This window comes from Phocoena sinus, chromosome 12 (genome assembly GCF_008692025.1).
Source record: "Phocoena sinus isolate mPhoSin1 chromosome 12, mPhoSin1.pri, whole genome shotgun sequence".
NCBI lineage: Eukaryota > Metazoa > Chordata > Mammalia > Artiodactyla > Phocoenidae > Phocoena > Phocoena sinus.
The window spans coordinates 77401675-77690032 of NC_045774.1; the positions used below are offsets into that span (position 1 = coordinate 77401675).

At 38.9% G+C, this 288358-nt stretch overlaps 1 protein-coding gene across 1 annotated transcript; it reads right to left on the reverse strand.

Annotated features, from left to right (window-relative positions):
- Positions 1-8673: 8673 nt before the first annotated feature.
- MEI4 (meiotic double-stranded break formation protein 4) lies at positions 8674-212087 on the reverse strand. Its single transcript, XM_032650884.1, has 4 exons — positions 211856-212087; positions 171390-171925; positions 86061-86192; positions 8674-8943 (listed from the first exon to the last, which is right to left on the reverse strand). Exons 1-4 carry the CDS (start codon positions 212085-212087, stop codon positions 8674-8676), a joined length of 1170 nt encoding a protein of 389 aa, XP_032506775.1.
- Between the last annotated feature and the right edge of the window lie 76271 nt (positions 212088-288358).

Sequence of the window (288358 nt, forward strand, 5' to 3'; positions counted from 1 at the left end):
TACTTAAATTCCATATATATGTGGTAGCATACGGTATTTGTATTTCTCTTTCTGACATACTTCACTCTGTATGACAGACTCTAGGTCCATCCACCTTACTACAAATAGCTCAATTTCGTTTTTTTTTTATGGCTGAGTAATATTCCATTGTATATATGTGCCACATCTTCTTTATCCATTCATCCGATGATGGACACTTAGGTTGTTTCCATCTCTGGGCTATTGTGAATAGAGCTGCAATGAACATTTTGGTACATGACTCTTTTTGAATTATGGTTTTCGCAGGGTATATGCCCAGTAGTGGGATTGCTGGGTCGTATGGTAGCTCTGTTTGTACTTTTTTAAGGAACTTCCATACTGTTCTCCATAGTGGCTGAAACAATTCACATTCCCACCAGCAGTGCAAGAGTGTTCCCTTTTCTCCACACCCTCTCCAGCATTTATTGTTTCTAGATTTTTTGATGATGGCCATTATGACTGGTGTGAGATGATATCTCATTGTAGTTTTGATTTGCATTTCTCTAATGATTAATGATGTTGAGCATTCTTTCATGTGTTTGTTGGCAGTCTGTATATCTTCTTTGGAGAAATGTCTCTTTAGGTCTTCTGACCATTTTTGGATTGGGTTGTTTGTTTTTTTGTTATTTAGCTGCCTGAGCTGCTTATAAATTTTGGAGATTAATCCTTTGTCAGTTGCTTCATTTGCAAACATTTTCTCCCATTATGAGGGTTGTCTTTTGGTCTTGTTTATGGTTTCCGTTGCTGTGCAAAAGCTTTGACGTTTCATTAGATCCCATTTGCTTATTTTTGTTTTAATTTCCATTTCCCTAGGAGGTGGGTGAAAAAGGATCTTTCTGTGATTTATGTCATAGAGTGTTCTGCCTATGTTTTCCTCTAAGAGTTTGATAGTTTCTGGCCTTACAATTAGGTCGTTAATCCATTTTGAACTTATTTCTGTGTATGGTGTTAGGGAGTGATCTAATCTCATACTTTTACATGTACCTGTCCAGTTTTCCCAGCACCATTTATTGAAGAGGCTGTCCTTTCTCCACTGTACATTCCTGCCTCCTTTATCAAAGATAAGGTGACCATATGTGCGTGGGTTTATCTCTGGGCTTTCTATCCTGTTCCATTGATCTATCTTTCTGTTTTTGTGCCAGTACCATACTGTCTTGATTACTGTAGCTTTGTAATATAGCCTGAAGTCCGGGAGCCTGATTCCTCCAGCTCCGTTTTTCGTTCTCAAGATTGCTTTGGCTATTCAGGGTCTTTTGTGTTTCCATACAAATTGTGAAATTTTTTGTTCTAGTTCTGTGAAAAATGCCATTGGTAGTTTGATAGGGATTGCATTGAATCTGTAGATTGCTTTGGGTAGTAGAGTCATTTTCACAATGTTGATTCTTCCAATCCAAGAACATGGTATATCTCTCCATCTATTTGTATCATCTTTAATTTCCTTCATCAGTGTCTTATAATTTTCTGCATACAGGTCTCTTGTCTCCTTAGGTAGGTTTATTCCTAGATATTTTATTCTTTTTGTTGCAATGGTAAATGGGAGTGTTTTCTTGATTTCACTTTCAGAGTTTTCATCATTACTCTATAGGAATGCCAGAGATTTCTGTGCATTAATTTTGTATCCTGCAACTTTACCAAATTCATTGATTAGCTCTAGTAGTTTTCTGGTAGCATCTTTAGGATTCTCTATGTATAGTATCATGTCATCTGCAAACAGTGACAGCTTTACTTCTTCTTTTCCGTATTGGATTTCTTTTATTTCCTTTTCTTCTCTGATTGCTGTGGCTAAAACTTCCAAAACTATGTTGAATAAGAGTCGTGAGACTGGGCAACCTTGTCTTGTTCCTGATCTTAGTGGAAATGCTTTCAGTTTTTCACCATTGAGGACGATGTTGGCTGTGGGTTTGTCATATATGGCCTTTATTATGCTGAGGAAAGTTCCCTCTATGCCTACTTTCTGCAGGGTATTTATCATATGGGTGTTGAATTTTGTCAAAACTTTTCTCTGCATCTATTGAGATGATCATATGGTTTTTCTCCTTCAATTTGTTAATACGGTGTATCACGTTGGTTGATTTGCATATATTGAAGAATCCTTGCATTCCTGGAATAAAACCCACTTGATCATGGTGTATGATCCTTTTAATGTGCTGTTGGATTCTGTTTGCTAGTATTTTGTTGAGGATTTTTGCATCTGTGTTCATCAGTGATATTGACCTGTAGTTTTCTGAGTTTGTGACATCCTTGTCTGGTTTTGGTATCAAGGTGATGGTGGCCTCACAGAATGAGTTTGGGAGTGTTCCTCCCTCTGCTATATTTCAGAAGAGTTTGAGAAGGATAGGTGTTAGCTCTTCTCTAACTGTTTGATAGAATTCGCCTGTGAAGCCATCTGGTCATGGGCTTTTGTTTGTTGGAAGATTTTTAATCACAGTCTCAATTTCATTGCTTGTGATTGGTCTGTTCATATTTTCTATTTCTTCATGATTCAGTCTTGGCACGTTGTGCATTTCTAAGAATTTGTCCATTTATTCCAGGTTGTCCATTTTATTGGCATAGAGTTGCTTGTAGTAATCTCTCATGATCTTTTGTATTTCTGTAGTGGCAGTTGTTACTTCTTCTTTTTCATTTGTAATTGTATTGATTTGAGTCTTCTCCCTTTTTTTCTTGATGAATCTGGCTAATGGTTTATCTATTTTGTTTATCTTCTCAAAGAACCAGCTTTTATTTTTATTGATCTTTGCTATCGTTTCCTTCATTTCTTTTTCATTTATTTCTGATTTTTATGATTTCTTTCCTTCTGCTAACTTTGGGGGTTTTTGTTCTTCTTTCTCTAATTACTTTAGGTGCAAAGTTAGGTCGTTTATTAGAGATGTTTCCTGTTTCTTAAGGTAGGATTGTATTGCTATAAACTTCCCTCTTAGAACTGCTTTTGCGGCATCCCATAGGTTTTGGGTCGTCGTGTCTCCATTGTCATTTGTTTCTAGGTATTTTTTGATTTCCTCTTTGATTTCTTCAGTGATCACTTCGTTATTAAGTAGTGTATTGTTTAGCCTCCATATGTTTCTATTTTCTACAGATCTTCTCCTGTAATTGAAATCTAGTCTCATAGTGTTGTGGTCGGAAAAGATACTTGATACAATTTCAATTTTCTTAAATTTACCAAGGCTTGATTTGTGACCCAAGATATGATCTATCCTGGAGAATGTTCCATGAGCACTTGAGAAAAATGTGTATTCTGTTGGTTTTGGATGGAGTGTCCTATAAATATCAATTAAGTCCATCTTGTTTAATGTATCATTTAAAGCTTGTGTTTCCTTATTTAATTTCATTTTGGATGATCTGTCCATTGGTGAAAGTGGGGTGTTAAAGTCCCCTACTATGAATGTGTTACTGTCCATTTCCCCTGTTAGTATTTGCCTTATGTATTGAGGTGCTCCTACGTTGGGTGCGTAAATATTTACAATTGTTATATCTTCTTGGAATGATCCTTTGATCATTATGTAGTGTCCTTCTTTGTCTCTTGTAATAGTCTTTATTTTAAAGTCTATTTTGTGTGATATGAGAATTGCTACTCCAGCTTTCCTTTGGTTTCCATTTGCATGGAGTATTTTTTCCATCCCCTTACTTTCAGTCTGTATGTGTCTCTAGGTCTGAAATGGTCACTTGTAGACAGCATATATATGGGTCTTGTTTTTGTATCCATTCAGCCAATCTGTGTCTTTTGGTGAGTGAATTTAGTCCATTTACATTTAAGGTAATTATCGATATGTATGTTCCTATTCCCATTTTCTAAATTGTTTTGGGTTCATTATTGTAGGTCTTTTCCTTCTCTTGTGTTGCTTGCCTAGAGAAGTTCCTTTAGCGTTTGTTGTAAAGCTGGTTTGTTGGTACTGAACTCTCTCAGCTTTTGCTTTTCTGTAAAGGTTTTAATTTCTCCCTCAAATCTGAATGAGATCCTTGCTGGGTAGAGTAATCTTGGTTGCACATTTTTCTCCTTCATCACTTTAAATATGTCCTGACAGTCCCTTCAGGCTTGCAGAGTTTCTGCTGAAGTACCAGCTGTTAACCTTATGGGGATTCCCTTGTGTGTTATTTGTTGGTTTTCCCTTTCTGCTTTTAATATGCTTTCTTTGTATTTAATTTTTGACAGTTTGATTAATATGTGTCTTGGTGTGTTTCTCCTTGTATTTATCCTGTATGGGACTCTCTGTGCTTCCTGGACTTGATTAACTATTTCCTTTCCCATATTAGGGAAGTTTTCAACTATCATCTCTTCAAATATTTTCTCAGTCCCTTTCTTTTTCTCTTCTTCTTCTGGAACCCCTATAATTTGAATGTTGGTGTGTTTAATGTTGTCCCAGAGGTCTCTGAGACTGTCCTCAGTTCTTTTCATTCTCTTTTCTTTATTCTGCTCTGCAGTAGTTATTTCCACTATTTTATCTTCCAGGTCACTTATGCGTTTTTCTGCCTCAGTTATTCTGCTATTGTTCCCATCTAGAGTATGTTTCATTTCATTTATTGTGTTGTTCATCGTTGCTTATTTCATCTTTAGTTCTTCTAGGTCCTTGTTAAATGTTTCTTGCATTTTGTCTATTCTATTTCCAAGACTGTGGATCATCTTTACTATCATTATTCTGAATTCTTTTTCAGGTAGACTTCCTATTTCCTCTTCATTTGTTAGGTCTGGTGTGTTTTTACCTTGCTCCTTCATCTGCTGTGTGTTTTTCTATCTTCTCATTTTGCTTATCTTACTGTGTTTGGGGTGTCCTTTTTGCAGGCTGCAGGTTCATAGTTCGCGTTGTTTTTGCTATCTATCCCCAGTGGCTAAAGTTGTTTCAGTGGGTTGTGTAGGCTTTCTGGTGGAGGGGACTAGTGCCTGTGTTCTGGTGGATGAGGCTGGATCTTGTCTCTCTGGTGGGCAGGTCCACATCTGGTGGTGTGTTTTGGGGTGTCTGTGGACTTACTATGATTTTAGGCAGCCTCTCTGTTAATGGGTGGGGTTGTGTTCCTGTCTTGCTAGTTGTTTGGCATAGTGTCAGCTTGCTGGTCATTGAGTGAAGCTGGGTGCTGGTGTTGAGATGGAGATCTCTGGGAGATTTTCGCCATTTGATATTATGTGGAGCTGGGACGTCTCTTGTGGACCAGTGTCCTGAAGTTGGCTCTCCCACCTCAGAGGCACAGCACTGACTTCTGGGTGCAGCACCAACAGCCTTTCATCCACACGGCTCAGAATAAAAGGGAGAAAAAGTCGGAAGAAAGAAACGAAAGGGAAAGAAAAGAAAGAAAGAAAGCAGATAGAAGAAAATAAAGTAAGATAAAATAAAATAAAGTTATTAAAAAATAATTATTAAGAAAAAAATTTTTCTGAAAGAAAAAAAGAAAGGAAGAAAAAAAACAGACAGATAGAACCCTAGGACAAATGGTGGAAGCAAAGCTATACAGACAAAATCTCACACACACAGAAGCATACACATACACACTCACAAAAAGAGGAAAAGGGGAAAAAATCATAAATCTTGGTCTCAAAGTCCACCTCCTCAATTTGGGATGATTCGTTTTCTATTCATGTATTCCACAGATGCAGGGTACATCAAGTTGATTGTGGAGCTTTAATCCGATGCTTCTGAGGCTGCTGGGAGAGATTTCACTTTCTCTTCTTTGTTTGCACAGCTCCGGGGGCTCAGCTTTGGATTTGGCCCCGCCTCTGCGTGTAGGTCGCCCGAGGGCGTCTGTTCTTCGTTCAGACAGGACGGGGTTAAAGGAGCCGCTGATTCGGGGACTCTGGCTCACTCAGGCCGGGGGGAGGGACGGGTATTGGTGCGGAGTGAGCCCGCAGAGGCAGAGGCCGACATGACGTTGCAGCAGCCTGAGGCGCACCGTGCTTTCTCCCGGGGAAGTTGTCCCTGGATCCCGGGACCCTGGCAGTGGCGGGCTGCACAGGCTCCCGGGAGGGGAGGCGTGTATAGTGACCTGTGCTCGCACACAGGCTTCTTGGTGGTGGCAACAGCAGCCTTAGCATCTCATGCCTGTCTCTGGGGTCCGTGCTTTTAGCCGCGTCTCAAGCCCGTCTTTGGAGCTCGTTTATGCAGCGCTCTGAATCCCCTCTCCTTGTGCACCAGGAAACAAAAAGGCAAGAAAAAGTCTCTTGCCTCTTCGGCAGGTCCAGACTTTTCCTGGACTCCCTCCCGGCTAGCCGTGGTGCACTAGCCCCCTGCAGGCTGTGTTCACGCCACCAACCCCAGTCCTCTCCCTGCGCTCCGACTTAAGCCTGAGCCTCAGCTCCCAGCCCTGCCCTCCCTGGCGGGTGAGCAGAAAAGCCTCTCGGGCTGGTGAGTGCCGGTTGGCACCGATTCTCTGTGCGGGAATCTCTCCGCTTTGCCCTCCACACCCGTTGCTGTTTTCTCCTCCGCGGCTCCGAAGGCCCCCCGTCTGCCACCCGCAGTCTCGGCCCGCGAAGGGGCTTCCTAGTGTGTGGAAACCTTTCCTCCTTCACGGCTCCCTCCCACTGGTGCAGATCCCGTCACTATTCTTTTGTCTATGTTTTTCCTTTTTTCTTTTGCCCTACCCAGGTACGTGGGGGGTTTCTTGCGTTTTTGGAGGTCTGAGGTCTTCTGCCAGTGTTAAGTAGGTGTCCTGTAGGAGTTTTTCCACGTGTAGATGTATTTCTGGTGTATCTGTGGGGAGGAAGGTGATCTCAGCCTCTTACTCTTCTCCCATCTTCCCCTCATCCTAGTAGTTCTTTTTTTTTTTTTTTTTTTTTTTTCTTTGCGGTACGCGGGCCTCTCACTGCTGTGGCCTCTCCCATTGCGGAGCACAGGCTCCAGACGTGCAGGCTCAGCGGCCATGGCTCACGGGCCCAGCCGCTCTGCGGCATGTTGGATCTTCCCAGACTGGGGCCCGAACTCGTGTCCCCTGCATCAGCAGGCGGACTCTCAACCACTGCGCCACCAGGGAAGCCCAGTAGTTGATTCTTAAAACAACTTAGAGCACTTTCATATTAAATGAAAGACAAATAAGAGGCCAACATCATTTCCTATGTGTCAATCATATTCCACTCAAGGTGGAGGGTACTTCCCTGTCTCCTTCCTCTGAGCTTGACCCTTTGAAGTAACTCGGCCCAGGCATGTGGGCAGGAGTAACAAACATTGTGTGATTTCTCAGCCGAGCCCTTTTGCTCTTGCCCAGGGTAAGCACATGTGGAAGAGAACAAAGCCCAATCTATAAAAAGGAACCTTGCCCAGTGGGAGGTGCCAATGCTGGAGAGTTTTCCAGCAGAGCCCAGATGAACTGACCCTGTAGCAACCTACAGATAGCTGAGAAGAAACACTTATTGCTGTATACTACTAAGATTTTGTGGTTCTTTGTTACATAACAATAGCTGACTGATACATTTTGTTTCAGTATTATAAAAAACGTTTTATCTTTTCTAGTGATAGAAAGCTAGAAATAACTCCACAAGTGTGTGTCAGATAATGATACAATTTTATATAAATTGTTTTTTAATACCAATGACATTCAGGAATGGTAATTAACTTATATACAATATCACATACAATTAATAAAGCAAATTTGTATTTGTTGTGCCTTAAATTGCACTATAGGAAAGTAAATAATGTGTTCTCATTAAGTTAGTTGGTTATGATTTTAATAATTGAATGAAAGTCAATGAAATTGTGTGACTGGAAAGTTCAACGAATACGTTCATAAGTATAAATATACTTTTAATAAATATAAAGTCTATTTCTAGACAGATGTTAGACTTAATTACACATAACAACTACATTTTAACAACAGGAATATTTTATATAATCAACAGAATCAAAACATACAATTTGTGGAAAACCAAACAACATTTTTAGCAACTAGTACTTTCAAAAGGACTTGACAAATATGTTGATTATATGAAATTAAAGGCCATTAGGTTTACAAATGTTAAGAACTTTTCTCCTTCTACATTGAGTCCCCTCTAAGACAACAGGAAATTATATAAGTGAAACTATTTAAGAAAGAAAAGCTAAAAAAAATCTCATTGGGCTTCCCTGGTGGCGCAGTGGTTGAGAGTCCACCTGCCGATGCGGGGGACACGGGTTCGTGCCCTGGTCCGGGAAGATCCCACGTGCTGCAGAGCGGCTGGGCCTGTGAGCCATGGCTGCTGAGCCTGCGCGTCCAGAGCCTGTGCTCTGGCAACGGGAGAGGCCACAACAGTGAGAGGCCTGCGTACTGCAAAAAAAAAAAAAAAAAAAAAAAAAATACTCATTTATAACCACTTATTTTAAATGCTCTGTTGATAAAGTAACAAAACATAAGATCTCTTCTGTTACCTTTTAGCATCTATTACATAAAAATCTTTTAAAATCTTTTTAAAATAAAAGACAATGGTCCATTTTAGAGAATAACAGAGCTAGACTGTATTGAGTAACATATTGTAAGATATCGTTCCGTAAGAATAAGGAGGGCATTCTCAATTGAAACTGGCTGATTTTAGTATAGAAATATGACTCATAATCTTTTATACACAATTTAAGACTATTAAATTGAATTAATGATTATATTTAGAGATGCATTTAAAATGCTCATTTAAAAATATTCTTGAAAACCTGTTAAGCACAAGATCTTCATAATTTCAACTTTAGTATGCTTCTGATATTTGGTAAATTGCTAAGGACGTGAGTTATTTTCAACAGTTCCTATCTCTACTGAGTTCAAGAGAGTGCCCAGTCTCCATAAATAAAAAGTAAATAAAGGAAATGCATCAGAGAGTTGCAAAATAGTTTCATCATGCTTCTGAAGAAATGTCTTGATTTCTTGGTCCTCATGCCCCATTCTTGAAGCGTTGCCTTCTTCGGTTTCCTTCTGAAGAAGTTGTTCCAGAACGCAGAAAACAGAGAAAATATTTTCATAGCGTGTTACGTCGTAATTGCCTTGCACCTACAGATAAACAACAAACTAATGAGAACCTACTGTATAGCACAGGGAACTCTACTCAGTGCTCTGCAGTGACCTAAATGAGAAGGAAATCCAAAAAAGAGGGGATATATGTATATGTATAGCTGATTCACTTTGCTGTACAGTATAAACTAATACAATGTTGCACAGTGCCGTAAAGCAACTGTACTCCAATTAAAAAAACTCCTTTAAAAAAATATTGGTTGTAGCTCAGATCAGCAAAAGCCAAATAAAGAGATCAAATTTTTGAACAAAAAGTAAAATACTTGGCTTAGTTAACACCTTCTATCTTCCCATTCCTCTGATTGGAGTGGGGGGAGAGAGACCAAAAGAGAACATTTCCTCTTCCAATCTTGGTGAATGACTTTTTCTTCTCATGGTTTGCAAAGTTCTGAATCCTTTCTCTACGGTGCTGCTATAATTCGTTACTGAGATGAATCTGCGAATACTCGGTAGAGAGTCTAACACACAACAAATCTTGTGTGTTGAATTCAATGTTTCACCAAAGACTTCCAATACTCCTGTCAATGATAACAAAAGGCTCTTTGGTGGTAGGATTTTAGGAACATGTTTTGAAGTGTAACTCAGTCCTAAAGCAGTTAGGGTTATGACCTGTAAGTGACTAGATGTGATCTCATCCTGAGACTACACAAACTGGGGAAAAGGAGGATTAGATTGTGTGGAATCAGATAGATGGTCATGAGAAGAAATGCAGATGTTTCTTGTAGAAATTATTTGGCCTACATGGCTGAAAGTGAGAAAAGTCAAAGCAAGGCCTAAAAAGTGCACAGTGGAAAGCAGAACGTGAGGGGATACAGGAAGCATGTAAAGATATAAACTGGCTTTATCATTTGCTTATTAAGAAATATGTTGGAAACATTCCAACAAATTTATCCACTGTAGTAACATAAATGAAGAAACATTCTGTTAGAGCCCAGAGGAATTATCTTCAACAAGGTTATCTGATAAAAGAATAAAACATATACAGATAACTGATACTTTCTTTTTCTTGACTGAGGTATAATTGACATTACATTATATTCGTTTCATGTGTATGATGTAATGATTCAATATTTGTATATGCTGCAAAATGATTATCAAAATAAGTCCATTTAAAATCCATCATCCTACATAGTTACAAAACTTTTCTTGTGATATTTTAAGATTGACTCTCCTAGCCACTTTCAAACATGCAATACAGTATTATTAACTATAGTCATCATGTTGTATATTACATCCCCATGACTTACTCATTTTATAATGAAATCTACACCTTGTGACTCCCTTCACCCATTTTGCCCCCTACCCTCACCTCAGGCAACCCCCAATCTGTTTTCCATATCCAGGAGCTCAGTTGTTTATTTTTCAGTTTCATATATAAAAGAGATCACACAGTAATTATCTTTTACTATTTGACTTATCTCACTTAGCATAAAGCCTCAAGGTCCATCCATGTGTTGCAAATGGAATGACTTCATTCTTTTTTACAGCTGAATAATAGTCCACTTTACATACATATATATGTGTGTGTGTGTGTGTATATATATGTATATATGCATGTGTATATATACCCCACCTTTTCTTTATTCATCCATCGACAACATTTAGGTTGTTTCCATGTCTTGGCTACTTGGCTGTTGTAAATAATGCTGCAATGGACACAGGGGTGCAGTGCATATATCTTCTCTAATTAGTGTTTCAAATTAGTTAATACTAATAGAAGTGGAATTGTTGGATCCTACAGTAGTTCTTTTTTTTTTTCCATTGTATATTGATTCAACACAGACTATTTTATTTTATTATTTTTTTATTTTTAAACATCTTTATTGGGGTATAATTGCTTTACAATGGTGTGTTAGTTTCTGCTTTATAACAACGTGAATCAGTTATACATATACATATGTTCCCATATGTCTTCCTCTTGCGTCTCCCTCCCTCCCACTCTCCCTATCCCACCCCTCCAGGCTGTCACAAAGCACCGAGCTAATATCCTGTACCTTGCGGCTGCTTCCCCCTAGCTATCTTCCTTACTACGTTTGTTAGTCTGTATATGTCCATGACTCTCACCCTGTCAAAGCTCACCCTTTCCCCTCCCTATATCCTCAAGTCCGTTCTCCAGTAGGTCTGCGTCTTTATTCCTGTGTTATCCCTAGGTTCTTCATGACATTTTTTTCCCCTTAAATTCCATATATATGTGTTAGCATACGGTATTTGTCATTTTCTTTCTGACTTACTTCACTCTGAATGACAGACTCTAGGTCTATCCATCTCATTACAAATAGCTCAGTTTCATTTCTTTTTAAGGCTTAGTAATATTCCATTGTATATATGTGCCACATCTTCTTTATCCATTCATCCGATGATGGGCGCTTAGGTTGTTTCCATCTCCGGGCTATTGTAAATAGAGCTGCAATGAACATTTTGGTACATGACTCTTTTTGAATTTTGGTTTTCTCAGGGTATATGCCCAGTAGTGGGATTGCTGGGTCATATGGTAATTCTATTTGTAGTTTTTTAAGGAACCTCCATACTGTTCTCCATAGTGGCTGAACCAATTCACATTCCCACCAGCAGTGCAAGAGTGTTCCCTTTTCTCCACACCCTCTCCAGCATTTATTGTTTCTAGATTTTTTGATGATGGCCATTATGACTGGTGTGAGATGATATCTCATTGTAGTTTTGATTTGCATTTCTCTAATGATTAATGACGTTGAGCATTCTTTCATGTGTTTGTTGGCATTCTGTATATCTTCTTTGGAGAAATGTCTCTTTAGGTCTTCTGCCCATTTTTGGATTGGGTTGTTTGTTTGTTTGTTATTGAGCTGCATGAGCTGCTTGTAAATTTTGGAGATTAATCCTTTGTCAGTTGATTCATCTGCAAATATTTTCTCCCATTCTGAGGGTCTTTTGGTCTTGATTATGGTTTCCTTTGCTGTGCAAAAGCTTTGAAGTTTCATTAGGTCCCATTTGTTTATTTTTGTTTTTATTACCATTACTCTAGGAGGTGGGTCAGAAAGGATCTTGCTGTGATTGATGTCATAGAGTGTTCTGCCTATGTTTTCCTCTAAGAGTTTGATAGTTTCTGGCCTTACATTTAGGTCTTTAATCCATTTTGAGCTTATTTTTGTGTATGGTGTTAGGGAGTGATCTAATCTCATACTTTTACATGTACCGCTCCAGTTTTCCCAGCACCATTTATTGAGGAGGCTGTCCTTTCTCCACTGTACATTCCTGCCACCTTTATCAAAGATAAGGTGTCCATATGTGCGTGGGTTTATCTCTGGGCTTTCTATCCTGTTCCATTGATCTGTCTTTCTGTTTTTGTGCCAGTACCATACTGTCTTGATTACTGTAGCTTTGTAGTATAGTCTGAAGTCAGGGAGCCTGATTCCGCCAGCTCCTTTTTTCGTTCTCAAGATTGCTTTGGCTATTCGGGGTCTTTTGTGTTTCCATACAAAGTGCGAAATTTTTTGTTCTAGTTCTGTGAAAAATGCCATTGGTAGTTTGATAGGGATTGCAATGAATCTGTAGATTGCTTTGGGTAGTAGAGTCATTTTCACAATGTTGATTCTTCCCATCCAAGAACATGGTATATCTCTCCATCTATTTGTATCATCTTTAATTTCTTTCATCAGTGTCTTATAATTTTCAGCATACAGGTCTTCCGTCTCCTTAGGTAGGTTTATTCCTAGATATTTTATTCTTTTTGTTGCAATGGTAAATGGGAGTGTTTTCTTGATTTCACTTTCAGATTTTTCATCATTAGTATATAGGAATGCCAGAGATTTCTGTGCATTAATTTTGTATCCTGCTACTTTACCAAATTCATTGATTAGCTCTAGTAGTTTTCTGGTAGCATCTTTAGGATTCTCTATGTATAGTATCATGTCATCTGCAAACAGTGACAGCTTTACTTCTTCTTTTCCGATTTGGATTCCTTTTATTTCCTTTTCTTCTCTGATTGCTGTAGCTAAAACTTCCAAAACTATGTTGAATAAGAGTCGTGAGACTTGGCAACCTTGTCTTGTTCCTGATCTTAGTGTAAATGCTTTCAGTTTTTCACCATTGAGGATGATGTTTGCTGTGGGCTTGTCATATATGGCCTTTATTATGTTGAGGAAAGTTCCCTCTATGCCTACTTTCTGCAGGGTTTTTATCATAAATGGGTGTTGAATTTTGTCAAAAGCTTTCTCTGCATCTATTGAGATGATCATATGGTTTTTCTCCTTCAATTTGTTAATATGGTTTATCACATTGATAGATTTGCGTATATTGAAGAATCCTTGCATTCCTGGAATAAAACCCACTTGATCATGGTGTATGATCCTTTTAATGTGCTGTTGGATTCTGTTTGCTAGTATTTTGTTCAGGATTTTTGCATCTATGTTCATCAGTGATATTGGCCTGTAGCTTTCTTTCTTTGTGACATCCTTGTCTGGTTTTGGTATCAAGGTGATGGTGGCCTCGTAGAAGGCCTCGTAGAAGTGTTCCTCCCTCTGCTATATTTTGGAAGAGTTTGAGAAGGATAGGTGTTAGCTCTTCTCTAAACGTTTGATAGAATTCACCTGTGAAGCCATCTGGTCCTGGGCTTTTGTTTGTTGGAAGATTTTAAATCACAGTTTCAATTTCAGTGCTTGTGATTGGTCTGTTCATATTTTTTATTTCTTCCTGATTCAGTCTCGGCAGGTTGTGCATTTCTAAGAATTTGTCCATTTCTTCCAGATTGTCCATTTTATTGGCATAGAGTTGCTTGTAGTAATCGCTCACGATTTTTTTTATTTCTGCAGTGTCAGTTGTTACTTCTCCTTTCTCATTTGTAATTCTATCGATTTGAGTCTTCTCCCTTTTTTTCTTGATGAGTCTGGCTAGTGGTTTATCTATTTTGTTTATCTTCTCAAAGAACTAGCTTTTAGTTTTATTGATCTTTGCTATCATTTCCTTCATTTCTTTTTCATTTATTTCTGATCTGATTTTTATGATTTCTTTCCTTCAGGTAACTTTGGGGTTTTTTTGTTCTTCTTTCTCTAATTGCTTTAGGTGCAAGGTTAGGTTGTTTATTCGAGATGTTTCCTGCTTCTTAAGGTGGGCTTGTATTGCTATAAACTTCCCCCTTAGAACTGCTTTTGCCGCATCCCATAGGTTTTGGGTCGTTGTGTCTCCACTGTCATTTGTTTCTAGGTATTTTTTGATTTCCTCTTTGATTTCTTCAGTGATCACTTCATTATTCAGTAGTGTATTGTTTAGCCTCCATGTGTTTGTATATTTTACAGATCTTTTCCTGTAATTGATATCTAGTCTCATGGCGTTGTGGTCAGAAAAGATACTTGATACGACTTCAATTTTCTTAAATTTACCAAGGCTTGATTTGTGACCCAAGATATGATCTATCCTGGAGAATGTTCCATGAGCACTTGAGAAAAATGTGTATTCTGTTGTTTTTGGATGGAGTGTCCTATAAATATCAATTAAGTCCATCCTGTTTAATGTATCATTTAAAGCTTGTGTTTCCTTATTTATTTTCATTTTGGATGATCTGTCCATGGGTGAAAGTGGGGTGTTAAAGTCCCCTTTTATGGCTGTTAGTATTTGCCTTATGTATTGAGGTGCTCCTATGTTGGGTGCATAAATATTTAAAATTGTTTTATCTTCTTCTTGGATCGATCCCTTGATCATTATGTAGTGTCCTTCTTTGTCTCTTTTAATAGTCCTTATTTTAAAGTCTATTTTGTCTGATATGAGAATTGCTACTCCAGCTTTCTTTTGGTTTCCATTTGCATGGAATATCTTTTTCCGTCCCCTTACTTTCAGTCTGTATGTGTCTCTAGGTCTGAAGTGGGTCTCTTGTAGACAGCATATATAAGGGTCTTGTTTTTGTATCCATTCAGCCAATCTGTATCTTTTGGTGGGAGCATTTAGTCCATTTACATTTAAGGTAATTATCGATATGTATGTTCCTATTCCCATTTTCTATATTGTTTTGGGTTCGTTATTATAGGTCTTTTTCTTCTCTTGTGTTTCTTGCCTACAGAAGTTCCTTTAGCATTTGTTGTAAAGCTGGTTTGGTGGTGCTGAACTCTCTCAGCTTTTGCTTGTCTGTAAAGGTTTTAATTTCTCCATCAAACCTGCATGAGATCCTTGCTGGGTAGAGTAGTCTTGGTTGCAGGTTTTTCTCCTTCATCACTTTCAGTATGTTCTGCCACTCCCTTCTGGCTTGTATGGTTTCTGCTGAGAGATCAGCTGTTAACCTTATGGGGATTCCCTTGTGTGTTATTTGTTGTTTTTCCCTTGCTGCTTTTAATATGCTTTCTTTGTATTTAATTTTTGACAGTTTGATTAATATGTGTCTTGGCGTATTTCTCCTTGTATTTATCCTGTATGGGACTCTCTGTGCTTCCTGGACTTGATTAACTATTTCCTTTCCCATATTAGGGAAGTTTTCAACTATAATCTCTTCAAAAATTTTCTCAGTCCCTTTCTTTTTCTCTTCTTCTTCTGGAACCCCTATAATTCGAATGTTGGTGCGTTTAATGTTGTCCCAGAGGTCTCTGAGACTGTCCTCAGTTCTTTTCATTCTTTCTTTTTTCTTTATTCTGCTCTGCAGTAGTTATTTCCACTACTTTATCTTCCAGGTCACTTATCCGTTCTTCTGCCTCAGTTATTCTGCTATTGATCCTATCTAGAGTACTTTTAATTTCATTTATTGCGTTGTTCATCGTTGCTTGTTTCATCTTTAGTTCTTGTAGGTCCTTGTTAACTGTTTCTTGCATTTTGTCCATTCTACTTCCAAGATTTCGGATCATCCTTACTATCATTATTCTGAATTCTTTTTCAGGCAGACTGCCTATTTCCTCTTCATTTGTTAGGTCTGGTGCATTTTTATCTTGCTCCTTTAACTGCTGTGTGTTTTTCTGTCTTCTCATTTTGCTTATCTTACTGTGTTTGGGGTCTCCTTTTTGCAGGCTGCACGTTCGTAGTTCCTGTTGTTTTTGATGTCTGTCTCCAGTGGCTACGGTTGTTTCAGTGGGTTGTGTAGGCTTTCTGGTGGAGGGGACTAGTGCCTGTGTTCTGGTGTATGAGGCTGGATCTTGTCTCTCTAGTGGGCAGGTTCACATCTGGTGGTGTGTTTTGGGGTGTCTGTGGCCTTATTCTGATTTTAGGCAGCCTCTCTGCTAATGGGTGGGGTTGTGTTCCTGTTTTGCTAGTTGTTTGGCATAGGTTGTCCAGCACTGTAGCTTGCTGGTTGTTGAGTGAAGCTGGGTGCTGGTGTTAAGATGGAGGTCTCTGGGAGATTTCCGCTGTTTAATATTATGTGGAGCTGGGAGGTCTCTTGTTGACCAGTGTCCTGAAGTTGGCTCACCTACCTCAGAGGCAGAGCCCTGACTCCTGGCTGGAGCACCAAGAGCCTTTCATCCACACAGCTCAGAATAAAAGGGAGAAAAAGTAGAGAGAATTAGTAGAAGTATGAGTAAAGAAAGAAGGAAAGGAGGAAAGGAAGGAAGGAAGAAAGAAGCAAAGAAGGAAAGAAAGGAGGGAGGGAGGGAGGAAGGAAGGAGGGAAAGAAGGAAAAAAGAAAGAAAGAAGATACAGTAAAAATAAAATAAAGTGTAATATAGTTATTGAATTAAAAAATATTTAGGAAAAAAAAAAGGGACGGATAGAACCTTAGGACAAATGTTGGAAGCAAAGCTATACAGAGAAGATCTTACACAGAAGCATACACATACACCTTCACAAAAAGAGGTACAGGGGGAAAAATCATAAATCTTGCTCTCAGAGACCACCTCCTCAATTTGGGTTGATTGATTTGTTGTCTAAAGGAGGGAAGGAAGGAAGGAAAGAAAGAAAGAAAGAATGAAAGTAAAGTATAATAAAGTTATTACAATTAAAATTAATTATTAAGAAAAAAATTTTTTTAAAAAACCATGGACGGATAGAGCCCTAGGACAAATGGTGGAAGCAAGAGTATACAGACAAGATCTCACACAGAAGCATACACGCACACATTCACAAAAAGAGGAAAAGGGAAAAAAATCACAGATCTCGCTCCTAAATTCCACCTCTTCAATTTGGGATCACTCCCTGTCTATTCAGGTATTCCACACATGCAGGTACATCAAGTTGATTGTGGAGCTTTAATCTGCTGCTTCTGAGGCTGCTGGGAGAGATTTCCCTTTCTCTTCTTTGTTCGCACAGCTCACAGGAGCTCAGCTTTGGATTTGGCCCCGCCTCTGCGTGTAGGTCGCTGGAGGGCGTCTGTTTTTTGCTCAGACAGGACGGGGTTAAAGGCGCTGCTGATTCGGGGGCTCCGGCTCACTCAGGCCGGGGGTGGGGTCGTGGAAGGTGGGGCACTGCATGCGGGGCGGGCCTGCGGCGGCAGAGGCGGCGTGACGTTGCACCAGCCTGAGGCCCGCCGTGTGTTCTCCCGGGGGAGTTGTCCCTGGATCCCGGGAACCTGGCAGTGGCGGGCTGCACAGGCTCCGCGGAAGAGGGGCGCGGAGAGTGACCTATGCTCGCACACAGGCCCCTTGGTGGCGGCAGCAGCAGCCCTAGCGTCTCCCGCCCGTCTCTGGGGTTTGCGCTTTTAGCCGCGGCTCGCGCCCGTCTCTGGAGTTCCTTTAAGCAGCGCTCTTAAACCCCTCTCCTCGCGCACCAGGAAACAAAGAGGGAAGAAAAAGTCTCTTGCCTCTTCGGCAGGTGCAGGCTTTTCCCCCCCGAACTCCCTCCCGGCTAGTCGTGGTGCAACTAACCCTTTCAGGTTATGTTCAAGCCGCCAACCCCAGTCCTCTCCCTGCGCTCCGTCCGAAACCGAAACCCGAGCCTCAGCTCGCAGCCCCGCCCGCCCCGGCGGGTGAGCAGACAAGCCTCTGGGGTTGGTGAGTGCCGGTCGGCACCGATCCTCTGTGCGGGAATCTCCCCGCTTTGCCCTCCGCACCCGTCGCTGTGCACTACTCCGCGGTCCCGAAGCTCCCCCCTCCGCCTCCCGCAGTCTCCGCCCGCGGAGGGGCTTCCTAGTGTGTGGAAACTTTTCCTCCTTCACAGCTCCCTCCCACTGGTGCAGGTGCTGTCCTTATTCTTTTGTCTCTGTTTTTTCTTTTTTTCTTTTGCCCTACCCAGGTACGTGGGGGAGTTTCTTGCCTTTTGGGAGGTCTGAGGTCTTCGGCCAGCCTTCAGTAGGTGTTCTGTAGGAGTTGTTCCACGTGTAGATGTATTTCTGGTGTATCCGTGGGGAGGAAGGCGATCTGCGCGTCTTACTCTTCCGCCATCTTCAAGGTCCCCCCCAGTAGTTCTATTTTTAATTTTTTGAGGGATCTCCATACTGTTTTCCATAGTGGCTGCATCAGTTTTCATTCCCACCAGCAGGTGCACAAGGGTTCCCTTTTTCTCTACATCTTCACCATCATTTGTTATTTCTTGTCTTTTTGATAATAACCATCCTAACAGGTGTAAGGTGATATCTCATTGTGGCTTTAATTTGCATTTCCCTGATGACTAGTGATGTTGGGAATCTTGTCATGTACCTATTGGCCATGTGTACATCTTCTTTGGAAAAATGTCTATTCAGCTCCTCTGCCCATTTTTTAATTGGATGGTTTTTTGCTATTGAGATATATGAGTTCTTTATATATTTTGGATATTAACCTCTTAACAGGTATATGATTTGCAAACTTTTTCTCCCATTCAGTAGGTTGCCTTTTCATTTTGTTGACTTTCTTTGCTTTGCTGAAGTTTTCTAAAAGTTTGAAGTAGCCCCAGGTTGATTTTTGCTTTTGGTGTCAATCCAAAAAATAATTGCCAAGACCAATGTCAAGGCACTCACTGCCTATGTTTCTTCCAGGAGTTTTATGGGTGTAAAGCAGGCAGAGTATGTCTTGGTCCCTTTCCATTTGCTTGGAGAATCTCACTTTGGGCGTGTTTAGCTCTGCTTCCAGGTGGGCTGGGGTTCCCTGTAGTGTCCCATTTCTCTACGTTGTTTGGGACTTTGCTTTTACCAGAATTTATCTGTCTTGGGTTCCACCTTTATCCCCAATGCCTATTCTCATAATATTAATTGGATAAACTCTTTTGCTCCAAGATATTTACGTAAATCTCATAGAACATTAACTTGAAACGAGCTCCTCTATTTAGAGACAGTATACATTTAACTTACACCCCTTAGCAGCCCTCCGGCTCACTGTGACTCAGATGGCATGTCTGTGGGGGAGGTCTTTCCTGTAGTTCCCGAATTTTATCACACTGGCAGCCGTCTGCTCTGCCTAATCATATGTTCAGACACTTTCTGAAATAGTGCATAAGCTGAATAAAAACTAAAATAAATGGAATTAAGATGACAGCTGATACCCTTCTACTATATTTTGGTGTAATTTTTACATTCTCACTGTCAAATTAGACTGAACCAGCACCAGTGCTGGAAAATCCCCAACACAGATGAAACATACTCACCTGGAAAATGCCCACGTGTTTTGCCTGAACACCTACCAGAAGACTGAATGAAGCCCAGTACACAAGCATGATGGCTCTGTACATCCAATAGAAAGCTATCAATTTGTCTCTCTATCTGGGTCTTTCTGAACTGAAGGACCCCTGAGAGGCAGCTTCGATAGTCCCATGACTACTTCTTATACCTAATCCCATTTTATACAGTAGGGGACCTTCAGAAGAGGAAATACTTTCCTGGTAGGAAAATCACCATGTATTTTTGTAGGTCACTTTTAGAATTAAATATTTCTTATGATTATTTTTCTATTTCTGAGTTGGGCTTGAGAAAGTCAAAGTATCCAAATATTTATTTAAATAGTAAAAAAAAAAATTTCTTTACATGCTGCAAAATTTTACTTCAAAACTTAAGATTATGAAATTAAGGCTACAGACAAATGGTGCCAGTTTCCTAATTGTTGTTTCAGTTGAAATTCAGTCAAGGTTAACTTGATATTTTTAGAAAGACTTATTATCCTTGAAGCAGACATATCTACTTGCTTACTCCATACCCACTTCTCCCTCATTTTCCATCAACAGAACCCCAGTTTTGTTCAGAATGACAACGGATCAACAAAAAATGTATATTTTCCAGTCTCTCTTAAGGCTAATTCTGGTCAAAGAAATGGAAATATAAGTAACTGGGTGGGGCTTCTGGGAAAGTGCTTTAATAGCAGGCAAAATCTGGTGGAATGCACTTTTGCCTTCTCTCTTCACCATTGGTCCTGCTTGGAAATACACATGTAATGCTTGGAGGTCCAGCAGCCTTGTTGTGAGCCTGAGGATGAAGGCTGCCCATGGATAAGTAGGAAGGGCCAGATTCTGGATGGCATTGTGCAGCTCAATATACCCACGCAGGATGGCTGTACCTTCCTGCACTGTGCTCCCTTCTTCCATTTTGGTCTTTTAAAATAGGAAGCTTGAGACTTGATCTGGGCAGGAAGGAAACTCTTAAGTTTCCTTTGTCTCGGAAAGGTACTGCTTGCTGCTGTCTCTGACACAGAAGGGACAGAGATGGCTAAAGGGACAAAAACAGTCACACTCCTTGGCAGCTGGTCATGTAGCAAAAGGACTGTACACGTAAGGTGTGGCTTGCAGTTTGGATGCTTATATATAATGCTGAAAAATATGAAACTGTAAATAGTTCACTAAATTCAACACTTTGACAATTTAAGTGTGCTAACCAAGGGCATGCAGAAGTGCAGTCTGACTCTTTCAGAAATAAGCATGCTGCTACAGAAAGGGTAAAAAAAAAAAAAACCACGACATTTTTCTTATTGCTCCAAATGTAAGAGATGAAGGAGAAAACTGGATCGTTAAAGGGCAGAAAACCAAGTCAAAGAGCATAGGTGCATGGCCTAAATGTTAAATTAAATGTTCACGGAATACAATAGGCCATTGGCTCAGTATCCCACATGCCAGATTTTATTAGACAGAAGCAATAAGTAAGATACAATTAAAACAAGCAGTTTCTAAAAGAATGAATTCAGCACAATACTTCAAAGGAAAAGGTCAGTTGTCTACCTGATAATTAAGTGAAAAACTTACCCCTAAGTTTTAATAACTTAGCCTTCTTTATCTACTAGAAGGCAGTAGATTTCAGTCAAGGAGCTGGAGGATAAAAGTTAACTCTCTAGCAGCTGTTTACTAAGCAGCTTGCAGCTTCTGAAGCACACGAGAAGGTACTGAAAGAGCCCAGTGCGACACTGCACGTGACCATGCTAGCAACAGTGCCTGAGAACAGAGTAGGAGAACCACATGCATATTACATATCATCTATATAAAATATAAATCACACACACACTCAATGAACTTATGGTTACAACAGAACCCTGGCAACCTGGGTGCCAGACCCATACCGAGGGAGTATAAGGCAAAAGGCTGATCAGAGCAGAGTGTAGTTAGCTAATTAGGGAAGATTTCCTAGGGATGAGTCGTGGGCCAAGGCCCAAAGGGAGTGAGGGGTATAGACGGTGAATCACCTTTTGATCAAAGTGTCAGGTCAAAAAGAATAAAAAGGAGTCAATGGATATTAATCCATTTTGCTTTAATAGATAATGGTATAGTTATCTGCCTAAAATGTTGCATCCTAGAGACTGGTTCTAAGAGGCTAATGTCTAATTTGTAGGTAACTTAGATGAAAAATCCTAAACTATTAAAATGACTAGCATTTAGGATCTTGATATTTTGCCATGTTTCCAGTGGGAAGTAGTTTAATCTTTCAGTATAAATCTGAAAGATTTATACATAAAAGTATCAATGAAAGGAATAGACATAACAGAATTTTTTTAAAATCTGTCATAATTAGCCTTGTTTAAAGATGATGGTTTTCTCATTAACCAGTTTTACCTACTTTTCTCAAATCTGTTTCTTGAGGCTGAATATTAAGAACACAGCACAGGATCACAAATTTTCAAATAAGTATTATCTATTATCATCATCGCCATCATTGTTGTCATCATCATCATCATTACGTTTTTACCCAAAGTGAAAAAGATATCATCCCTATCCATAAGGTACTCTGAACCTAGAGGAAAGCTAATGGTATTATTCGAGTACTGTACTATGGTCAACTGTTGGGGGCGTTTCACGTTCACTGTGAACTGTTCCTGTAGAGATGTGTAAGAACCTTCACCTACTTTCCTCTACCAAGAAAATCCTTCATGAATAGCAGACATCTAGCAGACAATTCCTTTTTGCATAGAAGGGTGGTAACAAGGAACCTAAATGTGAGATGATTATTTTAAAGTCTTTCTGATATGAGAAGGCCCTGAAGTAGGCGTAGGTGTGGGTTAAACACGGCGTCTTACAGGAAATAGGAAAAGGTCCAGTTAATTGGCTAGTGTGAGATGAATCAACTTGTTCATCTATTCTAGTGGTAGGCTGGTAAAAATGACCTTCTAAGCAGTACGCCCTTTTGGTGACTAACTCAATAACATCACAGATTAAACCCCAAGTGCTTTAAATTTTATATTTGCACATTTCTCTGGGAAAATCTGTGGTTTGACTCCAATTCATCCCTTTCTTGGTCATCAGAATAGCAGATTGTTGGACATAATAATAAGATAGATCCCACGTCAATTTTAATTCTCAAATCTCTTTGTGTAAAGAACAGAGAGTTCCCAATATAGGGACAAAGCATTTCTTTATTCTATGAGATCCCCTGAGTCAACTTGAAGTAGCTTTACCCGGCATCCCCACTGCGTTCTTAGGATCTGCACCCTTAATTATGGGGTCATCAACCCCACTCAGAGAAACTTTTTCACTACTTTATACCACAATATTAAACTTAGTCTCAGGCTGGAAATGCCTTTCAGGCATTTTGAGAAGCAAACAGATCATTTATTTGTCTGGACTTCCATCACAGTAGTTCTTGACAAAGCAGTACCAACCGGATGACTTTGTTATTATTATAAGAGTCTATTAAGTGAAAGAACAGGGCTCACAGACTGGAATAAAAGTAGCTGAATTCATTAAGGACGAATTTAGCTGCGAACACTTAGCACTTTATGACGTTATGTTTCTGCCTGCCTCACGCGCGCCTCCTCTCTTGCTTCAGTCCTGTTACAAGCACTGATTGGGTACCTGCAAACGCCAGACCCCACGGTGAGTGCTGAGAACGCAGAGGTGAATAGGACAGGATCCCTACCTGTAGGAGAGCTCCTCGTAGGCCTCTAGGGAGACAAAGAAGTAGAAAATAATGGCAATGCAGAGTGCGTGCATGCTATACGGGCTATAGAGGAACTCTAAAGATAGCTGAGTCACCTGTGTGAGACGACGCTGAAGGGCAGGAAACGAGTTAGTCGTGAATGATCACCCTGTAGGCTCAGCTCCTGCTGGATGGGATGGCAGGATTCTTTTGCAGAGATGACTTGAAAGTTATCGTCAGCACAGGCCAACACCTGTTTGGCTTCCACCACAGGGCTCTCAGTCTCTGGTCGTTCAGTATGTGCTGGGGCAAGGGAGCAGCAGAGAGCTTAAAGGGGGAGTTGGGGGGTGTCAGCATTCTCTGCAACAGCTCAGTCGGCACAGACCCCACCTCTCAGCCTTCTTTAAGGCAGTGGAACCAGACCCATCTGACTGGTACATGCAGTCAAAGGCCAAGTCAGGCCTATATGTTAAGAAAATCTTACAGACTGTGTTTGGTTCCGTGAGGTCTATGGTTACTTTCATGCCTGACACCTATCTTCCTGAAGGAAGGCACGGAGAACAAGAGAAATGACGAAAGTATAATTTGTCATTATTACACCTTATAGCAGGGAGAATGCACTGCTTTCACTAAGTGAAGCCACCACCACCATGCCGTTCAGACGCCGCGTGAGTAGAAGAAATCAGAGCTGGTGAAACGTCTGATATATATTAGAAACAGAGATCCAGATGGCTGCTATTTATGGCAAACACAGGTCCGAATAGGCAGTGGGGATAAAATCAACAAGAAACTTTCCTCTTTAGGACTCTAAAGACTATCCAAGACAGCATCGAAACCTGCGCAACCAGGCAGAAGGCAGAAACCAGATTTGCTGGAGTAGAATCGATGACCACCCAGACTAAAAAAGAATCTAGAGGCTGCTTAGCTAAGCATTGATAAATGTGCCAAAGTAAGCAAGAAATGTAGATAATTTTTTAAGAGCACTGGATCCAAAGCCTAAGATTAGTGACAACAGGGGGTGGACTCATAAGTGACCAGATCTTTTCCAATACTTGTGTTTGGAAACTGAAAGCTAACTTTGGCCTCACATCTATCTACTAATTATCTCCCAAAGCACAACTGAACGGGGTTGTATTTACAGAAATGAAAAGCCAACACATTTGTCCCTTTTTCTTCCTATTTTAAACATGTGTCACCACTGATTCAATGAAATCATTTTATCAGAACTTGCTTTCAAGGGCTAAGTGAAACTGCACAGCACCCAGGAAAGTCTGGAAACACAAAAGAGAAAAAACTGAATGTGTTCTCATGAACATTTATTGACATAGAGACTGTGTCTGTAGCAAAGTGAGTACTGCATTTCTTGTTCTTTTGTTCTTTTTAAAAAAATCAACTGACCACCATTTCTCTTTTTTTAAAAATCAGATTTTTTGAGATATAATTGACATACAGTAAAATTTACCCTTTTTAAAGTGTTTGGTATCATGAATTTGATAACTTACTTTTAAGAACAAAGAAATGTCATAATAGAAATAATCTTTGAATAAAAGAAAAAGCAATCATGCTATAGCCATGTGATATTGTTTAACAACATTTTAAATGTTTTGCTAACTTCTAGTTGATTTATTAAAATATATATAAAACATTTAGTGGTTTTTTTACTACTATATGAACTACTTCTATAACCATGATTATAATAACTATAATTTGTTACTTGAAGATACTCTAGAGAATTTTTTTAAAAGAAAAGATCCATATGCAATGCAGAAAGTTTAGGACAAGGCACTAGACTTCCAACTATGAGACAGTTATCTGGTTTGACTATTTTCATTACCTTTGTGCTGAGAGGCTGCTGGGGAAACTTATCTGTTACAAAAGTGCTAAGTGGTTCTACAGAAAGCTTTGGTATGTTAGTGCTGGTGAAAGTCGCTACCTGATGACAAATGTAAAGAAAGGAATATAGAACCAGAGGACCTAACCTTCCGTGTCTCCTTCAAAGAACATCTCCTCAGTAACTACAGCCAACTGCATGCTGAGATGGAAATTATACAAAGATGACTAGAAGTATGGCTTCATATCCTTTAGGCATCACGGTTCAAGGTAAAATTACATATGGGAATAAGCATAATACAGTGGGATGTATATTGTAAGAGTGTTCTTGTATTTGCATTGCTCCTGGATGAGTTACAGTCAAAAACATGAAGAATGTGCTCAGCACATAATCTCAATGGAGAATGCTAAATGCCTCTGTTTTAAACTAGCAATGGCTTACAAGGAAAATTAAATACGTTATGGGGAATTAAGTTAACTTAAATGCACTGAAAATAAAACAAGTGGGAGAACAACTCAGTATACATATATTAATACACAGGTTATAAAAGTGTTTCTCATCTTTTTTAGATACATGTTGCAAAACGAAAATCAAGTATTCTGAGGAGTACCCACATTTGTAAGACAGATTAGTTTGCTTAACCAGCACTGTATGGACTTGGTTATATGCTTTACAAGCAATTATTTTCAGGGAAAAAAAAACGTTCCCAAGTAAGTCGACTATCATTGGTTAATTTCAAAGAAATGTTTAAAATAAACACTGACCACATTTTAAATGTAACTATTTGTTTCTGAATTTTAGCCTGAAATTACAATAGATTTTACCTTTTTTAGAAACTAAACTATGCCGCTAACATTAGAAAAGTGATGGATTCTTTATTCAAACTTAACCCCAAAATGTAATATCTGGATCTGATATAAAAATGACATTAAAACTTTAAGATGATATATTTCACTAATACAACCAAAAAACTCTCCAAATACTTCAAGAAAGTGGCTTCAGCAATGAACAATGAATATTTCATTCAAAAACTTTTTCCTACTCTAATTTTATAATGTAAGGAAATACAGCAGTTTCTTGTAAAATGTTCCACTTTGGGGGAATAAGAAGCCAACTTCTCCGGATGTCTAACTTCCAGACATCAGGTATCTTGGAATTTGCAGACCCTGAGACAGTGAAATGTCCGCTAGGAGACAGTTCCTGGTGGACTGTGAATGTGATTCTGCAGGAGGGTCTCGGGTCCTCACTCAGATCCTCTCAACTCACCTCAGGGGCTCATTCTGAAGGTGACAAGGACAGAGGAGGAAGTCCTGCTACAGGAAAGCAAAAGAAGTGAGAACTGACAGCAAGGGAAAAACTATAAAACTCAGACTGGGTCTCCTAAAATGGAAAAGGAGCTCCGTATGCTTGAATGTGCCTCCAAGGACATAACTAACAAACACTGCACAATTCAAAAGCAGATGATGGGTATGACAAATGGATAAATGATGCTTGATACATTCAGTTTAATAAATTGAATTTACTATAGCATTCCATTAAAATGTTAAAGTTTAAAAAGTATCTTATTCATGTGGGAAATTTTCTTATGCAGAATAATTAATTTTTGTAGTGATTTTAGAAGACGTGATGTACCATCAAATAACGTTACTTATTTTAGCGTAACTAATATGTTCCTGAGCATTATCCACAGAAAATTACTACAAAATAGTTTTTCTTGGCAAGTATACTAGAAAGTTTAGTAGCAGTGTCTTTTCAAAGATACACAGCGTTTTAAGAAAACTCAGAGAGGAGGCGGAGGGGAAAATGGCATAAGAGTAAGACGCGGAGATCACCTTCCTCCCCACAGATACACCAGAAATACATCTACACGTGGAAAAACTCCTACAGAACACCTACTGAATGCTGGCAGAAGACATCAGACTTCTCAAAAGGCAAGAAACTCCCCACGTCCCTGGATAGGGCAAAAGAAAAAAGAATAAACAGAGACAAAAGGATAGGGATGGGACCTGCACCAGTGGGAGGGAGCTGTGAAGGAGGAAAGGTTTCCACACACTAGAAGCCCCTCCGCGGGTGGCGGAGGGGGAAGCTTCGGAGCTGCGTAGGAGAGCACAGCAACGGGAATGGTCCAGGCAAAGCGGAGAGATTCCCGCACAAAGGATCGGTACCGACCGGCACTCACCAGCCCGAGAGGCTTGTCTGCTCACCCACCGGGGTGGGCAGGGCTGCGAGCTGAGGCTCCGGCTTCGGTTGGAGCACAGGGAGAGGACTGGGGTTGGCGGCGTGAACACAGCCTGAAGGGGTTAGTGCGCCATGGCTAGGTGGGAGGGAGTCCAGGAAAAGATCTGGAGCTGCCGAAGAGATGAGACTTTTTCTTCCCTCTTTGTTTCCTGGTGCGCGAGGAGAGGGGATTAAGAGCACTGCTTAAAGGAGCCCAGAGACAGGTGTGAGCTGCAGCTGAAAGCACGGACCCCAGAGACGGGCGGGAGACGCTAAGGCTGCTGCTGCCGCCACCAAGGGGCCTGTGTGCGAGCACAGGTCACTGTCCACACCCCCCTTCCGGGGAGCCTGTGCAGCCCGCCACTGCCAGGGTCCCGGGATCCAGGCACAACTCCCCCGGGGAAACGCAAGGCGCGCCTCAGGCTGGTGCAACGTCACGCCGGCCTCTGCCGCCGCAGGCCCGCCCCGCACGCCGTGCCCCTCCCTCCCCCAGGCCTGAGTGAGCCAGAGACCCCGAATCAGCGGCTCCTTTAACCCCGTCCTGTGTGAGCAAAGAACAGACGCCCTCTGGCGACCTAAACGCAGAGGCGGGGCCAAATCCAAAGCTGAGCCCCTGGGAGCTGTGCAAACAAAGAAGAGAAAGGGAAATCTCTCCCAGCAGCCTCAGGAGCAGCGGATTAAAGCTCCACAATCAACTTGATGTACCCTGCATCCGTGGAATACATGAATAGACAACGAATCATCCCAAATTGAGGAGGTGGACATTGAGAGCAAGATTTATGATTTTTTCCCCTTTTCCTCTTTTTGTGAGTGTGTATGTGTATACTTCTGTGTGAGATTTTGTATAGCTTTGCTTCCACCATTTGTCCTAGGGTTCTATCTGTTCATTTAAAAATTTTTTTTTTTTATTTTAATAACTTTATTTTATTTTACATTATCTTCTTTATTTCTTTATTCCTTCCTTCCCTCCTTCCTTCCTCCCACCGTCCCTCTCTCCCTCCCTCCTTTCCTTCCTCCCTTCCTCCCTCCCTTCCTTCCTTCTTTCTACTTTTTCTCCCTTTTATTCTGAGCCGTGTGGATGAAAGGCTCTTGGTGTTGCAGCCAGAGTCAGTGCTGTGCCTCTGAGGTGGGAGAGCCAACTTCAGGACACTGGTCAACAAGAGACCTCCCAGCTCCACATAATATCAAATGGCGAAAATCTCCCAGAGATCTCCATCTCAACACCAGCACCCAGCTTCACTCAACGACCAGCAAGTTACAGTGCTGCAAGCCCTAGGCCAAACAACTAGCAAGACAGGAACACAACCCCACCCATTAGCAGAGAGACTGCCTAAAATCATGATAAGCCCACAGACACCCCAAAACACACCACCAGACGTGGACCTGCCCACCAGAGAGACAAGATCCAGCCTCATCCACCAGAACACAGGCACTAGTCCCCTCCACCAGGAAGCCTACACAACCCACTGAACCAACTTTAGCCACGGGGGACAGACACCAAAAACAACGGGAACTACGAACCTGCAGCCTGCAAGAAGGTGAACCCAAACACAGTAAGATAAGCAAAATGAGAAGACAGAAAAACACACAGCAGAAGAAGGAGCAAGATAAAAACCCACCAGACCTAACAAATGAAGAGGAAATAGGCAGTCTACCTGAAAAAGAATTCAGAATAATGATAGTAAAGATGATCCAAAGTCTTGGAAATAGAATGGACAAAATGCAAGAAACATTTAACAAGGACCTAGAAGAACTAAAGATGAATCAAACAATGATGAACAACACAATACATCAAATGAAACATACTCTCGATGGGATCAATAGCAGAATAACTGAGGCAGAAGAATGGATAAGTGACCTGGAAGATAAAATAGTGGAAATAACTACTGCAGAGCAGAATAAAGAAAAAAGAATGAAAAGAACTGAGGACAGTCTCAGAGACTCTGGGACAACATTAAACGCACCAACATTCGAATTATAGGGCTTCCAGAAGAAGAAGAGAAAAAGAAAGGGACTGAGAAGATATTTGAAGAGATTAGAGTTGAAAACTTCCCTAATATGGGAAAGGAAATAGTTAATCAAGTCCAGGAAGCAGAGAGAGTCCCATACAGGATAAATACAAGGAGAAATACGCCAAGACACATATTAATCAAACTGTCAAAAATTAAATACAAAGAAAGCATATTAAAAGCAGCAAGGGAAAAACAACAAACAACACAGGGAAATCCTCATAAGGTTAACAGCTGATCTCTAAGCAGAAACTCTGCAAGCCAGAAGGGAATGGCAGGACATACTGAAAGTGATGAAGGAGAAAAACCTGAAACCAAGACTACTCTACCCAGCAAGGATCTCATTCAGATTTGATGGAGAAATTAAAACCTTTACAGACAAGCAAAAGCTGAGAGAGTTCAGCACCACCAAACCAGCTTTACAACAACTGCTAAAGGAACTTCTCTAGGCAAGAAACACAAGACAAGGAAAAGACCTACAATAACGAACCCAAAACAATTAAGAAAATGGAAATAGGAACATACATACCGATAACTACCTTAAATGTAAATGGACTAAATGCTCCCACCAAAAGACACAGATTGGCTGAATGGATACAAAAACAAGACCCATATATATGCTGTCTACAAGAGACCCACTTCAGACCTAGAGACACACATAGACTGAAAGTAAGGGGATGGAAAAAGATTTTTCATGCAAATGGAAACCAAAAGAAAGCTGGAGTAGCAATTCTCATATCAGACAAAATAGACTTTAAAATAAAGACTATTAAAAGAGACAAAGAAGGACACTACATAATGATCAAGGGATCGATCCAAGAAGAAGATATAACAATTGTAAATATTTATGCACCCAACATAGGAGCACCTCAATACATAAGGCAAATACTAATGGCCATAAAAGGGGAAATGGACAGTAACACATTCATAGCAGGGGAGTTTAACACCCCACTTTCACCCATGGACAGATCATCCAAAATGAAAATAAATAAGGAAACACAAGCTTTAAATGATACATTAAACAAGATGGACTTAATTGATATTTATAGGACACTCCATCCAAAAACAACAGAATACACATTTTTCTCAAGTGCTCATGGAACATTCTCCAGGATAGATCATATCTTGGGTCACAAATCAAGCCTTGGTAAATTTAAGAAAATTGAAATCGTATCAAGTATCTTTTCTGACCACAACGCCATGAGACTAGATATCAATTACAGGAAAAGATCTGTATAAAACACAAACACATGGAAGCTAAACAATACACTACTGAATAACGAAGTGATCACTGAAGAAATCAAAGAGGAAATCAAAAAATACCTAGAAACAAATGACAATGGAGACATGACGACCCAAAACCTATGAGATGCAGCAAAAGCAGTTCTAAGAGGGAAGTTTATAGCAATACAAGCCCACCTTAAGAAACAGGAAACATCTCGCATAAACAACCTAACCTTGCACCTAAAGCAATTAGAGAAAGAAGAACAAAAAAAACCCCAAAGTTAGCTGAAGGAAAGAAATCATAAAAATCAGATCAGAAATAAATGAAGAAGAAGGAAACAATAGCAAAGATCAATAAAAAAGCTGGTTCTTTGAGAAGACAAAATTCATAATCCATTAGCCAGACTCATCAAGAATAAAAGGGAGAAGACTCAAATCAATAGAATCAGAAATGAAAAAGAAGTAACAACTGACACTGCAGAAATACAAAAGATCATGAGAGATTACTACAAGCAAACTCTATGCCAATAAAATGGACAACCTGGAAGAAATGGACAAATTCTTAGAAACGCACAACCTTCTTAGACTGAACCAGGAAGAAGTAGAAAATATGAACAGACCAATCACAAGCAATGAAATTGAAACTGTGATTAAAAATCTTCCAACAAACAAAAGCCCAGGACCAGATGGCTTCACAGGTGAATTCTATGAAACATTTAGAGAAGAGCTAACACCTATCCTTCTCAAACTCTTCCAAAATATAGCAGAGGGAGGAACACTTCTACGAGGCCTTCTACGAGGCCACCATCACCTTGATACCAAAACCAGACAAGGATGTCACAAAGTCAGAGAACTACAGGCCAATATCACTGATGAACATAGATGCAAAAATCCTCAACAAAATACTAGCAAACAGAATCCAACAGCACATTAAAAGGATCATACACCATGATCAAGTGGGGTTTATTCCAGGAATGCAAGGATTCTTCAATATACGCAAATCAATCAATGTGATAAACCATATTAACAAATTGAAGGAGAAAAACCATATGATCATCTCAATAGATGCAGAGAAAGCTTTTGACAAAATTCAACACCCATTTATGATAAAAACCCTGCAGAGAGTAGGCATACAGGGAACTTTCCTCAACATAATAAAGGCTATATATGACAAACCCACAGCCAACATCGTCCTCAATGGTGAAAAACTGAAAGCATTTCCACTAAGATCAGGAACAAGACAAGGTTGCCCACTCTCACCACTCTTATTCAACATAGTTTTGGAAGTTTTAGCCACAGCAATCAGAGAAGAAAAGGAAATAAAAGGAATCCAATACGGAAAAGAAGAAGTAAAGCTGTCACTGCAGATGACATGATACTATACATAGAGAATCCTAAAGATACTACCAGAAAACTACTAGAGCTAATCAATGAATTTGGTAAAGTTGCAGGATACAAAATTAATGCACAGAAATCTCTTGTATTCCTATACACTAATGATGAAAAATCTGAAAGTGAAATCAAGAAAACACTCCCATTTACCATTGCAACAAAAGGAGTAAAATATCTAGGAATAAACCTACCTAAGGAGACAAAAGACCTGTATGCAGAAAATTATAAGACACTGATGAAAGAAATTAAAGATGATACAAATAGATGGAGCTATATACCATGTTCTTGGATTGGAAGAATCAACATTGTGAAAATGACTCTACTACCGAAAGCAATCTAAAGATTCAGTGCAATCCCTACCAAACTACCACTGGCATTTTTCACAGAACTAGAACAAAAAATTTCACAATTTGTATGGAAACACAAAAGACCCTGAATAGCCAACGCAATCTTGAGAACGAAAAACGGAGCTGGAGGAATCAGGCTCCCGGACTTCAGGCTATACTACAAAGCTACAGTAATCAAGACAGTATGGTACTGGCACAAAAACAGAAAGATAGATCAATGGAACAGGATAGAAAGCCCAGAGATAAACCCACACACATATGGTCACCTTATCTTTGATAAAGGAGGCAGGAATGTACAGTGGAGAAAGGACAGCCTCTTCAATAAGTGGTGCTGGGAAAACTAGACAGGTACATATAAAAGTATGAGATTAGATCACTGCCTAACACCATACACAAAAATAAGCTCAAAATGGATTAAAGACCTAAATGTAAGGCCAGAAACTATCAAACTCTTAGAGGAAAACATAGGCAGAACACTCTATGACATAAATCACAGCAAGATCCTTTTTGACCCACATCCTAGAGAAATGGAAATAAAAACAAAATTAAACGAATGGGACCTAATGAAATTTCAAAGCTTTTCAATCAAGACGAAAAGACAACCCTCAGAATGGGCGAAAATATTTGCAAATGAAGCAACTGACAAAGGATTAATTTCCAAAATTTACAAGCAGCTCATTAAGCTCAATAACAAACAAACAACCCAATCTAAAATTGGGCCGAAGACCTAAATAGACATTTCTCCAAAGAAGATATACAGACTGCCAACAAACACAAGAAAGAATGCTCAACATCATTAATCATTAGGGAAATGCAAATCAAAACTACAATGCAATATCATCTTACACCAGTCAGAATGGCCATCATCAAAAAATCTAGAAACAATAAATGCTGGAGAGGGTGTGGAGAAAAGGGAACACTCTTGCACTGCTGGTGGGAATGCGAATTGGTTCAGCCACTGTGGAGAACAGTATGGAGGTTCCTTAAAAAACTACAAATAGAACTACCATATGACCCAGCAATTCCACTACTGGGCATACAGCCTGAGAAAACCATAATTCAAAGAGTCATGTACCAAAATGTTCATTGCAGCTCTATTTACAATAGCCCGGAGCTGGAAACAACCTAAGTGTCCATTATCGGATGAATGGATAAAGAAGATGTGGCACATATATACAATGGAATATTACTCAGCCATAAAAAGAAATGAAATTGAGCTATTTGTAATGAGGTGGGTAGACCTAGCGTCTGTCATACAGAGTGAAGTAAGTCTGAAAGAGAAAGACAAATACCGTATGCTAACACATATATATGGAATTTAAGAAAAAAAAAGTCATGAAGAACCTAGGGGTAAGACAGGAATAAAGACAGAGATCTACTGGAGAACAGACTTGAGGATACGGGGAGGGGGAAGGGTGAGCTGTGACAAAGCGAGAGAGAGGCATACACATAGATACACTACCAAACGTAAGGTAGATAGCTAGTGGGAAGTAGCCGCATAGGACAGGGATATCAGCTCGGTGCTTTGTGAGCGCCTGGAGGGGTGGGAAGGGAGGGTGGGAGGGAGGGAGATGCAAGAGGGAAGAGATATGGGAATATATGTATATATATAACTGATTCACTTTGTTATAAAGCAGAAACTAACACACCATTGTAAAGCAATTATACCCCAATAAAGATGTTAAAAAAAAAAAAAAAGAAAACTCAGAGATACCGTATGCTAACTCATATATATGGAATCTAAAAAAAAAAAAAAAAAAAATGGCCATGAAGAACCTAGGGGCAAGTTGGGAATAAAGACGCAGATATATAGAATGGACTTGAGGGCACGGGGAGCGGGAAGGGTTAGCTGGGACAAAGTGAGAGAGTGGCATGGACATATATACACTACCAAATATAAAATAGATAGCTAGTGGGAAGCAGCCGCATAGCACAGGGAGATATGCTTGGTGCTTTGTGACCACCTAGAGGGGTGGGATAGGGAGGGTGGGAGGGAGGGAGACGCAAGAGGGAAGAGATATGGGAACTTATGTATATGTATAACTGATTCACTTTGTTATAAAGCAATACAATAAAGCAATACAAAGCAATTGCAACCACTGTAAAGCAATTATAGTCCAATAAAGATGTTAAAAAAAAGAGAAAACTCAGAGAAAGAGTACCCAAACTATATACACAACTTATTTTAGAAAAATTGTGTGTGTATACATGTACATGCATACATATGTTTATATTTGTGTATACAATTGCATATAATTAATATGGACATAAATACTTATTTTAATGATTCATAAGTATGTATATAATATCTTTGCAGCAATAATGTTTTATATAGATAGTCTTCAAGGAATTACCTTGAAGGAAAAACATGCATAGGCTTCCATTAAATAAGAACTTTGGTTTAAAGGTATATTATTTTTCATAAAAGTGTAGGAAAAAAAGTTCAGTAAGCACATATTGTATAATGAAGCATTTGTCTGATCTCTGTCCTTGGAATATCCTGAGTGTCTTTGTTATTCATGGTGGGCCTTTGGCTCCTACTTGACATTATGCTAATGAGATGAGTCAGTATCGGGGTTGGTCACCTGCAACACCAGCCATGTAATCAAAAGATTGAGGCTTTGAGCCAGCCTGACCTCTGGGGAGCTGGGGACTGAGTTCAATCCTGTGGCCAGTCATTCAATCAGTCACAGCTACATAAGAAAGTCCAATAAAAACTCTGGAAAATGATGCTGAGTGGAACTTCCTGGTTGGTGAACACACCGATATACCTGGAGGGCACCGCACCCTGATTCCAGGAGGGGAGGGCACGTAAGTTCTATGCTTAGGACCCTCCCAGACCTCACACCGTGTGTCTCTTCATTAGGCTGATCCTGATCTGTATCTTTTATAATAAAATAAGTGTAATACTTTCCTGAGTTCTGTGAGTCATTCTGTTAAATTATCAAGCCCAAGGGGGGAGTAGGAACTCCCCCACATATGTAGCCAGTTGGTCAGAAGTGCAGACCCCTGAACCAGTGGCTGGCACTTGAAATGAGGGCAGTCTTGTTGGAGACTGTGTACCCTGTGAAGTCTGCACTGAGTCCAGGTGGCTAAGCATCAGAACTGAACTGATCTGGAAGACACCAGTCTGTCTTGAAGTTGAGGCAAGTTACACGAAGGTATTCAAAAGATCTAAGAAGTCACAAGAATGTAAAATAAATTTCCCAAGATTTCTTCCTCATCTTTCACACTTGTTTTTACTGAGGTGTAACATATAATGGTATATTAGTTTCAGGTGTACAACATAATAATTCAATATCTGTATATATGTGAAATGGTCGCCACAATAAGTCTAGTTAACATCCATCACCACCATACAGTTAAAAATGTTTTTTTCTTCTGATGAGGACTTTTAAGACTTACTGTCTTAGCAATCTTCAAATATGTAATACAGTATTATTAACCATAGTTACCATGCTGTACATTACATCCTCATGACATGTATTTTATAACTAGAAGTCTGTACCTTTTGACCACCTTAACCAATTTCACCCATCCCCACCCCCCTGGCCTGCTGTATCTATGAGCTTGTTTTTTTGGTTTGCTTATTTTGTTACCATCCATCGCCATACAGTTGACCCCCTTCGCCCATTTTGCCCACTCCTAACTCCCTTCCCCTCTGATAACCACTAATCTGATCTCTGTTATCTGTGAGTTTGTTTTTTTTTTGTTTGTTTTGTTCTTTTAGATTCCACACATGAGTGAAATCATACACATTCCACTTAATATAATACCTTCAAGGTCCACCCACGTTGTGGAATATGGCAGGGCTTCATTCTTTTTAATGGCTGAGTAGTATTCCATTGTATTCATATACCACATCTTTATCCATTCATCATCCATCAGTGAACACCTAGGTTGTTTCTGTATCTTGGCTCTCATGAATAATGCCACAATGAACATTGGCATGCATGTATCCCTTTGAATTAGTGTTTTGTGTTCTTTGGAGTAACACCCGGAAGTGGAATAACTGGGTCATTCTTTATTTTTCGAGGAATCTCCATACTGTTTTCCATTGTAGCTGTACCAATTTACAGTCCTTCCAAAATGTACAAGCATTCCTTTTGCTCCACAGCCTACCAACATTTGTAATTTCTTGTCTTTTTGATAATAGTCATTCTAACAAATGTGAGGTGATCTCACTGTAGTTTTGATTTGCATTTCCCTAATAACTGGTGATGTTGGGCATTTTTTTCATGTACCTGTTGGCCATGTGTATATCATCTTTGAAAAAAAAGTCTACTCAGATCCTTTCCACATTTTTAATCAGATTTTTTTTGTTGTTGCTGTGTTGTGTAAATTCCATATATTTTGGATATTAACCCCTTAACAAATATGATTTGAAAATATTTGATTCAGTTGGTGGCCTTTAAATTTTAATCACGGTTTTCCTTCACTGTGCAGAAGCTTTTTAGCTTAATGGAATCTCATGTTTATTTTTGCTTTTATTTCCCTTACTTTTGGAGCTAGATTCACAACAACATCGCTAAGACCAATGTAAATGAGTTTCTGCCTATGTTTTCTTCTAGCAATTTTATGGTTTCTGGTCTTACATTCAAGTCTTTAATCCATTTTAATTTTTGTGTATAGTGTAAGATAGTGGTCTAGTTTCATTCTTTCACATGTGGCTGTCCAGTTTTCCCAACAGCATTTACTGATGAGATTGTCCTTTCTCCACTGCATGTTCTTTGCTCTTCTGTTGTAAATTAATCGTCCATACATGTGTGGGTTTATTTCTGGGCTCTCTATTCTGTTCCATTGATCTGTGTGTCTTTTTTGTTGCACCAGTACAATGCTGTTTTTATTACTATAGCTTTGTATTACAGTTTGAAAAACACGGAGTATTATTATCTCCAGCTTTGTTCTTTTTTCTCAAACTCTTTCACCTACTCAGGGTCTTTTGTGGTTCCATATGAATTTTAGGATTATTTGCACTAGTTCTGTGAAATATGCCATTGGAATTTTGATAGGGATTGCACTGAATCTGTATATTGCTTTGGGTAGTATGGGCAACATTTTAACAATATTAATTCTTCTAACCCAAGAACGTGGAATACCCTTCCATCTACTTGTGTCTTCTTCGCTTTCTTTCATTAGTATCTTATTTTCAGGATACAGTTCTTTCACTTCTTTGGTTAAATTTATTTCTAGGTATTTTATTCTATTTCATGCCACTATAAATGAGATTTTCTTAATTTCCCATTCTGATAGCTCATTATTAGTATATAAAAACAACATGATTTCTGTACATTGATTTCGTATCCTGTGACTTTCCTGAATTCATTTATTAGTTCTAACAGATTTTTTGGTGGAGTCCTTCAGGGTTTTCTATACATAGTATCATGTCACCTACAAATAGTGGCAGTTTTACTTCTTCCTTTCTGATTTGGATGACATTTAATTATTTTTCTTACATAATTAGTGTAGCTAAGACTTCCAAAACCATATTGAACAAAAGTGATGAAAGTGGGCATCCTTATCTTGTTTCTGATCTTAGAGGAAAAGCTTTCAGCCTTTCATCTTTGAGTATGATGTTAGCTATTGGTTTTTCATATATGGTCTTTATTTTGTTGAGGTACATTCCCTCTGTACCCAGTTTGTTGACAGTTGTTATGATAAATGGATGTTGAATTTTATCATATGCTTTTTCTGCATCTAATGAGATGGTTTTTACTCTTCATTTTGTTAATTTGACGGAGCATGACGATTGCTTTGCAGATGTTGAACCATCCTCGTATCTCTGGAGTAAATTCCACCTGATCATGTTGTATGAGTCTTTTAATGTATTGTTGGATTCGGTTTGCTAATATTTTGTTGAGAATTTCTGCATCAGTGTTCATCAGGGATATTGGCCTGATATTGTTCTAACTAAGTGACAAGAATACAAATAAATTTTGCAAAATTTTCACCTCATATTTCATACTCTAGTGACCTCACATGGTACTGTTTAATCAGGGGCCCCTTGCTGTTTAAAACCCTTTCACACCATCACTTAGATGTCTCTTCCTCCAGCTCAAAATCTTTCAATTAGATCAAAACATGGCATAAGCAGTCCAAAAGGTAAATATTTATAACTAACAAAGGTAAATATTCCCACAATATTTACGTCTGCTTGTTGTTCTGCTTCTCTGGAGCTTTTCTGTTTTTCATCAATAATAAAATCTATGTCATTCTAAGGCACAGCTGCCCCACCAGAATAGCTTTTCTGGGATAGTGGAAGTACATCAAACAGTGTCTGTTCTCTTTGCTCTGGGTTTGCTCTAGACACTTTCGGGGTCCAAATATGGATTCTGGGCGATCGAATGTGAAGCCTCAACTACTCAGGGAAGAGCAGTCCTTAAAACAGGCCCTGAGGCCCTTGTTCTCATGAACTTCCACAGATCATTCCTAGCATGGCATGTCTTCGTTGTACAGATCGAATCCAAGACAACTTCTAAAACAGCAGCACAAGTCTACACTGAAGATGGCTACAAAGGTCACTGGTAGGAGGGCATTCTTTCTTCAACCACTAATGGGGCAACTGCAGCATGTAGAGAGGGACTTCTCAACCTTTATATGAGACAAGGATGCTGTTTACTGTGAAATGCTGTGAGGATGCTATGAAATCAAAGATGTAAGTTTGCATGGCCTATGTGTTCTAAATGCAGCCTTGGCACAGTTTCAGAGAATACCCAGAAGCTAGATTTAAAGGGGGAATAAAACACTTATGATTAATTTCGAGTTTGGTTGAATTTAAGCCATGTGACTTGGTGTTTTAAGTGTCGTTGATGTGCATGGTGTTTTCTCTACATAATACAAGACAATCCCTACGTGTACTTTTCATGTCATCATTTTCTAATCCCAAATGTTTGACTCAGTTTTAGAGATGCAAAAACAGGCAGTTGATATTGAAAATTTAAAAATTTGATAGCCTATAAGTATAAAACAGCATCACATTTTGTTTAATACATTTACTTAATATGAGGAAATATTATATACATATTTTATTTTGAATTCAAAAGAAATAAAGTGTTTTGTGTGTGTGTTAATTTGTTTTGGTTAATTTGTTTTCCCAGGTTACTCATGTTTAAAGAGACATTATAGCCTTGTCATGCCAAAGGAATATCCGGTATCCTGAAAAATTCTATCCTCAGTATCACTGAATAAATTTGGATTCTAATTGTTTTCAAATGATGACAATTGTAGAACAGATATTTAGGTCACTGACTGTGGGATCCTCATGAGATTTCAAATGTTTTCCACCTTAAATGTCTATATGTTGCCACATCATACAGATTCTTACACAAAAACCTGGAGTGTAACCTAACCTTTAGGAGGTCCAGACCTAGACCTATATCCTTATTGTATTAGGTTAAGCCGTATCAAATTTTCTATATTTGACAGTTGTGACCTACAAAAACAGCAGTTTTATATGGTTCAATGTAATACTATATGTATGTATCCCTATACCAGTAAATAAAATTTACTTTAATGGTTCGATTAAGAACAAAATGAAAACAAAACGAAAAGACAGCCTACGGACTGGGAGAAAATATTTGCAAATGATGCGGCTGATAAGGTCTTAATTTCCAAAATATACAAATAGCTCATACGGCTCAATATCAAAAAAACAAACAGCCCAACTGAAAAATAAGCAGAAGACCTAAATAGACATTTCTCCAAAAAAGACATACAGATGGCCTATAGGCACATAAAAAGATGCTCAACATCACTAATTATTAGAGAAATGCAAATCAAAACTACAATGAGGTATCACCTCACACTGGTCAGGATGGCCATCATTAAAAAGTCTACAAATAACAAATGCTCAAGAAGGTGTAGAGAAAAGGGAACACTCTTACACTGTTGGTGGGAATGTAAATCGGTACAGCCATTGTGGAAAACAGTATGGAGGTTCCTCAGAAAGTAAAAATAGAGTTGCCATACTATTCAGCAATCCCATTCCTGGGCATATATCCAGACAAAACTATAATTCGAAAAAATGCATGCATCCCTATGTTCATAGCAGCACTATTTACAATAGCCAAGACACGGAAACAACCTGAATGTCCATTGACAGATGAATGGACAAGGAAGAAATCGTATGTATATACAATGGAATATTACTCAGCCATAAAAATGAATGAAATAATGCCATTTACAGCAACATGGATGGACCTAGAGATTATCATACTAAGCGAAGTAAGTCAGAAAAAGACAAATGCCATATGATATCACTTATATGTGGAATCTAAAATATGAAACAAATGAACATGTCTATGAAACAGAAACAGACTGACAGACATAGAGAACAGACTTGTGGTTGCCAAGGGGGAGGGGGTGGGGGAGGGATGGATTGGGAGTTTGGGATGCACAGATGCAAACTATTATATACAGAATGGATAAACAACAAGGTCCTACTGTATAGCACAGGGAACTATATTCAATATCCTCTGATAAACCGTAACAAAAAAGAACATGAAATAGTATATATATGTATAACTGAATCACTTTGCTATACAGCAGAAATTAAAAGATTGTAAATCAACTATACTTCAATAAAAAATGAAATAGAAAAAATAAAATAACAAACCTCTGATCAAATATCTGTAGGTCATCTGAAATTAAAACATCCACTATAAAGTGACTATTTCTGACTTAGCTAGCTAATGGTCAACAATTAATTGCATGAAACTAACTTTTAAAGAGATTGCCATCTAAAGATTTCACCATGTCCCTTTACAATGTATTATTATGCTTACCTTTTCTGAAGACTTCTATGCTCATCTCCTATCTATTAATTGTGCATTTTAGAAATCTATTTCAAATCATTTCAAGTATTCATTAGGAAGAGTCCTATGATTATTATTTATTGTTGAACACTTCAAGTTTGGAATATTGACAATCAGTGGTACTTAATTTACTAATTAATTCCTTTTTATTTGTCACCTACAGGTAGTCAGGCTTTCAAATCAGGGGGTTATTTATTTATTCTAGTAGGGTGTGTGTGTGTGCGTGCGTCTGTGCGTGCGTCTGTGTGTGGGGGGGGGTGGGGAGAGAGTGCGTGTGAGCAAGAGAGCTATAAATGACAAAACACAGGCAGAAACCCATGGAATCAGCTATTCTCCACCCAGTGACACAGTAGTGCTGCCCATGATGACCACTCAGGTCCCGGTGCAAAGCAGTCTTTCAAAAGTGGTCACAGCAAAGGAATTAATTGTTTGATGCATTTTACTGCTAATTTGCTATATTAAATTTTAATTATTAAAGAGTATCATTAAATGCTCTCTTTCCACTTACTTGCATCAGGTTCAACATGTTATGACTTCACCTCTATTTCACGGTGAAAGTAGTAATGCGGTTTTCAAAAAAGTCATACCATGGATTACCTTTTCCAAGCAATCTTCTGATTCTCACATCTTTTTTTTTTTTTAAATGGTGTTTCAATAAGAATAAGAGATTTTTGAGAGGAGGGAGAATCATTCTCACATTTTCCAGTGCCTTTTCCAATGCTCCTTACCCAGTGAGTTTTCCAGAAAAGGGGGTTGACTACTCGGTTTCTGGAGCACAGCGTTTTCAGCTCTCCAAATCAAACCCAGCAGGGGGACAGATTGAGTCAATGCTTCCCTCAGTCATAGCAACTGATATTTTCAAAACAGTCATTTTTCAAATGGCTAGATTTTCCATTTCTGATAATCAGTATTTAAGATGGTTATTCACGTCCTGAACTATAAGCCATCTACTTGAGTATGTATGTGAATTAAAAAGGTTAGCAAACCTAAGCGTGTGAGGAAATCTTCCCTTGTCAGCCATCAACTGTATGACGCTCAGGGAAAGCGGCATAATTTCTTTCCTTTTGAATACTGGCATTTCAACCATCGAAAGATTATCTTCCTAAATATTTGGCCAAGGAAATCTGAGCAACGCCATCTGCTAATGGGCTCTTATCAGTACAACCTGGAAGAATCGTAAGAAACTTAGAAGGAAAGATATATATATCTTCTGTTTGTAGCTAGTAACACTAAGAGTTAAGTGTGATTCCATTTTATTTGCTTCAGACAAAAAATAAGTATATAATATATATATAATTACTTATATATTATATATATGAATATATAATATACATGAACAACATGAATAAATAAGCAGTTAAAAGCAAAGTGGGTATTTCTAGGATTTCCATCGGAATGTACTTTAAAACTCCATTTTTCCTTACATGTTCCACATTCCGTCCTGAGCCTTAAATCAGTGCTGCTTCATAAGTAGTATCCATTCTACAAAAGATTAATAGAGTCCTTGTACTGATGGGCATGACCCTAACATCTGACAGTTTCACTGTGCACTTCCGTTTTCCTTTCTCTTCCTTCTTTCTCTCCTCTTCCCCCCCTACTCCACACTTTTTCTATTTCTCTTCCTAATTTGAGAAGCACTGCCTGAGACACTTTGTCATTGAAGTTGTTACGGTATTTTGTCTCATATTTTGCTAAGTCATTATGTTTTATATTTTTAATGGCTTTAACTGATCAGTAAACAGATTGTCTTGGCAGCAACGTTGTGGGGTTGCTATTACTGGACATGGTATGAGGAGAGGTAATATTTAGGAGAAGGCAGAGGAAACTAATATTTATTGTCGGGCTAAGGACCTGACATATGAACTCTTATTTAAACCACACTGGGTTAGGCAGTTAGTATTATCATTGTTATTTTATAGACCAAGAAACAGTGCAACTGACCTGGGTCATGATATAGCTGTGATCCTCCCCAGGTCTCTATGGCTCTGAAGCCTGTGTTCTTTTATATCCTGAACTCCAGTATCTGGTGGTGAGACCCTGATTTACATCATCACATTGCAGAAAAAGGATTTGAAGTAGATACATTACCTAGTCTCTCTGGATTACAGTTTCTTTGTCAAAAAATGAGGATTTCCATTCAACTATCCCTTGAATACTGTGGTTTGATCACTTCCATATGGACTAGTGGTCCCAAAGTGCCCAGATTAAGTGGTACAGGCATCTCTTATGCTGGATAATTGGCATCTTACCATGAAATACATAATTCAACGCAACTCTTAATTCTTTGAGCAGTCCTAAGATCTGTTAAATTCTGTTGCCACGGAACAGTATTACAACATTTATTTAGTATAAAACTATATGGGTCAGTATTAATCCAGTGCCTGTCATTTAGTATAGAAATCCCTTTCCAAGATTCTGAATTGCTGAACTTTTGAAGCCCGAAAAATCACTGACAATGGTTAAAACTACTCTTTGTCTAGTTTGCAGACCATTTGCAAAGCTTGTTTCACAATTTCAGAGACGTATAATGGGGTTTAAAGGCTCCTAGATCTTTAGCAAAAAACTAAAGCTACTGTTAAACTATGCTTTGTTCATACTTATCACACAGTCAGTTATTCAAGGAGTCATTCATTTACATAACATTTCCTAACTGCCTATGGGCCACATAAAATTCAGGGCCTCTAGGTAGTAGTGAACCAAAAAGATGTAGAATGTGCCTCGTGGAGTTTACAGTCTAATAAAGGAGAAAGAAAGAAACAACTAAATGTGCACGCACACACACACACACACACACAGTGATGAGCACCACGAAGAAAACAAGTGGAACGCTGTGACAGGTCGGCTTAGGAGATGGGGAGCTACCCATGGTGGGCCCAGCAGCGGAGGGGGAGCCTATGGAGGGGCCACCTTTGTGAAGGACGTGGGCCGAGCACGCCAGTAACATGAGCTGGGCTGGGTACCTGGGCCCATGTACACACCTGGACAAGCTGAACCCCATCCTTTAGCCATGACCCTTCAGCTTTTAAAGGAACCAGATTGATAACAGGCAAGACCTTCTACCTCCCTGCCTTCTTGAGGGCTCACAGAAGACAATTTTGCCTTCCCGTGTAACATTTCTCCCGAACGTAACTTTTTATGTTATGGTGTAACATCTGTATCTAAATCTACAAAATTAAATTGAAGTTAAAATGAGTATATTCTACAGCATGATTATAATTTCTCAAGGTTTTTCTCAACGGACTTAGGGTTCTTTCTGGTCTTTTTTTTTTTTTTCCTAGTGGGACAAAAGAGCACCAGATGTCAAAAGCTTACAGTCCTAGCCCTGACTTTGCCATTTGCTCGATAAAGTCCTTTCTCTCCCTTGAGTTTTGTCTCTTCATTTGTAAAAAGAAGGATTGGCTGTGAGGTGTGTAAGTACTTCAAGCCATCTCTAGCTGTAAATTCTATGATGATCAGAAACGAGGTAAGGCTCTGAGTGTTAAGGAATCCAACTCACGGTGCTAAGTCTACAAATATGAAAATATGTGTAGGAGGTGTGTTATTATTACTATAGAAGTCTTCTTTAAACACAATTCATAGGCATTTGCCAAAAAAATGCTTAACTGATGAAATCTCCCTCAAAGGAAACCTACAGTTTTGAACCTAATCTAAAACGACGGTATTTCAGTAGTTAATTTAAAAGGAAGAACTAGTTTCAATAATTTATTATCAGAAAGCATTACGCTAACCAGATATTCACTACAAATTCAGGACACGTTTTAGAAACTACACTTCCCTGCTGTAAAAAAAAGAACTTTTACTAACGCAACTACCTGATGAAAACCAGCATATCACGGCTTCGCTCAGTGTAATTATAGTTTTGCTGGCTCTGTAACATTCATGTTTGTAAACTGTTTGAATGGCGTGTAATTATCTGTTTTCTCCTAAAACTCTCCCTGAACCTCTCTGTTAATGTCAAAAAAAAAAAAAGTTCCAAAATTAAAGGCAGTCAAATTAAAGCGACATCCATGTAACTTCACAGTTTGGGCACATCGCCTTAGGAAGTAAAGTGAGATTCAGCAGTATTGCATAACTCACTCTACACTTCATTGACGATTCTTTTGTTCATCCCCCTTGGCATTTAAAACGTGGGTTTAGGGCTTCCCTGGTGGCGCAGGGGTTGAGTCCGCCTGCCGATGCAGGGGACACGGGTTCGTGCCCCGGTCCGGGCATATCCCACATGCCGTGGAGCGGCTGGGCCCGTGAACCATGGCCGCTGAGCCTGCGCGTCCGGAGCCTGTGCTCCGCAACGGGAGAGGGCACAACAGTGAGAGGCCCGCGTACCAAAAAACAAACAAACAAAAAAAAACACGTGGCTTTAACACGCATCATTAAAATGTTTACATTCAAAGGGAACCAATTTACCCACGTCCCTTCTGTCTCTCCTCACCCCATCTGTTCTTCTGCCTGTAGCCCCTGCCCGTTTCCTCTCCGGGGGATGGCAGGATCGCCCTCAGAAGCCTCCCTGCGGAGCAGTTCCACATTGTGCCCAGCCTGACCTCCGGAGCCCTCACCAGGTGGCGTGTCCGGCAGCGGGGGAGAGCGGGGGCTCCACCAGCCCCATAAATCCCGATTCGGCAGGTACGCACTGCATACCCACGTCACCCCATCCACTCAGCCATTCCCGTGCTCACCAAACATCTACCCCCTGCACTCTGCAGCCTCAGGACTTCTGTGCTTGCTGCCCCCTCTCCCTGATGGTCCCCTCACTGAATAGTCACAAGAGTCCATTCCTTTGCTTCATCCAGGCTGGTGTTCCAATGTCACCTCTGCAGGGAGGTCCACCCTTCCTGATGACAGGGCCCCATTCCGTTCCATCTCCTCACTGCATACTTTTCTTCATAGCACTTACTATGGGACATTATTTATATGTAGCTTTTTTTTTCATGTAAGGTCCAGGAAATACTTTGTCTGGCTCACTGCACAGTATTCCCACCATGTAAACTGGTCTCCAGTACGGAGTCACCATTCAGAATATAAAAGCTGAATGGGGAGTGACTTTTCTGAGGACCTCCGCTGCCTAAGTCAGGGGTCCCCAACCTCCGCATTGTGGCCTCTTAGGAACCGGGCCACACAGCAGGAGGTAAGCGGCGGGCGAGGACCGAAGCTTCATCTGCCACTGCTCATCGCTCGCGTCGCCGCCTGAGCCGTATCCCAGTCCCCCCACCGGCCCCTTTCCGTGGAAAAGTTATCTTCCACAAAACCAGTCCCTGGTGCAGAAAAGTTTGGGAACCGCTGGCCTAAGACACTGGGCCAAGTGGGAGATGCAGCCAAGAGGAGGCCGCATCCCAACAGCAGGGGAGCAGAGCCCAGACAAGGACCGGGGCTGCACCAAGCACAGGGCTCCCTTCAGGTGCCAGTCCCTGCTTTTCCACACCGGGGGCCTCACTGTGCTGCATCTGGGCACTGCTGGTTGGGATCTTGGGATGACCCCAGAGTCAGGGCAAATGTGAACACCTCCTTCGTACGTGGCCTAGACGTTAATCCAGTCTTAGATTCTTTCTCTAGAGACTTTGCTCAAGAGCTCTGTGTTTTGACTTACAAGACAGGGGACAAGAACTTTGGAGGTGGGTTCTTACCTTCCTTTCTTTCTCATTACCTTCAACATCTATACTTTTTCCACTTTTGAGTAGAAATCACGTAACTGTTCTTTTGGAGAAACAAGGGGGCATTGAGAGGAGAACTGATTGCACACTGCTCTAGACTGTGCCTTTAATAGCTTGTTGGATTAATTTTGCAAAGTAAAAAAATACAGTTTTAAATATACACACACACACACACACACACACACACACACACACACGTATGGACGTGGAAGACTTCATTTACATGTATATTACTGCTGGTGTGTAACGGGTTAAGCTACCCAAGTTTTCCTTTTCTTCAAGTGTGTGCAGTGCTGCTCTGTTCACAGAGGCCCAGCAGTCTGATTGCCAAAAGCACATAATATCAGTGTCTGAACATACACTGCTACTAGGGAAAGCAAGGCAAACTGATAAATGTTCTGTATCCTGAGTTTTCTTATATAATCTAAAAAATTAAAACTACTGTACTTACTTGCATAATTAATGAAATTAGTATAATATTTGTAACCAGAAAAATGCTACCTCTACTCATCAATTGCGTATCTTTCCCGCTATTGGCAACTTTTCTTTTTAAATTTTTCCTGCACGTGTGCCTTCTGAAACTCACTGGCCACAAAACATGTCCTGGAGTAGTGTTTCCCAAACTGTGTTTGATTAAAAGATGCTTCATCCCAAGAAAATAAAAATATTTCATGGTCAATAAGCTTGGTAATATTCATAGTAAAGGCTCTGATAAGTTCTTCAGCAAATACATATGAATAACTTTCTTTAGACCACCGTTTCCTATACTTTTATTTTGAATGCCTTATTCACAGAACAAGATCTAGTGAGACAATGGTCTGTGGGGTACTGATTCGGGAAACGCTAGTTTCCAAGCCTTTTGGGTCATACTCTTCTTTCTGTTATCCTTCCCCTTTTTCCTACTCCCAAGTCTTTGCATCTGCCATGACACTACCCATCACTTAGAGCCCATTACGAACATTCTCCTGGGGGACTACCCTGCGTTCCTTCCTCCACCCTCTCTGCCCTTCCTTCCAATAATTATTTTTCCCACATCTACTGTGTACCAGGCTCTGTGCTTGGCTCCCATGATGTAAGATCAACAGACTGATTACCCTTGAGGAGTACTGGGGATGTAGAGGTACATGGAACCCAAGCTAAGCTGATAACTGGGCTGAACAAGTATGAATTAGGGAAGTGATCCAGATAAAAGGGGATACAGGACTGTATGTGTGTGTAGAGGAGTAACTGGGGGAGGGTTATTTGGTGCACATGACACATTATGTGCAAAAACAGCCTGACCTATAGGGATCTGCAGATTCCCCTCCCTCTCTAGAGCTTTCTCTAGGGAGAAAGCAGGGAGGTGGGCTGCGAAGGAGAACGATGGAGAGGTAAGAATTCGTGTGATCCCAGAGGGCTCTCTGCATGTTAGGCATACTGAATTTATCCTCTAAACCAGAGGTTCTCAACCTAGACTCCACTTTTGCATTACCTGGAGCTTTCAAGAAATGCTGATTCATGCAGCCGGCATTAATTCAGGGGGCATCGAGAGGAGAGTCTACTGCATAATGCTCTGGATCTTGTCTTTAACAGTTTGTTTAATTTTGCACAGTTAAAAAAATAAGGTTCTATGTATCTTTTTTGGCATGGAAGATTTATTTTATTTACATGTATATTATTGTTGGTATATAAGGGCTTAACATACCCAAGTTTTTCCTTTGCTTTTAAGTATCTGTATCGCTGCTCTGTTCACGGAGGCCCTGCAGTCTGACTGCCAAAAGCATGTTATATCACTGTCTGGAGTAGGGCCTGTTTTTTTGTTTTGTTTTTCAAACTTCACAGGTGATTTAATATGCAGCCAGAGTTGAAACCGCTGTTGGATGCCTTGGAAACTTTGAAAGCTATTGAAAGATCTTGAAAAGTATGAAACATGATCAGATTATATTTCAGAGATATTACTTTAAAGGAAAACAAAGGATGTCTATGATTGCAGAAGGATGTTTAACCCTGGGAATCCCTGGCACGCAGAAGCTATCCAAGAGACATTTGGTGCAAGAATAAATAGGAAACAAACAAAACGTTTGTGGTAGACACTGGAGCCCTTGCTTTCCAAGCTGGTCGAGGGAGGAGTGGCAGCAGCAGGAACAGAGCTCTCTAATAAGGAAAGAGAGCGGGACAGTATAATCTCAAATCTGACCCCTTTTGTCAAAACCTTTCTCTAAGGGCTGTCTGGTACCCAGGGTAGGGGCATGAGGTTGGAATCAAACAGACCTGGTTTCTAATTCCTACCTATTACATACAACTGTTTACTTTTGGATGAGCCATTCATTCTCTTTAAGCCTCAGCTTTAATATCTGTAAAATGGGGATGAAGATAAGACAAATGAGGTAATGGTTAAGAATCATTTAGTCTAATGCCTGATATAGAATGAAAACTCATTAAGTGTTCACAGAAAAAAACCTTATGACTGACACGTACTTCCTGGGAATTCATCAAGGAGTTTCTCCCCTTTCTGTTCTATGTGTAGCCACCAAACACACCAACTGTAAAGAGAAGTTTCACCTACAAAGTATAGCTGTTGGCATACCCTAGGCATATGCTTAGTCTTTCTTAAAGCAAACATCTTGGGATGCCAATATGGCAACACAAAAACATGTACATAGCTCAGAACTTCGCCCAAATGCACTTCTAGGTGAACAGTGAATGAGTAGCATGGTATAGAGATTGTGGAAGGCCTGGAGAGGTCAGGAAAGTAGATGGTATGGCAGGCTGCAGGACCCACTATCAAAGGGTCTAAACCAAAGAAAGCTATAGAGAATACGAATATTATAAAACTTTGTGGCTGTTTTAATCATTATAAAATGTCAGCCTCATAGAAAATATAGTATTTATTCAATTGTCTATGAAATATTCACAAAAGGTGATCATATATATTATACATGATTCAATATATAAAGTAAACACAAAAAGAAATACATAGGCTGCATGATCTAACCAGAACACAATAGAAATAGTAATTAATAATAAAAATATAAATAACCAAAAATAATAGTTAAGATTAAATACTACAAATACTGCTTTGGGCATTTTATACGTTTTTGTTAATTTAATGCTACCAAACACCCCTTGAAGTATTTATTACTATTGTCTGCATTTTACAGATGAAGCTTAAAAAAGACGAATGACTTGTCCAGCTAATTAGAGGTGAAGACAGCACTGAAATTCAAGAAGTCTTATGTCAAAACTTTCAGTTTAACTGCTATTCTACACTGCCTCTCAAACTCCTGGAAATGAAATTTTCTTTCTCAGAGTGAAACTTTAAGTTAAGATAGTTTTTTTTTTTAAAAACAAAAGAAATGCAATTCAAGAAAGAAGAAAAAATAAAGTCAAAAGCAGCAGTTAATGAACTGAAGACTGAAAACCAATACACATACTAAAGATTCAACATGGTTTTTTTTGAGATGTGCACAATAATAAATGACCACATACTCTGATTATAGAAAAAATAATTAGCAATACTGCTTCTACTAGTAAGAGTGATGACAATACGAGAGCCAACTGTTACGCAGAATTCACTATGTGCCAGGCACTGAGCTAAGTGCTTCAATTTGTACTGCATCAATTAATCCTCACAATAAACCTTTATGATAAATACTCTAAAAAAACTCATTTTACAGATGAGGAAACTGAGTCTCAGAGAAGTTAATTAACTTGCTTAAGTTCACGCAATTACTAAGTGCCTGCATCAGGTTTTGAACTCATGTCCTTTTGATTCCAGAGCCCAATCTCATATGATTGATTATACATGTAGCTACTCAGAGAAAACAAATATCTAAAATGAAGAACAAGAAAGTACATGTAACAAAGTAAGTGAAGAATATTAAAATTTATTAGAGAATCCTAGGAAAAAAAAATTTTGTGGCACAGAAGTCAAAATCTCTATTAAATGAATGATTTTTACCAGGAAAATGGTATTGACTCAAGCTGATGTAAGAAGGAGTTTAAAAATGCATAACCATAAAAAAATGGGAGCTGCTGTTTTAAAATAAAACAAAACAAAAACCTTTCAATAAAAGAACCAGGCCTAGATCGTTTTATATGTAAATTTTATCAAGTCTTAAGAGGCAGATAATTCCATTACTATGTAAATCTTTGCAACCCATCAAAAGGGCACTAGGGAACAAGAGTGACAAATGAAGATGGCATTACAGAGGGTGAGGCAGACAATAAAGTAACCGTTACAATGAAGTAACTTTAGATAAGTTCTATGGAGGTGATGCGGTTGAGAGGGATTCTGCTTCAGATGCTACTGCCAGTACAGCCCCCTCCGAGTATGTGATATTGCTCTCGGAGCAATGATGGGACAGGCAAGAAGCGGCTGGACATGACAAGATAGGCAGAAAGCGGCATTCAAGGGAATAACAGAGAATAACAAGGAAAAACACCCTGTGGCAGGAATGTAAGAAACATGAACGAGAAACAGAAAAAAGGACAGAACAAAAATATTAACAGTGAAGAGGGAGAAGGGGATGAGATCATTCTGGAGAGGCAATTTCAGTCATCCAAGTGACAGATGGTGGTAACGGGGGAGATGGTGAGATGGGAAAGTTGTGAATTGTATTTTGGAAATGCCGACATTCAATATACATGTGTAATATGTTATATATATTGTATATGTATATATACACACACGTATAACTATTTTACTCTGTATATGGTCAGGGAGGCATAATGAAATGCAAAAAACTATTCTTCTATAAGTGGTCTGATATAATGATATGAAATGTAATAAAAGAAACTCTGAGTTTAGACTGAGAGATGTGGTTTCTTAATGAAAAGACGCTTCTTTATGAAACAAAATCATTCTATAGCATTTCAATCCATCATGATGACCCCTGTTAACACCTCTCTGAGTGGGAACAGATCTTCTAGTAGAGTACACTGACCAGAATGTTGGTTAGTGGAATGGAAAAGAACAGGCAACAAACGGTGCCACAGAATCTTTGAAATTGTCACTTCTAAGGAATCATTAGGAGTACCTTCAAATTATTGTCTGTGTAATTGGAGAATCTGTATCAAAGCAATAGGAATCATTCTTCTACGATGAAGTCAATGTCCCACTCCTCTGAACAACGCTTTCTCTAATCAATTCATCAGTAACAACTTCCTATCCCTTTCTTCCAACTATTTGCTGAATAGCAACCAAAACTAAACTGTATCTATATTTAAAAATAGGTCTTTTTCTTTTTTTTGCGGTACACGGGCCTCTCACTGCTGTGGCCTCTCCCGTGGCGGAGCACAGGCTCCGGACGCGCAGGCTCAGCGGCCATGGCTCACGGGCCCAGCCGCTCAGCGGCATGTGGGATCTTCCCGGACCAGGGCACGAACCCGTGTCCCCTGCATCGGCAGGCGGACTCCCAACCACTGCGCCACCAGGGAAGCCCTAAAAATAGGTCTTTTACGAAGTCCGTGATTACCAAAATGAGAAATTCTGTCCTGAAGATGACTCATTGTATTATAATTTTGAGATACAGAGATGTTCCAAATTATCACAGCATAATCTGAAATTTCTGCTCATGAACCTTCTTTAAAAGAATTGCTTGAGGATGTGCTTCAGCAAATGAAAAAAGGATTCTAAAAAAAATGTGGATATAAAAATGGAATACACACTAAGGAAGGCTCCGATGACAGTATTTTTCGGCAATAAAGTATTTTTAATTAAGGTATGTACATTGTTTTTTAGACATAATGCAATTACACACTTAACAGACTGCAGTATAGTGTAAACGTAACTTTTATATGCACTGGGAAATCAAAAAACTTGTGTGCCTGGCTTTACTGCAATTGTCTGGAATTGAACCAAGCTGGCTGTAAAGTTCACTAGGAAGAGAAAATTAAACTTATCAGTAAATAGATGAGTGAAGTTAAAAAAAAAGAACCATATTCACATAACAGCAGAGTTCTACAAAGCCTCATGCTGTCCATCAGATACACGGCAAGTCAGCTGTATTCAAAAGGCCACACACCATTTAGGATTCAGTTTGAGACACCTTTTATTCCCTCTATAAAAGCAATAACAGTAACACCAATTGGTTGTAAGATTTAAAATTTTAAAATATTCTAAAAATATCAAAATTAGTACTGTCTTTGAATTCTATATAGCCTGATTAAGTAATGTGTCTATTAATTTCTTGAATTTTCATTATTTGCCAGGTATTTTCTCCTTTACACTTAATGACCTTCATTTGAATCTTACTGTAGGGTGTCCAATGTCCTTTCACATACCTGATTTTAGCATCTGCATGCAATAGAGGCATTAAGATTATCCTGCTTTATAAAGAAACAAACAGCCCCAAAGTTTAGTTTGTCCAAATCTATGTAGCTGTGAGTGACACAGGTCTAAGCCTAGCTCTTGCACTCCACACTCCGAAGCGCTGAGGGGCCAATGCAGAAGACCTTGATTTATGGTTGGAGATCAAAGGGCATTCCCCAAACCACATAACATGCTCCTGGGCTCTGTCTCTAAATGGGTTATCATCAGTCTGTTTCCCTTCTCCATCTCTCAAATAGTTACCAATGTTAATTTCATGAAGCCTGTCCTTCCTGATACATCTGGGTAACCCTTCATGTGTACAATGACATAAATAGATGGGCTTTCATGGGAACATAAGACAGGGATACCCAACAGAGTCTGGGGAGAGTCAGGTAGGCACCTGAGTTGAATTCGAAGGATGAAGAGTCAGCAAAGAGAAGGAAGGCTGGGGTTAGGGAATGACATTCTAGCAGCGAGGGAGTAACCAAGGCAAGGATGTAAAAAAGAGAACACCGCCGGTCAGTACACACTGTGCCAGACTGGCTGGAAAGGCCAGTTCACACAGCAGCTTGTCTATCACGCGAGGGAGCCTGGGTTTAACCACGGGACTAATGAGGTGCCGGGGGAATGGATGCAGGTGCAAGAGAAGTGCTGTTTATCGATAGAGCCCTGTGGGAGCTGGGTGAAGAACTGATGCCCAGGGTAAAATTATGAGAGTAAGGAAATCCTATTAGGAGAGAAAAAGCAACTTCTTCTCCCAAAAATACAAAGCGCCTATTTTGAATTCTAATTCTTTGTTAAAGTTATAGTTAAGCCAGCTGTCTCAATCACCAACTCCTGATTCTACTGAGATGAGTAAACCATTACAGTTATGTTTCCTTGACAGTGTGATTTCTTTCCAAAGGGAGAGCGGGGAGACTTTTTTGAAACTACCTTTTTAGTGATCGCAGAGTTTTTCTCCCATTTTATCTTAGCAAAACAGAAAGTCTTGTTAAATTTATCTGCTTTGAACTCTCCCAAGAAGAAAGCTTACTAGTTAAGGGCCCTGAGTTCGGAGTCACATAGACCTGAGCCTTACTATCCATGTGACCTAAAGCAGTTTATCCACCCTCTCTGAACCTCAGCTCCTGAGCAGTAACGCGAAAATAATATATATCTTGGGGGGCTTGTAATGTTTAAATGCAGTAATTTTCTTAAGTACTTAGCACAAGTCCCATACATAGGAAGGGCTCAAAAAATAACAGCAGCTATTATTATTATTATTATTGAGGTAGCATAGATTGATACCTAAAATCACGAGGGTTTGAAATTAGTAAGGTTTGAATTCCAGCTCAGACACCAAGTTTCTGATCTCAAAAGTTATTTATCATCTCATCTGCAAATTGGAAAAAAAATTATACCTACACCAGAGGGTTGTTTTGAAGATTAAACGAGACAATGTAAGTCAAGCGCATCTCTGGGCTGGCACACAGCAAGCAGTCAGGGCATGTTTACACTACCATGTTCACCACCACTACCACTACCCCTGTCATTAGTAACCTCTTCTCGGCTCAGTCATGAGTATTACAGGCCAGACACAAACGTCTTCACATAAGCCCTTTACATAAGCTACTGAAATATGGCTATTACTGGGGCAAACATGTATTTTGGCCAAAATTTCTTCCTTTCCTTCCTCCTTATCTTTGTTTATAACCATGTGTCTTAGTCTTTAAAGAAAAATACGACTTTTTTTCCTTATTAAAAAAGACATACCACATGATCCATGAAAGAAATAATTGGTGAGCTGGAGTTTATTAAAATTAAAACCCCTGCTCTATGAAAGGCAATGTCAAGAAAAGACAGCAAGCCAGAGGCTGGGAGAAAATATTTACAACAGACACATCTGAAAAAGGACTGTTATCCAAAATATACAAAGAACTCTTAAAGCTCAACAAGTAGAAAACAACCCAATTAAAAAATGGGCCAAAGATCTTAATAGACACCTCACAAAACAAGACACACAGATGGCAAATAAGCACATGAAAAGATGCTCAACATCATATATCATCAGGGAAATGCAAATTAAAACAACAAGAGATCGTTATGCACCTACTAAAATGGTTAAAATCCAGAACGCTGACAACACTAACTGCTGATGAGGAAGGAATCCTCATTCACTGCTGGTGGGAGTGCACAGTGGTATAGCTACTTTGAAAGACAGTTTGGTGGTTTCCTACAAAACTAAACATATCCTTATCACAAGATCCAGCAATTGTGCTCCTTGGCATTTATCCAACGGAGTTAAAAACATGTCTACACAAAAACCTGTACACAGATGTTTACTGCAGCTTTATTCATAAATGCCCAAACTTGGAAGCAACCAAGGTGTCCTTTAGTGAGTGAATGGATAAATAAACTGTGGAACATCCAGAAAGTGGAATGTTATTCAGCACTAAAAAGAAATTAGCTATCAAGCTACGAAAAGACATGGAGGAACTTAAATGCACATTACTAAGTGAAAGAAGTCAATCTGAAAAGGCTACATACTGTGTAATTCCAAGTATATGACATTCGGGACAGGGCAAAACTATGGAGACAGTAAAAAGATCAGTGGTTTGGGGAAGGGGAAGAGATGAAGAGGCAGAGCACAGAAGATTTTTAGATCATGAAACTACACTGTATGATGCTACAATAGTGGGTACATGTCATTATACATTTGTCTAAACCCACAGAATGCACAACACCAAGAGGAAATCTTAATGTAAACTATGGACTCTGGGTAATAAAGATGTGCTAGTGTAGGTTCACCAATTGTTTTCTGGTTTTTATTTTTGTGGTACGCGGGCCTCTCCCGTTGCGGAGCAACAGGCTCCGGACGCGCAGGCTCAGCGGCCATGGCTCACGGGCGCAGCCGCTCCGCGGCGTGTGGGATCTTCCCGGACCGGGGCACGAGTCCGCGTCCCCCGCATCGGCAGGCGGACTCTCAACCACTGCGCCACCGGGGAAGCCCTAGGTTCATCAATTGTAACCAACGTACTACTCTGGTGGGGGCATTGATAATGGGGGTGGCTGTGCATGAGTGGAAACAAGGGGGTATATAGGAAATCTCTGTACCTTCACCTCAATTTTGCAGTGACTGTATAACTGCTCTAAAAATAAAGTATATTAAAAAAAGGCATGCATAGTATAATGGAAATTTAGAGAATGTAGATTAACAAAGAATAAATAAAAATCATTCATAATGCATCACTCTACAATTACTGCTGACATTAACATTGTATTGTACATTATTTCACTCATTTTTACATTTGTTTCTGTTTTTTTCTTATTTTAAAAAAAGATTATTTCTTGGGCTTCCCTGGTGGCGCAGTGGTTGAGAGTCCGCCTGCCGATGCAGGGGACGCGGGTTCGTGCCCCGGTCCGGGAAGATCCCACACGCCGCGGAGCGGCTGGGTCCGTGAGCCATGGCCGCTGAGCCTGCGCGTCCGGAGCCTGTGCTCCGCGACGGGAGAGGCCACAGCAGTGAGAGGCCCGCGTACCGCAAAAAAAAAAAAAAAAAAAAAAAAGATTATTTCTAGACAAAAGCACGATGGCCAAGGCTTTCATCTCAAACACTGAAGCAAACAGTTGGGGTGAGTGATACCATCTCTCGTTTAGATTTAAAGGGTAAATTTAATAACATGTCTTTAATAGAGCAAATTCTCAAACAAAAACCTTAACTAGAATCCAAAGGATTTAGAATCCTCATTTAGCTTGTTCCCCCCTGCCTCCATGCTGTGCTTTTAGGAGAAATATTAAAATAAGAATAAGAAAAGAACACATGATTTATGTTTTAAGAGGAAGTTCACGCTCACAAAGAATCACTATTAATGCAGTCTCTTTAGTTCAGCTAAAGTCCAAGGACAAGTGATATTCACCAGCATCACACTCTTCAAGATTATCTAGAAAATATTTAATTATGTTGAATTGATTTGTAGCTAAACATAAAATCCAATTACCCAGAATAGCCCATTACTTGAATATTCCAATAAAATATTACATAGTCTTTGAAGAATGAGAGTCATCAAAAATGGATCTTCTTTAACATAGCTACCTTTTAGACTGTACTTTCTAAGACTCTCATTATTTCATTTGCTAATCTTCTAACAGAACCTATTTATTTATTTTTGTCTGTGTGCCATGCAGCTTGTGGGATCTTAGTTCCCTGACCAGGGATTGAACCCATGCCCCTACCCAGTGGAAGCAGGAGTCCTAACCACTGGACCACTAGGGAATTCCCTAACAGAACCTAATTTAGACCCTGAAATAGAAAATTCCTGAGACATACATTCAAGGATTCAGGCCAGCCTTCGGATTTAACTCTTCTGGAAGAGACTGAGCTTTAGTATTTTGACAGAGAATAAGAATTCTGCAGACCTTGATCTGTCACAGAGTTTCAGTATAGTTTTCAAAGCACCCAGATACACACTGTCTCATGTGCTTTTCACAGCCATTTAAGTTATGTAGTGAAGATATTGTTATCTTTCACTTACAGCAAAGACACAGATTCAGAGATATTAAATGGCTTTTTTCCTATGGGCGCAAAACACTGAAACTGCAGGGTTAGCACAGTATTCTTGTTTTTCCTACTGTGAAAATGAGCAACCTTGGGCATGTCACAGAGTCTCCTCGGAGTTCTTCTTTCACTAGTAAAATGCAGGGATCAGGCTAGATGACCTTTTATTTCCCATGAGCTATCACCCTCTAGAGCACAACGCTCTTGGGCCCTAACAGTTAGGTAGTAGGAAACCTTATTTTGCTGGAATTGACCTTTCTTACTGACTTTATGGATCCCTTTTCCTCTCAAAGTGTGGTTCACAAACTCCTGGGGGCTGAAGACTCCTTCATAGTGTCTGTGAGTTAAAACTATCAGAATAAAAGTAAGAAATTATCTTTTTCACTGTGTTAGTATCTGTTAAAATTATACAAAAGTGATAATGGGTCAAATTGTGAGCACCTAAGCACCAAATCAAAGCACCAAACTATCTAAGCAGGTACTGTTTTCTTCATCATCTAGCAGTCCAAACAAAAGTAAAAAACAAAACAAAACAACAACAACAACAAATGCTAGATTCAAGAATGTGCTTCATGGAGCAGTAAAAATTATTCATTTTATTAAATAGCCATGCTTGAGTGCACATCTTTTTAACCATCTATATGACAAAATTGGAAGCATGCAAAAAGCACTTCTGCTGCATGCTTAAGTATGATGATTTTCACAAGAAAAATGACTTGGGTGATTGAGTTGCAAGCTGAACTAACTTCTTTTTAGATGGAACAAATTTTTACTTGGAAAAATAGCTATTAGAAAACTATGAATGACGTGAAACCACCATTTCAAAGAAAACAAATTACAGTATTTGCTGCTGATGCTAAATTCTAGCTTTCAAGCAAAAATTAGACGTTTGAAAGATTTGTGTCCACCACAATGGGCTGGAAAGTTTTCTAATATTTAGAGACTTTTCTGATGAGATCAATGGTAATATTAACAGATATAATGTTTTTTTAGTATTGTATGATGAAATGTGTCAACATTTAGAAAGTTTATGTAACTCAGTGAACCAATATTTTCCAAATAATTAATGCATGGGTAAAAGGTCCATTCAAAGTGCAAGCTAGACCAAAGGATTTGAAGATAACACAGTATGAAAAGTTCACTGTTGTGATTTCTAATCAGTTGATGCCCAGAACAAACACGTCTGGTGTTTCTCATCTTTTTTCTTGTGTGCTTCCCCATTCCTACAATTCCGTCCCATTTTTCACTGTGTCTCTATATTCTCATTCTTTAAGGTCTATCAAATCTTGCATATAGGAAGCGCTAAAGAAGTATGTATTAATTTGTGTTAAATTATAACACAAATACACAACAAGCCAAATCTTTGAAATCTCAACCTCACTCAAGAAAAACAAGTACTTATTGCCCATTTCCCATAAGGAATTGGGGATCCAGAGGTGCATGTAATACACGTTCTCCCTGGAGGACAGACATGCTTCCTGCACACTCTCTACCTGGGAACCTCCCACAGCAGCCCAATCCCCTGTGGTCTCTTACTCCACATCTTGGGCAGCAATCACTTGAAGCCTCTGAGTTCTATGTCTATGTCTGTATGTTAATATATGTTGGCATACACTTCACTGCTCGGGAAGACCAAGCCCTTTGAACGCTTGCTTGACTGGTATCTAGTGCAATGAAAAATTCACTTGCTCCTTGCCCACGGTTGAAACGTGAAGACTTTTAAATTACTTAGTTGCTGTCTTTCTGTAAAAGTTTTTGCATTCATTTGTATCGCATCTTGATTCAAAAAGGAATCAAAGCATACCAAATTGTTACATATGTATGCTTTACACATACTTTGAATTGCGAACTTCGACTTTTTCCCAGGTAGGGACACGTGCTACAACACTCTCACGATGCTGTGCAGTGGCTGCTAGTCCCGTTCAGTTGGCCGCACCATCACAAGGGAAAACAATCAGTATACTTAAAACCATTCTGTGTCCATACGACCCTTCTGGTTTTCACTTGCAGTATCGTATTCAACAAATTATGCACGAGACATTCAACAGTGTATTATAAAACAGTTTATTCTGCCAACTGTAGGCTGGTTTAAGTGTTCTGAGCGCATTTAAGGTGGGCTGGTCTAAGCTCTGAGGCTCCGTAGGGTAGGTGTCTGAAATGCATTTTTGACATACAACATTTTCAACTTATGACAACCCATCGTCAGTCCAGGAATATATGTACCTCCTCCTCTGTGACCCCAAAGAAACCTGGCTCTGAACTAACAGTGGCACCTCCAGAGTTTCCCTGAGAGAGGAGCTTAGACAAAGAGAAGGGGGTGGGATAACATAGCAGACCTGGATGTGCTGTGTCATGGCCACCAAGCTCATCTTCCCAGACATCCTAGCAGAGCTGAGCCCAACGCCCACAGCAGCGACCTTCATAAAGCGCCCTCACCACCCTCTCTTCTCTACTTCTCATCCAAAGATTTTTCATTCTTTCATTCATTTTCTGAGCTTAGACATACCCAGCACTCTTGCAGGCACTGATCAAAGAGTCAGGCACCTGTCTCTCAGGCCCCTTTCCTTCTGTTTTTCTGTCATTTGGCTGATTCCTTTGCCCACTGAATGAACCACCTAAGAATAATGAACCATACCTCGAATAATTTCTTTGCCTAGTCAACTGCGATAAACTTCACCACCTTCGCTATAACCAAAAGCTACAAGTGGGTGCCCCAATTCTAAAATCTTAAACTCTAAACTTCCACACGCAGGACACAGCTTTCCTTCTTTCTGTTTCTTTCTTTTATTCACCAGACTTGACACTTGACACCCCAGGCCATCCAAAACACCTCTCCTTATCACTGTACCTTTTAGTTGCTTTTGTTTCTTCCGTTTTACTGTGATATAATTGACATGACTTTGCATTAGTTTATGTGTTTTGCCTATGATTTGATATATATTTTTATCGTGAAATGATTACCACAGTAAGTTTAGTTAACACCCACCACCTCAAAGTTTTTTCTTCTTCTTTATATATATATATATATATTTATTTATTTATTTATTTATTTACTTACTTATTTATATTTTTGGCTGCGTTGGGTCTTCATTGCTGTGCACAGGCTTTCTCTAGTTGCAGTGAGCGGGGGCTACTCTTCGTTGTGGCGCACGGGCTTCTCACTGTGTTGGCTTCTCTTGTTGCAGAGCACAGGCTCTAGGTGTGCGGGCTTCAGTAGTTGTGACACGTGGGCTCAGTGGTTGTGGCTGGTGGGCCCTAGAGCGCAGGCTCAGTAGTTGTGGTGCACGGGCTTAGTTGCTCTGCAGCATGTGGGATCTTCCCCGACCAGTGCTTGAACCCGTGTCCCCTGCATTGGCAGGCGGATTCTTAACCACTGCACCACCAGGGAAGTCCCAGTTTTTCTTTTTATGATAAGAACTTTTAAGGTCTACTCTCCTAGCAACTTTCAAATATACAATAGAGTACTGTTTACTATAGTAACTATATTGTATCTTACACCCTAGAACTTATTTATCCTGTAACTGGAAGTCTGCATCTTTTGATCACCTCTCCTATTCCCCCCAGCCCCTATGTGACAGTATGGTATTTGTCCTTCTCTGACTTATTTCACTTGGTATAATGCCCTCAAGATGCAACCATGTTGTCAAAAATGGCAAGATTTCATTCTTTTTTAATGGCTGAATAATATTACATTGTGTGTGTATTATATGTATATGTACACTATATCTCTATATATTTATACCCTGTTTTCTTTATCCACTCATCCACGGATAGACACCTTGTTTCCATGTCTTGGCTACTGTGAATAACGCTGTAAAAAACATAGGAATGCAGATTCCCGTTCGAGATCCTGATTTCATTTTCTTTGAACACATACCATAAGTGGGATTGCTGGATCATATGGTAGCTCTATTTTTAGTTTTCTGAGGACCCTCCACACTGTTCTCCATAGTGGCTGCACTGATTTACATTCTCACCAACAGCATACATTTTCTTCACGTCCTTGCCAGCACTTCTTATCTCCTGTCTTTGGATGATGGCCATTCTAAGAGGTGTGAGGTGATGTCTCATTGCAGTTTTGTTTTCCATTTCTATGATGATTAGTGATGTTGAGCACCTTTTATGTACGCATTGGCCATCTGTACGTCGTCTTTGGAAAAATGTCTATTCAGATCCTCTGCCCATTTTTCAAATCAGATTTTTTTTTTTTTTGCTATTGCATTGCATGAATTCTTTATGTGATTCGCAAATATTTTCTCCCATTCCATAGGTTGCCTTTTCGTTTTGTTGATGTTTCCTATGCAGGAAGCTTTTTAGTTTGGTGTAGTCCCAGTTTATTTTTAATTTTGTTGCCTTTGCTTTTGGTGTCAAATTCATTTCTTTCTATTTCTTCAATAAGTACTTTTTAAAGTACCAAATATGTACCTTCTCAGAAAAATACAGAGAGCCATAGATCAGCCTTTCACCTGAAATCATTCTTTTTAGATCCTCAAAGGATTTCGGCACAAAGTGAACATGGCGAGGAGATTTAGATTCCAACATCCTTTTCTTTCTTTTTTTCCTTTTTAATTTTGAGTGAATCACAGCTTAGAAAACAAGTGGTGTGTGTTTCAGGGTCAGTGAGAGTTGCTGATTATGGGTTGATTCCTTTCTACTTAAAGTGAAAAATCCTGATTTGATTGACACATTTCTTTCTTTCATAGGTGAGTTACAGAGAGAGAACAATGGATAAGACATTGTCGCTAACCTCAGTACATTAAAAAAAAAACATGTGAATGATACTGGATTCTAATTATTTCCAATAAAATGTGTTAATGTCTATCATACAGAGACAGGAGTGGGAAGGATTTGGGTGCCCTTGCCCTTGGTGATTAGAGAAGACTTCCAAGAAGGCATTAGGTTTCATTGCATCAGAAAATTGTTCAGAACAAATATAATTGTACTTGCCACAGGGAGCAAAAGCCAAACAATCAGGAAAGGATACATTATTGAAATACATTTGGATTTTCTCATGACACTGAAGTGACTCTTATAATTTCTTTTCAGTACTGATAGATCTCAGTCTGACAGCCGATAAAACTGCAGCAATACATTCTCCCGCTTATGGAAAAAAGAAGTAATCATATTTAATTGACATTTTATTGCTAGCCTAGCCAAGTAGAGTGGAAAGAACTGGCTTTATTTTCGGTACTTACTCAAAACTTCTATTAATTGTACTGTAAGGCACAGAATTGTTGTGACAGCCACTGTTCACCTGGTCTCCCCACAACTTTTTGCTCCTGCATATAACGAATGACTCCATATACCGCCTCAGAACTTGTAGGAAGAGCCCCACTGATTCTTTTATTTAAGCACATTTAAATTTTTTTATTAATTTTCCAAAATAAATGAATAATGAAATCTTCCCTCACTCCTTTCAACTCTTTATAAGGGCACAGAACCTTTAAAGGTGATAGAAAGTCCTGTTAAAAATGACTCCCCCAAGAGTCCTCCAGTTTCGCACTGAAGAATCTGTGATGGCAAAAGAAACTCTAAGCAAGAAGCTGACTCAGCAGAATAGAGAAACATAATCCATAACCTCCCCCGAAATTCTCCCGTACCTGCCAAACAACAGGCTGGGGGATCCGGGGGCACCGGTGCCATGCACATGGCAAGATGTGGCAGAAGCTCTGGGAACCGTCAGTGCTTGACACTCTAGTCCTACTGTTTCTGGTAAACTCATCCAAACGCTATGGTCAAGGCTACCGGAGTCTGTGTCGGGTCAACAGAAAAGCACTGACCACAGGTGCCACAATCTGCTCTCCAGGACAGGAGTGGGAGGGGTGTTTCTCCTGTCATCGAGTGCACTGACCAGGGACAAAGGACACAGGCAATCGTGGGAAAATTCTGGTCAGATCCAATGATAGTTTTCTCATTAGAAGACAAGGGAAAAGGAAAAAGGCAATCAAACAAACGAAAATATAGATCCCATGAGAAACACTTAGGTGACACAAGAAAAGGGATAGCATCCTAAATACAAGGAGGAAGGGCACGACAGAAAAGACTTACTAAGGAGACCAGACTAAACAGAGGGAAGCGGATGTGGTAAGCTCAGTGGTAGGCAAGGATGTGTACCATTATGAGAGGGGGAAGCCAAGAGAAGATAAAAAGGCAAGCATATGTAATTATGGAAAGCATATAAAATCTGAAATAAAAATGGAATGTGGTGAAATGATGAAAATTTATGAGAACTAAAATTCCAAAAGGAAAACTGAAATCCACCATTGAAGATAATAAACTGAAGAAGCAATACTACAGAAAACCAAATAAACAATGAAGGAAGAACTTGAAAAGTTCCACTTGACGTATAACGGGTAAGGACAAAGAAATTAAAATAATAATAAAATATGATACATATAGAGAATGTCAACTATAAACTACAATGACTGGTCTTTTTGAAGACATAATTTTTAAAAATGTTTCCTCGAAAAAATTCTCAATGAAAATCTATACAGTTTTATTTCTGAACTTGAAAAAAATTATTCTCAAGGTCATTTAGAAGTATGAACAGGAAGAACACCTAATAAAAAGTAGTTATAACAACTGGGTATTAAAATAGCTAATAAAGCTAAGGTAACTAAGTTAATGTGGTGGTAGCATAGGAACCTACAGGTTCGATTAATAAACAAACGCTGTATGTGAAAACAAAGTATAAGCTAAAGGAGGCATCACAAACCGAAGGAAAGGCGTTAGAGTGATTCAGCAAATAACTGGGAAGTTGAATTCTTTTTCCACTTTGAGCCTCAGTTCACTCTATGCATTAATATATTTTCCAAATATATTAAATAAAGGTAGAAAACTAAGATACGAGATGAATCAATTTTTAGCAATATGATGAACCAGGCTACCAAATTAACCCTCATGCTACAGAATACCTAAGAGTATTAAATAGATAAATTCCCCCTCGTAGACCCATACAGACACACAAACCTAGAATTAGCAAGAGGAGGAGAGGGGATGAACTGTCTAGAAAATAAGGATCAGCGGTGGGAGTCCGAAATAACACGAAAGAGCCAACACCAAGAGCTGATCTGCCTGACACTGCTGAAGCTGTGCTACTGGGGAATTTACCAATTCCTTGCTGACAAACATTTTGGGTTTTACCTGGCTACCTCCACACAGGATGGAAGACAAAGGCTGCTGCCTGTACAGGGTGAGATTTTGGAACTGAGGCAACCACACGAGACTGAAGCCATCAAAAGTCACCGTAAGTAGGTGAACTAGGGGAGAAAAACAAAAGGAGAGTGTGAAATCTTCTCTGCTTCACTTGGTTCCCAGTGGATAAGACAAAAGGAAAAAGAATTTCTGAAAAGTCAGAGTTGTAAACCAACCCTCACCCCGGTTGAAGACGAAGTTCGCATCTATTTTAACACTAATATGGACTGTCTTATTCCTTGAAGGTTACGCAGTCGTAGGTCCTAAAGCCACTTGCATGTTGCTTTGTCCAGGAGTCTAGGAAAGGGTGTGGAGATCTTGGCTTCCCTTTCATTGTTTACTATCCATATGATATAAATATATTTATGGATTATATTAAATCCATATAATATAAACCTATATAATATAAAACCATTGCCTTTAACTTCCTTCCTCAACGTGTGGCAAGGAGTGGGGGATGGATTCAGGCATGGTAAGTGTTGTAAATATAACAATAAATATACTCTGATATATTCACTGCGTATTTAAAATTTTTGCATCAAAAAATTTACCAAATTACCGATTTCTGTGTAATTATTTAGTGTTTTGTATTTGTCCCATCATTCTTTAACATAAAGATTTCAATTTACAATACACACTTCTGAATTAATAAGCAAAACTTTAGAGAGCTGAGAAAGCTTGATCAATTATGGAGAAATGACTAGCCTAGATCTTCAAGACAGAGGAAATTAACCCTAATGTGTTCATGTATTGCTAGAAGGCTTCTGTTAGGTTTTCAGGGTTTGAAAGATTGTGACCTTTCAAGGTAGACGGAGAGATTTGGTTTGCAGGTGTGAAAATACTCAGAAATTCCACATTTAAATTTTAGGACATGGCTTTGTGATCACGAACTCTACTCTTAAAAGAATTATTCATAGCGTGATTCAAAAAGTTATGAACAATGATTGTGTCAAGAGAAAAACAAACAGAAACAGATTCATGATCCGTTCTAACGAGCATCAGTAACGTCGCTATGCTTTGTGTGGGCATCTGCTCTATACAACCCTTGAGATGTTCTCCAAACTAAAATGGTAAAACGGCCAGAAAGGTGGAGTGACCATGATGCAATCTGGTTGAACAATACCCATAAACCACGTGTTGGATTGGCTGCCACTCTAAGTCTTTGATTCAACTGCCTGAACACAAAAAAACATACTTCTCACCAAACAGCAACGGCATCTGATTTTAGAATTAAGCTCAGAGGAGTGGATTTTCCAAAGCCACTGAACGAGTTAATGATGGAGCCAGACCAGAACCCAGGGCTCCCAGCTGGCACTCTGCTCTATGTCCCCGCATTTCCCCAATTCTATTACATCTCCGTCTTCATTATGATCAAATCATGAGTAAATTAATAATTACTTGAAAATGTCATTTTTTAAGAATAACTCATTTTCATACTTTGAGTTGCCTTTTCACAGCCTCTTCAGATATGGCTTCTGAAATTAGAACATAGAGGCCATCAAAATACTCACAAGTACACAGTAATGTATGGCCTTTAGTGATAAATCACCCTGGCCTTTATCTTTCTTACAAATTGATTACGCCCTCTAGCATGAACTAGACAGGGATTCAAATGGTTATTCTGAACTACTTGTTCTTTAATAGTTTTTTTAAAATAAAGACGTCTGCCTATGTTTTCATAGCTTTCTCCTTGGTTGTTTTTTCTCAACAGGCCTATGGCTTTGAATTTAAACAGAAAACATGGGTAATTAAAGTTACCAAACGTTTAATGAGGACACTATGGTAATAGAGAAGATTTTGCAAAATAAGGCATCTTAAATAGATCTAAAGAAATTTTACTTTTAGACAAAAATAAAACATCCACTTATTTATCCAGTGTTAACTTCTCAGTAATATTATCTAAGGGGAAGCCACACTCCATAGAAATGCTGTAATGGTGTTTTATTTTAAATACTCACCACCTGCATGCCATTCTACCATAAAGCATTTATTTGAAGTAAGCAGTGTCCAAAACTTTAGCAGGTTTCTAAAAGGCTAATTATTTTTACATCCCACCACTGCAGAAACTTATAATAGTCAAACCTGTGAAACCAATCTTGGAAATAGAAAAAAACAAAAACAAAACACATGCTACCTAATTTCTCTCAAAGGCAATCAGAATTTATGTTTGCTCCTCCCATCTTCCCCTATCCTCTCCTGCTCTCGTTTCTCACTGCTTTTTGCCAGAGACACTAGGTGTCTCTCAGTTGTAACCACTCATGCTACTGGTGCACACTGACATGACCGTGACCATTACAGAAGGCACTGGAGAGAAAGCAGATACAAAACCAAACATCTATAGGATTCCTGCCACACTTTCCAGCTCATCAAGGCCCTGCTCCCAGTCTGCTTGCCAGAGATGTTTCTGCCCAAGCTTTTGGGCAGACACTGTATTTTTTTTTTTTTTGCGGTACGCGGGCCTCACTGCTGTGGCCTCTTCCGTTGCGGAGCACAGGCTCCGGACGCGCAGGCTCAGCGGCCATGGCTCATGGGCCCAGCCGCTCTGCGGCATGTGGGATCTTCCTGGACTGGGGCACGAACCTGTGTCCCCTGCATCGGCAGGTGGACTCTCAACCACTGCACCACCAAGGAAGCCCCCTGTCTTAAAATATAGCCTCCTTATTCCTCTCTTTCTCCCCCTTCCACTTCTTCTCTCTATAATACAATCTATTTGTTGGGAAAATAAGTTGTTTTTCCTATACAGGCTGGATTTTACCAAAGGTTTCCTCATGGTTAATTTAACATGTTCCTCTGCATTGCCTGTAAGTTTGTAACTCATTGTAGAGCCTTCAAGTTTGATGTGTTGACAAGACAGACTACTTCAGAAGTCACGTGGCATTTTAACCAGGCATCTGATTCCAAAGCTCACGCTCTGAGCCAAAATAATTTCACTTACCCTTGGAGCCATCTCTTAAAAAGATCTAGCCTCCATGTGGCAAATGCCCCAGATAATGTTCATCTTTGTTGCCAGTTGAGCTGATAGATAGAAGGTTTTTCTTAATAAGAAGTAGCTACAAAAAGGCATTCAATGATGTGGAAACGTTTAGGCCAACAGTATATTTTGACAAATTTTAAGACTTATTTCATCCTTACCTAATAAATTATTATTTGCATCAGAAACGCTGGTAAAGGAAAAATTGCGCTAAGCTAAAATAGAGCTCATTATTGGGAATTTCTAAGTCCTTGTTAAATAATTCAAAATAAAAAGGGAAAAGCCATACTGAGGACCCCTAATCCCTATATTGTCCACTTGAGCACAGTTTGATGCAAACTCTATTCTCGCTGATGGATTGACTGCTGACTGCACCAGGCTTCCCAGATCTTAGAGATGATCAAAATATGCATCATCTGAGAAAACAATATGGTTTCTCTCTCAACTGAAATAGGTCAGCCGTTTCTTGCTCTGAGCTATGATTACTTTTCTCTTTATCTTACTAAAAATGATGATTTTGTTGCCACATTTTGCCCTGATATAAAAAGTTAGTTTACTTTGGAGAAAGTATGCATAAACTCATTCCAGATTCAGCATCTTTAATTCGCATGTTCTATTTTCATAAATGAGTTGCTTAGCTTTTATTTTATTTAACAAGTTAAACAGACATTTGAAAAGTAAAAATGCTTCCTGATGTAAGCAGGTGAGTTTTTCAGCTTTTTTTTGTTAATAGGCTTTACTTCCAATTAAAAAAATCTGTTTTCATGTAGAAATTTCATTTACTTTGAAAACATTAGGCTTATAAAGTATTTAACATGAGTAGGCATATAATACTCAATTCAGATTTCACCCCAAGCTTATCAATATTCCAAAAGCATTGCCATTTCTAATAGCTTGGCTACTACACCCCAAAACATGCTGAGAGGTATGAACTGTACATAAGGAGAAAATATTTCTGTAAAAAAGCCATTAAAAGCTGAAGTTTCATTGTAAATGAATATAGTTCTGATGCTCAGAGACTTTTTCTTTTAGAATCTATTTTGTCTTTTTAATTGTGAAATATTTTTTCAACATAAAAATATGTCACAATATAAAAAGCATAGCTCTTGAGTACACAAACTATATATTTTCAACACTTGCTGATATTTTTCTTATATTTACTTCAGATTCTGTATTTTTAAAAGAAACTTGAGAAGTATGAATATACTGGAGAACTGTTTCGTGTGTGTGTGTGTGTGTGTTTGTTAAAGTTGCTTTGTGTATATAATTTTCAAAACTGGTTTATGTGAGTATCTCTCCTCCTTGGATACTTCCTTCTTCCCTATAAGTCAACATTTATGCTTTCAAAATTTATCACTGTTGACACACGAAGACCTAATTTATTCATTTTAACTGCCACAGAATATTCATTTTTGCCATACCACATCCAGCCATCATTTGAAAAGGGACAATGTTATTTCCAAGTTTGAGCTACTTCAGAAATGTTAACATGCACAGCCCTGTACAGGTGTCCTTTGTACAGTATACAAAGTATTTTAGAGCATAGATATCTTTAACTTTACCCGGTGATAAACTCCATTTCCCCACACAATCACTAACACCTGATATTGTTGCTAAGTTATCTTTTTTTTTTAAAGTTAATATCAATAGAATTGGTATGAAACATGTCATTGTTTTCTAGACTTGCATTTCCTGGAACCGCTGAGGTTGATCATCATTCAGGTTAATTTTCCTTCTGCGTTTTCCCTTCTATTAAAGTGCCTTTTCATATTGTTACCTCACTTTCCTATTGGATTGTTTAGCTCTTCTTATTGGTATGCAGTTCACTGTATAATATATAATATTATATAATTATAATGATAAATTTTACAGATTTTTTGAGGGAAATACCATAACCCTATTTACCATGTGAACAACTGAAATATATCTTTATAAAAACATTTTCTTTTTCAGCTGTCTTGGTTCCATAAACAATTCTAGCACACCGAGGCCTTGGGAACGTGACAGCCAGTTGGGAGGAAGAAGACAAAGCTGCTGGTACTTACTGGGAATATGCCCCCCGGAGAAAGACAAGAAGCTGATGACTAGGCCTATCTCCTCCTCAGGTGGACCTCCTGTATTTGCTAGTAGGAGGAAATTTTATCTATGGAACATCCTTAGTTGGACATTCCTAGCAAAAGAATTACTTATTTAAATGGACCCAGAATCTATGAGAGCTCCTTGAAGATGGTCATACAAGCTGTAAAATTCTCCGGGTTATAAAATGGAGATGCTTAACAACTTAAAGCTCCCTCTGTGTGAGACACCCTGCAAAATCTCGCTTGGAGACCTCGTCTACTGTTCGAGGATAGAGAGACACATCTCTCCACAAGGACCCTGGGAAACACAGAGAATGTCCCACATCTCGCTCTGATCCACCTTTGCCCTGTGATTTTCTATCTCTTTGAAATAATTAGTTACGCTGGTATTGAATGAGGTCTCTCTGATTCACAGGATTCAATGTGACAATCCAGTCATGGGCGTGCTCACACGTATGGGTAGCGATTTCGCCTGGATAAGCCTGACCCTCACTGGACCTCTGTATTGTCTACTTTCTGCCTTGTTTCTGGACTCTATCTCTGCCTATCTGATTTTACTTGAAACAACATAGAAATGGTCTTTCTATTGATTTCAGTTTCTTCAAAAAATACTATCTTTGCCACCTTCCTACTTATTCTCGCCTCAAGGCAACTGGTTTGTTAATGAGGCCCAAATTGGAGCCAGGATTGGAGTTAGGATTCTTCAACGTTCATATAAAGTATAAACTAAAGAGTTATGCCTCTTTTTCCATGTTGCCTTTCTGCATTAACAAAACGCTCCACTTTTGTTAAAATTTAAAAATAAAATATACTGATAAACCAGCTTTCAGTAGTATAATATTTTTGTAATGCCTGATCAAAAGGATGATTCTGTGAAAATCAGGTACCATCTAGATCTAGACAAACCTATAAACTTATTAATAAAATTCTAATAAATAAAACAGAAAACTCACTAAAAACATGCATATTGTTTTTTATAGAGATATCCACCCCGTGCATTCTCTGTAACTATTTGTGTACCGGCTGGCTTTTCCTAGATGGCACCTGCTTGAATTCTATCTGAAAAGAGGAAGAAAGCTATTCAAAGGAGTTACAAAATTTTCCAACACGAAGTCCCGATGGTATAAGGATAAAAAAATTAAAATCAATGTCTTGATTTTGTTCTCTGTTTTGAACAAACAATGCAGGCCCTTAGAAAATCAATATGTCAGCAGTCTATGGACTCCTATGGGAGCCACCTTTTCAAAGTTATTTTAAAAACAAATAGAAAACCAGGGTGATTATGTCACAAGGTGGTGAATATACAGTAACTGTGGTGAGAAGATTCTGTCACTCCAAAAATGAATGACAGACACAAATTCTTAATTTTAATCAATTGATAAAGAAAAGACTCCAACAGGAGAATACAAAAAACATAATTTGTCAAGATATTAGGACAGTTTTATGCTCAGCATCATGTAAACAATTTTTTCAAGACCTAAGAAAACTGCATTCAAATAAGCAAAGCTATAGAAAAGGATAACAAAATAAGAGGATACAAGCCCACTTTATCATAAATCTGGTTCACAGATTACAGATGAAGGATATATTAAAATTGTCACAAATATATTATCTACTATAATTTTACCTCTATAAAAATAGGTGAGGCAATATACATATCAGATGAAGACAAGTTAAAATAAAAACTGTGTCAGTGAAATACAAAGAACTAAGGTGGGCAGTCAGTGGCTTATTTATTTTTTAACTGGAGGTTTGTACCTCTTAATCTTGTTCACCTATTTCCCAGCTGCCCTGGCAACCACCCATTTGTTCTCTGTATCTGTAAGTCTACTTTTGTATTGTATTGTTCGTTAGTTTTTTAGATTCTCTATATAAGTGAGATCATATGGTATTTGACTTATTTCACTTAGCATAACACCCTCTAGATCCATCCATGTTGTCCTAAATGGCAAGATTTCTTTTTATGGCCAAGTAATATTCCATTGTACTGGCTATTTTAAACAAAAAATATATGTAAAGACCCTGGAGGAGTATGAAATGTTTAGAATAGTGTTTGATATACAGTAGGGCTCAGTAAATATCTACAATAGTAATTATTATTGAATTTCCACTAATTATATAAAACAGGATCTCTCCTGCTTCTGATATACAAATACATTGGAAATTGAATCAGATTCATATCCACTGAATTATATATATTTATAGTTTTTGACTTAATGACCACTTAGAAAACTTTCTATCACTAAAATGTAGAATTGTTTCTCATGAAGTCCTTGGTGACATCTTTGCATTCGTTATGAAATCAACAAAGAAATAAAGTCTTTAGAGTGAGCTAAAGCACTCACTTTATAAAAGCACTGAGAAAATTATGTTATTATAGTTATTTTGGATTCAGAAAAAACTCTTAAATTTCAAAGAATGTATTTTAATTGAGGTATAGTTTACACACAGTGGAATGCCCAGAACTTCACAGTGCCTATTTTGATGAGCTGTGACACTTGCAGGCGCCCCTGTAAGCACACGCCAGTCCTTCCTGTCCCTTTTTAGTCAATCCCAGGCCCACCTTCGAATCAAGCACTACTGTGGCATCTTCTGCCATACATTAATTTTGCCTGTTTCAGAACTTATTAGAAATTTAGTCAAACCATATATGTTCTTTTGGGTCTGGTTTATTTTTCTTAGTCTAGTATGTCTTAGGTTGATTCACCCTGTTGTGTGCATCATTGACTCAACACATTTTATGGTTGAATAATATTCTATTAAGTATGTTTAAGATAATTTACTCATTGATCCTCCTGTCAGTGGAAATGAGGCATTTTCAGATTAATATTCAAGATGAAAGATACTATGAACATTCACAGACAATTGTTCTTGTCAACGTAGCTGCTGAATTGCTAGGCCATGTGGTAAGCGTACGACTGACTTTCTGAGGAACTTCCAGTCTGTTTTATGTGCTCACTAGCAATTTCTGACTTCCTACAACCCCAGTAGAATTTGGTATTGTTAGCCTTTTAAATTTTAGCCATTCTTGTAACTGTCCATTGTATTTCTCTTCTGACTAATCAAGCTGCACATTATTCATGTATTTACTGTCCAATAGTATATATTTTTTCATGTGTTTAAATCTTTTGCTCATTTTTTTATTGAATTGTTGATCCATTCTTTCCTGATCGAATTACCTGAAGATATGTCTACAACCAACTGGCTGTATGTGTGTGCTCTATTGCAGGATTATCTACTTGGTAGCTTTTTGGTAAACTCTAGGATTTTCTCTGTTCCTGGTCATGTTGATTCTACATATAGTTTTACTTCTTCCTTTCTCAAAGTACCGCAGCCTTACTGCAATGGCAAGGAGGTCCAGTACAGTGATAACTAGAAGAGATGAGAGAGGACATCCCTCCCTTGTTTCTCATCTTGGGGGGAAAGTATTTGGTCTTTCACCGTTGGTATATCTGTAGGTTTTTCATAAAAAACAAAATTTCTTAAGTTGAGGAAGTTTCCTTCTATTCATACTTTTGTATTTTTTCTAAAAAATCATGAACGGGTGGTGAATTTTGGCAACTGATTTTTCTGCATATACTCGGATAATATGGGTTCTCTGTTAATATTATGAATTATATTGATTGTTAATGAATGAGAAAACAACATTGCATTCCTGGGATAAATACCACCTGATGAGCATGTATTTTTTTGTATGCTGCAGCATTCTATCTATTAATATGCAGTAAGGATTTTACTTCTGTGTTCATCTGAGATATTCTGAGTTTGTTTTTGTTTTTCCTTGTAATGTGAGTCTGCTTTTGATACTGAAGTACTTATGGTCTCATGAAATGAGTTAGAAATGTTCCCTATACTTCCATTCTCTAAACAGAGTTTGTGTAAGAGTGCTATTATTTCTTTCTTAAATGCATGATCATTTGGTCCTGGACTGGGCTTTGTAGGGAAGTTTATAAATTTAAATACTTTATTTAATCAGCATAGGGTAATTTAGGTTTTCTATTTCTTCTTGAGTCAGTTTTCATAATTTTCAAATTTCAAGGACTGTGTGTTTAACCTAAATTGTTGAGATTACTGTCAAAATTTTTTTCATATTTATATTTATCTATTATATTTTTAACAGCTTTATTGGTATACAGTGCTTTTATATTTATGTTGAAATTTCCTACTTATTATTCATATTTTCCTTTTTTTAATTGAATGAAAGGTTCCTTAAATTCTATAATGCTTTACAATTTTCAAAAGTTTCATACACATGATTTTATGTAATCCCATAATAACCCTTTCTTTCTTCCTACCCCTATACTGCTGCTACCCCTTCCTTCTCCCGATTGGTAACCACTAGTTTGTTCTCTGTATCTGTAAGTCTGCTTCTTTTTTGTTTTATTCACTAGTTTTTTTTTTTCAGTTCTTTTTTTTTTTAACATCTTTATTGGAGTATAATTGCTTTACAATGCTGGGTTATTTCTGTATAACAAAGTGAATCAGCTATATATATACACATATACCCATATCCCCTCCCTCTTGCGTCTCCCTCCCTCCCACCCTCCCTATCCCACCCCTCTAGGTGGTCACAAAACACCGAGCTGCTCTCCCTGTGTGATGCAGCTGCTTCCCATTAGCTATCTATGTTACATTTGGTAGACTATATATGTCAATGCTACTCTCTCACTTAGTCCCAGCTGACCCTTGCCCTTCCCTGTGTCAAGTCCATTCCCTACCTCCATGTCTTTATTCCTGTCCTGCCTCTAGGTTCTTAGGAACCACTTTTTTTTTCTCTTTTTTTAGATTCCACATATATGTGTTAGCATACGGTATTTGTTTTTCTCTTTCTGACTTATTTCACTCAGTATGACAGTCTCTAGGTCCATCCACCTCACTACAAATAACTCAATTTCATTTCTTTTTATGGCTGAGTAATATTCCATTGTACATATGTGCCACATCACCTTTATCCATTCATCGGTCGATGGACACTTAGGTTGCTTCCATGTCCTGGCTATTGTAAACAGTGCTGCAATGAACATTGTGGTACATAATTCGTTTTGAATTATGGTTTTCTCAGGGTATACACCCATTAGTGGGATTGCTAGATCATATGGTAGTTCTATGTTTAGTTTTTTAAGGAAACTCCATACTGTTCTCCATAGTGGCTGTATCAATTTAGATTTCCACCAAAAGTGCAAGAGGGTTCCCTTTTCTCCACACCCTCTCCAGCATTTACTGTTTGTAGAGTTTTTGATGATGGCTATTCTGACCGGTGTGAGGTGATACCTCATTGTAGTTTTAATATGCATTTCTCTAATGATTAGTGATGTTGAACATCCTTTCATGTGTTTGTGGGCAATCTGTGTTTCTTCTTTGGAGAAATGTCTATTTAGACCTTCTGCCCATTTTTGGATTGGGTTGTTTTATTGATATTGAGTTGCATGAGCTGCTTGTAAATCTTGGAGATGAATCCTTTGTCAGTTGCTTCATTTGCAAACATTTTCTCCCATTTTGAGGGTTGTCTTTTCGTCTTGTTTATGTTTTCCTTTGCTGTGCAAAAGCTTTTAAATTTCATTGGGTCCCATTTGTTTACTTATGTTTTTATTTCCATTTCTCTAGGAGGTGGGTCAAAAAGGATCTTGCTGTGATTTATGTCATAGAGTGTTCTGCCTATGTTTTCCTCTATGAGTTTTATAGTGTCTGGACTTACATTTAGGTCTTTAACCCATTCTGAGCTTATTTTTGAGTATAGTATTAGGGAGTGTTCTAATTTCAGTCTTTTACATGTACCTGTCCACATTTCCCAGCAACACTTATTGAAGAGGCTGTCTTTTCTCCACTGTATATTCTTGCCTCCTTTATGAAAGATAAGGTGACTACACGTGTGTGGCTTTATCTCTGGGCTTTCTATATTGTTCCATTGATCTATATTTCTGTTTTTGTGCCAGTACCATACGGTCTTGATTACTGTAGCTTTGCAGTATAATTTGAAGTCAGGGAGCCTGATTCCTCCAGCTCCATTTTTCTTTCTCAAGATTGCTTTGGCTATTTGGGGTCTTTTGTGTTTCCATACAAATTGTGAAATGTTTTGTTCTAGTTCTAGGAAAAATGCCAATGGTAGTTTGATACGGATTGCACTGAATCTGTATCTGTAGATTACTTTGGGTACTACAGTCATTTTCACAATGTTGATTCTTCCAATCCAGGAACATGGTATATCTCTCCATCTGTCTGTATTGTCTTTAATTTCTTTCATCACTGTCTTATAGGTTTCTGCATAAAGGTCTTTTGTCTCCTTAGTTAGCTCTATTCCTAGGTATTTTATTCTTTTTGTTGCAATGGTAAATGGGAGTGTTTCCTTAATTTCTCTTTCAGATTTTTTGTCGTTAGTGTATCGGAATGCCAGAGATTTCTGTGCATTAATTTTGTATCCTACTGCTTTACCAAACTCATTGATTACTGTAGCAGTTTTCTGGTAGCATCTTTAGGATTCTCTATGTATAGTATCATGTCACTGCAAAAAGTGACAGTTTTACTTCTTCTTTCCTAATTTGGATTCCTTTTATTTCTTTTTCTTCTCTGATTTCTGTGGCTAAACACTTCCAAAAAGATGTGGAATAACAGTGGTGAAAGTGGGCATACTTGTCTTGTTCCTGATTTTAGAGGAAACGCTTTCAGGTTTTCACCATTGAAAATGATGTTGGCTATGGGTTTGTCATATATGGCCGTTATTATGTTGAGGTAAGTTCCCTCTGTGCCCACTTTCTGGACAGTTTTTATCATAAATGGATGTTGAATTTTGTTGAAAGCTTTTTCTGCATCTATTGAGATTATCATATGGCTCTTATCCTTCAGTTTGTTAATATGGTGTATCATATTGATTGATTTGCTTATATTGAAGAATCCTTCCATTTGTGGGATAAACCCCACCTGATCATGGTGTATGATCCTTTTAACGTGCTGTTGGATCCTGTTCTACTAGTGTTTTGCTAGAGGAACTAGCAGAATGAGTTCCTCCCTCTGCTCTATTTTGGAAGAGCTTGAGAAGGATAGGTATTAGCTCTTCGCTAAATGTTTGATACAATTTGCCTGTGAAGCCATCTGGTCCTGGGCTTTTGTTTGCTGGAGGATTTTTAATCACAGTCTCAATTTCAGTGCTTGTGACTGGTCTGTTTATATTTTCTGTTTCTTCCTGGTTCAGTCCATAAGGTTGTGCTTTACTAAGAATTTGTCCATTTCTTCCAGGTTGTCCATCTTATTGGCATATAGTTGCTTGTAGTAATCCCTCAGGATTCTTTGTATTTCTGCAGTGTCAGTTGTTACTTCTCCTTTTTCATTTCTAATTTTGTGGATTTGAGTCTTCTCCCTTTTTTTTCTTGATGAGTCTGGCTTATGGTTTATCAACTTTGTTTATCTTGTCAAAGAACCAGCTTTAGTTTTATTGAGCTTTGGTATTGTTTTCTTCATTTCTTTTTCATTTGTTTTTGATCTGATCTTTATGATTTCTTTCCTTCTGCTAACTTTGGGGGGTTTTTGTTCTTCCTTCTCTAGCTGCTTTAGGTGTAAGGTTCTGTTGTTTATTTGAGATTTTTCTTGTTTCTTGAGGTGTGATTGTATTGCTATGAACTTCCCACTTAGAACTGCTTTTGCTGCATCCCATAGGTTTTGGGTCGCCGTGCTTTCATTGTCATTTGCATCTAGGTATTTTTTGATTTCCTCAGTGATCTCTTGGTTATTAAGTAGGGTATTATTTAGCCTCCATGTGTTTGTATTTTTTCCTCTAATTGATATCTAGTCTCATAGCACTGTGGTCGGAAAAGATATTTGATACGATTTCAAATTTCTTAAATTTACCAAGGCTTGATTTGTGACCCAAGATGTGATCTATCCGGGAGAATGTTCCATGAGCACTTGAGAAGAATGTGTATTCTGTTGTTTTTGGATGGAATGTACTATAAATATCAATTAACTCTATCTTGTTTAATGTGTCATTTAAAGCTTGTGTTTCCTTATGTACTTTCATTTTGGATGATCTGTCCATTGGTGAAAGTGGGTTGTTAAAGTCCCCTACTATTACTGTGTTACTGTCAATTTCCCCTTTTATGGCTGTTAGCATTTGCCTTATGTATTGAAGTGTTCCTATGATGGGTGCATAAATATTTACAATTGTTATATCTTCTGCTTGGATTGATCCCTTGATCATTATGTAGTGTCCTTCTTCATCTCTTGTAATAGTCTTTATTTAAAAGTCTATTTTGTCTGATATGAGAAGTGCTACTCCAGGTTTCTTTTGATTTCCATTTGCATGGAATATCTTTTTCCGTACTCTCAATTTCAATCTGTATGTGTTCCTAGGTCTGAAGTGGGTCTCCTGTAGACACTATATATATGGGTCTTGATTTTGTATCCATTCAGCCAGTCTATGTCTTTTGGTTGGAGCATTTATTCTATTTACATTAAAGGTAATTATCAACATGTATGTTCTTATTACCATTTTCTTAATTGTTTTGGGTTATTTTTCATAGGTATTTTCCCTCTTTTGTGTTTTCTGCCTAGAGAAGTTCCTTTAGCATTTGTTGTAAAGCTGGTTTGCTGGTGCTGAATTCTCTTAGCTTTTGCTTGTCTGTAAAGATTTTAATTTCTCCATCAAATCTAAATGAGATTCTTGCTGGGCAGAATAATCTTGGTTGTAGGTTTTTCCCTTTCATCATTTTAAATATGTCCTGCCACTCCATTGTGGCTTGCAGAGTTTTTGCTGAAAGAGAAGCTGTTAACCTTATGGTGATTCCCTTGTATGTTATTTATTGCTTTTCCCTTGCTGCTTTTAGTATTTTTCCTTGTATTTAATTTTTGATAGTTTCATTAATATGTGTCTTGGCATGTTTCTCCTTGGATATATCCTGCATGGGACTTTCTGCACTTCCTAGAGTTGATTGACTATTTCCTTCCCCATATTAGGGAAGTTTTGAACTATAATTTCTTCATATATTTTCCCAGACCCTTTCTTTTTCTCTTCTTCTTCTGGGACCCCTACAATTTGAATGTTGGTATGTTTAATGTTGTCCCAGAGGTCTCTGAGATTGTCCTCAATTCTTTTCATTCTTTTTTCTTTATTCTGCTCTGTGGTAGTTATATCCACTATTTTATCTTGCAGGTCACTTATCTATTCTTCTGCCTCAGTTATTCTGCTCTTGCTTCCTTCTAGAGAATTTTTAACTTCATTTATTGTGTTGTTCATCATTGTTTGTTTACTCTTTAGTTCTTCTAGGTCCTTGTTAAACATTTCTTGTATTTTCTCCATTCTAGTTCCAAGATTTTGCATCATCTTTACTATCATTACTCTGAATTCTTTTTCAGGTAGACTGCCTATTTCCTCTTCATTTGTTTGGTCTGGTGGGTTTTTACCTTGCTCCTTCACGTACTGCATATTTCTCTGTCTTTTCATTTTGCTTAACTTACTGTGTTTGGGGTCTCCTTTTCACAGGCTGCCAGTTCATAGTTCCCGTTGTTTTTGGTGTTTGCCTCCAGTGGGTAAGGTTGGTTCAGTGGCTTGTGTAGACTTCCTGGTGGAAGAGACTGGTGTCTGTGTTCCGGTGGGTGGGGCTGGCCTTGTCTTTCTGGTGGGCAGGGCTGGGTCCGTTGCTGTGTTTTGGGGTGTCTGTGAACTTAGTATGATTTTAGGCAGCCTCTCTGCTAATGGGTGGGGTTGTGTTCCTGTCTTGCTCGTTGTTTGGCATGGGGCATCCAGCACTGGAACTTGCTGGTTGTTGGGTGGAGCAACAAGAGGTCTCTGGGAGACCTGTCTCACCGATTTATATTATGTGGGGCTGGGAGGTCTCTGGTGGTCCAATGTCCTGAACTTGGTTTTCTCACCTCAGAGGCTCAGGCCTGACACCAGGGTGGAGCAACAAGACCCTGTCAGCCACACGGCTCAGAAGAATAGCGAGAAAAAATGAAAGAAAAATAAAAAAAATTTTAAAAGATAAGTAAAATTTAAAAATTAGTAAAAGAAAAAAATAATTAAAAAAAAGAAGAGAGCAACCAAATGAATAAACAAATCCACCAGTGATAACAAGCGCTAAAAACTATATTAAGATAAACATAAAAATCAGAAACACGTCAGTCGCTGACAGCAAACCACAAGTCTACAGTTGCTCCCAAAGTCTACTGCCTCCATTTTGGGTTGATCCGTTGTCTATTCAGGTATTCCACAGACGCAGGGTACATCAAGTTGACTGGGGATTTAATCCGCTGCTCCTGAGGCTGCTGGGAGAGATTTCCCTTTCTCTTCTTTGTTTGCACAGCTCCTGGGGTTCAGCTTTCGTTTTGGCCCCGCCTCTTCGTGTAGGTTGCCCTCAGGCTTCTGTTCCCACCCAGATAGGATGGGGTTAAAGCAGCCGCTGATTAGGGGGCTCTGACTCAATCAGGCCGGGGGCAGGGAGGGGTACGGAATGCAGGGCAAGCCTGTGGCAGCAGAGGCCAGAGTGAATTTCAACAGCCTGAGGCACACAGTGTGTTCTCCCAGAGAAGTTGTCCCTGGATCATGGGACCCTGGCAGTGGCGGGCTGCACAGGCTCCCCGGAGGGGAGGTGTGGATAGTGACCTGTGCTCACACACAGGCTTCTTGGTGGCGGCAGTAGCAGCGTTAGCATTTCATGCCTGTCTCTGGGTTTTGACCTGATGGCCGCGGCTCGCGACCGTCTGTGGAGCTCATTTAGGCGGTGCTCTGCCTTCTGTGGGCAGACAGGGAAGGAATCCCTTCTCCTCGTGCACCCTGAAACAATGGTCTCTTGCCTCTTAAGCAGTTCCAGACTTTTTCCTGGACTCCCTCCTGGCTAGCTGTGGTGCACTAGTCCCCTTCAGGCTGTGTTCACGCAGCCAACCCTAGTCCTTTCCCTGGGGTCTCATCTCCGAAGCCCGAGCCTCAGCTCCCAGCCCCTGCCCGCCCCGGTGGGTGAGCAGACAAGCCTCTCAGGCTGGTGAGTGCTGGCCAGCATGGATCCTCTGTGCTGAAATCTCTCTGCTTTGCCCTCTGCACCCCTGTTGCTGCGCTGCCCTCCATGGCTCCGAACTTTCCCCCTGCCCACCCCGTCTCTGCCAGTGAAGGGGCTTCCTAGTGGGTGGAAACCTTTCCTCCTTCGCAGTTCCCTCCCACTGGTGCATGTCCTGTCCCTATTCTTTTGTCTCTGTTTATTCTTTGTTCTTTTGCCCTACCCAGGTACATGGGGAGTTTCTTGCCTTTTGGGAAGTCTGAGGTCTTCTGCCAGCATTCAGTAGGTGTTCTGTAGGAGTTGTTCCACATGTAGATGTATTTCTGATGTATCTGTGGGGAGGAAGGTGATCTCCACGTCTTACTCCTCCACCATCTTGAAGGTCCCTCCCTGTTGTATTTTTTAGATTAAGTGATATCATATCTGTCTTTCTCTGTCTTATTTCACTTAACATAATCCTCTCCAAGTCCATTCATGTTGCTGCAAACGGTAAAATTTTATTCTTTTTTTATTGTTGAATGGTATTCTAGTGTGTGTGTGTGTGTGTGAGTGTGTGTGTGTGTGTGTGTGTGTATGAGATCACATCTTTATCCATTCATCTCTTGCTGAACACTTAGGTTGCTTCCATAACTCAGCAATTATAAATAATACTGTTACGAGCATTGGGGTGCATGTATCTTTTCTAATTATTGTTTTTCAGATATATACCCAGGGGGGTTATATGGTAGTTTTATTTTTAGTTTTTTAAGAATCCTCCATACTGTTTTCTATAGTGGCTGCACCAATTTACATTCCCACCAACCGTGCACGAGGGTTCTCTTTCCTCCACATCCTCACCAACATTAGTTACTTGTCTTTTTGATGATGGCCTGTCTGACAGGTGTGAGACAATATCTAACTGTGGTTTTGATTTGAATTTCCCTGATGATTAGCTATGTTGAGCACCTTTTCATGTGCCTGTTGACCATCTGCATTTCCTCTTTGGAAAAATGTCTATTCAGTTCTTCTGCCCATATTTTTATTCCAGTTGTTTGGTTTTTTTTGATGTTGACTTTTATGAGCTATTTATATACGTTGGATATTAACCCCTTATCAGTCACATCATTTGCAAACAGTTTCTCCCATTCTGTGGGTTTTTTTTTCATTTTTCTTTTAACACACATATATATGTGTGTGTGTGTATGTATGTATATATATATAAATAACTGTCTTTGTCCTTACATGCTGATTCCACTATTTCTGTCATTTCTGGTTCTATTAACTAATGCTTTTTCTCATGGCTATGAGTTACACATTCTTTCTTTTTCACATGCGTGATGTCTGAATGGACGTAGACATTAATGATATCATATTGTTGAGCTTCTGTATTATGTTGTTCCAGCAGGCAGCTAATCTAGCTGTGAATCAGCAAGAATCTTCAAGGTGTGTTTCCAAGCTCTGTTAGAATCCCTCCAGCATAGCCTTTTCCTAGGACTGTAAAGTACTGTACTGCTAAGTTGTAACATTTTAAGGTCTCTACTGAATGCCTTATTAAGTAAGATCTTGCCATTATATCCGGATAGAATTTGGATGGTCCCAAGCACTGTGTGAGGTCTGGCCATTATGCAGCTCACAATTTCTTTGTAATATTTCTTTCCTGAGTAGTTTTTCTTTGCTTGGCCTTGTGAAGTGTCCTCCTACACATGTGCAGCTTAGTATTCAACAAATGATCCAGAAAACCTCTGTTCAAATTTCCTGAGTTCTTCTTTTCAGGGTTTTCTTCTCTCCATGACTCTGACCCAGAAATTCTCTGCATCAGTTCTCTGGAACTCCAGTCTCTGCCCCATCAGTTCAGTGAGACTGCTGGGACTTGGCTAGGCTTCACCTGTGCCACAGTCCAGAAAGGGCCTCCAGGCCCAAAGTCAAGGCAATCACGGGGCTCACATAGTTCGCTTCCCTTATTTTAGGAATTGCAATTTTGTACTGCCTGTTGTCTGAAATTCACTAAGTCATAAATTTTTCCAGAGTTTTAGCTGTTTACATTGGGAAGGCTACTCTGTTAACAATGAACTTTATGACTTTTTAAATACTTTTTAATAAGTTCCAAGAAATTTTATTTTTTAAAAATAATTAGACATTTTATTATGCTTTTTCCAAAAAGTCATCTTAATATGCAAGTTTGAGATGCAAATCACCAATAAGAGTTGAATGCAGTTAATGCAATCAAGTCAACTTCTGAAATGTATCTCCATGAATCAGTTTCAGAAAATGGTTAATGTTAAGTTTTATATCAGAGGTCAAAATGTATACAGCAATGACCTGTATGTCCAACAATAAGACTACGTCTAAGAGACATAAAGAAAACTGGAAAGTCAAAAAATATGACTTCAATATTTATTAGATTTTTTTGCATAATCCATATTACATATAATATATATTACTGTTTATATCTGATGAAAAATTAAATCATTTAAGCCTGACATTTATAATAGTCAGCTAACATCTAATATTACAATAAAGCTTGTCTTCTTTTCTTGTTTGTACATCTGCCTCTCCCATTCCACAGTACTTTTCCCTGAGTCCCTGTTCTCTTTCTGACTATGATTTCATGATTGCCATATAGTGATATTCCCCTAATTTTTGTGTATGTCCCCTCCTTTCCCTCAAGTTTTAATTTCATATTTCCATCTGCCTATATTTAGATTACTTCAATGTTTCCTCATATTCAATATATACAAACTCAATTTTTTCTGCTCACAAAGAAGCACTGCTTCCCATTTACCTAATTCTTCTTAGTGATATTTTTCCTATCTCTTAGTTTTATAATATTAATTTTTGCACTGATTCTTCTCTCTCCTTCACATTAAATCTTTTCTTGACTCCTTTGGATAACACTTCTTATATACAAGTGGTTATTTCTACTCCTGCTTGTGGAAGACTTATTACATTGAGAGTCCCGAATAAATGGCTTCCCTGCATTCACACCCTTTGCCCTGTATTCCCTCCTATTCTGACGCCATCTCTTACCACCATGTTACTGAATTTCTGAGCCTTACATGTGATAGACACCTTGGACTGACTACATCATTAGTCATTCTATCATCCTTTTAGAGTAAAGAAGCTGAAAAAGCATAAAACTACATTTTCTGTACTTCCTTGATGCTAGGGTTCTGAATATGTTGTTGGCTTAGAAATAAACGCACTCACAAAAACTGAATTAGTTGAAACTGAATCACACAGTGAGACTGGACAACACAGGGCATATATCTGGCTGTTGCACCTTGTAGCAGGACTGTTTTATGGACGCTGTGTCTGTAGTAGTAGCTCCTTGAGTCAGCAGGCAGCTTCCTGGTCATGACAGCAAAGGCAGCAATTCCTTCGGAGCCTATTCCTATTCAGCTGGGTAGCTGCGGAGGTCATTCGTGAAAGTACGGCCTAGTCTCTTCTTCAACTATTCCATAGATATTCATGTATCCTTTTCTGCTTAAATTGGCTGGAGTGAATTCTGTTATCCATTGTTAAGAATGCTGATGAACAGTTTCCTTGTCTTTAAACAAGGATACTAGTATCTTGAAGGGTTACTAAAAGGATTGAATGGGACAATTCGGGTAAAGCATAACACATATTACCCGCCAAAAACTAGTTCTTGTTGTTGTGTTATTGTTACTCTTATTCTAAAGTGGCTTAACAATCAGAATGCCTGGGTCTGAATTATGGCTCTTAGCATATGTTCTTTCTGCAACCTTGGTCAAGTTGCTTGACTGCTCTAAGGCTTGACTTCTTTATCTATAAACTAGGTAAATAATATAACTACTTCATGTATTTTGGTAAAAATTAAGTGAGCATATGTAAATAAAATTTTCTTTTCTGTGTTTTGTTATTTTCCACACAAATCTGATTCCATCAAACTAATTTCCCATATTGCTTCCTATTTTTAATGCCATGACCTTACCTTGTTTCCTCAGAATTCTGAGCACACTTTTTAAAACTAACACCCAGCGCCTCAACATTATGTATTCACTCCTTTTCAATTCAAATCCATTTTTCAAGCTGTTCCTTTTTCATGAAATCTTTTCAGGGACTTGCAACCTACCTTGATCACTTCCTTGATCTTGGAGCTCCTACAAACGGCACCATGCATTTTAACACTTCACTGTTTTTTTTTCCACTAGTAAATGTGCCTTATTTCTTTCTCAAATGGATTTTTAGCTCCTTGAGATCAGTAACAACTACCTTTTAAAAATACATCTACAGGGGCTTCCCTGGTGGTGCAGTGGTTGAGAGTCCGCCTGCCGATGCAGGGGACACGGGTTTGAGCCCTGGTCTGGGAAGATCCCACATGCCGCGGAGCAACTAGGCCCGTGAGCCACAACTACTGAGCCTGCGCATCTGGAGCCCGTGCTCCGCAACGAGAGAGGCCGCGACAGTGAGAGGCCCGCGCACCGCGATGAAGAGTGGCCCCCGCTCACCGCAACTAGAGAAAGCCCTCACACAGAAACGAAGACCCAACACAGCCAAAGATAAATAAATTAATTAATTAATTAAAAAAAAAAAATACATCTACAGAGCTCTTACAAGGGTTCACCATTTAACAGTCACTTGAAAAACTGCTGACTAGATGATTTACCATGACACTGATTGAATTCAAGTAGATTATATAATATTTTGGAATATGTTATTAAATATAGAGAACTTAGATATAAGAACTTGGTTAAAAGCATTTAATATTATATAAATATATATTTCTCTTATTTTTTCTCTTTACCAAAACATTTCTGTCTCTGGTTTCCTTTATTTGTGTTTAATTCTAACCACAGAAAGAATAATATTAAGTGAGCTGAGAAAGTGAACACGTAATATGCCACTGTCAACATTAGAACACGGGAATGACTTCTGTTTCTTAGACACATTTGTCAGCAGTGACATAAGAGTTTGCACAGATAAAAGAGCATTGTTTTCAACCTTGGTTGCACACTGGAATCACCTGGAGAACTTTAACAGTACCAATACCTGCGTCTTAACCCCACAGACCTCCGTTTAATTGGACTGGCATATGGCTTGGCAACAGAATATTTACAGTTAGCCACATGAGTGTCATGAGCAATTAGGAATAAGAACCACTGGTCAGAGGCTGTTCTCCATTTATCATCCTCTCCTGTTCACTTTTCTCTCACTGCTTTGCTTTAGGAACACACTGCCTTCTTGGAGAGGTTTAAGGCCATTCCTTTGCCATCACTAGTGACACCTGTGGCACATATATACCAGTAAGGACGATAAAATGGCATTATTTTGAAAACTATTTTCTGAAAATACCTTTCTGTAATTTCAGCAGGCAGCAACAGTATTCATGTACGTTAGAAATAAGGTAACGACTAAAATATCAGCCTGGCAAAAAGAGAGGGGAGGAGAAAGGGAAAGAAAAGTCTACAGCTGCATTAACTATAAATGAAAGTTACAGTGTCAAGTTATATGTACCTGATTGATGGCGCCCAGATCATCAGCGAAGCTGTTTACTTCTGACAGAAGCAGAGATATTATAGATTTTCTCAACAAGCTGCAACTTCCCAGGGTTACCAGACTCTGAGAGACATAATGCTGCACCTGAAACTAAAGATCAAAATGAGTAGATTTCTATTTTCTATCAAGTTAGCTCAAAATATATTTAATGGGCACTTTCTAAAATTTACTATTGAGCTCCATGCTGCAGGGAGTACAAAAAGTGTCAACATAATTCTGGGTCAGTCTCAAGCAAAACTGTGAAACAGACAGATTATCATAATAGAAGTAATGAAATTTTATAGCAGTTAATATTTTGAAATGTGTGACAAGGTGCTAAAATGGAAGTTTTAGCTGAAGAACCAAAAGATCATTATCATTTAGATAGAGTACATACAGAATGAATCAAGATGATAAAACAGGGCTTCCCTGGTGGCGCAGTGGTTGAGAGTCCGCCTGCCGATGCAGGGGACATGGGTTCGTGCCCCAGTCCGGGAAGATCCCACATGCCACGGAGCGGCTGTGCCCGTGAGCCATGGCCACTGAGCCTGCGCGTCCGGAGCCTGGGCTCCGCAACGGGAGAGGCCACGACAGTGAAAGGCCCGCGTACCACAAAAAATAAACAACAAGATGATAAAACAAGACTCTCAAGCCCTTACCCACTAAATATATTGGGTGGGCCAAAAAATGCCTTCGTTTTTTTAAGTAAAAATAAAAGACACAGCTTTCCTTTTCGCCAAGAACTTCATTGAACAACATATTCACCCTTTTGCTCCACTACCTTCTGCCATTTTTCAGGCAACTTCATAATTCCATCTATCCAAAACTTTTAATCTTTTTGAGCAAAGAACTGTTCCAGGTACCTTTTACAGTCTTCCAGGGAATGGAAATTTTTTTCCATTAAGAGAATTTTGTAAAGACCTAAATCAATGGAAATCTGAAGGTGCGATGTCTGGTGAATACGGTGGATGAATCAGAACTTCCCAGCCAAGCTGTAACAATTTTTGCCTGGTCATCAAAGAAACGTGTAGTCTTGCGTTATCTTGATAGAAGATCATACGTTTTCTGTTGACTAATTCTGGACACTTGTCATTGAGTGCAGCTTTCAGTTGGTCTAACTGGGAGCAATACTTGTTGGAATTAATTAATTGTTTGGTTTTCTGGAAGGAGCTCATAACAGAGGACTCCCTTCCAATCCCACTATATACACAGCATCACCTTCTCTGGATGAAGACCTGCCTTTGGTATAGTTGGTAGTGATTCATTTCACTTGCCCCACAATCTCTTCTGTGCCACACAGTTGTACAGTATCCACTTTTCATTGCCCGTCACAATTTGTTTTTAAAATGGAACGTTTTCATTACATTTCAGTAGAGAATCGCATGGGAAATATGGTCAAGAAGGTTTTGTTCACATAACTTATGTGGAACCCAAACATCAAAGCGATTCACATAACCAAGCTTGTGCAAATGATTTTCACGCTTGATTTGGATAAGTCGGACTTGAGTATGTCAGCTATCTCCCGTGTGGTATAACGTCTCAATTATTGTTTCGATTTGATCGCTATCAACTTCAAATGGTCTACCCGACCGTGGAGCAGCATCCAGCAAGAAATCTCCAGCAAGAAACTTCACAAACCACTTTAGACACGTTCAATCAGTCACAGCACCTTCTCCACACACTGCACAAATCTTTTTGTGTGTTTCTGTTGCATTTTTACCTTTCTTGAAATAATAACGCATAATATGCCGAACTGTTGCTTTTTATTCTTCCATCTTCAATATTTAAATGGATACACAAAAATTCACCAATTTTGATGTCTTTGTTTTTTTTAAAGCACGCTGATATGACAGCTGTCACATACAGTCTTAACAACATTGTTTCGAATGAAGTTAAAGACAACTAAGTGCTACTAAAGCCATCTAACGGAAAAAAATCAAACGAACCTTTTGGCCCACCCAATAGATACGGAGATACAGAGGCAGAGGTGGATAAACAGGGTAAGAGGAAAAAGTTTGAAGACGTTTTTGAGGGGAGTCCCACCTCCACGTTGCAGAGGGACAGGTGTGGGTGTGGGTGTGGGTGTTTATTCTCCACTAGTCAAAAGTCTAAAGTCATGGGGCTTCCCTGGTGGTGCAGTGGTTGAGAGTCCGCCTGCCGATGCAGGGGACATGGGTTCGTGCCCCGGTCCGGGAAGATCCCACATGCCGCGGAGCGGCTGGGCCCGTGAGCCATGGCCGCTGAGCCTGCGCGTCCGGAGCCTGTGCTCCGCAACGGGAGAGGCCACAACAGTGAGAGTCCCGCGTATTGAAAAAAAAAAAAAAAAGTCTAAAGTCACAATGTTTTAGAGTGAGGAGAAAGAAATGTGGGACTCTGAATTTTCATCTAGAGGCAGCAGAAGATTTCGTCATTAAATAAATTTCAAAGGATTGTGGGAGACAATAAACTATATCCCCTATAGTTAGTCGGAGAAAGGCCATTTGATTATAATTCACATAAAGTTGCATATAACTCATATCTGGAATTTCATTAAATCTTTCCTTTAATATATCTGGGACAAAGGAGGCTTCATGGAGTATCTCAGAACACAGAAACAGCATCTGCCTTGCCATTGTTCTCTATGGGCTTAAAATCAGATTGAGGAGACACTGCTTTTATATGTAAAATGTTTAAATGACAATGCTTAAATAACTAATGCCATATGAAACTAGGAAATGCCATCTGTGTCCTTTACGATGTATACTTAATATAGATATTTCTCAAACTAACATTTTAATAGTATACTTTAACTTTAAAAGTTAATCAGTGACACTAAGAAAGTGAATGGATTATAGACTTCAAAAGAAATTTCTATTATAAATCTGGACATGCATAACTAGTTGTTAATAATTTTTGAACTCTACTTACCAAATTTAAAACTAAAACCACATCAATTTATTATCATAGAAAATCATAGTTATTTATCATTGTTATTTCCTAACAATGTAATTAGCGAAGACTCCCATCTTTTATAACTCTCCAGTATGACTTATTAGATGTCACATGTCTTACAACATTTTATTTTGTACCTGAAAAAACAGTACTTTTACCTAAGTCCTAAAAAACTTCGGTTGAGTATTTCACTGATGCTTTAATTGTTTATTTATCTTTTTTCCTCAATATTTAATCTTTAGGAGATAACATAAAGAGAAGAAAAATTTCACCATAAACTGAAAGGGACTTTACAGAATGGGGATGAAATGAAAGTGTGATGGGTAGGCTAGACTCTGGAGCCCAACACCGCCTGAGTCAAATCCCAACTCCATGCTTACTAACTTGTACTAAAACAACTGACTTAACCTTTTATGTCTCAGCTTACACATCTGCAAAACAGTGTCTGGGACAGCACCCACTACATAGAGTCGTGCATATTAAGTTAGACAGCAAAACTGATTAACATAGGGTCAAGCCCCTAGCAAGTGCCCAATAAGTGTTAAATGTTATAATGTAGGATAATAATGTAAAAGCATTGAAGGTTATACATGTAATTCACTGACCCTTAAGAAGTTTAATACTAGAAATAAAATCCATTTGTCTAGAGTTAATACGGTCCTTTTAGAGGACATTGCTGAGAAGGAAATTTCACCACAAAGAGATTTTCCACAATACAGCTATGAACTGTGACTGTCTCCCCAGTATGACTGAGGTTCAAATGAGAGCAGACTAAGTATAGAGCCATTAAGGTGATTTAAAATTCTGTGAATATTATTATAAAATGGCCTCTCTTCTTCCTTACATTTTAATTGTCACTTGCCCTTTTGTAAATGCAGTGGAACTTTGAGAGAGGCTGACATGGAGGCCTGGGCTCACATTATGCATGCGTCAACTGCAGCGGAAACCGTGGAAGGACCTGCCAACACCCATGCCATCATTTTCTACTCTAGCACATCTTTCTGCATTTCAGGGACAGAGGAGCTAGAAATAAATTTCCCTAGATTCCTCTGCAGTTAGGATTTTGGATGAGGTTTGAGTGCTGCCAATCAGAGCACTCATTTGAGAACCGGATTTAGCAGTGTATTACGGAAGAAGAGAAGCGGGCTCAGGGCATGCGTTTTGCTAGTGCAGACTGTAGCAGAGGCGGCACAGTTCTGGCTTATCCTGCAGCTGTTTCAGAGGCTTCCTGCGTTTCCAGGTTCTTAATCCTAGTAGAAGCAGCGGGATGCTATCTTGGTGACCCACTGGTTTAGGGAGTCATTGCTGTAAACTCCGTCTTCCCAAATGTGCTTGGATCTATATATCCACCTGGAAGATTCACAGAGCTCCGTGCTGCATAGAAGTCTTGAAATATTCAGGGGTGGAAATTCCTACCACATGCCCAATAAATTTGCCTATCTGACCTGTTCAGGACATTGAAGGATCTTGGAGAATAACAGTGAATTATCACAAAATTCATCGGGTGGTGTTTGTAATTACACAGTGCTAATTCCTGTTCCAGATGTAGCTCCCTGCCTCTGATGCATATTAGACAGGTCTTGATCTGGGGGGTTGCATTCACCTAGGAGACAGCAGGGCACTTTTCCTGTCCTATTAAGGCTATGTCAACTTGCTGGCTCCGGGCCATTATTTAATAGTTCGTAGGATTCTGGACATTGAAACGTTCCACAGGATACCGTGCCAGTGCACTGTGCTGATGACATCATGCTGATATGGCAGGGGTTTTGAGGGCCCCGGTAAATCACATGCATTCCAGAGAGGGAACCCCAGAATTCAGGTGCCTGATACACTTGGGCGGTTTCTGGGTCTTAGGCATGTTGGAATACACCCCTAAAGTGAAAAACATGTTGCTTTAGATGTACTTACTATCACTAATAAACAGATACAGTGCTTGATGAGTCTCTGGATATTTGAGGCAACATATATTTCTTTGGTTTTCTACTCAGATGCATATATTGAGCAACCACAAGGCTGTGAACTTTGAGAAGGGCCCAGAGGAGCATATTAAGATCTCTAGCTGGTCTACGCTGGGGAACAACAGGCTCTGCCACATGGACCTTATGAACAGTAAGAGCCAATATTCCTGGAGCTAATCAGTACACCTGTAGCTGACCCTAATGAGACAATCACAAGGGTGGGGGGCACTTGGGTTTGGGAAGAAAGTCATAACTTTCTTTCATAATATTACCCTTTATAGAAAAAAGAAAAACTCCTTGCTCATGCGATTTGGCCCCAGTAATGACTGAATGAGTGCCTGATAGTGGGACACCAAGTGACTATACGCCCAGAGCTGCTCATCTGAACTGGGTGTTACCTAAGGTTAGGTATACACAGCAGTACTCCATCATCAAGTAGTTGTACTAGATACAAAATTGGGATCAAGCGGGAACTGAAAACAGAAGTAAATTTTCCTTGAACAGTTAGTTCCAACTAGAATACCATTTCTTATAAGGTTGAGTGATAGGAAACTTATGTTCTAAACCAGTGACCGATATCCGATACTCTTTCTCCCACATCCAGAATATACAGGTTCAGGAGCCAAGCTATGAAAGTCAGACTGGGAACTCCCAATATTACATCTAATGATTTATTGGCAAAGTGTTATTCCCATCCTTGTGGCGTTGGATTTTGTCTTAGAGGTCTACATAACTAAGTGAAAATGGTTCCGATCAAAGGACCGAACAATGGCTTCGTGAACTGGAAGCTGAGATTTCCACCTCGCTACACGGATTTCTTTATGCCACTGTACCAATGGCAAAAAAGAAGTTCCTGTGTTGGCTGGTGCAATTGACCTCTATGGTGGAGGAAAACAGGCATTTACAATGCCATGTCAGCAGGGAAGATTACATCTGGAAGCCAGGGATTGCCCTCTATTTCTGAGACGTCCAAGTGGCAGAAATAAATAGGATACTACAGCAACTTCATGAGGCAAGATGACCAAAAGGTCAGATCCTTCAGGGATGAAACTCTGGGTAAGCCAACTAAGTGAGGTTCTGGCTGACAGCAAAGGGAGAATGTAATTGGCAGTGGAGGAAGAAAATCAATACAAATTATGGAATTATAACCAGTTACAGAACCGAAGGCCATGATGGGTTACTTTATTCCTTCTTTGTGGGTATGTGTGTGTTTATTTTATAATTTAGTCCATGAATTACAAAGTATCAAACTAGAATTGTGACTGAACTAGCACAGGGATGATCATCACATCACACTATATCACACGAAAAGATCGAGATTGAATCCTTCCTTTTGATAAGAGGTCTATAGATTTTTGTTTCTATAGAGCACTGGTGCATTATGTTTTCACAGCACGTTGCTGTTGCTACTGAGATTTGGTGGAAGTTTGAATATGGGAAAAAGGGAGTATATGAACACTGAATAACTAGAGGAGCAGTCCACAGCAGGTAGACTGGGATCACCACTCAAATATTCTTCAAGCATGCTTCCAGTGCTAAAGAGGCTAAAACTCTCTTTTAGGGAGGGTTCTGGATATAATGTAAATGTTTGTAATAAGTCAATCTTATGTAAGACATAGTCAGAATTACTTGAGCTGAAAGGCAGGTTGCAGGGCATCCCTTTTTTTTTTTAAAGAAGATGTTGGGGGTTGGAGTTTATTAATTAATTAATTAATTAATTTTTTGCTGTGTTGGGTCTTCGTTTCTGTGTGAGGGCTTTCTCTAGTTGTGGCAAGCGGGGGCCGCTCTTCATCGTGGTGCGTGGGCCTCTCACTATCGCGGCCTCTCTTGTTGTGGAGCGCAGGCTCCAGACACGCAGGTTCAGTAGTTGTGGATCACGGGCCTGGTTGCTCCGCGGCATGTGGGATCCTCCCAAACCAGGGCTCGAACCCGTGTCCCCTGCATTAGCAGGCAGATTCTCAACCACTGCGCCAGCAGGGAAGCCCCAGGGAATCCCTTTTGAATGATGATATGGTTCCTAGAAGATGCAGCAGGATTCTGGAACAGATGGCAGAAGTGTTCCTGATTCGGGAGATTCCTGATGATGACAGAAGTGCTATCGGTCTGGGACTGGCAGCTTTGGTGACTTCTATCTCTGTGCTGCCTCGATCATGGCAGAAGCAGCAGCAACCCTGATTCTGTGGTGTGGTTTACAAGAAGAGATTTTAAGACAAATTTCAGAACTGTGCTTAATGTGAGCACTGATCCCAAAGATACAAGTTCAGTAGAGAAAGAGAAAAGAGTAAAAAGAACCAAGCAGAGATTCAAGAACATGTGAAATAAAAACTCAAGGCAGATGAGCTCAGGAGCAGAATGAAGATGACTGAGGAAAGAGTCTATGTACTTGAATACAGGTCAGTAGAATTTATGCAGCCTGAGGAGTGAACAGAATCTCAGGGGTGCATGGGACAATGTACACAGGTCTATCAAGCGTAATTGGGATCCAGAAGGAGAAATGGGTCAGAGAAGGCAGAAAATGTTTGAACAAATAATGGCTGAAAACTCCCTGAATTTGGCCAAAGACATACATTAAAGAATCTCATTGAACCCAAGCAATAAATATAAAAAGAAAAAATAAAGCCTAGGCATATCAGAGCCAAACCCTTAAAACTGTGGATAAAGAGACAAAGTTGAGAGCAATCAGAGAAAAATGACACCTTACAGGGCACATAATAACAAATAACTGTGGACTTCCCATCAGAAACTAGGGTGGTTTGAAAAGACTAGATTATTATCTTTAAATTGCTGGAAAAAAAAGAAATGTCAACCTAGTATTCTATATCCAGCAAAAAATCCTTCGAGAATAAAGGTAAAATAGATATTTTCAGATAAAAAGTAAAAGTAAGAAAATACGTAACCAACAGAGCCACAGTATAAGAAATGCTAAGATAAATTATTTTTATGCTTAGTAGAAATGATACTAGTGGAAAATTTGAATCTTCATGAAGAAACGAAGGGCATCAAAAATGGTAACTATTTGGGTAAATGTAAAAGTTTATTTTCCCCTTAATTTCTTCAAAATACAAGTAAACTATATATACAATATTGTCTTAGATGTGGATTAATATATGTGACAATTATAGCATAAGAAATAAGGGCATGAGCCAATGGTCAATTTATCGCCTCTCAGCTCCAAATTCACCCTTCAATATATGATCGGCGACAACAGACAGCATTCTTTTAAATATCTCTCCTTTACATGAGCAACACAGCAGGTTTCTTAGCAGAGGATACTGAGAAAGGATTAACTGCAGGAGAAAGAAGGTTTCCTGCTGTTTCTGGCTGCTGCACAGCGGGCCGGCGGCGTGGATGGGAGGACATCTGGTGGAGCTCAGCCCCAGCTGCCCATCCAGAACATCAGGTCCCCTGAAGACCTTGCAAGCTCACCCTAGCCTGGCGATAATCCTCCCATAACCCTCTCTCCACAGAAACCAGCAGCCTGAAGTCCTCCTGCCCTGGATGCCTGCTGCAGGCATCAGGGTGGCTCGTCTGCAGCCCAGAAGGTTCCTGCCAAGCTGAGCCTTCCTCTGTGGCTTTCCTGTGACCTGGAGGGTTTCCTCTGAGCCCTCACTCCCTGTGTACACTCACTCCACTAATTGCTGACCACCTGAATCCTACTGCGTGAAAATACAACATATCGACACTTGTGTAATACAGCTGAAGATGCTCTTGGAGGCAAATTTAGGGGGGAAGCACGGGAAGAAAAGCCTATATCAAAGTAACTGATCGTTCACTATTTCTTACCTTCATTCATCTGGAAAGCAGAAGCTAAGCTGCCTTTGAAGGTCTTAGAGATTATATTGCCCACCTCTCATCAGCCAACAATGACTTTTGCAATTTGATCTTTTTTTTTTTTTGGATAACAGCTCTCCATTTGCCACCCTCCCCCAACAGCCCCTGGCAACCACTAATCTACATTCTGTCTCTACTCTGCCTCTATAGATTTACCTATCTGGACATTTCACATAATAGAATGATACTACACGTGGTGTTCGTGTCTGGCTTGTGCCATTTAGAATATTTTTTCGAAGTTCATAGATTCTGTAGCATGTATCAGTATGCCATTCTTTTTAATGGCCAAATAATAGTCCGTTGTATTTATGAATACACCATTTTTGTTTATCCACCCATCAACTGACGGACATTTGGGTTCTTTCCACTTTTTGGCTATTAGGAATATTGCTGCTATGAACATTCACGTACATGTTTTTAGATAGATACATGTTTCAACTCTCTTGAACACACACCTAGGAGTGGAACTGCTCAGTAACATGATAACTCTATATTTAACTTTTTGAGGAAATGCCAAACTGTTTTTCAAAGTGACTACACCATTTTGTATTCCCACCAGCAACGTACAATGATGAGTTTCTCCACATCTTTGTTACATCCTCATCAACACCTGCTATCTTTTTTATTTTAGCGATCCTACTGGATGCGAAATAGTATCTCATTGTGCTTTTGGTTTGTACTTCCCTTAAGGACTAATGCTTCTGAGCATCTTTTCATGTTGTTTATTGGCCATCTGTATATTTCCTTTGCAGAAATATCTACTCAACTCATTTGCCTATTTTTATTGGTTTATTTATCTTTTTTTATTATTGAGTTTTAAGAGTTCCTTATATAGTCTGGATATAGGTCCCATATCAGACATATGACTTGCAAAAATTTTCTCCCATTCTGTGAGATGTCTGTCTATTTTCCTGTTATCACTAATAGCACAAAAGTTTATTTATTTTTTTTCTTTTGGCATCTCTGTGTTTCACATCTAAGAAACAAATGCCTAGCCCTAGGTCAGAAATAATTACTCCTATGTTTGCTCCTCAGAATTCACAGTTTTAGTTCTTTAACCTATGATCCGTTTTGAGTTAGTTTTGGTATATGGTCCATTTGCATGTGGATATCCAGTTCTTCCAGGACCATTTGTTGAAAAAACTATTTTTACCACACTGAATTGCTTTAGTACCCTTGCTGAAATCAACTGTCTACAAATTTAAGGGTTTACTGACAGATCCTCAATTCTATTACATTAATATATATACATATCCTTAACCCTTACTCTTTGCTATAGATTTGTATTTAGGACATGTGAATCATCCAACTTTGTTCTCCTTTTTGAAGATTATATTTGTTATTCTGGGTCCTTTTTTTTGCGGTACGCGGGCCTCTCACTGTTGCGGCCTCTTCCGCTGCGGAGCACAGGCTCCGGACGCGCATCAGAGGCCATGGCTCACGGGCCCAGCCACTCCGTGGCACGTGGGCTCCTCCTGGACCGGGGCACGAACCCGTGTCCCCTGCATCGGCAGGCGGACTCTCAACCACTGCGCCACCAGGGAAGCCCTCTGGGTCCTTTTTATTTCCATGTGAACTATAGTGTCAGCTTGTCAATTTCTGCAAAAAAATGTGGCTGGGATTTTAATAGGGATTGTGTGGAATCTCTAGATCAATTTGGGGAATATTACCATCTTAATAATACAATCCCTGAACATGAAATATTTTTCTCTTTGATTTCTTTCAACAATGTCTGGTAGTTTTTAGCATGGATATCTTGTACTTCTCTTGATAATTTATTCCTAAGTATTTCGTTATTTTCATGCTAATATAAACAGAATTATCTTAATTTCATTTTAGAATCAAACCACTTTTTGAATATGTATTTTATATATAACTTCCCTTAATATATATTTTTCTTACACATGTGCAAGAAACAACTAAATTATCAATACATACTTCCTATAGTATATAAGATAAATCAATAAACCTAAGAATTGTGGGTGGGAAGCAAAAAAAAATTACATACAGCATCTCCTTTGGTTCCCTTTTTGCTTCAAAAATATTAACTTCAGCCATTAAAGATAGGAAATGAAATTTGTAACAGAATTATATCATCAAAGTGGTACTGCTGTGTAGCATTTTCATGAATATTTGGGATATACAATACTATGGATTCTGTAATCATCTCTATATTCTCTAAAATGTCCATCACATAACCTCTCAGGAGGCTCCCATAACTTGGGGTATAACTTGCCTATCCCTCTGCTGCTACTATAGCTACTACTAAGATACTTAGAACTATTACTACTACTATCCCCACCTCTGAGAGGTGCGATAATCTGGTCACTAAGAGTTCAGACTCTGAAGCCAGATGCCTGTTCAAAACTTGACTCTGCAAAGTACTCCCTATGTGACCATTGGGAAGTTACCACACTTCTCTTCACCTCAGTTTTCTCACTTGTAAAAGGGGGATAAGAGGAGTTAAAATTTCATAGGCTTGTTTTGAAAAATAGATGAGTTAATATACATAGGTACTTGTAACAGTGCTTGGCACATAGAAATGCCCAATAAATGTCAGCTATTTTCAACTCCAAGAAAAGAAGATAACAAAATGGAATTATGGAGATGTTTTTTTTTTCATCTCACCTGCAGCTTTATGAAGCACTTACATCTCCTCTACCCTGTTTCTTCTCTCAAGGAGGAGAAGTGCAGGAATGACTGGGTTCTGGACTGAAGTGCCAAAGAAGGAACAGGTTGGGTAAAGAAATAACAGGATCTGTGCCTTTGGCTCTAGCTCTCAGGGAACATCATCTCTTTGCGACTGCAGTGATAAGAGACTCTCAGAGGGTGCCTATCTCCTGACTAGCAGTACACCCCAGTTAAAAAAAAAAAAGAAGGCGGCTTCCCTGGTGGCGCAGTGGTTGAGAGTCCGCCTGCCAATGCAGGGGACACGGGTTTGTGCCCCGGTCCGGGAGGATCCCACACGCCATGGAGCGGCTGGGCCCGTGAGCCATGGCCGCTGAGCCTGCGCGTCCGGAGCCTGTGCTCCGCAACGGGAGAGGCCACAACAGTGAGAGGCCCGCGTACCGCAAAAAAAAAAAAAAAAAAAGGGAAAAAGGGTGACAGGAGGAACACAGTATGGCCAAGAATGCCTAGATCAAGCACGATTGTTGACTAGAGATATGCACATATGCCTGACGCAGGTACATCCCAGTCCTTTAAGGCAACGTTACAGGTAGGCCTTCATTATAGTAGGGCTTTTGCTCTAAAGACAGTGCATAGGTCTGTGGGCAGAATTCTGGAAATCTTCTCCTCAGAGGCGCCACTAAGGAGAAATCTACAAACTAGAGCTTAGCAGGTTTCCAGAGGAGAGACCTAGTGTTGGATAACACTGGTCGGCAGGAGGGATAACTCCAACGAAGTGTGTTTAGAAAGACAGTAATAGTAGACAAGTTCAGACCTCGTCAGAAGAACAGCAAGAAGTGACAGGCACCCTGGCAATCAAGTTCAGTACAAGAGAGAAGGGTCTGAGCAGAGGTCGTGTTTGAAAATCTATGATCAGCTGTACACTGCAGGATCTCAGTGTTGAGGATAAAGTAAGAAATTGGGAAGGCTGACAATGCAGGGAACCAAGCAGAGAGAAATAAGACAGGAACTCAGTTCCCATGCCTGCCAGACATGGGCAAAGCACAAAATATGCTTACTGGGATTAGAATGGGAGGTCTGCAGTTCTAGAAGCACTACTGATTTGAGATGAAATTATCCAGGGCTCCTCGAATCCTCGCCATGGAACAGCCGGGAGCCCAGGGCTTGAGGAAGAGTTAAGCACACAGATATGGGTCAACTGACTGCTGGGGAAATAGGTAGAAGGGGCAAAGTCCCACTATGTGAAGACACTCAAATACTTCGTGTATCACGGAGCTTCAAAATAAAGCAAGGCTTTAAAAACAATCAAAAGGTAGGCAAACGTTTGATTAAGTTTAGGGCAAGGAGTAAAAAATGTAAAAAATGGTGGTACAGGGCTAACAGATGACCCCAAAAAACCCATTTTTCCCATTCAAAGGGATGATCTTCAATCTGGAGATAATAAAAAACAGTATAAAAAGAAGATAATATAATGCAGAATTAGAAGTTCAAATTCAGTGATTACTGGGTAGAGCAGATCTAAGAGCTTTGTAAAGCTGTAGATGTGATGAAAAAAAAGACATACTGTGAGAACTGAACTACTTGAACTGAGCTCAAAGTTTAAAGAATTTTATCCTAAAGTACACAAGGTACTTGTAAATGTGACGGATGATATATTCATGATAACTGTTGAGAAATCAGAAAAAAAGGCCCTAAGGAATAGAAATGGGCAAGTGACACATGGATTTAAAAAAAAATATGAGAGTAGACGTCTTGATTCATAGAATAATACATATGTGGATACTATGTAGAAAATTACTATGCAGAAAAATTTTGACAACTAAGAGAGCATACAGAGTCCAGGAGAAAAGTGCATCAGTTAATAAATGTCAGGCACACTAACCTTAATTCCTGTCCTGTTATGATAGAGTTGGTATACTCAATCAAAAGAAGTCCCAGATGTAGAATGTACTGATTTCAACAAAGGCTCTGAGCAAGCCTTTAGGATTTCTTGTGGTTATAATAGGGGCCATATGAGTTTCAGGCTGGTTGAATGAACTGCATATGAATTGCATGTGTGGATTGTAACTGCAGGGGCTCCTCTAACATCATGCCACAGTATTTGGTCCTTTGGTCACATTTTTAATGAATAATTTGAACAAAATCTTGCAAATCAAAATTTAAACTATGCAGTACTGGAAGAGACAGCTAGTGCTGTGGTAGCAAAATCAAAATTCAAATGAACTCCCTCAGCTACAATAACTAGCCCTAATTAAGTGAAATTTAATAGGGATATGTGAAAAGTTATGTTTATTTAAATTCCTATAACTGCTGAAAACAAGAATTGTAGCTAGAGATATTGAAAATATCTTTTTTTAATATGCTAAGTACCTACTCAGGTTGGTGCTAAAGACAATTAACATTCAGAAGAATCCAAAAGGTCCCAAAAGGGAACAGTGGTACCTTCATAAATGTCTTCATATTTCCTATAAGATTTCTCACGTAGGCTCAGACAATGGGATAGGCAGTGACTTGTTAGACTTTGTCATTTTGTTCAAGCCAGTGTGACTGAGAATCTGGAAAGGTGTGGGGCCCTATCCAATAAACTTTAAAACAGCCATCTGCCTAAATGCAGATGGCTTATTTATGAAACTTCTCAAAGGCAGCAGATTAACTGAACAAAATTTCATTTCCTTATCACTGGGGACGGTGTGACATTTGAATGGAAGTCAGAAGTAAATAATAATAATAACATGGCATTTTATACGCCCGAAAGGATCTGAGGGGGTTGTATAAATTCTATGCTTTGTCATTTATTCAAATGGTTCCTATCCTTGAGTCACTGACATGTGTTTAAAGATGTACATGCTAGTAAGAGACACATCATATCACACTTTACAAAAGAATAACAGCAAACATGTGAGTGCTAGCAAGTTCACACTGAATTCTGGGAAACAATCTGAAGAAAACAGTTTGAGATCAAAGGTACATAATTATCACTGAATAACCAAACAAGCAGTAGAGATTGGTTATACGGAAGGACTGCCTTGGAAATGCATTAGGATGCTGAACCACGCCTTCTATTTCTATGATATCTATTTGTATAACTCTACTAATGAAGGAAACTAAGTTAAACCAACTAAAAATGTCTATTAGAACAACAAGAACTATGCTAGTTTCTTCTGCCTAAGAATTTAGGCAAAAGAATTGGGATACTCCATTTGGTATCCTGACAACACTGATAATGGCATTCCCTATTTTTAAAAGAATTTGAAAAATGAGGCAATTAAGGCTCAAAAATGTTAAGGTAACACGGTGAGTGGTAGAGTCTAGTACTAGATTTAGATTTTTTTTTCAACTTGAATGCCTATTATCTCTGCTGCCAGTAAAGTAAAACTTACAGGATAACATGGCAACAGAGTAGCAGAAAATAATATCAGTAAAAATACACTGCAACTTATTAAGCTTTTATGTTGCATTATGCACAGTGCTTAGTGTCTATATATTATATCATTTAATCCTCAAAACAATCCTAGGAGGAGGTGTAATCTCAATCTAAATAATAGGAATTCGGTTGAGAGAGAGTAATCTGTTCAAAGTTAGATCAAATACACATTAGAATCAGAATTCTCTTGTGCTCTTAACCATTGCATACCTAAAGCTATCATATTCCAATCTCTCATGGAGGCATAATTAATCCGAAAGCCTCCAAAGAGCATTCATAGAGAATGTTCAACCACTTGCCATATATATATATATATATTTTGGTTTTTTTGGTACACGGGCCTCTCACTGTTGTGGCCTCTCCCGCTGCGGAGCACAGGCTCTGGACGCGCAGGCTCAGCGGCCATGGCTCACGGGCCCAGCCGCTCCGCGGCATGTGGGATCTTCCCGGACTGGGGTACGAACCCACGTCCCCTGCCTCGTCAGGCAGACTCTCAACCACTGTGCCACCAGGGAAGTCCACTTGCCATATTTTGATAAGAATGTTATTACCACTTTGAATTAAAGATACAATTGCTGGACTATAAAGTATCGATTTCTGTTACTAGACCAACACGGGAAACAAGCTGAACTATAAGGGAAAAGAGACTGAAATACACAGGTACAGATGGTATCAGCCCTAAATCTGGGTAGACAATGCAGTGATAACTGTTTCCTACTTCCTGAAACATCTAACATTATATTTCACCCCTTTATTTCCCTAGTATTCTATAGTTAACATGCATTAATTGTATAAAACAAGAAAACCAAAGTCTACGTAGAACAAAATATATATATTCTAGGGAATGTTACTCCAGGAAAGCAGGGGAAATAAACAGGTATGAAAACCCTCTTCCCATAAATGTTACAAGCACACCTATGAAACTTCTGAAATAACCAAAATATTCAGCAATATAAACTGTAGCTATTAATATAAATCTGTATTATCAGAATGGAGGTGACCACAGTAGTCAAGTAATTTAGAGGTAGAAATGTCCAGAGAATTGACCTCTGGAACTAATCACGGCTTTACACAAACCATATGAAGGACCCTGCCACCTCCCTAGCCCTCCAGGATCTGAGCAGTGCTGATCTGTGGAAGAGAAGCTGTTTTACAAAGATCTTAGAACTTCAGCGCAATAAGAGTGAAGGTAAGCCATCCAAACTCAATCGAAAGTAAATCACAGTAAAACATTTTCAAGGCTCTCACTCATATGAAAAAATATATACTACAAAAGTAAATACGTTGTAGAGTTTAGAGTAAAAGTTGCTGCAATTAATTACATAAAATGATTATTTTTAAACAACTGCATGTGTTAAGATTTCCTATGAGGTAGGAGATTATTCATGAAAATGCCATGATTCTAAACAACAGGACACAACAAAATTAAAGCTATAATAGTCAAAAGTAAATGGTCATACATTCATTCATTCTTTATAGCAAACTTCGACTGAGTGTAGACCTTGTGCAAATGACTGAGCTAGTCCCCACGGTCACTTAGAATTCAACAAAGAATAAAATAAGATTACTTTTGCTTTAGTGGTTACTTCTGCCTATGGTGGGCAAGATAATTTAAAAAGCTTTCAAAATGCAATCCGATTTGATCCTGATGTGAAAGGATTCTTTTCAAAAACTTTAAAACGTGACTCCTACAAATTTGGAGTGAACACATCAGTGATGTATTTGTATCATTAATGAGAGTAAATAACATTTGAGGAATTGATCACTGGCTTTAAAGAAAGAATACTGTAATAAGACTGCTAGGTTAGATACAAAACTGGTTAATACCTTACAGAATAAATCCCTAACGTAACCTCCAGGCTAATCTTTTTCTTTTCTTTTTATAAGGTTTGAGAGAGTTTATGCATTTATGCATTAACACAAATGGCTGTGCCTAGTAGGGCTTATCTTTTCAACTGTACAGAATCATTTGCATCTATACTAGACAAGAATCAATGTGTTAATACGGAACTTTACAGAGTTAGGGCTCTGATGAAGTACATTCCCAGACATTTCAATACTCCTTGGGTTACCCTATTAGATAAGGCCCTAGTATGTCACTAAGAGGATGATCAGCCAACCTCTTGTCTTATTTCTAGCTCTTGATAATGTATCTTAACACTAGATAGAGCAGTATATGTTAATGCATTGTTGAATTCTTAAGAAAGAAAGAGGGATCCTCAGAGGCCAAAAGACAAAGAGGAAAGAAATAAAGAGAAAAAAGATGAAATCAGACAATTAACTTTTAGAAATGGATAAGCTGGGGCTGCCTTGTCAGTAAACAAGTACTAACAGCACAGAATTCTCAACTAATGACTGGGCACTTCTGATGCAAGTGAAAGCCTGAGATTCCCTAGATTAAGTCTAAAGGGCTAAAGTACTAATGAAAGGCATCCTGGGGAACATCCACTAGCGAAAGAAACTTCCAAATTAGTAATAATAATACCACTGGAAGAACTAGTAATAATCACCTCTAAGGACGTGCAAAGTCAGCTATGTCTACATGGGGTCTGCAGTTCAAATTTATCCTACTGAGTATTCCAGGACCCCAAGCTGAGAAAGTCAGCTAATTTCTTCTGGCAACTACAAGATGCAAATATAAAAACACTTTTTTTCTAGCTTTACTGAGATATAATTGATATATAATCTTGTGCACGTTTCAGATATATAATTTGATGATTTGATGCACTTACATATTGTGAAATGATTACCACTGTAGGGTTAGTGAACACCTCCATCACCTCACATAATCACCATTTCCTTTTTTGTTGTAAAAGTTTAAGATCTACTCTCTTAGCATCTTTCAAGTATATAATACAATATGATTAACTATAATCACCACACTGTACATTAGATCTCTAGAACTTGTTCATCTTATAGCTGAAAGTCTGTACCCCTTGACGAACATCTCCCAGTTTCCTCCACCCAACAGCCTTTCATAAACCATTCTACTCTCTGTTTCTATGAGTTCAGCATTTTTAGAATTCACTTATAAGTGATATCATATGGCATTTGTCTTTCTCTGTCTGACTTATTTCACTTTGCATAATGCCCTCAAGCTCCACCCATGTTGTCAAAAATGGCAGGATTTCCTTCTTTCTTGTGACTGAATAATATTCCATTATATGTATATATGCCACATCATCTTCACCCATTTATCTATAGACAGACACTCATGTTGTTTCCTTCCTTATCTTGGCCATTATGAATAATGCTACAGTGAACATAGGAATAAGGATATCTCTTCGAGATCCTGATTTCACTTCCTTTAGATATATAACCAGAAGTGGAATTGCTGGATCATATGGTAGTTCTGATTTTAACTTTTTGAGGAACCTCCATACTATTTTCCCTACTGGCTGTACATTTTACATTCCCACCAACAGTTCACCAGGGCCCCTTTTCTCTACATCCTCATCAACATTTATCTCTTGCCTTTTTTATGACAGCTGTTCTAACAGGTGTAAGGTGATATCTCCTTGTGGTTTTGTTTTGCATTTGCCTGTTGATTTGTGATATTGAGCGTTCTTTCATGTACCTGTTGGTTATGTTTATGCCTTCTTTGGAAAAATGCCTGTTCAGTTCCTCTGCCCATTTTTAAACAGATTGTATGTTTTTTCGTTATTCAGTTGTACAAGTTCTTTATTTTCTCCCATTCTGTAGGTTGCCTTTTCATTTTGGTGATTCTTTCTTTTGCTGTGCAGAAGCTTTGTAGTTTGATGTAGTCCCACTTGTTGAATTTTGCTTTCGTTGCATGTGCTTTGGTGTCATATCCAAAAAAATCACTGCCAAGACCAATGTTAAAGAGCTTCTTCCCTGTTTTCTCCCAGGAATTTTATAGTGTTAGCTCTTATGTTTAAACCTTTAATCCATTTCAAATTAATATTCGTGAGTGGTATAAGATAGGACTAGGGGTCTGATTTCATTTTTCTGCATGTGGTTACACGGTTTTCCCGACACAATTTGTTGAAGAAACTATCTTTTCCCCATTGAGTCCTCTTGCCTCCCTTGTCAAATATTAGTTGACCATATATGTGGAGGATTTATTTCAGCTCTGTATTCTGTTCCATTGGTCTCTGTGTCTATTTTTATGCCAGAACCATACTGTTTTAATTACTATAGCTTTGTAGCATGGTTTGGAAATGTGTGATGCCTCCAGCTTAGGATTGTTTTGGTTATTAGGGGTCTTTTGTGGTTCCATAAGAATTTTAGGATTGGGGTTTCTATTTCTGTGAAAAATACCATTTGAATTTTAATAGGGATGCCATTCAATCTATAGATAGTTTTGGGTAGTATGGACATTTTAACAACATTAATTTTTTCTGACCCATGAATATAGAATATTTTTCTATTTATTTGTATCTTTAATTTCTTTCCCCAACATCTTTAAGTTTTCAGTGTACAGATTTTTCACTTCCTTGGTTATACTTATTCCAAACTATTTTTTTGTTAATTAATTTCTGGCTGTGTTGGGTCTTTGTCACTGTGCATGGGCTTTCTCTAGTTGTGGTGAGCAGGGGCTACTCTTCATTGTGGTGCACGGGCTTCTCATTGTGGTGGATTCTCTCATTGTGGAGCATGGGCTCTAGGCACACAGGCTTCAGTAGTTGTGGTGTACAGGTTCAGTAGTTATGGCTTGCAGGCTCTAGAGCACAGGCTCAGTAGTTGTGGTGCATGGGCTCAGTTGCTCCGTGGCAGGTGGGATCTTTCCAGACCAGGGCTCAAACCCGTGTCCCTAACATTGGCAGGCAGATTCTTAACCACTGTGCCACCAGGGAAGTCTCCAAACTATTTTATTGTATAATACATTTGGGAGTGTTCCAGCCTCTTCAATTATTTGGAAGACTTTGAGAAAAATTGGCATTAATTCCTTAAACATTTGGTAGAATTCACCAGAGAAACTACTACAAAACCACTCTTGAGGAAAACATTCCCAACTTAGTTCTTCAGGATACACACAGATTAAATTCAAATATGGGCTTATAATAAAAACTGACTAAATAAACTTGAAAATAAGCCATCATCCATTAAACAGCAATAACAATGTAACAAATTTGGATCTCTGAAGACTTCAGACATAACTAGATTTATGAAATATAGGCTATAAAGTAACTATGAATAAAATGAGATTTGAAAAAATAAAAGTAATTGAAGCTGAAAAATAAAATATTAAAATTATACACAGTTAATGAGAGAAATAGCAGTTTAGTCACAGTTAAAGGGAAAAGTAGTAAGTTAGAAATGGATATAAAGAAACCATCCAGAATATAGAAATACAGAAAAGAGAAGATTTTTTTTTGGCCATGACACATGGCTTGTGGGATCTTATTTGCCTGACCAGGGATTGAACCCGGGCCACAGCAGTGAAAGAACTGAGTCCTAACCAGTGGACCACCAGGGTATTCCCAAGAAAGGATGTTTAATATGTGAATAAAGATTAAGAGACATAGAGAATAGAATGACAAGATATATATTTATAGAGTTTTGATTTTTTTTTTAAAGAGAGAAATCTGGACAGGAAACAATATAGGAAAATATAAAGGAAGAAAGTTTTCCAGGCATAAGGAACAACAAGAATTTATAGATAAGGGAAGCATAACGTATACTAACAGAAAAGAACAGACTGACAACATACTTCCTCAATAGCAACAATTAAAGCCGTAAGTATTTGGTATATTATCTTCAAGATACCTAGAAATAATTGTCTTATTTTCTCTTTGTTCTTGAAGAATAGTTCTGCTAGGTACACAATTTTAATGACTAAAACATGATTTCAACACTTAATTGTACTTAAGGGACCTCTGAAGGTTGGACTTAAAGAAAAAGGAAAATGGTTCCAGGAGTCTCTTTTTGTTTAGTATTCGGAAGAGGTCTGTTTCCCTTTTCTTATGTCTATTTATTTTAAAGATTTTTTTAGACATACTTTTATATTCATTTTAACCTGCATCAAAAGAAAGCTTATCCCAATACTGACATTTGTTGGATGTGTTAAGTAAAGCCACACACTGCATAGTGAGAAAAGGGATAACATGGTAAAAAAATAAATAAGGTTATGCTCTCAGAAAGCTCAGTAAAAAGCAAATACAAACTTAAATAATACATGGAGGAAATAAATGAAGAAAAGAAAATAAGAAAAGCAGGTACATATAAAGGTTAGATATTGTGAAAATCAGACCTTCTTGAAGAAGAAAATAGAACAAATGAATCAGAATAAATTCTCAAAGCTCAAAGTAAATAAATCTTCCTAGAAAAAAAACAAAAGATCAGATATAGGAAACCAAAGGACCTCTTCTTCCAAACAAGATCGATACATTAAAACCAACACCAAGATATATGTAGGAAATATTAAATCCCAGTTAAAAAGAAAGGCCATTATTATTTCCTTCCTAAGGCAGTTTTTGGATCTCTTTAATGGAGGAAAGCTACCAGCCAATTTCCAGTTCTCGAGCATCACTTAAAAGTATTTCTCACATCGCAGGTTAATGTATTCATAGGGGGAAGACAAGGGCAAAGTGAAGAAAACTCTGGATGGAAAGAACTTGGGGTGATCAATGGTTAAACTTAGCCTTTTGGGGAAGAGCCTGGACTCTAGAGCAGGAACTCGCACCTCTTCATTCTTTGATCCATGAGTAAAGCTTTCCTTTGCTTCTCAACCGAACTTGGTCTCATTCTACTGACACAAGTGACACCAGACAGAAGGACCAGCTCAAGAGGATCCCATTAGACCACTGCATTTATTTTTCTCAAGTTTGTTTTTCCCTCCTGAGAAGTTCTCTTAACAAGCATGAGCACCAAAAGTACTTGTTTTTGACTTTAGTCTTCACTAGCTCTTTAAAAGAGCCATTATAGGGGAGAGACCTTCAAGATGGTGGAGGAGTAAGATGTGGAGATCACCTTGCTCCCCATAAATACATCCAAGATACATCTACATGTGGAACAACTCCTACAAAACACTTACTGAACACTGGCAGAAGACCTCAGACTTCCCCAAAGGCAAGAAAATCCCCACGTACCTGGGTAGGGCAAAAGGAAAAAACAGAGAGAAAAGAATAGGGACAGGACCAGCACCTCTGGGAGGGACCTGTGAAGGAGGAAAAGTTTCCACGCAGTAGGAAGCCCCTTCACTGGCGGGGATGGGGGGAAGCTTCAGAGCCACGAAGGAAACGCAGCAACAGGGGTGCAGAGAGCAAAGTGGAGAGATTCCCGCACAAAGGAATGGTGCCAACCAGCACTCAGCAGCCTAAGAGGCTTGCCTGCTCAACCGCCAGGGCAGGTGGGGGGTGGGAGCTGAGGCTCAGGCTTTGGAGGTCAGACCCCAGGGCGAGGACTGGGGTTGGCTGCATGAACACAGCCTGAAGGGGGCTAGTGCATCACAGATAGCCAGGAGTGTGGCCGGGAAAGAGTCTGGACCTGTGGAGAAGCAAAAGACCTTTGTTTTGGGGGTGCGCGAGGAGAGGGGATTCCTTCCCAGTGTGCCAACACTAGCAGAGCACCAACTAAGCGAGCTCCAGAGATGGGTGCGAGCCACGGCTATCAGCTTAGACCCCAGAGATGGGCATGAAATGCCAAGACTGCTGCCGCTGCCACCAAGAATCCTGTATGCAAGCACAGGTCAATACCCACAACATCCCAGGAGCCTGTGCAGCCCGCCACTGCAAGGGTCCTAGGATCCAGGGACAACTTCCCCGGGAGAACACACAGCGCACCTCAGGCTACTGCAACGTCACTCCGGCCTCTGTTGCCTCAGGCTTGCCCCGCAGTTCAATTTGACAACTGTACCCCTCCCTCTCCCTGGCCTGAGTGAGCAAGAGCCCCCTCATCAGCTGCTGCTCTAACCTCCTACCGTCTAGGTAGGTAAGACTCCTGCAGGCAGCCTACACACAGAGGTAGGGCCAAATCCAAAGCTGAACCCAAGGAACTGTGCAAACAAAGAAGAGAAAGGGAAATTTCTCCGTGCAGCCTCCATGCAGACTCAGGAGCAGCAGATTAAATCCCCACAATCAATTTGATAAACCCTGCATCTGAAGAATACCTGAATAGACAACGAATGTTCCCAAAACTGAGGCAGTAGACTTTGAGAGCAACTGTAGAGTTGGGGCTTGCCTTCTGCATCTGATTTGTTTCTCGCTTTTTATTTATCTTAGTATAGTATTTAGTGCTTATTATCATTGGTGGATTTGTTTATTGATTTGGTTGCTCTCTTCCTTTTTTTTTATATATATATATATATATATATATATATATATATATATATATATAGTGTTTTTCCTTTTTCTCTTTTTTTGAGTGTGTATGTGTAAGCTTCTTTGTGTGATTTTGTCTGCAGAGGTTTGCTTTTACAAACCTAGGGTTGTCCTAGGTTTCTGTCTGTTCTTTTTTGTTTGTTTCTTTTCTCTCTTCCTTTTCTTCAGAGCAATGTAGCTGGCAGGGTCCTGGTGCTCCAGACCGGTGTCAGGCCTGAGACTTCGAGGTAGGAGGGCCACATCCTGGACACTGGACCACCAGAAACCTCCCGGCCCCACGTAATATCAATCAGTGAGAGCTCTCCCAGAGATCTTTGTCTAAACACAAAGACCCAGCTGCATCCAAGGGCCAGCAAGCTCCGGTGATGAACGCCCCATGCAAAACAACTAACAAGACAGGAACACAACCACACCCATTAGCAGAGAGGCTGCCTAAAGTCATACTAAGTTCAAAGAAACTCCAAAACACATCACCAGACATGGCCCTGACCACCAGAAGAACAAGATAAAGTCCACCCAGCAGAACACAGGCACAAACCCACTGGGGGCAGACACCAAAAATAACGGGAACTACGAACTTGCAGCCTGCCAAAAAGGAGACGCCAAAAACAGTAAGTTAAACAAAATCAGAAGACAGATATATATGCAGCAGATGAAGGAGCAAGGTAAAAACCCAATAGAAAAAAAAAAATGAAGAGGAAATAGTCAGTCTACCTGAAAAAGAATACAGAGGAATGATAGTAAGGATGATCCAAAACCTCGGAAACAGAATGGAGAAACTACAAGAAACGTTTAACAAGGACCTGGAAGAACTAAAGAGCAAACAAACAATGATGAACAACACAATAAGTGAAATTAAAAATATTCTAGAAGAAATCGATAGCAGAATAACTGAGGCAGAAGTACGGAGAAGTGACCTGGAAGATAAAATAGTAGAAATAACTACTGCAGAGCAGAATAAAGAAAAAAGAATGAAAAGAATTTAGGACAGTCTCAGAGAACTCTGGGACAACATTAAATGCACCAATATTTGAAGTATAGGGGTCCCAGGAGAAGAAGAGAAAAAGAAAGGATCTGAGAAAATATTTTAAGAGATTATAGTTGAAAACTTCCCTAATATGGGAAAGGAAATAGCCAATCAAGTCCAGGAAGCACAGAGAGTCCCAAACTGGATAAACCCAAGGAGAAACAGGCCAAGACACATATTAATCAACCTATAAAAATTTAAATTCAAACAAAAAATATTAAAAGCAGCAAGGGAAAAGCAACAAACAACACACAAGGGAAACCCCATAAGGATAACAGCTGATCTTTCAGCAGAAACTCTCTAAGCCAGAAGGGAGGAGCAGGGCAAATTTAAAGTGATGAAAGGGAAAACCATACAATCAAGATTACTGGATCAAGATACCCAGAAAGCATCTCATTCAGATTCGACAGAGAAATTAAAACCTTTACAGACAAGCAAAAGTTAAAAGAATTCATCACCACAAAACCAGCTTTACAACAAATGCTCAGGGAACTTCCCTAGGCAGGAAACACCACAGAAGGTAAAAACCTACAATAACAGACCCAAAACAATTAAGAAAATGGTAATAGGAACATACATAATGATAATTACCTTAAATATAAATGGATTAAATGCTCCAACTAAAAGACATAGACTGGCTGAATGGATAGAGAAACAAGACCAGTATATATGCTATCTACAAGAGACCCAATTCAGACCTAGGGACAAACACAGACTGAAAGTGAGGGGATGGAAAAAGATATTCCATGCAAATGGAAATTAAAAGAAAGCTGAAGTAGCAATACGCATACCATACAAAATAGAATTTAAAATAAAGACTATTACAAGAGAAAAAGGAGGACACTATATAATGATCAAGGGATCAATCCAAGAAGAAGATATAACAACTGTAAATATTTATGCACCCAACATAGGAGCACCTCAATACATAAGGCAAATGCTAACAGCTATAAAAGAGGAAATTGACAGTAACACAATAATAGTGGGAGAGTTTAATACCCCACTTTCACCAATGGACAGATCATCCAGACAGAAAATTAATAAGGAAACACAAGCATTAAATGACATAATAGACCAGATAGATTTAATTGATATTTATAGGACATTGCATCCAAAAACAGCTGATTACACTGTCTTCTCAAGTGCACATGAAACATTCGCCAGGATTGATAACATCTTGGGTCACAAATCAAGCCTCGGTAAACTTAAGAAAATTGAAATCATATCAAGCATCTTTTCCAACCACAACGCTATGAGATTAGAAATCAATTACAGGGAAAAAAACATAAAAAAACACAAAAACATGGAGGCTAAACAATACAGTACTAAAAAATCAAGAGATCATTGAAGAAATCAAAGAGGAGGTCAAATAATACCGAGAGACAAATTACAATGAAAGCACGATGATCCAAAACATATGGGATGCAGCAAAAGCAGTTCTAAGAGGGAAGTTTAGAGCAAATAAACTGAATCTAACCTTATCAAATAAAAAATAAAAATCAAATATATAATCTAACCTTACACCTAAAGGAACTAGAGAAAGAAGAACAAACAAAACCCAAAGTTAGTAGAAGGAAAGAAATCATAAAGATCAGAGCAGAAATAAATGAAATAGAAACAAAGAAAACAATAGCAAAGATCAATAAAACTAAAAGCTGGTTCTTTGAGAAGACAAACAAATTTGATAAAACTTTAGCCAGACTCATCAAGAAAAAGAGGGAGAGAGACAGACACCACAGAAATACAAAGCATCCTAAGAGACTACTACAGGCAACTCTATGCCAATAAAATGGAAAACCTGGAAGAAATGAACAAATTCTTAGAAAGGTATAACCTTCCAAGATTGAACCAGGAAGAAATACAAAATATGAACAGACCAATCACAAGTAATGAAATTTAAAGTGTGATTAAAAATCTTCCAACAAGCAAAAGTCCAGGACCCGATGGCTTCACAGGTGAATTCTATCAAACATTTAGAGAAGAGCTAACACCTATCCTTCTCAAGCTCTTCCAAAATAAAACAGAGGGAGGAACACTCCAAAACTCATTCTATGAGGCCACCATCACCCTGATATCAAAACCAGACAAAGATGCTACAAAAAGAGAAAATTATAAACCAGTATCACTGATGAATATAGATGCAAAAATTCTCAGCAAAATACTAGCACAAATAATTCAACAACACATTAAAAGGATCATACACCATGATCAAGTGGGATTTATCCCAGGGACGCAAGGATTCTCCAATATACGCAAATCAATCAATGTGATACACCATGTTAACAAATTGAAAAATAAAAACCATATGATCTCAATAGATGCCGGAAAACATTCTGACAAAATTCAACACCCATTTATGATAAAAACTCTCTAGAAAGTGGGCCTAGAGGGAACCTACCTCAACGTATTAAAGGCCATATACGACAGACTCACAGCAGACATCTTTCTCAATGGTGAAAAACTGAAACCATTTCCACTAAGATCAGGAAAAAGACAAGGATGTCCTCTCACTGTTATTATTCAACACAGTTTTGGAGTCCTACCCACAGCAATCAGAGAAGAAAATGAAATAAAAGTAATACAGATTGGAAAAGAAGAAGTAAAACTGTCACTGTTTGCAGATGACATGATACTATACATAGAGAATTCTAAAGATGCCACCAGAAAACTACTAGAGCTAATTAATGAATTTGGTAAAGTTTCAGGATACAAAATTTATGCACAGAAATCTCTTGCATTCCTATACACTAACAACGAAAGATCAGAAAGAGAAATTAAGGAAACAATCCCATTCACCACTGTAACAAAAAGAATAAAATACCTAGGAATAAACCTGCCTAAGGAGACAAGAGACCTGTATGCAGAAAACTGTAAGACACTGATGAAAGAAATTAAAGACAATACAAACAGATGGAGAGATACACCATGTTCTTGGTTTAGAATGATTAACATTATGAAAGTGACTATACTACCCAAAGCAATCTACACATTCAATGCAATCCCTATCAAACTACCAAAGGCATTTTTCAGATAACTAAAACAAAAAATTTCTCAATTTGTATGGAAACACAAAAGACCCCGAATAGGCAAAGCAATCTTGAGAAAGAAAAACAGAGCAGGAGGAATCAGACTCCCTCACTTCAAACTATACCACAAAGCTACAGTAATCAAGACAGTATGGTCCTGGCACAAAAACAGAAATACAGATCAATGGAACAGGATAGAAAGTTCAGAGCTTAACCCACACACATGTGGTCACCTTATCTTTAATAAAGGAAGCAAGAATATACAAGGGAGAAGAGACAGCCTCTTCAATAAGTGGGGCTGGGAAATCTGGACAGCTACATGTAAACGAATGTAATTAGAACACTTCCTAACACCATGCACAAAAAAAAACCTCGGAAGGATTAAAGACTTAAATGTAAGGTCAGAAACTATTAAACTCTTAGAGGAAAACATAGCTAAAACACTCTATGACATAAATCATAGAAAGATCCTTTTTCACCCACTTCCTAGAGAAACGGAAATAAAAAGAGAAATAAATTAATGGGACCTAATGAATCTTAAAAGCTTTTGCACAGCAAAGGAAACCATAAACAAGACGAAAAGACAACCCTCAGAACGGGAGAAAATATTCACAAATGAATCAACAGACAATGGATTAATCTCTAAAATATACAAGCAGCTCATGCAGCTCAATATCAAAAAAACAAACAACCCAATCCAAAAATGGGCAGAAGACCTAAATAGACATTTCTCCAAAGAAGATATACAGATTGCCAACAAACACAAGAAAGAATGCTCAACATCGTTAATCATTAGAGAAATGCAAATCAAAACTACAATGAGATATCATCTCACACCAGTCAGCATGGCCATCATCAAAAAATCTACAAACAATAAATGCTGGAGAGGGTGTGGAGAAAAGGAAACCCTCTTGCACTGTCGGTGGGAATGTAAATTGATACAACCACTATCAGAACAGTATGGAGGTTCCTTAAAAAACTAAAAACAGAACTACAATATGACCCAGCAATCCCACTACTGGGCATATACCCTGAGAAAACCGTAATTCAAAACGACTCATGTACCACATGGCTCATTGCAGCACTATTTACAGTAGCCAGGACATGGAAGCAACCTAAGTGTCCATCGACAGATGAATAGATAAAGAAGATGTGGCACATATATACAATGGAATATTACTCAGCCATAGAAGCAAATGAAATTGAGTTATTTGTAGTGACGTGGATGGACCTAGAGTGTGTCATACAGAGTGAAGTAAGGCCGAAAGAGAAAAACAAATACCATATGCTAACACATATGTAATCTAAAATAAAAAACAAATGGTTTCAATGAACCTAGGCACAGGACAGGAATAAATATGCAGAGGTAGAGAATGGACTTGAGGACACGGGGAGGGGGAAGGGTGAAGTGGAACGAAGTGAAAGAGTAGCATTGACATATATACACTACTAAATGTAAAATAGATAGCTAGTGGGAAGCAGCTGCATAGCACAGGGAGATCAGCTTGGTGGTCTGTGACCACCTAGAGGGGTGGGATAGGGAGGGTGGGAGGGAGGCACAGAAGGGAGGGGATATGGGGATATATATAGACATATAGCTGATTCACTTGTTTTACAGCAGAGGCTAACACAACATTGTAAGGTGACTATGCTCCAATAAAGATATTAAAAATAATGAAAAGTTTAAAAAATAAAGTAAAAAAAAATAAAAGTGCCATTTTCAAAAAAAAATGGTTAATCATAATATCCACATCACATTGAATTAAGAGTAGATTAAGGAGTTACTTTTTTAATCCTAGGAATAATACCAGAATGTAATACTAATATCCATTAGAGTTCTGATCAGGTAATAATTTTTCTAAGTTTTGAACAGTAATATGATTAAGACAAAAAAATCACCTATATAAAATGTTTAAACTACAGTACCACAACTTTAAGTAAACTAAAAGTGAAAAAAAACTGTGAGAAAAAAAAATCTACTAAACATGACAAAAGAGTTAATGGTGCTAGTCAAAAAGCACTTAAATCAGTTAAAATATTATTGAGTACCCAATGATTAACAGCAAAATATTAATAGATAATTCATACCGAAGTAAACAGAGATAATACAGCCTACTATATATAAAATAGATAACTAATAGGGACCTACTGTATAGCACAGGGAACTCTACTTAGTACTCTGTAATGGCCTATATGGGAAAAGAATCTAAAGAGTGGATATATGTATACGTATAGCTGATTCACTTTGCTGTACACTTGAAACTAACACAACATTGTAAATCAACTATACGGCAATAAAAATATTAAAAGAAAGAAGTAGACAGAAATAGTAAATACAGTAAATATATATTAAAAAATGTTCTACACCTCAAAATAACCAAATTTAAATTAAAACAAGGTATCACCTCATTAAATTGGAATATAATATTTAAATAATGTGAATGAATGAAAATACTGTATATTTACACTGAAACTGTATTTTCTTTTTTTGCGGTACACGGGCCTCTCACTGTTGTGGCCTCTCCCGTTGCGGAGCACAGGATCTGGACGCGCAGGCTCAGCGACCATGGCTCATGGGCCCAGCCGCTCCGCGGCATGTGGGATCTTCCCAGACTGGGGCAGGAACCCGTGTCCCCTGCATCGGCAGGCAGACTCTCAACCACTGCGCCACCAGGGAAGCCCGAAACTGTATTTTTTAAACAGCTAAATACCCAGCAATGTAGGAACAGTAAGAGTAGGTTGTATCCATTAAATAAGTACCATAAATATTAAAATTATATAATAACACAGAATACTTATAATACACAGCAGAAAAGTATAAAAAATAATGGTGTAAAAAACTGATGGTTTTAAAAATAAATTTTTTAAATGTGTGTATATTAACAATGACCAGGAAGGAAATTTTAAGTTTCTAAAGAAGGATTGTGAAAATTAATTCAGTGTAATTTGAGAGTTGTATTGATGTTGACATTTCTGTTTAAAAAGCTCAATAAATCATGAATTTAAGAAGCCAATTAGATTGATATAAATGTAACTCATATACTGCTATACATGACATACAAATTTTTACCTTATGAAAAGATATGAAAGATAAGACTCCTATTTTGACAGATCCTCTAATGCATTCCAAATATGATATAAAGGAAAATTAGATATAAAATAAACTTTTCCAGGGACACTGATTATAAACACTAGTTTCCAATGAAAACTTAAGGCAGTAAACATACAAAGTACCAAAACATAATGAAAGTCCTGAAACATAGGCTGTGCAGCAAAGTAAATTTTCCAGACTAGTGGGTAGGTGGCAGAAATCATATTTTAAAAAAAATAAGACAAGCTCTAATTTAATAAAACTTTGAAAAAGCCTTGTTCTGTTGGCTTCAATGACTTGGTTTATAGATTGTGATGAGCAGGTTCTTACACACTGGCTAAGGGCTCTGCAGCCCATGAGCAATGAGGTTCAAGTCATTATCAAGACGACAAGGCCAGTGAGCAGCAGGAGAAGGCACTGCCCGAGTGAGGGACAGGAGCGCTGTCTAGTGCAGCCCTGAAGAACACGGTAAGCCACGGGATACGTGAGATCGCTTCCCGTGTTACCTGAGCTCTGGGCCCTAAAAGCCAGTCTGCTTGCATTATTCTGGCCTATTTCAGGGAGGAAAAAAAAAGAAAAAGAATGAAAAAGTAAAATCGAGTTTCAAGAAGAATCAAAACATTGTCAGAGTAGTTAAGAGTAAGACTAGAGAAATAAGAAGAGGTTGTAGAGCCTACAAAGGCTAAGCTAATTATTGCTCTGAATATGGCACATGGCAGACTTCCTTCAAGATGGTACAGATTCATGGGGAATGAACAGAGAGCAGGCCAAGTCCAGAGACAACCCAGCTGGCCATTAATGACAGTCAGAACTCAGGTCTGCAGAGGTGTAAACAGAAAGGCAACTCTGATGAGGATTCAGGTGGCTAAGGTTACCCTGGATGTACGAATTGAAATCTAGGGATCCTAAGCTCAAGGATGCCCCTCGCCCCTCAGGGAACTTTAGCATTCAATCCTCACAAAGGGAGACATCTTTCAGAAGGATGCAGGAGACCATCAGGAAGGTCAGCTTAACCCACAGGGTGCGAGAAAGTGTTGTCTTTATTACCTATATTTTTTTCAGTACCTGAGTTATACCAAGGATAATGTACATATAGTAATAATAAAACTGAGCTACAGATAAAATGCTGGAAAGCAGGAATATTTTAAAAAGTAAAACCAAATAAACAAGCACACACACACACACACACACACACACACACACACACACACCAGTGTCATCCAGCGACAAATACAGGATGAATTACAGCTTCACTCAATAACATGATCAGATCTTACAGACATAACATTTTTCTCAACACATTAAAGAATATTTATGGTATTTTATTTGCAAAAATGTTCAAAAACAGACAAAACTAAACTATATTCTTTAGAAACACGTGCATAGGTAATATAACTATTTCAAAAAAGAAGGTTATTGGTGTAAAAGTCAGAAAAGTGTTTATGTCTGGTGGAGAGGGGGTGCCAGTCAAATTTTATTTCTTGACCTGGGGTGGTGGTTACATGGGTGTTCATTTTCTAACCATCTGTTAAAATGTGAATGTGTGTGTGTGTGTGTGTGTGTGCGTGCGTGCATGTGTGTGTAACAAAGCACTTTTCTGTATATGTTATTTGGAAAGAAGAGGCCTAAAATTTAATAATGCCGCCATCATACTCTTGCAAATGCAAGAGAACATGACAGAAACTGAGCCCAGGAATGTGTGGGTCAGTATAAAGGGCCAGCCACTAAGAAGCTTGGTAGAAGACCCGGGCCTTTAGCACATTCGACAGTGAGTCTTCTTGTGAGATGACACTGAGCAGCATTTTAATGAGGAGAATAAAATAGGAGTCCCTGTCTACTAAACTCAAGTAGAAAACCATATGGGAAAAGCATGTACAGATCTGATGTTTGGGTGTACACTCTTTTGGATACTTCTGACAGATTTTGCCCATGGTCTGAATCTAGAATTTTGGCTGACATGGTGTTGTTTCACTTAGCCATTCCACTGTCCCTTCGCCACCCCACAGGGAAAGGGAGCAACTAGGAATTTGTTTACAGCTGGAACACGGTCTAGCTCTTTTTAAGACTCCACCCATCTTTTAATCAGCATTCCCTGTAATTGGCCCCTTGTTCTTCTATAGATGAGAAAACAAAAGATAAACTGATAGTGATTATAAAAAATGGAAGCGATGTTGGCTTCTCTAAGGTACTGATAACTTCTTTTATGTATCCAGGATGCAGGAAAGTCAGAGTTTGGGGTCAAGGTAACAGCAGTAACAGTCTGGGACGTTGTGTCAGGAGAGGGGCATGGGAATGCCTGGGATGATTTCCTCTGACTCCTGGGGCTTGATCTGATTTTGTTTTTCCTCATCTGGGTCTCCACTTTAATTTGGTCTGTGGGCTGATTTCTACTGAGCTGAAGGAGATTCATTGTCCATCAGTGGCCAAAACTAATATCCAAATGTGCCCTCACTATGTACAAGACTGCTCAGAGCTCTGTAGGGTGTCTCCATAATACCTTTTAGGTCACATCTTTGAACACTTTAAGTATGGAGCTAATATTTTATGACCAAGACATTTTTATTAACAAAAAGTGTTACTGCTTCTTTTTCTTAGTGATATTTTAGACTATGAAATTCTCTTATTTATAAAAGTTTGCTTCGTTTTGCTCTTGATTTCCATTTATTCTAGTGTAGCAACTCATCACTTACTCCTTTCCATTCTCACAATTTCTGTATACTATCTTGCTGTCTTCATTAGGTAGCTTCAGTTTTATGGTTTCCTCCTTGCCCATACATAGCAATGTGCGTTGTTATTCTCCCTTCTGTAGGCACTTAACTGTAAATACAATTAACTTCCTAAATAATATAAGTAGCTGAACTAAGCTAAAATACTACCTTGCCTAGATGTTTTAATACGTTGTCAACCTGACTTTGGCTTCTTACTCATTCTCTTGTAAGCAGATATTTTAAATTATTAATAGTAAATATTTAAACTACTGTTGGCAAATTTTGAGCCTAAAATTTATCATTTCATAATTAAATAACCCATATCCAATTCAATTCAATCCAAGATTCTGTTATTTAGAATACTAAATCAAAGCTTTACATCAAATAAGAGCCAAAGATGGATTGTCAATACAAGTACTCTAACATGACTTCAAGTAAGCGTTTAAACAGTTTATTCCCTAAGTGATGTTTTGAGCTGTAAACTTATTGCAGTTGTGAATACCAATGCTTGGAATATTCTAGTGTTTAATGTTCAATTCCAACTTGTCCTAATGAAATTCTCACCATCATCTGAATACTGTCATCATCATATTTATCTTTTAAAGACTACATTTGCTTACTCCTTCAGGCTATAATTCATATAACAGCTCTTTTTCACAAAAAATCAAAGACTGTACTTATTACCTGGTTAGAGAGTACAGAGAATAAAAAATAAACATTAACTTTGTTATTCAACGTAAACTCCCAGGCACCATTATAATTCTGTGCATTATTACAGATCTTCCTTGACTTACAATGGGGTTACATCCCAATAAATCCATTGTAGTTGAAAATATCATTAAGTTGAACATGCATTTAATATACCAAACCAACCAAATATCATAGCTTATGCTAGCCCACCTCAAACGTGCACAGAACATTTGCATTAGTTTACAGTTGGGCAAAATCATTTAACACAAAGTCTGTTTTATAATACAGTGTTGAATATCTCACGTAGTTTATTGAATACTCTACTGAAAGTGAAAAACAGAATGGTTATGTGGGTACAGAATTGTTGTAAATCACTAAGAACTTCAACAAGGAGAAAATATGAGAAAGTTCATAACAGAAGTAACAGACCTGAAGAATACAATAACTGAATTGAAAAATACACTAGAGGACTATATGAACCAGCAGACTATATGAACAGCAGACTATATGAACCAGGAAAGGATCATGAAGGCAGAGGAACTCACCCAATCAGAGCAAGGAAAGAAAGAAAGAGAAGGAAGGAGGAAGGGAGGGAGGGAGAAGGTGGGGAGGAAGAAAAAAAGTGAAGATAGCCTAAGGGACTTATGGAACAACATCAAGAGGACTAACTGTCAAATTAAAGGAGTTCCTTAAGGTGAAAAGAGAAAGGGGCGGAAAACTTATTTAAAGAAATAATGGCTGAAAACTCCCATAACCTGGAGAAAGAAAAAGACATCCAGATCCAGTAAGCTCAGCTAGTCCCAAATAAAATAAATCCAAGGAGGCCCACAACAAGATACATTATAATGAAAAAGTCCAAATTTAAGGACAAGAAGAGAATCTTAAAAGCAGAAAGGAAAAAAACATCTTGTTACAAACAAGGGAATGCCCATAAAACTATGGGCAGATTTCTCAAGAGAAACTTTGCAGGCCAGAAGGGAGTGACACAATATATTCAAAGTGCTAAAAGAAAAGAATTCCAACCAAGAATATTCTACCCGGCAAAGATAAGAGTTTTCCAGCCAAGCAAAAGCTAAAGGAGTTCATCACCACTAAGCCTTACAAGGAATGTTAAAGGGATTTCTTTAAGGTGACTAGCTAATAAGTAACAAGAAAATATATAAAGTGTAAATCTCACTGGTAAGGTTAAATATATAGTATATATAGTGTATTAATCACTTATAAGGCTAGTATGAAGGTTAAAAGACAAAATTAGTAAAAGTAACTGTAATTACACACTTAGTTAAGGAATATACAAGGTAAAAGGGGCAAAGTGAGAGTAGCATTGACATATATACACTACCAAATGTAAAATAGCTAGCTAGTGGGAAGCAGCAGCATAGCACACGGAGATCAGTTCAGTGCTTTGTGATGACCTAGAGGGGTAGGATAGGGAGTGTGGGAGGGAGGCTTAAGAGGGAGGGGATATGGGGATATATGTACGCATATGGCTGATTTACTTTGTTGTACAACAGAAACTAACACAGTATTGTGAAGCAATTATACTCCAATAAAGATTTATTAAAAAAAAATAAAACATGATTGGGGGGAGAGTAAAAATGTAGACCTTTAGAATGTGTTCAAATTTAAGTTTTTTATGAACTTAAAATAGACTTTTATAAATATTAGTTTTCATATAGAAGCCTCACATTAACCACAAAGGTAAAAGAATGGATAAACAAGAGACAATGAGAAAGAAATCTAAGCATACCACTAAAGAAAGTCATCAAACCACAAAGGAAGAAAACAAGAGAAGAAGGAGCAGAGAAACTGCAATACAGACAGAAAACAATGAACAAAATGGCTATAAGTACATACCTATCAGTAATTACTTTAAATGTAAATGGACTAAATTCTCCAAACAAAAGACAGAGTGGCAGAATGGATAAAAAAAAACAAGACCCATCTATATGCTGCCTATAAGAGACTTACTTCATATGTAAGAACACACACAGACTGAAAGTAAAGGAACGGAAAAAGATATTCCATGCAAATGCAAACCAAAGGAAAGCTGGGATAGCTACACTAATATCAGATCAAACAGACTTCCAAACAAAGACTGTAATAACAAAGAATGACACTACATAGTAACAAAGGGGTCAATCCAACTACAGAATGTAATATTTGTAAATATTTATGCATCCCATACAGGAGCACCTAAATATACAAAGCAAATATTAACAAATCTAAGGGAGAAATAAACAGCAATACAATAATAGTAGGGGACTTTAACACCCCACTTACATCAATGAATAGATCATCAAGACATTAAATCAATAAGGATACATCACATAATAAATAACGCATTAGAACAGATTAACTTAACACGTATATACAGAAAATTCCATCTGAAAGCAACAGAATACAAATTCTTCTCAAGTGCCCTGGTACATTCTTTAGGATAGATTATATGATAGTCCAAAATTATATGATAGTCCAAAATTATATGATAGTCCAAAATATATGATAGTCTTAACAAATTTAAAAGGAATGAAATCATATCAAGCATCTTTACCATTGTGGTAAAGATGGTATGAAACTAGAAATCAATTAGAAGAAAAAACTGGAAAATTCATAGATATGCAGAGATTAAAAAACATTCTACTGAACAATCAATGGATCAACAAAGAAACCAAAATCAAAATTTTAAAAATCTGAGACAAATAAAAATTGAAATACAATATACAAAAACTTATGGGATGCAGCAAAAGCAGTCCTAGGAGGGACATTCATAGTGATAAATGCTTACCTCAAGAAACAAGAAAAATCTCAAATGAACAACCTAACTTTACACCTCAAGGAACTGGAAGAAGAACAAGCAAAGCACAATGTTAGCAGAAGGAAGAGAATTACAAAAATTAGAACAAAAATAAAGACTGAAAAAAAATAGAAAAGATCACTGAAACAAGAGTTGGTTCTTTGAAAATAAAAAATTGACAAACACTTAGCTAGATTCACCAAGAAAAAAAGAGAGAGGACTCAAATAAATTAAATCAGAAACAGATGATGAGACATTAAACTGATACCACACAAATACAAAGGATCATAAGATGGTACTTTGGTATCAACAATGGTAAGATAGTATAAACAATTATATACCAACAAACTGGACAACCTAAAAAATGAAAAAATTCCTAGAAATAGACAATCTTCCAAGATTAAATCATGATGAAGTAGAAAATCTGAACAGACTGATTGCTAGTAAGGAAACTGAATCAGTAATTAACACTCTCCCAACAAACAAAGGTCCAGGACCAGATGGCTTCAAATTCTACCAAACATTCAAAGAAGAATTAATACAAATTCTTCTAAAAAGCATTAGGGAAGGGAATACTTCCAAACTCATTTTATGAGGCTAGTATTACCCCACTACCAAAACAAGACAAGGACACCCACCAGAAAAGAAAACTACAGGCCAATATTCCTGATGAACATAAATGTAAAATTCCTCCAAAAAATACTAGTGAACTGGATTCAATGATATATTAAAAGGATCGTACACCATAACCAAGTGGAATTTATTCCCACTTGGTTATTAAGATTTACTCCTAAGGTGACTTATTTTAAATGCCCTTCTAGAGAATATTTTGAAATTACTTCATCATCTCTAAATCAATAGGCTTATCATAAACAATAGCATCAAAATACACTGTAAAGAATTCATTATGCTAGATAGCATATTGAGTATCCTCTCTAGATTAACACATTCAATCCTCACAGCAACCTTATGAAGTAGATATGATGATTTACCCTCTTTTACAAGATTAAGGAATTGAAGTTCAGAGGGGTGAAGTGACTTTCCCAAGGTCACACAGTAAACAAACGGTGAAGCCAGGATTCAAACCCAGACCATCTGACGTCTGATACAAGAGTCTCTTTTCTTAACTACATGCCAACCTACCAAATACATAAGTATACTTGAACAAATCTGTTTTCCAACACTGGAGATGCATCTATAAACAATGGAATGATGTCTCTGATACCTATTTACACAGCTTTAATCAATTGTTAAAAGAAAATTGGAGTACAACTGAGCTTTAATTAAACACTCTTGAATAACCAATCATGCAATCAATTTCAATATAAGCAGTTCTGATTTTAAGTAAATAGATTTTTTCCCTTCTCTTCCCGCTCACAGCAAGAGATCTAATCAAGAAGATATATTCAAATGCATTAATTTGGAGACAGATCATCGATTGTTACGATATAAAAGGAAACCATTTGTCACATCCAAAGTACAAACAAGGATAGATTCTGCTGCTTGTGCACTAGAACAAAAATGTATTTCATTTCTGGACCCTTCCTTCTATATTTTGTGACCTACTTATGTATTGACCTTTGAATATTAAGAATTCAGGGTGTCTATGACTTGTATTTTCCCTTTGATAGCAGTAAGACTCTACTAATGGGGCCAAAGTGAAAAAGGCCCCCCAAAATCTGAGTTTTAATTACCTTTTACATTATAAAAATAAGAGCCTAGGAGCTTCGTATAAGCTTGACATTAACAATGATGTTCAAACAAATGCTTGTGAAATGTACTGACTAACTTGCCTTTACCTTTTATTCCCTGGCACTAGGCAAATGCCTTCTTTCCCTCTTGCCACGCTCATAAACAGCTGTATTCCTATGATCATACCCCTCAAGATGCCTTCCCTGGCAGCAGCTGGCCTAGAGATCAGTGTCCAATCATGGTGTACCGAGACACACTGCTCCTATTCCCTTCTTTCCAGAACAGTTACGGTTCTGAGGTCCAAACAAGGCTGCCAGAGTCTCGACCAGGTGGCCTGAAGGAAGACTTGGAGATCCACTCAAGCGTTAACCACAGAGTTTCTCTGCTTGGCACTAAAAATGCTAGATCATCTGCCAGGTACACCTCCACACTCATGAAAACGATTTTGTCATGTCTCCCCTCACATGGGAAAGTTCGGTGGACATTAATGAGATTCCACATCTGATTGCAGGCAACACATACAAGCTGGACTTGCTCAGCATGCACTGACTTAACTCACTCTAACTTACATTCATTTATGCATGTCCAGCAACATGGCTCTTCTACTTGGCAGGTGTTACATTTCTAATGTCACCAATTGCAACTGCATATGTTATGAGGGAATTCCTTCCTCCCTTCCTCCCTCATTTTTTTTTTTTTTTTTTTTTTTTTGCCACAGACTGTAAAGGCAGCAAATACCATCGTGTCATACAACCAGAGCTGCCAGACTTAGCAAATTAACAGAGGAAACCCAGTTACTTTGAATTTCAGGTAAACAAGGAATAGTGTTTTAGGATGAGCATGTCCCAAATATTGCATTTCATTTGGTAACTCTGAATTTAATAAAAGATATTTAAGCCCTGGTTAGTAGGTCAGCTTGATTTAACAGAAAGACTAGTGGACAATATGTCAAAAGATGGGTCTCTCAGCCTCATTCCACCTCCTCCCATATGCTAACTCTCAGTTTATCCCCTCCCTCTGTGAACTCCAGTCTTCCTTATAAAATAGGCTGAATGATGCTTTTCCTGTCAGTCTTACAGGGCAGAAAGTCAACTAAATGAACAGATGTGAAAGAATTCTAAAAATTGAATGTAAGACAACCTTATCTATGAGTCATTATTAATCAGTATGTTTTTAATAAGAATAGTTGACATATTATCTTTCCACATAGAAACAATTCATAACTTACCTGTTTGAAAATAAAGCTAGCACATTAAATGCTCAAACTACTTCAGTCTGTTTCTCTCCAAACTATGCCATCCAACTACTATTGTAAAGGTCACAAGGGCCTCCTTAAATACGCTAAGTAAATCCCAACCCAGTAGTCTCCATTACTTATCTCTGTTCCCTTCGTTCACTACAACTTATTACAATGTGTGAAATTGTTTTATGTATTTATCCACAAGCACGAAGCACACTGCCTGGCACACTAGAGATGTTCAATAAATATGTTAAGTAAGTAAACAAAGGTCACTAATTGGTCCTCATCTAGCTTGTCCTCTGTAGTCGACACTAAGATGGGTCCCCAGATCCCCGTGCAATGAAACAGCTGTTGCCCCAGCTGGTAGGAATGCTCTTGGCAGATAGCCTTCAACGGACAGTGTCTTCAGACACTGCCTCAGCTACAGGGAGCTACCTCACCCAAAGTATCAGCCCTTCTCTGGGCACCCACACTCCAGTGGGAATACAATGACCTGGCCTTTTGGCCCAAGCTGGGACAGCTCTGAAGGACCATCCTAGCTGCGGAGCTACACTGAGGGGTCAGCCAAGGTTGCTGTCGGGCCTACACAGTGGCTTCACTTCTCTTGTAACCCTCCTTCCTAACCTTCTCTTCCACAGATTCTGATCCCAAAGACCTCCTGGATAAACACCCTGCACGTTACACTTCTCCTCAGAATTTGCTTCCCAGAGAATTCAACCTGCGATAGTCTCACAATAGCTTCTAACAGAGATGGAACTCTCTCTTAGAAACAACCTCCTCCCAAGATTTTCATCTTTTGCCAGTTCTCTTTTCCCCTCTTACAAACATGAAGGTGCTAGAATTACCAGAGCCAGTCCTCCTGGCTCTCTTGCTTTTAATTTTATTTTTAAAATTGTTTTACATTCTCTCTTTAGTTGATCTCAACCATTTCTATATTTCTTGATGTTAAGGGTTCCCACACTGATCTCTAATCCACACTGCTCTTCTGAATTTCACATTTGTACACTTCATCTGAATGGCATCCCCATTTGGAACCGTCATCTGGAAGCAGGGACACCCTTGCTGCCTTTCAATTGATTCTTCACATGCCAACCACTGATCTTTAAAAAACAAATCAAACCACATTATTCTTCTACTTCAGTGGCTTTCCATTGTACTTTCAGGTAAAAATTCAAACTACTTTCATGACCTAAAAGGAAGCTGAGGGCTTCCCTGGTAGCGCACTGGTTGGGAGTCTGCCTGCCGATGCAGGGGACACGGGTTTGTGCCCCGGTCCGGGAAGATCCCACATGCTGTGGAGCAGCTGGTCCCGTGAGCCATGGCCGCTGAGCCTGCGCATCCGGAGCCTGTGCTCCGTAACGGGAGAGGCCAACGTATCGAAAAAAAAAAAAAAAAAAAGAAGCTGAATACTTTTCATATCAGTGAACATTTGCTCTTCATATTCAGTAAGATTCATAATTACCCAAACTGGGATGCTTTAGAGAGTGACACAGAGTGCTGTTAACAATTACTCCAAGACAACAGACAATAAGCAGAACAAGCCCAGGCAATCGGAGATGTATGTTCAGTCTATGTATAAGATGTCCACTACATTGTTTTCAAACTTTCTGAAGTTAGAGAATGCCTACAGCTACTTTTAGTGTCCTCATGTTCACAGCTCTTAGTACTGATTTAGGTCCCAAATGCAGTAGCTACATACATTTTGTGTGTGAAACCATAAAGATAAGATGTCTCATGGAGACATGGTGTTTAACTAAGCTGGTGCTTCACAGCCTTTGGTGCTCTTCAGCATCACTGCTGGGACACTTTCAAAATGTATGACCGTAGGATCTTTCCAGAACCACAAATTCAAAATGTCTGGGGATAGGGCCAGGCATGTGCATTTCGGAAAGCCTTCCCAGGGTGAGAACCATTGCACAACTCTATGACTGCTTCAGCCACTTTTGAAGTTAAAAGGCAAATGCACTAAAATTGATTGTGAACCCTTATCTGCAGTGCGAGTATTACTAGACTTAGCAGTACTGTTTACGCTTAGACTAATGCTTGGTTTTGCTTTAGAATACTCCAGCAATAGTATTTTTTAGGAGTGAAGACAGAGAAAACATGACTGGCAAATGTTGATTACTGTTGAAACCGGGGGCTCATTACATGGCTGCCCACCCTTACAGTAAGTCCCCTACATATGAACCTTCAAGTTGCGAGCTTTCAAAGATGCGAATGTGTGTTCGCATGTCCAATCACATAAGTTAGTTCACATGTCTGGTGTATGTTGTCGTGTGTGTGCATCCTCTACAAGTGGTTGTGCTTTTCTGTACTTTACGGCACAGTACTGTATAGAGTACAGTAGTACAGTATCTTTATTTCAAGCCCAGGATGTCCAGAAGCAGCGGTGATGAGGCTGGTACTACTGTACTTTTCAAGGCACTGCACTGCAAGATTAAAAATGTTTTCTTTACTTTTTGTGACTGTTTGTTTTGTATGTATTATTTGTGTGAAAAGTATTATGAACCTATTACAGTACAGTACTATATAGCCAATTGTGTCAGTTGGGTAGCTAGGCTAACTTTGTTGGCCTTACAAACTGGACTTACGAACACGCTCTTGGAACAAAACTCCTTCTTATATAGGGGACTTACTGTACTTTTGCGTATACTTAAAGCTTTTGATAACTAAATGCTTTAAAAATAAGATCCACTGGTAAAAACGAACAAATGACTGATTTACTAAAATGAACAAGCAAAGTCCAGCTATTTCTATTTCTCAAATAACTAATTTAGACCCTCTCTTTACTACCTCTCTTTCCACTATCCTTATTTAAGGCTTTTATTAACTCTCACCTGAAATCTGAATTTACTTTTTAACTCACTCTAATATCCCATAATGAATACAGTCATTCATTTTCTCATTCATTCTTCAAAATGCCTCTATGAAGCAGCATATCTATTTGCAAAGAACTAGGATATGACAAGAAGCTACTATCCTCTTAATGCTGCCAACCTGATAAGTCATAAATCCGATGAAGCCATTTTCCAGGGAAAAGAAAACAATCATCTGTGAAAGAGCTGGGCAAACCTTTACTGTAAAGGGTCAGATAATAAATATATTAGGCTTTGTGGGCCATAAGAGCTCTCTTGCAACTACCCATTCTGCCATTATAATGCAAAAGCAGCCATAGATAATATATAAATATATAAACAAATGTGTTGTATTTCAATAAAACAAGGTGACAGGCTGAATCTGACCCACTAGTATAGTTTTCTAACCCTGACCTGTATTAAACAACCAAATTTCTTTAAAATAGTAATCTAAGGTACTTCATGACTACCCCAAACCACATTTATAGTTGTATTTCCTACTACTACCCCATGTCTGGAAGCTCACATTTTTTACGTTGCCACAGATCTGGGTAACTCTTTGGTTGAGCACATATTAATACTCCAATACCCAGAACAAATATAACTCTGTAGGTGAATCCTGCCCCATATTTTAAACATTCCTTGAATTTTGGTAGCGTTAACAGCACCCCATAAATGTATATATAAAATGCTGTGAAAGTACTTATTACACATTACAGATTCTCTAAGTTCTTATCTCCACCACCACTGACCTGGTTAATCTGTAATCATAGGGTCTCTGAAGGGAATTTCTGGGTGTTTTAAAACATCAATAAATATAGAATCATGGACAGTACCACTTCCGCCTCTCAGAGTAGATACTGCACTTCTTCTAGGAAAAGACAACCAAACAGTACTGATAAAATTGAACTTTATTTCTCTTTCTTAAAGTCCAAAGCAATATATATGCAGAAATAGGACTTCATGGAAATTAACAGCATGGCGCATGTGTACTTTATGTATGTGCTTTCTAAAATCATTCCTTTAGTCCTGTTTTTTTTGTTGTTTTTTTTTTTTTTTTTTGCCAAGGCCCTAATGAGGTTTCTGAGCATGTTTTATCCTCACACTCAGTAACCTGAAACAGGCCAGATGAAAGGGACAGTTAGAGTCAGGTTATTCATCCCTCTTCTCTTAGGAAGAAGCATTCCTAACATACCAGGAAAAGGAGAAATCATTCTATTTTTAGGGATCTCAAGAGAAAGCGATTTTACAACCCTCCTCTGGTAATCTGTTCTAACGCTTAACAAATTTTGCTGTCAGAAAACAATCTTCGTAAGTCCCTTATGCTACAGAATAAAATGACTTTTTTCTTGCTCTGTTCTTGGGGGAAATGGAAAACAGTTTATATTACCTGTGTAAGAGACCTGAATATGTTTAAAACCTGTATGAAATTATCCCTAACCTATCTGCCATCATCCTTATAGAATTTTTCATTTCTTGAAGCAATAATCCTGGTTCCAAACTGCAAGGTTTTTGAAACTTAATTCCAAATATTTATTTTTCTTGTCTAATGTACTAGTACTAAGTAACAGCTTATACTGGCTTTCTTTCCCTACATGTTATAAAAATAAGAATTATTCATCAGACTGTAAAGTTCTAATTATTATTTAAGAGAAATTTTAAAAATTAGAATTTAAAATTCACCTCCTATCTTTTGCTTAGCCCCTGAGCAATAATGTTCCCCCAGCAAAGTTTTTTTTTAACTTGAGAAGATTCTTCAAATATCCATTTTTATATAATAATATCTAACTGAAATAAATGAATATGGCATTATCTAAAGTAAGAGGTTTGAAAGCACATGAAATTATAACGATTCACCTTGAATAAGAAAAACATATAGCGGTAATGAGATAGTTTGCAGAATACTATTTCATTCATATTCAAGACACCATTGTTTGAGTTAATCAGAAAGCTAAAGGGATGACGGGGGAAGGAATTCTTACTTGTGTCTAAGTCTTATCATTCTTCACTACTTATACTTTACTTTTCCAACCTGAAGACATTTTCTTTATCTTTCGCATCCAAGATCAAAATATCTTCTATTATTTTATTCTACTTTATTGTATAATAACAAAAGTTACAAATAACACACTGCTCAACAGGATTTCAAAGTGTTTTATCATTAAAATGTCATATGCCTAATAGTGATGCTGAAAGCACAGATAAAGCCTGCTGATCGATGACCCATAAAACATATTTGATTGGCATATTATACCAATATTAAGATCTATAGGATCTCTATGAAATAAAATTGACAGATGATTCTTATCGTAGGAGACTAGAAAACTATCACGTGTAGATCAATGCCTCTCAACCCTGGATATACTTCAGAATCACTTGGGAAGCTTTTAAAAGCAGATTGATACCTGAACCACATCACCCAGATATTTTTATTTCTCTGAGATGCATCCTAGACATCAATATGTTTAAAAATTGGCCAAATAATTCGAATACACAGCAAGGGATGTGAACCACTGATGGAGCTACACAACAGAGAAAGCACTATATTAAAAAATGGAAAAAGAAAGGAAGGAAAGCAGTAGAGAAAAAAAAGAGGAGAGAAAGAAATGGTCTGGTAGAAAGGGGCAGTGTGCTGAATTGAATAGACAGGCCAGTGAGAAATGAAGTTGTCAATGGCTAGTTTCTCTGTCTCTGCTGGGAACCACTGCCTTTATTGTTTCTACTTTTCTGTTTACTCCATTCTCCTCTGTAAAATCTGGATGCTACCATTTTCCCACAACTCAACATTCTGATTAACCCTTGGATTGTATAACCCTAAAGTTCTAGTATTCACCATCAGCTGACTTCAGTACCTTGTTCCAGTTCTAAATTCCTGGAGAGCAAACCTGTCTTTACTCACTTGAATTAAGCATCCTCTCCTGGTCAACTTATTAGTTGTAACCAAGAAGGAAGCAGGTACAAACATGGCTACCTACACCTATCCATCACCATGATCTGTGGCTAGGGGAAGATTTTCTTAAATGATGTTAGAGAGATGAACTAGAATCTAAGGACTGTTTTCTATTCTGAATATATTATTATATATTTTATTATTATATATATTATGTATAACATATTATTGTATATTATTTTATATACATATAATATAGTATATTATATATATTCAGGTTTAGCCTGAATAGGTTTGTCCACTTTGCCAAACTTTGCTATTTATGGCTGACTCTAAAACTCACAGAGTGCACAATATGTATGATCACCTTGAATTCTGCAAGCTCAAACTGCAATGTTCGCAACTGGTCCATCCGTAGTTCAGCATTCCCAAGGGTCAACTGTCTCTAGCTTGATTCTTTGGCTTTTATTTCTTCTGCTTATATTCTCAGTTATTACACTCCTACTAACTGCATAAAATCTAGTCCAATAAAGCTGGAATAAAACCTGAATGGCTGTAATTTTGGTACACCAGGTGAACTAATGCTCAAGTAATCACACTGACAGCACAGATAACAGAATATTTCCATCATTGCAGAAAGTTCTATTGGACAGTGCTGGAATCCTGTTCTATTATCCAGACATCAGTATTTTACCGTATTGTAGGTTTTCTATGCTGTACGTAGGTATCCACAATTATTTTCTTCAATTTTAGTTTTGGTTACCGTACCAGAACATTATGAAAATACAAAATGTTTCAAATGCTTGGTCCAGATATGATCAACTCCTGATTTTTTTTTTAAATTTTTTTTTTAATTTATTTTTGCCTGCACTGGGTCTCCGCTGAGGTGTGCAGGCTTCTCACTGCGGAAGCCTCTTCTGTTGCGGTGCACGGGCTTCAGTAGTCGTGGCACATGAGCTCAGTAGTTGTGGCTCGCAGGCTCAGTAGTTGTGGCCCACGGGCCCAGCTGCTCCACGTCATGTGGGATCCTCCTGGACCAGGGCCCGAACCCACGTGCCTTGCACTGCCAGGCAGATTCCCAACCGCTGTGCCACCAGAGAAGCCCTCAACTCCTGATTTTTTGTGTGTGGATATCCTGAGAGCTTTGCCCAAAAAAACCTGTCCAATTCATCATCACTGCTTCTGACAGAACATGCGAGCAACCTGACCATCTCATATCTTGGTTTAAATTGTTTCTTAAAAAACTATGGCTTCCTCGTGTTTGGAAGCTTTAAATAAAAACGTTTTTAAAGAAAGCTTTAAGCAAAAATACAACATCTAAAATAACAGCTAGGAAATAAGCAGTCATATTATTTAAAAGTCTTTTCAATACTCACCATATATTCTTCCCAAAGTATCACAAGTCATGGCTACCTTTCTGCAACTAGAATGCAAATGTCATACTATTCTAAGTCTACACTAAAAACTACACTAAAAAAAGAAGTTTTCTTTTTACATATCTCAAATGTAATATATAACAGATGCTAATGTCCCACTTTCAAGTTGGTTTGTAGCTTGGAAATATTGCATGGAATTTTTACCACCTACGTATTTCTTTTTTTAATTATTGAAGTATAGTTGATTTACAGTATTGCATTAGTTTCAGCTGTACAACATAGTGATTTAGTACTTTTATAGATTATACTGCACTTAAATTTATTATAGGGCTTCCCTGGTGGCACAGTGGTTGAGAGTCCGCCTGCCGATGCAGGGGACACAGGTTCGTGCCCCAGTCCGGGAAGATCCCACATGTCGTGGAGTGGCTAGGCCTGTGAGCCATGGCCGCTGAGCCTGCGCGTCCGGAGCCTGTGCTCCGCAACAGGAGAGGCCACAACAGTGAGAGGCCCGTGTACCACAAAAAAAAAAAAAAAAAAAAAAAAAAAATTATAAAATATTGGCTATATTCCTTGTGCTGTACAATATATCCTTGCAACTTATTTATTTTATACATAGTAATCTGTACCTCTTAATCCCCTACCTATATTTTACCCCTCCCCCTTCTTATATCCAGAATAATATTCAGAAACTTGCCAACTTGATTTCATCAATAACAGGTAAATGGGATCACTCTGAATAAAAGTGTCAAAAATCTATAGATCCCTAGTGAATAATTTAAATTATGGAAAAAGATAACACATAACCTGTATATTCTGAAAGGTAAAAAGAAACTACTTAAGAGGACAGTGAATTTAATTTGGTTACTCATTTTTAAAGCAATTTCTTCTAAAACATATAAGAAGTATATTTTGAGCTGAATTTTTTTTTTACCAATGTGAGTGATATCTTCCTATTTTGAATTTGGTAACACCATTAACCATGTCAGAAATAAAAACAAAATAATACTAAAACAGTAAAGAAATATTTGTACAAAACTGATACTAAATGAAAAGGCATACATATGGTAAGTTAACCATAGACAATTTTTAAAAACATCTAAAACTGAGGAGAGGGGTTGGAGCAAATCAGTAAGACTAGTCTCATTGATTTGAACCTGCAAGTAATGACTATTGAAAACAATGTTATAAAATTCATAACTGTCTTAGCATCAAAATAAGCATTTTTATCCCAAACAGTTCTGTTAAAGACATAAAGTATTCAATCCACACTCCCTCACCACCATCCCCAGGTAACCACTAGCCTTCTTTCTGTCACTATAGTTTTGCCTTTTTCTAGAAATTTCATATAAGTGGAATCATACAATACATAGTCTTTTTTTGTATGGAATCTTTCACTTAACATGATGCTTTTAAGATTTATCTATGTTGTAACATACAAGTAGTTTGTACCTTTTTATTGTTTAACAGTATTTCATTGTGTGGATATACCACAATGTGTTCATTCACAAACAAATGTACATCTGTGCTGTTTCCATTTGGGGGTTGTTATGAAAATTCACAAGCAAGCACTATTATGGTCTAGCATATAGCCTATGTTCATGAATGTATCATGTGTACTTAAAAAGAATGTGGAGTCTGCTGTGTTGGACAGAGTTTTCTATATAAGTCAGTTGGGGTTGGTGTTTGATAGGCTTATTGATTTTCTACCTACCTGTTCTATCATTTATTGCAGGAGGAGTATTAACTTTTCTTACTCCTTTTAATTCTGAAAGTTTTGTGGTTCTGTTATTCGGAGCGTATACATTTATAAATGTTATATCTTCCTGATGTACTGACACTTTTATCATTACGAAATGTCCCTCTTCTCTCTAGTATTATTCTTCCCTTCAAGTCTATTTTGTCTGACATTAACGTACCCACTCCAGGTCTTTTATGCCTACAGTTAGCATAGTGTATATTTTTTAATCTTTACTTACAAACTATTTATGTCTTCGAATTTAAAGTGCCTCACTTATATTATAGATAGCATACAGTTGAATCTTACATTTTTGCCTAGTCTGATAATCTCTTAATTAAAATGTTTAGTCCTTCACACTTAATGTATTTAAGGTTATTTATTAATAATATTTAATAAATTTATGTTCAATGTTTAATGTAATAGTTAAATGATATTAAATATATAAATTATTATTTAACTATTCAGATGTTGGGATTTAGTACTGTCATCTTGCTTTTTGATTTATATTTGTCTCATCTCTTTTTTTGTTCTACTATTCCTTCTTTATTGCCTTCTTTGTGTCAAATGTATAGTTTTTTATTTACCTGTCAATTTTTTAGTGGCATTTATGTGTTTGTTTTTAGTGTTACACTGAAAATTATAATATGCATCTATAACTCACCATGATCTTCAAGTTACTACTGACATTTCCAGTACAATACAGTAAGCTTCCTCCAGTTTAGCTCCATTTTCCCCTTCTTGTACTATTGTTAAAACATACATATTTACTTATATTAGAAACACATTTACAGTATTTTGTACATAAGTGTGTGTTTATAATTTTTACTTTACTGAGTCATTAACAGAAGAAATTAACAGAAGAAAAATATAAATATATTTCCTCACACATTTGATACTTCCAGTACTCTTAATTCCTCCTAGGATCTCAGTTACATCTGTAGTCACGTCCTTTCAGCCTGAAGAATTTCCTTTAGTGATTCTTTTTTTTAATTGAAATACAGTTGATTTATAATATCATGTTAGTTTCAGGTGTATGGCATAGTGATTCAGTTATTTCTTCAATTTATATTCCATTATACGTTATTACAAGATATTAAATATAATTTCTGTACTATACAGTAAACCCTTGTTGCTTAGCTATTGTTTGTATCTGTTAATCCTGTATTCTAATTTGTTTCTCGCTATGCCCTACCTTTGGTAACCATAAGTTTGTTTTCTGTGTCTGTTTCTGTCTTGTATATAGTCTCACTTGTATTATGTTTTTAGATTCCACATATAAGTGATATGATATAGTATTTGTCTTTCTATGTATGACTTACTTCACTAAACATAATATTCTCTAGGTCCATGCATGTTGCTGCAAATGGCAATATTTCATTATTTTTAATGGCTGAGTAATATTCCATTGTGTGTGTGTGTGTGTGTGTGTGTGTGTGTGTGTGTGTGTGTATACCACATCTTCTTAAGCCAACTGTCTGTTGATGGGCACTTGGATTGTTTACAGTTTTTGTTTTTTTCTGTATATATACCCAGGAGTGGAATTGCTGGGTCATATAATAGCTCTACTTTTAGTTTTTTAATGAACTTCCATACTGTTTCCCAATAGTGGCTGCACCAAATTACATTCCCACCAACAGTGTAAAAGGGTTCTTTCTTTTCCACACTCTCTCCAGTCATTCTGACAAGTCTAAGGTGATACCTCACTTTGATTTTGATTTGCATTTCTCTAATAATTAGTGATGTTGAGCTCCTTTTCATGTGCCCATTGGCCATCTGTATGTCTTCTTTGGAAAAATGTCTATTTAGATCTTCTGCCATTTTTTGATTGGGTTCTTTTTTCAATAGTGAATTGGATGAGCTGTTTGTATATTTTGGATATTAACCCCTTGTCAGTTGCATCATTTGCAAATATATTTTCCGATTCTGTAGGTTGTCTTATTGCTTTCGTGGAGGTTTCCTTTGCTGTGCAAAAGCTTTTTTGGTCCATTAAGTAATTCTTGAAGTGCAAGTATGCTAAAAACAAATTCTCTCCAGTTTGCTTTATCTGTAAACATATTTATTTTACTCTAGTTTTTAAAATTCTGTTATCTCCTAGACATAGAATTTTTGTTGTCAGCTTTTTCCATTCAACACTTTAACTATGTCATTCCATTGCCTTCCTGCCCCTTATTTTTGATGAAAAGCCAGATGTTCAACATGTCATTGTGTCTTTCTTCTCTTGCTGCTTTAAATATTTTTCTCTTTGACTTTGCTGACAGTAGTTTGACTATATTGGGTCTATGTGTGTTTTTATTTATATTTATCCTATTTGACATTCAGTGAGCTTCTTCAATCTGCAAGGTAATGTTTTTTTCATCAAATTTATATTTGTTTTCTACAGAAAGCCTCCATTAGCAGAAATAAGAAGTGGTTCCCAAAATTTTAACTGGAATCATTTATGAGTTGATGAATCTAGTAACCAAAACATAAATCTTGAACAAATATACATAATTACAAATCAACTGGAGAGAACTGACATCCTTCCCATATTGAGTTTTATTATTCATGAATCTGGTATAGCTGTCCATTTATTTTACTTCCCTTGTTAATGTTAATCTTTTTTCCACAGAGATCTTACATAAATCTGTGTTTCCTCCTGTTTGTTTTTTGTTGCTATTGCAAGTGGACTTTTTTCCTATCTAATTTGTTAATTAATCATTACTGGTACAAAAACCTTTGAATCTGAATAATGACTTTACATCTAAGAACCTTCCTAAATTCTGACTTTACATCTGAAAACCTTGTTAAATTCTAATATTTCTAATCTGTACATTATCTTGTATTTACTACACAGATTAATCATATTAACTACAAATATGGACAGTTTTGCCTCTTCCCTTCTAATTCTTGGTACGTATTTCCTTTTCTTGTCTTACTACATTACTTAGCACCTCCACTAAAATGCTGTATAGAAGCAGTGATACGATTTCTTATTTTAAAACAGGCATGTTTGAAATTGATTATCAAACACTTCTACTTATAGCAATGTTAGAGTGTTTATTAATATAGATTTATTAACAAATTTTTGACTGGAGACATACTCCAGCCATAGGCATTAGTTTCTGCAAAAATCCCCCAGTCAATAATGTGTTAAGGGAGACCTTCAAGATGCCAGAGGAGTAAGACGTGGAGATCACCTTCCTCCCCACAAATACATCAAAAAGATATCTACATGTGGAACAACTCCTACAGAACACCTACTGAACGCTGGGAGAAGACCTGAGACTTCCCAAAAGGCAAGAAAATCCCCACACACATGGGTAGGGCAAAAGAAACAAGAATAAACAGAGACAAAAGAATAGGGACGGGACCTGCACCAGTGGGAGGGAGCTGTGAAGGAAGAAAAGTTTCCAAACGCATATATGTGGAACCTAGAAAAATGATACAGATGAACTGGTTTGCAGGGCAGAAATAGAGACACAGATGTAGAGAGCAAATGTATGGACACCAAGGGGGGAAAGTGGCGGGGGGTGGTGGTGTGATAAATTGGGAGATTGAGATTAACATATATACACTAATACGTATAAAATGGATAACTAATAAGAACCTGCTGTATAAAAAAAAAAATAAAATAAAATTCAAAAAAAAAAAGTTTCCACACACTAGAGAGCCCCTTCACTGGCGGGGACGGGGGGTTGGGGGGAACTTGTCTAGGCAGGAAACACAAGAGAAAGAAAAGACCTACAAAAACAAACCCAAAACACTTAAGAAAATGGTAATAGGAACATCCATATTGATAATTACCTTAAATGTAAATGGATTAAATGCTCCAAACAAAAGACAAAGACTGTCTGAATGGATACAAACAAAAGACCCGTATATATGCTGTCTGCAAGAGACCCAATTCAGACCTAGGGACACTTACAGACTGAAAGTGAAGGAATGGAAAAAGATATTCCATGCAAATGAAAATCAAAAGCAAGTTGGAACAGCAATACACATACCAGACAAAATAGACTTTAAAATAAAGACTATTACAAGAGACAAAGAAGGACACTACAGAATGATCAAGGGATCAATCCAAGAAGAAGATATAACAATTGTAAATATATGTGCACCCAACATAGGAGCACCTCAATACATAAGGCAAAGCCTAACATCCATAAAAGGGGAAATCGACAGTAACACAATAATAGTAGGGGACTTTAACACCCCACTTTCACCAATGGACAGACCATCCAAAATGAAAAAAAATAAGGAAACACAAGCTTTAAATGACACATTACACAAGATGGACTTAATTGATATTTATAGGACATTCTATCCAAAAACAACAGAATACACTTCCTTCTCAAGTGCTCATAAAACATTCTCCAGGATAGATTATATCTTGGGTCACAAATCAAGGCTCGGTTAATTTAAGTAAACTGAAATCCCATCAAGTATCTTTTCCAACCACAACCCTATGAGACTAGATATGAATTACAGGAAAAACTCTGTAAAAACTGCAAATACATGGAGGTTAAACGATACACTACTAAATGACCAGGAGATCATTGAAGAAATCAAACAGGAAATTTAAAAAAACCTAGAAACAAATGACAATGAAAACACGATGACCCAAAACCTATCAGACGTAGCAAATGCAGTTCTAAGAGGGAAGTTTATAGCAATACAATCCTACCTCAAGAAACAAGAAACATCTCAAATAAACAACCTAACCTTACACCTAAAGCAATTAGAGAAAGAAAAACAAAAACCCCCACAAAGTGAGCAGAAGGAAAGAGCATAAATAACATACCAGAAATAAATGAAAAAGAAATGAAGGAAACGATAGCAAAGATCAATAAAACTCAAAGCTGTTTCTTTGAGAAGACAAAATTGATAAACCATTAGCGAGATTCATCAAGAACAAAAGGGAGAAGACTCAAATCAACAGAATTAGAAATGAAAAAGGAGACGTAACAACTGACACTGCAGAAATACAAAGGATCATGAGAGACTAGTACAAGCAACTATATGCCAATAAAATGGACAACCTGGAAGAAATGGACAAATGCTTGAAAGGTACAACCTTCTGAGACTGAACTAGGAAGAAACAGAAAATATAAACAGACCAATCACAAGCACTGAAATTGAGATTAAAAATCTTCCAACAAACAAAAGCCCAGGACCAGATGGCTTTACAGGTGAATTCTATCAAACATTTAGAGAAGAGCTAACACCTACCCTTCTCAAACTCTTCCAAAATATAGCAGAGGGAGGAACACTCCCAAACTCATTCTACGAGGCCACCATCACCTTGATACCAAAACCAGACAAGGATGTCACAAAGAAAGAAAACTACAGGCCAATATCACTGATGAACATAGATGCAAAAAACCTCAACAAAATACTAGCCAACAGAATCCAACAGCACATTAAAAGGATCATACACCAGGATCAAGGGGGTTTATCCCAGGAATGCAAGGTTTCTTCTATATATGCAAATCAATCAATGTGATAAACCATAATAACAAATTGAAGGAGAAAAACCATATGATCATCTCAATAGATGCAGAAAAAATTTCTGACAAAATTCAATACTCATTTATGATAAAAACCCTCCAGGAAGCAGGAATAGAGGGAACTGACCTCAACATAATAAAGGCCATATATGACAAACCCACAGCCAACATTTTTCTCAATGGTGGGAAACTGAAACCATCTCCTCTAAGATCAGGAACAAGAGAAGGTTGCCCACTCTCACTGGTATTATTCAACACAGTTTTGGAAGTTGTAGCCACAGCAATCAGAGAAGAAAAGGAAGTAAAAGGAATCCAAATTGGAAAAGAAGCTGTCACTGTTTGCAGATGACATGATACTATACATAGATCCTAAAGACGCTACCAGAAAACTACTAGAGCTAATCAATGAATTTGGTAAAGTAGCAGGATACAAAATTAATGCACAGGAATCTCTTGCATTCCTGTACACTACTGACGAAAAATCTGAAAGAGAAATTAAGGAAACAATCCCATTTACATTGCAACAAAAAGAATAAAATACCTAGGAATAAACTTTCCTAAGGAGACAAGAGACCTGCATGCAGAAAACTATAAGACACTGATGAAAGAAATTAAAGATGATACCAACAGAGGGAGAGATATACTATGTTATTGATTTGGAAGAATCAACACTGTGAAAATGACTATCCTATCCAAAGCAATCTACAGATTCAATGCAATCCCTATCAAGATATGAAATGCAATTTTCACAGAACTAAAACAAAATATTTCAGTTTGTATGGAAACACTAATGACCCTGAATAGCCAAAGCAATCTTGAGAAAGAAAAACATAGCTGGAGGAATCAGGCTCCCTTACTTCAGAGTATACTACTCAGCTACAGTAATCAAGACCGTATGGTACTGGCATAAAAGCAAAAGTATAGATCAATGGAACAGGATAGAAAACCCAGAGATAAACCCACACACATATGGTCACCTTATCTCTGACAAAGGCAAGAATACACAATGGAGAAAAGACAGCCTCTTCTATAAGTGGTGCTGGGAAAACTGGACAGTTACATGTAAAAGAATGAAATTAGAACACTTCCTAACACCATACACAAAAATAAACTCAAAATGGATTAAAGACCTAAATGTAAGGCCAGACACTATAAAACTCTTAGAGGAAAACATAGGCAGAACACTCTATGACATAAATCACAGCAAGATCCTTCTTGACCCACCTCCTAGAGAAATGGAAATAAAAACAAAAATAAACAAATGGGACCCAATGAAACTTAAAAGCTTTTGCACAGCAAATGAAAACAAGCCAAAAACAAGACAAAAGACAAGCCCTCAGAATGGGATAAAATATTTGCAAACGAAGCAACTGACAAAGGATTAATCTCCAAAATTACAAGCAGCTCATGAAGCTGAATATCAAAAAAACAAACAACCCAATCCAAAAATGGGCAGAAGACCTAAATAGACATTTCTCCAAAGAAATACAGATTGCCAACAAACACATGAAAGGATGCTTGACATCACTAATCACTAGATAAATGCAAATCAAAGCCACAATGAATTATCACCTCACGCCAGTCAACATGGCCATCATCAAAAAATCTACAAACAATAAATGCTGGAGAGGGTGTGGAGAAAAGGGAACACTCTTGCACTGCTGGTGGGAATGTGAATTGGTACAGCCACTATGGAGAACAGTATGGAGGTTCCTTAAAATACTAAAGATAGAACTACCATATGACCCAGCAATCCCATTAGTGGGCATATACCCTGAGAAAACGATTATTCAAAAAGAGACGTACCATAATGTTCACTGCAGCACTATTTACAATAGGCAGGACATGGAAGCAACGTAAGTGTCCATCGACAGATGAATGGATAAAGAAGATGTGGCACATATATACAACGGAATATTACTCAGACATAAAAAGAAATGAAACTGAGTATTTGTAGTGAGGTGGGTGGACCTAGAGACTGTCATACAGAGTGAAGTAAGTCAGAAAGAGAAAAACAAATACCGTATGCTAACACATATATATGGAATCTAAAAAAAAAGAAAAAAAGATGTTGTGATGAACCTAGGGGCAGGACAGGAATAAACACGCAGACGTAGAGAATGGACTTGAGGACACGGGGAGGGCGAAGGGTAAGCTGTGACAAAGTGAGAGATTGGCATGGACATATATACACTACCAAATGTAAAATAGATAGCTAGTGGGAAGCAGCTACATAGCACAGGGAGAGCTGCTAAGTGGTTTGTGACCACCTAGAGGAGTGGGATAGGGAGGATGGAGGGAGATGCAAGATGCACAAGTTATATGTGTACATATAACTGACTCACTCTGTTATACAGCAGAAACTAATACAACATTGTAAAGCAATTATACTCCAATAAAGATGTTAAAAAAATTAATGTGTTAAGATTTATTAAGATTGCCTCTTAAGAAAGATGCTGATAATTTATTGAACATATATTATTGTGTATATTCTACAATCAAGCTTACCATTATTACAATTTTCTGTTAATGAGAGCTTGTTGATAATTAAGTAATCATGCATGAACTCACTGTCAGTTGTCACCATGACAGTCACTCAAAATTCAGTTAATTTACATATTCCTCATAAAAAATTCTTCTCTCCACTATTTCTCCCTATAGTGAATTGTCTCCCACAGTTCCAATTTTAAAAAAAATTAAGGAAACAGTTTAACTAAGTAGTTTCCAAGCTATAAGTTTTTTTGTTTGTTTTTTCTACTTTGAAACAGAAATAGTGGATACTTGAAGAGCCATTTCGGTTTGTTGAGTAAGAGACATCAAAGGCAGAAACAGGATGAAATACTGGCCGTGCATCAGATGTTTTAGTGCCTCTCATTCAAAAGTAAATATGCCACAGGTACTAAGATCCTAAAACTGTATATCTAATGGGAACTATGAGGGTGATTCTGAGGTACAGTGAGAACTGGGGATCTCTGGGCAAACCAACAAAGCTGATGATGACTTATATCAACCGCAGGAAGAATGACAGCTCCTTGCTCAATTACCTGCTTTCTATCTAGCTGCTTATTTCTCCACTTTCTCCTAATCCATTTCCTCCAAGCTACGTTTGCTAGGTTATTCTTACCCTAGGGCCAAAGATCTTCCTTATAAAGAAAACTGAAAAGTCTACTCACCTCTCCTGCCCCCAAAATACAAAACTAGTAATTTCTCCCATATTCTCACAAAAATAAACTAGCAGATGTCCAGTGGTACATGCATACACAATCTCTGTCACAATGTCTTGCTTTTGCTTGTCCATTCTACCTAACTCCTTTATAGAATCATGTAGCAGACTCTGATAAGAATGAAGGAAGGAATAGTGAAATGTGAGAAATTTCTAGCCTGTGTCCTACCGTTTTCCTTCTCAGTGACCTCTTATTCTACTTACTATGCCTTCCCTCATTCCTTAGAGTTTACCGAAAATGTGTAAAGTATGATACCTCTGGATAGCAACTTAGGCCTATTATCCCCAAGCTACGACCCGTAGTTGTGATTTGCATTGAAACAAATCCTCACAAGGATTTTAATGATGAATTAGCTTTTATGTATCATCTCTCACTCCAGAGAGAGCTGCATTAATAATAAAATAATAGAATTTGCATAAAGCTTCAAAAATTTACAAAGTGCCACAGCTACACCATTTTATCCTTCTCTAATCCATTTTCAAATGATAAAATGCAATGACACAGAGGTTACTTGACTTTCTGCGAAGTGAAAAACTCTCTCACTTCCCACTTCCAAATCCCTAGTGACTTCCTATATTCTATCCTAACTTAACCCAAATGTTTATCTGTCTGAGAAATTGTAGAGCCAGTATGTTATTCATAAAGGTAACTGGGAGAGAAGGAAAAAGTATGGACAATTTCTAATATGCCTCAATCCTGAGTCAGCAATGTGCCTTGCCACTGATTTCTTGGAAATTCTGGATAATTACCTCATTAGAAAGTAAGAGGAAGAAGTAGGATTTATGAGTTGCCTAGAATGAAAACTTAACAGGACCCACGTGGTGGGTTACATTCACTCTTCTATTTATCACGGGGTATAAAGGGAGAAATAATGCATGTAAATATGGTACTCTGAAAAAACAACCTAGGGCACGTCAATTTAATTCAACATTTACATTTAACAATGCTCTGCATCCAGTCGTTTGCTGTTACTTACCAGGTTGCAAATTTTAAAAGAGCTTCTTAATAACCCCTGTGATTGAACTGTTGTTCTGCCAGCGTTAACTGACACTCTTGCACCTAAGAATGTACAGTGTTTCTTCAGCATTAATTCCCTTGGTATTTAATTAATTCATGGAGAATGAAGCCTCATGTTCATAAATTTGAAATGCATCAAGGGCATACATTAATCTATTTTTAAATAGCATTTGTCCATGAACAGAAAATCTCTCCTGGCTGCTAACTCAGGTTTTGTCATCGCAGTAGCTGCCACAACCAACCAGCATGAGATGGCTCACAGTGGCGGCTTAGTAACAGCTTTAACCAGCCGACACACAAACACAGCATTGAGAGATCAGTGTTCATTTCGGCATCTGAAAACTTCAGGACCCACAGCCCATCATCTAAAAATAAATGTATCTGATCAGTTACTAAATGGTGTGTGTGTGTCTGTACGTTTGTGCACGCACGCCTGCATTTTGTTTTTTAAATAGACCACCCCTCTAGCTCAATGGTTCTCCATCATACTGAGTGTTAGGATAATCTGTGAAACTTTTAAAGACATCAGATGCCCAAAATTCCATTTCAATGGGTCTGGCATGGGATTCAAGCACCAGTATTTTTTTAAAAAACAGGTTAAGGACCATTGTTAATTTCATGTCAGTCAGTAGAAATTATTTGAAGATGAATTCTACACTCAAGTTCTCTATAATTCTGTCCAACTTGATTTCTCTCACGTCAATTATTTAAGATTAGTTTGCTATAAAAAGGAAGTCTCAGTACTGTTTCTAGGGAACTCATCTCTTAGCAAAAGACTGAAACTAAGCATTAGTAAACATATTTATAAGTAACTATGTATAAATCTTCATTTAAATGTAGCATGTATCAGTGTTTAAGTGTTCTTATCTTATTTTATTATTTGATTTTACTCTGAAGCAATGAAAACAAGATCCGACTGATATTTACTTTCTAGTATTTTCCTCAATTTTGTGTTCTTTCTCAAAAAAAATTGCTTTGCATAAAATAACAGAAATATCCATGAAAATGGCTAAAATAAAAGAAAATAATACTTTGGATAAAAATGTATGTCATATTTCTGAATAACTCTCTTCCACAGTACAAGGTAAAACTCCTGGTGAAGGAAATTAAGAGACCTTTCTAAACCTTTTCTGGTTTCAATTATCTGAATATATATTATTTTTATATTTCCTGTTTGCCTTATGTTGAGGGATCAGCTTCATCAGAGTTTTTCATGGCTTTCATTAAGACTCATGGAAAAAACTGAACGCATTTGAGAAGTAAACCAAGCTGTTTATCATGAAGGAAGGCGTGGGGTTTTTAAAAAACTATTTTGCCATTTTCCCCTTTTATACCCTTAGGTCTATCACAGATTAAGTATATATTATTACATATATGCTCACCTGTAGTCCAATTCATCCAACTAACTCCTCTTAGATGAACCTAAATTCATTGTTCTGTGATTGCTAGGGAACAGGTTGGAGGAAAGCCCCCATCTTTCAGACAGTGATCCCAGGAATGTACATGAAAGCTCAAGTCTTCTGTTTCCCAGACAAATACATCTCATGGTTTCCCTTGAAAGTGCAAAGCTGCAATGGACAGCGACACAGGAGTGCAAGAAAACAACAGATTTACAAAGAAATATAATGACTCCTTCTGAGTTTCAGGTAAATGCCCTAAGGAGAAATGAAGTCAACTAATATGGAGGCTTACTACTATATGTGCTATACTAACTCAGCAATAGACTGATACGAATTTGAAGTTGCTAGGCCTTTGTTGGTGAAAAACAGTAAGCAATTTTACATATGTTCAGTAAGTTACTCATTCAAAACTCATAATTAGTTACTTTTATGTGCAAAGCAATGGGTGAGCAATGGTCATGCTTCTAGTTCAGCCACAGCTACATACAAGAACCCTTTTGTTTATACACCTGATAATAAATGGACTAAAACTGTTAAATTAGAGAACTGGCCCCAATCTTCCTTTATTCCAATTTCAGGTGCACCCTGTTCCTTACCCCTTGAAGTCAGCCTGTGACTTCTCTCCTCTAGACCTCTTCCCTTATCAAAACAAAAAGATTCAATATCATTTGGCCAAGATCTCAACTACTGTGGTATAAACTTTCCCACGTAATTCTAATTTTATCTTTTGTGGTATAAGAGTGTTTGCCTCCTGTGAAAAGAATTGCAGACAAAACCGAAGAGATGAAACTTTATCAAATTGGGTATTTTAAGCACATGTAGTTTACTTTACAACTCAGTCAAGCTATTCTAAAAACCTGAGTAGATGAAGATATTTTTCTGAGATGGAAATCCTTTCCCTTATTGTAAAATCACGTCTTAGGCTGATACGGAAGATTCATCTACTTCCATGGTTTTAGGGTATCTAGACCAAAAGGGACTCAGACTCTCTCCTCGTTTCTCATCTTTCCCTTAAGCCTAACCAACAACTCCCTAAGGGAATTATAAATGCCAGAATCCCGACCGACCGTATTCATAACATTCCTCCCTCTCCATTCTGCCTGCCTCCTGAGGGCTAACACACAGCAGGTACACAATCCATGCACGTGGCTCCAAAACCCTCAGGAACCAGGGCAGACAGAAGGTGAACATTCTCCTCAAACACTTCTGCGCTTAGGGTATGGGGAGGAAAGAGATTCTCTGAGCTTAGAGGACAGACACCACACCGGTGGAGCACAGGTTACTAGGAGCTGGGCATAAGCAAAGCACAGCTTTGGGAAGGCAGCCACTGTCTTGATGAAGAACAGAGCCGCTGAGCAGGACTGCCTGGGTCAGATCCAGGGTCTGCCTAGCTCCGTCTATGGAAAAGTTCTTATACCTCTTTATGCCTCAGTTTCTCCATCTATAAAATAAGGAAACACCTTTCCTGGGTTGTTACAAGGATTACGTGAAATGATCTACACAAAGAACTTAGCAAGAATTCAATAAATACAGAACTTCATTACTGGAGAGTTAGAATCAGAATTTATTTTTTAATTCAGTGCACCTCACACTTTCATACGTATATGAATTACCTGGGGATCTTGTTAACATGCAGAATCAGATTCTGTAGATCTGGGAGGGGGGTTGAGAGTCTGCATTTCTAACAAGTTCCTAGATGATGTCAGCATGGCTGGTCCCTGGAACACGCTTTGAGGAGTAAGGCTTTAATGTATTTAGGAACAAGCATTCATGTGCTATGGGGGAGAACGGCACACAGTATTTGGAAAATCTAACTGCACTGATGTGAACAGATCAAAGGCATTAGGAAAATAATACAGAAGAGGGAAGGCAATGTCTGTCCAGCTCTATAAAAACAATCTTGAATTATCACACAACACAATATCAGTATAATTTTTACCATGATTTACCTTAAGAGTACATTCTGCATATAAATATTAATCTTCATATGTGATGATTATTTGAGCACATTTGGTGATTCTGGCATGATGGTCTTGACATATACTTTTAACAGAAGGAACATTAGCTACTCACTCATTCATTATTCAGTTCAATAAGACTATATTAGAAATAGAACTATTTAATTCAATTAGACTATAATATGCCAGGGACTGTGCTGAGCCCTCAACCTAGTTTCAAGCACAGAACTGAAAGGTCATGATATATAGAGAAGAGATGAACAGTAAGCCAAAATTACAAGTGAGCTAGAGAAGCAGACGAGCAGCTTTAGACCTAGATGGCCTGAAAAGAGCAACCATGAGAGGGTCACAGAAAGCACCTTGCTTTGAGCTGAAGGGGTTGAGGTTGAGCTTTAAGGAGTCAACCTCCCGAGAATGCTGTTACTTTCCAGGACGCATCCCTATCAGGCGACTACTACCTAAAACTCTAACGCCCAGACGTCCCCAAGTCACTTCAAGTAGCTACCATGCCATTCCAAAACGGTCATAGGTGTTTCTTCACTAAGACACAATACTTTTTGTGTGAAAGTGTTAAGAATTCCTCCTAGGAACATGAACAACTATAGCCAGCTCAACGCCATGTTCTTCTGTTGTGTGTTTCTAAGAGTTTCTGAATAAAAGTGTAGAACTAAAGAATTAAAGTGTGGAAGTAAGGGGGGTGTGTGAAAATAGCACTTGACAGAGAGAACTGAGAGACAGAAGCCCAGGAAAGCGGCAAACTGTGACCAACAAAAAGACAGCTGTGGTAAACGTCGTAACATCTTTCCTTACACACTAGTCACAGAAAGAGCAATCAACAGGTTCCAGTCAAAAGCCCGCCCAAAGTTAAATCCTAATATAACAACACATTTTAGAAGAATGCATAATTTTAAATTATTATGTTGAATTATCCATAGTATGTTTCCCCAGCATTAACTCAAAAATTAAGGTGTCTGTGTACAAGTAATAAAGTGACCACCAGTACATTAAGATTTGAGAGCATCCTCAGTAAATGCATGGCAACGGCACTAAGTTTATCAAGTTACATACGAACAACATGAGCTTATGATGGACACCTTTCAGCTTCCCCGTCCGAAAGCTCTGAGTATCACGCAACAAGACAACCAACCCCTTCTCTTTGAAAGGTGCTCTTCTCTTCACTTCCAGGACAACACTCGCTAACTTTTCTGCTACTGCTCAGTGCTCTAATTCTTTATCTCCTTTTCAGGATCCTTCCTGGCTCCTAGCACACCAAACGCCCAGGGCTCCTAGGGCTCTCCCTAGGCCCTGCTCAATTTCTGCTTATGAGCTGTCTCCCACAGCTTTAAATAACCTCTATACGCTGATGAAGACTCAATAATCTCCAGGCCGGTTCTCTCCTTTGGGATCCAGGATGATAAAGCCCACTCTGCCTTGCTAAACACATATCTTACACTCATCATAAAACTCAGTACTTGGTCTGCCCATCCCCACTCCTACCCCACTCCTCCTCCGGGCTGTCCTCCTTGAATCTGTAAATGGCACCTCTGTTCACCTGGTTGTTAGCGACCAGAAACCAAGGAATACTGCTGAATGACTACTTCTCCCTCATCCTCCATGCCGTCCACAGCCAAATCCAGTGGATTCTCCCTCTAACATACTTTTTTCAGTTTTTAATTTTTTTAAAGTGTTGCAAGCAGATACTGTCCAAGAGTTGTACAGCATTTATCCCAAAGACAGTGGTACCCTACCCCTCTTCACCATCATTCTCATTTGAAACTATTCTAGCTGATTCTTTTGGTATTTACCCTCATGATTATAAATAACATACTTCCTTAAAAACACTGATTTTCCACTATAGAAGGGACTATCTTTCTTTGCCCTGCACTCATCTCCATTCTCCTCCTCTCTCTCTCTCTCTCTCTCTCTCTCTCTCTCTCTCACACACACACACACACACACATACACACATTCACACACACATCCACTTTTCATCCATGATTTTGGATAGATATCCACTCTGTGTTTATATTATTGTAACTACATAAATGCTATGCACAGCCAAACCATGTAGATTACTATACATTTTTCCTTTTCTGCACATTCTTCCCTGTAATTAATAACTGTCTAGTTTTATTCATTGGTTAATTTTTTTATGCACGTAATAAAAATTCACCCCCACACTCTTCTTCAATTGTCTTAATCTGCTCTGAAGATGTTCCTACATACTCCACATTCTGTCAGTCTTGCTTTCTTAAAGGCTCGTGCCTGGAACCTCTGACCGACTCCACCAGGTTGCTCTCTAGGCCTTGTGCCACGCTGCCGTCCTGAAACTGCCTTCAGCATAACCTTCCACCATGTGTTGTTTTCCGTTTCCTGTGTTTCCTGCCTTCTACTCCTGGTTCACTAGCTCATTTTGTGACAGGACAGCATCAATAGTGTCTTGAGAGAAAATACATACATGGGAGGTATAATCTGAGACCTAATGTGCCTGAAAATATCCCCATTTACTCTTATACTTGATTGATAGTTTGATCAGGTACCAAATGCTGAGTTGGAAATCAATTTCCTGGAAAATATTCGGTAAGATTTCATTGTCTTCAATTCTTCCACTATTTTTGCTTTTGAAAAATCTGAAATATGTGTATTCCTGGTATTTGGCTCATAAAACTGTAAATGTGTTTCCTCTTCTCTCTGGAAGCAGCTTTTTTCTTTGAGATAATATTTAGAAATTTCACAGTGATGGCCTTAGTTTAAGTCTATTTTCATCCAAGTACAGGGTACTTGGTAGTCTGACAACCTAAAAATACAGGTTTTTCACTGTTAGGAAATTTCTTAAATTGTATCTTCAATGATTTCCTCTTATTTTCTTATTCCCTCTTTCCAGAACTCTATAATTCAAATGTTCGATTCCAAAAATTGGCCCTCCAGCTTTCTTTCTATCGCTCCATTATTTTCTATTTTCTTTCTTCCTTTACTCTCTGGAAGATTTCCCTACCTAAACTTCCAAACCTTTAGTAATTTTAATTTTAAAAGTCTTATTTATTCCCTGAAAATTTTATTTTAAAGCACCATTTTCTTTTTCGTTACAAAACATGCTTTTACCTTTCTGAGACCATTAACTATATATATAGATATATAATACATATATGTGTGTGTGTATGTGTGTGTGTGTACACACACATATATACATATATATTTTACTTCTAAATTTAACTTTTGCCTCTCTGCCTGCTCTCTGAATCCACCAAATTGTTTTCAGGAACTGACTTTCATATTAGACACTTTCCTCAGAAATCTGCTAATTCTGCATCATAAGAGCCACGACTGAAAGCTGACTGCAAGCTCCCATTTGTGGGTGGGGCTAGTGCACTATAAGCTTTAGTACAGGATCCACTGCTGTTTCCCTTAGGGAAACTTTGATTTCAGTGCATTCGTGCTTTTCCTCTTGGGATGTTCAATTTCCCTAGAAAAGATTTCTCATTTGCCGTCTGAGAAGTAAAGGTCTTGTTGCCAGTGTTCTGGAGCCAAATGGGAGAAGAAAGTTGGGGAAGTATCAGCAACCGTACACGTAGGTTTATTTAATCCCCGTTTAAAAAGAGTACCTTTACCCTCAACTCTAATTTCCAGAATAAGATGCCTTATCATTATTATTACTACTACTGTTTCCAGAGAATAAATCCCCAGGCTTTTGCCGGTTGTGGGAGTGGCACATCCCCGCCATGTGTGGTAGGGGAGGGGATCCAGGGCTCTAATGCTTTCAAAGCACACTTCTGACCAAACCTCCTTATTCTACCTACCGCCACCTGGTCTCCATTTCCTCTTCCAAAGGTAACTAGCAGAGCTACTTTCTGAGTCTTTGGCAAGTCTACTGTGTAAACTAGTTTGGATAATAGCTTTCTCAAATGCTCCTTTACAATTCTGTTTTCTTGGACCCACTAAGGCATTTACCAATTGTCCAAGTCTTCTCCAGCTTCTAACAGTTTGTTGCTATTGTCTGGTTTCCCATTTCCCCCATATGCTTACGCCTTTAAAAAGTCCTTTACTATTGTTTTAATCAGGGTAGAAGCCAAGTTAGATGTCTGTCCTCACTCTACCAACTTTAAGGAGAAATCTTCCAGCACATACTTTTGTCCCCAGTATCTATTTTAAATCTGTGTAACTCTTTTCATTTCTACCTCCACCAACCTAGTGTAAGCCGTCATCCACTCTCACCTGGACTGCAACAGGGCCTAAATGGTTTCTCTACCTCCACCTCTTGTTCCCTTTCTAATCAATGACTTCAGAGGTATCCAGAGTGAGGTTTTGAAACCTAAAGCAATGACTTCCATTGCACAGCAAATAAAATCCAAACTCCTTGCAGCAGCCTATCCAAAAGATGCTGCGGGCTGCAAGTTGCAGAAAACCCAACTCAAACCACTTGAAAGGCTAACGAAATGCACTGACTCCTGTAAGTGGAAATCCAGAGACTGAGGAGGCTGCTCTGGCTGCTGACCGGCTCTGGTAGGATTTCCTGTGGTTTTTCTGGACTGGACCCTCCTTTATGTAGCTACTCTGCCCTTCAGATGCTGCAGGATGATTGTGAGTCCCAGCTTTACATCTCCTCAAGACAGTAGCCAGAGGAAGAGATGGAGAATTGCTTCTAGGAATCTCTCAGAGAATGAGAAGAAACTTCCCCAGAAGCCCAGAGAAACACATGCATGACCTGTACATAGGTAGGGATAGACATTTTAATAAAATCAAAGGGTAATAAGAGTGGAAACGAACAGTGGGTAGGTGCAGTAGGCTAGAGCATGGCCCTCAAAAGATATCTACATCAAGTGCCTGTAACCTGTGAATGCCACTATCTTATTTAGAAAAAGGGTCCTTGCGGAGGTGATTAAGTAAAGGATCTTGAAATGAAGAGAGAATCCTGGATTGTTCAGGAAGTCCCTAAATACCATCACCAGTATCCTCATAAGTAAGAGGCACAGAGCTTGGACACACAGTGAAGGTGAAGGACAGCAGGATGCAGCCACAACCCAGCAATGCCAGAAGCCACCAGGAGCTGTCAGAGGCAAGGAACAGACTCTCCCCTAGCCATCTCTAGACAAAAACACCTTTATTTCAGATTTCCGGCCACCAGAACTGTGAGAGAATAAATTTCTGTTGTTAAGCCTTCGAGATTATGGCAATTTGTTTCAGCGGCCCCAGGAAATAAACACAGTAGGCATCCTACCAACCCATTAGAGTCCATACTTTCCCAAACTCATTACGCAGCTCTCCGCCCTTCTCTCTCTCAACTTGAGCACACGCCACCTTCCAATCACTCACCCATCCTGTCTCAGGGGCACATGCTGCAACCACTGTCTCAAAAGTCCTTACTCCAAATTCCCTCTCATTTTATTTAAATGCTACTTCCTCCATGAGGCCTTTCATGTCCCACCGATTTAAATTAGATCTTTTCTTTCATCCTCTCCCATTGCACCCTGCTCATTTCTTTTCTGCATACCTGTTACGTTGGTTTACAGTTTATGGCTATCTCATTAGCTCCCTAAGTCAGTGACTGTGTCTCATTAGTCAACCACAGTATATCCAGTATCTCTGACAGAATCCAGCCCATTAGAGGGGTCCGTGTTTCACATTATAGACCTCACACTCAAAAAATACCATGGGAAAAACAAATAAATGAGTTAATGGTTAATTATATGCTCAAAGTAAAATGTTCTGCTTCAAAGTCATCGTTGCCTATAAATAAAGGAGAAGCAATTTAATGTTCTCAGAATTCTTCGATTTTTCCAGGTCTCACATTTATGATTTAAGCTTTTCCAACCCTTATGAGTACTGATAACTAAGTGCGGTGGGTACTTTAAGCAGATTCTGAACTCAGTGGGAAAAATAAACTATATAAAAAATGATAGCTTCAAATTCCTATTTACAAATTTATAAAGAGCAAAATTTAAATGTATTTCACAAAACTTATTAAAACAGGAAGGAAGATATTTTAATTTTTATGTAGACACAAGCAAAACCACATAGTTTATATACTCAATTAGAAATTAGTGCTATACGACTCAATACACAATCATAAAGTCTCCAACAGACTGTTATTTATAGCCAATAAAGAAAGAAAGGAACAAGTGACCCTATATTATAATGCAGAGCAGTTTTTTCTTTCCATTATTGCTTTCTATAAACATAAACCTTTGTACAGAATAAAATGCAGCAACTTACCCAAACTATACATATTCTTCTTATAAAACTGAGAGAAATATTGCTAAGGTCTTTGATTTCTAATGAATATTTTTTTATCCCATAAATTGAAGTCAGTTTACTTCTTTTGCATTTAGGACAAAAACGTATGGATATAATTTTTAAATTAATGATGGAAATAATATATAGTAGAAAAGGGGAAAAATCTGTGGTCACATCTATAGGTTTGAGACACAGGTGTTCCATGACTGTTAATTAAGTAACTTTACTGAGTCCTTTAACCTACCTATCCTCAATCTTTTCCCCTATAAACTGAAGATAGTAATAACAGCCATGACACAGAGCTGTTGACAGAAGAGATAATAAACTCCATGTGAAACCGCTTCACAAGCTATGAAGTATAATATGAAGATAGACTGCAGTTAATTATCTTAGGAAGAGATAAACTATACCTTGAAAGTAAACTGAACCAAGTTATGCTCTGTCTATTCCTGTTTCCTCTGAATGAGTGCTGAAAGTTAAACACTACTTACAAAATCCAAGGAATGTCTGATTTATGCAGTGGTCAAATGAGTATTAAGGTTTTAGTTTATGACACAACTTGTTTCAGTAAATGCTTATTAAATTAAACTACAACCGCAGGAATATTAGCCTAGAATTTTTTTTTTTAAACACAGCTCTGCAAAAAAGATGCAAAGGGGCATGGAGGCTTAACCTTAGACACAACTTCTGTTTCCCCAGGAGTGTCCAAAAAAAAAAAGCAGACTGTGAGTAGCCTTTAAAATCTGGCAGGTAGGGCTTCCCTGGTGGCGCAGTGGTTGAGAGTCCGCCTGCCGATGCAGGGGACACAGGTTCGTGCCCCGGTCTGGGAAGATCCCACACGCCACGGAGCGGCTGGGCCCATGAGCCATGGCCGCTGAGCCTGCGCGTCCGGAGCCTGTGCTCCGCAACGGGAGAGGCCACAGCAATGAGGCCCGCGTACCGCAAAAAAAACCAACCAAACAAACAAACCCCCAAAACTAGGAAACACAGATTGGTGAAAAAAAACATCTGATTTCATGAACCGTACGTATCTTCAGATTTACCTAAAAACTGCCTGAAGGCCACATCAGTGGTGATCTAAGCAAAAAGGACAGTCTGAGGGGAATCAACAGCTAGCAAATGTGAGAGCGGAAACATAACCTAGACAGGAAGGGATGGGTGCAAAGAGTAAGTGAAACCAAGACACTCAAATAGTTAACTTACATTGGATTTTCTTGTTTTAAGATTTTTTTTTTAAGTGGACCACTTTTTAAAAAAAATATGTTTCTCGGAATATAATTGCTTTACAATGGTGTGTTACTTTCTGCTGTATAACAAAGTGAATCAGATATACGTATACATTTATCCCCATATCTCTTCCCTCTTATGTCTCCTTCCCAACCTCCCTATCGTACCCCTCTAGGTGGACACAAAGCACCAAGCTGACCTCCCTGTGCTGTGCGAGTGCTTCCACCAGCTATCTATTATACGTTTGGTAGTGTATATATGCCCATGCCACTCTCTCATTTTGTGCCAGCTTACCCTTCCCCCTCCCCTTGTCCAAAACTCCATTCTCTATGTCTGAGTCTTTATTCCTGTCCTGCACCTAGGTTCTTCAGAACTTTTTCTTTTGATTGCATATATATGTGTTAGCATATGGTATTTGTTTCTCCTTCTGACTTACTTCACTCTATATGACAGTCTCTAGGTAAACCCACCTCACTACAAATAACTCAATTTCTTTTCTTTTTAAGGCAGAGTAATATTCCATTGCATATAAGCACTACATCTTCTTTATCCATTCATCTGTCGATGGACACTTAGATTGCTTCCATGTCCTGGCTATTGTAAATAGAGCTGCAATGAACATTGTGGTACATGACTGTTCTTGAATGACAGGTTTCTCAGGGTATATGCCCAGTAGTGGGATTGCTGGGTTGTATGGTAGTTCTATTTTTACTTTTATAAGGACCTTCTATACTGTTCTCCATAATGGCTGTATCAATTTACATTCCCACCAACAGTGCAGGAGGGTCCCATTTTCTCCACACCCTCTCCAGCATTTATTGTTTGTAGATTTTTTAATAATGGCCATTCTGACCGGTGTGAGGTGATACCTCATTGTAGTTTTGATTTGCATTTCTCTAATGATTAGTGATGATTAGCATCCTTTCATGTGTTTGTTGGCAACCTGTATATCTTCTTTGGAGAAACACCTATTTATGTCTTCGCCAATTAGTGGATTGGGTTGTTTGTTTTTTGATATTGAGCTGCATGAGCTGCTTGTATATTGTGGAGATTAATCCTTTGTCCGTTGATTCCTTTGCAAATATTTTCTCCCATTCTGAGGGCTGTCTTTTCGTCTTGTTTATGTTTTCCTTTGCTGTGCAAAAGCTTTTAAGCTTCATTAGGTCCCATTTATTTTTATTTCCATTCCTCTAGGAGGTGGGTCAAGAAGGATCTTGCTGTGATTTATGTCACAGAGTGTTCTGCCTATGTTTTCCTCTAAGAGTTTGAAAGTGTCTGGCCTTACATTTAAGTCTTTAATCCATTATAAGTTTATTTTTGTGTATAGTGTTAGGGAGTGTTCTAATTTCATTCTTTGGCATGTAGCTGTCCAGTTTTCCAAGCACCACTTATTGAAGTGCTGTCTTTTCTCCAATGTACATTCTTGCCTCCTTTATCAAAAATAAGGTGACCATATGTGTGTGGGTTTATCTCTGGGCTTTCTATCCTGTTCCATTGATCTATATTTCTGTTTTTATGCCAGTACCATACTGCCTTGATTACTATAGCTTTGTAGTATACTCTGAAGCCAGGGAGCGTGTTTCCTCCAGCTCAGTTTCTCTTTCTCAAGATTGCGTGGGCTATTCAGGGTCTTTTGTGTTTCCATAAAAATTATGATATTTTTTGTTTTAGTTCTGTAAAAAATGCCATTGGTAGTTTGATAGGGATTGCACTGAACCTGTAGATTGCTTTGGGTACTATAGTCATTTTAACAATGTTGATTCTTCCAATCCAAGAACATGGTTTATCTCTCCATCTGCTGGTATCTTTAATTTCTTTCATCAGTGTTCTATAGTTTTCTGCATACAGGTCTTTTGTCTCCTTAGGTGGGTTTATTCCTAGGTATTTTATACTTCTTGTTGAAATGGTAAATGGGATTGTTTCCTTAATTTCTCTTTCAGATTTTTCAGCATTAGCATATAGGAATGCAAGAGATTTCTGTGCATTAATTTTGTATCCTGCTGCTTTACCAAATTCATTGATTAGCTCTAGTAGTTTTCTGGTACCGTCTTTAGGATTCTCTATGTATAGTATCATCTCATCTGCAAACAGTGACAGCTTTACTTCTTTTCTGATTTGGATTCTTTTATTTCTTTTTCTTCTCTGATTGCTATGGCTAAAACTTCTAAAACTATTTTGAATAATAGTGGTGAGAGTGGGCAACCATGTCTTGTTCCTGATCTTAGTGGAAATGGTTTCAGTATTTCACCATTGAGAACAAGGTTGGCTGTGGGTTTCTCATATATGGAGTTTATTATTTTGAGGTAAGTTTGCTCTATGCCCACCTTCTAGAGGGTTTTTATCAAAAATGGGTGTTGAGTTTTTACTAAAGCTTTTTCTGCATCTATTGAGATGATCCTATGGTTTTTGCCCTCCAGTTTGTTATTATGGTGTATCACATTGATTGATTTGCATATGTAGAAGATTCCTTGCATTCCTTGGATAAACCCCACTTGATCCTGGTGTATGATCCTTCTGATGTGCTGTTGGATTCTGTTTGCTAGTATTTTGCTGAGGATTTTTACAACTATGTTCATCAGTGATATTGGCCTGTAGTTTTCTTTTTTTGTGACATCTTTGCCTCATTTTGGTATGGGGGTGATGGTGGCCTTGTAGAATGAGTTGGGGAGTGTTCCTATCTCTGCTATATTTTGGAAGAGGTTGAGAAGGAGAGGTGTTAGCTCTTCTCTAAATGTCTGATAGAATTCACCTGTGAAGCCGTCTGGTCCTGGGCTTTTATTTGTTGGAAGATTTTTAATCATAGTTTCAATTTCAGCACTTGTGATTGATCTGTTTATATTTTCTATTTCCTCCAGGTTCAATCTTGGAAGGTTGTGCTTTTCTGAGAATTTGTCCATTTTTTCCAGGTCATCATTTTATTGGCATATAGTTGCTTGTAGTAATCTCTCACGATCCTTTGTATTTCTACAGTGTCAGTTGTTATCTCTCCTTTTTCCATTTCTAATTCTATTGATTTGAGTCTTCTCCCTTTTTTCCTGATGAATCTGGCAATGGTTAATCAATTTTGGTTATCTTCTCAAAGAACCAGCTTTTAGTTTATTGATCTTTGCTATCGTTTCCTTCATTTCTTTTTCATTTTTTTCTGATCTGATCTTCATGATTTCTTTCCTTCTGCTAACTTTGCGGTTTTTTAGTTTGTTTTCTCTAATTGCACTATGATGAGGTTAAGTCGTTTATTTGAGATGTTTCTTGTTTCTTGAAGTAGGACTATTACTATAAACTTCCCTCTTAGAACTGCTTTTGCTGCTTCCCATAGGTTTTGGGTCATTGTGTTTTCATTGCCATTTATTCTAGGTATTGTTTGATTTCCTCTTTGGTTTCTTCAGTGATATCTTCGTTATTTAGTAGTGTACTGTTTAGCCTCCATGTGTTTGTATATTTTACAGACTTCTTCCTGTAATTGATATCTAGTCTCATAGCGTTGTGGTCAGAAAAGATACTTGATATAATTTCAAGTTTCTTCAACTTACCAAGGCTTGATTTGTGACCCAAGATATGATCTATCCTGGAGAGTGTTCCATGAGCACTTAAGAAGAAAGTATATTCTGTTGTTTTTGGATGGAATGTCCTATAAATACCAATTAAGTCTATCTTGTTTAATGTATCATTTAAAGCTTGTGTTTATTTATTTTCATTTTGGATGATCTGCCCATTGGTGAAAGTGGGGTGTTAAAGTCCCCTACTGTTATCGTGTTACTGTCCATTTCCCCTTTTATAGCTGTTAGTATTTGCCTTATGTATTGAGGTGCTCCTATGTTGGGTGCATAAATATTTGCAATTGTTATATCTTCTTCTTGGATTGATCCCTTGATCATTAGGTAGTGTCCTTCTTTGTCTCTTGTAGCAGTCTTTATTTTAAAGTCTATTTTGTGTGATATGAGAATTGCTACTCCAGCTTTCTTTTGATTTCCATTGCATGGAATATCTTTTTCCATCCCCTCACTATCAGTCTGTATCTGTCCCTAGGTGTGAAGTGGGTCCCTTGTAGACAGCATATATACAGGCCCTAATTTTGTATCCATTCAGCCAGTCTCTGTCTTTTGGTTGGAGCATTTAATCCATTTATATTTAAGGTAATTATCGATATGTATGTTCCTATGAACATTTTCTTAATTGTTTTGGGTTTGTTATTGTAGCTCTTTTCCTTCTCTTGTGTTTCCTGCCTAGAGAAGTTCCTGTAGCATTTGCTGTAAAGCTGGTTTGGTGGTGATGAATTCTCTTAGCTTTTGCTTGTCTGTGAAGGTTTTAATTTCTCCATCGAATCTGAATGAGATCCTTGCTGGGTAGAGTATTCTTGGTTGCAGGTTTTTCTCCTTCATCACATTAAATATATCCTGCCACTCCCTTCTGGATTGCAGAGTTTCTGCTGAAAGATCAGCTATTAACCTTATGGGGATTCCCCTGTATGTTATTTGTTGCTTTCCCCTGGCTGCTTTTAACATTTTTTCTTTGTATTTAATTTTTGATAGTTGGAGTAATATATGTCTTGGCATGTTTCTCCTTGGATTTATCCTGTATGGGTTTCTCGAGCTTCCTGGACTTGATTGACTATTCCCTTTCCCATATTAGGGAAGTTTTCAACTATAATCTCTTCAAATATTTTCTCAGTCCCTTTCTTCTTCTCTTCTTCTTCTGGGACCCCTATAATATGAATCATGGTGCATTTAATGTTGTCCCAGTGGTCTCTGAGACTATCCTCAATTCTTTTCATTCTTTTTTCTTTATTCTCCTCTGTGGTAGCTATTTCTGCTCTTTTATCTTCCAGGTCACTTATCCGTTCTTCTGCTTCAGTTATTTTGCTATTGATTCCTTCTAGAGAATTTTTAATGTCATTTATTATGTTGTTCATCATTGTTTGTTTGCTCTTGAGTTCTTCAATTTCCTAGTTAAATGTTTCTTGTATTTTCTCCATTCTAGTTCCAAGATTTTGGATCATCTTTACTATCATTACTGTGGATTCTTTTTCAGGTAGACTGCCTATTTCCTCTTCATTTGTTTGGTCTGGTAGGTTTTTACTTTGATCCTTGATCTTCTGTGTATTTCTCTGTCTTCTCATTTTGCTTAACTTACTGCATTTGGGGGTCTCCTTTTTGCCAGCTGCAGTTTTGTATTTCCCGTTGTTTTTGGTGTCTTCCCCCAGTGCGTAAGATTGGTCACTGGGTTGTGTAGGCTTCTTGGTGGAGGTGACTGGTGCCTGTGTTCTGTTGGATGAGACTGGACCTTGCCTTTCTGGTGGGCAGGGCTGCATCCGGTGGCGTGTTTTGAGGTTTCTGTGAACTTATTATGATTCCAGGCAGCCTCTCAGCAAATGTGTGGGGTTGTTTTCCTGTCTTGCTAGTTGTTTGGCATGGGGTGTCCAATGCCAAACATTGTAGCTTGCTGGTCGTTGAGTGGAGCTGGGTCTTAGAATTGAGATGGAGATCTCTGTGAGAGTTTTTGCTATTTGATATTATGTGGGGCCAGGAGGTCTCTGGTGGACCAATGTCCTGGACTCAGCTCTCCCACCTAAGAAGCTCAGGCCTGACACCCAGCTGGAGCACAAAGACCCTGTCACCCGCACAGGTCAGAAGAAAATGGGAGGACAAAGAAAGAAAGAAAGAAAAATAAATAAATAAAATAAAATAATTAAAATAAAAACAATATTAAAAATAAAATTTTAAAAGTAATAAATAAAAAAGAATGAAAGAATAGAGCAACAAACCAATAAAGAAATCCACCAATGATAAGAAGCACTAAAAACCATACTAAAAAAAGAAAAAAAAAAATGGACAGAAAGAACCCTAGGACAAATGGTAAAAGCAAAGCTATACCAGACAAAATCACACGATGAAGCATACACATACACACAATAAGAGAAAAAGGAAAAAGATATATATATATTAAGAAAAAAAGAGAGCAACCAAATCAATAAACAAATCTACCAATGATAATAAGCTGTAAATACTAAACTAAGATAAACAAAACCAGAAACAAATTAGATGCAGAAAGCAAACCCCATGTCTACAGTTGCTCCCAAAGTCTACTGCCTTAATTCTGGGATGAATCGTTGCCTATTCATGTATTCCACAGACGCAGGGTACATCAAGTTGATTGTGGAGCTTTAATCTGCTGCTCCTGAGGCTGCTGGGAGAGATTTCTCTTTCTCTTCTTTGTTCGCACAGCTCCCGGGGTTCAGCTTTGGATTCGGCCCCGCCTCTGCGTGTAGGTCGCCTGAGGGCGTCTGTTCCTGCCCAGATTGGACGAAGTTAAAGTAGCAGCTGATTAGGGGCCTCTGGCTCACTGAGGCCGGGGGAGGGAGGGGTACAGAATGCGGGGTGAGCCTGCAGTGGCAGAGGCCGGCGTGATGTTGCAACAGCCTGAGGCACGCCATGTGTTCTCCCAGTGAAGTTGTCCCTGTATCACAGGACTCTGGCAGTGGCGGGCTGCACAGCCTCCTGGGGTGGGGTGAGGTGTGGATAGTGACCTGTGGTTTCACACAGGATTCCTGGTGGCTGCAGCAGCAGCCTTAGCATTTCATGTTGGTCTCTGGTGTCCGTGCTGATAGCCATGGCTCATACCTCTCTCTGGAGCTCGTTTAGGCAGTGCTCTGAATCCCCTCTCCTCGCGCAGCCCAAAACAATGATCTCTTGCCTCTTAGGCAGCTCCAGACTTTTTCCCAGACTCCCTCCTGGCTCACTGTGGTGCACTAGCCCCTTCAGGCTGTGTTCACACAGCCAACCCCAGTCCTCTCCTTGGGGTCTGACCTCCAAAGCCTGAGCCTCAGCTCCCAGCCCCCACCTGCCCCAGCAGGTGAGCAGACATGCCTCTCAGGCTGGTGAGCTCCAGTCAGCACCAATCCTCTGTGCAGGAATCTCTCCGCTTTGCCCTCTGCACCCCTGTTGCTGTGCTCTCCTCTGTGGCTCCGAAGCTTCCTCCCCGCCCACCCCCCGTTTCCACCAGTGAATGGGCTTCCTAGTGTGTGGAAACATTTCCTCCTTCACAGCTCCCTCCCAGAGATGCAGGTCCCATCACTATTCTTTTGTCTCTGTTTTTTCTTTTGCCCTACCCAGGTATGTGGGGATTTTCTTGCCTTTTGGGAAGTCTGAGGTCTTCTGCCAGTCTTCAGTAGGTGTTCTGTAAGAGTTGTTCCACATGTAGATGTATTTCTGATGTATCTGTGGGGAGGAAGGTGATCTCCACATCTTACTCCTCCGCCACCTTGAAGTTTCCCGCTATGTGGACCATTTTTAAAGTTTTTATTGAATTTGTTACAACAGTGCTTCTGTTTTATGTTTCATATTTTTGGCTGCAAGGCATGTGGGATCTTAGCTCTCCAACTGGGGATTGAACCCGCACCCCTGCATTGGAAGGCAATGTCTTAACCACTAGACCACCAGGGAAGTCCCTAAAATTGATTTTCTATAATTAAAATAGGAAGAAAAATCCATGATACCTGCTAATAAGCTCATCGGTCAGCGGGAAGCTGTGGCCATTGGAAGGGTATGTTTGTGACACCACAAAATGAGGCCCTGCTGCCTAGTACATGGAGGTGCTTCAGGAATGTCATTACAGTGTCAGCAAGACAGAGCTGCTCCTTGGGAAGGTTTTATACACAGAAAAATTTGACCAAAAGACAGAAGATGGTATTTAAGTATATAGGAGTATATGAAGTATAACCTGTCATTTACTTTCATTCTCTTATTTTCAATTCACAAAATACTTCACTTTGCTCCTGGAATGAGCTCAGCATTATATCAGGAATAGTAGAGAAAATAGGATATGGCCCTTCCTCAGGAGAGCATATGATACCTGATATTATGCTAATAAGCACTTCATTTGCATCTACACACTGAAAATTCCCAACAGCCCTATGAGGTAATCACATTTACTGTCCCCATTTTATAGATGTGGAACTCGATATCAGTTATCTAAGGCCGGCGCTAGTAAATAAAAGTTTGGGCGTGCTAACCTAAGCTGTTAATCTCTGTGATAAAAACATTTGACAGGTTTAATAAAACATTAAAAAAAATTCAAGCCATACTAGATAAGCTGAAATAATACAGCATATGGCAAACAGAAAAGTGAATTATGTAGACAATAATCACTACAGAAGTTCAGAAGAGGAGCCCATTTCAGGATCAAATTGAAAAGACAGAATTTATGAGTGAAGTAAGATTTGAGTCATGTTTTGACGTATTTATTTGGGTGGGGTGTGCAAGTCAATCTCAATGGTTTTCCCAGATGTTGTTTACTTTGGGGATCACAGCATCGTTTTGGAATCACATGAAAAGGATGAGCGCCCTCCTAGGAAAAAGAGCACATGCTCCAACACACAAAATTGTGCACATGATTTTAAATTGTACACCTTATACCTCAGGGCTGCAGAAGAAACTCGAGTTATTTAACAAAACAATAGAAGAAACTTCACTACCTGGACCTTCTCATCTCGTTAGGCACATGTCTTCCAAAGCTCCACTCCTTCCCAACCGAACCCCCCAGACTGCAGCAGTTCCAGGGCTCTCCAAGCTTCCCCCTGCCTCAGTGTCTCTCGTCAAGCAGCTGGCATACCTCTCCCAAGTTATCTTTCAGGGGGCCCTTCTAAATCTTGCCCATCTTACCAGGTTAGTTCAAGGCACTGGAAAGCCTCAAGTATGAAAAACAGTGATCAACTGAGATGGGGAAATCAAGACCAGAAGAAAATAGAGGCAAAGCAGGGAACAAGGAAAATATAAAAGTTTTACACATTACTGTACATAAAACAAGAACTGGGAGCTATGAAAAGGAACAATCAAGAGAACAGGAACTCATACAAACGAAAAATATTTCAGCAGAAATAAAAATTCAATAGAATGGCTAAAAGAAAAAGTTGAGGAAATCTCCCAGGAAAAAGAAAAAGGAAAAGAATAAACAGTACAAGAAAAAAGATAAGAAATCTAGAGGATCAGACCAAGAACTGTTCTAGACAAAGGATACAGAGAAAAGGCAGAAATATATGAGAAAAACTATTCAAAAATTTTTCAGAACTGAAAGATGGAATCCCAAATTCAAAGACCCACCAAGGACTCAAGAAAAAGACCCACACTGAGGTACACCATCTGTAATTACAAAACAATGGAAACAGGAGAGATCCTAAGTGCTTCTGCGGGTGTGCGAGGTTGAGGGATAGATCACATTGAAGGAATTACAATCAGAATTACACTGGAAATCTCATTAGAAACACTGGAATCCAGAAGTTAGTAGAAAAATGTTATAAATTCTACGGAAAAAATGATTTCCAACCAGAAATCTATCCTAATCCACCAATAAAGTTTAAAGTTGGAATAAAATATTTTAAGCAAACAAATATTTTTCAAGTTTACATCCCAGGAATCCATTCTAAGTGAGCTCGTAAACAATGTGCATCACCTAAATGAAGTTATAAACTAAGGAAAGGAATATATGAGATCTAGGGACTCAGAGACACAGCACAGAAAAGCAGCAAAGGGAATTCCCAGTCCATGGAATAAAGCTGATCAGAGACAGGAAGCTCAGTCCAGATGAGAACAGGAAGATGAAGGGCTCCAGAAGGTGTATCTTAAAATAAATAAAAGATGGAACTGATAAGTGACTTAATTTGTTTGGCCATACTGAGAGGATGTTTACAACCCTGTCAAAGTATATGAAAGAAGCATCAATTATAGGTATGCAGAAAACTAAGCAAGTGGACAAAAATATCCTAAGGAAAAAAAAGCTGTAAAAATAGGAAATGAAACCATTGTATATTAGATGTGTTGGTGTTAAAAATTACATCTTTATAATAATATAAATATGCAGTAACATATTTATAATAATACAAATACATCATGGCATGTTTACAATAGTACAAATACGTCTTGGCATGTTTATAATAATACAAATACATCTTGGCATGTTTATAATAATACAAATACGTCATGACATATTTATAATAATATGAATATGTAATATTTACTTAACCAAAACTATGACAAAATTATGATTGAGAGCAGCCACATAAGACATAAATTTTTGTCTTCTATGATAAAAAGTGAACAGATAAAAAAGAAAATAACTTGAGAAATAGGAGCATAAGCATTTTGTTTAAAAGCACAGGTGTAAGTGGGGGCAGAAGAGGAGTACAGACCTGGCCATGGTGGTCTCGGGTTAGCTCTTTGTCTCGGTGGACAGAGGGTTAGCTCTTTGTCATTATAATATGGAATAGTACATATTTTAAAAATACATTCACAGGTTTCTACTTCTGGAAAGTGGACCTGCGTATCTCTCATCCTCTCACTAAGTACTAAAAACCCTAGGCATTATATCTAAAACACACCCAAGAAGACTGACAGGTGGACAGGCTATGAACCTTAGGACCAAAGGAAGGACTAGGTGGTGAGTTCTCCGGTTTTCTTTTTTTTTTTCTGTAATTACTTAGGTTTTTGTTTTGTTTGTTTTTTTAAATTGAAGTATAGTTCATTTACAATGTTGTGTTAGTTTCAAGTGTACAGAAAAGTGATTCAGTTATACATATATATACATGTACATATACATATATATATATTCTTTCTCAGATTCTTTTCCCTTGTAGGTTATTACAAAAAACTGAGTATAGCTCCCTGTGCTGTACAGTAGTTCCTTGTCGGTTATTTTACATATAGTAATGTGTATATATCAATCCCAAACTCCTAATTTATCCCTCCCCACCTTTCCCCTTTGGTAACCGTAAGCTTGCTTTCCATGTTTGTGGGTCTATTTCTGTTTTGTTAATAAGTTCATTTGCACCATTTTTTTTTTAGATTCCACATATAAGTGATATCATATGATATTTGTCTTTCTCTGTCTGACTTACTTCACTTAGTATGACAATCTCTAAGTCCATCCATGTTGCTGCAAATGGCATTATTTCATTCTTTTTTATGGCTGAGTAATATTTCATTGTGTATATATACCACATATTCTTTATCCATTCATCTGCCAATGGTTAAATATTTAGGTTGTTTTCATGTCTTGGCTATTGCAAACAGTGTTGCTGTCAATATTGGGGAGCATGTATCTTTTCGAGTTATGGTTTTCTCCAGATATATGCCCAGGAGTGGGATTGAGAGGGTGTGGAGAAAAGCGGGAATGTAAATTGGTGCAGCCACTATGGAAAAAGGTATGGAGGGTCCTCAAAAAATAGATCTGATTTCCTTTTTGTCTTGTTTATCCCACATTTGGAAATAAAAAAGCCAACAACCCAGAAATGCCAATGAGTACGGACAAAAACAACAACAACAACGATAAAAGTCTGCTCCCCTAGCCAAAGGACAGAAAAGGGGCATCCTAGCAAGATGGAGAGCTTTAAAAGATAACCTCCCTAAAGCTACCAAACATCACAGGAAAAGACTGTGGCCCAGCCCGCTGTGGGAGCAAAGGCCACGGGAGGAGCCTAGATCCCACCTGCACCAGCTACAGTGAGACCCCCAAACCCACCCCACCAAGCACAACATGGAGCCCTGAGGACACAGAGTGAGGACAGCCTGGCACTGGGCCAGAGACTGGATTCTGATGGAGGATAAATCCGAGTCAGGAGCCCCTGCACAGTGAGACGTGTGCTGCGGTGAATTCATGGGAAGGGTATTTAATCAGCCTTTGTCAGCCAAAGGGAGACGGAGGCAGGGGACGAGGGAAGCTTCTCCAGGGAGCTGAGCCTCAAGCTCCGTCTGGAAAGCCAGGTGGAACTGGCTGGACAGCAGAAGGGCCTGGAAGGTCCTGCAGCACAGAGGGCAGGGACAGAACAGCAAGTCCTCGGACAACCACAAACACGCCTGCCTGACCGGGTGAAGAAGGTTTAGGATGGAATGGAGAGAGCTAAGGCCAAAGAGGCTGGATGAGGCCGTAGGAAAGGGCCCCACGGGCTGCGATGAGGAATGTGCCTCCTCGCGGATCCAGCGGGGCCACCGCCGGACTCCCAGCCGTGAGGCGGGGGATCAGACGGGGCCAGACGAGTCAGGACTCTGGCAGGAAGGGATGAGCATCAGGGAGCCGGCAGCAGGTGGGAAGAGGACTCTGCAGGCGATACCTGCAGACATCTGGGTCGGTCTTCCAGATTTGAGGATTGTGAGGAGAGAGAAGGGAGCAAGCAAGCACAGCCACACGCCGTCCTCATCGAGGGGCTAGTGTGCACAGCACTGCTAACTAGTTTTCTGAGCCTCATCTTCCCTATCTATCAAGTGGAAATAAGAATGGCAACCACACGTATCTCACAGAGTTACCGTATGAAAATGGGGAACACAGCTTATTACACCCCGTGGTTGCTGTAGCAAACTACCGCAAACTTAGTGGCTTAAAAGAACGTACATTTATTCCGTTACAGTTCTGGGGGTCGGGAGTCTGAACGGGTCTCACTGGGCCAAAGGGAAGGGGCTGGCAGGCCTGCCATCCATGCGGAGCCCATTTCTCTGCCTTCTCCAGCCTGCATTTCTTGGCTCTCGGCCCCCTCCTCCACCTCTACAGCAAGCAGCATAGCATCTTCAAAATTCTCTCTGATTTGGACACTGACTCTCCTGCCACCCTCTTTCACTTACAAGCACCCTTGTGGGTACTGGGCCCAAGGTGGGTAATCCAGGAAAACCTCATCCCAAGGTCAGTGGATAAGCAACCTGAAATCCCACCCACCTGCTGTCATGTAAGGTAACATATTCACTAGCTCCAGGGATTAGGATGTGATTATTCTGCTTACCATACATACAAAAGATTCTAATTTAATGTCTATTTGATAATCAGTTTTTTTTTCAATTTCACAATTAATATGTCTGAGAGTTGTTTTATGGTTTAAAAAAATAAGAAATCTGAAGAATATGTGTTCTAAGTAACTCACTATTATGTCTCTAAGATTTAGCAATGTATGCTAAATATCTAAAAAGCTCAATGATAACTATAGGTTTCGATATTTAACTTAATATAATCATTCCCATCTCTTTAAAACAAATGAAAATTTAAGACGAAGATACCACTGCAAAATCTAAATAGAACTATAAGCATTCTAGTGTTAAACTTCCATGATAGTAGAAATAGGTGGCCATACAATGCTAGAATTAGCTCATGCTGTTTCTAATCACAGAAATAAACACATGTCGAAGTCTGGAAGTATAGGAAAGGTCAGTTTGTCAGTCAAACAAAGGGCATTAAATAACTCAAAGGGAAACCTTCCTGATCCCAAGCAAGTACCCAGAGGAATGAGGAAGGCGCCATACTGGAGCCTGTAAGTAGGAGACAGTTCAACCCAAGTTAAGTCACCATTGCATCCCAGGACCCCTAGAACAGGGCCACTGCAGACCCCTGGAAGCCATCTGGTTTCAAGATATGTATCTTCCATGCCTGTCAAATGTCACACTATAGATTATACCTTCAAGTCCTACACCTAATGGTTATCCTAAAAATATAATACAGACATGGAACTAAGATAACAATTCCTAAAAAATTTGTTATTAAATAAACATAATATAAAGTTCCTTTAAAAAAAGCACAAAAATAAATAGGATTTATCCAAATCTAAAAAAATCAGAAATCATATACTTTCCCCTAAACTTATTAATAATTTCAACCAAGCTAATATCAGAGAATTACTCAAAATAATTTCTAAGATATCTCATTTCAATCTATTTCTTGAACATATGTGTATATATATATATATATATATACACACAGACACACATATATATATATGTATATGCAGCTCTAATATAACTGATATTCAACATGATGACCTCAAGATTTTGAAAGATACCAAGTTCTTATTGGTATCATTAAAGAAAGACTAAGTTATGGTCAGAATAATTTTACTACTGAATGTGTTGAGGACATGTTGTTGAATATTTAGATTTTATTTAAAACCTGACTGTATGTGAATTATAGATACATGAAATCCCTCAGTCAGAATATTAAAGTATTCATACCACACCTTTTCCTGTCACATTGCACAAACACAGTTTCACTTTAATGAAATCAATAGCAGGGCTCACGTTTTTAACCAGTATAATTTAATTAAACACTTCCAATCTATGGAAACAAGGTTTTGCAAAAGAAGTACTTTTTCCCCCTAAACTGGGATATTTTGTTTTAATAAATCAAGAATAGTATCAATAAAAAATATAATAGTAGGAGCTATCCTATATTTCCTGTCAGAATATATTCTTTCTTGAGATTTTGTTTATTACTCAAGGAAAGCTAAAAAAAACACAGAAAACCATTTATAAAGAGTAATTGTTAGTCAATTTTTCTACTAAAGAAGTTTTGTGAACATATCTGGAACAAGATGACAATGGTAATAATAATAATGACGGTAGTAATAACGACAAAAGTTTGAATGATCTAGTCTAAGATGCTTTTGCTGGGGAGAAGAAAAATCCCCAGAGATAAAGTCATTAAAACTTATTTATGAACCATCATCCTAACTGTGAATGCAGTGAGCAATTTTATGATCCTACTTTCTCTAAATGGCAACAATGACCTCTCCAAGAAAAGTAGAGGTAATTGCAAGCAGAGGACAGCTTAACCTTCCCAGACAGACACAGGACCAAGACAACAATTAGATATTGGCTAAACAACAAAGCCTCTCATTCACTCATTCTTCCACTGCTGACCAACTATTCAACAATGGCTTGTACCATGATAAATGGTATGAAAATACACTTCAGACCCACCTGCACCATCACAAGTTTCTTCTATACATACAGTTCCCAACTCTACTCTTGTGTTGGCCAATCCTTCAGTGAGAGAAAGACTAGACTGAAAAAATATTTGCATTATCTGGTAACTGATAAGGAATATGAATGCTAGTATCTCGAAGGCTCCAAGTCACACAAAACCTGTTTAAAGTAGTTTTAAAAGAAGAGAGCAAACATATGCAAAAAAACAGATTTAGGAATATTAAGTATTCGAGGTATTTATTGATGGCTAAGAAGCTGATTATATAACGCAGATAGATACCATGGAAAATCTGATATTTAATTTCTGATTGACCATATGAGGTAGAAAAAATTTTCAGTTTGCTAGACAGAAAATTCAGTATCTTTCAAAAATGCCAAAAGCTTAATTGTAAAGTTTTCTATAATAGTGATCAAATCATACCTTAATAGAGAAGGAAAGAACAGATGGACGTGCAACAAATTAGCTTATTAGTTCAATTTTGTCAGAGTTTTGAAAATTCAGGTAAAGCCGATATTGTACAAAAACTCTGAGCATTAGATAATGACACTGGGAACAAACATGAGACAGAGAGGTATCAGAAAAAACAAGGTCCAACAACCTTGTGAACCTTTACCCAATGAAATGTAGTAAATAAGTTAAATGGACCTTTTGGTCTCCTCTGATATTTTTAGTAGTCAATTAAAAAAGATTAAAATATGAAGGCATTTACAACCATCCCAAAGGATAAGATAGTGAAGAAGATAGAAAGTAATACCAAAAAGAAACTCTCCATTATGTCTCAAGAGCCAAACAACAAAACAACTTCAGGTTACCTCAATGTCACCTGTAAGAAAAGAATCCCTGAGTCAACTTTTCTAAGCCATGTTAAGTAAATAAGAAAAACAAAAACCAAAACAATGCCATATAGTATCTGTTCCTCAGCCAATGTATTCTATTAACCCACATCTGCAGTGGGTCCATGGGGTATTATGCCACTTACAAGGGAAATTCTAACAGAAGAGAAAAACAGTCTTTGATCTTCAGGCATCTGCTAGTCAATGCCAGAGAAAGAACAAACTCTACAGTACAGGTAATCCATTCTGAGGAATTTAATGGTCATAGACATTACAGATTGGAAAACCATAAGTATAAGTGGTGTTCTGAAAAGCATTGAGACTTTTTGAGCAATAGGAAGAAAATGTAGGCAGGGGAAAACAAAAGAGAAGCATCCAGGGCTTCCTTGGTGGTGCAGTGGTTGAGAATCCACCTGCCAATGCAGGGGACACAGGTTCGATCCCTGCTCTGGGAAGATCCCACATGCTGCGGAGCAACTAAGCCCATGTGCCACAACTACTGAGCCTGCGCTCTAGAGCCCGTGAGCCACAACTACTGAGCCCGCGTGCCACAACTACCGAAGCCTGCGTGCCTAGAGCCCATGCTCCACAACGAGAGAAGCCATGGCAATGAGAAACCCACACACTGCAACGAAGAATAGCCCCCACTCGCCGCAACTAGAGAAAGCCTGCGCGCAGCAACAAAGACCCAACACAGCCAAAAATAAATAATTAACAACAAAAAAGAGAAGTATCCAAAGATACCAATAAAAAAACAGGGAAGGTAACTCAAAGTGGAGAAGCATAAACTTGAAAGCATAGGCATCTATGGAGAGAACAAAGCTGTGGCATCAGAGGCCATAGCTGGGTCGTGAGGACCCAAGCAGATGTTGCTGGGTCAGAACTCCACATGGCTGCAAAACAAGGTCCAGATGGAGACTGAGCCACGAGGCCAAGGGACCATAACAGGCACTACCCAGTGGGCGTGCTTGCCCAAACTACTGACATGGTATTTCATACATAGAAAAGATGTATTACTTACCCGATTGATATGGTTGTTGCTTAAAATAACCTGTAGCAGGGTCTTCTCGAATTCTTCCAACTTCTTGGAACACTTTTTAAGAATATGATTAGATAAGTTACGATCACCGATCAGTCTAGCTAAAGTATCCACAGCTTCGATCCAGAAGCTTGAACAAGGAAGTTTGGGTTCTCGGTAAAAAGTGATCAAGCCATCCAGCAACTGAAAAACAGAATCGGATACTGTGGAAGAGGCGTTTTCAAAGTGGCTTAAGTCTGTTTTCAGACTCTCTGACTCGGTCAAGGTCTTCAGTCCAAGCAGATGTTGCAAGAACTGCATGTGAGAAGACAGAGGCTTTTCCAGAGGAGCACAAGGTCTGTTCACAATGGACAGTGGTGGGAAGGGGGTGGAGATGCAGCTCTCCCCAGAATGCTCGGTCATCTCTGAAGGTTCAGTTCTCTGATCATTTGATAAAACGCACCCAGAATCTTCCAGCAGAGTCGAAGTGTTTTCAGAACTTCTAGGTTCCTGAGCCTGCAACTGGGAAGATGGACCTCCTGAAATAGAAAGAAACAGAAGTGTTATCTTTCTGTATCTTTTTTTTTTTTTTTTTTGCTGCACCGCACAGCATGTGGGATCTTAGTTCCCTGACCAGGGATCGAACCTGCATCCCCTGCTTTGAAAGCACAGTCTTAACCATTGGGCCACCAGGGAAGTCCCTAACATTTCTTCATATAAAAACTAAACATTGATTTTTCTAACTTAAAATACTAAATGAAGCATGAAATATGTATTAAACATCTGAAAAGCACTAGTATAAAAATTGATAGAGGAGAAACTGTGAATGAAATTGCTTAGACTGACTGCAGACAAGGTCTTTATCTGGTAGAAAGCACAGATGATTCACCCATGTTTTGTTAAGTCACTATCTCCCAGTCAAGGCCATGCTTGAAAGATACAGAGAAGAGACCACGAAACCTGAAGGAGGTCACTGTCTGGTATAGATTCCAACAGGTATCTGCAAAACAACAGGTGTATGTAAGATAGAGATATGCTCAGGGCACTATGAAAATAGGAGGAACACTGAACAGCCCACCCCAGTTAGATCAGTGCCTCCTGGAAGAAGTGATGGTAGAACTAATTTATAACACATAAGCAAGAATTCCAAGTTAAAAAGTTGGGGGAATGGAGGAAGAGAAGAGAATTCCATCTACCAAAGGGTACGCACAAAAGCACAACTTAAGAAGGAAAAGAAAAGCACTGTATATATAAGGACCCACCAGTAGTTTCATGTTCCTTTTACAGAAAATATAAGGCAAGATATTAAGTTGGAGAAATATGTAGAGGCCGGTCACAAAAGATCTTAAAAGAGATATTAAGGACCTCAGAATTTATATGTAGAGTGTAGCGTGAGTATAAGTTGGAAAAATTATCTATATACCCACACATATACCTAATATATAAAAATAAATATATAAACAATGTATATATGTATGTGTACTTATTTATAATTATTAAGTATATCTGTCTGTATCTATGTATATATATGTATGTGTGTGTGTGTGTGTGTATGTCACAGATCCTTGAAACTATATATATAACCACCAGAATTTTCTGACATCAGCTGAGACATACTGCAGTTCAGGTTTAACTTAGTAACTTCGGGTCATTTTGTGACAGAGATGCCATCGTAAACACAAAAAGGCTGTTGTTTGTAAAATGATTATCAGTAAAACGTACACACAAAATTCTCACTGAATGTTCTACAGCACATGCATACATCTATGCAGCCACATCTGAGAAATACTGACGTCAGCAGTGGAAGCAGAATGGGACAATAAACAGTGTATCGTAGGAAAGTGAAATGGTCGCATTTTCATTTCACAGATCACTCTATGGGCTTTGTGAAGGGCACACTGGAGAAGGACCCAGTGAGACACAGAAAGATCAGCTCAGTCACTCCTATCAGTCCTGATATCAAGTGATGAGAGAAATGAAACAAGCAGTTACAGTGGAAGACTGGAAAGGAAACACAAAGGGAAGCCAGCTGACTGACTGACAGGCATTAGAGTAGAGTAGGAATAAATGCATCCCGTGATTCTGAATTAGGTGACTGGGTGGACGACGGTGCTACCAAGTGATCAGTAAAAATACAAACAGAAAAATGGCTTAGGAGAAACAAAGAGAAGCTAGTCTTGGCCATGTAAACTTGGAAGCAACCAGAGGAAATCTAGGTGAAGATATTCACCTGGAAACTGGCCACACGAGCCAAAGGATGGGGAAAAGGTCTAGACTGAAACTACATTTTAGGAGCCATCAGTGTGCAGGTGGGATGTGGAAGGATGAAAATGGTAATGATCACTTGGGGAGGGGATGAGCAGTGGCCAGAGCAGAGGCTCCAAGAGGGACCCTGAGAAGCATCAATCTGAGGGCTGAGTACAGAAAAGACAATCACCAGGGAGACAGAGGAGAAACAATTAAAGAGGTACAAGCAGAATAAAAACAACAGTGTCATGAAAGGCTAGGGAATAGTTTCAAGGAGAATTACATGCTGGAGGGAAGTCCAATAAAATGTAGAGCTAAAAAAACACATCGGAATTACCAGCTAGAAAATCACCAGCGATCAAGTCCAAAGCGGCTCCGGTCAGTCGGGGCGGTGGGCAGAAGCCACAGTGAGCAGACTGAAGCGTGATGGGGAAAGTCACAAAGACAGTGAAGAGTGGCGAAGGCTTCTGAGGACCTGGGTCGGGACAGCTTAACACAGAGAGTAACTGCAGGCAAACATGGCCGGACACACTGGGAGAAACATGAGCAGCTATAGATTATGAAGAAAAAAGCTGGAGAGGCAAAAGCTGGAGGCAGGAGAGAAAATAGGTGGGGCGGGACTCGGGAGCAGGCGGAAGGAGACTGAGTCGAGGACCAGTGGATGGGTTGCACTTACTGATGAGGAAGGAGTTTTCCCACACCCACCCCCCCGCAGGCTGAAGGAAATAGGATGAGAATGTACAGGGATGTAAAAATACCCCTGGCACATAGGAAGTGACAGGAGATCTCATCCAAGTCTTTAAAAATTTATTTTTTATTTTGGAGATGGGGGACACTAGCTGAACAGGACATAAAAACAATGGCAAAAGCAGCATCCTCTCCCTGCCCCAGCATAAACTGGAAATCTATCTAATTTACTGCTCTTTTTTCCTTCAGTAAAATGAGAAGCTGATGAGGCAGAAGCAGAGGATTAAGCTGTAATTTAGCATGCATTCATTTAACAAGTGTCTACTATGACCATTACAAGTGTGCAAGTGTGTGCTTGGGAATTATCACTACAGTATCTGTACTCCAAGTTAGGGAGGTGATGCAGCCAATCCCCAAATGTGGTGGTGCCCAGAGCAGTGAACTGTCAGCAACACGTTTAACGACACGTGGCTGTTTCTATATTAAAACAGGCAGACAACATGTTCCTTTGAAGCCAACAGACGTTTCCTTTTTCGTAGGAGCAAAGGAAAAACATTTGAAATCACTTCTCAAGACATCCAGCTCACACTTCACACAAGTAAAACAGGGGGTACTACGGTAATTATTCAGGTAGATTACATATTTCTTTCACAAAATTCAAAAAGGTTCTCCACTAAGAAAGTGAACATAAGTTTAAATATTTTATTAACCTGCTCAATTTTCCAGAAAAGTAAGCTGAACTTCACAGGTGATGATTTCAGGGAAGACTCATAAAATGAATTCTCCCAACAACTAAGTTGGGAAGCAAAAGCTGCTTTCTTGTTTCTGCTTCTCACTCACTCCTCACTGGCGTGCCTTTGGGCAAGTAATGACCATGCCATCTCATCTCCAGGTGCTCACAGGTGCAAATTTGAAGGGAGTAGTTCTAGACGCATGGGCTCTGGTGATAGGAATACACAAAACCGAGTACCATTCTTCCTCTCTGGTTTGTTTCTGTGTCCTCAGAGAAGAGTGATAAGGCCATATGCTGAGGATGACAATTACTAAAGTCATGCTACCAAATCGAAGAAAAGAATCTATATTCACATTTCACTTTACAAAGTAGCTCCAGGGAATAATTCAATTGTTCAGAGGAACCCTGGAAAGTGTGCTGTTATCCCTAATTTACCAATAAGGACATAAAACACAGGCTCAACTTGATGAAGAGGCCTGAGAAAAGCCACACAAGTGAGCAAGGAAAACCAAGCCTTCTGTTTCAAGGTCTTCCAACCACGGCAAAGAGGCCTCTGTGTTTCCATACCAGCTTCTGTACATTTCCACTATGGCATTCATCAATTTCTTTTTTTTTTAATAAATTTATTTATTTACTTATTTTTGGCTGCAATGGGTCTTCCTTCATTGCTACACACGGGCTTTCTCTAGTTGTGGTGAGCAGGGACTACTCTTCGTTGCAGTGTGCGGGCTTCTCATTGCGGTGGCTTCTCTTGTTGTGGAGCACGGGCTCTGGGCACGCGGGCTTCAGTAGTTGTGGCGCGCGGGCTCAGCACTTGTGGCTCACAGGCTCTAGAGCGCAGGCTCAGTAGTTGTGGCGCGTAGGCTTAGTTGTTCCATGGCATGTGGGATCTTCCCGGACCAGGGCTCGAACCCATGTCTCCTGCACTGGCAGGCGGATTCTTAACCACTGTGCCACCAGGGAAGCCCCCATCAATTTCTATGTTATCCACTTGTTTCTGGGCTCCTGAATGGCAGAAGTCCTGTCTCTTGTCATCTTTGTGGTCCCCTCACTGAGGAATGTTATCATCTGTAGAAGACACCTTATCAGGGGAAATGCTTAGGGCGACAACCTGCTGCTGGCTGAGACAGACCTCCTCATCCCTCAATATTCACGGTGCACCGCGATTTTACACCAAACTGCGACAATTACATACACAGATAAGAGAAATCAAACAGCACAGATAGAAAGACAGAAAGAATATGGTTATTCCAATAATAACTGATAATGTCTCAGAGTACTTGCTAACAAAAAGCCAATAATTTACTTTTTATAGTATCTACTACTTCTGGTAACCAATAACCAATTAATTTCCTCTTCTATTTGTCCTCAGTGATGAAACTGTAGAAATGCAAACAGCATTAGCACTGGAAACCAACACTTTCAGGGTGGAAACCCCTCACTGCCTACTAAATAAAGTAAATAATAGTGGGCAAATGTTCCTATTGTATATATTCTTATAAAATGGAAAAGACAAACGGGGAAAAAGCTTTCCTAGAGAGGATTAAACATTTTCAGTGATACTGAATATATTAACAGGTTATAATCTTGCAATAGTCATAAATGAAATATTTATTCATAAAACAAGATTTTTAAATATCCACCCTTATTTGGGTAACACAGAGCATGGAAACAGAAAAGGATTCCTGTCTCTTTAAATGAATCTTACATAACCACAATCAGATTTCACTCATTTGCTTGGATGACTTTTCTCAACATAAATCGCAAAGCATGGCTAACAAAGGAGAGGAGAGAAAATGAAGCCATGCTCCTGCATCTTTTTGTAATTCCTGTTGTTCCAGGAGGGATTAAGGTAAAGCAGAAGTCAAATGATGCTTCTTTCTTGTTATTGGGCTGAAGGGACTGAGGACTGTAATTTCCCTTCAAGTCACTGGATATGATCTAATTAACACGTGTGTTATTAGATTTAAAAGAGATAATAAACTACACACACACACAAACTGATCAAGCACAGTCCAGTACATATGAAATGCAAATATTATCTATTATTGTTAAATGATTATAGATGTCAAGAATCTAAATTATGCTGAAGTGTGAAACCATATACAAAAGTACATGAAATAAGACAGCAATTAAAACTACAGATTCTGCCTAAAATATTCTATAGTCTCTCCCATACACTGGATCCCACAGACCTTCTATTCCACTTTACTGGACCCTTAACTCTTCCATTTTCTTGCACTTGTTAACTTCCACTTTAATCCACTTACCGTTTCAGAGTGGATCGCAAGCATACTTAACAAAACAGAGCCAGTGCCCTCTTGCCACACATCCTGCCCTAGAAATGCTCACCCTTGAACAGTAAATATATATTCTGCTGCCCTCCACAAAATATTCACACCCACATCAACTTTCATGCCTTTTCTCATCCATTTCCATAGTTCCTACTTCATTTATAAAAGAACCAGCTGTTTAAAATGCATCTTTACACCTTGCAAACCCCATGAACTCTATGTTTATAAAACTGAACAAGTCATCTTCACACTCGCACACACACACAACACAACTTATGTTTCTCCTATGTGCTATCTATGTCAGCTGACAGCAGGACTATGCCTCCAGTCACCAGGCCTGGGGAGAGGGACCAGCCTCACCCCCCTCTTTTTCCTATCCTACACACACACTGCAATGCCACATTATGTTGGTTCTACCTTCTGCACGTGTGTAAGTCAGGACCCTCCAGAGAAACAGAACCAATAGGGTAGAAAGAGAGACAAAGAAGTAAATTTATTATGAGGAATTGGCTCACATGATTATGGAAACTGAGAAATTCCTAGATCTGCAGTCAGCAAGCTGGAGCCCCAGGAGAGCTGAGGTGTGAGTTCCCGTCTGAAATTCAGCAGGTTCCAGACCCAAGAAGAGCCAAGGTTTCAGTTCAGATTGAGTCCAAAGGCAGGAAAATACAGACATCCCAGCTCAGAAGCAGTCAGGCAGGAGGACTTCTCTCTCAATTTTCTTAAATTTACCGAGGCTTGATATGTGACCCAAGATGTGATCTATGCTGGAGAATGTTCCATGTGCACTTGAGAAGAAAGTGTAACCTGCTGTTTTTGGATGGAGTGTCCTATAAATATCAATTAAATCTATCTGGTCTATCGTACCACGTAAAGCTTTTGTTTCCTTATTAATTTTCTGTCTGGATGAGCTGTCCATTGTGTAAGTGAGGTGTTAAAGTCCCCCACTATTATTGTATTACTGGCCATTTCCTCTTTTATAGCTGTTAGCAGTTGCCTTATGTATTGAGGTGCTCCTATACTGGGTGCATATATATTTATAATTGTTATATCTTCTTTTTGGATTGATCCCTTGATCATTATGTAGTGTCCTTCCTTGTCTCTTATAACATTCTTTATTTTAAAGTCTACTTTATCTGATATGAGTATTGCTACTCCAGCTTTCTTTTGATTTGAATTTGCATGGAATATCTTTTTCCATCCCCTCACATTCAGTCTGTATGTATCCCTACGTCTGAAGTGGGTCTCTTGTAGACAGCACACATACAGGTGTTGTTTTTGTATCCATTTAGTGAGCCTATGCCTTTTGGTTGGAGCATATAATCCACTCACATTTAAGGTAATTATCGATATGTATGCTCCTATTACCATTTTCTTAAATGTTTGGGGTTTGTTTTAGGTCCTTTTCTTCCCTTTTGTTTCCCACTTAGAGAAGTTCCCTTAGCATTTGTTGTAGAGATAGTTTGGTGGTGCTGAATTCTCTTAGCTTTTGCTTGTCTGTAAAGCTTTTGATTTCTCTGTCGAATCTGAATGAGATCCTTTCTGGGTAGAGTAATCTTGGTTGTAGGTTATTCCCTTTCATCACTTTAAATATATCGTGCCACTCCTGGCTTGTAGAGTTTCTGCTGAGAAATCAGCTGTTATCGTTATGGGAGTTCCACTGTATATCATTTGTCATTTTTCCCTTGTTACTTTTAATAATTTTTCTTTGTCTTTAATTTTTGTCAATTTGATTACTATGTGTCTTGGCGTGTTTGTCCTTGGGTTTATCCTGCCTGGGGCTCTGTGCGCTTCCTGGCCTTGGGTGGCTATTTCCTTTCCCATGTTAGGGAAGTTTTTGACTATAAGCTCTTCAAATATTTTCTCAGTTCCTTTCTCTCTTTCTTCTCCTTCTGGGACCCCTAAAATGCAAATGTTGGTAAATTCAATGTTGTCCCAGAGGTCTCTTAAGCTGTCTTCATTTCTTTTCATTCTTTTTTCTTTATTCTACTTTGCAGCAGTGATTTCCACCATTCTGTCTTCCAAGTCACTTATTTGTTCCTCTGTCTCAGTTATTCTGCTATTGATTCCTTCTAGTGTAGTTTTCATCTCAGTTATTGTATTGTTCATCTCTGTTTGTTCTTTAATTCCTCTAGGTCTTTGTTAAACATTTCTTGCATCTTCTAGATCTTTGCCTCCATTCTTTTTTTGAGGTCCTGGATCATCTTCACTATCATTACTCTGAATTCTTTTTCTGGAAGTTGCCTACCTCCACTTCATTTAGTCGTTTTTCTGGGGTTTTATCTTGTTCCTTCATCTGGTACATAGCCCTCTGCCTTTTCATCTTGTCTATGTTTCTGTGAATGTGGTTTTTGTTCCACAGGCTGCAGGATTGTAGTTCTTCTTGCTTCTGCTATCTGCCCTCTGGTGGATGAGGCTATCTAAGAGGCTTGTGCAAGCTTCCTGATGGGAGGGACTGGTGGTGGGTAGAGCTGGGTGCTGCTCTGGTGGGCAGATCTCAGTAAAACTTCAATCCGCTTGTCTGCTGATGGGTGGGGCTGAGTTCCCTCCCTGTTGGTTGTTTGGCCTGAGGCAACCCTGCACTGGAGCCTACAGGCTCTTTGGTGGGGCTAGTGGCGGACTCCAGGAGGGCTCAAGCGAGGAGTATCTCCCAGAACTTCTACTGGCAGTGTCCTTGTCCCTATGGTGAGCCACAGCAGCCCCCTCCACCTCTGCAGGAGACCCTCCAACACTAGCAGGTAGGTCTGGTTCAGTCTCCCCTGGGGTTACTGCTCCTTCCTCTGGGTCCCGATGTGCACACTACTTTGTGTGTGCCCTCCAAGAGTGGAGTCCCTGTTTCCCCCAGTCCTGTCGAAGTCCTGCAATCAAATCTCCCTAGCCTTCAAAGTCTGATTCTCTGGGATTTCCTCCTCCCGTTGCCGGACCCCCAGGTTGGGAAGCCTGACGTGGGGCTCAGAACCTTCACTCCAGTGGGTGGACTTCTGTGGTATACGTGTTCTCCAGTCTGTGAGTCGCCCACCCAGCGGTTATCAGATTTGATTTTACTGTGATTGCGCCCCTCCTGCCGCCTCACTGCAGCTTCTCCCTTGCGTTTGGATGTGGGGTATCTTTTCTGGTGTTCCAGTGTCTTCCTGTTGATGATTGTTCAGCAGTTAGTTGTGATGTCAGTGGTCTTGCAAGAGGGAGTGAGCGCACGTCCTTCTACTCTGCCATTTTGAACCAATCTCTAAATTTAATAATAATCACTCACTTGTACATTGAACAACTTAAAAGTAATGTTTACACTACCTGGTGGCCAATTTGGAAAAGCTATTTTAAAATGAATTCATCTTCTAATAGACAATTTTCAGTTTAAAGGAACTGTTTGACTTCTGCCTCTGGAAGGGTATATTTTAGCATATGACAAAGCATGTTTAAGAAATTCTGACCAAGAAAAGGCTGCAGTTTTGTTTAATCCCTCTCTCGAAGCCTGCATTACAATTCTAAATTTGAATACACCAAGACAGGCAGTAATATCAAATGCATGAAATTATAAACTAATGAAATAACTGTCTTAGCTGGACTGTCTTCGCTGCATGAGAGTCACAAAACAAAACAGTGTATTTGTGTGCCTCGCTGGTTCAGGACCATATGACGGTATGATTCCTCCTGCCTTCGATGCTCAAACTCTGGACTTTCCTGGTTATCCCGAAACTCGTTCTCCCAAGTCATCCTCTAGTTCCCAAAGTAAACCATCCTCGTGGCTGTGCCTTTGGCTTTCCCCCCCTGTTCTAACTTCCTAGACATCCCCACCTTTCCTACAGCCTCAAAGAATTCCTTTGAGCAGATGACTCCCAAATCTCTATCTCCAAATCCTACTCCCCCTCCCAAGCTCAAGCCCCTAGGTATCTTGACGTAACCTGACCTCTCAACATTAAACCACAAATGTCCAAAACAACTCATCACCTTCACCTACACTTGGTCCAGCTTCCAAACAATGGTGCAACGACTTTCCAGTCTCCAATGTTTGAACCCCAAGAGTCAACTCTGACTTCTTCCTTGACCCCCCCCCCTTTACCCTCCACTGACAAATAACATGACCCTGCCTCGCCCTTCTGCTCCTCAGAATCACTAAATTGGTTCCCCTTTTAGGGCCTTTATGCTAAACATTCGCTCTGCCTCGGTTGCTCTCCCCACAACCCATTCCTAATTTTCTCAAGGCTGGTTTCTCCTTACCATTCAAGTGTCTGTTTAAAGTCACTTCTTCCTGACCACTCAGTCTAAAGATGTCACCAGATCAGCCTCTGTCACATCTCCCTGTTTTCATTCTCTGAATCTCCTTGTCACTGCATGATCATTTCCTGCTGGTAAAATCTGTCTCACCCACAAGAATGTGGGCTCTATGAGAGTCTTGGACTGCCTGGTTTACTGCCATAGCCCAGAGCCTGGAATACTGAGTAAGAGTCCAATAAATATTACTCAGTAAATAAAAATCTTTTTATATCACCTCTTTATTTCTATGCCAAAATAATTACATGTCAGACGTGGGCTATGACAATGATGTTCCAATCTCTTCCCTCCCCAGACAATTCTAAACACGCAGCCCAATTACACTGCCTGAATAATATTATCCCTCAGGTCACCTAGAGGAATCACTTTCGGAAAGAATACTGCTTGGCACGTGCAGAGCACACACCCAATAAATGTTGGTTTCTCTTCTATTCTCCTGCTGGAAAATCTCCAAGGCCCCTTACTGCCTATAGAATAAAGTACGTTTCCCACTGGCTGTCACACCTCTTCTTAATAGGCTGCAACCTGGTTTTTCATCTTATTTTCCAGAATACCTCTTCATGCCCCACATGCCCTAGTCAAATTAAACCATTTGCCAGTAGTAGATTCTTGTGTCCCTAATTTACACTGTTCCTTCTTGCCTGAAATACTCTAGTATCCATAGCTTTCTAAATCCTACCTATCCTTCAAGGTCAGCAACTTCCTCCAAAAAGACATTTAAGAGACCTAGTTCTCTAAGGCAAAAGAATCACTTTCTCTCTCCTCTGAACATCAGTATCAATCTCTGGACCACAGAGTCTCCCTGGGTACAATACGTGATACGATTTTGCTCCCAATAGACTCAGCAGGGCTCAGACCTTATCCCTCTCTGTCATCCTCACTTCGTTTGTAACCGACAGCTAGTGAATAAAAAGGGGCTGATTAAATGTACAAGAGAATTTCTCTAAAGAAAAGAATTACTGGGATAAAATTAGGAGCTGATAAGAAGAAGTGCCTTCTCTTTGGATGCAATCATTTAGGGGTCAGAGACGTGCAGTATAGGGAAAATGCAGAGTCCTAATTCCTAACAAATGAGAAGTGTGAGGCTGAGAGATGGTGGATACTTCTACTGATGCCAGTATCACAGCCCCATAGAATAACATGAAAACTATGAAAAGACAACTCACTATCAAGTGAACTGATGACTCTACTGGCATAACTTCCACTCATCAGTGTTTGGGTGTTATGAACACCACGGGGAACTGGCAAAAATAATAAAATGACTGAAGTCAGCAATATACCACATTCACTGGCCTCCTAATACTGCGGATGCCAAACCACATAGCTCTCTACCATCTCACCCGTTACCTTTCCTGTTGAGATCCCACACACCTTCGATCTCTCCTTGACCAAGCCTCTTCCAAGAGAATTTGCCTGAATCTGTCTTCCACCAAACTGCTGAAAGCACTGCTTTGACTTCAGCTCTTGGCCTCAGGGCTCCCCCTGCTCACAGAGTACACTGCTGAGATGGCACCTTGAAGCTGGCTTGGTCCCCTAGCCTTCCTGCTAGACAACTGAAATTGACATCCATTTCCACCAGATGTGTCCTCTTCACTCTCTTTATCAGAAAACAAAAGCACTGAGATCTTTTACCCAGTTCAATGTTTCCACAACCATAAAGGGAACACACTAAACACAGGCCTTCCTAGGTACGGTAATCAGAGTTTCCATGGGAGGACTCTAGGAGCCTGGGTTTTACATGAACATCTCAGAGGAGTCCCATAATTGAGAAAACTTCAAAAGCACTGCTGTGCTCTGCTCCCAAATCATGCACTCAGCCCGCTTCGTTAGTTTTTTGCTGGGCTCAAAGCCTCCCGCCTGTGTCTAAGAAGCTACACTGACGATCCCACAGCAGTGGTTTTCAACCTTGCTGAACATTACAGTGACGTGCGTGCTAGACCACACCACATGCCAAGGACATCAGAATCTCCAGGGCTGCGGACCAGATACTGATATTTTTTAAAACTCCCCAAGTGATTCCAGTGTCAGGAACATGACCTTAGATCAATTCATGTTTGTTCTGCTTTCTTAGGAGAGCAGGGGAGTGGGCTGTGCCCCCTTTGTGCCATCTCCACCCCTGCCATCCAACCTCCTAGAAAAGTCTTTCTCCTTCCTCTCTACACGTTCATGTTTAATTCATGTTGAACCTTTCAGAGTTCAGCTGGGATGCCACTCCCTTTTCAGGGTTCACCTTTACCACAGAATTTTCTCTTTTGTAATTGGAGAGCCTCATATAGCCTAGCTGTCTGCTTCCTGCCTTATCCTAAGACAGTGGCACCTGCCTTACGGACTGCAGCCTTGGATTCTACCCAGCAGCCCTGCCTCTCCTCCCATTTACGTTCTCCACACAGCAGCCAGGGCAAGAAGCTTCAAACTCCTGCTCAATACCTACCAAAGGATTCCACTCTCCTTAAAGTCCCACCCACTGGAACAAGCCCGACATAACCTGTGCTCCTGCCGTGCCTCAGGCCTCCTCCCCCGCCTCTATTCCTCACTCTGCTCCCCAGCCATGCCATCCACTTTCTGCTAACTGAGTACACATGCTACTTCCTGCCTCGGGGCCACTTGGATGACCCTGCTCCTTCAGGATTCAGTTCCATCTCCTCTCCTTCTCACGAGGTCTCACTGACAACACAGTCTAAGTCGGCAGCCCTGCCCCATCCCCAGACACTACATCACTTCAACCTGGTTTAGCATCTCCACAGCTTTTAACACTCTCGGAATTTTTCTTGCTTATAGGTTTACTTGCTATTGTCTGTCCCCGCCCCCACTCCATAGGAATATAAATTCTATTTCTTCTGTTATTTTCATCACCACTCCAGAAATTAAGTTTCTGTGGAATAAAGAAATTAATGAATTAATCAACGAATGAATAAACATGAATAAATATAACTTAAAACAAATTTATATACATCACATGTAGTATCTTTACAAGTGACTATCTCAAGAGCTCTTGCCTCTCTAATCATACCATAAACTCATAATGGCACCAAGTAAACGTCTTCTCCTTTTCCAGCCTTGAAAGTCAAGCACTGTACTGAGCAAATATCATCTTTAGTATGTACAAGTTGATATTTCTTGCTATTTTAGAAGATCCTCTGTACTGTATTCAAAAAGATATGTGTTTTTCAGCACATTACACTTTCTTCCCGAGTGCTCATGGAACATTCTCCAGGTTAGGTCATATCTTGGGTCACAAATCAAGTCTCAGTAAATTTAAGAAAAATGAAATTGGATCAAGTATCTTTTCCAACCACAACTCTCTGAGACTAGATATCAATTACAGGAAAAAATCTGTAAAAAATACAAACACATGGAGGCTAAAAAATACACTACTAAATAACCAAGAGATCACTGAAGAAATCAAAGGAAAACTAAAAAAATACCTAGAAACAAATAACGAAAACATGAAAACCCAAAACCTATGGGATGCAGCAAAAGCAGTTCTAAGAGGGAAGTTTACAGCAATACAATCCTACCTCAAGAAACAAGAAACATCTCAAATAAACAACCTAACATTACACCTAAAGCAGTTAGAGAAAAAAGAACAACCCCCCCCCCCCCCCCGCAAAGTTAGCAGAAGGAAAGAAACCATAAAGATCACAGCAGAAATAAATAAAAAAGAAATGAAGGGAACGATAGCAAAGATCAGTAAAACTAAAACCTGGCTCTTTGAGAAGATAAACAAAATTGATAAACCACTGGCCAGACTCATCAACAAAAAGAGGGAAAAGACTCAAATCAACAGAATTAAAAATGAAAAAGGAGTAGTAACAACTGACCCTGCAGAAACACAAAGGATCATGAGTGATTACTACAAGCAACTATATGCCAATAAAATGGACAACCTGGAAGAAATGGAAAAATTCTTAGAAAAGCAGAACCTTCTGAGACTGAACCAGGAAGAAAAAGAAAATATAAACAGACCAATCACAAGCACTGAAATTGAAACTGCGATTAAAAATCTTCCTTCCCAGGACCAGATGGCTTCACAGGCAAATTCTATCAAACATTTAGAGAAGAGCTAACACCTATCCTTCTCAAACTCTTCCAAAATATAGCAGAGGGAGGAACACTCCCACACTCATTCTATGAGGCCACCATCACCCTGATACCAAAACCAGAAAAAGATGCCACAAAAAAAAGAAAACTACAGGTCAATATCACTGATGAACATAGATGCAAAAATCTGCAACAAAATACTAGCAAAGAGAATCCAACAGCACATTAAAAGGATCATACACCATGATCAAGTGGGGTTTATCCCAGGAATGCAAGGATTCTTCAATATACGCAAATCAATCAATGTGATAAACCATATTAACAAATTGAAGGAGAAAAATCATATGATCATCTCAATAGATGCAGAAAAAGCTTTCAACAAAATTCAACACTCATTTATGATAAAAACCCTCCAGAAAGTAGGCATAGAGGTAACTTACCTCAACATAATAAATGCCATATATGACAAACTCACAGCCAACATTGCTCTCAATGGTGAAAAACCAGAATCATTTCTGCTAAGATCAGGAACAAGACAAGGTTGTGAACTCTCATCACTATTACTCAACATAGTTTTGGAAGTTTTAGCCACAGCAATCAAAGAAAAAGAAATTAAGGGATTCCGAATAGGTAAAGAAGTAAAGCTGTCCCTGTTTGCAGATGACATGATACTATACATAGAGAATCCTAAAGATGCTACCAGAAAACTACTAGAGCTAATCGATGAATTTGGAAAGTAGCAGGATACAAAATTAATACACAGAAATCGCTTGCATTTCTATACACTAATGATGGAAAATCTGAAAGAGAAAATAAGGAACAAATACCATTTACCATTGCAACAAAAAGAATAAAATACCTAGGAATAAACCTACCTAAGGAGACAAAAGACCTGTATGCAGAAAACTATAAGACACTGATGAAAGAAATTAAAGATGATACCAGCAGATGGAGAGATATGTTCTTGCATTGGAAGAATCAATATTGTGAAAATGACTATACTACCCAAAGCAATCTACAGATTCAATGCAATCCCTATCAAACCACCAATGGCATTTTTCACAGAACTAGAACAAAAGATTTCACAATTTGTATGGAAACACAAAAGACCCCGAATAGCCAAAGCAATCTAGAGAAAGAAAAACGGAGCTGGAGGAATCAGGCTCCTGGACTTCAGACTATACTACAAAGCTACAGTAATCAAGACAGTATGGTTCTGGAACAGAAACAGAAATATAGATCAATGGAACATGATAGAAAGCTCAAAGATAAATGCACGCACATATGGTCACCTTATCTTTGATAAAGGAGGCAAGAATACACAATGGAGAAAAGACAGCCTCTTCAATAAGTGGTGCTGGGAAAACTGGACAGCTACATGTAAAAGAATGAAATTAGAACACTTCCTAACACCATACACAAAAATAAACTCAAAGTGGATTAAAGACCTCAGTGTAAGGACAGACACCATAAAACTCTTAGAGGAAAACACAGGCAGAACACTCTATGACATAAATCACAGCAAGATCCTTTTTGACCCACCTCCTAGAGAAATGGAAATAAAAACAAAAATAAACAAATGGGACCTAATGAAGCTTAAAAGCTTTTGCACAGCAAAGGGAATTACAAACAAGATGAAAAGACAACCCTCAGAACGGGAGAAAATATTTGCAAATGAATCAAGGGATAAAGGATTAATCTCAAAAATATATAAACAGCTTATGCAGCTCAATATTAAAAAAACAAACAACCCAATCCAAAAATGGGCAGAAGACCTAAATAGACATTTCTCCAAAAAAGACATACAGATGGTCAAGAAGCACGTGAAAAGTTGCTCAACATCACTAATTACTAGAGAAATGCAAAGCAAAACTACAATGAGGTATCACCTCACACCAGTTAGAATGGGCATCATCAGAAAATCTACAAACAACAAATGCTGGAGAGGATGTGGAGAAAAGGGTACCCTCTTGCACACTTGGTGGGAATGTAAATTGATACAGCCACTATGGAGAACAGTATGGAGGTTCCTCAAAAAACTAAAAATAGAACTACCATACGACCCAGCAATCCCACTACTGGGCATATACCCTGAGAAAACCATAATTCAAAAAGAGTCATGTACCACAGTGTTCATTGCAGCTCTATTTACAATAGCCAGGACAATGTTCATTGCAACTCTATTTACAATAGCCAGGACAGGGAAGCAACCTAAGTGTCCATCAACAGATGAATGGATAAAGAAGATGTGGCACATAAATACAATGGAATATTACTCAGCCGTAAAAAGAAACGAAAGTGAGTTATTTGTAGTGAGGCGGATGAACCTAGAGACTGTCATACAGAGTGAAGTAAGTCAGAAAGAGAAAAACAAATACCGTATTCTAACATATATATGTGGAATCTAAAAAAAAATAAAAAAGGTTCTGAAGCACCTAGGGGCAGGACAGGAATAAAGACGCAGACATAAAGAATAGACTTGAGGACACAAGGAGGGGGAAGCTTAAGCTGGGATGAAGTGAGAGGTGAGAGAGTGGCATGGATATATATACACTACCAAATGTAAAATTGATAGCTAGTGGGAAGCAGCCACATAGCACAGGGAGATCAGCTCAGTGCTTTGTGACCACCTAGAGGGGTGGGATAGGGAGGGTGGGAGGGAGACGCGAGAGGGAGGAGATACGGGGATATATGTATATGTACAGCTGATTCACTTTGTTATACAGCAGAAACTAACCATTGTAAAGCAGTTATACTCCAATAAAGGTTTTTTTAATGTGTTTTTTTAACCAACTTTCAGTTACCTGTAGTCCTCCAGCCCCTAAACATGTACCTGAATTTTTACATTTACTGTATCACACCTGAACAAGCACAGCAAAAAGTCTCTTATTTTAATTCGTCTTCCAATGTTGTCACCTTCAATCCCACTCTCTAAATTACATCCATCTTATTAGGTGCTGAACGACTTCTGAGTCTGCAATTGCAGGCTTTGCCCGGATGTGGCCGTTGATCTGCCTAATATAGAGCCAAGCACATTGCTGTCTAACTGACGTGCACCTGTTCAGATCAAACAGACAGAGACCTCAGCCAGGAAACTGCTACAGGGATGCTCCAAGTCCGAGCTGCATCTATGGAGATAAGGCCTTCCTCTGACTAGGATATCTCTGAAAGCCTGCCTCAGATAGGCTATTGGTTCTGGTTTCAAGATTTTATTGTATTTGTTAGTTTCCATCTGACATATCAAAACCAGTCTGTGAAATCTAGACTTTATTAAGAAGCTATCAAAAACTTACTGGGCAAGAAGATATCATTTCTTTTCCCTAAAACCTTGCTGACAATCTCAGATACTAAGGAAACTGCTTTTGATGAAATAGAAGGAAGAAAAACCCCACAAAATTCAGGCAATTTTTCTAGGATCACTTAAAATATAGTTTTATTTATACCCATAATGGGCAATACTACCTTCCAATGCCCCCTTCTTATTTACTTCAGAATCAGTAACAGTTCAATCCTTCCCCAGGTAACTGCTAAACATGTATCTTCAAATAACTCAGGCTTCTCCCAGGAAATAATCTCATAGTCCTAGGATACACAAAACATTCATAAAATCCCCTTTAATCTTCAGTTCTGATGACTAAAGATAACGTTTCTCCCTAGGGAAGATGATTATAATACGAGCCATAAAACACACCAGTCCTCCTACTAGTGCCTTTCAGAGCCTTGATGTATGTACTTATCGTCCCCCAGGTTTTGGGAGTCCCCATAAATTCTGTTGACCCCGGTGGGGGGACTCTGATCCAAGACCCTCACTGACCCTGCAGGGCTCAGAAATCAGCACTCACATCTGAGACATCCTCTCTCCCTTTCACATGGAGACGTGACTCCACCAGGACTCTGACAATGGATCTTGCTGATACCAAAAAGACATTTTTAAATGTTGGTTCATTAAATACATGTTTCCTTTCCCTCTCAAAATGCGAAATATTTTTGACCTCATAATCAACTAAATCAATAAACAGCATATACATGTATCACTGTTATCACTGTTAAAGAAAAAGTTCTTTCTTCAAACCACCAAATTTCAAAACGTTGAATCCAACTCTTTTTCTTCTCTCCCTACAGCCAGTTATTTGATAAGCTGTATTATTTTTGTTTGTTTCAAAATGCATCACTTTGCCCCTTTTCATTCCCTGTTCCAGCATCCTAGGCCATGCTCTTCTTATTTCGTGCTTAGAACACTACCATCTTCTCCTATCAGGCTTTCCTGCCTTCAGTATAGTTTCTCCCCCTCTCCTGCAATCAATACCTTGCTGCTGGACTAATTCCAGTCCGAGTGCATAACTTTTAATGTCTCCTCATTATGGAAAATAAAGCCGGAACTTCATAAAAGCAATCATATATTCTGGTCCTGGACACACCACATCCACACCACGGGATGTTCTTTTCTTCCTGGGCTGAAGTTCTACGTGTCCTTCAAGGCTCACTCACATGCTCTCTCTTCCCTTAAGTGTTTCCTAATCACATTATACCAGTTACTTTTCTATTATTATTCACGAAACTCATTGCCTACTGCATGTGGATGGGTTTTTCATATATATTCTACTTCTCTAGGCAAAGATGCTACTGAACAAAGGACCTCCTGGTCACTTGAATAAACGGACAGTCAACAGTTTCCACCTTGCTTGACCTCTCACCTCATACATTTCCTCATTCTCAAATTACTCTCTTCATTTGGTTTATGTGATATTAACTTCAGATTTTTTCAAAACTAATTAGCCTCTTTTCTATTTGCCAACTGCTGTGGTTTGAATGTTCACGTCTCCTCCAAAATTCATAGGTTGAAATCCTAAGCCCCAGTGTGCTGGTTTAGGAAGTGGGATCTTTGGGAGGTGATTAGGTCATGTGGGTGTAGCCCTCATGAGTGGGATCAGTGCCCTTACAGAGAGGCCCCGGAGAGGTCCCTCAGCCCTTCCACCATGTGAGGACACAGCGAGAAGGTGCTGCCTATAAACCAGGCAGCAAGCCCACACCAGACACCAAATCTGCTGGTGCCTTAATTTGGGACTTCTGAGCCTCCAGAAGTGTGAGAAATCAACGCCCACTGTTTATGAGCCACCCAGTCTGTGGTATTTTTGTTATAACAGCCTGAAAAGTCTAAGACACCCACTTTTACTCTCACCATTGTTCTTCATCCCAGCTGACGCCAAGCTGTTCTCCTCTGTTGCCCAGTTCACTGCAGTGCCTCTCAGTGGGTCTGTGCCCACCCAGCCTCAGCCCTCTGCAATCTGTCTCAGGCTGAAGCCCAGTGATCTTCTCCCACAATCATACTGTGTCACTCACCTGCTCAAAATACCTCAATAATGGTTTTCCAAGTATCCAACAGTGTCTCTCAGAATGGGAGTGACCTTTTTCAAACTCTTCAGGTGATTCTAATGTGCACCCAAGTTTGGAAACCACTCCTCTAACTATATTTACCTCCACACCTCTGTGTTTTGTTTTGTTTTTATCTAGAACATTCTCCTACCCCTTATAAACCCAACTATCCTGACTAATATTCAATCTCCAGATTTTAATTTAAATGCCTTCTCTGATGCTTAGTTCAGATCAGATTCCCCTGAAATGGGCTCCACAGGACCTGTTATTACACATTAACTGTCTTCTCTTTGTGACTGTAAACTCCAAACATCAGTCTTACACTATATCCTAAGCACTCAACACAGTGCCAGGCACAAGGTGGGTGGTCAGAGGTCCCTGCTAAATGGATATTATAACAGCATTACAAGAAAAGGGTTAGGAAAGCTCAGAGGTGAAAAGATTATTTCATCATGGAATCACATAAATTATCCTTTTCTTTAAAAACTCACAAGACTATCTGAAAATATGAATAACAGCCCTAGACTGACAGACAATCCAGAAATAGAAAAACACTGTAATTGGCCAATTCTGAATTTCATTTCACTGTGGAATAAAACATTTGAGGGATGACATAATAGCTCATCATATGCCTTAAGTATGTGAGCTAATTATAGGCTTGTTACAAAGACCAAGAGTCATTCACATGCCACTGTCTGGAGACACACGCATTTTCAGAGCTAACATTCTTTTTTTAAGTACAGTCTATCTGCCAGTAAAGTCCCAAATGACCACTCTGTAAGAACATACGGATATGGCCAAAAGTCACATACTTAATTCTGTAGAGTCTGTTCCCTAGCATAAGGAGACAAGGTAAAAATAGCCTTAATTCTGATAAAAGAGGCATAACCAGAGAGAGCTCAAATAGTCAATTATTACACTGTCAATTATGGTTAAAATTTATTCTTTGGTAAAAAGGAAAGCTCAAAGTCAGTTTTCTGCAGACACCTTGTTGCTAACCAAGCAGAACTCATTTCCACTGCTCTTTACTATAGTGATCTTCCTGAAGATAAATCTCACTCCCAGGAGTTCTGGCTTCCATAACTTGAAAGGCTGAGTTATAAAGCAGTACAGCACGGCTTCAGTCTTACAGTTCATCCACCCATCACTCATTGTAAAAATCAGTGGTCTAGGAAATTAAATAAACTTGACCAAAAGTGCAGCACAATCTCTTGCCATTAAAAAAATGAAATGAACACACATTTTTCAGGGAGAAAATAAACCAAACGACGTATATCCTGTCTTGCCAGATCAGAGGATTTCACAGAGCTTATATTGTATTCAATTTAATTCATCAGATATGTGTTGGGTGCCACTATGTAAAGGCACTAGAATAAGACGTGAGAGGACTCAAAGGGTAAAGAAGGCAAGGCCTCCTACCACCAGGGAATGAGAAAAAGGCAGGCCAAGAACAAGCTCTTCCACAGGCAAAAATGCATCATTGTCAAACTGAGGTCCATGTGATGCTACAGGAACCTGAAGGAATCAGTTCTGACCAGGGAGACGCCAGAAAGACCTCATGTGGTATGAGTGTCAAGGGATCACAGAGCTTTCCCCAGGGAGTCTTTTGCAGAAGGAAGGAGCATGGAGGAAGGGCACAGAGGTAGGTGCGTGGGCAAGGGCTGTGTGAAGGTAGAGCTGGAGCAGAGGGAACGAAGAGTCACGTAGAGACGGGCACGTGGGGCTGAGAAAGAATTCTGGGTTCACGGCAGGAAAGGACCTGAATTACATCTGTTCCTACACAATGGAACACTATCACTGCTTAAAAACTGATCTTAACTGTGCGTTAGGAAAAACTGCAGAGGCAAAATGGGTGGTAGATGACCTCCAGGGTGCTCCTACAACGTTCAAGGAGAAATAATGTTTTCAGAAAAGACAGAACTCACAGGGCTCCTTGTGGAAGGAGTACACTGAAAATTATATGATTGAGAAATGAGAACAAAAGAATAGAAACGAGATTAGAATTTTTAATAACAATATAGAGACAGGGCAGAGAATGAAAATCCAGTTCCATTAATATAACTCCCAAAATAATGAGACAGGGTAACAGCTAAATTCCTACAGAATGTTCTAAAGAGTTTACTTACTCCTAACAGAATCAGACTTCCAGGCCTTCAGCACATCAAGGAGCTTCCACTTCTGCTACCGGACCAAACTGAAAACATGGCAATGATGCCAATCATTCAATTTTACTACTGGAAAAAAGAAAACTTACACACACCCTTAAACCTTTGTTCTTTCCTTTCTCACCGGAATAACCTGCTAAAAAGCTAGATTCAGGTCTTTGCAAGACAGAATTAAACAATAAAAGTCTCAAGTCAGAAAACAAAACACAAAAAACAAGAAACTTAAGTTCTTCTGCTGTTAAGGAATCAATGACAATTCCCATCAGACCATCAAGCCGAGGAAGAAAACTAGTATTTGTTTTCTGTCTACGTGTCAAGAAGCTTGGGGCCAAGCGCTCCCCATTAAACCTCACCACTGCCCATCACTATCCCCCTCCTCATTTTACAGAGGAGGAAAGTGAGACTCACAGAAGGACAGTGAGTTGTCTAAAGGAACTTAGCCAATGTCGGTAGAACTGAGACTCAACCCAGATTCCTCTAATTCCCAAATCCATGCTCTTTCCAGTAAGCTCTCCACCTCCAGAATTTGTCCTCAGCAACCTTCCCCCCATCAATAATACCTCCTCTTCCTGTGCTGGTTCTTTTTTCATTCATTTATGTATGTTCATTCTTAAATTAATCACTGAGCACCTACTGGGTACTAGACTTGCATGATGACCACTCATTAGTGTATTCAGGTGTTTTACACTAAGCATGGTGCTCTAGGCATTGCCCTTTTCCTCATTCAAACATGTCAGAGTGGATGTTAAAATCACATCATTTCCACCTGCTTACAAGATGCCTTCTGGTAAACATAAATCCATGATATTCAAGCCACAAAAAGTCGGTGTCTACTACCTTCCAGTAAATATTGAAGATTTTAGCTAGTTGGGGGGGAAAAGCATTTACTTCAGAACTATCTGGAAGATAACATCTTAATTAATTAATTTTCGTAGCTGAGAATTCTTGGTAAAATTGTTCACAGCATTAAAAGCAGAATGTATGAATTAAGACCATGCTGCCACAACGTTTTTAGTGTAATTTTAATTAAAGCATTATGTAGTTGTGTGCATATATATATTAAGTACTCTATTAATTAAATAGCTATTTATGAATCATACAATAGGCAACATCTCTGCACCAACTGGTATAGGGTTTCTCAGTAATATACCACAGTATTGCTAAGACTTCACCTCCAAATGTTAGTCAAAGGGAGGAATAATACTTGATTCTTTCCTAAGAGGTATCTTAACTCATCATGAACTGCAGAGTATTACTGCTCATTCAAGGACCCTGAACAGTACAGTAATTACAGCAATAACCTAAGAAGAGCATTTTAAAAGCATACCACAGATTGTTCAATAAGCCGTATACTAAAGTGAACAAATAATACTGGAGAAAGAGCAGAAGTACAAGTATTCCCTAATTTAAAAATGATATGCCTGTGATATTGCTTTTGGAGCTAGAAGAAGCTGTCTACTACTACTGCTCTCTGCCCTTACAGAATAAAGAAAGAGGAGATTGAAAAAAAATGCCATGTCATTTAATAGTTGCTCACCATCCACACCAAAGAGCTTGTGAACCCCACCAAGGGCCCAACTCCAATCCTAGTCAGGTCACCAGCACATCCAAACACACACACAGGCAACTGGACAGCCCTTCCCCAGCTGCCTACACACCCACCATCCCCTCCGCTGGTATAACCCATGCTCCCAAATATCTCATAATTACGGTAAATTAGTGTGGATTAAGTCTATCACCAGGTAACTCCCGCAAAGGGCCAATATCAGTGTGTTCTACTCTTTCTAGTCAATAACTGCAGCATTCCACAGAGAATATGCCAAGAAAACAGGGGCATTAAAATTACATGGGATTAGTAATGAAAACTGGAAATAAGGGCATTTGGGTTGAACACAGAAAATAAAAGTTGGCCTTAAAGCAGTGTTTCTCAATCTTGGCTGCACTTCAGAATAACATAGGGATAGTGAAAGAATAAGGATACCTCAGTCCAACCCCTAGAGATTCTGACCTCATCCGTCTGTGGCGCAACCCAGGCGTCAAGATATTTTCACAGCTCCCTGGGGATTTGAATGCAGGGGCAGGATTTAAGTCACTACCGGGAACCCTGGCCTGATGTCTACCAGCTCTGAAGAGGAAAAGCCTTTCAGAAAGACACTTCAAAATAAAAACAAATTTTAAAACTGTACATTGCACATCTGATTAAACATACTTTACTTTTTTACACAGACCTGTGGGTACAAAACGCCTAGGTGCATGTGGCATTTGCTGTCTATAAGGGAAGTGAGCAGCTAAGTTTGTCATCACTGTGTTCACCATCACAGATGCCTGTGCACGGACTCAGTGCTTCTTTAAAGAGAAGCTTCGGAAGGCCTGGAAAAGTACAGCTCACTGAGGCCCAGAGCCCTCCGGGCCACCTCCTCTGTCTCCCTCACACCATCAGACATGAGAGAGCTGCGTGACCACACAGAACAGCCACCAGCATGGACTTGGCCTACTTTGGACCAACTCCTGCTTGGAAATTACAGATATGAAGAGACGCTCTGTGGTTCACAGGGGAAAAACGAATCCGATCAGGATGAACACTTCATAAAATACACAGATAGAAATAACTGCAGAGTTATTAAAGGCATAATGATCAACAAAATTAGATATTAAATATGCAAAATGCCATCTTATCTCTATGACCTGGGTTGAAGAATAATGTCATTCTAACAAAAATATTATTTTAGAGAAAGAATGGACAAATTACTCCCTCTTGCAAGAGCACCAGAATCACAACTAACTGCTGAACAATCATCGAAAGGAAGACACTGGAACTCACCAAAAAAGATACCCCACAATGAGACGGTAGGAGGGGCGCAATCGCAGTAAAATCAAATCCCATAACTGCTGGGTGGGTGACTCACAGACTGGAGAACACTTATACCACAGAAGTCCACCCACTGGATTGAAGGTTCTGAGCCCCACGTCAGGCTTCCCAACCTGGGGGTCCAGCAAAGGGAGAAGGAATTCCAAGAGATTCAGACTCTGAAGGCTAGCAGGATTTGATTGCAGAACTACAACAGGACTGGGGGAAATGGAGACTCCACTCTTAGAGGGCACACACAAAGTAGTGTGAGCATAGGGACACAGGGGAAGGAGCAGTGACCCCAGGGGAGACTGAACCAGGCCTACCTGCTAGTGTTGGAGGGTCTCCTGCAGAGGTGAGGCATGGCTGTGTCTCACCATGAGGACAAGGACACTGGCAGCAGAAGATCTGAGAAGTACTCCTTGGCGTGAGCCCTCCCAGAGAGCCCAGGTAGGCTCCAGTGTAGGGTCGCCTCAGGCCAAACAACCAACAGGGAGGGAACCCAGCCCCTCCCGTCACAGACAAGCAGGTTAAAGTTTTACTGAGCTCTGCCCACCAAAGAAACAGTCAGCTCTACCCACCACCAGTCCCTCCCATCAGGAAACCTACACAAGCTTCTTAGATAGCCTCATCCACCAGAGGGCAGACAGCAGAAGAAGAGCTACAATCCTGCAGCCTGTTGAACAAAAACCACATTCACAGAAAGACAGACAAGACGAAAAGGCAGACAGCTATGTACCAGATGAAGGAACAAGTTAAACCCCCCCCCCCCGAAAAAACCAAATGAAGTGGAGATAGGCACCCTTCCAGAAAAAGAATTCAGAATAATGATAGTGAAGATGATCCAGGACGTCAGAAAAAGAACGGAGGCAAAGATTGAGAAGATGCAAGGACGTTTAACAAAGACGTAGAAGAATTAAAGAACAAACAAACAGAGATGAAAAATACAATAACTGAAATGAAAAATACACTAGAAGGAATCAATAGCAGTATAACTGAGGCAGAAGAACGGATAAGTGACCTGGAAGACAGAATGGTGGAATTCACTGTTGCGGAACAGAATAAAGAAAAAAGAATGAAAAGAAATGAAGACAGCCTAAGAGACCTCTGGGACAACATTAAATGCAACAACATTCGCATTATATGGGTCCCATAAGGTGAAGAGAGAGAGAAAGGACCCAAGAAAATATTTGAAGAGATTATAGTTGAAAACTTCCCTAACATGGGAAAGGAAATAACCACCCAAGTCCATGAAGTGCAGAGACTCCCAGACAGGACAAACCCAAGGAGAAACACGCAGAGACACATAGTAATCAAACTGGCAAAAATTAAAGACAAAGAAAAATTACTGAAAGCAGCAAGAGAAAAACAACAAATAACATACAAGGGAACTCCCATAAGGTTAACAGCTGATTTCTTAGCAGAAACTCTACAAGCCAGAAGGGAGTGGCATGACACATTTAAAGTGATGAAAGGGAAGAACCTAAAACAAAGATTACTCTACCTGGCAAGGATCTCATTCAGATTCACTGGAGAAATCAAACGCTTTACAGACAAGCAAAAGCTAAAAGAATTCAGCACCACCAAACCAACTCTACAACAAATGCTAAAGGAACTTCTCTAAGTGGGAAACACAAGAGAAGAAAAGGACCTACAAAAACAAACCCAAAACAATTAAGAAAATGGTAACAGGAACATACATATCAATAATTACCTTAAATGTGAATGGATTAAATGCTCCAACCAAAAGACACAGCCTTGCTGAATGGATACAATAACAAGACTCATATATATGCTGTCTACAAAAGACCCATTTCAGACGTAGGGATACATACAGACTGAAAGTGAGGGGATGGAAAAAGATATTCCATGCAAATGGAAATCAAAAAAAGCTGGAGTAGCAATACTCATAACGGATAAAATAGACTTTAAAATAAAGAATGTTACAAGAGACACGGAAGGACACTACATAATGATCAAGGGATCAATCCAAGAAGAAGAAACAACAATTATAAATATATATGCACCCAACATATGGGCACCTCAGTACACAAGCTATAAAAGCTATAAAATACAAAAGCTATAAAAGAAGAAATCGACAGTAACACAATAATAGTTGGGGACTTTAACACCTCACTTACACCAATGGACAGATCATCCAAAATGAAAATTAATAAGGAAACATAAGCTTTAAATGACACAACAGACCAGATAGATTTAATTGACATTTAAAGGACATTCCACCCAAAAAAGCAGATTACACTTTCTTCTCAAGTGCACACAGAACATTCTCCAGGATAGATCACATCTTGGGTCACAAATCAAGCCTCAGTAAATTTTAAGAAAACTGAAATCATATCAAGCATCTTTTCTGTCCACAACGTTATGAGATTAGAAATCAATTACAGGGGAAGAAAACGTAAAACTCACAAACACATGGAGGCTAAACATTACGTTACTAAATAACCAAGAGATCACTGAAGAAATCAAAGAGGAAATCAAAAAGTATCTAGAGACAAATGACAATGAAAACAAAATGATCCAAAACCTATGGGATGCAGCAAAAGCAGTTCTAAGAGGGAACTTTATAGCAATACAATCCTACCTCAAGAAACAACAAACATCTCAAATAAACAATCTAACCTTACACCTAAAGGAACTAGAGAAGAACAAACAAAACCCAAAGTCAGTAGAAGGAAAGAAATCATAAATATCAGAGTAGAAATAAATGAAACAGAAACAAAGAAAACAATAGCAAAGATTAATAAAACTAAAAGCTGGTTCTTTGAGAAGATAAAATTGATAATCCATTAGCCAGACTCATCAAGAAAAAGAGGGAGAGGACTCAAATCAGTAAAATTAGAAATGAAAAAGGAGAAGTTACAACAGACACCGCAGAAATACAAAGCATCCTAAGAGAGTACTACAAGCAACTCTATGCCAATAAAATGGACAGCCTGGAAGAAATGGACAAATTCTTAGAAAGGTATAACCTTCCAAGACTGAACCAGGAAGACAGAAAATATGAACAGACCAATCACAAGTAATGAAATTGAATCTGTGATTAAAAATCTTCCAACAAAGGTCCAGAACCAGATGGCTTCACAGATGAATTCTATCAAACATTTAGAGAAGAACTAGCACCCATCCTTCTCAAACTCTTCCAAAAAATTGCAGAGGAAGGAATACTCTCAAACTCATTCTATAAGGCCATCATCACCCTGATACCAAAACCAGACAAAAATACTCAAAAAAAGAAAATTACAGACCAATTTCACTGATGAACACAGATGCAAAAATCCTCAACAAAATACTAGCAAACAGAATCCAACAACACATTAAAAGGACCATACACCATGATCATGTGGGATTTATCCAAGGGATGCAAGGATTCTTCAGTATACTCAAATCAATCGATGTGATACACCATATTAACAAATTGAAGAATAAAAACCATATGATCGGGCTTCCCTGGTGGCACAGTGGTTGGGAGTCTGCCTGCTGATGCAGGGGACGTGGGTTCGTGCCCCAGTCTGGGAGGATCCCACATGCCATGGAGTGGCTGGGCCCATGGGCCACGGCCGCTGAGCCTATGCATCCGGAGCCTGTGCTCTGCAACGGCAGAGGCCACAACAGTGAGAGGCCCGCGTACCGCAAAAAAACCCAAAACAAAACAATATGATCATCTCAATAGATGCAGAAAAAGCTTTTGACAAAATTCAACACCCATTTATGATAAAAACTCTCCAGAAAGTGGGCACAGAGGGAACCTACCTCAACATAATAAAGGCCATATATGACAAGCCCACAGCAAACATCATTCTCAATGATGAATAACTGAAAGCATTTCCTCTAAGATCAGGACCAAGACAAGGATGTCCACTCTCACCACTATTATTCAACATAGTTGTGGAAGTCCTAGCCATGGCAATCAGAGAAGAAAAAGAAATAAAAGGAATACAAATTGGAAAAGAAGAAGTAAAACTGTCACTGTTTGCAGATGACATGATACTATACATACAGAATCCTAAAGATGCCACCAGAAAACTACTAGAGCTAATGGTAAAGTTGCAGGATACAAAATTAATGCACCAAAATCGCTTGTATTCCTATACACTAACGATGAAAAATCTGAAAGAGAAATTAAGGAAACCCTTCCATTTACCATTGCAACAAAAAGAATAAAATACCTAGGAATAAACCTACCTAGGGAGACAAAAGACCTGTATGCAGAAAACTATAAGACACTGATGAAAGAAATTAAAGATGATACAAACAGATGGAGAGATATACCATGTTCTTGGATTGGAAAAATCACTATTGTGAAAATGCCTATACTACCCAAAGCAATCTACATATTCAATGCAATCCCTATCAAATTACCAATGGCATTTTTTACAGAACTAGAACAAAAAAATCTTAAAATTTGTATGGAGACACAAAAGACCCCAAATAGCCAAAGCGGACTGGAGGGGAAAAAAAGGAGCTGGAGGAATCAGACTCCCTGACTTCAGACTATATGACAAAGCTACAGTAATCAAGACAATACGGTACTGGCACAAAAACAGAAATACAGATCAATGGAACAGGATATTAAGCCCAGAGATAAACCCACACACCTATGGTCAACTAATGTATGACAAAGGAGGCAAGGATATACAATGGAGAAAAGACAGCCTCTTCAATAAGTGGTGCTGGGAAAACTGGACAGTTACATGTAAAAGAATGAAATTAGAACATTCACTAACACCATACACAAAAATAAACTCAAAATGGATTAGACACCTAAATGTAAGACCAGACACTATAAAACTCTTAGAGGAAAACATAGGAAGAACACTCTTTGACATAAATCACAGCAAGATCCTTTTTGACCCACCTCCTAGAGTAATGGAAGTAAAAACAAAAATAAACAAATGGAACCTAATGAAACTTAAAAGCTTTTGCACAGCAAAGGAAACCACAAACAAGACCAAAGACAACCCTCAGAATGGGAGAAAATATTTGCAAATGCATCAACGGACAAAGGATTAATCTTCAAAATATATAAACAGCTTATGCAGCTCAATATTAAAAAAACAAACAACCCAATCCAAAAATGGGCAGAAGACCTAAATAGACGTTTCTCCAAAGAAGACATACAGATGGCCAAGGAGCACATGAAAAGGTGCTCAACATCACTAATTATTAGAGAAATGAAAATCAAAACTACAATGAGGTATCACCTCACACCAGTTAGAACGGGCATCATCAGAAAATCTACAAACAACAAATGCTGGAGAGGTCGTGGAGAAAAGGGAATCCTCTTGCACTGTTAGTGGGAATGTAAATTGATACAGCCACTATGGAGAACAGTATGGAGGTTCCTTAAAAAACTGAAAATAGAATTACCATATGACCCAGCAATCCCACTACTGCACATATACCCAAAGAAAACCATAATTCAAAAAGGCACATGCACCCCAATGTTCACTGCAGCGCTATTTACAATAGCCAGGACATGGAAGCAACCTAAATGCCCATCGACAGATGAATGGATAAAGAAGATGTGGTACATATATACAGTAGAATATTACTCAGCCATAAAAAGGAACGAAATTGGGTCATTTTTAGAGACGTGTATGGACCTAGAGACTGTCATACAGAGTGAAGTATGTCAGAAAAACAAATATCGTACATTAACGCATATATGTGGAACCTAGAAAAATGGTACAGATGAACCAGTTTGCAGGGTAGAAATTGAGACACAGACGTAGAGAACAAATGTATGGACACCAAGGGGGGAAAGCAGCGGGGGTGTGGTGGTGGGATGAATTGGGAGACTAGGTTTGACATGTATACACTAATATGTATAAAATGGATAACTAATAAGAACCTGCTGTATAAAAAAATAAAGAGAATAAAATTCAAAAATTCAACAAAGAAAATATCTCTAAAAAAAAAAAAAGAATGGACAAATTATACTAAATTCCAGGGGAAGTTCTAGATATAATCTGTTACTAGAATAACAAGGGAGGGAGGAAAGATGCTTAAAGATGCTTAAATTCTACATATTCTGTTTTATTAATAAGTTAGAAAAACTCCAAATACAATCAGATGTATGTATAAGTAGAAGGATCAGAGGCATTACTTAAAGTTTTACCAGTTTCTTTTTTACCAAGTGGTTACTTTTCAAATTGATACAAAATGTTAACATTTTACTTTTTCACCAAGTGGTTACTTTTCAATTGATACAAAATGTTAACATTTTATCTGTTACATTTTACACAGAAAATCCCACCTTAGCTGGAAAATTATTTCTGCTACAAATATTTACAAGCCTAATCAGAGTCAATAATTTAAAAATCAAGCCAAGGAACGTCTTTGAAAATCGACTGCGTGTAAGATGGTATTGAGTGAAGCACCAAGGCAGGACACAAAGGCAACTTAGTCTTTGTTCTTTGTGTGACATTAATTAAAAGAGTAATGAGGAATGTTTAGAGCTGGGCGTTGAAAGCATAGGAACTAGCTTGCTCTGGCAGCAATCTTTTTCTTGTTTACGTCAAAGCACAAAACTTGGCAGACGTGGTCTGAATGAATTAAAAACACACAGGCGATATTTCTCTCTGACTCTGAGAGAAATGGGAGCGACCGAAAACAAGAAAAATTATCACACACTTACCATGAAATAACTGATAATGTGATAGGACGGGTCTGCTGGTGCCTGAGAGCAGCTCCCAGCCCCGTTGTCCCCTTTACAGCGCACACCCCAGCCAGGCACTCGTCCACAGATTTAATTTTCACAGTAACTCTAAGAAAGGCTTACAAGAAATTTAATTTTTAAAAATCACAGAAATGAGGTCTCTAAAACAGGAGATTCAACTGAAAAGACCACAGTTTAGGTGCGGTATGAGAAATATGTAATGATGCCCTTCCTCCTGAATGAGGGCTGTACCTGCATCTTCCATTTAGGAATTCATTCAAGTTCATTTGATAACCAGGTTACCTGGTTCGGCCCTCAGAATCACCCAGAATACAATGTAAGTACCTGTGTTTATAGTTGTACATGTGTGACAGACTTTACTTATGACTCAGTGTTTTTTGTCTTGTGGCCTGCACCATGCTAGCATTCATTGTTGGCAATATATTTCTTTTTAGGTATGTTACATTATATTCTTTTTGAAGGATTGGTAAAATATTATCAGAATTTAAGATTTTCTACTAGTTTTTAGAATACAGTATATTGCTTCTCCTATGCAATATTTTCCCCTACAATGTATCTCTAAAATTACTTGAAATAGATATAAGAAACATTTTCCCCTGCAAAAATGGGAGCTGTCTTATACAACTGTACATATATACAGAAAATATGGCATATATTCAGGATTGCACATAGGGTGCTTATGAGGAAGAGATGAGGGAAGCAGGATGGAGGGAGGAGGAGAGGAGAGAGGGGTAAGGAGGGAAGAGAGAAGTTCTCCTAGAACAAGAATGTACAATACTCACTCCTTGTATTCCTATTATGCTTACACACATATTTCACTGAACGGTATGGAACAGTATCAAACATGGTTGTTAGAGTCATGTTCATGTTACTATTTTATATTTTTATTCATTTTCTCTAAGTTCTACTACCTGCCTCAGCTCAATCAGGCTCTAAATGAATATCTTCTCAGTTCTTTGGTGACTGAGGGTATCAGCTGGTATTAAGGAAACTTTCAGAGTCTTGCCAGCAAATCCCTTGATGTGTGACATTCGGATGGTTTGACCCCTTTTCTGGAGAGGTCTCACTATGCTCCCTGAACATATATTTCACGTTTATTTGTTTAATTCAGTGGTTTCAGTGGTTCTCAAACTTCAGTTTTCAGCAGAATCACTGGGGGGCTAGTTAAGCCACAGATGCTGGCTCTCCCGCCAAGGTTTCTGATTCAGGTCAGGGGTGAGGTCTGTAAATCTGTCACATCTCCACCTGATGCTGACACAGCTGGTCTGGGGACCACAGTTGGAGAAATACCTGTTTAAGAAAACACCTTCAAGTACTAGAAAGGCATGGTTCAAGGATCCTACGGAAATCCCACTCCATCTACCATCCATTTAACCTCAGGCAAGTTAGCCAACTTGCTTTCCTCATTCCTTTATCTATACAACCAAAGCAAGAGGTAGGGAAAGACGTAGGGAGGATTCAGACCAGAGCTGAAACAGCAGGGAAAGAAATGTGAGAATGAGACTCCAAAGGCAGTTTGAAAAAAGAAACAACACAACCAGAAGTCATTAGGAAGCAGGGGCACTGGGTGGGCCGGGAGAGCTTTAAAGCGAAGGAACTCCTTGAAGAGCTGCCAGGAACGACTCAGAGAAACACAAATCAAGGGGCAGCGACTCCCTCCTTCAGAAGAGAGGGTGGCTCCTTTTGGGGCCCAGGGCCCGTCTCTCCCTCTCTCCGTGTGTGCTCTGTAATTCTTCTAGGTTTAGGGCCCCAAGCCACCTGGGATTCCTTTATTATCTTCCTTTTGTATCTTCCCCTTTCCTCTCTCTGCCAATTCCTTCCCACCAAAGCACCAGTGGGCTAATGTCTTTTCCATCCTAAAGAGAAAACTTTCCCTCCACCTTGCACGCCCCGCCCCCAACTGCCAACCTATCACTTCTCCTTCCTTCACAGACCAACGCCCCACCAGGGATTCCCCAGCCCCGCGGCTCCTTACCCGGGTCTTCAGACGCCACCTGGGAGCTCATCAGAAATGCACAATCTCCAGCCTACTCCCATTTACCCTCATCATCTGATCTCCTGGCTTTGATAATGGAATTGATATTATTCCATCAATTTTCCCACTCCAAACTGTAGCCCACAGCTACCTACCTGGATTCTCTTCACTGCACACTGAACTTATCCAAAAAAATAAATTTTAGGATGTTTAGGATCCAAGCATTGAATCCAAAATCCTCAAGGTACTTTCATATTTCTAACAGAATCTTGAAATTTGAAAACCAACAGCAGGGCATTCAAAAAACACAAATAAAACCGAAAAAAATTAAATATAATCCTAAATGAAAGGACTAGATGAAAATTTGCTACAGGTTAAACTATTCCAAAAATATCACAATGAGTAAAGACCTAGGAATACACAAGTACTTTGAGCAGTTTCAGCTTTTGTTCCGCAGAGGGGCCCTCAACATTGTCATTCTTTGTTTATTCTGTTCTGATTACATGACTGTGTGCCTGCACAGCTCCCTCAGAGGAAGAGCCCTGATACTCACCCTACCTGAGTCGGTTCCCTTTCCTAGGATGCTGGACCTCCCTCTCTGATTCTCCTTTCATCATTACAGGGGTTTGGTAGATCTCCAGAAACGACAGATCAGCAAGGCCACTTTGTTCGAGGTATTAAATAACACCCACATAAATCTTTTCTAAACATATTCATTCAAAAATGTCACCAAGGAGCCCTTCCATGCCAGGTATTGTGCTAACCTAGGAGTACAGTGGTAATGAGAAAAGACACACTCCCTGAAAGCATGGAGTGTAGGCCCTACAGGGAAGACAGGCTGATTAAACCATTGTAATTTAGCTCAAAAATGCCGTAAACAGTACAGAATATCATGGGGACCCCTAGCAGGGGAATCTGATCTAGTCTAGGGAGGTAGTCAAGGAAGGCAAAAGAGATTTTAAAACTACATCAGCAGAAAAGAATACTGTAGTGCACAACTAGACCAAAAGGAGAGGGAGAACACATCCTCCAAAGAGAAATCACGTGTGTACAAGCCTGGAGCTGAGACAGAACAAGGTGGATTCAAGTAAGTGGAAGAAATTTCGCATGTCGCCGAGCAGAATGTGGAGGGCGCAGTGGTGAGAGGCTGGGCTGGAGAGGGAAGCAAGTACCACACTGTGGAGAGGCTTGGAGCCCGTTTTACGGGTTGAGGACTTCATCCTAAAGTAAGTGAGAGGACCTGAGACTAGGCTGCAATATGGACTTGAACACAGCAAGGCTACAACCACAGACATGGAGTCCAGTTGGGATTTTTCAGACAAGACCTAGACAGTGGTACTGGGAATGCAGAGAAGTGGAGGGAATCCAGAGATGCAGCCCAACTAGGGCATCACCTGGACATGCCCGATACCTACCTGAAACCCAGCTTAGGCTGCACCACACAGTGACATTCGGAGCCTGGTACAGGAAGAGCATGGGAGGACGGATGGCCTCCACCTGGAACACTCCGCATGTGAGACGCCAGGCTGCCCTGCCCAGTCCCAGCCTCTGCGGCTCCCTCAGGCCTCGTCCGTGTGCCGGGACTTGTTCGGCCCTCCTGATTCCCTATCTCCACCATTCCCACCAGAGCCAGCGTCTGAGATGCTAAGGAAGGTGTTCACATTTCTAAGTTATTGCTGTTACTGTTAAAGCCATTTGATACTGAGCTTTTTCAGCCTTAACTTTAATTTCTTTGCATGTTGACAGTGGTCTCTAATATCAAAAGTTTAATTCAGTTTTTATATATAATGAGTAAAGCATTTCTAACGTACAATTATAAATTTACTTTAAATTACTATACAGACTTTCATTAGAATCCCTACTAAATTAAGGGTGTATTCTCTGATGTTTATGTACATTATGCATGTGTGCTTTAAATCAACTGCAATTTTAAGCAAATTCCCATTATTATTATATTTGACAATTTATATTATAGGAGCTCATGTGAAGAAGGAAATGCTATGCATTCATAGTCTATGTTCTTTCAGCATCTGTAAAACAGGGAAGGCCCCAACATATAAATGCTGAGCTCCACAGCTGTGTCTGCAAGTCTGTTATTTGTGGTATCTCCCCATTATGTGGTCTGGAACAGGGTGAGAAGGAAGGGAGGGGACAGAGGCTGAGTAGGCGGGGCCAGAAGAGTGGCAGCTGGGAGCCAAGACAAGCTCCGAGCAGGGTGGCGGCGATACCCAGCCCCTGCTCTGATACCTCAGCAGCACCAGTCGGCTGAGAGCCTTTGCCTGAATGCAAACTTACAGGAAATGAGAAGTGGGGTCTGGGGTAGGCAGTGCTGCAGTGATGGGAACAGCAGAGGAGGCTGGACAAACTTGAAGAGTGAAGGACGGTGAAGCTTCCACAGCCATCTGGTTGTGCTGGTTGCTCCCCAGGACCCCAAACTGACAAGAGCTGAGTTCAACCTAAACTCATGGTGCTGCCCTGCCCACCACGCTCCCCAGCTCCAAGCCCGTGATAACTGAGCCCCAGATTCAATGAGTGTTTACTAAATAAATAGACAAATCGATGAGTTAATTTGGTTTGATTTTCTTGTACGTTTTAACTTTAGCTAGTTGCTCATCCAGTAACCTATGTATCATTTAGGAAGATACTGAGTGCCTATGTTGTAGGGGAAAAAGCATATGCCTGACAGGACATCCATCTCTGTCCCTCCTGTAAATGCCAAAGCACTGTGCAAGTCTCACAGCAACCGTCCAGATCCCACCAGCACATTCACACACACACTCAAAGCTTAGATCTAAGTCTGCTCACTGAAGTCCTAGGCCAGTCTTCCCACTAACAAGGCCCTGTGCCTGCCGTCACATCCCTTTCAAACCCTGGTCAACATTTAAGAACAACCACTAATGTCTTCCTGGCCAACCTCTATGCTCTGTGTCTCCCTCAACTACCTACTCAGACCCCACCTAAATGCTCGCAACATTATAAGGCCATCATTTAACAGGAAGCTGTTCTAGATAAGAGAACACTTTTCTCTCTCTCTCTCTCTCTCTCTCTCTCTCTCTCTCTCTCTCTCTCTCTCTCTCATTTTCTCTCCTATAAATCAAGAAGATTCTTGGGGAAAAAAAGCTCTCTAATTTATTCATTATCCCCACCACTCCCCCACTCTTTAAGTTAGGATGTGTTCAGTTACAAGGAAGAGAATTATGTGAATAACAGTGGCTTAAACCATTATTTATCTTTTAAAACAAAATTCCTAATAAAGTAATCCCAGAGTTGCTTTGGCTGGTCAGCAATGACAAGAAGGACCAAGGCTCCTCTCACCCTCCTGCTCATCATCCTTACCATGTTGACACTAATTTTTCAATATTGCCACATGGTTGTAAAACGGCTACCGCAGTTCCAGGCATCACATCTTCATGTGGCAGTGCCCATACAGGAAGCAAGTGGTTGAGGTAAAAACACTTTAAAATTCCTACCTTTCACAAGCCTCAATCGCTTTATACAATGAGGTGAATCTTTACCAAAGGCTCTAAAGATTCCTCTTTAGCTTCCACTGCCCAACCACAGAATAATACTGGCAAAACAAGTCTAAGCCTTTCATAGATTAACCCACTAGGCATGGGCACATGTCTGTCAAAACAAAATTGGAGTGTTTTAGTAAAGAAGAAGGAAGCTGGCTATTGAGTAGACAGCTAACCTGTCTGTCACACATCACCCAGAAGACTTTAAGAAGTGTGACACCAGATGTCTGGGCTTCTTTCATCCATCCATCCATCCTCCCTCCCTCCCTCCCTCCCTCCCTTCCTCCCTCCCTTCCTCCCTCCCTTCTTCTAATAAGAAGCATTTAGGTAAAATTAAAATGTGGCATAATTCCAAGAGCAAGTTCTATTTATCCCTTCTCTATATAGGCTAGCCCCTTAACAAATACAATAAAGAAGAATATTTCCCTTTAAGAAACTACAGAAAAATAAATCAGAATAAAGAAATAGCTGAGTTCCTGAAATGCTGTATAAACCATATCATACTTCCTTATTTGTTTACTTTGCCATTTCAGCTCTGCTTTATCTAATTCTGGGTTGTTCGGTTGCTTCAATGGATAGCTAATGCTGTAGATTAAGTTCCCCAGCCTCTCAATCCGTCAGGAAGGATTCCATTCACCATTTTTTGAGGGCCTGTAGTCTCTGAACACTGGAGAACATCCATGTGTGAAGAAACACATAATATAAATACACAAAATATAAATACGCCTATAAAATAGTTTGATTTTCAGCGATGGAGTTTTCTTAGAGCAAGGCGTGTCAGTCTTTCAAGTCATACATCTTTAAAAATCAACTGTGTTCCTCCTTTATTTTCCTATCAATCTAATAGCCCCCCTTGCTTAGGTTTTTTTTTTCCTTTCCCCTTTAATACTGACTCTATTTATCTGAATCTATCCATTTATTCCTCATTTTTCAAGTTTAAGCTAACAGATGGAGAGTCAGACTACTTCCAAACATCTGCACTGAAACGCTTTACCTGCAACTCTCGCTGCGAGTAAAAGAGATTTTAATTACATGATATTTGAGAATTCCTCTCACAGGCACTGTAAGTGAAAGATTTCAGTGTAAAAACAAGTCATCCTGGAGGCTCTCACCGTTAGGTCCACTCACGTCCCAAACAAATCCCACACCCCACACCGCATCGGTGTTGTAAACAGACCCTTGACGGTAAACAACAGCTCTGACACCATGGATGCTTATGATATTCACAGTTCAATATTACTGGGAATTTTTACATGTGTGCCATTATATCAGTCATATGACTGCACAAAAAAAGTTAAAAATAATTATGTTTGCCATTCGCAGATATTCTCAAAGAGGCCATTGCCTAGAAAGACGAGAGAGACTAAAATGTGGCTATAAATCATGTAACACTGTTTCTGCTCACACAGTGATGAGATTTAGTAACACCATGGGTATCAGGTTAGCAGGGTTTGCCTGAACCTAGCAAGTACCCTACTACCACCCATGGCAGGCACCAGTCCGCTACACCTGCACATCCTAATATGACAGTCACAGTCTTTCCAACGGCTCCTTTCCCTCTGCGCACCCTGCAGTGTTGGAACCTGCAGCCTCCCTGTCAAAGCTGCACCCTCCCTGTAGTCTCATCCACAGTGATAACTTCACTATCACTTAAATACCAAGAAATCCTTACTGTCAGTCTATGTTTCCAGTCTGCTCATCCCCTTTGAGATTTAGGACCATACTTCTACCTTCCTTCTAGGTAATGCCTATATACTCAGGGGTATGTTCAGAACACTCTCAGACAGACCTGTTATCCTATAAGCTTTTTTCTGTGTTCGCTATCTGGAGTCAAAGCATCGCAATCAATTTAATGAACAAGAACTAGAAACCTCAATTATCCTACACGCCTCCAGCTCCCTTAAAACCCCCTCTTAACTCATTCACAAACTTCTGAAGTTTCTACTCTGAAACTGTGCATTTTGGTTCTCCCTATCACAGATCTAGTTCAACACATCACCCTTCACGTGGGCTTGGTAAACGCTTTTAGAAGCTGCCTCCTTGCCTCCAACCACTGCCACAGCCAAAGCATCCTCTACGCTCCACTTCATTTGACAATATGGATTGAGCACCTTCTGTGAGGCAGGCTTTGGGGTGGGTCTTGAGTAGAGAGTGGTGAGCAAATCAAAGACCCTCTCCTCAGCAAACCCAAACTCAAGTCAAAGAGATCAAACAGCAACCAAGTAAGCAAACAGATACGTAACCCATAGGGGGGTGTTTGGGTAAAAAATAACTGTGAGTGGTTCTATACCTGTAGTGATCACTGAGCAGGGGTCACTTAGAGTAAGACCTCTAGGAAGGGAAGAGGCAGCCACACGTCAGAGAGACGAGCACAGCAAAGCTCCGAGGCGAGAAGAGCCTGCACAGGCTGGAAGGAAGCCCAGGGACACTGGAGCTGTGTGCAGAGCGGGAGGGTATATTCGTGCAGGGGAGAAGTGAAATCACCGTGGCGTCAGGAGCCACAGCCACAAGGGGGAATCTAGTGCTAGGCACTACGGGAAGTCAGGGAAAGGTTTTAGGCAAAGGAGTAACACGATCTGATTTACATTTTCAAATAACCGGCAGAATTACATTTCATAATCACAATGTGAGGGTCAGTCCTGTGAGTTAAAAAGGTGAACGGCTCCTGACGAAGGAGGTGCCCATGTGCTCTGGTTTGTCCTAGCGGGTCCTGGTCTTCCCTGCTGTCCTCGTGTCATTATTACAGTCCCCCTTTCACGCTCTCTCACGGGTTCTACGGAGATCACACGTTGTTTGGCCAACTCATTGATAAGGAACATTCCTCAGGCTGACATCCAAAGCCCTTCTGAGCGTGGTCCCGACTCACCTCTCTGCCTCTCCCTGTCAGATCTCTACCTTACGGTGTTCTGGGCTCTGGGATGTCCCACTGGCCATGGTGAACGGGGCATATATTCTCCCCGCTGCCCAGCTCACGCTCCTGCCTCTTGCTGCAGGCTCTGACCACCTCACTATTATGGACAGACCCGCGAGGGCCAAACCTGAGAAGCCCTTCCAGAAACCAGGCAGAATGAATGGCTTCCTGCTCTGCTCTGCACTTTGTCACTGACTCTATGGTAACGGTCATCACAACTGGGCTAATTATCTATATATAGGTCTTTTTTCCCCGCTGGAATGGTAGGTACTTCACGGTAAGGGCAGCACCTCTCTCTATGTGTTTTTGAGTCCTCATCACCCACTGCATGCCTGGTCCAGAGCTGGTACTTGATACGGAGCTGCTGGATGAATTATGTAATACAAAAGCAACATAAAATACAGAGTAAAATAATATGGATGAGTGAGATTTTTAAATTAATTTCTCCAGTAAACTTAAAGTATTATTATTGCCTTTGCATCTAGACAATTTATTCTCCAACTTCATCCCCATGTGTAATGCAGCCCCATCGATTAGAAAGTGACAATAAGTTTTTCATGAATGATTAGAAATAAAAAATCTTTATAGGGTAAGAAGAAGTAGTATAATTTTAGGAAACTAAACAACGGTGTCTTGGTAACAAATTTCTAAATAACTGTGACGCTGAAATAAAACAGACTGATACATCCCCAGGTTTCATCCACTCACCACTCTCAAATGATCCTGAACAAATCCTGCTCAGAAGTTGTTTTTGACGTAATTGCAGAACTTCAGCTTCCAAGGCTTTGACTTTTGCTCTCCACTTTGATTCCTGCCCAGACACCGTCCTTGCAAGATGCTCTGTGTATTCTCTGCTGCTTTTGTCTGCTGGTTTTGAGTGGATAATTGCCAAGGCCAGAGCCAGCTTTGAAGTTCTCAAATACCATGCTTGATCATCCATCCTGGCTTTTGTCCCTATCATGTAATGAGAAAAAAAAGTTACAGAAATTCCTTGCAGTACATTTCATTTGCTCAAAATTGATTTTGCAGAATAACACTAGTAAGTTTACAACTTGAAACCAAGTGGCAGAAAAATTTCTCAGAAACTGAAGACAGTTTGAAAAAAACACGCAGAAGAGAAATGCAAACACATGCACATTAAGTGTATTAAGATTCAAAACAGTGGGTGAGGATAATCTGACAATTTCTTGGAATTCAAAAAAACACAAATTAATTCATTTAGTGGTTTCTAACCAGAGACACACATTGAAATCTCTGAGGGAGCTTTTTTTTTTTTAACATCTTTATTGGGGTATAATTGCTTTACAATGGTGTGTTAGTTTCTGCTTTATAACAAAGTGAATCAGTTATACATATACGTATGTTCCCATATCTCTTCCCTCTTGTGTCTCCCTCCCTTCTGAGGGAGCTTTTTAATATATATACCTGGTCTCATCCCTCCAAAATTCTGACTCGGCAAATCTGGGGTAGGACTGAGGCTTTTATATCTTACAAAGAGTTCACTGTGTAATCAGAATCGCTAAATTATATCCTTCATTTAAATGTAAGCCCTTCTACTCCTCTAATCCACCCTAAGTCTTGAAGTCAGTGCCCCCCAATCCTGAATTCCTTAGTGAACGTTTACCCACTATTCCTGCTTCTCACCAAGCCCCTCTAATCTATATTTAGAACAATCTTTCAAATATTTGCATCATTTTAGCTATGACTCTGCTCTGACTCCACACCTCCAAAGCTTTCCAATTGCCACCATGAGGATACTTTTCCAAACCAACACTGTACCACAGTCTGACAATTATGAGGACAACATGACACTACGTTCATTGGTTTAATACAAATGAAGTATAAGGCCCTGTGGACCTCCGCCATGCTTTACTGAATTTAGGGGCTTTGCACATAAAACATGCTACATAAACATTTTTAATGAATGGTTAAAAAGTACAATGGTGCAGAAAATTCAGGACTTTTAGTTGCCACATCTACATACTAACATAATTTCAAATTCCACACTCCCACCCTTCATTTCCTTCAGTTTCTCAAGGCTATTTCTCCACCATGGCTGGATCACAGTCATACAAATAGATGTACACAGCCCAAGGTCATTCCCATTCACTTCTCTGCTCATGAATTTTCTGCAATTATGATGCCCTGACAGTCTTACAGCTGCCAAGGCCCTGTGTGCACCTTTCAAAGAACAGCTTGAAAGGCTGCATATCCAATCTTACCAGATGTATTCCCACCCTCTACAATGAGTACCTATCTGATATCCTATAAATTTTCCTGAAAATAATCAATCTAACAGGTAGCATAATGCTGTTTTATTATAATCAGAGATGAACACAAGAATGCGTGTACAATATGTTCATTACAGGATTATTTATAATATTTAAAACTGGGACCAACAACCATTTCAGTAAATAATCATACACCATACAAATGATAATTACATATCCATTAAATACTGAATTTTCAGAGATATTTTTATTAGCATGGGAAAGTGTTAATGACGTGCTGAGGGGAAAGACAGTGAGTTCATGAAATTATATGTAAAACCCAATCCCTCTACTGGAGAATTATCACTGATAATTCCCTCTACTGGAGAATTATCACTGATTTTTTCTCATATTTCTCTAAATTTTCCTGATTTTCTGCATTGAATATATATCTACTATAATCAGAAAAAAATTTATAAAAAATGGATTTCTAAAAGCAAAATACAGCTGCCATTTTCCCAACTTTCGCAGCTGGAGAATACACCAAGGACTAGATACTGTTAAGATGGACAACCAATAAGAGTTACAGCTCCACTTATTTTAGCTGTCACAGCACCCCTTTCACTTGGCTGGCTCATCCTCCATCTGTTGTGTCGGCACGGGAAGCAGGAGAACCCACCTCTCAGCGCTCCACAAAGGCAAGCTGTGCAGAAAGCGCACAGGGACGGATGTCTCTCCCTAAGGAAGGTTAACACGTATATACAACAGTACTGAGAGAAGATAACAAAGGTAATAGTAATTAATAATAAGTGACCTATTTAAAGTGTTTCTGTTAGAAAAGAATCTGACATTCAATTATGAATGGTGGGAATCTTGGCTAAAAAAAAAAAAGAAAACAGTTTATTAGCATAAGAGGACAAACTTCTCTGATAATAAAACACAGCAAACTCCCTGTCATTTTGCGGAAATATTTAATTAACTGATTCAAGAAAGCTGATTAATTAAATGTTCTGATTTTTAAGTCATCATATATGATTTGTTAATAGTCTTAAAACCATGCTGCGTATCAGTGAATGGAAAAAAAGATCGCATTATAAAGTCCTTCCGGATCAAAAATATCCCAGGGTCACGTTTCTGAACATTAATCAGAAAGAAATGTATCATAAGTAAACAGAATACGACTGCTAACAGACATCTCTGGTGCAGACTCTATGGTATAAATCACACTCAAAACACACACAGAACCACAACCTACACCCAAACAGAGCAAGCTTTTAAGCTCCTTCCTCATATTTGTTTTTTTTTTTTTTGTACATGTGTATTATAAATATATGCCTTCTTTATTTTAGGATAGCATTCCTATCCTCAAAGTACCATTTGCAAGGTGAAGATAATTCTATTTCCCCTAAAATTTCATGGAGAAAAAGATGAGCTTCCTAGATATATCCTCTGTTTAACTGAGAAAAAAAATCAGAAGTAAATTTCAGAAAGACTTTTGTAAATTCAATTTATGCTCAAATAATTATACTAAATAATTAAAATGAACATTTAATGTTCCTCAATAAGGTATTTAGTGTCTTTGAATTCTTAATAGCTTAAAATATAAAATTTTAACAGTCTTTTTAGAATAGTGCATTTGATCAAATGGGCTTTCTCTTTCTTGCATTTGGGAACAGTCCTCACCATAACAAAGTTCCCCACTGGGCTACTGAAAAATCTAGTCATTTTCCCTCTGTCCTCTACTCTACTCTCCTTCAGGCATGCGTGCAGAAACAGCTACTCAGCAAACAGTATTTTAGCAATTTTTATCTACCCTATTTCTGCTACCCTCATTTTCCCCTACTGAACTTAAATTTGTTATCAACTAACCAATTCTCTGTACTGTCAAAACTATTTGAAATTATAATCCTGAATTCTGAAGTTAGTTCATCTCCAAGATCATTGACGAAAATTCTATGAAGAGCCCCAGATCACTCATATATAAGAGGAATGGAAGTTTAAATTAGATAACCATTCAGGAAAATATTTTCCTAATATGTACCAAACACCTTCAAAACATTTATCCCCCTTTGGCCCAGCAATACAAGCCCTAAGATTTTATCTTAAAGAAATGACCAGAACTACAACAAAACTTTATGCAGATAGATGGTCTTACAGGATTACTTATAACTACTGAACAAAAAACCAAAACCAAAACAAAACAAAATAAAACCTGTCACCAGCTTCAACATCTAACAATCGAAATGTATCAATTAAATTGTCACATATTATACAACTTAATTGAAAATGTTTCTGAAAACATTTAAAAGTATGGGAAAATATTTCCCACATGATGTTAACTACAGATGCTAATGTTAACTACTGAATGCAAAACCACAATAAGATAACACCTCACACCTGTCAGAACATCTATCATGAAAAAGAACACAACAAATGTTGGCAGGGATGTAGAAAAAAGGGAATCCTTGTACACTGTTGGTGGAACTGTAAATTGGTGCAGCCACTATGGAACAGTACGGAGGCTTCTCGAAAAACTAAAATAGAACTATCGTTATGACCCAGCAATTCCACTCCTGGGTATATATCTAAAAACAAAAACGATAATTCAAAAAGATACATGCACCCCAACGTTTATAGCAGCATTGTTTACAATAGCCAAGATATATGGAAAGCGACCTATGTGTCCATCAACAGATGAATGGTTAATGAAGATGTGGTACATATATATACAATGGAATACTACTCGGCCATAAAAAAGAATGAAATTTTGCCATTTGCAGCAACATGGATGGACTTGGAGGGTATTATGCTAAGTGAAGTTAAGTCAGACAGAGAAAGACAAATACTGCATGACATCACTCATGTGTAATCTAAAAAAATACAACAAACTAGTAAATATAACAAAAAAGAAGCAGATTCACAGATATAGAGAACAAACTACTGGTTACCAGTTGGGCGGAGGGGCAGTATAAGGGTAGGAGAGTGGGAGGTACACACTATTGGGTGTAAGATCGGCTCAAGGATGTATTGTACAACACAGGGAATAGAGCCAATATTTTGTAGTAACTGTAAATGGAGTGTAATGTTTAAAAACTGTATAAAAATAAATAAATTTTTAAGAAGTTAAAAAAACAGTAAATGCAATAAAATCAGAAAAAAAATGAAATAATCACACATTAAACATGCTCAGAAATGTTTAACTGTCCAAGTGCTTTCAGAACTGAGGAAACACAGCCAACGGAATGAGAATTCTGCCTCCTAGGTTTTCTAGTCTCCCTTCCTGATCAGCCTTCACCAAGTTCTACTAATGAAACCAAGTCCCCCTAAAGCGGAGTTCCCTTACCGAGTTTATTACTAATCTCTCTATCCAAATCCTAATTCCCTTTCTTGTCCCCTCTGACCTCCGTCCTGTGCTAACTGAACACTAATCAACCAGAGTCAGATGACTAAGATTGCTGCTGCCCATAACAGCGTTAATGTCCTAAAATTGCTCTAACAGTTATCATCATTAACGTACAAACTCAGGTTGTTTCTCCTAACAGGCCCCTAAGCCGTGGACCACCTGGCCAGAGAATAATAAACCAGAGTCATCCTGACCCCTGAAACTATGATTAAGGACTAAGAAATATCACAGCAATGTCACAAAACAATGATTAATCCCTGCACCTTTGTTCTTTGCCTTTAAAACATCCCTAACTCAAAGACCAAGCTAAAGTGGATCTGAGGCTTGTCTCCCATTCCCTTGCCTGGTGCCCTGCAATAAATGCTGCGCTTTCCTTCACAACCTGGGGTCAGTAGACTGGCTTTGCTGCACATCGGGTGAGTGGACCCAACTTCGGTTCGATAACACTTAGCCTGTGGACTTCAGATCTTTCCAGGTCCATAGGAGATGCATGTCCTTTCGTTAGATGTGTTTTGTGTTCCTTCTAATTCAAAATACACAGTGGATTTTGGAGGTAGTGGGGGCAGAAAAACTTTCCAGTGTGACTAAGCAGCAAGCTACTAGCCACTGTATCCCCAGTGCCATGATAGCTGACTGGCTCATAGCAGGCATTCTACTGCGTACTCGAAGGACTGAATGAGTGAGTGACTATATCGGTGCGGGTCAGGCAGTCACAGAGGGCTGCTTGGCCAGCTCTTATCCCCGGCGATCAGCTAGTCTTTGTTAATTACATACTAGGGAGAATGGCACTGCAGGGAGAATGGATTAGGAGGGGAATTTAATTAGTTAACCTGAAGGTCACATCTGTCTCTCTTCACTTTACAAAGCATCCTTTCTTGACTACCTCCAATGAGTCTACTCCCTCTAAACTTATGCCTTTCTAGAGTATACCCTTAAACTTTCACCAATATAACTCCTGAGTAAAGAAAATACAAGACAAAATCTAGTTCATGCACAGGTTTAGGTCAGAGGGTAAGCTATAAGGAAGAAAACCAGATTTTAATCTCATGTAAACCCTATGATAAATACTTGCTTTCCCAGTAAAGCAAGAAACTGAAGAACATTGGCTGAACATTCCCTAAATGACTGAGCTGACTACGATAAGACAAGCCTGGATGCTGGAGGAGATCCCAAGGACCATAACGCCATATTCATTTATCAAATACCAGTCTGGGGACAGCTGAGCTATGGCAATGCCAGAACGGTAAGACATTACAAGCCTTTTTCGATAGGTTCCGTAAAGTTTGGACAAGGTCTAACATGCACTTTTTAGATCAGATCCAGCTGACAAATTCTCTAATTACTGTTATAGTTTCAGCACACACTGTACCGTGAATTGTTCTGCAGGTTAACATCATGTGAAATTTTACATAAAAGAATCAGGAGTTCCTCAAGGTTTCCAATCCCTCCACTTTAATTATTAAGGGGGTCTTTAAAGCTTTCTCAGCGAAGAGTCTGTGCATAACAAGAGGCTTAGAAAGATAAAAGGATACTTGCTTTTTTTCTTTCTGTTTCATTCCCATCATTAACAGGCTAACTACCTGTAATCTTCCTTTTGTTGAAAGAATTAATTAAACATAGATTTAAATTGTCTACAGAGTCTCTTAACATGGTTTTCTTTTCATGCAACCCCCCAACTGTCACCTTTGGATTCCTCAATGCTTCTTTTTTGTCATAGAAAAGATTTTCTCTGGATTCTGGCAAGAAATACTGCAGAATTTCACACAGGAAAAGTGCATCACACACATTTCATAAGTCAGCAAAAAGTACACTGATTCAGAAACGCAGAGTCATGTATATTCAGCAAAATCAGTAATCATATTCCACTATGCAAATCCACAGAAGGAATGGGGATCTGATACGTACTATTAACACGTATTTAGAAAATAAATGGGAAGAATTATAGGTATTTCCTAGTTCCTAGCTACTTCACACATTGATAAAGACATAATGCTTAGCACAAAAACAATCATATTGTTCTATTAAAAAGTCTGATAATCTACATAACTCAAATTCACAAACTGCACAAATTTGGAATCTTTTGTTAGTCAGAAAATGAGGAAGACTGCAGAATGAAGCCAGAAACCAAAGAAACCACCAGAAGAGGCAACTGAGAGAGGATCAGTCAATCCCAGGAGAGACAGAGGAGCAGCTGAGACCACGGAGCCAGGGCCTGAGCGTCAAGGAAAACAGAAGACTAAAGAGGGAAGATGGTGAGCACAGAGTACCCTGCAAAAGGTAAAAGGCCCTATCCAAAGAAGTCCCCTTTTGTAAATGACACATTAGGAAATAAGATGTGTTTTCACCACGCCATCTTAGACTTCACTTGTGCACTTGAAATGTGAACTCAAGGAAGCACAAGCAGCAGCACAGAAACATTTTCTTTAAGGCTCATCTTAACTCTGAAGAAGTGTCCTAATTCCCATCTATCTCACTCATGTAAGTCTCACCAAGGAGATCACCACAAATTTCACAGAGCAACTGGCAACGCTTCATGGCCTCTCACAGGGCCTCATTTCACACGTAAGTCTTTATTAAGTAGCAAGTTCCTTTACTTTCTACTTAGATTTGCATTTAAAATATTGATAGATTAGCGTTCTACTTTTTTACTTGCCTTAGAATGGCCCACAAAAAAGGGAGGCCATTTCACAGATACTGAGCACTTTGATGCTAGACATCCTCTAGCACTTGATGTTCTTTGCCCTTTCGTCCATTTAAACTCAACCCCTCAACTTGCTGCAGACAACAAAAACAGAGGCAATGTAGCCCTTGCTGTAGGGAAGCCATCACTCAGGACTGGTCCTCATGCTTTCCTCTACAGTGTGCATCTCCACCTGCTTCTGCCCAGACTCTCAACCTAGTCCTATTGTTCCTGCAAAATCAGACAGTGACAAATATCTATATATCAATATAATGCTCTTCTCTCCCAAGGACCTGTCAATTCACAGGATCCATACTACTTCCCCTCTTCCCCTCTGAGTACAACTGTAACCCTCAACCAACTAAGGAATACCAGAAGGAGCAGCAGGCCACTCCAAAAGATCGGCATGCAACCCTCTACAAGACAGAATAGAGGGAAAAGAACAAGAAAGACAGAATAAGGCACATGTCTCTGGGTACCAGGTGAGGGAATGGGGCAGGAATTGGTTCCCGGCTTTCCTCCCATCATTGTAACCAACACCTACCTCTACCCATGTAACAGGGCCCTTTCAAGGTCAAAGGCATCAGCAATCCTGTGGCCTATAACACCTGCTTTCTAATTTTCCCAGGCAACTATACCACACTTTCCAAACTCCCTATTTCTTCTACCGTCAGAACTTGCCTTCCTCCTTAAAGTTTAGACCTGGCCAACCTGAGATTACCAACCCAAACAAGGTCATGATAGCTAAGAACTGGCCTCATGATGACACCATAGCCAGGTCTGAACCTTGGTGCCCATGGAAAATATAGGCAGAACAGCAGCTGCATAGGCATCTTTTTTTTTTTTTTTCTTTTAGTCACATCACTTGTATTAAGAATTTCTAGAACCTCTTTTATTACGCTATGCTATGGCCATGAAAGAGGCCTTTTATTGAAAATAATATCAATCTACTTCATCTTCTAAATGGTATACTCCAACAAAAACTAGACTTAGCTGGATCAGGAGTTCAATGTTACTCCAGGGTAATCAAGTAAAGTCATTTCTTTAAAGCCATAGGAATTTCCCAAAGTAACCCAGGCTGTAAAAGAAATTCAGATCTTTAACTCATCATGGTTTCTGTATCTATTTGTCCTTTCAATTACTATAAGAAAATTGTAAGATTTCGGTTTTACTCCCTTACTAATTTTTCTGAAATAAAGAAAATAAAGGAGGATCATTAATTTACACATATATTTGGCAATTTATCTCAAAGTAAAACTTCTACCTGGATGCTCTACCTAAGTTATTTGATTTGTGTCCGAAGGGCTAAACTGAAAATACGTAGGTTAAAGCAATTAACTATTTTCAAACAAATACGGGCTGAAAGTAACTGAAAATGCAAACAGTAAACATAAGAAATCTGCAACAGGTATGTTAATGTCAGACAAAAGAAACTTCATGACAAGAAAATATTACCTGAGATGTACAGGAACATTTTATAATAATTTAAAAAGGTCAATTAATCATGAAGATTAACAATCCTAAATCTGTATGCACATAAAAGCAATAACAGAACTTCCAAATATATGATGCAAAAATTGAAAGTACTTAAGGAAGAGAGGACAAATCCACAATCATATGCGAAGATTTTAACACATTTCTTTCAGTAATTGGTAGAATAACTAGACCTTGAATAAAATGATGGTTATATAAGATTTGAAAAATACTACCAACCATCTAGAACTCACTGGTATTTATAGAACATTAAGACTTATAAATGCAGACGTATGCATATTCTTTGCAAGTTAACATGGGACGTTCAACAATACAAATCATATGCTGAGACAAAATAATTCTCCTTAAATTTCAAGACAGAAATCTTACACAATATGTTCTCTAACCATAAGAAAAACAATTAGAAATTTTCTAGAAAATCTCTCAACTATTTGGAAAATAAACATTTCTAAATAAAACGGGACAAAGAAAAACTTGTAAATGTAATTAGAGTACTTTGAAAGCATATTTCAAACTGAATAATAATGAAAACACAGCATATCAAAATTTGAAGGAGGAAGCTAAAAGAGCCTGTAAAGGAAATTTTATTTTAAATAAATACTTATCTTTATAAAAGAAAAGTTTAAATTCAATGACCTACATTTCCACCTTAGAAAATTAGAAAAAGAATAGCAAATTAAAACCAGAGGAAATAGAAGGAAGGATGTCATAAAGATATAATCAGAATGCAGTTAAATAGAAAATAAACAATTTTTAAAAGGCAAAAGCTATTTTTTAAGATTAATAAAATTGATAAATATGTAGAAGGAATTATCAAGAAAAAAGAGAAATAACACCAATCATATCATGATCAGGAGAAACAGAAGTGATTTCACTATATATCCCTTCAACCATTAAAAAAGCAAAATTATGAACAATTTATTTTAATAAATTTCAGAAGTTATGATGAAATAAATACAACTCTTGAAAAAAAAATATACTGACCAACACTGATAAAAGAAGACAAAGAACTCTGGGGAGCCCTATACCTATTAAAGAAATTCAATGTTTATTAAAAACCTCACCCACACTCATACAAAAATTCCATTCCCATATGGTTTCACTACTAGATTCTAGTTAACAATGAAAGAAAAAATTGTACTAAGTTTATCTCTTTCAAAAACTATGGGAATTCCCTGGAGGTCCAGTGGTTAGGACTCTGCACTTCCACTGCAGGGAACACGGGTTCAATCCCAGGTCAGGTAACTAAGATCCCACAAACCGTGTAGTGTGGCCAAAACACACACACACACACAAAAAAAAAACAAAACAAAAAACTAATGGAAGTAGGGTAGAAAAAACCTCACAAACTCTTTCTGTGAAAAACGGAAGAAAGAGAAAACACCACACATTGTTTTATAATTTGATATGTATATTGGTATAACCCTGATACTAATAATACAAAAATATTACAGGGGGAAAAAATAAACACTACAAACCAATATATGTAACGAACAAAGATTCAAAAATCCTTTACACAATACTAGCAAATCAAACAGCAATTTATAAAAAGAGTAATCATCATCACCAAGGAGAGTATTTCCAAGAATGTAAGATTACTTTAACATTCAAAAATCAATCACTGTAATTCAACATATTAACAAAATAAGTTATTTTAAAAGCAACTTATGATCATCTTAATAGTTTCAGAAGTAACTTTTAAAAAATGCAAACTGATTCGTGATAGAAAAAAACTTCTTCATAAACAAACAAAAACAAACAAAAGAATAGAACGTTCAGAACTTACCGTGATAAAGTTCTACAAAAGTGCACAGGAAATATTATACTTAATGATGAAACATTGAATGCCTTACCACTAAGACTGGAAATACAACAAGGATACCCACTCTTCTCAACTCTATTAAATACTTTACTGGATATAACAGGGAGTAGAATACAGAAAAAAGTAAGAAGATATATAGATTGGAAATAAAGAGGTAAAATTCTACTTATTAATATAGAGCATGAATGTCTACAGAAAACCCTCAGAAAGCTGAGAACAAACAATTATTAGAATTTATGAATGAATTTAGCTAGGTCTCAGGACACAAGGTCAATATGCAAAAATCCATTTAAGTCAGAATAATAATGATGATGATGAATAAATTTAACAGCAGATGTGAAAGACTTCTACCTTGAAATCTATAAAGCGTCCAGTAAAATTGAAGACGTTAATAAATCAAGAGATGTACAATGTTCATTGACCAGAAGACTTAACATTACTAAGATCTTAATTCTCCTCAAACTGACCCATATAAACAATCCTAAATCAAAATTCTAATCAACTACATTGTAGAACTTGATAATTCTAAATTTTATACTGAAATTAAAAAAAAAAAACTAGAATAGCCAAAATAATCTTGAAAAAGAACAAAGCCGGACAAATCAAACGGCTTAACTGCAACACAATATACAGACAAAGCAATCAAGACAATGTGGTATTAGAATAATGATAGACAAATACATCGATGGAGCAAAATAGCGAGTTTGGAACTAGATCCACACTTTTAGAGTCAATTCATTTTTGACAATGGCAATTGGGAAAGTAAAGTCTTTTCAACACACAGTGCTAGAACAATTAGTTAAATATATGGAAAAAGGAACACTGCCATCTATTCAGATCTTACACAAAAATCATATCTAATTAAACCACAGGCCTAAACATAAAAACTAAAATGAGAAGAAAACAGAATGAATTAGAGAATGAGAAAGATTATTGATAAAAGTCATAAAAAACACTGATCATTGAAGAAATATTGATAAATTAGACATCATCAAAATTAAGTCTGCTACTCATCAAAAGGCATCATGAAGAAAAGAAAAAGCGAAACCACAAACTAGGAGGAAATATTCACTATATATTTACCTGACAAAATACCTGGATACAACTCTATAAAGAACTGCTAAAAATCCTTAAGGAAAAAGACAAGCAACCCAACTAAAAAATGGCCGAAAGACATAAACACATATCATAAAAGAAGCTAGAAAAATAGTCAATAGTCAACCACATGAAAAGGTATTCAAAGTTATAAGTTATTAGAGAAACACAAATTAAAATCACAGCGAGATACCACTTCACATCCATAAGAGCTAAAATTAAGAAGTGTATGAAGTAATTGAGGCTCTCATACATGGCTGGTGGAAATGTAAAATGGCTTAACCATTTTTGGAAAAGGTTTCACAGTTTCTAAGAAAACTGAACATATCATCTCCCTGTAGCCCAGGAAATCCACTCATTTATTTACCCAAGAGATAATATAAATATATGTCAAAAAGACTTGTACAAGAATGTTCATAGCAACTTTAATTGTAATAGCCAAAAACTGGAAATGGCCCAGGTGTCATCAGTAACAGGATGGAATAAAACAAATTCCGGCATATCCATATAATGAAATACTACTCAGCAATAAAAGGTAATGAACTACAGATACACTCAATCTCACGAATGAATGTTAAAACATTATACTGTGTGAATAATGAAAACATACATAGAAGTATACATATTCTGAGTTTCCATTTAAATGAAGTTCTAGAACACTCTTATCAATGGTGGAAAAAATAACAATAATGTTTTCTCTATGAGACGGGGAAAGGGATTAACTGGGAAGAATAATGAAGGGATTTTCCAGGGTGACAGTAATGTTCTATATCTCATGGGGCTGATATACACGGGTATGTTAATTTATCAGAGCCACCAATGGTACACTTAATCTTTTCCATTTCCTTGTATTTAAATTTTACCCCCATAAAACAGGGGGTTTCTAGCAAAGATGGAGTTTAAAAGGACCAGATTGACACTCCACCTTAAACAACTAGACAGCAAAACAAAACTGGACAGAAAGCATGCAGGGCTCTAACTTCCTAGAGAAGGAAACCAAGGTGAACCCCACACTGCACCAGCTCCTTGCTTGAAGGCAGTTCCCAGGCCACAATGCAAGGAGCTGGAACCCAAACAGAGCCTGAGTATCTCAGAGAAATGAGCAGACTGAGGTCGGAATTCAGAAGCCAGAGATACAAGAACTGTCAGGGCAGAGTCCCACAGAGGAGGGAACTGCACAGAGAGAAAGCTCTGGAAATCTGCAGAAGGAGTCCCTCAAAATGTTAGCTACTTATTTGTGCGTGTGTGAAAGCAAACTATGCAAAGTCCAGTGGTTCCAATGTTCTTCCACTTAACGGTAAGTAACAAAGGCAAATCCTTTGAAAGAAGAATTTGGAGAAAGGTTAGACAACAATGATAAACACTTGCAGCACTCCACTTTGACCGCGTGCGGCCATCACTGTGGGCAAAACATCTGATAAAGGAAGGTCAAGAAGAGGCAACAGATGAAAAGGCAACCCACGGAAATGCTACCAACACAAAGCAGTCCAAAAAATAACAGAATTGGTGCTTCCTTCTCCTTTATCCTGTTTCAGTAATTCTTACACTTGAAGCTGCCTTGGAATCACCTGGAAGCCTTGTAAAACACAGATCCCTCGGGTCCACAACCAGAGTTTCTGATTCAATAGGTCTGGAGTTGGCCTGATAATCTGTATTCCTTACATGTTCCCAGGTAATAGTGATGTCGCTGGTTTGAGAACGACACTTAGAGCATCACTACCATACTCCCTTCCTGGAATAATACCACTTTCAAAAGTCTATAAATACTTTCTCTAAGCAATGGTCCATTCCAAAACTGTTATGACTCTCAGCCCCAAAATAAGAATAAAACAAACAATAAAAAGCACTCATATTTTAGGTAGTTTCATAGTTTATCTCACAATAACCCTGAAAATACTTCTACCTTCCACTCCTCTCTACCATATTTTTTTTCTTTTTTAACAGATTAGGAATCTGGAATTCAGAGATATTTTTAAGAACCCATCCTTAATCTCACAGCCCATCTGATATCAAAGCACAAGCTCTTTTCTGTATGTCCTGCTGTCATCCTCTGAAATCCCCAAGTGCCAAGCCTCTTATGGGGGCTTTGGCTGTTGATATCCACCCACATTGAGGCTGTACCTAGTACTCTGTTACATGACAAAGTCCAAATTCCACTTTGAATTGGAACAATACATATTTGACTAAACTACTGAGAATGGTAGGTGAGATTCTGTCGCATCTCACAAAGCACAACTTCCTAAAAACTTACTTTAGGCAGACCTTTACTCCTCCCACCCCAAGAACTGATAACAGCCAACATTTAATGAGTATTTCCTATGTGTCTCTTAGCAACTTTCAAATATACACTACAGTAATTTTAACCATAGTCACTATGCTGTACATTACATCCCCAGAATCAATTGTTATCTCAAGATAAACCTCGTAATATTTCTTATAAAATTTTCTAGGGTAAGTGGTTTAAAGTAATGCAAAGGTCTTAACCACAGTCCAAACAATTTGCCATCCTACAGGCCATTAATTTTATATTTTTACTCACAAAGACTAAACATGTGGTCAGTGCTCTAATAACCATTCTGTGTGGTATAGGGCAACTCGGTGACAGCAATTCAGTTCGACCAACATATTGTAAGTGTGTATAACACTCAAGGCCAAAACTGTATTAGAATTTGACCAAAGATGAATTATATGTATTCTGTTTTTTTAAAGTTCATTAAAACGTCTGTTTTCTTGTGGGGAAGGGGTCAGGGAGAGAGAGAAAAGCATAATTCAATCTGATAAGAGACTTAATCAGAGTCAGAGCACAAAAGACGATACCCATGAGGTCATCATAACCTCTGGCTCCGATCCAAAAGCTCTTAAACGCATACTCAATGGGTCTCTAAGAAAGAGAATGCCTGGAATACCGAAGCCAACATCCAACTACATCACTGCTTTACAGCAAAGCCCGACAAGATCATTTGGGAATCTTACTGAGGGCTTCATTGGGGTTTTTCATCCTCTTCTGAAATCCAGTAGTGGTTTAACTTTTACTGTTAATGGTAACAACAGTTTCATAGTAAACTGTAGCTATACTTTATGACTGATGATAAAAAAAGGAGATAAAACAAATAACTGAGACATGACAGATAAATTCAGACACATCAAGAGATACACCAGCGGTTTTTATGAGCATCTCTCCTTATAAGACTTCACACTTGTAAACAGGTTCACGAAAGACAAGATTTCAGTTCTGGACACCAAGCATTAAGTCATTGTGCAACTAAGATCAAACTTATCAAAAAAGATGATGACAAGTAAGGAGAGAAGCTTGAGAAGGCTTCGAGAACAGCCATACGAATGAAACACTTCAGGGTCACTCCACCGAAATTATATCCAAAGCCTCTTCTTCCTTCATTACAGCTAGCAATGGCCCATCTGAATTACTTATGGTTACTCTGAGCTTTCTGTACAGGAAGGAATGTGCACATGTGTGAATAAACACTTTGCTATAAATGAAAAATGTTTTATTAATAAATAGACTGATAATTCTGTAAATACTGAGGTTTTACCATGGTTTCCCCTCCCTAAGCTCTCATTTTATAAAATGAATTATTGAGTTTGGACAGAAAATTTATATACACAGTACTTATGGTACAGTGGTGGGCTCTGTTTTGAGTAAACTGGTATTGATAAAAGATATGTCAAACTGCACTGAGCCAGTTTTGACTTTCCACTTTTTAAAAAAATCATGCTTTCATCTTTACATTTAGGGATTACTTTTAAATTAAATTTCCTTCCCTCAATATGGAAGAATTCTTAAATTAGACACATATGGTATAAATGATAAAAGAGAAAATGACAAATTTTACTACATCAAAAGTAAGTCTGTTCATAAAAAGACACCACAAAAAAGCAAAAAGGTAGCCCACAGTCTAGGCAAAGACATTTTCAACACATATAGTCAATAAAGGGTAAATATTCATAACAACACATTAAAAAGTCTATAAATCAATAAAGAAAAGATCCATTATAAAAAATGAGCAAAAGAGATGAACAAGCAAGTCACAGAAAAGGTAAGAAAATGGTCTGTAAACATATGAAAGACTTGCATATATATACACAAAGAGACATGTTCAAAACTGTTTATAACTTCATTGCTTGTAATAAAAATTACAAACTAAATACCTGCTAATAGAAAAATAGCTAAATAAATTGTGATATACTAATCCAATCAAATACTATTAGGTGATAAAAAACAAATGAACTAAAGCTATACACATCAAAATGAATGATTTCATAGTTAAAAGAAAAAACAAGAATTAAAAATGCATATAACTTAATATAATTATTTAATATAAAGAGTACTATATATTGCTTAGAAATATAACCATATGTAGGAAAAATACAAAGAAATGCATGGGGTGATACATTTCAAATTTAGAACTATGATTACTCCTGCAGGGGAAGGTGAAATCAGAAAGAGGAAGGATTTTTTTCTGCCTTGCAAAGATCTAGTTTTGTAAGCTGGAAGTTGAGTACACTGGTATTTGTTGTATTATTCTTTATGTTTTTTTGTATGTCTTAAAATGTTATAGCATATATGTATTTTAAAGATTATTTTCTGTTGGAATGATTGAATGATTTTATATGTGAGTTAAAAACAATGGTTCAAAGGTGAGATCTGAATAAACAATTCCTGTAGTTAACATAGTCAAGACCAACCCAACTGCTAAAAGAAGGAAGCATCTGCTGTGGGTGTCACCACAAAACATGGAAAGTTGTCTTCGTAAAGCATTGTTCTCTCTTGCAGCAGAATACTACCTTTCAGTTCTTCCTAAACACCTCTCTGAACTCTGTTTCTTCCATATCTATACAGAAGACACCATTAATAAGCTAATATTGTCTGCTTCCACTTTTAGAAGGCACAGCAATAAGTTATATCAATTTTCAGAAATGAACTACATCGAAAGTATAAACATATTTGAGCTATTTTTTAAGTGTCCAAAACTTGTTTAAAGATAAACAAGGCTATAATTTGTTAGGGTGCAGTTCATAAAATTCTTATCAGAATCTGAACACTAAAGGATACAATATGCTGTGGCAAAAAGCTTATTCAGCACTTAAGCGATAAGCCAAAGTCCACCTCTTCCAGGAAGCCTTCCCTAATCAATTCAGCCCAGAGTCATTTTTTCTTTTCTCAGCAGTTGCTGGAGCACTCATCACCTGAACCACTGATTCTGGCTCTTAATCAATAACCGTCTGCTTGTCTTTTCTCTCTGGTAGGATTAAGTTCCTTGGGGATCACGGGCTATGTCTCCTTCCCTTTCTTCACTCCTCCACCAACACCCGCAAGAGGGTCCAAATAAGTAGGTACACATTTTCTCAAATGAATTATACAGCAGAGGGACTAAGAGCCAGATGTCAAAACAGATGATTTGCATTTGCCCTTTGCCAGCTGAATGACAGAGTAATTTCTACATCTCGTTTCATCCATAAAATGAAAGATATATTAGTAACATTCTCATAAGACTGTTTTAAAGACTAAAGTAAATCATGGTTGAAAAGCACACACGGTAGTATCTGGCACTCATGGCATGGTAGGACGCAAAGAGTTGTTAGTTATTTTTATCACTAATGAGAAATGAGTCTTGTAACCACATAATTCCTAATGTTGTGCTCTCCTACCCAACTTTATCAGTTTAACCATTACTTGATCAGCGTCTTCCTTGACACCCAATTAATAAGCATGAATCCAAATGCAGTTCTGGTGTAACTAGAAAAACAATTATTCAATTCTGTGCCCAAATGTTCACTTCCCTAGACAGGGGTATTCATTTACTTAACAAAAGCTTCTACCATGATTGCTGCTATTAATAAAAGTTTACACTGACCTTGTATCCATGATACATTAATTTTGTTTAATTTCAATATCCTTTATAAAATCATAAAGACATTTTCATGCAATTAGTACAATACAGATTCTTCTATAACACACCCCCCTTCCCATTTAAAACAGAATGTGAATAAACAACTTGTTCATTTGTCCATTATTCTCCCATGCCAAGTATATTTGCAACGTTTGGTACTTAGCAATGATAGATTTATAGCATTCTGCTGAAAGCTCCTCAGTGATTAAAATACACTATAGAGCAAATTAAAAATTAGTTTAAATAAGCAGCTGTGGGATTTTTCAGACACTCTGACCAAACATTATTCTGCAGCTTTAAATTCAGGACAGCTTGGCCCAACACTAACTGCTGACAGCATTATTTGATCTGGGTAGACATGCAAACATTCAACAACAAAAAGGCGTGTGTCAACAATTCACAGCTCTAGAGTCAACTCTCTGGGGGAAGGAAAGTGGATCTTTTTATTTTGGTTTCCCTGTACTCCAAGGCTATTTTTTTTTTTTTTTTGCTGTGAGTTAATTCTTCCCTCTTCAGTCTGCCAGGAGTCAGATGACCTGCTACAATCAGATGTTCCGTCCAGGACAACCAGGCAGCCAGCCAGTTCAATGTGCAAGTCTCTAAACCACCAAAGACGGCCATCAGTCTGGAAATAGGGCACTCCTTGCACTCCCAGTTACCAGAAGCCCTCCACCTCCTTCACGTAGATGAATGAAGTTCTCCCAACCCAAGCCCGAGAACTCTATCTAGGCAGAAAACATGTTTCTAGACTCTGTTCATGCAGGAAGGCAAGCTAAGACCTCAGCACCCTTCCGGTCCCACTTAATCTCCCATTTGCAGGATCTAAGTGCGTTTGCATTTCTGCCTCCCTTGCTCTGTTAATTCCCCTGCATCCAGTAACTCCAAAAACCATATCAACACAGAAACAGCCAACAAGCAGCAGCTGTAAGACACACTGGCAGTCAGAAACTGGGATGGTGAGCAGCTACAGTGAACATATAAACAGAAAACGGAATGACCTGTTGTTACTTTAAAATAAAAATGTGTATGCATTTACCCATCAAACTGTGACCTTGAGTCATTAGAAACTGAAGCCAGTGATTAACTACATTTTCTTCATTTTCAGTAACATGTTTTAAGTTGAGAATTTTAATATTTCACTCCAGGAGTCCAGCTCAGATAACTGTTCTGTGAGAAAATACCCTCAAAGCACAAGGAAATCAACTGACTAATTTATGAAACTGAAATATCAGAAGAGAAATTAATAACTTTGCCAGCTGTACTTTTTTTCTGTTTTAAAAAAAAAAAAACTGAGAAGCACCTCACTGGCCTTTTTGATGGTACCACATGAGAAACATAAACGTGACGGTAATTCATTCATTTATTCACCAAGTATTTTTTATGACCTGCTCTGTCCAGAGAATATATAGCAGTGATGAAAACAGATGCATTCTTGAGCTCACATTTTTTTACATTCTGGTTGGGGGAGTCACAAAATAAATACGTGTAAAATAGATGTACATTGAATTGTCATAAACACAGCTGAGAAAACTAATGCAGGTAAGATGGAGAGAGAAGGTAAGGGATTAGTTACCATTTCAAATACAGTGGTTAAGAAAGGCCTCAATTAGCAGATGACTACTGAGGGAGCAAGTCTTGCTGACGCAGAGAGCGTGAAAGAGGCGGGCCGACGAGAGGCAGGGGCTGGGGTACACAGAGCACTCTCCCCAGCACCAGCTCATCTGACCCCCATAATAACGCTGTATTTTAGGGCCATTATCATGCCGGTGTTACATCAGGGTCTGAGGCTCAGCTATGTCACCACCTGCCCGAGGTCACACAGGAAGCAGCAGTGCTGACACCTTAACCCAGGGGTTACAGCTCAGGCCAGAAACTTTTCCACTGCGTCCAATTCTGTTACTACAACTTGTCAGAAATGACCGATTAAACTAGAATGTCAGAAAGGGCGACTGTGTGGTGAGGGCTCTAGGGAACAGCAAGTGGAACTGAAGAAAGAAGCCTTGGAGAAGCACAGCAACTGAAGGGCTGCCAGACAGAAGAGGAGAGAGAGGTGTTCAGCACTTCCCCAGAAGGCCGAACTAGGCCCAATACCTGGAAATTACAGTAAGACAAATTTCCAATAATTAGATGAATAAGAGATCTAGTGGTAGGAGCTGTCCAACGATGGAATGGGTTGGCTTGTGAAGTTATGAAGTTCCAATTACAGGAGTTACTCAAGCAGAGGCTGAACGGCCACCTGCCTGAGAGGAAGACAGATTCTAGCACTGACGTGAAGGCTAGTGACCGATGGCTTTTCCAATTCTGAGTCTGTGATTATACAAGCACCTGTGCAGTACAGTGTGGCAATGAGAGGTTCTAGCTGTGAAGTCAGACAGCTTGGTTAAAATCCAGTCTCCACCACTTATAAGCTTTGTACACTTAACCTCTATAAGCCTCGGTTTGCTTATCTGAAAAAGGAAGCAAATAACAGAAGCTACTTCATAGCGGTTGTTGTGAGAATTAAATGAGATAATCCATGTAAAGGACTTAACACAGGGCCTGGCACACAATCAAAGGTCAGTAAAGTTTAGCTTATACAGACATGTATATTCGGGAGCATGTGTATAAAAAATAAATAAATATGTATATAATGTGTATAAATCTGTTTTTCTATTTCTGTTTTTACTCCTATTCAGTGGCAAGAAGAGTTCAATGTCCAAAGCTGAATCCTTACAGCATATTAAATGACAGCATGATACTAACCATAATAGTTATAATAAACATTTAAACAGTCAGCTTCTTAGCATACTCATTTCATATTAGACCTCTTTTAAATACCAGGAAATATGCAGAAACATTCATCTTTTAAACATCTGAGGTGCCAGTTTAAAACTTATGAAAGAAAACCTCAACATTTTCTCAAATGAAACAACTATTAAAAATTCGGTATTTTAGCAGAAGAAAGAATATCTAACGACCTGCACCTGTATTTAATATGCATTTATATGCAAATACGTGAGTGTACCACTGTGTTTGTACACACAGATACGCACACACATACACACTCTTACACATGCTTTCTATTTTGAAATTATAAACTAGCAAGCCCACAGTTACTTTTAAATTACTTCTTAATGAGCAAAATGATTCCAGATATTTCTTATCAGGGTCAAGTATTTTATGCATATGTGTCTGTATTAATAGAAAATGAAGAAGAAGTAACCACAGAGTGTTGCATCTATATGCTAGAATCTAGAGATGCTTCCAGATGGCAGAGTGTGAGTTATAATTTTAGGTTAATTTGCCATCACTCTTTTGTCATTCCGGATAAACTCACATTTACTATTCATTGAAAAAACATTCAAGAATGGACCTGACTGATAAAAGGAAGCCTCCACTTTACGAAAAACTCAGGCAATGTTTTATTTCTTCACTAGGGTACTCAATGCTTTTAGAAAGTGATAGTTGATAGTATTTGTACGATACAACAGTATATGTATGGATGTACATCCACCATCGTACTGATCCTCCCTCTGACATAACTGCTATCATTCCTGCTCTATCAGTATGCAAACAGAGGCTCAGGGAGTAACTTGCTCAAAGCCACACAGGAAGAAATGAAGATACAATCTGACTCTAAAACCTTTCATCTTTCTGTATATACATTAAATTAACACATTTGGGCACAGATAACCTATATTAATAAATGCATTTAGCACCAAAACTCTGTTGAATCTATTTCCTGGACTCTTAAGAGCTTAGTGTCAGAAGGGATGATGCAGTCTGTCACCCAATGACAGCTTCAGGAACCCAACCCAGTCTCCACGGACAATACCATGTGGAAAATGTGGTTACCTAACCATCAGTTCTTAGAAATTCCTGCCAGACACTCTATAATGTCTGCTTATATTAATCCCAGGTCCACCCTTGAAGCAAAATAATATAAAGTCCACTTTCCCAAATCACCCTTCAAGGATCTGAAGTGAGCAATCACTGTCTCCCCTTATAAAATCCCCCGGACCCTCTCTCATAACGTCATAACATTTAGCCTCTTTCCATTCTGGCAGCCTCTCCTGCCTGTTCTTTGATTTGTCGAAATCCCTCTTCAGTGACACCTAGCACTAAACCTCCAATTCCGCGATGAACGTTATCAGTTACAACCCTTGAACCTTTCTCTTAATGTCACCCAAGACGGTATTAAGTTGTTGAACTGTCAGGTCTCAGTGATGGCTCAGATGGACATAATGGAAAAACAATTGAAATCTTTTTTCCAAAGTTGCTTTTAAGCTAGATCTCTAGTTGCACAACTGATTCTGCTGAGAACCAAAAACCTGACTTATCGCCAATGCCCGTGGGCAATCCAGCCACAGAGCAACACACCATTCTCACGACTGTGAGCCTCTTCCGTGATCCCTGATGTTCACTCTGGGACAGAAACGCCCTTCCCCAAGCCGCTGTCTGCAGACTCTCCGCTCACCCTTCACTGCCTTGTTCAACTACCTGGTCTGAAGTCCTCTGGATTCACCCCTCCTTCCTTCCTCACCCTGGGCTAACCTCTGCTCCTTTACCTGCATTTCCACAGCACTCTGGAAACACAGAAACTTGTTCTTACCACAAGGTAGGATCAATAGCCATCTGGGGGTCCCGCTCCCCTACTAAAACAGAGAGGGAGCTCATCAGACATGTGGACTCTGCCCTCATCTATTATTTCCAGCGCTGGGCTCGGTGGGAAAATCAAGCCACGCTGTACGTGAATAACTCAGAAAGGGTTAGAAGTGGAACAGTTCACAGAAAGGAGAGCTAAGACAGGATAAGTTTAGGAGACTCAGCTACACGGAATTGAGGGCCTGCTTGGATATATGGACAAAGGAAAAGATGTCAGCAGAGGGGAGAAAGCCTTGAGCCTGGAGCATGAGGCATGAGGAAGCATGAAGGCTGGAGCATGAAGCCTCAAAGGGAAATATAAACACCTCCTGGACACCTCCGCACACCAGACACCACACGTTCACTTTACAGCCAGTACCTCGTGTAATGACCTCAGTTAATAATTCTATGATTGCATAAACAACAAGGTCCTACTGTAGAGCACAACAGGGAACTATATTCAATATCCTCTGATAAACCATAATGGAAAAGAATATATGTATAACTGAATCGCTTTGCTGTATAGCAGAAATTAACACAACATCGTAAATCAACTATACTTCAATAAAATTTAAAAAAATAATTCTGTGATGTAGAATTTAGTATCACTTTTTGGAGCTAAGGAAACTGAAGTTCAGAGGGTAGGTTTCTCAAGGATATCCGGTTAACAAATGGTAGAACCGGACTCTTTAATATTTCTCTCTCGGCACGCATTCTTTCTACAACGCAGTTCTGGATAGGACTGGGCCTCCCTGAACTGCCCTGTGTTCTTGCGTCTACCTTCACATGCATCTTAGCTTATCACCACAGCCGCACGCACGCGCACGCACACACACACACACACACACACACACACACACACACACACACCGACAGGCCCACTAACTCCATAAGCACTGCTAGATAAGGGATTTTTACCCCCAAAGACAGCCCAGTGAGACAGGAAAGAGCAACACTGCATATTAATCAACTCTAAAACACCCCATCAGAAATAATTTCAAATATGTCTTCGAGAGGCAAGGATGACATAGGGAATAGGAGAGCAGGTTCAGGAGCCAGGCTTCCTAGCTCTGTCCTGTATTAGCTGTGTGACCTCAGATAGGTTACTCAACCTCTCTGTGCCTCAGTTTGCGCATCTGTAAAAAGGGACTCAAAAGAGTACTCAACTTACAGTTACTGAGGAGGTGAAACGAGTTAAGGCACATAACCCCTATGAACTCTGCTGGGCACACAGGAAACACTCAGTTCAATGCTTGGTCCACTTGAGACTAGTATGTGGCCATGAGTCAATCCCAGGCCTACTGTCTCCAAAGCCTGTGCCTCTGCACGGCGTAAATCTAGTAAGAGCTCAAGGAAAGAGACACGTGTGGGCTGATGTGAACAGAAGAACAGACCTCTGGAGCCAGCGTGGAAGATCTGAAGGATGAGTAGGACTCAAAGGCAAAGAGGAGGCAAAAGAGCGCCCCAGATGGGGTGAACAGTACAACCAGCCAGCAGACAATGGCAGGCATACATGTGGGAGAGTGCACGGATCTCTTTGACTAAAGAATAAGGTATTTTAGGGAAGAAAAGGAAATAATGTAGAATAGGGAAGTTGGGATCTCCAAGGTGAGTTAGAGGAGTCTGAACTTACTGCCGTGGAAGGCTGGAAACAGGCATGGTCTTCTGAGTGGATGAGTGCAATGGTCCCAGTGATGTTTCCGGAAGAGAATATTGCTGGGTAGGAAGGACTTAGGGACTGTTGACGCCCCGCAGGGAAGAAGGGATGGAAGGAGAGGTAGGCCAGGACACTAAAGTGTGCACATAGAGTACGACATGCCCTGAAAGATGTTTGTGACATGGTAGGGCTTACTGCCAGATTGGAAAGAGGGAGACAAAGCGAGGGGATACTTGAATATGACTCCAATATTAGGCCAGCAATGTGATGGACTCCAATCAGAAACTCATACTAAAATTACTGGCAAGTAGAAAACATACAAAATAACGTTGATAAAATATTTACTCAGACCACTGGAACTACTCCCGGAAGCTGTTTCCTTAATTCTTTACTGAACCTTCACTTTTTAACAATGAGTGATGAAAAGGAGGGAAGCACATTAATGATGAAAGAAGCCAGCTTCCTGCCAAGTGGTCTGAATCAGTGCCTTTCTCAGTGATCTTATGCAGTCGTCACATGCTGGGAAACTGGGAAATTGTCTATTATTTATCACTAAAGATTTTTACATCAGCAACCTGGTAGGAAATGTACCTTCAGGGTCTTTGAGCTGAAACACTGCTTCATTTGCCATCCACAGTGATGCTGTAGTTCCTTGCCTGTGTGCATGCAGTACTTTTTAAATCACTCCAATTTTGGTTTGGGGAAACTGATTTTGATGAAGAGTTTGTTGGTGATATATGCAATTTTTTTTTTTTTTTTTTTTTTTTTTTTTTGCGGTACGCGGGCCTCTCACTGTTGTGGCCTCTCCTGTTGCGGAGCACAGGCTCCGGACGCGCAGGCTCAGAAGCCATGGCTCACGGGCCCAGCCGCTCCACGGCATGTGGGATCTTCCCAGACCGGGGCACGAACCCGTGTCCCATGCATCGGCAGGCGGACTCTCAACCACTGTGCCACCAGGGAAGCCCGATATATGCAATTTTAAAAATCTGTGCATTATATAGATGAAATAGTGCTTATAAATAAATAGACGAATGACGGATGGTGGATAAATTTTTTTTAGTTAAAAGACAAGACAATCTTATAAGAGTGGATGCTTTAGGAGCCATATTTATTAAAAAAATAGTTTTTTAGAAAGCAGCGACCTTTTGAGAACTACATAAGCGTTTTGTGCACTGTCATAAAAAGGCGGATTAGCATGAGAAACTTATATTCTGCCAACTAACATATAACACCATTTATCGGTTATGCCTGGCATTGGAAATAAGGATGTCCCTTCCCTCAGGAGCTTTCCTTCTGGGGCAGGCCAATAAATAAGAAAATCAATAAAATACCAGCTAATGCATAACAACTGTGGATAAAGTATAAAACCGTTCAGAAGAGAAAGAAAGTGGGTTTCTCTTACCATTGTTGCAAGAGATAAAAATAAATGGGTCATAAACAATCAGAAATTACAAACCCATTTGGAGGGGATGTGTAAAGAATCATAAGTATGTTTTGGTGTGCTTTTTAATCTTTCAAGAAAAAGCTATTCATGAAAGTAGAAGGAAGGCGTGGGAGAAGGGGCCATCAGCAAGCAGCCTCTGAAATATATTTCTTAGAAATTATGAAAGATGAAGAAAGTCACATCTCTCTCTCCAACAATCAAAATTACTTTCTAATGGGTTGTTTTCTTTCTTTTATTCATCCAAATTAAACCAAGGCATACGTTAAATACAAAAGGATTTATTTTCCAGAGTTCTGCCAGGGTGAAAGCCATCTAATCAAAAACGAAATGGGGAATGAACTCACTGAATAAATCAGAAGGAAGAATTTAAAAAGCTGACAGGTATTTTGGAGGCCAGTTAAAAAATAAATTGGACTTTCATTATAAAAATTGACTTAAATGAATGATACACTTAAGAACCTACTTCAGAACATTTCCTTAAAGTCAATTTGATTATAGACCCCAAGATACTACATTTCAATATATTTTGGTATATTTCCAAAATGTAAGAGGCACAGTAATGGGCATATACACAGTAAATGTCCAGAAAATAAAAGGAACGAAATACTAAGAAAATCTGAGTCTGCTGATATCTGCTGTTCAGATTTGAAACCTAAATAAAGTTAGGCAAAATACTTTAAATACTGCCTCCAAAGCAATTAAAGGATAATTAAGGTACGTTTGACATCTGAGGAAAAGCAAAAGAAAACGGAATAGTAGACATAGCCCTCTAAAATCTATAATTTATAAACTACTTTACTCTCTTGATAGATAACCTGTAAGTATAGATAAATCTAATAACAGGGACAAAATTAAGCCTTCATCAAAGACATCAAAGTTCATATGACATATGATACTTAAATCAGCAGACGTGGGGCATGTAGAGGGGGGTTGGATCTGTTCCCCTTATATTTCCAAGCAAGGAATGAGGAAATGTAATCTTCTCATAATCACTGGAGGTAGTAAGCCTTCCAGATAAAATTATCATGTTCATGCTCACTCGGCCTGATCAGACGACACACGAGAAAAAAGATTCTGTTCTAGGCACCCTGCTCTTAAACAGACAGAGCTGGAAAAGGAACTCGAAACCTGCTGTCTGAAGAACAGAGGAGTGAAATGTAAACTGGACTTGTTCCATGAAACCCCAAGGAACAGGACAAGGGCAGGGGCTGCAAGCTGTGTATACATATTCTATTAGTCAGATGTGTCTAAAGATGTGTGAGAGGGCTTTAGGTGGAGTGAGTTCCCTGTTGTGGAAGGTATTCAAGCACAGAGAGAGATGACAGGGATGAGGCAGAATGCACCCAAACTCTGAACAGAAAAGTTAAATGCATCACCTTCCAGGACAACTTTCACCCTGAGATCTTGTGATTATAAGAAATAGAAGCCACAGTCACTGACTTTGGGGGACTTAAAAGTCATTCAGTGACAGTGACATACAACAGGTGCCTTTGAAAAAAGTGTTAAGGACGCTATACCCATCAGGGTCCAGGCAGAAAGCTAACGGTACCTCAATCTGGGTAATATGACGAAAGGCTAATAAAAGAGACAATTTCTAAAGGCGTGGGCAACCTAAGGGGGTAACCCAATGTGCTAAGGGCCAGAAATAACAGCAGTGGGCCAGGGGTATCCTTCACTTCCCCAGGGCCTAAAGGGAAGAGAGGGAGGAGGGAGCAGTTACCAGAACGGGGAGAGACAGCACAGTGGGGACAGGACCACCCGGCAGGAGCTGTGACTTTCCATCCTAGGACCATCCTCATGACAGTAGAGGGATCAGGGACTGGTGTGGACCTGCAGGGTGGAGGGGGGCGGGGGGAGGAGATCTGGAAGGCCAAACAGAAGGTATCCAGCACAAATGCCAGCAAAGCCACAGGAAACAGAGCAGACATGAAAGCCCCAGACTGGGGAAGAGGCTGGACTGCCTTCTCTCTCAGGTCCCTTACAAAGAGAACAACATGCATTTGTACCGGTGGGGAGTCACAGACCTGTGTTCTTTACCATCCTTTTATAGCGCTGGCTCTTTTTCATTCTTCAGGCACCCCCCCCCCACCCCCGTGGATTTGTTTTCTGAACTAAGCACTCAACTGCAATATATTTGCCCTACCCCAAATTGGTAGTGCCATAGAATACATGTTATAGGACCTGAAAATCTGAATATAGAACCATCTAGCCTACCTTAGTCGGGTAGTTTTCCATCTGATATCCTTGCTACTTATTCCTTTATTCAACAGATATGTTTAACGATCTCCTATCTGTCAGGTGCTGTGCTAGACCTGGGGACACAACAGTCAACAAGAAAAGTCCATCACCGCCTTCTTAGAGCTTTCAGCTGACTATCAATCATTCCAATCCACAACACCCTCTGTTCAGTAAAGAAATCTCGTAAGTGCTGTGGATCAGACGATGGCAAACTATGGCCCACAGGTCAAATCTGGGTGGCCTTGCTTCCATCAGCCATGTTTTATTGAAACAGCCATGTCCATTGGCCTACGTGTTGTCTATTGCTGCTTTAGTGCTACAATCTCAGAGTTGCTACACGTAGATTGCAAAGCCTGATGTATTACTAACTGGTCCTGTACAAAAAAAGTTTGCCAACGCTTGCTTTAAATAAAACCTAATGTTTTAAGGACAAACATATGAAAGGATACATACTGTCACTCATAAAACATCCCTGGGGGCCCTAGTTACAAACCAAGTCATCATGAGGGGGTTTGGCTTCCTGCAGGGGTGCATTTCTATTGTAAGTTTTGTTTCTTATTTTTTCTTCTTTCCTTATAAAGGCAGATGACAAAAAAGTGTCATGTGGCTAACGTCTTCTATTAACAGCTAGCCTTCTTTAGATGATACTCACATTCTCTTACATTATATCTAGTCTTTTGATGGATCAGAGTTCTTCCACATCATGGAAGGCCCAGTTTTACAAACATCCTTTTCCCTGAATCACACCAAACAAAATTTGACAGGGGTGATTTCAGGCTCTCTTTTAAATTGAACAATAAAATGGATTGTCAAGTGCTGTATAAAGGCAAGATCACAGCAGCAATGGTATTTTCACTTCCCTGCAGAGACAGACATGAGTGGATGCTTATTCCCCAATCACTTGACCCAGAGAGCATTAAAACTGTAGATGTAAGAAAAAAAAAAAACAACTAGCTTTCATTGGCTGTTACCAAAAATTCCTAAGAAGAGGTGACAGGATCTGTGCTTGTTGTGGTCCCTCCAAAGGACGTTAAGAGGCTCAGTCCCAAAACCCTTTTCAGCCCCCAATGGGAATCAATGTAGCATGAATAGAATTCAATGGCCATTTAGTCACTGTAACGAAGCAACAGCTGGCTTGAGAAAGATCCTCGCCAAGCCTTGGTTCCTGAAAGTTTTCCCACCCGCTAACCCACGGATAACGTACATTTCAAGTGTCAAGAGAAGGGAGACTGAGCCCACCAGTGAACCAAGAACCGGGAATAAGATGATTACAGGAGGCAGCATGGGGAAGGCACGGCTGATCTGGTAACCAGGGGGGTTTCTGCTAGGTACCAGCTTAAGCATTCTACCTTGAAAACGGCTTCCTTGATACCCTTAGACCACATCAGTTCCCTTTAATACATACGCTCTTAACATTCCGTATTCTTTTTTTTTTTTTTTTTTTTGCGGTACGTGGGTCTCTCACTGTTGTGGCGTCTCCCGTTGCGGAGCACAGGCTCCGGACGCGCAGGCTCAGCGGCCATGGCTCACGGGCCCAGCCGCTCCGTGGCACGTGGGATCCTCCTGGACCGGGGCACGAACCCATGTCCCCTGCATCGGCAGGCGGACTCTCAACCACTGCGCCACCAGGGAAGCCCAACATTCCGTATTCTTGCATCGCAATTGCATCTGGGTAATTCATTGGTCGTTTGATGTCAGTGGCCCTCAGGGGCAAGTGAGTTCCACTGAGCTCATGACCTGCCCGGGCAGAGCAGAAATCGCTACCGTGAACACACGATGAGCACTGAAAGAAACATTAGTCGGCTGACCTGACAAATGAACGGATGGGTAAGCAAGCTGGATCCTAGGCACTCTGCTAGCATATAAGAACACCCGGTCGTCCTGTGACATGCTCCTCCAAACTAACGGCCAACGTCTCCTGTCCTTACAGACCCTGAGCTGGGCTCTAGGAATATGCGTGAACTGCATACCAGCCCCTGGTAGCTTCACCCTCCACCATCTCTTCTCTGCTCTTTCAATCTCTTCTTCTGTCCTGACTTCTCTCTCTCAATATATAATCATGCTCAGATTGCTCCCAGCTGTAAAAAATAAGGAAAAAAGAAAAGCTATCCCATCACGCCCACCCCACCCAGCTGCTGTTACTAAGGCTGAAAATAACATCAACCCAGTGGCCAAACCTGATGCCTATTTATAAACTCCCATTCCGCTTCTCCGCAGACCTGACCCTAAGACCACGCCTCTGTTCTTAAAACGCTTCGCTCTCTGCCTTTAGTGCCACTATTCCCCTGATTCTCCTTCTACACCAAGTCTTGTCAATTCTATAACCCGATATATCTGAAAACGTGTCTACTTTTTCCCTCAAACCATTAACACCTCTTGTCTTCATGACGGCATCAGGCTGCTGCCAGGCCTCTCAGAGCTCCCTTCAATCCATTCTGCACAGTGAAGTCATACGTTCACCTCAATAAGGCTCCAAAGTAATTTACCTGGTTCTATTAAGTTGTGACTCCGCTTCAAGTGCCTTTGGACAGCAGAGTTTAATGTACGTATGACATACACAGGCCCCATGAAAGAGCTGAAGTATTCAGTCTGATCTTCACCACAGTATCCAGTGGACTTGTAACATCTTTACATACGTCAAAACATATTTAAGGTAACGTTTTCTAAATCTTAACAAGGCCTCCAAAATACCGGTTTTGGAAAGCTGGTTCCAAATACTGGTATTCCCACCATCACCCAAGAAAAAAAGAATAAAACCCTTACTCAGAGTCATCAATTTGTGTTCCTGACTTTCATTCCCAAATTTTACCTCTGAATTTTGTCATCTGTCGTCTATTTCCCTGCTCTGAAAGTCATCCGCATTATGCATGTTCCAAATTACAAAGGCTCTTTATTGCACTTGATCTAAAACCCTTCTAAAGCAGTAAGTCTTCACAAAGAAAAACAAGTAGAATGGTAGATAACACACAATTCTCTGCCAAGTGACTGCGTCTCATTGCAACCACGTAACACTGTAAATCTCTCGATTTTAAGTAGAAAAAAGGCAATGCAAACAATCCCAAGAAAGTGATCAATGTGTGTGTAATTAGACACAAATATTGCTCTTGAAAAATACATCCTGCTCATGAACACAGTCTGTGTTATCCTGGGGTTTTTCTACATTATGAGCGTTTTGTGAATATTAAACAACGGTGTCTTTATAATCTACGGATCCTGATGGAACGCAAGTCCAAAATGTGTTTCTGCACTTCCATAATAAAGAGCCTTTCATAATTCGGTACAAACCACTTTCCCACCTTATTTCCTGCCACTTTCGACACTGTAGTTACACTAAAATATTGTTTTCTCCATGCTTCTTGCCTTTCCTCTTACCCTCTGTTTCATCTGTAATAGAGTCCCCACTTCTGCCCCTATTTCCCAAATACCTTGTACTTAGGCCTCTGTTAAGGTGACATCGTCTCCAGGAAGCCTCTCTGTCCCACAGCATTTTATCTGATCCTCCTACTGCAATCCCACCCTGTCCCCGAATGTCTCCTAGCTCTACATCCATCTCCAGCCCAGGCCTGCGAGGTCCTTGAGCGAAGAGGCCATGAGTGTCCCATCTTTGACACCTCCGGCACTTTACACGGTTCCTCCAGTACAATGGGGGCTCATTAAACGGCTCACCAATGGCCTCCAAGCACAAGCCTCTCCTTCCCCAGGAAGGAGCCATCTTGGTGGTCAGGCCAGGCTCGAACCCGCCCGGAAGCTGGAACACACCTCAGAAACCCACCAACTTGGGGGCCCAGGCCTGAGTCTAACTCCAGAAGCTCCAGCGCACAGGCGATCGACTTGATTAGGTAGAGAGAGACGCCCACGGTATGTGCGGAGCTCCCCGCGGCTCTGTGAACAGCGCGAACTCGGGTGGGAACCCACACCAGGGGTGAGGGGCGCCTCCCCACCTACCTTCTGGGCTCCCGCAGAGGAGGGAGGGCACCCCCGGCGGGGAGCTGGTGCAGGCGTGGAGAGGGGCGTGTGGGCGAGAGCTCTGCGCCGTTCCCGGGCGGCGGCTCCCCGGCCAGAGTGAGAACGCCGCCCGGCGCCGGCTTCCGCCCTCCGGCAGGAGGCGGGGAGGGCCTGACCACGCGCCCCACAAGGCCCCGCGGCGCGCTCGCCCGTCGGCACCTGAGCTGCGGGTCCCAGGGGCGGGCTCAAGGCAGAGAGCGTGCCTCCTGCGGGGTGGGAGCAGGCCCGCCCGGCCGAGGGCCTGCGCTGAGAAGGCAAGGGAAGAGGAAAAGCCAGGCGCTTTCCCAAGGAGGGCGCCCCCTCGGCTTTTTAGCCGGAAGGGGAACTCGGAGCTTCAAAGGAAGGCCAGAAAAAGAAGGAAAAGGTCCTCTGCGAGACTTCTGGAAAAAGGTACAGTGATTCCACTGGGGGCGGGAGAACTTGGACGACTAAAGACAGCGTGAATTCTAAAACGACTTTTCTTTTTTCAGAAGTGAAATTTAACTTGGATTTCTTCCCCCCAAAATGTGATTATTATAGAGTGATTTCGCTCGCTTTTCACCTTTCACATCGTATTATTTATCTCTATTGTCTTTTTTTTTTCTTCTTGCCTTTCGTCGTTCAAAAATTCTTATTCTGAGGACAGATTCTCCGTAGGCTTCTTTAGTGTTACATACTTGGTTGCTATTGGGTGGAAGTCTCCGCATATAGTTATAGAATAAAATACAGAGGATGTCTACGTGAAGATCTGTTTGGCTTATTTTACTAAATGGATGAACCTTCTTTATTAAGACATCCATTTGCATCCGATCCATTGTAAATTTCTTTAAAATGTTAAGCATCATTGCTCTAGCCATCTGCCCATTAAAGAGAATCAATGATTTTAAGTCCATTGTAATTTGTTTACTATAGCATTCTTCATTAATCCTGAAGAGGTAAATTTCAGGTAAGCCAAGACAGAATTATCTTGGAACTACAAATTAATGAATACTAGATTAATGGTTTACTGTAATGATTCTAGTGGGGGAAGTGGGATTTCGAACTTGGAATACTGTATTTGCTGTTCTTTTGCAGAAATGTAAATCCAATCATAGTTCATTGATCGCAGACATAATCTTGGGTCACATAGGGGAAGTGTTGCAAACTTGTCAGTGTTGCTGCATGTGCGAAATGCATTTCAATTCCACTCATTCATTCATTATGCAAATTGCATTGAACTATTATGTGCCAGGCACTGAGGCATGATTATTGCCTTTTACAACTGTACAGTCTGGTAACTAAAACAAATGGGTAAACAAACTATCAAAATATCGTGCAAGCACTGAAACCCTATTGGAAAACTGCAGAGTCAGTTTTAAAGTCTTATCCTTTCTCATCAAACCGTGGGTAAAATATCTATTAACCTGAGAAACATTTATAGTTTTTTTTAGCTTCTGAAGATGGAGTGGTTATGGATTTTATGAAAATGTATAGTGGAAAATAACTTCCTTGAAAATTGTACAAGTTTTCATACTAGTTTTTGTCTTAGTCATCCTTAGTGGAAATGTATAATAAGTCATCATTAAATATTTGGTGAATAAAGAAATAAGTGGATTCCCAGTATCTTAAAATATTTAATTTGTGCCTTTTAGAAACTACTTTTCTAAAAATATTGTCATCTGGCTGTGTGTACCAGGGCCCAAACAACTTTGCTAAAGGAGTTTATAAAGACCAAAGGAAGGTGAAAATGTGCAAAGATGCACCTAGGGGCTTCTCGGTCTTCTTTGCACTTCATTTAAGTTCATTGCACTTAAATGCAAAATATTTGAAGGGGGCTTGAGTAGACAGGCAGAATAGAATGTCTTACAAAATCATGCTTCTCTCATGTAAGGTTTCAAGACAGCAATTTCATTGATTGCCAGTCTGTTTATAGAAGAGGAAATTGTTAATGGTACCCACAAATTTTCAGGGTCCAAATAAAAGCGCAAAGGAAAAATGGCTTACCTCTGTGCAAAATATAAAACCTTAGCTGGAGAAGAATACTAAGTTATTATTAGACAGTTTAATATAAATCTAAAAGAAGTTAAATGGATAAATTAAGTGCAAAAAATGTAATCAAAGAACAACACTAATTTTAAAATGGCTGTTTTAACCTCAAAGAGCAGAGAGTAGAGTATCTGATAAAATGTCAAAGGAGAATGTAAATTATATTTTTAAAAGTTAAAAATGTTATTTGTTTAAAAAATATTTGCATTATTTTAAAAAATAAAATTGTGAAAATGGTAGTAAATTGTTCTATCAAGAAACAGAGAAACTTCATCAATAATTCGTCGGCCAACACCCATTTACACAGGAGAAAATTATTAGCTCTGGATTCAATTCAGTAGTTCAAGAAACATTTATTATGTTAGGTCCTAAGTATAAATAAGAAAGTCCTGTTCTCAGTGATCTCACCATGTAGTAAGGGAGCCAGATTTTACAGCCAAGATAATGACTAGCAAACACCTCACACACTGTGCCAGTTAATCATGGATCGTCTCATTTACTTAATCCTCACAAAATTTTTAGAGGTCAAGTACTGTTTTCCAGTCTTATTTTACAAGGAAGAAACTGAAACTAAAATTTAGATTGGTTAACTCATCCAAGGACATTCAGTTAATAGATGGTGGAGCTAGACTCCCACCTCACTCCATCTTACTCCAAAGTGCGTGAACGTAACCCCTTCACTCTAGCACATCCAGGAAGTCGGATGCACTCTCTTTAGCTGCTGCCCTTTAATTTCAGTCCCTATACAGAGTGTTCCATCTGCTAGTATCTTAATATTCTCAGTGGTATCTGAGGCAGCAAGCTCTACAATGCTTTTAACCGTTCATCAGACTTCTTGGACCTAAGTCTCTTGGTTAGGCTTCTACCTGATCACCTTCACACCTGCTTTAATTTCATATCCATATTTATCAACACTCGCTATTCCATCGCCCACATTTTCTTCAAGTTGATCTAACAGCATAACATAATTTTCAGCAGGTTATGATCTCATGATCATTAGAATTAATATTCCACAGAATCCTACATAGCATTATCTTTAATAGTTCAGTTACTCTTAACACAAAATTAGTAATTTATTCTGTGGTGTATATAATTATTAGTATTGTCCGGATGGCATCTTGCAACTTTTCCCCCACCTTTGTCAATATGGTTGTTATCTTTAAGAAGAGTAAAATCCATAAAAGTTTCCCAGTGTTTAGCACCATTAAACTACATCAAATGCATGAAAAAATAAAAAGTATGTTTTTTTAAAGCATTTAATTTTGAATCTAAAAGTTTAGAATTCTACAAAAGAGGAAAAATTGAGAACAAGGCTGAGGAAAGGAAGCTTTTGTATCTATGAATTATATCTCTTTTCAATCTACCTGAAATGACATACTGTAAAAATAATTATTCCCCAAATTAAAGTATGCTACCTTACCTAACTATTTATATTTGAGAAGAATTTTTTTTTTTTTTTTTTTTTTTTTTGCGGTACGCGGGCCTCTCACTGTTGTGGCCTCTCCCGTTGCGGAGCAACAGGCTCCGGACGCGCAGGCTCAGTGGCCATGGCTCACGGGCCCAGCCGCTCCGCGGCATGTGGGATCCTCCCACACCGGGGCACGAACCCGTGTCCCCTGCATCGGCAGGCGGACTCTCAACCACTGCGCCACCAGGGAAGCCCGAGAAGAATTTTTAAAGAGATTTTTATTTAGGATTTATAGAGAATCTTCGGTTTTAAAAGAAACATACCAAAAAACAAAAATCTATTTGTAAAGTGAATAATTTTTTTTCATATGAAAACTATTTCCTAATTTATATGATTGTAAACTCAATTGTTAGCATATTTTATCTTCTCAGAGCAGCACATTAGTGAATTTTTGTGCTTTTTTTAGATGAAAAGTTTCACAGTTTTATCACTTTAATTAATGAAAAGATGCACAAAATAAATTAGACTAACCCACCAGAATTCTAAACAGGACAGAAGGCATTTTAGGTCTGTTAGGAAACAAAGGTACTCTATTAAGTATTCAAGTAAAAAAGAAGCTTGGGCTCATCTTGGAAATCACTTAGGTATGTTAACAATTTGGAAAAGGGGTTTTAGAGGCACTATATATAGAAAGCGTTCTGAGGAGATGAAAGAGAGCTTGCTGAAGTGCAGACTGCTCAGCTGCTGCAGATTCATTGTGATTTTCTGAAAGACTAACAAATGCTAACAAAGAACGTTAAGGCAAAATAGGTGCTATGAAAAAAAATGTACTTTCAAAGCATTAATTTTATATAAAAGAAATATAGGAATTAGGCAGAAATATCAAGAAACACTCAGAATGAATTCTGGTAAGGTCAACCATTAAAAATGCAAACAAAATTAATTTAGTAATGGTAACATTTTAAAGTGACAATATTTTGGTCTTATTTAACAACAGAAGTTATTCATCAGTGTCAAACAGCCTGGATAAAATACTATGTTAAAGAAAGGAACATTAAGATTATCTGAAAAAAGGCATATTCAGGGAAGAAAAAATGCACAGCAGTGGCAAATCTACTAGGGGAAGAGTGTGGATCTGACCATGGAGATGCCACAGTAAGAAATGAAAACTGCCTGAGTCAGAAAGATAGGTATTAAAAATACTGAGGAATAGAGAAAAGCCCATCTCATACTGTGTTATCTAACAATACATCTGTTTTATCCTTAATTGAGATGAATTTGTCTTTTTTTTTTCCTTTTAACATTGATAGGAGGCATAGAGGGTAGTGATTATGGGCATAGCTCTGAACTAAGACTGCCTGGTTTCAGCTCCTAGTTTTACCTCTAAGTAGCAAGTGACACAGGATAAATTGCTTGACTTCTAAGATTTCAACTCCCTAATCCATAAAATGGAGATGATGACAGTTGCACTCATATTAAATGATATAATTTATACATAACAGTTCAGTCTGTCGACTGAAGAAAATGCACAACCTAAAAGCTGAGAGTTATGTATTATTCCGTGGACAAAACTGAGGACTTAAGCCCGGGACACAGCATCTCAGATAGCTCTGAGGAGCTGCTCTGAAGAGGCAAGTGCGGGTGAAGGGGGAGCCAGGATACATAGGAGTTTTTGCAACAAAGACCCAGGTAGTCAGAACATCAGAAGATTACTGCTAATTAAGGAGAAACAAACATCTCAAGTTAAGGAATTTAGTGCTTTTCTATGTATGGGAAAATGCAAGAGTCTGGACTCTGAAATCATTCCTTTTACATGCATCTCAGCTATCTGGGGCCAGGATCCTGTGCTTTCCCACCCTGAGTCCCCTCAGGGTGCACCATCGGGGTGCCTGCAGCAGCTGACTGCTAGATGGGGGTGCATCCTGCCTCCACCCTGAGTTCCCTCAGGGCTCATCGTCAGGCTTGATGGCTGCAACATCCTTTGCTTACAGATATAGCAGGCTGTATTTTTCATTCACAAGTCTTTAGCACGCACTAAGTTTTACATAAATATTAGCTATTATTACTACCTGAATTCTGACCTCCCTTGCATACTGATTTGTTTTAGCAGCTCAGATATAAAAGTAAATAGATTACTGTAGTTCATATTGCTGTGTTTCTCTGACCATTAGCAAAGGAGTATAGCAACTACTATCCATAAGAAAACCCTCATCTGCAAACAGTGACAGCTTTACTTCTTCTTTTCCGATTTGGATTCCTTTTATTTCCTTTTCTTCTCTGATTGCTGTGGCTAAAACTTCCAAAACTATGTTGAATAAGAGTGGTGAGAGTGGGCAACCTTGTCTTGTTCCTGATCTTAGTGGAAATGCTTTCAGTTTTTCACCATTGAGGATGATGTTTGCTGTGGGCTTGTCATATATGGCTTTTATTATGTTTAGGAAAGTTCCCTCTATGCCTACTTTCTGGAGAAAACATAGGAAGAACACTCTATGACATAAATCACAGCAAGATCCTTTCTGACCCACCTCCTAGAGTAATGGAAATAAAAACAAAAATAAACAAATGGGACCTAATGAAACTTCAAAGCTTTTGCACAGCAAAGGAAACCATAACCAAGACCAAAAGACAACCCTCAGAATGGGAGAAAACATTTGCAAATGAAGCAACTGACAAAGGATTAATCTCCAAAATTTACAAGCAGCTCATGCAGCTCAATAACAAAAAAACAAACAACCCCATCCAAAAATGGGCAGAAGACCTAAATAGACATTTCTCCAAAGAAGATATACAGAATGCCAACAAACACATGAAAGAATGCTCAACATCATTAATCATTAGAGAAATGCAAATCAAAACTACAATGAGATATCATCTCACACCAGTCAGAATGGCCATCATCAAAAAATCAAGAAACAATAAATGCTGGAGAGGGTGTGGAGAAAAGGGGACACTCTTGCACTGCTGGTGGGAATGTGAATTGGTTCAGCCACTGTGGAGAACAGTATGGAGGTTCCTTAAAAAACTACAAATAGAATTACCATATGACCCAGCAATCCCACTACTTGGCATATACCCTGAGAAAACCAAAATTCAAAGAGAGTCATGTACCAAAATGTTCATTGCAGCTCTATTTACAATAGCCAGGACATGGAAACAACCTAAGCGCCCATCATCGGATGAATGGATAAAGAAGATGTGGCACATATACACAATGGAATATTACTCAGCCTTAAAAAGAAATGAAATTGAGCTATTTGTAATGAGATGGATAGACCTAGAATCTGTCATACAGAGTGAAGTAAGTCAGAAAGAAAAAGACAAATACCGTATGCTAACACATATATATGGAATTTAAGGAAAAAAAATGTCATGAAGAACCTAGGGGTAAGATAGGAATAAAGACGCAGACCTACTGGAGAACGGACTTAAGGATATGGGGAGGGGGAAGGGTGAGTTTTGACAGGGCGAGAGAGAGTCATGGACATATACACACTAACAAACGTAGTAAGGTAGATAGCTGGGGGGAAGCAGCCGCAAGGCACAGGGATATTAGCTCGGTGCTTTGTGACAGCCTGGAAGGGTGGGATGGGGAGAGTGGGAGGGAGGGAGACGCAAGAGGGAAGACATATGGGAACATATGTATATGTATAGCTGATTCACTTTGTTGTAAAGCAGAAACTAACACACCATTGTAAAGCAATTATACCCCAATAAAGATTTTTAAAAAAAAAAAAAAAAAAAAAAAAAAAAAAGAAAACCCTCAACTGCTTTTATCCTCAGTAACAAGAATTCGTAAGTAAATCTGGGTCTCCTAACAGAACACAAATTTTCCAATAAACTTTTCCCAAACACTTTCCTATGCACTGAGCCTCCCAAAATCACTGCCTTTGAGCACATCTTTTTAAATAAGGTTTATTATAGAAAGGTGCGATAGAAATTGAAAAGATATTCCAACCGGCCAAAATAACCTTCTTCGTAGTATCAACTAAAAAATTATTCACAACCTAAAAGTTGAGAGTTATGTTTCATTTGGCGGATTATTGTTAATTAAAAAAAAAAACCCTGATACGTCAAGTTAAGGAATTTAGCACTTTTCTCTGTTTGGGGAAGATGCAAGAGTCTGGGCTCACTGAAATTATTCCTTTGATAGGCATCTCAGCTATCTGGGGCCAGTATCCTGTGTTTTCACATCCTGAGTTTCCTCAGGGCTCACCGTGGGGCGTGGCTGCAAGTCTGATGGCAGGTATGCTTTCCTTCCTGAGTTTCCTCAGGGCTCACTGGCTTACGTTGGAGGGCTGCAGTCGCTGATGACTGTGGCAGGCAATATTCCATTTATCAATAGTGTCCTCCAAATGTAAATTTTAAAGAACTGTGTAAAGATTACCCAAATTCCAGTTTTTTTTCAAAGAGAAGTTTACATAGCCAACAGTATCAAATTTTCTATATGACATGCAGCCCAAGAGAAGAGAAAGAATTTACACAGTTATGATGTGTTGGAGACAAATTTTACACATTATTTTCTGCTTCGACTTCTGTTTGTTGAGTGTTGACTTGGGTACAGACCTCAGCCAAGGCTGTTTAAGCTGCACATCTGAAATGTGCACACAATAACAAGTAACCACAATATCTATTGTTTATTGATGCCTCACTCTTCGCTGAGGTCTTTGCATGCCTCTTCTCATGTAAACCTCACCACAACTCTAGGAGGTAAGTACTCCTATTTTCTTTTCCCTCCATTAACAAATCACATTGTGAGGTGAGGAACATTCACAAAGTCACCCAAGCATTTTAAGTAGCAAAACCAAGGCTCCAACCCGTTTCAGACACTCCTTTACCCTCTGAGGAGTCACTTTCAGCCTCAGGTTTATTCCTTCCAGATGAAGCAAATACCCCTCTGGCTCCCCCCACCCCTCCCTGTACCACACTCACACACACACTCACACACAACAAAAGATTTGTTGACTTTTGTTTGTGTTCAAAGACTTAGTTCAGGCCAGACTTTCTGATGATGTACCTTCAGTGCCAAAACCACGGTTGTATCTCCTGACAAACTGTGAGACTAACTGTACCCTAAAATCGTATTCCTTTCTATTCTACTAGTTAGCCAGCAAATGATCTTGTATAAAGGGTTATTCATTTGATTCTAATGGTATTGCCTTACTACAGCAGAAGGAATTTGTGTCACAAATGGCGACAGACATTCTCTACTTAAAGCAATAAACATCTGTTATTCCTATTGCTAAATTGGAGCCAGAAACATGCAGTTTCTACTTTCACTGTTGACGGGATCTGTGATATCCTGAAACAGACAGTGGATTTAGAGCCAGAGCACCTGGGATTTCATCTGTATTCTGCCATTTATTGCACTGTGACCCTGGGAAAATCTCTTTACCTCTCTGTAAAAGGAAGGATTTGGGCAAGATGACCTCAGAAATTCCTCTCAGCCCTGAAATTGTAATTGTGCCAAGACCATATTATTAATTTTCAATTTCTGAAATTGCCATTTATCCTTCTGCATAACCTCCACATTTCCCACCGTTTTTCTAGAAAAAAGAAAAAGTATTTCTGTACTCCCAGTTTTAAAAAATGTCACATATGACCTTATTAAGAAAAATGGATAAATGTCTGATACGGATTGTGTATAGAATTTAAGTACGTTCAATTTGTTACTAATCTTCAAGCGTTTGGCATATCGCTTACAAGAATCAGGCTGCCTTAGCTGCTCCTTGAATATATAACTTGCCAGGGGGCTTTGGAGAGACTGAAAGCCCTATATTCATTTCTTGGTGGCCCATGCTGGTTAGACTCCTGTGAGGTGCCATGCAAAACACTGGGCAAAGAATGTAGAAATTGCCATTAAGGAACTCACAGCGTCTCAGGGACACAGACAGTTAACAAACATCACAGGGCAGCACGTGTTTTAATGATGGCCAACACTGGATGCTATGGGAAATACGGGAACAGACACCAGACTTACTTAGGGGAGGGAGTTAGGAGTGGCTTTTTAGAAGACGTAATGTCAAAGGTGAATTCTGATAAGATGAGTAAAGTTATGACAAGGGAGGATACACAGTGTTTTGGGAAAAAAGTGCCCGGTCTCAGATCCCAGGACTAATGGGGTCTGGTGTACCAGGATGTGTATCAAAGTAGATCTACTGGTAATTTTTAATTGCTACCTCTTTAAAACAAACAAAAACACTTTCCAGTTAATATCCCTGATGTACATTACCAAAATAAACTGAGCTGTGCTGGTAGATTAATAACAACTGAATATTCGTTTTCTTACCTATATACTACTTAACTCCCTGATGGAAAAGCTGTCTCCAGTTGTTTATTGTGAAAAGACCTTTGGCCTTTTGTATGCTCTTCAGAAATTATAGTATTTTTATTTATTCTAATTCTTACCTGTCCTTTCAAGTTGTACTCCTCAGGCTGAAAATCAGTAGCTTTGGTTCACAAATAATAATTCATTTTAAGAGTTAAAACTGAAGATCTGTTACAGTATCTTGAGATAACTAAAGCTTTTTGTCCTCAATGATTTCACTATTTGATTATCTTTTAGAAATGCTATGCTATTAAGGATTGCTTTCTATACTATCTAATGCCTCATCCAGATAAACAAATTTTAAAATCCCAGCTGGAGGTGAGTGTTTGCCTTTACGGTAGTCTCATAAGAGGCTTATTGTCTCCATCCTTTTCTTACTCTAGCTTAAATCCATCCTCAAACAAATCCTCTCCTTTTGTTTGTCTCTTGGTTTGATGGGACAGATGCAGCAACAGCGTGAAAATGTATTTGGAAGAGCTAAAACTTCACTTATAAATTGTTCTGTGCTAGCACTTCATAGAGTCGCCCTGTCTTTGTGCATTAGGAAAAGAAGCCTCTGCTGTCCATAATGGTCTCTTCCAGTTCTGAGTGACGTGGGGTACGAACGAGCCTTGGCTGTGATCCCTGTTTTACATCTTTACTTCAGCATCTCTAGAGGTGAGAGGGGTAAACCACACAAAAATGTTCATTGAAATCTTTATGCATGTATCTTAGAATTAAGAAGGAGTAAGAATATTCTGGAAGCTACTTTTAAAATCACATCTGTGCAAATATTAATATGTCAGTGTGCTGCTTCAAGTAAGAGTTCTGTCTTTCAAAAATGCCTAATTTCCATTCAAAATATTCTGATGAAGTAAAATGGAGTGATTCCCAATATAAAGTAATAAAGTCCCTCAGGCTTTTTAATAAAAAATAAGAGGAAATGACAGTGGAGGTTGAAGAGGATGGTAAGAGAAAGTTATGATATTAACAACTCTTTTATTCTGTGTTCATTATGTTAATTCTCGTCCGAATATATTTAAGATACGAATAATAGGAGAGAAATGCTTTAAGAGAACAGTAAGGGAAATATGGAAAATCCTTCTTGAAATTCAATCCGGCTTTAATTTAAGCTTGAGGCACATAGATCTTCTATCCAATTAAGTGTTCATTCCCCTAAATGAGTTAAGAGTTTCAAAAGTACTGGAGCTTTTCAGCACTGTGGTTAAAAGTGCAAATTCTAGAGTCAGACAACTTCAACTCCAATGCCAGCTTTTCTACTTACTGGCTGTGTCACCTTAAAAACTTAACTTTTCCAGCTCTCAGTTTTCATATCTATAAAATGAAGATGATAATAGGTTTATTGTGAAAATTAAAAGATAATTCACTTGAAGCACATAGCAAAGAGTCTGGCACACAGAAAATGTCCAATATGTTAACTATTATAAACAGATAAATAAGGCATGTTAATATCTTTACTGTGCTCAAGATTGCCTACAGAGTGATTATGGTGCTTCTTCATTAGAGCCATCAGTGGCATGTGAGTATGTGTCAGGGTGAATGTATGTGAACCAGCGGAGATGGTAGGTAATATCATCCCTATTTTCAGGCCATCTATGATATTCAACTTAATTTTTCTGGGCAACACATTTGATTGTGATTTTTGTTTATTACGTTCACAAGCCCAACTTATTTTAGAAATTTGGATTTGAAATATTATTTCTAAATTTAGAACAGAACAACAGAAGAGAAATTAGGTACAAATGTTCTGTACTTCAGAAATTATCGCCAGAGGCGTATTACAACTACGAACAGAAAAATTGCTGTATTAAATATTCATAACACATTAAGGTTATATATCACCTAAGTAGCTAATTAATTTACTTAATCAATCTAAAATACAGAGATTGTTAAAGGTGAAATATGATATCACTAGTCATTTTTAATATCAAAATTGATAAGCTATAATTCCCTCATTTGTGAATTAAGACAAAATATAAATAGTCAAAGAAAAATGTTTCCATTAAAATGTAAAAAGTGAAGACAAGTATATGCTTTAGGGTGGTGTCCTGCACATTGTAGGTGGTTAGTAAATATTTGCTAAATTGAACTGAGATACACAAAATGAGCTTCAGAGGAACCAGAGTAGATTGAAGAGCAAAGTCAAGAACAAAGATTTAAGGGTAAGGGCCTGTTTGGGGAAATTTTAAAACTGGACCCATAACCTTGGTCCTGTGGAGAGCACTGAAATTCCAATTAAATTTCTAATTTTGCAAAGAAAGCCAGCTGCATTCAGCATGTATTATTTTAACTTTTCAGCAATTAACTGTGTTACTTTTAATCATGCGTTTTAACCAGTCCAGGTTTCCGTATTGCCTCATCTTTATTATTATTTTTTTCTACATGGATCATCATAGCATGTTTATTTTTAATAGACAGAATTGTAACAACCTCGAGCACCCATCGACCGGCGAGTGAACAAACATACTGTGGCATACACATACAGTGAAACACTACTCAGCAAAACAAAGTAATAAACTATTGATACCCACAAAAATATGAATTACTCTCAAAATAATTACATTGAGTGAAAGAAGCCAGACAAAAGAGTCCTCACTGTGTGAATCCATTTATATAAATTTCTAGAAAAGTGCAAACACATCTATAACGATAGAAATCATATCAGTGGCCACCTGGGGATGTGGAGGGGTGGAATGTGGGGAAAAAAAGGGGGCTTTATGAATGAGGCATAAAAACACTTGCAAGTGATGGATATGTTCCTTTTCTTGATTGTGTTGGCAGTTCCATGGGTATATGCGTATTTCAGAACTTAAATTGTGTTCTTTAAATATGTGCAGTTTACTGTGTGTCAGTTATATTTTAACAGAGCCATATAAAAACGCTAAGAACAGACGTTTGTCTCAACAAATAAATGTAGCAAAGAACAGAAAAGTCAAGTACAGTATGATCTCTGTGAGTTGAATGTTTTTGTTTGTTTGTTTTTGTTTTCTTTTTCTTTCACATTTTTATTGGAGTATAATTGCTTTACAATGGTGTGTTAGCTTCTGCTTTATAACAAAATGAATCAGTTATACATGTACATATGTCCCCATATCTCTTCCCTCTTGCGTCTCCCTCCCTCCCACCCTCCCTATCCCACGCTTCTAGGTGGTCACAAAGCACCGAGCTGATCTCCCTGTGCTATGCGACAGCTTCCCACTAGCCAGCTATTTTACATTTGGTAGTGTATGTATGGACATATATACACTACCACTCTCTCACTTTGTCCCAGCTTACCCTTCCCCCTCCCTGTGTCCTCAAGTCCATTCTCTAGTAGGTCTGCATCTTTATTCCCGTTTTGCCCCTAGGTTCTTCATGACCAATTTTTTTTTTTTATTTTTTATATTCCATATATATGTGTTAGCATACGGTATTTGTTTTTCTCTTTCTGACTTCACTCTGTATGACAGACTCTAGGTCCATCCACCTCACTACAAATGACTCAATTTCGTTTCTTTTTATGGCTAAGTAATATTCCATTGTATATATGTGCTACATCTTCTTTATCTATTCATCTGTCAATGGACACATAGGTTGCTTCCATGTCCTGGCTATTGTAAATAGAGCTGCAAAGAACATTTTGGTACATGACTCTTTTTGAATTATGGTTTTCTCAGGGTATATGCCCAGTAGTGAGATTGCTGGGTCATATGGTAGTTCTATTTTTAGTTTTTTGAGGAACCTCCATACTGTTCTCCATAGTGGCTGTATCAATTTACATTCCCACCAACAGTGTATGAGTGTTCCCTTTTCTCCACACCCTCTCCAGCATTTATTGTTTGTAGATTTTTTGATGATGGCCATTCTGACCAGTGTGAGATGATATCTCATTGTAGTTTTGATTTGCATTTCTCTAATGATTAATGATGTTGAGCATTCTTTCATGTGTTTGTTGGCCATATTGCCTCATCTTTAAAGGGGGATGGCAATAATGTTCTGTGCTGTTGTGAACCCCCTGAATCAGGGGTGCCTGATGGAGTTTGTCAACAAGCACAACCCAGGGCCTGTATCAGGCCTCCTGAATTGAAATCTCAGGCTGGGCCTGGGGAGCTACAATTTAAGAAACCCCCCATGTGGTTCTTAGGCAGAATCAGCCCTGAGAGTCACTGGTCCTCAGAGTTTCTGTTAATGACAGAGTGAGGAAAGGTGCAAAGACATCCTTTCCTCTTGGAACAGAATTCAGAGACCTAATGCTTTGCTAAAAATTAAAAAATAAAATAATAAAAATACCTCTATAAATGGAAGTAAAAATAAATGATAGTATATAGTAAACTATTATTTACTGCCTCCCGAATCAAGGAAAAAGTAATGAAAAATAATATTTTCTTGTGTGATTAGTATATTACAGGTTTAGAAGTTTGTGGTTATTTCTTAAAATTCAGGCCTCATATTACCCGCCATTCATGCCTTTGCTACTGTGTCCGTATTTTTAGTTTTCAGATCCATACAGAGCACATGCTTTGTGGCCAGACATTGTCATAAGCACATTACAAATTCTAACAAATTTAATAATCAAACAGCAGATATGCTGCTTTTTTGATATAATACAGGTTTCCATTCCCAACATATATTCATACTGGCTTATCAAAAAAAGTATTAATAGAAAATGCACTTTCTTCACACAGTATTCTGTCTTCAAAATAGGAATATGAGCAGAAGAATGCATTTCTGTTTGAATCAATCCTCTTTGGCTGTTTGGCTGCCTTGTTACAGTAAAAGTGAAAAGGCTCACACAAAATGATTCATTACATGCAGAAAAGAAATCCAAGATACAAGGGAAAAATAATTTAGAAAGATTTAATCTCAGAATTCATTTTCTAGTAGAAATTTTTAAAAAATTGCTGAGATAATTTAATGCTCCTAAATTTTCAATAACAAATGCTTTAAATAATGATTTTATGTGAATTTTTAATATTTCTTTTCTTTTCAGAATAGAATATAATATTCACTGCCTCAGCTCCAGAAAAAATAAGGGAGAGTCACTTTTCCTCAATGCAGCAAAGGCTTTGAATACAGTTACAAAAATGCTGCACATTTTTAGGGAATCTGACTGCTTTTGAGCAGTAGCATATGAGGAGAAACTTGAAAGTGAAAAGAAAAATATTATAGTTTTGAATTAAATCAAAAGATTTTTCTGCTGGCAAGTTTTTCCTATCTCCTTGTAATAGAAATATATCTGATTTTTCAGAACTTTCAGTGCCTATGTCTATTATCTCTTTTACAAAAGACACGCTTGGGTATTTTGTTCTAATAGATGTCTTAACTGGAGTCTGAAAATCAGGTAGGTTTTTTGTTTTTCGTTTTTTTTTCCCCGCTTTCTTTTTTTTTTTTTTTTCCTGCTAGTTCTATTGCCTCACAAGTCATTTGGCTCTTTTGATCCTCACTTTATAATCCTATTTATTCACTGATTCAACAAATTATAAGCTTAATATGTGGCGCTATGTTAGATATAGTGAGTTTTTTTAAAAAAAAAGATTCATTCCTTCAAAGAGTTGATCCCTCAATACCACAAACCCTTCCAGACATTGCTTTACATAAATCAGGTTAAACCAGTCAGGTTCCAGGACCAAAATATCATATTCTAGTCCATGCTGCTTTTATTCCCAGCACTAATACGATGTATATCTCTGCCCTGTGTTTTCATATCCCATGTCCATACATTGAAATTCATTGCTTTTCCAAACAACACCCGTATTTTGTGTGTGGAAAATGTCTCTGAAAACCAATCAGTATTCCTTACTTACAATCTCTGAATGACCTGCAAAATGGCAAACTGCAACCCAATGTGTATTTTTTTGGAATTTTGACATGTAATTAATATATTGACGAGGTTTTTAACCATCTAAGCACATAATTATAAACACTTTTTAATCTATGTTACCAGTCTGTCACTTAAGCTTATTTTCCATCAGTAAAAATACTGCTATTTCAAAATTAATGATAGCTCTTAGATAGCCTCATCCACCAGAGGGCAGACAGCAGACGCAAGAAGAACTACAGTCCTGCAGCCTATGGAACAAAATCCACATTCACAGAAAGATAAACGAAGTAAAAAAAAAGTAAGGCAAAAGTAAAGTAAAAAAAAAAAAAGGCAGAGGGCTATGTACCAGATGAAGGAACAAGATAAAACCCCAGAAAAACAACTAAATGAAGTGGAGATAGGCAACCATCCAGAAAAAGAATTCAGAATAGTGATAGTGAAGATGATCCAGAACCTCAGAAAAAGAATGGAGGCAAAGATTAAGAAGATGCAAGAAATGTTTAACAAAGCTCTAGAAGAATTAAAGAACAAACAGACAGATGAACAATACAATAACTGAAATGAAAAATACATTAGAAGGAATCAATAGCAGAATAAAAGGCAGAAGAACAGATAAGTGACATGGAAGACAGAATGGTGGAATTCACTGCTGCAGAACAGAATAAAGAAAAAGAATGAAAAGAAATGAAGACGGCCTAAGACACCTCTCGGACAACATTAAATGTAACAACATTTGCATTATAGGGGTCACAGAAGGAGAAGAGACAGAGAAAGGACCCGAGAAAATATTTGAAGAGATTATAGTCGAAAACTTCCCCAACATGGGAAAGAAAATAGCCACCCAAGCCCAGGAAACGCAGAGAGTCCCAAACAGGATAAACCCAAGGCGACACATGCTGAGACGCATAGTAATTAAATTGACAAAAATTAAAGACAAAAAAATTATTAAAAGCAATAAGGGAAAAACGACAAATAACATACAAGGGAACTTCCATAAGGTTAACAGCTGATTTCTCAGCAGAAACTCCACAAGCCAGAAGGGAGTGGCATGGCATATTTAAAGTGATGAAAGGGAAGAAACTACAACCAAGGTTACTCTACCCGGCAAGGATCTTATTCATATTCGATGGAGAAATCAAAAGCTTTACAGACAAGCAAAAGCTAATAGAATTCAGCACCACCAAACCAGCTCTACAACAAATACTAAAGGAACCTCTCTAAGTGGGACCACAGGGAAGGGGTTTGTTTTTTATAAAAACAAATCCCAAACAATTAAGAAAATGGTAATAGGAACATGCATATTGATAATTACCTTAAATGTGAATGGATTAAATGGTCCAACCAGAAGACACAGGCTCAATAAATGGATACAAAAACAAGACCCATATACATGCGGTCTACAAGAGACCCACCTAGGGACACATACATACTGAATGTGAGGGGATGGAAGAAGATATTCCATGCAAATCGAAATCAAAAGAAAGCTGCAGTAGCAATACTCATATCAGATAAAATAGACTTTAAAATAAAGAATGTTACAAGAGACCAGGAAGGACAGTACATAATGATCAACGGATCAATCCAAGAAGAAGATATAACAATTGTAAATATATATGCATCCAACATAGGAGCACCTCAATACATAAGGCAACTGCTGACAACTATAAAAGAGGAAATTGACAGTAACACAATAATAGTGGGGGACTTTAACACCTCACTTACACCAATGGACAGATCATCCAAACAAAAAATTAATAAGGAAACACAAGCTTTAAATGACACAATAGAGCAGATAGATTTAATTGATATTTATAGGACATTCCATCCAAAAACAGCAGATTACACTTTCTTCTCAAGTGCACACAGAACATTCTCCAGGATAGATCACATCTTGGGTCACAAATCAAGCCTCAGTAAGTTTAAGAAAACTGAAATCATATCAAGCATTTTTTCTAACCACAACGTTATGAGATTAGAAACCAGTTACAGGGGAAAAAAATGTAAAAAACACAAACACATGGAGGCTAAACATTACATTACTAAATAACCAAGAGATCACTGAAGAAATCCAAGAGCAAATTAAAAAATATCTGAGACAAATGACAATGAAAACACGATGATCCAAAACCTATGGGATGCAGCAAAAGCAGTTCTAAGAGGGAAGTTTAGAGCAGTACAAGCCTACCTCAAGAAACAAGAAAAATCTCAAATAAACAATCTAAACTTACACCTAAATGAGCTAGAGAAAGAAGAACAAACAAAACCCAAACTTAGTAGAAGGAAAGAAATCATAAAGATCAGAGCAGAAATAAATAAAATAGAAACAAAACAATAGCAAAGATCAGTAAAAACTAAAAGCTGGTTCTTTGAGAAGATAAAAAAAAATTGATAAACCATTAGCCAGACTCATCAAGAAGAAGAGGGAGAGGACTCAAATCAATAAAATTAGAAATGTAAAAGGAGAAGTTACAACAGACACCGCAGAAATACAAAGCATCCTAAGAGACTCCTACAGGCAACTCTATGCCAGTAAAATGGACAACCTGGAAGAAATGGGCAAATTCTTAGAAAGGGATAACCTTCCAAGACTGAACCAGGAAGAAATAGAAAATATGAACAGACCAAGCACAAGTAATGAAATTGAAACTGTGATTAAAAATCTTCCAACAAACAGAAGTCCAGGACCAGATGGCTTCACAAGTGAATTCTGTCAAACATTTAGAGAAGAGCTAACACCCATCCTTCTCAAACTCTTCCAAAAAATTGCAGAGAAAAGAACACTCCCAAACTCATTCTATGAGGTCACCATCACAAGGTAAGAATGAAAAAGAATGTAATAGTTATGCAATCTGAAAGACTGACTGGCAATGAATTAATGATTACTTTAATGGGAAACATTATTATTTTTTTTTTTTTTTTGCGGTATACGGGCCTCTCACTGTTGTGGCCTCTCCTGTTGCGGAGCACAGGCTCCAGACGCGCAGGCTCAGCGGCCATGGCTCACGGGCCCAGCCGCTCCGCGGCATGTGGGATCTTCCCGGATCGGGATACAAACCCGTGTCCCCTGCATCGGCAGGTGGACTCTCAACCACTGCGCCACCAGGGAAGCCCGGAAACATTATTTTTGCATAGATATTTTAACTACCCTGAAGTTCGATAGCATATATGGCATGAAGGAGAAATTTTTAAGAACCAAAAGGGTAACATTAAAATATGTGTGAAGTTTTCTCAGCAGTTGCTTCATGGAGAAAGGGGTAGATTTCAGAAGTTTCCCTAAGGGAAAAGTAAATTTAGCGAAGTGAGATGAAAGAAAAATGATCGGAGGTTACCCCTGATTTGCTCGCTAAAAGTCAGTAACAATAATGAGTGGGAAAGATGAGAAGAGAAACTAAGTAGAATTTTTTTTTTTCTTTATGGACAGTCAGAAATACAACCTTGTTCATCTGACAGCTGAAAGGAGAAGTCAAATCTAGAAGTGTAGAATTAATGTGGGCCCTGTACAATTGTGATTAAAATAAATCAAATGATAGAAAATTGTAAGCTTCAGTTTAAAAGATTGTTTAAAAATTTCAGTTTAGAAGATCAACTGTCACAAAATAAACATCCAGATTAAATAATGGAAAGAATAGCGGAGATGACTAAACAAGGGAAATTAAAGAAAAAGGAAAGACAAAGATTGTGGGAAAGAGTCTTAAAATTGTGTCACAATTGAAGTCACAATATTCGAAATCAGAATAGTTGGGATCACTATTTGTTAAACTTGTTGCTAATGATCTTTTTATAATAACACAACACCTATTTAAAAGTTTCTATCACTATAACAATTGCCACTAAAAACCAATAACTTCTTTCTTGTCTGATAAAATTTTCTTTGGAAAAAAAAGACATTATAATTGTTTGTTTGCCAGTATAATAGACTCTTTTTATGTTTATATCGATCAAATCACATGTTATCAAAGTTTCCTGCAGAAGGTATTTCTTAATTTGTGGATTCTAGTTTATGTTGAATCTTGTCATCTTAAATAAAATTTCCAAAGAGCAGATAAATATTCTATTATTTCAGATTGAAAGCAAACTACTAAATTGTTTAAAAATATTTTTACAGGGGACTAGAAAGTTCAATCTGTGGTGTTTTATGAATTTAGCCCTTTTTGGTTAAATTTATTAGATTGATGGGGAAAAAAACACTCAGACAACCCCTCTGGCAGTGATTATGGACTTAATATACTATATTAGTTGAATATTCCAATATGCCACACACATTATTAACAGCAACCCAGAATATAATATCCCTGAAGTACTGCTTCAGTGATTTTTTTTCACATAAAAACTTTATGAACTTCAAAGTAAAACGGATATGTTATTGGCACTTTCTTTCCTCTAATGTAAGAATTTGGGGGAAAAATCAAGACACAATTTAGAATGTAATATTACAATAGATAAAATTTGCAAAAACTGGCAACCCTAAATATTCAAATGATGATGGTCAGTTACTTGTGTATGATGGTAATAATGATAACTTTAAAAACAAGTTTATGCTTTCACATTTTTCCCGTTTGCTTCCCACAGATCATTATCTTACTTGTTTTACACATAGGAAACCAAAGTGTCAAGTGATTTGTCCAAGGTCATTCATACATCTTCAAATTAAACAACTTATGTTGTTTGCAAAGTGATCCCTCAGGGATTATAATTAAAAACACTCCTCAATGGATATGAAAGTCCATAGTTTAATTATATACCTCTATCCATATTTCCTCCTGCACAAGTAATTCAGGCATCTCACCAGAGCGGCCTACTCTGGTAGCAAGAGAAGGGAAAGCCAGTTTCAATTGTAATTTTAATGGCATGCTCCTGAAAAATTCCATGTGTAATGGTATTTCCTAAATTAATGGAAGGTGACAATATTTCCTCAGTTAGTGCCTGTCAATTCCAGAATATTCTGTCTTGCCATTCTGAGATGGGGTAGGGGAATATCTTAGCCCTTTGTACAGAAATTCTTCTTTAATCAGAGCTAATGACTAACATTGATTCTGGAAAACAGTAGGACATACATATTTGCTTTGCCTCTCAAAATAATAGTTATATTGTTTCATATTTTTCCTTATCATGTTTAATTGAAATGTATTTTAATTTTAATTTAATATAATTGTCATTCAACATATTATTACAGTTGCAGTAATTCCACATCTACATAAATAATCAAATACGTGGGCACTGAAGTATTTTTGTACCCTCATCATAGCATGTTGAACAATGCAAAAAATCCTAAGTGTGTTACACTCGAGAGTGGTTAAATAAATCCAAGAGCCCTAAGACATAGAATATTATTGCACCATTAAAAATGATTTCAAAATCTTTTTGTGATATGGAAAAATTCTTAGATTGCAATATTGGAAATGAAAACCAGGGCTCCAAAGGAAATATACAACATGACGTAAACCATTGTAAAAATTATGTGCATAGAATAAAATACTAGAAACACTCTAATGAAAACAGTAGTTTTTTCTGAGTGGGAAGAATTGTAAATGTTCATCACTTTCTTCTCTGTCCTTATCTGGATTTCCAAATTGCATTGAATGGGTATGCATTTCTTTTATAATCAGAAACACACTACTTTTAAAAAATGACTATTGCTCTTGATATTAACTTTTAAAAAGTAAATCAGTTTTTTTCTGCTAGCATTCGTATTCAGAACCAGTCATTTCTGTGACTACACATAATTTTAGTTCCTTCTGAATGCGGAAAATGAGAGACAATATCAAAGAAAGCCATAATTATTGTTATTTTTGATAAGATCATTTCATACTTTAATACTTCTTGAGCGCTTTCAAAAAACATGGGTCTTCATAAAGTCTGTGAAACATGGTATGAATGATGTACAAAAGGAAAAAAATGTGTTTAGTTTTGAGAGAATAGAGTTCATGCTTTCCCACCTGAGTTACTTACATAGTTTAGTTTACAATATGTTTCGTTGCAAGGACTGAAGGAAGGAATTTCATTTTAAAGTTCACATAAAACATAAGAGATTTTGAAGTTTTTGGAAGAAAATCAATTACTAGAAAAAATGATACAAGATTGCGTACAAGTAATTGAGTAAAAACGTTTATCCCTCCCTGCAAAGATAAATTTTATATTAACGTGGATGCACTGTAAATGTCAACTTGACATTCTTTCATTGCTATATTAGTTTCTTGATGTAGCCCAACAAATTACCACATGCTTAGTGACTTAAAACAACAGAAATTTATTTTTTCACGGTCCTGGAGGCTGGAATATTGAAATCTAGTCTGCAGCGCCATGCTCCTTCTTAAGGCTCTGGGGGGAGATCCTACCTTGCCTTTTCCCAGTTTTTGGTGGTTGCCAGCAATTCTTGGGGCAACCCTTGGAGTTCACTGGTTTATAGCTTTATCACTCCAATTTCTGCCTCTTTTTATTCATGTGGCTATCTTCCCTCTGTGTCTGTCTGTGTCCAAAATTTTCCCTTCTATGTACCCATGATAATCCACATCATCTAAACTTGATTACATCTGCAAAGACCCTATTATTGCCCAGTAAGGTCACATTGATGGGTACCAGGAACTATGACTTCAACATATCTTTCCTGGAGACACAAATCAAAACTGTACTCCTCTCTTTTCTGTCCTTCTGTCTTTCCTTCTCCTTCCTTCCTCCCTCCCTCCCTCCCTCCCTTCCTCACACAAATTAAACACTTTCTTCTCTTGTCATCCTTGAACCTACAATCTCCCAGATGTATTTATACCTCGTTGACTGCTTTCACTCAGTCTCCTTGCTAGAGCCTCCTTTTCTGGTCAGCTCTCAAAATTTGCTGAGTCCAGAACTTGATTCTTAGCTTCTTTACCTTTAGAATCCTTAGATTTTTCCCTAGATGATCTTATCCCATTTCTAAGCTCTAAATAGCATTTACAAAACCTTGTAATTTAGAATTGCCTTAGGACTGGATATCAGACTATCTAACTATGCACTACTATGCACTCATTCCCTAGATAATGTTATTAATTTCAGGCTTTCAGACATTATCTACTAGCAAAAAATTCTCAATTTATCCATCTCCAGTCTGGTTTCTGAACCACAATTCCTTTTCCCACCTGCCTACTGAGCACCTCTGTGTGGTGTCTCACAGGCACTCAAAACGAGCATGTTCAAAATTCATCTTGAAGGGCTCTACCTTTCATTCCTAAGAGGTTTCCTCCTTTAATGTTTTCCATCTCAGGAGTGGCTTCCATTCAGTTGCTGGTGGTAGGAATTGGTCTCACTTAGTTCATACTTTAACCCCATTTCTCCTGGTTTGTTTCTAAGTCTAAGTCTTAGTGGAGAAGAAGAAACCCCAAGGAGCCTAAACACAGGGACCAGAGAGGTAAGAGAGTGGAGAGTCACGGGAGTGAAGGGAAAGGTGTCTTAAGAAGAGATTCATCAGCTGTTTTAAATGGTGCAACATTTAAAACATTTAATGGTGCAACATTCCTTACAATGAAAACATTTTTTTAAATTTTCTTTAAATGGAACAATGTGGAACTCAGTGTTTACATTAAAAGGTGGGCTTTTAATGGAGATGTTGGGATAAAATATGTTGAGGCATAAATGGAGAACAAGGAAGTGGAGACAGATGGCATCTAAGAAGCTTGGCTATGAAGGGAGGTTGAAAGATAGGGTGATGGCTTGCTAGGAGGTATGGTGTAAGGATATATTTGTGGTTTATTTGTTTTTATTGTTTTTAATTTGAAAGAAAGCATATTTGAATGTTGGTAGGAAAGGCCCAGTAGAGCCACCAGAGAGTGACTTAAAGGAAGCAGGATACTTGATGGAACAAAAATCCTAAGAATGCAGATTAGGGTGGAATCTAAAAATACATGACAGATTTGACCCCTGGCTGAAATACCTGCACCTGTAAGATTGAGATAGAAGACTCCTGCCCCTGAGATAGTGACAGGTTCAGATAAGTTTGTGGATGAAGTGATAGGAAGGTGAGAAAATTTCTGATGTCTTCTGTTCTTGTTGGGGAGTGTGAGGGAAGGTCATCCACTGAAAGTGATTGATAAGGGGTGAGGCATGATGCTTGCGGGGAGTGAATTAGATGGGAGATAGTTTCCTTAGAGATTGGAAGAGTAATTAGAGAAGCATGGAAGAGTATCTGGCAGTATTGGGGTCAAATTGCGATTGGTAATCATGATTTCAGGGTAATATCAACATGCATGTTTTTAAATATATTGGTGTGACCTGCTAACATACCATGTAGGTGTTTTAAGGAAGTTGAAGAGGTAGTATAATAGCCTTGACAACAGGTACGCTTTTGTCATAAGACCAGAGATACCAGAAAGGTTGGGCCAGGATACTGTCTTTCGGCAGCAATGACTCATGCACAGCCGGTGGGGGCTTGCCACCTTACCTCATTTTCGGCTTTCCTAGCTTGTTCACCTCCTTCCAAATGACACATTTTTTTTTACTTTGGCCTGGGACCCCTTATGTAACACCAAGTGGCTTTGCCTATCTCTACTTTATTCCGTTATGGGCAGATTCGTAATAATTCTCACATGGCAATCACAATTTTCTTTTCCACATTCTTGGAATATATCATTAGCATGATTAAGAAATGTCATAATTTCTAGTTTTCCCCTAATTTTACAATGATCTGTTATTTTGCAGTTTGTGACCATTTAATGAGAAGAAAGGTGATAATCTTAAAATTTACAGGTGATATATGAAGATTAACTTCAATTGTTTTCCTTAACATGCATCAGCAACTTCTAGAGAAAAACTTATGAATAACTTATTGTTAATTAGCTCAGTTTATACAAGTAAATATACAGTACTCTTAACTACAGAACAAGTCACATCCTGTTAATTAGCCTGGTTTATACAAAGTAAACACACAGTACTTTGAACTGTAGCTGTAATAGTTTAAAAATGAAGTGTGACTATATAGCATTTAATCCTTTGAGTTTCCATACTAAAATGCTGAATAAAGAAATCCTGAATCCTCTTCTCCCAGTTTCTCAAACTAGTTCCAACCAAAAGATTTTCAAAAATCCACTTTACAAAATTTAGTGGTTCCTATGACCAAAAAATCACTAAAATCGCTAAAAATCACTAACTTGACCAGAGACAGATTTCTGAAAGTCTTTTGCAGAGGCCTAAAGACTATTTCTATATCTTTTAGTCTTATCTCGCTCTGTTCCTTAAATCAATTCAGATATTTTTATGCTCCAATTATTTCTTTCCTGGATACATGTTCAAAGACTGTTAAGTAGAAATCATCCTTTAAACATTCTCTTCTAGAGGCAACCACGAGACCTACTTTCTGATCTTTTATAAGGCCATTGCTACCAACTAGGCCAGAAGTAGTCAGTGTGGGTTCCCATTTCCACCAGTGACCTCAATATCAAGTTTTTGCACTCTGCTACCTTAAGGACAATAAAATTATGGCAGTCATGATGCTAATGACACTGCTTTTCACTGAGCACCTGTAAATCAAGAACTTTCCTTGCACTGTTTCATTTAATTCTACTTAATCCTTAAAGCAAACCTTTCTGGGATTCAGTGGCAGAATAGGCCTGGTAGCACAACTCTCAGAGACTTCTGGGTAAACGTTCATCATTCTAGTTCCATACCTGGGAATTCTTGAATCTGCCTGGACCAGACTCTGTTAGCCTAGGAAGGCTGGTAATAAACGATGGGAAGTTCATTCAAGACTGACTATATATCACACATACAATAATTCTGGGATTGGTGAGGGGTATCTGGTTCAGGTAATAAGGTTTTCAGCATGTCTCCAGGCAAGGCTATTTGTAGGATGACCCCAGTCTTATATATGTAAGATCACATCTGTAAGAAAACACAGAACGGGCTTCCCTGATGGCACAGCGGTTGAGAGTCCGCCTGCCGATGCAGGGGACACGGGTTCGTGCCCCGGTCCGGGAAGATCCCACATACCGCGGAGCAGCTAGGCCCACGAGCCATGGCCGCTGAGCCTGCGCGTCTGGAGCCTGTGCTCCGCAACGGGAGAGGCCGCAACAGTGAGAGGCCTGCGTACCGCAAAAAAAAAAAAAAAAAAAAAAAGAAAACACAGAACACTCAACCTCTAGAGGTTCTGATGTTACTTCATTCCCTCACTGTGTTATCCACCCCATATATGCATCCTCCTACCAGCTGCACCAGTACCATGTGGTTGATCATCCTACCTCCAGGGTGAAGCCTCTCCCTCTGCCTTGGATGATATATCCCTGCCGGGTATCTTCACCACACTGCTTCCTTCTGTATCTTTCAGATGAGAAAATTCTATTTGATGAGCCCAGTGTTTTCTCTAATTAGATCTTTCCATTAATCTGAGCCTACTGTTAGCATGTGTATATAGCATGGTTACACAGCATACCTATCCCTCTTTTTACTAATTAAAGGGGAAAAAACCTGGAAGGCAACATGGTTGTGTAAAGTTACAGGTCATCCAGCACTGAAACAAAGGTCTGTGTGCTTTGAATATTGTCACCATGCACATCACTGGAACTGCAGGGTGATATGAGGCCATGGGACCCTCACTACTGAGGTATCATGAGGGATCACTCTAAGTATACTTTACATTTTAAAGTAACACTCATAGACCTAAAAGAGTGGCTCTAACCAGGGAAAATTTTGCCTCCCAGAGCACACTTGACAATATTTTTAGGGGGGTGCTTCTGGAAACTAGTGGGTAAAAACCAGGAATGCTGCTGAATATCCTACAGTGCACAGGACAGTTTCTTACAACAAAGAATGATCTGGTCTAAAATATCAGTAATGCCAAGTTTCAGAAACCCTGCCCTAAAGATTTTTGGTGTTCTGTAAAATACAACGATACTTTGAATATTTGTGTTGAATATTTGTGAGGCAGCTGTGCTTTATCTCTAACCACTCCTCACCTCCCCATCTGGACATCTTTGCCGGAAGCGCTGTTCTTTCCTCATCTCTCTGGGACAATAGGATGAGTCTCACTTAAAAGTATTCACATTCATGTATTGGATGTTTATTTTTTAGTATTTATTTTTACAAATATTTTTTTAAAGTGACCATAATAAATATGGTTTTCAAACCCTTCAAAAACTGTATGTGGTGGGCTTCCCTGGTGGCACAGTGGTTGAGAGTCCACCTGACGATGCAGGGGACACGGGTTCATGCCCCAGTCCGGGAAGATCCCACATGCCGTGGAGCGGCTGGGCCCGTGAGCCATGGCCACTGAGCCTGCGCATCCGGAGCCTGTGCTCCGCAACGGAAGAGGCTACAACAGTGAGAGAGGCCTGCGTACCGCAAAAAAAAAAAAAAAAAACAACTATATGTGGAAAAAAATTAATTCTAATTCAGATATTTTCAGTTTATAATCTGTGGCTCTTCTTTTGTTCCAAACATATAACAATAATGGGTAACATGTAAAAAAAAAGAACTAAAAATTCATGACTGTGTTTAAAATAAAATTAATACCTTCATAGATCAAAAATGAGAGGAATCATACAGAGATAAGTGGGCTACTTTCTTACCAGTACAGAAATAAGCAGAGTTGAAGAAAAATTCTAGCCTTGCAGGAAAAAAAGGAGATTAAAAAGTCTTCAGCCCCAACAATAACAAAAAAGCATGCTGAAAAAAAACCAAAAATGAGCAAAGGACTTGAATAAACATTTCTCCAAAGACATTACACAAGTGGCCAATAAGCACATAAAAAGATGCTCATCAACATTAGTCTTTAGGAAAATTCAAATTAAAACTATAATTAGATATCATCTCACACCTATTAGGATGGCTATTATAAAAATAAAAACAAAATAACAAATGTTGGCAAGAATGTGGAGGAACTGTAACCCTTTTGCCTTGGGAATGTGAAATGTAGAATGTAAAATTGAAATGTGGAATGGTGAGAGTGTAAAATGGTGCAGCCACTGTGGAAAGCAGTATGGTAGTTCCTGAAAAAAAAAAACAACATAGAATTACCATATGATACAGCAATTCATTTTCTGGGTTTATAGGCTCCAAAATTGAAAGGAGAGACTTGGGTGGTCGTAAATCCATGTTCATAGCAGCATTATTCACAGTAGTCAAAAGACAGAAGCAACCTAAGTGCCCATCAACAGATGAATGGATAAACAAAACGTAGTATATGCATACAATGGAATATTATTTAACCTTTAAAAGGAAGGAAATTCTAATATATGCTTCAACGTGGATGTACCTTGAAGGCTTATACTAAGTCTTGAAATAAGACAGTTACAAAAGGACAAATATGATTCCACTTGTATGAGTTACCTAGAATAGTCAAATTCACTGAGGCAGAAAGTAGAATGGTGGATGTCAGGGGCAAGGGGAAGGAGGGAATAGGGAGTTATTGTCTAAGGGGTACAGGGTTTTAGTTTGGAAAGATGAAAAAGTTCTGGTGATGGATGGTGGTGATAATTACACTGCAATGTGAATATCCTTAATGTCACTGAACAGTACACATACAAATTTAACACATACAAGGTACACATACATGGTACGTTTTATGCTGTGTATATTTTACCATACAAAAAAGTTCCCAGTCCAAAACTGGAAACAACCAAAATGTCTATCAGCACTCCAATGGATAAATAAATTGTGGTACATTCATACAATGGAATACAACACAGCTACAACACAACAGCATGAATAGATTTCAGACATAATACTGAGTTAAAGGAGCCAAAGAGTACATACTGTAGGATTATACTTCCATTTATGTGAAGTATAACTTCATATAAAACTAGTCTGTGGTCATAAAAATCAGAACAATGTTTACCTTTGTGGGGGATATTGACTGGGAAGGGGCCCTAGGGAAATTCCTAGGGCTGGAAATGAGGTACATCTTGATCTGTATGTTAGTTACAGGGTGTCTACATATGTGTACTTTATTATGTATGTTATACCTAAATTTTAGTAGAAAAAAAAAATCTCACCGTGTAAGGCCGAGGACCTAAGTCAGTGTCACTTTCTGAAAAGAGTTATGTGACATTCTTATACTCATGAAAAAGTTGGAAAGACCTACACCTGACTTTGCCTGATACTATAATTAAAGGAGCTGCTGGCATGACAAGGTGGGGATGAAGCCAGTACACAAAGATGCAAGAGGAAATAGACACTACTTGAGGCCAGGTTATTCCACTAGCTTGGTGATGTATAGGCAGAATTCCCAGTGTCACTGGATTGGTTGCCCTTCACCACACACACACACACACACACACACATATACCTATATACATGTATATATGTATATATATATGTGTGTAACAGGGGCTATAATTTAAAACTTTAATGTATTTTTGCCTTTCTGAGTAATGACCTCCTACCATCTACGTCCACCCTAGAAATCCTTTTGCAGGGAGAGGGTGGAAAAGCTGGAAGAGATTAGAATTTGTTACGGAGTATTGCCATAAGAAAAATATAATAGCTTTTACCTCTCAAAGTCGTTTTTTATACATATGGTTCAAGCTGAACTTAAAAAGATTAATAAAATAGAGATGCTATGACTCCTGATATTTTGCTCAGTATTTCATGCCAAGATGTTATTTTGAATATATGCCACTTTTTTTCCCCCAAATATGAGGCTACCGCAATTATAAAAGCTAAGGGGAATTGTTTGCCCAATAGGATGCTGGTAAAAGATTGTGTATTCATAGTCAGAAGGTGTGAGGAGAATTTCAGTAACCTAGGACTAGTGGGTGTTTTATGTTGGCTTCATTAGCCCTTAATGCTTTCTTTTATTGCCTCCTTTTTTTGTGGCAGTGGTGTCTTTGGGCTGACTTTCTGAGAGTCAGCAGTGTGAAGAGCCATTCACAATAAGGTATTCTGCTTCCTAAGGGAAGATGAAGAGGGTAGAATTTAATATTTGTAGTATGTCTTTAATTTCAAAAGTCAGAAGGAAAAATATTGAAATATTCAAATAATTATTAGTTGACACTTTCGTGCTTTATACCCCACGTACGAATTTCATACCTGGATTCTGTGAGATTGACTGATTAACTACCAGATTTTATAAATTCTATTTTTTTTTTACATCTTTATTGGAGTATAATTGCTTTACAATGGTGTGTTAGTTTCTGCTTTATAACAAAGTGAATCAGTTATACATATACATATGTTCCCATATCTCTTCCCTCTTACGTCTCCCTACCTCCCACCCTCCCTATCCCACCTCACCGCCTGGTGGTCACAAAGCACCGAGCTGATCTCCCTGTGTTATGTGTCTGCTTCCCACTAGTTATCTACCTTACATTTGGTGGTGTATATATGTCCATGCCTCTCTCTCGCTTTCTCACAGCCTACCCTTCCCCCTCCCCATATCCTCAAGTCCGTTCTCTAGTAGGTCTGTGTCTTTATTCCTGTCTTACCCCTAGGTTCTTCATAACATTTTTTTTCTTAAATACCATATATATGTGTTAGCATACAGTATTTGTCTTTCTCTTTCTGACTTAACTTCACTCTGTATGACAGACTCTAGGTCTATCGAACTCATTACAAATAGCTCAATTTCGTTTCTTTTTACGGCTGAGTAATATTCCATTGTGTATATGTGCCACATCTTTATCCATTCATCCGAAGATGGACACAGGTTGTTTCCATCTCCGGGCTATTGTAAATAGAGCTGCAATGAACATTTTGGTACATGACTCTTTTTGAATTATGGTTTTCTCAGGGTATATGCCCAGTAGTGGGATTGCTGGGTCATATGGTAGTTCTATTTGTACTTTTTTAAGGAACCTCCATACTGTTCTCCACAGTGGCTGTATCAATTTACATTCCCACCAACAGTGCAAAGGGTTTGCTTTTCTCCACACCCTCTCCAGCATTTATTGTTTCTAGATTTTTTGATGATGGCCATTATGACCGGTGTGAGATAATATCTCATTGTAGTTTTGATTTGCATTTCTCTAATGATTAATGAAGTTAAGCATTCTTTCATGTGTTTGTTGGCAGTCTGTATATCTTCTTTGGAGAAATGTCTATTTAGGTCTTCTGCCCATTTTTGGATTGGGTTGTTTGTTTTTCTGTTATTTAGCTGCATGAGCTGCTTGTAAATTTTGGAGATAAATCCTTTGTCAGTTGCTTCATTTGCAAATATCTTCTCCCATTCTGAGGGTTGTCTTTTGGTCTTGTTTATGGTTTCCTTTGCTGTGCAAAAGCTTTGAAGTTTCATTGGGTCCCATTTGTTTATTTTTGTTTTTATTTCCATTTCTCTGGGAGGTGGGTCAGAAAGGATCTTCCTGTGATTTATGTCATAGAGTGTTCTGCCTATGTTTTCCTCTAAGAGTTTGATAGTTTCTGGCCTTACATTTAGGTCTTTAATCCATTTTGAACTTATTTTTGTGTATGGTGTTAGGGAGTGATCTAATCTCATACTTTTACATGTACCTGTCCAATTTTCCCAGCACCACTTATTGGAGAGGCTGTCCTTTCTCCACCGTACATGCCTGTCTCCTTTATCAAAGATAAGGTGACCATATGTGTGTGGGTTTATCTCTGGGCTTCTATCCTGTTCCATTGATCTATCTTTCTGTTTTTGTGCCAGTACCATACTGTCTTGATTACTGTAGCTTTGTAGTATAGTCTGAAGTCAGGGAGCCTGATTCCTCCAGCTCCGTTTTTCGTTCTCAAGATTGCTTTGGCTATTCAAGGTCTATTGTGTTTCCATACAAATTTTGAATTTTTTTCCTCTAGTTCTGTAAAAAATGCCAGTGGTAGTTTCATAGGGATTGCATTGAATCTGTAGATTGCTTTGGGTAGTAGAGTCATTTTCACAATGTTGATTCTTCCCATCCAAGAACATGGTATATCTCTCCATCTATTTGTATCATCTTTAATTTCTTTCATCAGTGTCTTATAATTTTCTGCATACAGGTCTTTTGTCTCCTTAGGTAGGTTTATTCCTAGATATTTTATTCTTTTTGTTGTAACGGTAAATGGGAGTGTTTTCTTCATTCCACTTTCAGATTTTTCATCATTAGTGTATAGGAATGCCAGAGATTTCTGTGCATTAATTTTGTATCCTGCTACTTTACCAAATTCATTGATTAGCTCTAGTAGTTTTCTGGTAGCATCTTTAGGATTCTCTATGTATAGTATCATGTCATCTGCAAACAGTGACAGCTTTACTTCTTCTTTTCCGATTTGGATTCCTTTTATTTCCTTTTCTTCTCTGATTGCTGTGGCTAAAACTTCCAAAACTATGTTGAATAAGAGTGGTGAGAGTGGGCAACCCTGTCTTGTTCCTGATCTTAGTGGAAATGCTTTCAGTTTTCCACCATTGAGGACGATATTGGCTGTGGGTTTGTCATATATGGCCTTTATTATGTTGAGGAAAGTTCCCTCTATGGCTACTTTCTGCAGGGTTTTTAGCATAAATGGGTGTTGAATTTTGTCGAACACTTTCTCTGCATCTATTGAGATGACCTTATGGTTTTTCTCCTTCAATTTGTTAATATGGTTTATCACATTGATTGTTTTGCATATATTGAGGAATCCTTGCATTCCTGGAATAAACCCCACTTGATCATGGTGTGTGATCCTTTTAATGTGCTGTTGGATTCTGTTTGCTAGTATTTTGTTGAGGATTTTTGCATCTATGTTCATCAGTGATATTGGCCTGTAGTTTTCTTTCTTTGTGACATCCTTGTCTGGTTTTGGTATCAGGGTGATGGTGGCCTTATAGAATGAGTTTGGGAGTGTTCCTCCCTCTGCTACATTTTGGAAGAGTTTGAGAAGGATAGGTGTTAGTTGTTCTCCAAATGTTTGATAGAATTTGCCTGTGAAGTCATCTGCTCATGGGCTTTTGTTTGTTGGAAGATTTTTAATCACAGTTTCAATTTCACTGCTTGTGATTGGTCTGTTCATATTTTCTATTTCTTCCTGATTTAGTCTTGGCAGGTTGTGTATTTCTAAGAATTTGTCCATTTCTTCCAGGTTGTCCATTTTATTGGCATAGATTTGCTTGTAGTAATCTCTCATGGTCTTTTGTATTTCTGCAGTATCAGTTGTTACTTCTCCTTTTTCATTTCTAATTCTATTGATTTGAGTCTTTTCCCTTTTTTTCTTGATGAGTCTGGCTAATGGTTTATCAATTTTTTTATCTTCTCAAAAAACCAGCTTTTAGTTTTATTGATCTTTGCTATCGTTTTCTTCATTTCTTTTTCATTTATTTCTGATCTGATTTTTATGATTTCTTTCCTTCTGCTTACTTTGGGGTTTTTTTTTGTTCTTCTTTCTCTAATTGCTGGAGGTGCAAGGTTAGGATGTTTATTGGAGATGTTTCCTGTTTCTTAAAGTAGGATTGCATTGCTATAAAATTCCCTCTTACAACTGCTTTTGCTGCATCCCATAGATTTTGGGTCGTCGTGTCTCCATTGTCATTTGTTTCTAGGTATTTTTGATTTCCTCTTTGATTTCTTCAGTGATCACTTCGTTATTAAGTAGTGTATTGTTTAGCCTCCATGTGTTTGTATTTTTTACAGATCTTTTCCTGTAATTGATATCTATTCTCATGGCGTTGTGGTCGGAAAAGATACTTGAAACAATTTCAGTTTTCTTAAATTTACCAAGGCTTGACTTGTGACCCAAGATATGATCTATCCTGGAGAATGTTCCATGAGCACTTGAGAAAAATGTGTATTCTGTTGTTTTTGGATGGAATGTCCTATAAATATCAATTAAGTCCATCTTGTTTAATGTATTATTTAAAGCTTGTGTTTCCTTATTCATTTTCATTTTGGATAATCTGTCCATGGGTGAAAGTGGGGTGTTAAAGTCCCCTACTATGAATGTGTTACTGTCAATTTCTCCTTTTATGGCTGTTAGTATTTGCCTTATGTATTGAGGTGCTCCTATGTTGGGTGCATAAATATTTACAATTGTTACATCTTCTTCTTGGATCAATCCCTTGATCATTATATAGTGTCCTTCTTTGTCTCTTCTAATAGTCTTTATTTTAAAGTCTATTTTGTCTGATATGAGAATTGTTACTCCAGCTTTCTTTTGGTTTCCATTTGCATGAAATATCTTTTTCCATCCCCTTACTTTCGGTCTGTATGTGTCTCTAGGTCTGAAGTGGGTCTCTTGTAGACAGCAAATATATGGGTCTTGTTTTCGTATCCATTCAGCCAATCTGTCTTTTGGTGGGAGCATTTAGTCCATTTACATTTAAGGTAATTATTGTTATATGTGTTCCTATTCCCATTTTCTTAATTGTTTTGGGTTCGTTATTGTAGGTCTTTTCCTTCTCTTGTGTTTCTTGCCTAGAGAAGTTCCTTTAGCAGTTGTTGTAAAGCTGGTTTGGTGGTGCTGAACTCTCAGCTTTTGCTTGTCTGTAAAGGTTTTAATTTCTCCATCAAATCTGAATGAGATCCTTGCTGGGCAGAGTAATCTTGGTTGCAGGTTTTTCTCCTTCATCACTTTCAGTATGTCCTGCTAGTCCCTTCTGGCTTGCAATGTTTCTGCTGAAAGATCAGCTGTTAACCTTATGGGGATTCCCTTGTGTGTTAATTGTTGTTTTTCTCTTGCTGCTTTTAATACGTTTTCTTTGTATTTAATTTTTGACAGTTTGATTAATATGTGTCTTGGCATGGTTTTCCTGGGATTTATCCTGTATGGGACTCTGTGCTTCCTGGACTTGATTAACTATTTCCTTTACCATATTAGGGAAGTTTTCAACTATAATCTCTTCAGATATTTTCTCAGTCCCTTTCTTTTTCTCTTCTTCTTCTGGAAACCCTATAATTCGAATGTTGGTGCATTTAATGTTGTCCCAGAGGTCTCTGAGACTGTCCTCAGTTCTTCTCATTCTTTTTTCTTTATTCTGCTCTGCAGTAGTTATTTCCACTATTTTATATTCCAGGCCACTTATCCATTCTTCTGCCTCAGTTATTCTGCTATTGACCCCATCTAGAGTATTTTTAATTTCATTTATTGTGTTGTTCATCGTTGTTTGTTTCATCTTTAGTTCTTCCAGGTCCTTGTTAACTGTTTCTTGCATTTTGTCCATTCTGTTTCCCAGATTTTGGATCACGTTTACTATCTTTATTCTGAATTCTTTTTCAGGTAGACTGCCTATTTCCTCTTCATTTGTTAGGTCTGGTAGTTTTTTATCTTGCCCCTTCATCTGCAATGTGTTTTTCTGTCTTCCCATTTTGCTTATCTTACTGAGTTTTGGGTCTCCTTTTTGCAGGCTGCAGGTTCGTAGTTCCCGTTGTTTTTGGTGTCTGTCCCCAGTGGCTAAGGTTGGTTCAGTGGGTTGTGTAGGCTTCCTGGTGGATGGGACTAGTGCCTGTGTTCTGGTGGATGAGGCTGGATCTCATCTGCCCAGACGTGGGTAGGTCCACGTCTCATGGTGTGTTTTGGGGTATCTGTGGACTTACTATGATTTTAGGCAGCCTCTCTGCTAATGGGTGGGTTTGTGTTCCTGCCTTGCTAGTTGTTTGGCATAGGATGTCCAGCACTGTAGCTTGCTGGTCATTGAGTGAAGCTGGGTGCTGGTGTTGAGATGGAGATCTCTGGGAGATTTTCGCCATTTGATATTATGTGGAGCTGGGAGGTCTCTTGTGGACCAGTGTCCTGAAGTTGGCTCTCCCACCTCAGAGGCACAGCAGTGACTCCTGGCTGGAGCACCAAGAGCCTTTCATCTGCATGGCTCAGAAAAAAAGGGAGAAAAAGTAGGAAGAAAGAATTAGTAGAAGTAGAAAGAGATAGAAAGAAAGAAAGGAGGGAGGGAGTTAGGAAGGAAGGAGGGAAGGAAGGAAGGAAAGAAAGAAAGAAAAAGTAAAATAAAGTAAGATAAAATATAATAAAGTTATTAAAATAAAATAATTATTAAGGGAAAAAAATGGACGGTTAGAACCCTAGGACAAATGGTGGAAGCAAAGCTATACAGACAAAATCTCACACAGAAGCATACACATACACACTCACAAAAAGAGGAAAAAATCATAAATCTTTCTCTCAAAGTCCACCTCCTCAATTTGGGATGATTCGTTGTGTATTCATGTATTCCACAGATGCAGGGTACATCAAGTTGATTGTAGAGCTTTAATTTGCTGCTCCCGAAGCTTCTGGGAGAGGTTTCCCTTTCTCTTCTCTGTTAGCACAGCTCCCAGGGGCTCAGCTTTGGATTTGGCCCCACCTCTGCGTGTAGGTCGCCTGAGGGTGTCTGTTCTTCTCTCAAACAGGACGGGGTTAAAGGAGACGCTGATTCGGTGGCTCTGGCTCACTCAGGCTCGGGGGGGCGGGAAGGGCACGGAGTGCAGGGCGGGCCTGCGGCGGCAGAGGCCGGCGTGACGTTGCAGCAGCCTGAGGCGCGCCGTGCGTTCTCCCGGGGAGGTTGTCCCTGGATCCCGGGACCCTGGCAGTGGCGGGCTGCACAGGCTCCCGGGAGGGGAGGTGTGGAGAGTGACCTGTGGTCGCACACAAGCTTCTTGGTGGCGGCAGCAGCAGCCTTAGCGTCTCGTGCCCGTCTCTGGGTTCCGCGCTTTTAGCCGCGGCTCGCGCCCGTCTCTGGAGCTTCTTTAAGCAGCGCTCTTAATCCCCTCTCCTCGCGCACCAGGAAACAAAGAGGTAAGAAAAAGTCTCTTGCCTCTTCGGCAGGTACAGACTTTTCCCCGGACTCCCTCCCTGCCAGCTGTGGCACACTAACCCCCTGCAGGCTGTGTTCACGCTGCCAACCCCAGTCCTTTCCCTGCGCTCTGACCTAAGCCGGAGCCTGAGCTCCCAGCCCCGCCTGCCCCGGCGGGTGAGCAGACAAGCCTCTCGGGCTGGTGAGTGTCGGTCGGCCCTGATCCTCTGTGCAGGAATCTCCCCGTTTTGCCCTCCGCACCCCTGTTGCTGTGCTCTCCTCCGCGGCGCCGAAGCTTCCCCTCTCCGCCACTTGCAGTCTCCGCCCGCGAAGGGGCTTCAAGTGTGTGGTAACCTTTCCTCCTTCACAGCTCCCTCCCACTGGTGCAGGTCACGTACATATCCTTTTGTTTCTGTTTATTCTTTTCTCTTTTGCCCTACCCAGGTACGTGGGGGGTTTCTTGCCTTTTGGGAGGTCTGAGGTCTTCTGCCAGTGTTCAGTAGGTGTTCTGTAGGAGTTGTTCCACGTGTAGATGTATTTCTGGTGTATCTGTCGGGAGGAAGATGTTCTTCGGTCTTACTCTTCCGCCATCTTACAATTTTATCAATTCTAAGATGCATATTAGAAAATATTTTAGTATCTTTAAGTTGAGATGCATGTTAAAATCCTGGTATTTTATGATCGTGGTCAGCTAATTAGAAGTCATTACCTTGTTATATAAAATTCTTCAAGAAATACCAGTATCAAAGGTACTTTGCTCAATGAAATATGGTAATTCACAGTGGCACGTAGAGTGCCCACTGTGTGCCAGGTACTATGTGAAGTGCTGAGAGTAAAGAAAAAGGCAGACATAATCCCTGCTTCCCATGGAGTTTACAGTCTGTGAAGGAAATAGTTAACAAACAGTATTAAAGTAAAGAATAATGAGTGCTATAGCAGGAAAAGCATAGTAAAAATTATTCTGTATGTTACTGTGAGGATTTTTTTTGATGAGATCTACATTTAAACTGGTGGACTTCAAGTAAAACAGATTGCCCTCCATGATGTGGGTGGGCCTCATCCAATCAGTTGAAAGCCTGACTTGAACAAAAGATAAACCTCTTCTGAGCAAGGGGAAATTCTGCAGTAGACAACTTTCATTCTTGAACTGAATTATGGGCTCTTCACTGGTTTCCAGCCTGCTGGTCTACCCTACAGATTTTGGACTTGCCAGTCTCCATAATTGCATGAGGCAGTTCCTTAAGTAAATCTTTTTCTCTCTGTATATACACATATTATTGACTCTGTTTCTCTGAGGAACCCTGACTCATACAGCAAACTGTTCTCTCAGTCAGGTGTCCTTATATCTAGCAAATGCGATGCTGCATTTTGTAACAAATATATGTTAATACTTCCGTATTTCCTTCCTAAAATTTAATAGTAGACAATATAACCTACCAAAACAAGTGATAAAAGTCAATATGATGTTGTAACAGTACCATAAGTAAATAAAATGAAATATACTTATAAGATATTTTTCACCATGAAAATTCACAGTCTTGACTCCCCTAAAAGACAGAATGAAGTAGGTAAAGGCTTGCAATGATTTACAGTAAGTATAGCTGTAAGATAAATTAAAAGGCCAGAAGTTATTTGGAGCCAGAAACACCAGTCAATGAAGAATCAAAGGTTTTGAGTAGACCCTAAAGTAAAAACTACAGTTAGGAAAGGAAGAAGAAAAAAAAAAAAAGACCTGAGTTATTGCTCTATAATAAGGAAAGAGGTTAAGTAACTTTAAGTGAAGTAAGAATAATGTTCCAAACCAAACTGAAGACTACTGAAATAACAGAAATGAGAAAATATGATACTCTCATATCATAAATGAGCTGGACCATATTTATAAAAGTATTGTATCAAAAATATTCTATATGTTATACACATGTTACCACATAAAATACATCTTTACCAAGAAATTCACTAATTGCTTCTAGTATTGAATGAGATCTTGAAAATCCTATTGGCGTTACAGAGAAAAATAAAACATAAAAACCCCACCTCTTTTAAACTGACAGAGAATCCTGAATCTTACAGACATCATTACAGATAGTAAAAAAGCTGGTGTCTAGAAAAGATAAACAACATCTTTCATATCTCTCACCAAAAAAAAAAAGGCTTATTTTTTTCTAGATGTGCTATGTATAACATTACTCTTAAATATATCTTCTATAAAATTTCTCATGTAAATAAATCATAAGAAAGTTAAATTTTTCATTTTCAGAGATAGAAAACAAATTAATTAGAATTTAAATTTCTTTTGCATGAGTGATTTTGGTTATTTTCTTCCAAGCAAACATGAAATGACTATATATTTACATACTGAATATATTCAAACTTCTCTTTGTGTTCTTTATTAAGCACAATTGTCTAGGGCAGAAATTAGACATATTCTTTTCAAGAATACATTGGCACAAAACACTATAGACTTCAAAAGACTGTTTAGATTAAGAGATATTTCTAGCTAGAAGCACTTGACGAGTTCATTCCTGTTGGTGGATCAGCTATGACATGGTTCTGAATTTGCTATTAGTAGGAAAACTAAATTGGGCTGAAGGAGGAGTCCAGAGAAGGAAAGTGTATTTCTCAGGATTCATTCTTTGGCAAATAACAGAGACCCAACTCAAACAAGTTAAAGCAAAACCAAAATCTACTTGCTGACACAACTAAAAATATCCAGAGTTCCAGGTGCTCATCCAGAACTCCTCTCCTCTCTCAATTTTTTTTCTATCTTTCATATTTATTGTCATTTTAAAAAATTCAAGTATAATTAATTCACAATATTGTGTTAGTTTCAGGTGTACAGCAAATTGATTCCATTATACATACATATATATATTTATTCTTTTTCAGATTCTTTTCCCTTATAGGTTATTACAAAATACTGAGTATGCTACACAATAGATCCTTATTGGTTATCTTTTTTATATATAGTAGTGTGTATATGTTAATCCCAAACTCTTAATTTTGATTTCTTGCATGTGGCTCTACTCTCAGAAAAGCTTTTTCTTATAGTGACATATCCACGAGCAACTCCATGCTGATACTCTCATAACTATGCCCTTGCCCTGCCAACAAAGTGAGAGACCTCTTTCCTCAATGATTTCAGCAGAGTCAAGTCAAATATGTATCTCTGACACATAGATTGTTTCCGGCAAGATGGAATATGATGATTGTTCAACTTGGTCACATGTCCATTCCTGGAGTGGAGACTGGAAAAGGGGGAATGGAAAGAATGGGCCATAGGGTCAGGCCAACCTAAATGATATGGACTGAGTGTGGGGAAGGGGCAGTTCTCAAAGGAAGATCCAAGTGTCCTTTGTAGACACAGGGAGGGTGGGCAGGTGAAAACCACCAGTTGGCCATGCTCATCTCACTCGGGGCTTAAAAAGAGCAGATGATGGAAAAAGGGTAAGAGAGTAGAAAAAAAAAAAAATGATGAGAGAGGAAACCTCAACCTCCTAGCACAATGGGTGGGAGTTGTCAGAGAAAATAGTTCTGAAACCCAGTTTGGCAAAACATGTCACACGTCAATAAGTCAAGAGACAGGGTGTTGGGGCAAGGAAAGTGACTTTATTCTAGAAAGCCAGCTAACCGAGAAGAGGGTGGACTAGTGTCCTTACAAACCATCTTAACATATCGGCACAGGCAATGGGCTTTAAAGGCAGAGTGAGGGGTGCGCGAGCAGCTCGTGACAGTTCTGGGATTGGTTGGCATCAAGGTGAATTTTCGAGGGTCACCAGTCTTCTGGTTTCAACCGGTCTGGGGTCTACCTGCTTGTGGTCAGCAGTTTTCATCTGGTGGAGGTCTGCTTCCTATAAAACAACTTAGGAATATGTGTCAGACCTTTACCTACATCTTTCAGGGAATTTGGTGACCTGGCTATGTGGCTGGCTTATAGTCTAAATTGTCACCAGTGTCCTGATCCAACAGCTATTCTTTGTTTCTACACCTTCATGTTTCCTAATCATTAACTCTTGAACCAGCTTTTGACCCTCAGGGGAGGCCTGGGAGACTAAAGCAAAAGCCTTTAACTTCAAAGGACAGGGACACAGGGACTGGTATACGGTTTGAAGGGTTCAATCCCCCCTTTTCTTTGATATTCCTCAGTTTTGAGGGGAACGGGGTTTGGAACAAAAAAGGGAATACAGTTTTGTATGGAGAGGTTAATCATAAACTTGGCAACGGAACTCTGTTTCAAAAGCAGACTTAATCAGCTCAGAAACGAGGAGCATGGGAGTGAAGTTCCCAGAGGAACTAACTTCCATTCCGTACAGTCAGTGTTGAATTAAATGTGGATCTCACTTTTAACAATGATTGCCAGGACTTCAGGAGTGGAAATGGCTGTTAGCGAAATTATTTGAGCTTCCTGCAAACTCACACTTTCCAGATTACGTGGATGATGGCTTCCAGTTTTGTGGTCCAGAGAGTAGTTCCGTAGTTTTTTGTTCGGTTTAGTATAATTATAAAGCAGCCTTCATCTCTATGTCTCCTATAATGTGATGAGAAGCTAGCCTGATTTTATTGGGCAGATCCTATATTACACTTTTGTACATGTAATCCAGAAGAATAACAGGCATCTGCTGGAAGAGTAAACCAGAACCATGTAGGAAGTAAACACATTCCATTGGCTGTGTAATTGAGTGGTTAGGGCCATGTATCTGTCTCCTGCAGGCTGACTAAACGGATCTCACAAACAGCTTTGCTTTAGGCTACTTGCGGCCACATGCCAGCCTGTCTTAAACTTTCATGTTCTATTTAAAAACTTAAAAAAAGTTTTTTCTGAACCTGAATCCCACTGCTCTACTAGTCTATATGTGTCTACGTAGCTCTCTCACATACATACCAAGTACTCTAATTTGGTAGAGAATATTACAATGAGAAGAGAATGGACAGTTCTATCAAGTCCAGAAGCTCAGCCTCCCAGACCAGGGAGATTTTCAACTACACTACCTTGAAAGTCTAGACAAGCCATAAAAGGAAAATAACAATGCATTTTTCTTAATATACTATCAACATCCTCTTTCATTATGGAATATGTGTGGACAGCAACAAGAAATATTTTATAATTAAATTTTAACAGCATTTGCATTGTACTTTGGAAACAAAATCAAATATCTGTACGATATGTGGTATACATATAACATTTATGGCAGGCTTTTTATAGAGGTTAATTATTTTTATAATCAACAAAGTTCTGAGTCCAGAAATTTTAGTGGTAACTCAGATACATGTCAGATTTGAGTATAAGATCATTTAAAAGTTGAAAACTTTTATTTTATATATGCATATTTAATGAGGGAGAAGCTCAGTTATTACCTTGTGTAAATACTCCTAGTTGATAGTGATTATTTTAAAAGAAGAAATTTGCTGACATAATAAATAGTTTGTTTGTGTTTGGTCAAAGTATTTAGTCTGATTCTACCAGCTGTATGACCTGGGCAAGCCACTGAACTTCTGGGGCCTCATTTTCCCATGAGAAACTTGGATTGTATCATTTCTGTGGATATTTGGAACTCTAAAATTCTAATTTCCTAAAAATGAGAATGTCTCTTGTTTAATCTGCCTCTAGACAGAATGGGACTTTAATAGTTCTGATCAGATAGATATAATATATCATGTTTAAAAGCAAAAACAAAGTAAGTGTGTAAAATGAGAAAAGTTTCTCCTGAACTTCTGGTAACTTTCATCATCTTGAATTTGCTCCCTGCAGGAGGGAACAACTATCGATTTAGTAGCTTGTAGACAAATTTCACGCTTGGCATCTCTGCCCCTCATCTTGGTATCTAAAAATTTAAACTGTATTATTTATGAATATAGTTTGAGTTCTCAGATGCAGCTGATACCAAACATGTCTGGAGAAATAATGGCATTCTTCATATTTCAGAGTTTCAGCCAAGGTTTTTTGGGTTTTTTTTTTTTAACATTTTTTATGGTATAGTTCTGAACCATATACACAATTCAAGAGACTTCCCCCTTTCCTAAGGACTGATCAAACCTAGACTGACAATCCCTAGGACTTCCCTGCAACAAAGTGACCTTTTCTGTGTTCCCATTTAAGATGAAGCCTTATTTCTCAAACATCTCCATAGCTTCGTGTAAGGCAAAATCATAGCACAACTAGTAAAGACAGTTTATCTCTAAATGGATAAAATATGTGAGAAAAATCAAGGTGAGAAGGAAAATGGCTCTCATTGACTCATACTGTGGGCTATGTTGATTCCTTCTAAGGAAAGCTAAAGTCAAATGATAATTGATCCGTAGAAACCTCACAGGACTAAAGGCCTTATAGAGTAAGAGAGACACTAATAATTTTTCTAGACTTTACCACGTTCTGCTGCAAAGCATCTATTACGGACAGTTGCTACACAGTTGGTTGATTTAAGACTGATTCTATACCTTTTATTCAGTTTCTCCAGGGCTAAATTACATACTAAGCTATATTTCTAGGCAGGACATAAACACAAAATTTACAGGTTTCATGTATTAGTCATTAGTAAATTTTGGAATCTATTCGAGGTAAATTTGATACATTGCAAATGATTTGATTTTATGACTACTTTCCCCACTTATTTTAGATAATGCAAGGAACAAGGGGTGAACTGTGATATTTAGCTTTCTATTACCTGTACTGTTTGAAAGCATGAATATTTTTTGTGGAGACTGGTCAGGAGAACAAAGGTTGCAATTCGTTTTTCAACAATTGTGTTACTCATGTTAAATTTGCCTTTCAATTTTTGCTGCATTTAAAGGTTTTTGATTGTCATAGTGATATGAAAAAAATCAGAATGCTCTCCATAACCTTTGTAAAATTGTCACAGACTTTATAAATCAGATTACATTAATAATGTAAAGTGACGTAGATTTCAAGAAATTTCGTGAAGTGATTACCACATTCAGGTTAATTAACACATCCATCACCTCACATAGTGAGCATTTTTCCTACGCTAAGCCCTAATTATCTCGTGTTTCACTCTTCACAGAGACTTTCCCAACTGGTCCTCCTGCCTCCAATATCCACTCTTCCATTTCCTTCTGTAGATTATTGTCAGATCAGTTTTCTTTATGACTGCTCTCAGTATGTCACCTCCTACTTGAAAGCTTTCCTTACTGCCAACTCTATTAAGTCCAAGCAGCTCAGTCTGGCATCCAGTATCTTCTATGATACAGCCTTCTGCTACCTCTCTCACCTTACTGTTCCGTTCTCTTGTCATCCTATACCCCTTCTCTCTATGTGCCCCAACATCATAACAATGCCATGTTTTTCATCCAGTTGGTTAAGAACTCTCTCTTCTCTAAACTCCTATAAAACTTGTGGTTTGTTCTCCTTTGGGACTTGATTAGACACTGACTTATGACAACTCATTTGCTATAATGATATATTTTTCATTAACTTGTAGATTGTGATGTGTGGTGTGTCTCCTTACTCTGTTAAACATTAAGCTCTTTGAAAGAGAGAATGTAGAATCATATCTCCCAAGGTTCCAGGCTAATCTAATTAGTGGATTTTGAGATATCAGCTGAATTAATGAAGTTAAAACAGTAGATTCAATATTTTAAATTACCACAGTATGCATAAACAATACTAAAAGAATGTACAGTAAAATGTTTCTAATATTTTTCACAAGGGGCAGAGCTGATTTATTCATTATTCAACAAGTATTTGTGGGGTGCTAACTCTGTTCCCTGCACAGTGCTGGTTCTAGGCATACAGAGACAGAAAGTTGGACTAAATCGCTACACTCATACAACTTACATTAAAGTAAATGGAGACACACACACACAAAAGAAAAAATGGGGAGGGGATAAAGAAAGAGGGGATAAGATAGACTAAGTACTACGATAAGAATTAAAATGGTATAATATAATAAAGAATGGCTTCTTAAGTGCTCTAGACTGTGTGGTCAGGAAAGTTCTCTCTGAGCGGGTGTCATCTGAGATGAGTTATGATAAGCCATCCCAAGATTTTTTTTAAAGAACGTTGCTGGCTATAGCAACAACCGCTGTTGCAAAGAGACTACATGGATTCTGAGTGTGACATATTTAAGGAAATAAAAGAAGGCTGCATTGATGAGGCCTGGTAAGGTTAGCAGGTGGGCATCCTCTAGACTGGTTTGAAAGCCAGGATAATGAGTTTAGATTTTAATTTCAAATGGAATTTTTACTTTTAAGAAAGGTGTGTAACTGATATGATTAGACTATTGTTTTTACAAGATTCCTCTGATTTTGTGAAGTAGACTATGGGAGGCATGGAGATGGTTGCAGTGGTCTAGAGTATAGGTTATGGAGACTTGGATCATGGTGATTGTACTGGAGAAAGAGTGAGATGCAGATTTTCAGGAAATATTTTGGAGACTGACATGACAGGATTTGATTAGAAATTAGATATGGATCTAGGAAAAGAGAGTAACCAAGAATAAATCCTAGGTATTAGGCTTGAGCTGGAATAGAGGGGTGAGGATGGGTTGTATCAC

Coding starts and splice junctions, on each gene's coding strand:
- MEI4 (XM_032650884.1), bottom strand. CDS start 212,087: ATGGATGATCAAGCATGGTATTTGAGAACTTCAAAGCTGGCTCTGGCC. Junction 171,926..211,855: donor TTCAGGATCATTTGAGAGTG/GTGAGTGGATGA, acceptor TTTCTATTTCAG/GAGGTCCATCTTCCCAGTTG. Junction 86,193..171,389: donor GCAACAACCATATCAATCGG/GTAAGTAATACA, acceptor TTTGATCTTTAG/TTTCAGGTGCAGCATTATGT.